At 47.5% G+C, this 245,045-nt stretch overlaps 6 protein-coding genes and 3 long non-coding RNA genes across 13 annotated transcripts; 6 read left to right on the plus strand and 3 right to left on the minus strand.

The window, feature by feature from the left end:
• The first annotated feature begins 521 nt into the window (after nucleotides 1-521).
• GMCL1 (germ cell-less 1, spermatogenesis associated) lies at nucleotides 522-61,526 on the plus strand. 4 transcript variants are annotated; one of them, XM_072768697.1, is made up of 14 exons: nucleotides 734-1,029; nucleotides 7,315-7,438; nucleotides 9,223-9,319; nucleotides 10,519-10,616; nucleotides 13,530-13,642; nucleotides 14,289-14,354; nucleotides 15,981-16,065; nucleotides 18,900-18,990; nucleotides 23,103-23,240; nucleotides 32,447-32,516; nucleotides 35,478-35,553; nucleotides 39,878-40,023; nucleotides 42,002-42,089; nucleotides 61,308-61,526. In XM_072768697.1, the coding sequence occupies exons 1-14, from the start codon at nucleotides 749-751 to the stop codon at nucleotides 61,377-61,379; spliced, it is 1,545 nt and encodes a 514-aa protein (XP_072624798.1). In that variant the 5' UTR covers nucleotides 734-748; the 3' UTR covers nucleotides 61,380-61,526. The 4 variants fall into 4 exon arrangements, 2 of the variants coding, with proteins under 2 accessions (XP_072624798.1, XP_072624796.1); XM_072768695.1 differs by lacking the exon at nucleotides 61,308-61,526 and adding an exon at nucleotides 55,806-56,959; XR_012003717.1 differs by lacking the exons at nucleotides 13,530-13,642; nucleotides 61,308-61,526 and adding an exon at nucleotides 55,806-55,893 and having other exon boundaries at nucleotides 642-1,029.
• LOC140600443 (uncharacterized) lies at nucleotides 48,866-62,932 on the minus strand. The gene is made up of 3 exons (XR_012003720.1): nucleotides 61,627-62,932; nucleotides 53,937-54,047; nucleotides 48,866-53,304 (listed from the first exon to the last, which is right to left on the minus strand). It is a non-coding gene; the product is annotated as an uncharacterized lncRNA (long non-coding RNA).
• On the plus strand, nucleotides 62,669-72,602 carry SNRNP27 (small nuclear ribonucleoprotein U4/U6.U5 subunit 27). Of its 2 annotated transcripts, XR_012003719.1 has the most exons (7): nucleotides 62,669-62,828; nucleotides 64,286-64,406; nucleotides 65,350-65,462; nucleotides 66,538-66,617; nucleotides 70,865-70,929; nucleotides 72,189-72,349; nucleotides 72,436-72,602. XR_012003719.1 is itself a non-coding variant. In XM_072768698.1 (6 exons), the coding sequence occupies exons 1-6, from the start codon at nucleotides 62,795-62,797 to the stop codon at nucleotides 72,241-72,243; spliced, it is 468 nt and encodes a 155-aa protein (XP_072624799.1). In that variant the 5' UTR covers nucleotides 62,669-62,794; the 3' UTR covers nucleotides 72,244-72,602. The 2 variants fall into 2 exon arrangements, 1 of the variants encoding a protein (XP_072624799.1); XM_072768698.1 differs by having other exon boundaries at nucleotides 72,189-72,602.
• An 8,814-nt stretch (nucleotides 72,603-81,416) lies between these two features.
• Nucleotides 81,417-104,067, plus strand: MXD1 (MAX dimerization protein 1). The gene is made up of 6 exons (XM_072768699.1): nucleotides 81,417-81,610; nucleotides 82,287-82,386; nucleotides 87,292-87,321; nucleotides 99,869-99,983; nucleotides 101,569-101,728; nucleotides 102,159-104,067. The coding sequence occupies exons 1-6, from the start codon at nucleotides 81,538-81,540 to the stop codon at nucleotides 102,365-102,367; spliced, it is 687 nt and encodes a 228-aa protein (XP_072624800.1). The 5' UTR covers nucleotides 81,417-81,537; the 3' UTR covers nucleotides 102,368-104,067.
• Nucleotides 104,068-117,234: 13,167 nt separating this feature from the next.
• Nucleotides 117,235-118,619, minus strand: ASPRV1 (aspartic peptidase retroviral like 1). Its single transcript, XM_072842712.1, has one exon. It carries the CDS (start codon nucleotides 118,602-118,604, stop codon nucleotides 117,813-117,815), a length of 792 nt encoding a protein of 263 aa, XP_072698813.1. The 5' UTR covers nucleotides 118,605-118,619; the 3' UTR covers nucleotides 117,235-117,812.
• A 6,609-nt stretch (nucleotides 118,620-125,228) lies between these two features.
• Nucleotides 125,229-216,387, minus strand: LOC140642220 (uncharacterized). Its single transcript, XM_072842678.1, has 6 exons — nucleotides 216,278-216,387; nucleotides 215,733-216,050; nucleotides 214,419-215,292; nucleotides 196,139-196,319; nucleotides 125,954-126,090; nucleotides 125,229-125,514 (listed from the first exon to the last, which is right to left on the minus strand). The coding sequence occupies exons 1-6, from the start codon at nucleotides 216,385-216,387 to the stop codon at nucleotides 125,251-125,253; spliced, it is 1,884 nt and encodes a 627-aa protein (XP_072698779.1). The 3' UTR covers nucleotides 125,229-125,250.
• On the plus strand, nucleotides 142,539-146,567 carry LOC140600446 (uncharacterized). The gene is made up of 3 exons (XR_012003721.1): nucleotides 142,539-142,933; nucleotides 143,705-144,333; nucleotides 144,813-146,567. It is a non-coding gene; the product is annotated as an uncharacterized lncRNA (long non-coding RNA).
• Nucleotides 216,248-217,919, plus strand: PCBP1 (poly(rC) binding protein 1). Its single transcript, XM_072768700.1, has one exon. The coding sequence runs from the start codon at nucleotides 216,386-216,388 to the stop codon at nucleotides 217,454-217,456; it is 1,071 nt and encodes a 356-aa protein (XP_072624801.1). The 5' UTR covers nucleotides 216,248-216,385; the 3' UTR covers nucleotides 217,457-217,919.
• Nucleotides 217,920-218,537: 618 nt separating this feature from the next.
• LOC140642345 (uncharacterized) lies at nucleotides 218,538-223,149 on the plus strand. Its single transcript, XR_012038819.1, has 3 exons — nucleotides 218,538-218,783; nucleotides 222,099-222,217; nucleotides 222,775-223,149. It is a non-coding gene; the product is annotated as an uncharacterized lncRNA (long non-coding RNA).
• Nucleotides 223,150-245,045: the final 21,896 nt, after the last annotated feature.

Consider the following 245,045-nt stretch of genomic DNA (forward strand, 5'->3'; position numbering starts at 1 on the left):
ATGGTGTCACTAAGCCATGGCCCGTACTTGGGAAAGGAGCACTGGGGAGTCAGGGGGCGCAGGCTGGCCGTCCCCGAGCCCCTCGCTCCACGCTCCACGCGAGGACCGCAGCCACGGAGGGCCGGGAACGCCCGCCCTAAGCGCCTAGGGCAGAAGCAGGCCGAGGCCCACCCCTCTGCGCAGTCGTCCTCCCCAGGAAGGCTTGGCAAACCCCCGCCCGCGGGATCCCGGCAAGGGGCCGGCTCCTGCAGGGGAGGGGACCCCCGCGCTGCAAGTCCCGGCCGCGCTGGAACCGGGCTGCGGGCAGGGATGCGCACGCCGAGGTCGGCCCGCGGGTCACGGGAGCCGGCGACCCGGGCCGCCCCCGCCGAGGCCCCGCCCCTCCCCGCCGAGGCCCCGCCCCGCCCGCGGCCGCTCCGGCGCAGGCTCCGCCCACCGCCCCCTGGCCCCGCCCCTTCCGGAGGCTCGCCGCGCGCACGCGCCTTCCGGTCCGCGCTTTGTTGCGACAGCGAGGGGCGAGGTGCTGCGGGCCCGGCGCGCCGCGCGGCTGGACGCGGCTGGACGCGGCTGGACGCGGCTGGACGCGGCGGGCGGGGCGGAGGATGGAGGCGGCGGCGCCCGCGGCGACGGTTGGGGCCGCGCGTGAGGAGGCGGCGGCGTAGGCACCCGGCGGGCGGCCGGGCCATGGCGGGAGGCGGTCTCCGCCGCGCTCGCTGAGGAGCGCCGAGGCCCCGGGGAGCCGCGGTCCATGGGCTCCCTGAGCAGCCGGGTGCTGCGCCGCCGCGGGCGAGCCCGAGCCCCGCCGGAGCCGGCTTCCGGGGCCGGGGGCGCGGCTCGCAGGCCGGACGCGGGCGGGGGCGGGGGCGGCGGCGGCGGCGGCGGGGCCGGCCACGGCTTCTGCTACTGTCCCGGCGGCCGCAAGCGCAAGCGGAGCGGCGGGGCCTTGTGCTACTGCCACCCGGACTCCGACACGGACGACGACGAGGACGAAGGCGACGAGCAGCAGCGGCTCCTCAACACGCCGCGCAGGTGCGTGGGGGCGGCGGGCGGGGGCCGTGACCCCTGACCGGGGGCCGTGACCCGTGACCTGGGCCGCGACCCGGGGGCCGTGACCCGGGGGCGCCGGGCCGAGCTTGCGCCTCCTGTCCGGGCGGGCGGCGGGAGAGCGCGTCCTTCTGCGTCCGGTCACCTTAAGGGGCCCCCGTGCCGCCGCCCGCGGGTGTGGAGGGCAGTGGCGGGAGCCGCGGGGCGCCCTCCCGGCCGCGACGGGGACGTTCACCGACGGGGACCCGGAACGCCAGCCCGCGCTGCAGCCTGCTCTGCCCACCCCCCACGCCTTTTTTTTTTTTTTTTCTTTCTTCTCAGAGTTGAAGAACAGGATGTTAATTGGTGAATTAGAAAATTAGAATGTAAAAAAAAAAAAATTAGAATGTAGTTTATGCGTACAGTGTTTTCACGCAAAGCAACCCGGTTGGTGTTTTGGTTTGTTTTGTTTTGTTTGTAAGATCGTCAGCGGGGGTCACAAATGTACTTTTTTTTTTTTTTTTTTTTTAATGAAACTTTAAAAAACTCGAAGATCTCCGCTGTACTTAACACGAGTATGACGTATGTGTCGTTAGATGAGAGGTTCACGGATACTCTGTTTCCTTTTTTTTTTAATTTTTAATTTTTTATTTATTTATGATAGTCACACAGAGAGAGAGAGAGAGGCAGAGACACAGGCAGAGGGAGAAGCAGGCTCCATGCAGGGAGCCCGATGTGGGACTCGATCCCGGGACCCCGGGGTCACGCCCTGGGCAAAGGCAGGCACCAAACCACTGCGCCACCCAGGGATCCCTACCCTCTGTTTCAGTAGTTGGATGTCTAGAGGCCTTTCGTGCAGGTTTCTGCAGGGAGGGCCGTGTTTATTTACAAAAATGGACACCCCCGCCCCCCACCTCGCACCGCCCCCCGCCCAGACGTCGAGTTTCCTTCTCTGGAGGGTTAGTCTGGTGAGCTGAGCTCAGATTCTGAGGTCTAGTCTGCATTCTGTGCTCACTAGCCTTATTTCCTCATAAGGAAGATGGAGATGCTAGTACTTGCATTTTACGGTTTGACAGATATTAGATTGTGTATAATGAACAGTGCCTAATGAGTGTGGTTCTTTTTTTTTTTTTTAAGATTTTATTTATTTATTCATGAGAGATACAGAGAAAGAGAGAGAGGCAGAGACACAGGCAGAGGGAGAAGCAGGCTCCATGCGGGACTCCAGCCAGGGATCCCCGGGGTCACGCCCTGGGCTGAAGGTGGTGCTAAACTGCTGAGCCATAGCCCGACCTGCCGGATGTTGAAGCACTCAGTAAATATTATGTCTCCTTGAAAACTTGGCCCCCTTTATCATTACACACTCTCTTTATCCCTGGTAATATTTCCATGATTACTTTCGATAAGTGTTAAAACATATATCTTTTCCATTGCTTCCTTTTTTACCTGTATCTTTATAATAGGCAGCTTGTAGAGAGCATATAGTTGGGTGTAGCCTTTTTTTTTTAATCCATTAGGATAATCTATGCCTTTTAACTATTATTTAGACCACTTATGTTTAATGTCATTGAAATCTATGTGTCAGGGTCTGATTAAAAGAAATTATGCAGTAATTTGAACAGGGAAAATTTAACACAACCATTGTTAACAAGTAATGGGGAATTAAGGACTGAAGGTAAACTACTAAGGAAAGAGATCTCTACAAATATACAGGAATAGAGGGTATAAGGGTGTAATCACGACTTGGACTGAGACCGAATACCCAAGGAAGGAACAAATGTAGAATATAGCCATCTTTCCCAAACTGAAATTCAGATATTGGAGGTGGTGTGGCTGTAGCCCGCACTAGACAGTAGAGAAGTTTGCTGAGATGTGGTAGGGTAAGACGGGCAGGCAGGCAGCTGCCCACTGGGATGCCAACACACTCGCTTGGAGCCTGTCGAGCCCACAAAGCCAAAAATATTTATTGTCCAGACCTTCACAGAAAAACTTTGCTAACCCCTGAACTACATGAGTGGACTAGAAAGTGTATAAAGCCGTATTACAAAATACATCGAGAATTTAGTATGTTTTATATCAGTAGAAGAGGCCTGGCTGTTCAGCCCAGCATGGATGAAAGGTGTAAGAAAATATTAAGAAATTTAATAGAAATTTGTGTGTTGGCACCAGTCATGGTCCCTGAGGTTGTCAGATGTGCTCTCCCACCTTAGCCATCTACTCCATGAAGAGCTTTGGCTTCCAGGCCCACCCACCTTCCACTCATTTAACGCCTTGACAGCTGCATCTTTTTACTTCTATGTCAACGTAACTATTAAAACTCAACTGTTTGCAACCAGATCTTGGGTTTTGCTGTGTCTAGATTGTCATTAAATTTTGAGACCTAGTAGACAGTGTTTGTTATAACTATGTACATACCGTTCACTGCCAACAAGTAGTGTGCTAGGATTATATATTATACTTCCTGTGTGCGATGTCACAACTCGTTTTTCTGTTGACGTTTTCTAACCTCACATTTAAGTGCAATCTTTTTTCTATATTCCATCAAGTGCTCAGAAGTCAAACCCTGTTTTCATTTGTATCTTATTGCATAGTTCCCTTTTTTTGTATTGCTTTTTTATTTTCCTAGAGTTTGACTCTCCCCTCCTCAACATTGGCAAAAGAATAATATTTCTTCATTATATATTCAGGCTTTTCTATCTTCCAAATGTATTTTCATGGTGTCCTCCTCTAAACCCAAGTCCTGCCTCCACCCTTCATCCTCCTATTCCTTTTTTTTTTTTTTTAAGATTTTATTTACTTATTCATGAGACACACACACACAGAGAGAGAGAGAAGCAGAGAGAGAAGCAGGCTCCATGCAGGAAGCCTGCTGCGGTACTCGATCCCAAGATGAAGGCAGATGCTCCAGCGCTGAGCCACCCAGGCGTCCCTCATCCTCCTATTCCATTCTGTATCCATCATTCTCCAGGTCTGCGCTTATCCAGGGACTTCATTTTACCACATCTCTAGGATTGTATCTAATTTTTCTGTAGCCTGTGTCTTTTTCTTTCTCACCCATTTTAGGGATCTGCATCCTCATGTATTTTCCTCAGAAAGGATGCAAAAGGAGGTAATTTGTGCTTGTCTAAATGTAAATTTAGCCTTTGACTTTGTTCATCCTTTGGCAGGGTATGGAAACCTAATCTAAAATAATTTCATATCCTTGATGATACTACTTCCTTGTCTTCTAGCCTACAGTGTTGATGAGAAATAGGATGCTGGTCTAATTAATTCTCTTTTCTTGGGACGTCCTCTCTCTGCATGTCTCTCATGAATAGATAAATAAAATCTATTAAAAAATAATAATAATTCTCTTTTCTGTTTAGGTGACCTTTTTTCCCTCTGGAAATTTTGGAATTTTTTTCTTTGGTATTTTGGAATTTAACTAGAATGTGCTTAAGTGTAGGTTTTTTTTTTTTTTTTTTAAGATTTTATTTATATATTCATGAGAGAGACAGAGGGAGAGAGAGAGACAGAGACACAGGCAGAGGGAGAAGCAGGCTCCATGCATGGAGCCCAACTCAGGACTCGATCCCGGGTCTCCAGGATCACGTCCTGGGCTGAAGATGGCGCTAAACCACTGAGCCTCTGGGCTGCCCATAAGTGCGGGTTTTTTAATTGCCTCAGTGCTTGGTTGACCTTACAATCTGTAGACTAGTTTGGAGACATTTTCTTTCAGGATTTCCTTTTTCCTATTATCTTTTTCTCTTTCTTGGACTCCTCTTAATCAGATTTTGGATTTCTTGGATTGTACCTGTTCCTTTTTTCTTTTTTTCCTTTCTAGGTGCTTTTTGCTTTAAGTTCTGGGAAGTTTCCTTAACTTTATCAGTCTGACTCTCGTTTGGCTTTGTAATTTCAGTAACCTGCTTTTTAGTCTCTAAGAGCTCTTTTTTCTCCTTGTTTCATCATAGTATCCTGTTGTTTTATAAATGTAATATTCTCTCAGATTTCTAGATACACCAATTTTAGAGTGTTTTAAGTTCCCTTTTTCCTAAATTAATATATTTCTTCTGGGGCCAGTTCCTCTCTTTTCAATAGTCTTTAATCTCCCAATTCTCTCCATATTGGGTCATCCTTGGTTGTCTGCTTATATTTAAGAATGAATAACTGGTATGTGTATGTTTGTGTGTGTGTGCGTGTGTGTATGTTTTAATAGAGTAAATAGATCTATTGCTACCAAGCCTTTGCTTTAGGAAGACTGACTACTGAATTGGATATGAGTGGAACATGCTTTGTTTTAGAGTAGAGGTTCCCAAACTTTTTTTGTTCACAGAACCCTTAGTGTCTCAGTAATATTTTTCATGGTACCTCCAGTCCTAAAGAAGTACCTCACAGTTAGGCTCAAACTACTGCTTAATAGTAGTAGATAGTATAGTACCTGAAAGATACTGCTGTGTTGTTTCCTTCCAATATAAAATACTCCACACGCATCCTTGAGTTTGCTGTGGTGCTCCAGGTGCTTAGACACATGGTTTGGGGACCATGATTCAGGGTGAATGGGTTAAGAGCTCACAAACTACAGATTCCTCAAATGCCAGAATGAGGATTGCTTTGTCCGGGGTGCCAACACCTACACTAAAGTCTTAGCTTTTCCTGATAGATTTGTCCTCTCCTTCCTAGAAGAGCCTTGGAACCTTTGTCTGAGTTATCTATATTCTGGCTATCTGTGTTCTGTATTCATACATGGTGGAAGAGGCCATTAGGGGAACGTATTTCCCATTTTTGGCCTCACTTTTGCCTTTTCTTCCCCTGAGACCTCCTCCCCTCAACCCACACAGGCTTCTGAAGGGCAGATGGGTTTCAGCCTCCATCCTAGACCTTCACGATGTATTCCAGGTTGGGGCTTTTGCTGCTCTTTTGTGTTCCATTTCATTTTCTAACTTCCAGATCTACTGAATTCTCTCACCAGGTGATAAACCCATCCTTACTCTCTGCTGTTGTAGGCTTATTCCTTTCTGTGCTTTTAATCTTTTAATGTAATTTGGGGATGGTGCCATCAGGAACTAGAAACTATATTGTCCCATTTATTTCTCACAGTAACCCAATAAAGTGGTTATTATTAATATCCTCTTTACATCTAGGGTAACTGAGCTGTGGTGGAGCTGGGATTCAAACCCAAGTCTCTCCACCACCAAAGCATGTGCTCTTTTTACTATCTGTTGGGAAGACATGTCAAACACACTGGTTCAAGACATCATCTGAAATGATAGCTTCATTTTTTTTTTTTTGAAAGATGAAACATTTTAACTACCAAGAAAACTTGTCAGGATTGGCCAGGAATATGAAAAAGTATGCATTGGCCTTTGCCTACGGCTTTTCTTACTCATTGGACCATCTTGAACAATGATTATCAAACTTAAAAATATATACAATTCATCTTTTAAATGAGATCTTACGCAGAATCCCCAAGATATTGGGGATCCCTGGGTGGCTCAGCGGTTTAGCGCCTGCCTTTGGCACAGGGCGTGATCCTGGAGTCCCGGGATCGAGTTCCGCTTCGGGCTCCCTGCCTGGAGCCTGCTTCTCCCTCTGCCTGTGTCTCTCATGAATAAATAAATAAAATCTTAAAAAAAAAAAAAAAAGGAAATCCCCAAGATGTGATGCTGCTCTAGTTGAAGTTAGGTGAGGGTGTCCAGGGTTTACTTCTTAGCTCTTTCTTCTGGTGGCCCCGAAGACACTCTTCATTGAGCTTAGTTTTGAAAACCTTTGATGTAAGGCTGCAAACCATTTGTCTAACGGGGAAAAAAAGTTGTTTGACTAGTTTAAGAATAGTTTGGTACCAAAATAAGATTAAATGTAAATTACTCTAAAAATTACTTGGGTAGGTAAAATTTTTACTCTTGTTCTCCATTTTGTAGTTGCAAAAAAGTATCATTGCAGTTGTATTGAGATCCTTCATAGTACTATTCTCTAAACAAGGAAGTCAGAAAAATCACTGTGCTGACTTACAGGTAATTCACTTAGTTCAACAATCACAAATTACAAAAAGGTGCACAGTGAAAGGTCACCTGTATATGATGTCCCATCTAGCCACTATTAACCCTTTTGGGAATAGAATACCCTAGAGATAACTACTATTAATTAGTTTCTTATGTTCTAATGCAAATTTGCATATAATATTCCTCTATCCTTTTACACAGTGGACAGGTTGGCTCTGTTTAATAGAAATTGAACAACAAGAATATTTTGTTTTATGCAATATGAATAAAACATTCAGTAATACACATATTATATTTGCATTTCTTTTAACAGGAAAAAATTAAAGAGTACATCCAAATATATTTACCAAACATTATTTTTGAATGGTGAAAATAGTGACATTAAGATTTGTGCTCTAGGAGAAGAGTGGAACTTACACAAAATATATTTATGTCAAGTAAGTATTTTTCTATTTCAGTAATCTAGGTAGTTATTTAAAAATAGCTCAAACTCTTTCAAGTCATGTTCTTTCTAATTGCATTTCACTACTTTGCATGGACAGTTGTTTAAGTCCTAACATCTCATTCCAAAGTCTTGTTTTATTAGAAATACAGCATATACTTCGTTTGGTCTAGAAAACAGATTTTGAATATTTATTGTCATACCAGCCCAGCAAATTTTTGTCATTACTTCAGTGAGGTTCTTGTATTGATGCCTTTTGTTGACAAAAGAGAAAAAAGGGGAAATTGCTGAATTTGTTTATTTGTATATAATTATTTAAATTGGATGAATTTAGCCGAAATGTTATTTGTAGTTATGGTTGAATATGAATGGGAAGTTTTGACACTTATTCTTTTCTTCTGGAAAATGCAGCTAAATTAAAGACCAGACCCAACAAATACAAACTAATTCATTCAGCTGATATACATATTTGGTTTGTGTGCTGAAAATATTACTATCTGCTACCTCATTTAATTTAAAGATTCAAAACTTTCAAAATGAAAGAGTCACTTTAATGGCTCAAATATTTTACTCATTTTTTCATCAAATCTATCTGTTCTTTCTTCAAATCATTGTTCTAGGCACTGGGAATAGAACAGTGGACAGTTCAGTTTTTATCCTCTGGAGTTTATATTTTCTCCCTTCTTCACTGTTTGACAGTAATTACTGGTAAGACAGTATAGTACAAGATTTTCAGTACGAATATTTTAAAGCGATAACATTTAAAAAAAAAGATAACATTTTAATCATGGTTTTTATTTGATTTTTTTGAATAAATTTACTTTGGCTTGAAGTATATAGCCTGGGGAATATATCAGAACAGTGGCCTCAACTTGAGGCTAGGGTCCATGTCCTCTTTTTTTTTAATCTATGAAAGCAGTTTTGTGAATTTAAGGATGAGAGTACGTCTCTGAAGGCTTTGCCTCTCAAGAGAAACTGTATTGATAATAGTGCAAGTCAAATGCTAAAATATAGTAAGACCTCTAAGGAGTGAAACAATATTTTGTTTACTGCTGTATTCACAGTGCCTTATACATTCAAGTATTCTGTAAAATTAGTCAATATCTGATCTATTCCAAAGTAATTCTAATTATGAGAGGTGCCATCTAGATTGTAACTAAAGACTTCATCTGTTCTGGTACCTTTCCAAGAATTTAAGTCCATTCTGGAATTTTCTGATTAGGGTAAAACTAAACTTTGGATTTATCTTAATTTCTGGGGAACATCCCTTTAATGCTGACTCGGGACTGGTTTGGACCCTTTACAGCCACTAACACAGTAAGGATTCAACAGTATGAAGGTTCACTCCTTCTGAGTATGTAATTATGTATTCACCTTGTGTGTTGTCAGATGTTTATGAGAGTCTTAAATATGTGTTACAAAGCTTGAATTTAGGATGTCATTGATAAGGAAAGCATATACAAGATGCAGAAATTGATTTAACTAAGTAAAAAGCTAATGTAAGTTTCAAATAGTAATATAGGGATTCAGTTCAGATAGTAATATGAGAATTTGGTTTAGTTTTCATTAAATTAATGCTCAACAAAGTATTCTGACATACCTTAAGTGTCCTTAATTTCATTTTTCCTGTAGACATATTTAGCAATTCTTTTTCTCTTGAAATAATATGTATTCTTTTTGATTGAACAGTTGTTTGGAATTAGGAATGGGAAAGTAATTTGGAAGAAACAAAGTACTGGATAATCGTGGTTTTTTTTTTTTTGTTTTTCTTTTTTTAAGTCTGGCTACTTTTCTAGTATGTTCAGTGGTTCTTGGAAAGAATCCAGCATGAATATTATTGAACTGGAGATTCCTGACCAGAATATTGATATAGAAGGTAACCACCACCATAATTACTATTATGCAAAAATTATAACATAATCTTTTTTTTTTCTTTTGGTAGAAAATAAATATTTTTTTCTAACCTTGTAGGCTAGGAAAAAAGCCCCATTTAATATGCCAGGGTGACAGTTTTGTGTTGATTTGCTCCATAGTTTTTATCAATTCTATTCTATCTGTCCTTAACCTACTTAGTCATGTAGGTCTTATCAGTTTGCTTACTTAAGCTTGTAAATATATCTGCCTGGGATGTGGAAGATGTAGGGTGAAGTATTCCCCATGTATGAAGACTTTCATGTAATTGGTGTTTTAGAGCTCCGAGTTCTTAGATGAGGAAGCTGAGGCTTAAAGGATTTAGGGACTTATTTTAGGTTTTAGCAGTTTAGTGAACCTCAGTCGGCCTATAGTTTTTCTAATTACTGTTCCAGTGCTCATTCTCTGCTCCCCTCTTTATCCAAATGTTAAGTACCCAGTACTTAAAACGGAGGCAAAGAAAAAAGTTAAGGATATGTATAAACACATGCAAAAGTGGCAATAGAGAGAAGGAAGGATAGGCCTAAATAGCTGTGGTGGCTGGGGGAGAGTGTGGCATGGAGAGGACCTGGAGCTATTCCCCACTCCCCAGTAATGAAGCACTGAAAGCACCAGGGTTAAGAGTATCATGGGGTCTGTGTACTTAATGATTGGTCTACTCAGGGTATCTTTATAAAACTTTTCCAAGGGTGTCTTTTTTTTTTTTAAGATTTTATTTATTCATGAGAGACCTAGAGAGAGAGGCAGAGACACAAGCAGAGGGAGAAGCAGGCTTCCTGTGGGGAGCCTGATGTGGGACTTAATCCCAGGACCCTGGGATCATGACCTGAGCCAAAGGCAGATGCTTATCCACTGAGCCACCCAGGTGTCCCTCCAAGGGTGTCTTAATTCTGATTAATATCTTAATCTCTGTCAAGATTAGATACAGAAGAATCCAGCTGTTAGGTAGAATAAATGGAAATTTGTAACACTGTTATTAAATTAGCACCATTAATCGATAACCATTACTAACATTTTAATTATTGATACTTCTCTTATCCTTTTATGTACATCCTAAATTTATATGTATGTCTTAGAGTATGAAGATGATCGTTGTTGTTAGTTTAGTAATACTTTTATAGATACTGTTCTTATTTCATTCCCTATGTCTACTTTTGTTTTCAGCACTACAGGTTGCATTTGGGTCACTATATCGCGATGATGTCTTAATAAAGCCCAGTCGAGTTATTGCCATTTTGGCAGCAGCTTGTATGTTGCAGTTGGTGAGTATGCACATTATTCAAAGAAAGGATCACAGTTGGACCTTTGTTTCAAAGTATTTATTCTAAAAACAAAAATAAAGCTTAGCTTTTTAGTTTTTAGAATAAAATAAAATGTGTAAATATATCATTTGTGATAAGTCATTTAAAATGCTTAACCAAAAAAAAAATACTAATAAAATAAAATGCTTAACGAAAACCGATTTATTATAGCTAAGGGGGTCATCGTGTCTGTGTAAGATGAATGCAAGCAATTTCAGTGTAGGATATCTTAGAATTACTATAATGTGGTTAGAATTTACTTGTCTAAGTCCATTTACAGATTTCTGTTCATTAATGATTTAACTGTTATCAAGCAGATCACTTAAGATTACTGATTCATATGGGTCATGGGTTTGAAAAGCATTGAGTGCTTTGTCAGCTTTTTCTTAATTTTGAAATTGTTGTGGTAAACCACACAAATATATAAAATCCATTGGTAGAATGACAGATTTGTTCTTTCAGAAGAAGTATATTGAGCAATGTGTCAAACTAGACATAGGAATCCAAAGGTAAATTAAGACCTAGTCCCAACCTTTAGGGAACTCACAATATAATGTGTGAGTGGGGGGAAAAAAAAAAATATATATATATATATAAAAATGTGTGTGTGGGACCCAGTAATAAAGAAATGTCTGGTGTTATAGGTATGGTAATAAACATCCTGTAGGATTTAGCAGATGAACAGAGGGAGTGGTCAGTTCAATTTGGTGGTGCAGAAGAGGAAGTTGAATCATGAAGACTGAAAATGTATTTATCTTGCAAAGAAAGAAGAGCGGAAGGAAGCTTTTTATACAGATGTAAGATGTGAAACAGTGGAGGATCAGAGAATCTGAGTGGGATATGGCTCTAGCACAGAGATAAGCACATATAAGCTCTTTAGCTTACACAATGTTTAAGAAGGGTTGTAGAGAAGGCAGCAAGGCCAGATTGTGAAAATCCCTCTATACCTTTTAAGAAGTTTTGACTTTGTATGTAGGTACTTTTGGAAGATTTTTTAAAAAATATTAATATATTGGGCATTTTATTTTATTTTTATTTTTATAGTAATGATTTATAGAAACAACACCAAAAGCATGAGCCATGAAAGAAATAACTGATAAACTGGTCTTCATTAAAATTAAAAACTTCTGTGGGATGCCTCGGTGGCTCAGTTGATTAAGCGTTGGCCTTTGGCTCAGGTCATGATCCCGGGGTCCTGGAATTGAGCCCTGTTTCTCTCCCTGCTGAGCAGGGGAGCCTGTTTCTCCCTCTGCCCCTTCCCCTGCTTGTGCTCTCTCACTCTCTCTCTGTCAAATAAAATCTTTAAAGAGGGACACCTGGGTGGTTCAGTGGTTGAGCATCTGTCTTTGGCTCAGGGCGTGATCCCAGAGTCCTAGGATCGAGTCCCACATCAGGCTTCCTGTATGGAGCCTCTTCTCTCTGCCTGTGTCTCTGCCTTTCTCTTTATGTCTCTCGTGAATAAATAAAATCTTTAAAAATAGATAAATAACAACAACAAAAAATAGATAAAAGTAAAATTTTTAAAGAAAAAAATTTAATTATTTGAGAGAGAGTGTGCATGTGAGTGGGAGATAGGGCTGAGGGAGAGAATCCTCAAGCAGACTTGCTGATGAGCTCAGAGCCTCATGTCCAGCTTGATTGTATGACTCGTGAGGCCATGACCCGAAACGAAACAAAAGTTGGGTGCCCAACTGACTGAGCCACCCATGTGCCCCCTTTTGGAAGATAATGATCAGAGGAAAGACAGTTATGTTTTAGAAAGAATACTTCAGAAATCATGTGAAGGATGTATTGAAGAAAAGATGAGTAATCTTACTGCAGTAGTCCAAGTGAGGGTCTAAGGTTGGGCAGTAGTGATAAGCATGGAGAGTAAAAACTGGATCACAGAAAGATTAATCCGGGATAATCCACGGACTTGGTGACAGACAAGATATTAAGAGGAAAGCGGAAGGAGCTAGAGGGGGGCAGGTAGTCTCAAATGACTTCCAGGTAAGTTTAAAATCCTAACAGAGTTAGTACTTTATTTTGATCTTTAGAAAAAGTTAATTGTTTCCTTTTCTGTGACATTTGTATGCTGATCTGTGTGAAGTATTAGTAAATAGCTTGCTCAATATACTTAGTTGAAATCATTTGATTTTTTACATGCTGTGATCCTTTTAATACTTAATTTTCAACAAGTACACTTTATTTTCTAACTTTAGTCCTTTTGGTTTTGTCCTAAATCCATTTTCTGCATTATCTTTATGACTTCACTAACTAATTTAATAATATACTTGCATGGTGAATGTATTTCAGAAATTTAGGTAAAAAGTAACATTTTTTCATATATTGAATAAAATTAGTTCATTTGAAATCTTACATCTAAACATTTCAGATTAATATTTCAATGTAAATAATAATATATTTGTTTTAGGTACATCTCTTAGAAATTGATAAGTGTTTTGTAGTTATAAACACTTCTGATGATTCATACTGTTCACTTGCCTAGCTCCATCACATGGTTGACTGAGTATGTTAAGAGATCTTAATTGAAAGAGAATAGGCGAACCAGGCCGAATGGTGCTTAAATTTGCCGGTCCTGGAGAGGGGAAGAATACAAAAGAAAGAATAGCAGTGTTCATCTGTTACTTTACTACCTTACTGCTTTTTACCCCCTCCATTCTGCTTTTCAATTCCAAGTATTTAGTTGAATACTTGCTGGATTTTTTTCAGTATTTTTACTGGACTTCAGATTTAGGCTTGCTACACTTGATGAGTTTTCTTTCATTTCTCCTTTTTTTTTTTTTTTTAACTTTTTAATATGTAAAAGCACATATTCAGAGCTAATTTTTCCCATGTGAAATGGGCCTTTCCAGTGCTTATTTATATTTGCAGGATGGTTTAATACAGCAGTGTGGTGAGACAATGAAGGAAACAATTAATGTGAAAACTGTATGTGGCTATTACACATCAGCAGGGACCTATGGATTAGATTCTGTAAAGAAAAAGTGAGTTACCTTTTTTATTTTTCCTCCCATCCCACTTGTGGGAATTTGGCTGCTTTGGTTTCTTAAGAGAATGTATAGCTATAAAAAAGAAAGAAATAAAAAAAAGATACAGGACTAGAATTTTGTTAAAGTCCTGTTTTACATTTGGATAAATTAGTAAATTTCTTGAAAGTGTTGTCTATGTAAGTGACCATGGGTGGGTTATACATGTTTATATGTGGCTTATGAAAACTCTGGTCACTCTTTACAGTGTCTTTTTTTATTAATATTTTTTAAGTAGTAGGCATAATAGACATTGTATCAATACACCTACTGGCAATGTTTTTAACTCCTGAGAATTTCAGTACCCATTTTCAAATTACAAAGAAGGTTATAGAAGTATGCAAGTACTTTCATAAATGATGTAACTCAAACCTGAAATAAGATTTTCTTAATTAGATATGCACTTATTAATATAAAGAGAATATTTCCTTAATAACTGCTGACAAAAACAATACTAAATTTTTGGTTGTTTAATTTAAAAATTTGAGCATGTTCTAGCAAGACTAATTGTTTTTTATTTTAACTGTAAGTTCTACTAAGTAAGTTATAAATACATTATATATTTACATATCATGTAATAAATAATTCCATGTTTTAATTTCAGGTGCCTTGAATGGCTTCTGAACAATTTGATGACTCACCAGAATGTTGAACTTTTTAAGGAACTCAGGTATTTTAATTTTAAATAACTTTGTAATTAATCATTCTAAATAATGTTTATTTGTTAAGGTATGCATTTCCTTTATGCAAAAATATATTACTTATGAAAAAGTGAACAATTTAATGAAAGGTATCTTGACATCTATGAACTGAAGAAATGCTTCACAAATTTCTTTGTCATAAATAATATGAAAAAATAATATGTATGTCTACTATTTTAACCAATTTTAATATAAAAACTTACTGCTAATATAAAACTATAGAAAAGTATCAAGTGTTACCTCACTTTTGCTAGGTTCTTAGAGAATCTAAAAGTTTTAAAAACCATCTTTACCATTGCAAAATTAAGTTTTAAAGATTTTTATTTTAAGTAATCACACCGAACATGGAGTTTGAACTCACAACCTTAAGATCAAGAGTCACATGCTTCACCAACTGAGCCAGCCAGGCACCCCTGCAAAATTAGGTTTAAGAAAATTGTTTTAAACTTTATACTAGGTCTAATGAAGTTAAATTCATGGTCAGGTTGGCCTTTTGAATATATTCCTTCCTGCCTGCCTTCCTTCAACAAATACTTCCTGAATGTCCACTATATATGAAGGTACTCTGTTAGGGGCTGTGAAGGATTCAGAGATTATTAATTCATGGTTTCTGCCCTCAAAACATCCCCTGTGATGTCAATTTTACTGAATTTTTTTTTTTTTTTTTTTTTTTTGCAGGGGTGGGTGGGCAAGTAGGAAAAAGACAAACATTCTTATGTTTAAATACAATATGGAATAGAGAGAATTCAAGTTTCTTTGAACTTTAAAGATGAAATACAAGAAGTAGTAAATGTGTTATTTTTATTGCTAGACCATCTCTTGTATTCCTGGGTCCGTTCCTTTCCTCTGCCCTTAAGAGGTACTTTGGTAGAAAAGTTTGAGAAGTATTACTAGTGATATCAGGGTATAAACAAAGCTCTGCATTATGTTTGGTTTGAATATCATTAGAAACACTTTTTTTTTTTTCTTGTTTATAATTTCTCATTGAGCTCTTTCAAAAAGAAATTATAGTGGTCATCTTAAAAACCTAGATGTCCTTCTGGCTTTTTATGGCTTAAAGGAAGGGGGGAAAAACAGCTGGTGATATCCTTTCCACTAATACATATTTCTTGATCTTACTCATTAATAGTAATAATATGTTTTATGACCAAGCAGTTTTCTCAGGCTTTGATGTTAAAGGTTACTTTGAAGATAATAGACATTTCAGTGAAATTTTGACATGTCTTAAAAAAAAACAACAACAAAAAACAACAATGAATGGGCAAGAAAGACCTATAAGAACCCTGCCACTTTATCAGAGCATACTAAAAGTTATCTCATGGAGAACCTTGTTTTAACTGGGTTAATTAGCAGATCAAAGCTCTTTGTTTTCCTGTTCAAAGAAAGACCTTTCATAGTATACTGTCTGAATTAAAAGTATCCTTGTGTTCACGTAGGTTGTTTCTGTCTAAGATTCTTCCGTCTTGGGCAAAAAGACTGATATAATTTTTAATTCCACATTTTCTTTTCATAAGAAAGAATTAAAATTTTTTAATTCCACCAGAGTATTTTAGTCTGCACAAGAATAAACTCTACCTCTGCTTTATCTTTTCTAGTATAAATGTCATGAAACAGCTCATTGGCTCATCTAACTTATTTGTGATGCAAGTGGAGATGGATGTATACACAGCTCTTAAAAAGGTATTGACATAATATGTAAGGGCATCACCTCAGCATTACTTACAATAGTGAAAAATTAGAAACAGCTAGTATCCGGGGAAAAAGGAATGGTGTAAATGTAAGAGGAAATATGCCATAATGTTAAAAAAATTATTTGTTTAGGGATTTGCTGTCATGAGTGATTTTAATTTCATTCTTTATACTTGTCAACCTTAAAAGTATAATAGCCAGTTATTTTACCAGCAAAATGGATTTATTTGGGAATAGTAGAGGAATTGCAATTTGTGACATGTATGCTATGACAAACCATAGGCAACTCCAGACCTCAAAGGAAAGGAACATTATAGAGAAAAGATAGGGGGATCCCTGGGAGGCGCAGCGGTTTGGCGCCTGCCTTTGGCCCGGGGCGCGATTCTGGAGACCCGGGATCGAATCCCACATCGGGCTCCCGGTGCATGGAGCTTGCTTCTCCCTCTGCCTGTGTCTCTGCCTCTCTCTCTCTGTGACTATCATAAATAAATAAAAATTTAAAAAAAAATAAAAAAAAAAAAAGAATTTGGGAGGGGCTGCTTTGAATGAAAGTCTGTTGGAGGAAAGTGAGTTCCTTGTTGTCTGAGTTGTGGTGTCTTCTTATTGGCTGAGCTTGTTGCTGGACAAGGAGAAATTCTTCCTTTTTCCTGCTTGAGTAGTAAAGTAGGTTTCTTCCTATTGGAAATGTGAGGCACCTGTCTTACTGTTGGGTCTGCATTGATGACAAGTGCTGGGCCATGAGAGCTCCCATCCTGTTTCTTTTGTTTGGTTTCACATACACTTTTCTATCCTAGGAATATGTTTCTGTTTTTTTCCCAGATTTTTTTCAACCATGAGGATGTATTATTTACATAATCAGAAATGTTAATTTATATGGTTTTTAGAAATGTTTTGAAAGTTGAAGTAATGACTTCATGATGAAAATTTCACTTTTTCTAGAAAATGGTGAAATTTTTTAAAGACCTTATTTGTACTTCAGGCACATGTTTTATTTCATCCATTTGAAACGTTTTAACATTTTTATTTTTATAACTCTGAAGAGACAAATCAGCTATCATTCTTGTTCTGTAGATGGTAGGACTTAGAACTCTTATAGTTACTGACAGATTTGAGGTAGAACCCAGGTTTGTGAGTCCTAGTCCATTGCTTTTCCCACTGAATAATTTTGCCGCTAACCTTTTGGCCCTAGCAATACAATCTCCGTTTAACACAGCTTTGAAATTAGGGAATGAGACATCTTCTAAGTTATATTATTGCAATTGCTTGTTTTTGTGGTAGGGATGAGATTCTATTACTGTTTGTTTGGTTTTTTTCAAGGAAGTTTAGTAACTTAGTTATGCAGTCATTGAAGGGTGGACAGCCCATTTCTATCTCTGAGCCACTGGTAGCATTCTTTGTTTCCTATTGTTGTAATTGCTTTTATGCCAGTAATGATAAGTGCTTACTATGTGCCAGGCACTATTCAAAGTAAGTTACACCTAATAATTCTTTCAATGTATGGGGAGCCTGGGTGGCTCAGCAATTGAGTGTCTGCCTTTGGCTCAAGCCGTGATCCTGGGGTCCCGGGATCGAGTCCCACATGGGGCTCCCTGCATGGAGCCTGCTTCTCCCTCTGCCTATGTCTCTGCCTCTCTCTTTTTCTGTCTCTCATGAATAAATAAAATCTTAAAAAAAAAATAATTCTCAGTGTCCCATGAAGTATCATGCTCATTTTATAAATGAAAAAATTAAGGCCCAGAGATATTAGGTAATTTGTCCAGCTATTAATTGGCAGGACCAGGATAAAACAGTAAGAAACTCCTTTTTCCCTTGTTTAATAGACGATTATTAAATAATCTACTAAATTATTATTAGATAATTAAGATTGTTTTTATAACTTTACACAATATTTTGCAAAATTGAGTTGAGTAGAATAAATTAGTGTAAAATGACTAATGTAACATATATAAAACCTTTCCCTCTTTTTTTTTTTAAGATTTTATTTATTCTTGAGAGAGGCAGAGACACAGACAGTAGGAGGAGCAGACTCCATGCTGGGAGCCTGACGTGGGACTCGATCCTGGGACTCCAGGATCAGGCCCTGGGCCGAAGGCAGGCACTAAACCGCTGAGCCACCTGGGCTGCCCAACCTTTACCATTTTAATTTGTGTAACTATACTGTGTTTGAGGCCATATTTTTTAGGAATTTGATCATTCTTTATCACACACTGTTTTAGTTTTTATCTTTGTTTTTTGTTTTTTGTTTTTTTAATTTTTTTTTATTATTTATGATAGTCACAGAGAGAGAGAGAGGCAGAGACATAGGCAGAGGGAGAAGCAGGCTCCAAGCACCGGGAGCCCGACGTGGGATTCGATCCCGGGTCTCCAGGATCACGCCCTGGGCCAAAGGCAGGCGCCAAACCGCTGCGCCACCCAGGGATCCCAGTTTTTATCTTTGGACCACAATTAAAGCCATGATGATTTTTTTTTTCTCCTAGAGAGGGAGAATGGGAGAGAGGGGCAGAGGGGCAAAGGAAGAGGGAGAGGGAGAGAGATTCTTAAGCAGGCTCCACATCCAACGAGGAGCCCAGTGCAAGGCTTGATCTCACAACCCTGACATCATGACTTGAGCTGAAGTCAAGAATCAGATGCTTAACCAATTGAACCACCCAGGTAGTCCAAAGCCATGATGAATTTAAAGCTTGTAAGCATATCACATAATAGTTCTACTTCTTTCAACTGCATGTATTGGAAATTAAATTTTTTAGATACTATGTTTTAAGGTGGAAGCAGTTTGAATGTAAAATTGTAACATGAAATCTTGTAATTTTTTTCTTAAATTTAAGTGGATGTTCCTTCAACTTGTGCCTTCATGGAATGGATCTTTAAAACAGCTTTTGACTGAAACAGATGTCTGGTTTTCTAAGAGGAGAAAAGGTATGCCTGAAACTTTTGAGAATTTGTTTTTTGGGCCTTTTTAATTGAAATTTATTAAAATCAGGTTCTAACTTATTTGTAGACCTAGAGAATTTTAGATCTGGTGAGGACAGTAAGCAGTTATCTACATCAGCCCCTAATATAAATTGAGAAAAGTAAAAATAAGAAAAATGCCTTGCCAAGTATTAACAATTATTTTCCCTCGAACTAACACCATAGTTTGATTCCCCCAAACTATTATTTTTCCCATTTTATCACCAACAGGTCTTGGTGATTACATTCATCTTTTATTTGACTACATTGAATTTTCCCTAACACATTAGCCCTATCAAGCAACAGTTCTTAACTCGGGCTTGGGGGGCCCATCTACAGGCCTCAGTGTATCACTAACCCCAAAAGAACATGCACAACTTTACAGGTATGTGTGTGTTGCATGCATTTTGCAGAGTGAGAACTTCCATAAGTTCTCATAAGTTTTGTTGGATTCTTAGAGAAAATCGTTCTAAAATTCATTAAGATCAGCTGCCATTAAATTCTTTCTTATTGGGACAGAGGGAACATGCAGTGTATTTATTTTTTACTTTGCTAGAACAGATAATAGAGAAAAATTTTTTAGGTACAAAGAAGTGGATAAATCATAATCCTTATTAGTTCATGGTCATTTTTGGTCCATGGATGGCCACGTTTTTTATTTTTAATAATATACTGAACCCCCACAAACTAATCTTCAAGTACTAGAACATTAGTAACTTCAGTTACTTGTGCTTCTCTCCTGTTGTTTCCTCTGACTTTCCCAACCACTATCTTGAATTTTGTGTTTATTATTCCCTTAAGAAAATGTTATTGTATTATGCATGTATGTCTTAATATATGTAACATAGTGGTGTACTAGTAAGGTGGTCTCTGAAAAAATAATCCCTGATTTGCAGTTTTTTAAATTTCCATGATACAAATTCTCCCAATGTGGCTGATTCCAAGCTACCAACATGATATCACTGACATTGAATGCAGAGTTAAGAAATACACACCATCAGCTCTTATAAGCCAGTGCAGGCCATCTCTAGCACCACTGGACAACATAGCATCTGATTTTAGTTGTTATTGGACAGTTTCATATTGTGGTCTTAATTTGTCATTTCCTTGAGGAGATTGAACAGTTCTTTACATGTTTATTAGCCATATGTTTCCTCTTCTGTGAAATATCCATTCTTTTTCCTATTTTAATATCATATTTGTGTTTTCTTAATAACACAATAGGCATTCTTTATTCCTGATAACCAATCCTTTGTCATTTATCTTCTAGTTTGTAGATTGCCTTCTTGCTTTCTTACGGATATCTTTTGATGAGTAGAAGTTCTTAATTTAAAATCTAGTGCTCTTTATGTCTTATTTAAATAAATTTTGTGAAGTTATTTTATACAGAGAGATTTCCTAACTCAGAGCCAGATAAGTTATTTTCCTGTCAAGCTCATGAACCAAAAATACAAAGGACCATACCAAAAAAACCTAACTTGATTGCCTTGAAGAACAAAATTCTAAACTTATATTTTAAATTATACTTTAGAGCTACATTATGGCAATTAAAGAGGCATTAGAGAAGTTATAGAGGAGAAAATTTAAACAAAAAACCAAATGGAGAGAGAGAACAACTGAAAGAGGTTAAGGAGGTGTTGGAGAAGCTAAAAAGACAAAGGCACTCTGGAAACTGGGGAGCTGTTAGGTGAATCCCAACAGAAACTTATGCTCATTTGAACTCCAGCAGTCCCATTAAGATTTTTCCTCTACGCTCTTCATTCTGGCCTCAGTCGTGTAGAAGTACATAGTTTTAGATAACTTTTCAGGGAGACACTTATTGCATAAAACAAAATGTATGATGCCTTGTGTTTCAGTGAGGACTTTTAAGGTCATGTCATACAGTTTTATTTTTATTTTAAAGAAAAAAAATTCATGAGAGCCAGAGAGAGAGAGAGAGAGAGAGCCAGGGAGAGAGAGCCAGAGACTCAGGCAGAGGGAGAAGCAGGTTCCCTGCAGGGGGCCTGTTGTGGCACTCAATCCCAGGACCTTGGAATCACGCCCTGAGCCAAAGGCAGATGCTCAACCACTCAGCCACCCAGGCGTCCCATGTCATATGGTTTTAAAATGATCAAAGAGAGGGGAGCCTGGGTGGCTCCATTGGTTGAGGGTCTGACTCTTGATTTTGGCTCAGGTCATGTCTCAGGGTCATGGGATCAATCCCCCCCATCAGGCTCTGAGCTTAGCAGGTGGTCTGCTTGAGATTCTCTCTCTCCCACTGCCCTTCCCCCCCAACTCTCTTTCTCAGTCTCTCTCAAATAAATAAATCTTTTTAAAAAATTATCAAAGTGGTGAGGACTCAGGAAATAGGACAGAAAAACCACTTGTAGTCCCCTGTCCCATTATATTTTGAGACATTTCTCTTAGGTTTTATTAATTATTTGACTTTTCATATACATTGCTCAGGACTACAAGAAACAGTGGAAATTTAGACTTTGTTCTACACAGTTATTCATAGGGACTGCCATTGAACTTGGCTAGTGCAATTAATATGGCTATACTTGGCCAGCTACAATCTTTAAAATATATTTTTAATTCATGAATTCTTACAAAAGTAAATTGGCTAATCTTTTCTATACTCTTGAAAAAAGGGCTTCATGAGATAATTTCCAGATTTCTAGATGATCTAGTATTAGATTTTTTTTTTTTTAAGATTTATTTAAGAGAGAGTGCGCATGTGCATGAACTGGGAAGGAGGGCTAAAGAGAGAGGGAGACAGAATCTCAAGCAGATTGTCTGCTGAGCATAGAGCCTGACTTGGGCCTAATCTCACGACCCTGAGATCATGATCCAAGCCTAAATCATGAGTCAGACACTCAACAGAATGAGCCACCCAGGTGCCCACTCCAGGTATTAGATTTTTATTACTTGTTCATGTGATGGGGCATCTGTAAGACCATAATGGTATTCATAGTACAGCCCATGAATTGGCACATTTGATTCAACATATGAACACTAGAACTAATGTTATCCTTAAAAAAAGGACGTTAACTCCACATAAGTAAGCAAAGTTAACTTAATTTTTAAAATGAATTTACTGCTTTTTTGTTTACTTTGACTCTGAGCAGACACCAAAGGAATACAAAAAATGTATGGGGTAAAAATTAGAAAATTATGAAAATACTTTTCATTAAATAGACTGTCTTTTTGCTGATTTCAGGAAAAAATTATTTTAGTGGACATCATCTACTTTCTTGTTCACAGTACTGTGTTCCATGTGAAACATAGTTTTAGCCATAATAGATAACAGTAGCAACTCAACTTTTTTCTCCATCCTTAATAGCAGCACAGAGTATGCTCACATGGGTATCCCTTTTTAATAGAAAATAGGCTAGGGCTTTTGCACAAGTTTCTATATGATAGTAGGAACTAGACCTTTCCTTCACACTCATGAAAGCACATTTGAATACAACTGAGAGCAACTATTTTTAGAAATAACCTGAAATTCTCCCTAAAAGAAAAAATTCACATACTTCATAAACTTGAATTGTTTTAATAATAAATACTATCCTTGTGGCTATAGTGTCTTTGTATCTTATTTGGTACTATGATAGAGAATTAACATATTAACTAGTAGTGTTCATCACATGTAGCTAAAGCATAAATTAGATGAATCCCAAAAGACAAACCCATGCATGTCCTGTGTTTGGCATTCGAGCTCTGGGTTCCACTAGAGTGTTCAGTCTCTGAGAGAAGGTTTCTGGTGAGAGACCGTAACCCTAACTACCATTCTCAAGCCTTCTTTTTCCAAACCTTGCTGCACTGGAAGCTCCAAACTCCAGAAACAAGGTACACAAGTGAATTCTCAGCCCAAAGGCCACTTGGGACCAAAATTAGTTTCCTGGGGCTTCTTCCTAAATCTTTCCCAGGTTTTTATCCATACACCACAGGTGTGTATAATCTTTGTAAAGTAGCTTATTTGTATTCTGATAGACATACATGTGTCTGTGTGTCTGTGTCTCCCTGCCCATAAAAACATTTAGGAATAAAATTAGATACATTTGAAAAGAATGCCTATTGATTTAAACTGTTTTTTATAGATTTTGAAGGTATGACCTTCCTTGAAACCGAACAAGGAAAACCATTTGTGTCAGTATTCAGACATTTAAGGTTACAGTATATTATCAGTGATTTGGCCTCTGCAAGAATTATCGAACAAGATTCTTTGGTACCTTCAGGTAAGAGAACATGACAAAATTATGATTTTAAGTAATATCTTTCTGATTATGTTGTAAAAAAGAATAATAAAGAGAATAGAAATTAACCTTAATCCCATTAAGAGACACACTTTTGTACCAAAGTGAAATCATATTATATAGGTAATTTTCTGTGTCCACATTTTATAGTGAGTATTTTCCCATATCACTTAGCACAATCCAGACTATTTAAAGGACTCTCGTTTTCTGTTACAGTTTTGTTTTGTGTTGTTTTTTTAAGTATGAGGAAAAAGAAACAAATCCTATTATCTAGGGTTAATATCTTGGTGAATTTCTTCTAGTCCTCTTTATTAATATATACACATTAAAACAAAAACAAAAATATATAATATATACTAAAATTTTTATTAATATGGATGTTCTTTAATTTAACTAATGCACTATTTTAGACCAGACTTTTAAAAATGAGTTTTGAAGTATACTGTAAATGAAGTTTGTTTGCTTGTTTTTAAGATGTATTTATTTGTTTATTCATGAGAGACATAGACTGAGAGAGAGAGAGGCAGAGGGAGAAGCAGGCTCCTCGCAGGGAGCCCGATGGTGGGACTCGATCCCGGATCCTGGGATCATGACTCGAGCCGAAGGCAGGTGCCCGAAGGCAGGTGCGCAACCGCTGAGCCACCCAGGCATCCCTAAAGTATCATTTAAAGATCATTACTGCTTTTATTATTAATACTCCTTAAATTTGCTTTTTTTCTTATTCTAGTCTTAAACCTTATGTCAAAGCAAATGTAATATCTTTGCTAATTATAATAATTTAAGTTTGTTAAACAATTACAGATTTGATTTTCTAAGTCTCTAGTGCTTATGTGAGATTTAGCTTAGTACTATATATGCATATAAAAAATAGGAAATAGAATTTGAAGATTTATTTCTAAATTTGTGAACATTAATAATTAGTTATAGATTTGTCTAAAAAGTTATATTGTTTTTGATAGCTCAATTTTTAATATAGATGTATGTTTATGGATTTAAATTGTTCTCAAAATCTATAGTTAGGTATTAAATGGAAAGTAAACCTACAGTTAACACTTCTGGTCTATTTGAAAGTAACACATTTTTATAAAATCACTCTAGCAGGTTTATAGACACTTTTTCTGTTAATTTTGTATAAATTGTTTTTATAGTAGTAATTTTAGAAAGCCAAGATAAAAGGCTGCATATTACATTTGCATGGTTGTGGTATTTTTTTTTCCAGTGACAGTTTCTATGAAGATTATGTTCCCTGTAATATAGCAGATCTCTAATAGTTCTCATGTGTGTTCTATGCCAGGCCCTAGAGAGGTGTAATACTAGATGCTAGGGCCAATTACACTCTTAACTGTACTTCCTTTCAAGGCTTGTCAGAGATGAGTTTTGAAAGAAGTGGAAAAAAGTCTGTTCTGAAGTAATTCAGTGTAGGTGTATCTATGATGCACGTGCGTAAGCTTTATATTCTTTGAATATAAGGTGGGTGAAAGTATTTTAGTCTGACATGTTTTATTCAGTATAAAGTTGAAAATAATTTAGATTCCACATTTCTGACCAGATTTCAGCCATTTTTTCCAGACCTAAAATCACAGTAGAGGGCTTTTTCTTTACTTTAGAATGTTCCATTTTATTTATTTTTTATTTTTATTTTTTTAAAGATTTTATTATTTATGAATGAGAGATACAGAGAGAGAGGCAGAGAGAGAGAGAAGCAGGCTCCCTGCATGAAGCCTGCTTCTCCCTCTGCCTGTGTCTCTGCCTCTCTCTCTCTCTCTCTCTCCTCTCTGTGTATTCTCATGAATAAATAAATAAAATCTTAAAAAAAAAAAAAACTGTCTTACTGTATACTTTTACTGTCCTGCCTTAGCCCTCCTTGGTACATCTGATCTATCTTGTTACCATTCCTCCCAGACCTTTACATTATGTACTCTGGGACCCAGGTCAACAAACTCTCATGTCTTCCATCACTTCTCTCCATTTATTTAACTCTCCTAGAAGGCACTATATTCTCTCTCTAGAGGACTTTCTGTCAGTTAAAACACCCTGAAAATATAGGAATAGGAGGCCAGACGTTCATGGTCCTAGTCCCTCAGTGCCCTTTCCGAAACTATTACTGCATAGCATCTAACTCACCCTCTATACTTTCTTGACCCTATCATTCTTCCGCATTCACTGAAGACACTGGATTTACCTTTCCACGTCTGCCCAGTCACATAATGTACTTAAATGATCATTCTATTCCGTTCCCTGGCCTCCGACTAATTGGACCTCCACCACAGTAACATGTTTTGTGATCATTGGACACTCACCATCCACAGAAATACCGTGAACCTTGAAACCCAGAATTGCTCAGCATCGGAAATCAAGTAGTTTTCAGGCCACGTATAACCAACCGTATAGCGTGTTCATAGCTTCATTTCCTTTTATACTGTTACTTGATTTCCAGTCCATTTTAAGCCCTCCATTTTCTACCAGGCTTTCAAACCTCCTTCCTTTTTAGGGCCTGGATTTCATGATTGATCATCTGAACTACTCTCTCTCAACAGTTGCCTTCACCTTTGTGTCCTTCCACTTGGCAAAATCCTAAAACTAAATTAAATTTTGTTTCTATAGCATTTGAGCTCTGGGTTCCACTGAGTATTCAGTCCCTGGGAGAAGGGTCTGTAGCAGTTCTCAGAGGAGTATTGCTACAGAGGTTTTTTACCAATTTTGTACTGGTGCACTACAAATTCACATTTCAACACTAAGCTTGCACTTTGGGACTTCTTACACTGCATTTATTTGGTCACTTTGGCCACTCTCTTTTTCATTTACTTCATTAATTGTATTAGACCTCTGCCATTCTGTTCAATCTTCCTATCAGTCACCTCCCAGTCAGTATGGGAATTCTGTTGTTTTTTTTTTTTAATATAAATTTGGGGTAATCAGGTAATAACTTGTTCAATTCCTATTCTTCCTCACCTGTCTTCCTGTCTTACAGTTGAGGTGCTCCCTCCCTGTCAAGCCAACCTCCTGCTCTGTTCATGTCATGATCTTATCACTTCATGTTTGTTCTGAAATTAAACCTTATCATTTAAATTGTATCTTCAGCCTTTGCCCTCCCTACTCTACCTTAGCCTTTAAAATATGGTCAAATCTCTTATTACAAAACAAGACCAGAAAGCTTCCCTTGACGCTGCTCCCTCCCCTACAAAGCAACCTTCTAAGCCCCCTTCTTCAGATGCTGTCTCCTTCCTTTTAGTAATTTCTCAGCACTCTGCAGTCTGTCCCTTGCCCTCACTGTTTCACTCAGACCTTCTAGCAAAAGTTAGGGTTGTTCTGTTTGCAAAGTCTACTGGCCTCATTTAGCCTACTTAGCATTTTATGTTATGGTTTGTTTGTTTTTTTCTTGAAATTCCCTACTGTACTCCCATGGTTTAGAAATGCTGTTCTTTCCTGAGTCTTTTCCTATTTCTCTAACCATTCCTTCTCTTTTTCTTTTGTAAGTGTCTCTTAGTCTGCCTACTTCTTAACTTCCTGAGAATACTTTTGACCCATTGATTTTTTCATTCTCCCAGAGTAATATTCTTTGTTCATATGATTTATTAAAAGATTCCAGTTCTGACCTCTCCCCTGAATTTCATACTTCGATATTCAACTGCTGTCTTGCCATCTATAAATTGCTTCCGGCCATCTGTTCAAAACAGTACTTAAATTTCTTCTTCAGCCCCAATCCCTGCCTGCTTTTTTTCTTCCTGTGTTCCTATTAATCATTAACACCATTAATAAATAGCCCAGCCTTACGAAAAAGACAAATTCCTGGAAGTCAGCCTACACTCCTCCTAAAACTCTTTCCTCCACATCCATTCACCAAGCCCTGTAGATATTTTCATAGATAGTTCTCAAAATCACCACCTTCCTTTACCCAAGGCATTCCCTTGATTAAGACGTTGTCATCGTTTGCTAGATGACCTAAGTGCAGAATGTATCTGTGTTCTTGTTGAACTGTGAGGCCCATAGGTTTTACAACCTTTTCCTTCTAGTACATAGGGCACTGATTGACAAGTAGTAGGCACTCTGTGAAAACTAAAATTGTTTTCTAAAACATACTGATTTACATATGGCCTAATCGTGCATTTACGCTCTCAAATTTCATTTCTAGCTGCTAACCTAAAAACTGTAAAGGGAGAGGATGGGGAAAAGTAAGCAAATATGTGTAGATTCTTCAAAGTATTCTGTGTATGCCAGATACTGCATTTAATGTCTATTTTGTAACATAACTTTGAAATTCATCAAGGTAGTTGTCCCCATTTACAGACGAAGTAAAGTATAATTGTCCTGCCATACAGCTAGTGAGAAGCACAGCTCAAATGCAGCCCCACGTCTTTCTTGTTCTGTAATCATATTGTTTTCACTCTTACTGGTTACTTAAAAGTCAGACTTTTCCATAGTGTTACTGATACTTCATACCTAGATGCTCTATTCAAAATACTCTTATTTGTCCATATGGGAATTTTTTTATTATGTAAACTTTTGGTCTTCACGATCTACATCTGACTTAAGTGTTTTGTATAGCAGTTCAACTTGTAGGCTGTTTTTTGCTATAAACTTTACTGATTATAAGTAAATTTTTTTGTGTGTATATACCTGAAAAATACACCTTTTCTTTCACTTAAGTAATAAAATACTGAGTAAATTAGGAACATATCTTTTTTATTTTGTTTGTCTAAAAAGGGGAGAGGGGCAAAAAGAGGGAGAGAGAATCCTAAGTAGGTTCCACACCCAGTGTGAACCCACCTGGAGACCAAGCTGAAGTCAACAGACACTTAAACTAAACCACCCAGGCATCCTTTATCTTTTTGTTTTTTTAAAATTTGTAAGGCTAAGACATCAGATTTTAAAATATTATGCTTTTGGAGACCCTTTGTACCATATCCTTTGTGTAAGACAAGAGAAGTAATCTAAATTTATCTGACTTATCTCATCTATTCTGTTGGAAAAATACTCTGTTTACATTCAGAATTACTATATGCTAGATCTGTAGCTGAGTCCAAGGCACAGTCAGATGGCACCTTGTTAACGCCCATTTTGAGCTTTTGTATGGGGCTTTGGTCTAACAACATTTAAAATAAGTATTTAAGATTATTTTCCTGGATGGAAGTTTCTTAAAGGAATCTTTGCATTGAATACTAACTCTGCTGGGATCCCTGGGTGGCGCAGCGGTTTGGCGCCTGCCTTTGGCCCAGGGCGCGATCCTGGAGACCCGGGATCGAATCCCACATCAGGCTCCCGGTGCATGGAGCCTGCTTCTCCCTCTGCCTATGTCTCTGCCTATCTCTCTCTCTCTCTCTCTCTGGGACTATCATAAATAAATAAAAATTAAAAAAAAAAAAAGAGACCCGGGATCGAATCCCATATCGGGCTCCCAGTGCATGGAGCCTGCTTCTCCCTCTGCCTGTGTCTCTGCCTCTCTCTCTCTCTGTGACTATCATAAATTTAAAAAAAAAAAAAAAAAAAGTGAATACTAACTCTGCTAAAAAGGATTCTGGCAAACTCTGTAGTATATCTACCTTTTGGAGACAGGACTGCATATAATTGTATTAAAAACGATATAAAGATGAACCTGTCTTAATTATTTTCATCCCATGTTCTCAAACTCATTTTAGCAGAGTTTCTTTTTTTTTTTTTTTTTTTTTTTTCAACATTGCATTTGAACTTACTGTTCTATGGACTTATTTTTGGGCTACAGGGTAAACTACCAGTGACTAGAAAGATTTCTAGTTTGACTTTTTACTTGTTTAAAGTAAGACAAGAAAGGAGAGACAGAACTATGTACCCATGTTTTTAATTTGTTGAAGTGGTTTTTGGTTTTTTGGGGTGTTTGGTTTCGAATTTTTTTTTTCTTTGGTGCTTTTGGTTTTAAAGGAGATTATTGAAAGGTGAAAATTTTATGTTTTTAGAGAGAAAGAGAGTAGGGGCAAGGAGGCTCCAAGGGAGAGAGAGAGAATCTTATGCAGGCTCAATTTTCACGGCCCTGAGATCATGATGACCTGAGCTGAGATTAAGTCGGAGGCTTGGGGCACCTGGGTGGCTCAGCCAGTTGAGCATGACTCTTCATTTCTGCTCAGGTCATGATTTTGGGGTCCTAGGATTAGGCCCATCTTGGCTCCATGCCTAGCATTAAGATCCTCTTTCTCTCTCCCTCAAATAAAATAAATCTTTAAAAAAAAAAAAAAAAAAAAGAGTTGGACACTTAACTGACTCAGCCACCCAGGCTCCACAGGGTTGTGAGAAATTTAAATTTTATTTATTTATTTTTTAAAGATTTTATTTATTCATGAGAGAGAGAGAGGCAGAGACACAGGCAGAGGGAGAAGCAGGCTCCATGCAGGGAGCCCGACGTGGGACCTGATTCTGGGACTCCAGGATCAGGTCCTAGGCTGAAGGCAGCACGAAACAACTGAGCCACCTGGCTGCCCAAAACTTTAAATTTTAAAATTGAATTTTAAAACCTTTTCACATGCTGTATCTTACATGATATTTGAGAATATCAATATTTATGTGTAACCTTTTCATTCCAGTTTTATAAATGAATCATGAAAACCATATTCTACATCCCTAGATCAATGCATTTTATCTTAGAGGCATAACTATCAGTGAATTAAGAAATCTATTTTAACGAGAAAAGATCAGCTCCTTTTTTCTTAAAAAATACATTAGGGATCCCTGGGTGGCGCAGCGGTTTAGTGCCTGCCTTTGGCCCAGGGCGCGATCCTGGAGACCCGGGATCGAATCCCACGTCGGGCTCCCAGTGTATGGAGCCTGCTTCTCCCTCTGCCTATGTCTCTGTCTCTCTCTCTCTCTCTCTGTGTGACTATCATAAATAAATAAAAAAAATCAAGTCTTACAATTTATTCCAAGTTGTAGAACTTTATAAAAAAAAATACATTAGAACAGAATTTAAAAATCAGAATGCATTGCAAATAAAATACACAATATGTATGCATTTATACTGACTCACATAAACTTTACTAGTCTTTACCTACTGAAAACAAATTATATGTGGCCTAGATATTTAGTAGTTATTCTGCATAATAACAAGAATATTTTGACAGAACGAAACATTCAAAGTGTATTTTTTTATTTTTTTAATAAATTAATTTTTTATTGGTGTTCAATTTACCAACATACAGAATAACACCCAGTGCTCATCCCGTCAAGTGTCCCCCTCAGTGCCCGTCACCCATTCACCCCCACCCCCCGCCCTCCTCCCCTTCCACCACCCCTAGTTCATTTCCCAGAGTTACGAGTCTTTATGTTCTCCCTTTCTGATATTTCCCACACATTTCTTCTCCCTTCCCTTATATTCCCTTTCACTATTATTTATATTCCCCAAATGAATGAGAATATACACTGTTTGTTAAAGTGTATTTATAGAGTTTTAAGGGAAGATACCAATAAACAGTGCAAGTCATCTGGATACCTTTATTTTAAAAGACTTATGAAGTGAAATGTGGATTTTAATCACAGTAGGGTTTACATTCTTCTAATAGAGATTGAAAAATCATTTAACTTAAAAAAAACAGAAAATCTGTTCTTTGGTTGGGAATATAATAAAAACAAAAATAAGTATGGTACTAAGCCAGTTCTATCTATATTTTTAATAAATTTTAACTAAAATTTCAGTTTACATAGACCTGTGGGTAAAAATTATATGCTTATTAAAGATATAACTGGGGATCCCTGGGTGGCGCAGCGGTTTGGCGCCTGCCTTTGGCCCAGGGCGCGATCCTGGAGACCCGGGATCGAATCCCACGTCGGGCTCCCGGTGCATGGAGCCTGCTTCTCCCTCTGCCTGTGTCTCTGCCTCTCTCTCTCTCTCTCTGTGACTATCATAAATAAATAAAAATTGAAAAAAAATATTAAAAATAAACGCTTTAAAAAAAAAAAAAGATATAACTGTAACTTTTATTCCATTTAGAATAAATTAAAATCTCTTTTTAATAAATTACCTAAATCTAATATGGCAAAATTATTATTTTTTAAAAGATTTATTTATTTTAGAGAGTGAGAAATAACAAGTGGGAGGGGGTGAAGGGGAAAGAATATCAAGCAGACTCCACACACAGTACTGTCACAGGGCTCAATATCTCACTGCTCTGAGATTACAACCTGAGTTGAAACCAAGAGTCCGGATGCCTAACCCAACTATGGCACTTAGGTACCCTGCAAAATTATTTTTGAGTATGCATGATTCATCTGATAATTTATCTCCCATTAATTGTTATTTTTATATAATTTAATAAATTAATATATATTCAGTTTTCTATAAAAATTATATGAAAACAAAATAGTACTTTGCGTATGTTTCTCACAAAAATTAATATGAGCTATGACAAGGAAACTATTAAATGCAAAAATCTACTTTAAAGATTTAAATCCTAATGTGAATGCATATAATCTAAGTACAGTCCATCTTAAAGCAAAGCAAAATAGCGTTTACCACACTAAAAATCATTAAGCCATATTGTTTTGTTTTTTAATATTTTATTTATTTATTCATGAGAGATATGGGGGAGGGGGCAGAGACACAGGCAGAGGGAGAAGCAGGCTCCATGCAGGGATCCTGATGTGGGACTCCATCCCAGGACCTCAGGATCATGCCCTGGGCCGAAGGTGGCACTAAACTGCTGAGTCACCCAGGCTGCCCTAGCCATATTGTTAAAGAGCATTTGTAAAATCTAAACTGCCAGATCTAGTTGTTGCTATTTTAAGCTTAGAAATGTAACAATTTTGGGATGCCTGGGTGGCTCAGGGGTTGAGTGTCTGCTTTTGGCTGAGGGTCAAGTCCCACATCAGGCTCCCTGCATGGAGCCTACTTCTCCCTCTGCCTGCCTCTGCCCCCCCTCTGTGTTTTTCCTGAATAAATAAAATCTTTAAAAAAAAAAGTAACAATTTTATCCAGTTCTTAATTTTTTTTAAGATTTTATTTATTTATTCATGAGAGACACAGAGGCAGAGACATAGGGAGAGGGAGAAGCAGGCTCCATGCAGGGAGCCCGACATGGGACTCGATCCCGGGTCTCCAGGATCACGCCCCGGGCTGAAGGTGGCACTAAACCACTGAGCCACCGGGCTGCCCCTAGTTCTTAAAATTTTTTAATGTTTTATGTTCTTCATATTATTATTATTTTACATTTATCTATTTTTATATTTAGAATGGCTGTCTTCAGTGTATAAACAGCAATGGCTTGCTATGCTCCGGGCAGAACAAGACAGTGAGGTGGGGTAAGTATGTTAGGTCATTTCATTGTTCATAATAAACAAACAAACCCTGCTATGAATTTTAAAATGCATTTATTATATTGAAAAATCAAGAGGTGTTAAAGTAGGGAAAAGATCATTAATCAGCTTTTATTCTTATATTTATGTAACATCAATATTAATAATCTTTCTGGTCAATTAGTGAAATGTTTGAATAGTCATTTACTTATTTATAAAAACTGAATAATTCATAAACTGTGTTTCACCTGGTGTTATATTAGGATTTTCTTTCAACATACTGAAATATTACTTGGAGTAATGGTTTCACAAAGAATGATTTTCATACTTCTTTATAGGTAAAGCTAATCTTATTTGTGGTAGTATTGTGATATTGTACTTTTTATTAATTATCTAAGAAGTATTTTAAAGATCTCTGAGTCTAAAATGAATTAACATAATCCAGTTATAGATGACCCCCCCCCCCGCACACACACAATATTTTTGTGCTTTTTTCATTTGAAGGAAAAGCAGATATCTATTCTTTCAGTGTGCTTTGCAGTTCACAGAAGTACTTCCACATTTATTATTTGATCTTTATACTAGCTTCTTGGCTATAGGCCATGTGAGGAGACAATCCATCTGTGAGTATATATGGAAGAGGCCTTAAGTTTGACTTTTTTTTTGCCCCTGATTTAACACATTTTCATGTACCAAAAAACTTGCTAAAATATATGACCTAGTTATGTTTTATCCACACAGTGACTGTCTGAGAGTGTTATACAAACTCATGGTAATGATTATGAGGTTATTTTCCAGGATTCTTGGTTTCTACTTTATAATTTATATTCCATCTTTTTCCAGATATATTCACAGCATACTTATCCTACACAAACACACTAAGATTGTTGAAATAGAAATAATAACAAATCAGGCAACCCGGGTGGCTCAGCGGTTTAGTGCCGCCTTCAGCCCAGGGTGTGATCCTGGAGACCCGGGATCGAGTCTCACATCGGGCTCCCTGCATGGAGCCTGCTTCTCCCTCTGCCTGTGTCTCTGCCTCTCTCTCTCTCCTCCCTGTCTGTGTTTCTCATGAATAAATAAATAAAATCTTAAAAAAAAAAAAAAAAGAAATAACAAAAACCAAAAAAAAGAAAGTTAATTATTTGATGGAATTCAGATTCAAAGCATTTTGTAATATATGAAATATTTTCAAAGTCATCCTCATTCTTTTGTATATTCAGTTTTTAGATGTTGGGTGTTCTTATTTTTCAAGATTTTCCTCATCTGTATCTTTACTGAGTTGAACATAGAGTCTGACCCAAAAGACTGAGCTGGAATAAGTGGGTTTCCTCCCCTCAGAAGTTTATGTATGATTATAGCACCCCAATGAAGTGCTCTGTTTTATAGACACTGAGCATCTGCTTACTGCTGCAGGGTTACTAAAGTGAAGAAGACCGTGTATTTCCTGAGTGCTAGGTTATAATCTAATAAAATCTACCTCCACAGTTTTCTTTCATGTTCTTCCTTCCACATTGCCAACAGATAATCTTTCTGAAGCAGAAATATAATTGTGTCACTTCCCTGCTTAAATATGTCCAAGGATTTAATGATAGGGACTATTGTTATTTATATGTGATATATATTATATTAACATTTAAAAAAATTCCTTGTCTTTAAGAAATTTATATTGAACTATTTACAGATTAAAGGATATGCCTGGAGGATTAGCCTCAAAATGATCAGCCAGAAGGGATATGGGGAGAAGTAGGCTTGGAGTAAACTAAAACAAAATTATTGAGCTAGATGGTGAAAAAATTTAGCTCATTATACTATTTTATCTACTTTTACGTTTGAAATTTTTCATAATAAAAAATGTCAAAGTAACAGAACTAATGCCTGGGAACTCTCTACGATCTACAGGAAAAGTTAAAACTCTTATTAGCATAGTCTGGGGGGCTTGTCCAAGTCTATCCCAAATGTCTTTCACTTCGCCTCCTCTCGTGCTCATCTTAAACTCTTGATGTATGAAATTCTTCATATATTTGGGATTCTTTTATGCTCTAGATTCTTTTTACCTACTAGACCTTCTACCTGAAGTGCCCTTGTCCTGCATTGAATCCACCCCTAACCTCTACTTCAACAAACTCCCACTTGGCACAAATAATACCTCCTCTGTGATGATCCCTCTCTAATCCCAGGCAGTAAATCTGTGCCCTCTTCCTGCCCTAACTTCACAACTCTCTCCACATAATTGTAATTGTTACTTATATCTCTACTAGAATGAACTCTTGGATGTCAAGGACATGTTTACATTTACTTATTTTTTGTATATTTGTTTCACTATTTTAATTTGATGATGATTGAAGTCCCTAGTATCTATATCTAGGCACTTAATAAATGTTGTATATGATGAATATATTGTATTATTTCTATCATTTGGGGTTCCAAACTAATCATGGCTTTTTGTTATCATAACTTGAAATAAAGTATTTTTCTTAGTTGATTAAGGCTTTCTTGGGAACCAAGAAAGATCAATTGATACAATTCTATAGCTGCTTCTATTAAATACTGACTTTGCATGATTATACTACATAAAAGATAGCTTGGATATGAAGTACTGTCCAGTGGTAGATGATACCAAGTCACATCTTAAATAGATTTTAACGTATTTTACTTAGACTTTTCAGTGTTTTATTTTTTTGATGAGAACAATTTCTTGTAGATATTTTTTTCCCTCTGGTTTGGCTAAGCCCTAATAAAAGTAGTCCAAAAGTCAGAGCTAAGAAAAACATTAAAGTTACTAATTTTTTTAATTTAGCAAAGGCAATGGGCAAGATTTAATCAGTGCTTTTTGTATTTTTTTGTAACCACAAAAAGATATTTTTAAATCCATTAGCCAATTTTTCTCTTCTTTTAAACTTAATTCTTTTTAAACTATTAGTTGCCTATTTTCTATGAGATTTCATATCTTATGTATATTTCTAGGCCTCAAGAAATCAATAAAGAAGAACTAGAGGGAAATAGTATGCGGTGTGGTAGAAAGCTTGCCAAAGATGGTGAAGTAAGTATGGGTTATGACTCTTAATATTCTCATGCAAATTACTGTACTACTAGTGCAAAATACACTTTTGTGTAACAATCACAATACCTGCCATACCTCAGAAGAGCTTTCTTGGTAGTTTCTGTAGCATGGTCTCCTGGGCAAGGAGTGGTGATTAGACCTTTTGTGTCTAACTAAGAGATATAAGAGGCCTCTGCAATCCAGAAATTAAGATAAATAAGAAATTATATGGGAGCTCTTACATAGTCTTAAAAGTCATTTTTAAAATTTTATGATTACCTTAAATCAAAGACATTCAAACCCTTTGATTGCTACCTGCATTTAGACTTCTTTTATTCATTACCACTATATATAAATGTATATAAGTGAAACAAAAGTATTATGAAACAATACTATTACTGTATCCAAAAATCCTATTTTCTTTTTAATTTTTTAAAAAAGCTTATTGTGACTCATTAAATTGATTTTAATGGGACATGAACTACAATTTTTAAAATCCCACTCTAATTGTAATTTCCATCTTTTTTTAAAATTTATTTATTTATTCATGACAGACGCAGAGAGAGAGAGAGAGAGAGGCAGAGGCAGAGACAGGCAGAGGAGGAGCAGGCTCTATGCAGGGAGCCCGATGCAGGACCCAATCCCAGGACTCCAGGATCATGCCTTGGGCTGAAGGCAGGCACCAAACCGCTGAGCCACCCAGGGATCCCTGTAATTTTCATCTTAAAAAATAATTCAGCCTGGGTTGTCTGGGTGGCTCAGTTGGTTAAGCATCCGACTGTTGATTTCAGCTCAGGTCATGATCCCAGGGTTGTGGGATCAGGCTTCGCAATGGACTCACGCACTGGGCATGGAGACTGCTATAGGTTCTTTCTCTCCCTCTGCCCATCCCTCTTCTAAAAGATAATAATAAATCAGTCTAATTTAGATAAGCAGTTATTTTTCTCCCAAAGTTTCCCTCATTTTAACTTTTCTTGTTTTTAGACATTAATTAAGTTTACATTCAATAATTGTGATAAATATTAGTAGCATATGAAAGGGGAATAGGTAGGTGTCTTCTTTACTCCTTAGTCTTCCTTGTTGCTACTTCCACAACTCCCTCCCTCACTGAACCACAGCTCCTTTGAAGCACATGCTTCTACTACACCACTCAATACTCTACACCACTGAATAGCATCATTCACTGGGCTCTCCATATTTATCACTGTTCTTGTTGTCAGTCTTGGTGATTTCAGTGTCTCTATTCCCTGACCTTTGTCCCCACAGTGATCTTAGCTCTACCCTACCTCCAGCACCCATTTTCTGGAAGAAGCATATCTTCACTTTTTGCTTTACTAAACAATACACCCCCTTCAAAATTGCCATTTCAAGCATACCATTTTCAGATTCCACTTCTATTATCTTTCTAGCACTCTCTTTCTAGAACCTGGACTCCCAACAATTTTTTAACTCCACTGGGATGTATAATACATTATTCTTACTACCTTTTTTCCCATTACCCTCTCATCACATCCCTACTTCTTTCTTTACTTACATTTTATGTTCCATTTTAAAATTGGTTCCCGGTTAATACTCCTAACTTCCCTTTTCACTCTGTCAGGCTCAGCTGGCTAAACCCCAATTCTTATTAAATCCTGATTTGCCATGTACTCCATTCCTGCTTTCAAATAGATGGATATGACTAAAGAAAAACTGTACCCCACCAGGTTTCACTTGAATGTTTGTAACTAAACTTCAGGTGCTGCATGGTGACCCTCCTATATTTACCTATTGAATTTATCCTGTCATTCTTTGAGTACCTGTCAGACCTTCTTTAAAAGGGGCAGTGCTATCTGTCTCATTCTTACCTATAACCTTATTTCCTCCATCAGAAAATAAAAGCAATAGGAAGAGAATCTACACATCCTCTTGCCGAACAGTTCTGGTGATCTGTCTGCAGCTATAGCTATGCGCTCTGCTTTTCCTCGTATTAGAATGGATGAACCATCTGCTTCTATCCATCTAGTCCATCCCCTCCCCTCATGGCAAACTCCACCATCCCTTCTTACCTATTCAGAGGCGTTGCTCCTTCAGTTATCACCTGCCTCTCCTGCATCAGGATCATTTTCTCTTCTACTGGGTCATTCTCATTGAGCATTCAATATACCATACCACCGCCCATCTGGAACCACACCCTGACCCCACATTCTTCTCTAGCTACCACTCCATGTCTCTGTATCTCTCGAAAGCAAAAAACTCATTGAAAAAAGTTGCTCATATTTGTCTATATTTCCGTTTTTCTGATGCTCTCTTGAATTCACTCCAATTCATTTATCACAGTAAATTCCAGTGAAACTGCCATGTTGTTGTCACCAATGATTTCCACATTGCCAAGTGAGGTAGGTAGTTTTTAGTCTTCCAGAAGCTCTTGGCAGCATGACACATCTGCAGTCACTCTTTCTTGGAGATTTTCTCCATTTCACTTTTGGGACAGCATATTCTGCTGGTTTTCTTCCCAATTTATTTGGCTATTCCTTCCAAGTCTTCGCCTAGATCCTTCTCTTTCTCAACAAATGTTGGTATGACTAGAGGCTCTGTACTTGGGACTTCTTCCCTGTCTAAGCTCACTCCAAAGGAATCTCACCTAGTTCAAATGACTTCACACTGATGACTTCTAACTCCAGATTCATATATATAGCTACTCACTTGATACCTTTCTTAGAATCCTAGTAGCATCTTGAATAAAATAGTCCCAAGCTGAACTCTTTGATTTTCATCCCCAGACTTTCTCCTTTCCAAGGAATTCTCTAACCCATAAAGGGCCTCTCTCTCATTCATCTGTTGAATAGGCTGCGAACTTGAGATACTTCTATCTTAAATACCATACCTGGTGTTCATCAGAAATTCCTCCAGGCTCTACTTATGAAATAGATTCTTAGCATGTATGCCACTACACCCAAGTCCAGGCCACCGTTATCTCTTGCCTAGACTATCGTGGCAGCATCATAACTGCTCTCCCTACTTTTGCTCTTGATCTTCTACATTTTGTTTCCCATATAACAGCCAAAATCATTTTTTTTTAGATGCAAGTTAAATCATCTCAAATGTTTCTCCCTTCCCTAGAACTTTCCATCAGCCTCTTACTGCACTTAGAAGAAATGCGTGCTCTTCCTTACTAAGGACTCCTAAGCCCTACATTTCCTGACCCCTGACCAATCCTCTGAATGTATTCCTATTTTTCTGTCCACCTATGTGATTGCCCTAGCCACATAGCCTTCTTGACGTTCCTCAAAGAGGCTAAGCATGTTTTTATCTCCAGAGCTTTGTACCTCCTGTCCTCTCTGCCTACTTCACTCTGCAGATAGTTACTGGTCTGCCCTTTATTAGACTCAGGGCCCTGCTCACCTAGTGTCTCCTTAGAGAGACTTTACCTGACCACCTGTCTGAACCAGCAGATTCCCCAGCTGCAAGCTTCTCTGTCCTGCCATTCTATTCTGTTTTGTTGTCTTCCATTCCATTGCATCTATTCCTTCCACACAGACATACGCATATTAAAATAGCACATTGTACCCGCGCAGAAACTTACTTCAATGCCTAGAGCAGTACTTGGCACATAATATGTGCTCAATAAATACCTGTGAGCTATTGAATTAATGTTGTAACTCTTAGTGTCAACCAAACACTTGAAGCCCTAACTTTCCTTCACTATACCTTACCAGCTTGCTTAATAGTCCATTAATAGTGATAGATTAAACAAACTTGTGAACCGCATGATGGTATTTAAAATAACCCAGTTGTGGGGTGTCTGGATGACCTTGAAGAGCTTGCAGCTCTTGATCTTAAGGTCATGATATTGAGCCCCAAGTTGGGGATAGAGATAACTAAATAAACTTTAAAAAATAAATTAATTAAAGTGACTATGTATCTGTTAGTTATTTAAGGAATTTAGAGTATTTTTAAAGCAAGGTAGATTTTAATGGGTTCTTAATACCTCCATATAGCCTCCTAGCCCTCTAAGCTATACCTCCTTAGAGTTGCAGTCAAAAGCCATATTACTTACGATAGAATAACAGTGTGGAGACATAACAAAACAGATCATGAAGAAGTGATATTATGAAAGTACCTTAAAGAATGGTGACCATGAGGGCTGCTTTTCTGGTTTTGAAATACACTATACCGACACGGTAAACCTTTATATATATTCTGTGTGATAAGCCTTAAAGGAAAAGTACCCATGAGGGATAAATATTTGAAAGGAGTTAAAGAAAGGACATTTTGAAATTTTTATTTTTGATTTGCTAGTGTGATAAACTGAAGTAAATCTTTCTCTTTTGTATTTCCTTAGTACTGCTGGCGGTGGACAGGTTTTAACTTCGGCTTTGACCTGCTTGTAACTTACACCAATCGATACATCATTTTCAAACGCAACACACTGAATCAGCCATGTAGTGGATCTGTCAGTTTACAACCTCGAAGGAGCATAGCATTTAGGTAGGATGAATTTCCCTGCCCCATTCCTCCTCCAGAAAAAATAAAAGAAATGAAATAAAACCCAATAATTTACACCAACCATAGTAGAGTTTTGATAAGATACAATATATATGAAAATATATATGAATGTGCAAGGAAATAATAATAATAAGCTTTTATTGCTGTGACATGTTAGTAATAATCAAAATAAAAAAGTCTGGATCTAGTATGTCAGAAAGAATAGGCTAGAATATGAATGATACAGGATTGGTAATAGACTTGAAGCTGTTGCTTTGCTGCTGTTCTTGCAGATTATAGGTCCAGAATGTAAAAACAGCAAGGTATTTTTCCAGGAAAACATGTCTGGTATTGTCCTTCACTTTCTGTGGGATTTCAAAAGTCCCAAATTTGCCAGATAGTTGAGCTGGCTCTATCTGGAGAAGATGCTGATGAATTGGAAAATAGCTTAATGAATGGGTTTTTTTAAAGTCATATATTTACCTTCTACCATATGTGAAATTAACTCAAAATGGATCAAAGACCTACACATAAGAGCTGAAACTATAAAACAATTCTTGGAAGAAAACATAGAGGGAAATCTTCTTGACATTGGATTTGGCAGTGCTTTCTTCAATATGACACCAAAGCAGAGATAACAAAAGAAAAAAATAAATTGGACTTCATCAAAATTAAAGTCTTGTGTACCAAAGGACACTAGCACAAGAGTAAAAATGCAACAACCCAGAGAATAGGAGAAACTTGCTAACAATGTATCTGATAAGGAGCTAATATCTAGAATTTTAGAGAACTCCTAAAACTCCATAACAAAAAGACAAACAACTTTATTCACACATGAGCAGTGGACTTAAACATTTCTGCAAAGAAGATATGCAGATGGCTAATGAGCATCTTTTCAAACATGAAACATCACTCATCAGAGAAATGCAAATCAAAATCATAATGAGATAGCACCTCAAACCCATTAGAATGCCTATTATCAAAAACAACAAAAAGTGTTGATGAGGATGTGGAGAAATTGGATCTTTGTGCATTGCTGGTGGGAATATAAAATGGTGTGTCCTAGGTGGAAAACGAAATGGCATTTCCTCAAAAAATTAAACATAGAATTAGCATATGATCCAGCAATTTCTCATCTGGGTATTTACCCAAAAGAACTGAAAGCAGGGTCTGGAACAGATATCAGTATATTCATTTTCACAGCAGCGTTATTCCCAGTGGCCAGAAGGTGGAAGCAGCCCACGTGTCCCTCAGCAGAGCTCTATGTAGATATTGTCCGTACCTACAAAGGAATTTTATTCAGCCTTGAAAGGAAAGGAAATTGTCACATATGCAACAACATGAACCTTGATGACCTTATGTTAAGTGAAATAAGCCAGTCACAAACAAATAGGGTACGATTGCACTCATACAGAGTACGTAGAGTGACAGGTTCACCGAGAAAGGAGAACGGCATCAGTGGCGAGGTGGGGTGGGGATCTGTGTGCGCTGGGTGCAGAGTCCAGGCGGGAGGAAGTTCTGGACGTGGAGGGCAGTGCTGACCGCAGGACCATGAGGCTGTGTTTAAGGCTGAGAACTGTAAACCTAGAAATGGTATTTTAATTTTATGTATGTTCTACCACAACAAAAAGACATTTATGTATTATTTTAGATCCCAGGTACGTATAACAGCACAAGCGTATAAATCTGTAACAGGGTCGGTTTAGAATTTGAAAAGACTTTTTAAGACCTTTTATCAAATAAAAGAATATGGAAGAAAAAGTGAAAATGTTAAATATTAAAGTGAGGGAGAGCATGTTTAAGTTAATCTGTGGTTAAAAAACCATTTAGGGGCACCTGCTGGTTCAGTCGGAGGAGTACGCAACTCTTGATTGTAGGGTAGTGGGTTCCAGCCCCACGTTGGGTGTGCAGGTTACTTGGAAATAAGATCTTAAAAAAAAGATCATATGTTTGTTATTTCTGTTTTTCTTTTTAATCCTAGATTACGTTTGGCCTCTTTTGATAGTAGTGGAAAACTAATATGTAGTAGAACAACTGGCTATCAAATACTTACACTTGAAAAGGACCAGGTATGTTTGATTACCTTTCTGGTATTTGTCTTTTGAATCCTCTCTTGAAAATTCTTAAGTAGAATTAACATTTGATTTAAAGACTGGTTTAAAAGTTTTTTTGAAGGCAGGAATGGAAATATTCTGTTCACTTATGCATAGTTTGCCCTCATTTTATTAAAAGTGTAACTAAGACAAAAAGAGGAAAAAGAAAACTCAATTTGATTTGAGGGGCAGGGAAATGCTGATAATAGGGAAATAATTGTTTATCCTGAATAACTTCTTCAGAAAGTTATGAATCTTAATTGCTTTATCCATTGTGTTCATAAGTGCATTTATTTATAGATTATTAGCAAACACCTTGAAGATAATCCAGTATGTCTCCATAGCTTCTGAATATTAAGAGAACATTATGCTTTAGCATAACAGGTTTGTAAAGTAGCAAGCATCTGTAATATTCCCAAAACTCTCTCTAAAGCCATCTGTTTCTTCATGTATCACATGCATGTAGAAGTTTCAAGATGTCATGATGAGAAAGTAAACCATTTCAAAAAAGTAATATGAGATCTGTTAAAATATTAAGTTTGGGGACGCCTGGGTGGCCCAGTCAGTTAAGCGCTGTCAGCTCAGGTCATGATCCCAGGTCCTGGGATCGAGTCCCATATTGTATCACATTGGGCAACCTGCTCAGTGAAGAGTCTGCTTCTCCCTCTCCCTTTGCTCCTCCCGCCTCTTGCTCACCTGTATGTGCACACGTGCAAGCACACACACTCTCTCAAATAAATCTTTATTTTTTATTTATTTATTTATTTTTTAATTTTATTTACTTATGATAGTCATCAAAGAGAGAGAGAGAGGCAGAGACACAGGCAGAGGAAGAAGCAGGCTCCATGCACCGGGAGCCTGACGTGGGATTCGATCCCGGGTCTCCAGGATCGCACCCTGGGCCAAAGGCAGGCGCCAAACCGCTGTGCCACCCAGGGATTCCCTCAAATAAATCTTTAAAATATATATATATTAAGGAAGTGTACTTCTGTTAAGACTAACCACGATTCCAAGGGACATACTGTTTTAATAAAGGGTTAAGAGCCTAGAGTTTACATAAATTATTAGCAGTTAGCAGTTTTTTCCAGACTGAAGGGCCTCTTACAGAACATCAGATTTTAGCATTGCGAGGAACCTTGGGGTGATAATTCTCACCTCACGTAGCTCTAACCTCACATACCCTGTATGAGAACACCTTTAACAACATTCTTATAGAGGATCCTCCACTTGTAATTCTAGCAACAATGAGCTGACTCTCTCACATGGTAGATAGTATTTGAGAAGATAGATAATAGAAGTTCAAATCTGCCTTCAGTAGAACTCTGTTGGTCCTTCTGGAGCTGCATGAACAATGGCTATCTTTACTTTCTACCTGGAATGTCATAAACAACCACAGATTTAAAGCACCAGGCCAAGATAACTGTATTTCAAGTGCTCCTTGAGTTTGTTCAGCAAACATTGGAGTTCCTGCGGAGTGCTAGGTTCTGTGCTAGGAGTAGAGTAAATAAAGAGAAACTTGTGTTCCTCTTTATATATATATATAAATATACAATATAATGTGTATTTGTGTATTGTATAAATGTAATGTTGAAGGAGAAGTTTCTAACTTTGACTGTGGGGTTGAGGGCAGGTGTGGTTGTTGGGGGAGGAAGAGAAGGGACAACAGAGACAACAGCTCCTGGAAAATTTCCTTTCCTGGAAAAATTGAAAAGGGAATGGATACCTGAATGAAGCCTCAATTGATGAATAAGATGGAGGCAAGAGAGCACAAGGGTCATTGGAGGAATTGAGAGAGGTTTGGAAGAGTTCAGTAGGACGAGAGCCAAGGCATGATGGGCTGAGGCTGGAGCGTGGACTTTTTCCTGAAATCTGTAGAAAGCTTTGGAAGGGTTATGGTTGGGAGTTGCATATGTGTGTTTTATATAGGTTATAGATGTTAAAGAAAAAAATGGAAAATATAAAAAAGCAGAAAGAAAAATCATACTTATCTCACTTAAAGATAACACCAAAATTAGATCTTGCTGTTATTTTATGACCTATTTTTCCACATTGTTATATATAGCTCTTATCAATAAAATGTATATCCACAATGTCATTTTTATTATTACATAATATTAGTTATTTTGGATATACTATGATTTAAATAATTCCTCCTTTGGGGGTAAAGTTTTTTGTTTTTTCACTATTATAAAAACACGTACATATATCTTCACACATTTTTATGGTTTTTTTAAAGATTAATTCCACGAGGGAAAATTCTTGTCAAATGGTGTACACATTTTCTATTGTTTAGATTGCGCTTTAAAATGATTGTCCAGGGCAGCCCCGGTGGCGCAGCAGTTTGGCACCGCCTGCAGCCTGGGGGGTGATCCTGGAGACCTGGGATCGAGTCCCACGTCCGGCTCCCTGCGGGGCTTATATGCATGGGGCAAACCAATAATGCACGACGTACATAGAGGAGGGAAAAAAAGAAATTTTGGACATACTGGCATAGCACAGTAGAGTTGTTGCAATATATGAATAGAGGAGGGTTTGTTATCAGGGAATAGTTTAAGAAGAATTTCAGCTTTGGGTGCTGATGGTGGAGCTGGTGCTTCTTCCTTGAGTCTTAGGGAGGGTGATTAGTCTCCATTTTTGGTTTACAAGACCAAGGTAATAAATATACTACAAAGACTCTTCATTTTAGGAGATTGTTTTCGATGATACTGATAGTTGGTAGTAGGACTAAGAGGATGGTAAAGTATAGAATGGAGACGATTTGGCCAATAATAATAAAGGGGTGCTCTACTGGTTGTCCCCCGATTCATGTTAATGTGAGTAGATCGGCTGTTAGTAATCAGAATAAACATTGACTGAGGGGTCGGAATATTATTCCACATTGTTTGGATGTGTAAAATAAGGAGATAATTGCTAGAATTAGGATGGAGAATACTAAGGCGAGAACCCCTCCTAGCTTATTGGGGATGGATCGTGGGATGGTGTAGACGAATAGGAAGTATCATTCAGCTTAATGTGTGGGGGAGTGTTGAGGGGATTTGCAGGAGTATAATTGTCTGGGTCTCCTAGTAGGTCTGGTGAAAATAAAACTAGTGATATCAGTACTAAAAATAGAAGTAGGGCTCCTAAAATGTCTTTGATTGTATAGTAGGGATGGAATGGGATTTTGTCTGAGTCAGATGTGATTCCTGAGGGGTTGTTGGATCCAGTTTCGTGTAGAAATAGGTGGACTATTGCTAGGGCTGCGATGATGAATGGGAGGATAAAATGGAATGCAAAAAATCGTGTTAAGGTTGCCTTATCGACTGAGAAGCCACCTCAGATCTATTCTACTAGGTTAGTTCCAATATAAGGGATAGCTGAGAGAAGATTTGTGATGACTGTGGCTCCTCAAAATGATATTTGTCCTCATGGTAGGACATAACCTATGAATGCTGTGGCTATGGTTGCGAATAAGAGAATAATTCCGATGTTTCATGTTTCTATGAATATATAGGATCCATAGTATAAGCCTCGTCCTACATGTATGAATAGGCAGATAATATAGAGGCTCCATTTGCATGTATATAACGGATGATTCAGCTGTAATATCTCGACAGATATGAGTGACTGATGAAAAGGCTGTCGATGTGTCTGATGTGTAGTGTATAGCTAGAAATAAACCTGTTGTCATCTGTAGAATCAAGCACACTCCTAGCAGAGATCCAAAGTTTCATCAAGCAGAGATGTTTGATGGTGCGGGGAGATCAATAAATGAGCTGTTAACAATTTTAGCTAGTGAGTGAGTTTTTCGAATGTTGGTCATTAATGTTCTTTTTTTTTTTTTTTAATTTTTATTTTATTTATGATAGTCACACAAAGAGAGAGAGAGAGAGAGGCAGAGACACAGGCAGAGGGAGAAGCAGGCTCCATGCACCGGGAGCCCGATGTGGGATTCGATCCTGGGTCTCCAGGATCACGCCCTGGGCCAAAGGCAGGCGCCAAACCGCTGCGCCACTCAGGGATCCCTATTAATGTTCTTATAGTTGAAATACAACGATGATTTTTCATGTCATTAGTTATGGTTAAATTCCATGTAGGAATAATGATAACATACATTGTATTTTAAGCATTGTCTTTGTAATGAGTTTTGTAGGTTTTGCTACAAAGCTGTCTCCTATTTATGGTGGGCTTGTATTGATTATTAGTGGTGGGATTGGTTGTGCAATTGTGTTGAATTTGGGGGGGTCTTTTTTAGGGTTGATGGTCTTTTTGATTTATTTGGGAGGTATGCTTGTAGTTTTTGGTTATACGACTGCTATGGCCACTGAACAGTATCCTGAAGTTTGAGTCTCTAATAAGGCTGTATTAGCAGCTTTTATTACTGGCTTATTATCTGAATTGTTAACTGCCTGTTATATTTTAAAGGATGATGAGGTTGAGGTAGTATTAAAATTTAATGGAATGGGAGACTGGGTTATTTATGATACTGGGGATTCAGGGTTCTTTAGTGAGGAAGCTATGGGAATTGCGGCATTATATAGTTATGGTACTTGATTAGTGATTGTCACTGGTTGGTCATTGTTGACTGGTGTGTTGGTAATTATGGAGGTTACCCGTGGTAATTAAGGATTAGTAGGCTAAGGGTTATGGTAATTATAAAGGAGAGAAAGTATAGTTTAGGCCTTTTTGGTTAGAAACTAAGGTGGAGGATTTTATTTGAAAATGTGAGATTGATTTGGGTAAAATATTTTCTAGTCAAATAGAGTGAGTCTAGGAGTATTGATGCTGATTTTTTACTTATAGACAGGCTTATCTTAGGTGTGAGGCGGTGTATAATGGTTGGATAATAGCCAAGATTTGAAAATTTGAAGGTGTAGGACGGGTAATTAAATTTAAGCCCTTGTATTGTGAGGTTTAGTTCTAGTGCCAGGATGAAACCTAAAATAGTCACTGCAAGGGCAAATATTTTTAGATAATGAGGCATAGTTATCTGTGGGATGGTGGTAGGTGTAATACTGTGGGAGATGATATATCCTGCGAATACACTTCCAAGGAGGAGACGTTTAATAGAGTTAATTAGGAGTGGATTATTCTCGTTGATGAGAATTAAAGGGTTAAAACGGGGTTGGCCTAGTAATGCAAAGAATAAAATTCGAGTACTGTAGGCAGCAGTTAGGGATGTGGCAACGAGAGTAATTAAGAGGGCTCAGGCGTTGGTATTCGACGTGTTGGCAGTCTCGATGATTAGGTCTTTAGAGTAAAATCCTGTGAGGAAGGGCATGCCTGTTAGTGCGAGGCTACCAATAATAAGGGAGGTTGTGGTAAAAGGGAGAACTTTAAACAGTCCACCTATTTTTCGAATGTCTTGTTCGTCATTTAGACTGTGAGTAATTGACCCTGAACATATGAATAGTATGGCTTTGAAGAATGCATGGGTGCAGATATGTAGAAATGCTAAATGGGGCTGGTTGATGCCAATTGTTACAATTATGAGTCCTAGTTGACTTGAAGTGGAGAAGGCTACGATTTTTTTAATGTCATTTTGTGTGAGGACACAGATTGCGGTGAATAGTGTTGTAATAGCTCCTAAGCATAAGTGAGTGTTTGAATAGTTTGGCTTTGTTCTATCAGGGGATGAAAGCGGATGAGTACAAACACTCCTGCTACAACTATTGTGCTGGAGTGGAGTAGGGCCGATACAGGGGTGGGTGGGGGTGGGGTGGGGAGGGGTTGGACCTTCTGTGGCTGAGGGGAGTCATGGGTGTAAGCCAAACTGGGCAGATTTACCGGTGGCTGCTAGTAGTAGGCCAAGTAATGGTAGGTTGAGGTTGTTGTTAGTTGTTATGAAGATCTGTTGGAGGTCTCATGTATTTAAGTTTAATAGGAATCATGCTATTGCTATGATAAATCCTACATCTCCAATGCAGTTGTAGAGGATTGCCTGTAGGGCAGCTGTGTTTGCATCTGTTCGGCCATACCCTCACCCAATAAGTAGGAAAGATATGATACCCACCCCTTCTCAGCCGATGAATAGCTGGAATATGTTATTTGCGGTGACTAGAATTATTATAGTGACAAGGAATATGAGGAGATATTTAAAAAATCGGTTAATGTAAAGGTCTGAGTGCATGTATCATATAGAGAATTCTATGATGGATCATGTGACAAAGAGAGCTACAGGTACGAAAATTATTGAGAAATAATCTAGTTTAAAGCTCAAGGATAGTTTTATGGTTTAGATTGTTATTCAATGTCAGTTTGAGATAATTATTTCTTGTCCTGAGTGAATAAATATTATTGTAAGGATCATGCTGATTATAAATGTGTAAGAGGTAGTTGTTTTTACATAGTATGGGTATAGTTTATTCTTGTAAAGTTTACTAGAAGTTAGAATAACTGGCAGAGTAAGTATGATCAAGGCTGTAATTATGCAGGAAGCGAATATATTTATTACTTTTATTTGGAGTTGCACCAATTTTTTTGTTCCTAAGACCAACGGATTACTTCTATCCTATAAAAGTTGAAAAAGCCATGCTTTTATGCATGGGGGGCATGAGTTAGCAGTTCTTGCAATACTTTTTCGGTAGGCAAAAAGGTTTGAGCTTTTATTGTTAGATTCACAATCTAACATTTTTATTAAACTATGCCTACAGTAGATGGGTCCTAGGATGACTTTAGGGTTAAGAGATAAGAGAAGCAATGGTAATAGGTGCAGGGTTATTAAGGTGTTTTCTCATGTGAAAGATGGTTTGATGTTTTTAATGTGGGTGTGCTTACCAGCGTTGTGTGGTAATTAGTATGTAGAGGGAGTATAGGGCAGTGACGATAATATTTGTTCCTATTAGGATGATAGTGATGTTAGATCATGAAAATGAGGCTATTACTACGAATAGTTCTCCGATTAAATTAATTGTAGGAGGGAGGGCTAGGTTTGTAAGGCTTGCTAGTAGTCATTATGCTGCTATTAGGGGAAGGAGAGTTTGAAGTCCTCGTGCGAGAATTATGGTACGGCTATGAATTCGTTCTTAGTTTGAGTTGGCTAAGCAGAATAGTATGGACGATGTTAGGCCGTGGGCAATTATTAGGGCTGTTGCTCCTATATAACTTCATGGTGTTTGGATGAGGACTGCTACGATGACAAGTGCTATATGGCTGACTGAGGAGTATGCAATTAGGGATTTTAGGTCTGTTTGGCGAAGACAAATAGAGCTCGTTATAATTATGCCTCATAAGGATAGTAGTATAAAGGGATATGCTATAAAGCTGGTTAGGGGATTTAATAGGGTCGTGACTCATATTATGCCATATCCACCTAATTTTAGAAGTACAGCTGCAAGTACCATGGAGCCGGCGATGGGGGCTTCTACGTGTGCTTTTGGCAGTCATAAGTGGAGTCCATATAAGGGTATTTTTATTATAAAAGCTATCATGCATGCTAATCACAGAAAAATATTAGATCAGGAGTTTGGTAGGGGTTGAATTCAGTATTGGATTATAAGGAAATTGAGGGAGCCTATGGTGTTTTGAATATAAAGAAGTGCTACTAGGAGGGGCAAAGATCCTATTAAAGTGTAAAATAGAAAGTATAGTCCTGCGTTTAATCGTTCGGTTTGATTTCCTCATCGGGTGATAATAATAAGGGTTGGAATTAGCGTATCTTCGAATAGGATATAGAAGAGGATTAGTTCTGTGGTGGTGAAGGTTATGATTAGAAATAGTTGAAGTAGAATCAGTATTGAGGTACATAGCTTTTTCGGTTAGCGGCTCTTTTGATAAGTGGAATTGACTTGCTATTAGTATAAGAGGTAGGAGTCATGTTGTGAGTGCTAGTAAGGGTGCTGATAGGGAGTCGGAGAAAAATAGTAATGAGGAATTTAGGGTATTGTCATTGGGTTGATTTAGATAGGACAGACTAATTAAACTGATTAATAGGCTGTTGTTGTGTTGATCCAGATTATATTAGGTTTTGATATTCAGGCCAGCGGGATAAGTATAGTAGTGGGAATAATAATTTTTAGCATTGTAGAAGGTTCAGATTTTGTACATAATCAGTCCCATAGGTGTTATATATTATAACTAGTAAAGACAATCCTAACGCTGCTTCGTGTGCAGCGAATACTAGTAATACAATTGGTATCACGCAGACTAATGTGAGATGATTGTTTAAGATAGTTACAGATATTATTACGAATAGTGACAGTATCGTGCCCTCTAAGCATAATAGGGATGATATTAGGTGGGATCGGTAGATAAGTATGCCCATTAGAGAGAGGATAAATGCCAGGAAGATGTTAAAGTATACTGTGGACATATGATAATTATGAGTTAAATCATAATTTAATGAGTCGAAATCATTTGTTTTAGTTTAAACTAATTATATTCAGTTCATTCCAGTCCTTTTTCAGTTCATTCATAAGCTAGGCTTGCGGATGGCTAATAAAGAGATTAGTAGGAGTGCTATAATGAGTATTGTTGTTAGTTTGTTAGTTTGTGATGCTCAGGGAGGTGGAAGGAGTAGTGCAATTTCTAGATCGAAAAGTAAGAATGTGATGGCGACTAGGAAAAACTTTATGGAAAAGGGTAAGTGTGCTTACCATGCAGGGAGCCTGCTTCTTCCTCTGCCTGTGTCTCTGCCTCTCTCTGTGTGTCTATGAATAAATAAATAAAATCTAAAAAAAATAAAATGACTGTCCAATAAATAAATAGACTGTCCAATTTATGTTTCTTCTAGCATTATACAAGAGTCTACCCAAAATAGTGGTCTTTTCACTCTAATCTTTCCCCCAATACAAAATGTAGAAACAGATTATATAAAAATTAAAACAGGGGAATCCCTGGGTGGCTCAGCGGTTTAGCACCTGCCTTCAGCCCAGGGCGTGATCCTGAAGACCCGGGATCGAGTCCCACATCAGGCTCCCTGCATGGAGTTTGCTTCTCCCTCTGTCTGTATCTCTGCCTCTCTCTCTCTCTGTGTCTCTCATGAATAAATAAATAAAATATTTTTAAAAAAATAAAAATTAAAACAATTTTCATTTTTTTAGTTACTGGTGTAGTTAGGTATTTTGTATGCACATTAGATATACTAGATTTTGTTAGTTGATAGTTTATATTGTTAATGTTGAAGTCCTTATTAGGGTGTGGTCTGTTTTCTTGTTAATTTTTAACAGCTTTTGTATGTTAAGAATAACAATATTTGTGGTATGCTGTAGCTTTCTCCATTCTTGTTACTTGTCTCTGAACCTTCATGAAACAATTTGTCAGTCTATTCCTCTAATGATTTCTTTTCATGTGATGTTTAGGACTTCTAATTGGGATTATGTCTGTATTTTTTTTCTACTTCTATTTCCTTTTTTATATTGGAGTATATTCTGATGACATAGATGGAATGTATCAGATGTATCAGTGTATTTGTAATGCCACTTTACCACATACTAAATCCTTTTATACTTGCTTTCATTTCTGAACTTTGTTAGGCTTTATTGACTTCTTTTTGCAGAAACAATACACTTTTAACTAGACTAACTTTAAAATGAATTTTAATACCTAGTAATGCAAACCCACCTTTATTCTTTTCAGAAACCTCTGGGGTCTTTGTCCATGATTATTATTATTAATAGCATATAGAATCAAGTTTCCTCTCAAAAAATCTTAGGAGGATTTGATTTATATTTGTTAAATATATGATTTGTGGAAAACTGATGTCTTCCTTTCTGGCATATGGTATTTTCTGCTTTACATAGGTCTCCTTTTATGTCTCTCTCTAAAATTTATAGTTTTCCCTTAAATTTTTATTTTCCCCATAGTTTCCCCCCATATATTTCCTAGAAGCAAAAGTCTAAGTATATTTTATTGCTAATATGAAATGAATTTTCTTCCTAATAGTTTCTAATGACAGTTTTGATGAAAGCTAGTGATTTTTGTTTTTATAGCTATCTTATAAAACTATGCTGACTAGATTTGCATTAGATGGAGCATCTCAGGCAGCCCGGGTGGCTCAGCGGTTTAGTGCCACCTTTGGCTCAGGGCGTGATCCTGGGGTTCCAGGATCGAGTCCTACATCAGGCTCCCTGCAAGGAGTCTGCTTCTCCCCCCTCTGCCTGTGTCTCTGCCTCTTTCTCTCTCTCTGTGTCTTTCATGAATTTTTTATTTTTTATTTTTTTTTCACGAAAGACACAGAGACACAGAGAGGCAGAGACACAGGCAGAGGGGGGAGAAGCAGGCTCCTTGCAGGGAGCCTGATGTAGGACTCGATTCCGGGACTCCAGGATCACGCCCTGGGCTGAAGGCAGGTGCTAAACCACTGAGCCACCCAGGGATCCCCAAATATAAAATCTTTTAAAAAAAGATGAAGAGTCTTAGCATTGTATAAGAAGGATTAGAGACATGGTAATAATTAGAGGATGATTTAGAAGTTATTGGTATAATCCAGATAAATAATGAAAACCTTAACTTAAGGAAGGTAGCAGTGGAGATGAAGAAGTGTTGATGGGTTCTAGAAATAAGTGCAGTTGATAGAATTTGATGCCTAATTATGTGAAGGAAGAGAGTAAAGATAGTTCCTAATATTCTGACTTGGGCAACTTGATTTATGGTAATTTTTCCTTTGATTTGGATTACAGGAAGGAGAATGAACGTGACAAAGTGAGGATGAAAAGATAATGAATTCAGCTTAGGCCATATTTAATTTCAGGGCACTGAGGGGAAAGTGTGATGGGCAGTGGGTAAATGGATCTGGGGTTTAAAAGAATGCCTAGACTAGGAAGAACTGGATGAGGTGGCCTCCAGGAACTGTGTGGAGAATCTGACAGGACAGAAACCTAGGGGACACTGGTATTTGAGAGGTGAGCAAAAAAAGTAACCTGGTGAGACATTCAAGAGCCAGGTTGGGCAGTCCAAGCCAAATTGCAAGAGTGAAAGTTAGATGGCCCCAAAAGAAGAGGTAGTAGCAAGTAGCTGATGGTTTGAATTGGGGCTGCTTTATATCTAGGTGACAATTTCCAATAGAGAGATTTATAAATCCTTGGAATTTAGACCTAGATGGAACATGTGGGGAAGTGATAGAGCTATAGTACAGAATAAGTGATGAGCCTCAGAGAAGCAGGGATTTGTAAATGAAGATGGAGAAGTAACAGTCTGGAAGTAGAAATGGAGACCTAGAAAGATGCTGCCGCTCTGTCTGATGCTGTGATGTGTGGGCTTCTCAGCTTCCACTCTGTAGGGGAAGAAAGGAAATGAACGTTATGTTGCTTCAGTGCAAACAGTTGTAAATTGAGCCCTCGGGTGGAGTTAGAGGTTTAGTAAAGCTAAGATTAGATCTCTCTAGTTTGGGGATGGGGATTGAGAATTAATAGAACCTAATATTCAGAAATCAGTGTGTCCGTTCAGCTCTCAGATGATGTCTACATGGCTCCCCTCTTTTCCCAAAGTTGGCACTTAGACCTACCCCCACCCCCAGCCCTACCTATATTGAAATATTAGAATCTTCCTTGGACTCTGTTTTGTTGTGGCACTGAATCTTGGTTTTTAATCATCAAATGTACATATCGTCAAAGTATATGTGCTCAACAAATTCAGTTAGTGTGTCTTCACCTGGGTTGTAGCTACAAACTTTGTCTAGACCAGAGTGATTCAAGCTTCTAAAGACCAACTATGTTTGACATCATTTCTCTCTGCTAACCCTGTTAGTACCATCAGCCTAGGTGATCGCCTCACTTGATCCATCATCTCACCCATCTTGTTCACTAACACTTTTTTAAAAACACCACTTCCCCCATTTGGAGGTATCTAGAGATATTGTGTGTGTGTGTGTGTGTGTGTGTGTGTGTGTGTGTTCGTGTTCCTTACCCTCTTTATCCAATTTATCTTGCTTTTCCTCCACCACAGAAGCTATGTCCAGTTAAGCCTACACCAATCATTCACATGTTCCAGTGTGTTCATCCTTCTTTGCAGGAGCATCTGCCTTAGTAAAAAATAAAAAACTTTAGGTTTAAACAGTACTTAATAATACATTCTTCAGGGCAGCCCCGGTGGCGCAGCTGTTTAGCGCCTCCTGCAGCCCAGGGCGTGATCCTGGAGACCCTGGATCAAGTTCCACGTCAGGCTCTCTGCATGGAGTCTGCTTCTCCCTCTGCCTGTGTCTCTGCCTCTCTCTCTCTCTCTCTCTGCATCTCTATAAATAAATAAATAAAAAATCTTTTAAAAAAATAATACATTCTTCAAAATGTATAAAATAAAGCAAAACTAATGTATATTACTGCAAAGAATGTAAGTATTCAAAAAGTAGAAGTTCCAGTGTTGCTCTTTTTACTCTGATGACTTTTTTCACCAAATGCTGTTCGTACAGGGTTCCAAATGGAGATTTGTAGAATGAAAGATGATCACATTTGTGCCTTTCAGGTACAGGATCGACTCCTGTCTCTATGAGATTTCAGGGCATTCTCACGTGTACTGATTTAATTGAGCCTGAAATTGATTTTACAAGATAATGTATTTTATTTTATTTTATTTTTTTACAAGATAATGTATTTTAAATTCCAAGAGACAAATAATATGTTTGCATTAGAGACAGTGGAAAATATAGGACAAGAGTGGGAATGTGGGCTTAAAAAAAATGGCTCAGTGGTTGAGCATCTGTCTTCGGCTCAGGGCATGATCCGGGGTCCTGGGTTGGAATCCTGTATCAGGCTCCCCACAGGGAGCCTGCTTCTCCCTCTGCCTGTGTCTCTGCCCCTCTCTCTGTGTGTCTCATGAATAAATAAATATCTTTTTAAAAAATTAGTGGGAATATGGGAACCATGCTTATTGGTGCTATTAATGACTTCCCACCTTCCCTATTATTTGCAATACCTAAAGGCCATCAGGAGGGGCACCTGAGTGGCTCAATCAGTTAAGCATCTGCCTTGGGCTCAGGTCATGATCCCGGGGTCCTGGGATTGAGTCCCAGGATCGGGCCCTACATCGGGCTCCGGCTGTGCATCGGGCTCCCTGCTCAGTGGGGAGTCTGCTTCTCCCTCTTCTTCCCCGGCTTGTGTCTTGCTCTCTCCCTCTTTTTCAAATGAATAAATAATCTTTTTAAAAACAATAAATAAGGCCATCATGAAATGAATCCAAATTGCTATGTATTTCTGGACTACATCTGTTCATACGTTATGTAGATACTGGATAGAAATTTTTCATAATGAAAATAACTACCATGACTGAGTAATTCCTACATGGCTGGCTTTGCTGAGTCCTCTATGTCTCATTTAATCCTCACTATAATCATATGAGGTAGGTATTTTTATTCATTTTACAGTAAGGAAGCTGCAGCTGACAAGTCATTGACTTGCCCAACCTCACAGCCAGTAGGAGTAGGTAGGAGTTTCAAGATCTGAACAGTGATTTTGAGACTTTGGATGCAAGCTCTTGTTTTGTTGTTGTTGTTGTTGTTGTTTTAAGAGTTTATTTATTTGAAAGAGAGAGGATGAGGAGGGTTGGGCAGAGGGAGAGGGAGCAGGCTCCCTGCTTAGCAGGGAGCCCAATGCAGGGCTTGATCTCAGGACCTAGGGGTTACGACCTGAGCCAAAGGCAGACACCTAACCGAGGGAGCTACCCAGGCGCCCCTGGATACAAAGCTCTTAACCACCATATGATCTCCTTCTGTTAACTGGATTCAACAGTTTGGTTTTCTGTTTTATTTTTTCTTGTTATTAAAGCTACAAATTTGTTTTATAGGAACAAGTAGTGATGAACTTGGACAGCAGACTTCTCATCTTCCCTTTATACATCTGCTGTAACTTCCTGTATATATCACCAGAAAAAAGAACTGAAAATAATCATCCAGAAAATCCAGAAAACTGAGGATCTCATCAGTTGGAAACAGTAGCACTTTGAAAACTTTTTCGGCCAGCTTTAATTTAATGGCCCTACTGATATTCACGTCTAAGGTGACTAACAAAGACAAAGGCCTTATGAACTGTACAGATAATACAGAGGACTATTCTTATGCTCATTACATTTCTATGCATATATGAAAAAAAAACATTTTAAAGCCAAGAAAATGTCTGTCAAACCATTTGTTACAAAGATGTTGACTCATGCTTTTAATTTTTAAGCATCAGTAGAAAATTGCTGTAGGTAAAATTCATATTTCTCTGAAGCCTAATATAGATTTAATTTTTGGTTTAAACTTTGATCCTACCTAATGTTAGTGACTGTCAGTTATCTACCTGTAAACTTATTTTTATTTGGCTAAAAGAATGCTAAAGAAACTATTTGAATGGCTAATTATAAATGCTGTTTCAGTTGTTACAGTTAAAGCTGTCCTTTAATTTTTTTCAACTGCTCATTAATTCCTCCTCGTATTCTGCTATTCCTCTAAGCTGTGCTCATTTTTAATCATTAAATACTTTTTTGTGGTTTTGGAGACTAAGCTGGGGAACTTTTTATTTAATGTAAGCATTTTCATGCTATTTTACTTTGCTTTTAATTTAGTTTTCTTAGGATTTTTAACAAAATCAGCTTTAGACTTTCAAATGAACTTGAATGGGGGAGAAAATCAATTTGAACCTGAGGATATTCTTTTGCCTTACATGGTCTTTTCTTTGACATTCTGTACTTTATTCTTGGTCATGGATTATTTATGTACCAAATATTATACTTTAAACATTTTCATATTCTCTGATCTGCAGAATTATTTATGTTCAAATTTTGGTTGGGAATCCTATTTCCTACTTAAGCTCAGGACCTTATAAACCTCTGAATTGAGTGCCTTTGAGTTATACATGCTAATAGAAATTTCATAGCAAATGTAAATAAGGTCGGAGGATCTCATATAGAAGATTATAATAAAGTATTAATGTAAAAATAGAACTTATTTTTATCAAAAATGGATGTACACTTGTCATAATTTATGTTTGCTTTTTGTGTTTATTGCTCTTTTGCAAATAACCATGCTCATCTTCTTTCCAGTCAGAGTTAAGCTTTTTGTGGTTAATGTATATTTTTAGTATGTTTTTAAAAACGGGAATCATTTTTATGTATCTGTACAAATAATAAATACCCATTTGGAAAAAGAATAAATAAGCTCTTCTATAAAATGGACAAAAAAAACTTAGTTGAAAGCAGAATTTTTTTCTTTCTAGATTTTTTCCAATTAGATTTAACTTTTGGAATTTGGTAGTTTTTTTCTCCAGTAATATGTCCATAGGTTCATAAATTGCTTTTCTCCTTTCAAAATTCATCCTTTTTGACGTAAAGGAACCTTTGATGCCTCTCCTTCCCCCACCCGTCGAACTGTAGTTTAAATGTTTAAATACAACAATTTAGCCATATCAAGAGGCTACATTTCTTATTTTTATATTTAACTATAATTCTCTTTTTGAGATGCTTTTTTTCCTATCGTATTCTAGCATCAAAGTTTGCTTGCTAAAAAATATAAATAACCTTAATTTGAATTATGTGATTAAAGTTTTAGAAATATTGGGAGTAAAGAGAAAGTTTGAGTATATTAGTAAAATTAACTATTTCATCATGTAAATTAACCAAATTGGAATTATATATGGTTCCTGTCCTTTGGTTCTTTCCTAGCCAAATTGCTTACATCATTCACAAACCATAACTACTCTTCAATCATGAGTAGGTTGTGTTCTCATCTGAGAAATTGATAATTTTTAGCTACTGTTAGTATGAGATCTGGTTTTGTTTTTGATTCCTTAGCAGCAACTTTTCCTTCTGTTTCAATAGGACTATTTTCCATAAAGCGTGAGCTGAGGTGTCATGGAAACTGTTATGTATGAAAGCTTTTGTGTTTGTCTGCCTTTGCCCTATAGCCTTTGCCAAGTCTTTTTTAATTTTAACTACTAAGGCTAAAAACAATATTAACCCATTAATAATTATTAGTAGTAACTTGGTTAGTAGTATCAATTAACTTCGTTATCAGTAAAGAAGAGATCCTTAAGAGAAAATATTCTAAGATCTCATGCTAAGTTACTAAAAAGGAATATGGATGTACCTTTTTCTTTAATGGATTTGCCTTGGAACTTAGCAAGGTATAGGCAAAATTAAATGAACAGTGGTAGTCACTAGCTTTTTATTGTGTTCATTGGCTAACATTTTATCACATTTTAAGTCTTTTTTTTTTTTTTAAGATTTTATTTATTCATGAGAGACAGAGAGGCAGAGACACAGGCAGAGGGAGAAGCAGGCTCCATGCAGGGAGCCCGATGTGGGACTCGATCCCGGATCTCCAGGATCATGCCCTGAGCTGAAGATGGCGCTAAACCGCTGAGCCACCCGGGCTGCCCCATTTTAAGTCTTTCAATGGGATTACCATGATATATGAATGATCTTCAATATCAAGTGCAAAAGTGAGATCACCAAGGGTCACTGTGGCTATATTTTAAATTTTTATTTAAATTCAAGTTAGTGTAGTGCTGGTTTCAGGAGTAGAATTTAATGATTCATCACTTAAATATAACCCCCAGTGCTCATCCCCAGTGCTCAATACCCAGCATGGAACCCAACTTAGGGTTTGAATTCACAACCTGTTTCCATTGTTGCAGAAAGTTTTCTGTTCAACAGTTGGTCCAGAATATCGAACTATTAACATTGAAACAATATCAAAAGTTGTATTCCCTTAAAGATGATCCCATGTAAATAACAGATAATAGAGCCAGGGGTGCAAATGGTAGATCAAATACTTGAAATGATACGTTGATTCATGATTTCAAGCAACGTGGAGCTAAGAGAAGACCCTACAGTTCCTCCTTAGAGAGTCTGACATCTTTCCCAAGGTCCAGGTATAGGAGTATAAAAGCAAAAAGCCTCAGACGTCATCAGTCACTGTTAACCAGTGGTCAGTCAGACTGCATCTAATTTAGAGGGGAGATTACTGACTCAACAGCATGCATCCACACGTAATGATAAAGTAGGACACTTTTGTAAAAGCTGGTGGCCTTTTTAAAATAGGGCTAGCAAAGTAGAACAATTTAGCCAAGGCTAGAGAATAGCACATTTGCAGACCATCACAGGCTGTGAATGTTGGTTAAGTAAGGTACATACATACTTTGAATACAGTTTGCCTTTATTGAAAAACTGGTTGGGGAGGGAACTTAAAATTAAGCAAGTGTGATCACAAGTGTTGACCTTACCCCACTTAAATTCCATTAAAATGGAATGAGGGTACCTCAAGCTACTTATCAGAAATATAAAGGATTTTCTTCCAGATACAGTGCTGAAAGGTACACAGTGCTGGATAACCTGCATCCTGAGGGAGCCCTCGCAGAACCCAGTTTCTGGCCCACATTTCAATGAGGAAGGAGCTTTTTGGAGACACACCATTTCTTTTCCCATCTCCTTTGGAGAACTTACTCCTTTGGTTTTTTCCCTTTCTCTTTTGTATTTTGCTTTTTCCCCCCTCTATACTGACTCATTCACACCAATATTTAAATGTGCTTAAGTTTCTCACATCTTTGAAAAACCTTCAAATGTTGACCTCCACCTGTTGCCATATTTTGCCCTGAGTCGGCTAAACTTCTCATAAGTGTTCTCCAAATTCTGTCTCCACTTCAAAACCCATTCATAGGGACACCTCGGTGGCTCCGTGGTTGAGAGTTATCCCAAGGCAAAGGCCACAGGTAGTCTGAGGGCTTCGAAGGATGGGAGGGAACCAGATTGGAGTTTTTCTTTTTTTTAAAAATTTTTTTAAATTTTTATTTATTTATGATAGTCACAGAGAGAGAGAGACAGAGACATAGGCAGAGGGAGAAGCAGGCTCCATGCACCGGGAGCCCGACGTGGGATTCGATCCCGGGTCTCCAGGATCGCGCCCTGGGCCAAAGGCGGGCACCAAACCGCTGTGCCACCCAGGGATCCCCAGATTGGAGTTTATTCAGAAAATACTGGATATGGATACTTGACTAGAGGGGAAATAATAACAGGAGGCTGGTAAAATAATCTAGATTAGACACTAGAGTGGCACGTACTAGAATGGCGTCAGTACGTGAGGGGAATAGTGGCTGCGTTTGAGAAATAGCTGCTGAAACTGGAAAAACTTGGTGATTTTGAACATAGATGATGAGGGAATTAGAAGATTAGCCCACATCAGGCTCCCTGCTCTCCTCCTGCCACTCCCATTTGCTCATGTTCCCTAATAAACAAAAATATCATCGGATTACAGATGCTCAATTGAAGCCATAAGTATATGTGAGATCACCTGGTGCAGGCTCAGGACAGAAGACAGCCTGGAGAGAGCCAGAGGGGACGAAGAGTCTCCAGAAAGAGACTAAGAAGTGGGCACAGAAGCGGAATGAACTGGGTGACTGTGATGTCCAAGAAGTTCATGAGAAGGCTGCTTTTTAAGGACAGTGGTTAATTTTAAGTGTCGGTTAAAAAGAATGAAAAAAACACATCTAACCTATAGAATTTAGCATCAAAGTCTGTTGACTCACAGGTTTTAGTGGTTTCGTTGTGAGTGGAGTTTTTTTTTTAAGACTTTATTTATTCACGAGAGACACAGAGAGAGAGGCAGAGACACAGGCAGAGGGAGAAGCAGGCTCCCCGTGGGGAGCCCGATGTGGGACTCCATCCCGGGACCCCGGGGTCACGATCTGACCCCAAGGCAGACGCCCCTCTGATGACTTATTTTTCTGTAGTTCCAGCCTGGATCTCTAATGGGCTTCAGATACACATCTAGGTGGCATCTCCCCCTAAGTGTCTGAAATGGCCCCTCACATTCGCAGGTCCAGGTGTGAACAGCAGCTTTCTCCTGAATTCACCGTGTATGCTCTGCCTTAGCAGATGATGCTACCAGTCTCTCCAGTTTCACAAGCCGGAAACCTGGACGTCATTCTTGATTCTTCTGATTCCCTCATCGTCTATGTTCAAAATCAAGTTTTTTCCAGTTTCAGCAACTATTTCTCAAATGCAGCCACTATTCCCCTCACGTACTGACGCCATTCTAGTACGTGCCACTCGAGTGTCTAATCTAGATTATTCTACCAGCCTCCTGTCCTATTCCTCTAGTCAAGTATCCACATCCAGTATTTTCTGAATAGACTCTAATCTGATTCCCTCCCATCCTTCGAAGCCCTCAGACTACCTGTGGCCTTTGCCTCGGGGTTCTGGCCTTTGTATTTCCTCTCCCTTTCCTCTTGCCCTCACACATTCAATCTCCTCTACCTGGACAATCTCTTCCAGCTCCCCACAACTGTCACCCCGTTTTTCTTTTTTCTTAAGATTGCCATCTATTCAGGAGAGACACGGAGAAGAGAGGCAGAGGGAGAAGCAGGCTCCCTGCGGGGACCCTGATGCGGACTCCATCCCGGGACTCCAGGATCGTGCACTGAGCCAAAGGCAGACGCTCAACCACTGAGCCACCCAGGCGTTGTCACCCCATTTCTGGCTAATTTGTACTCATTCTTAAGGTCTTGTTTGGACATTACTTCCTGTTGGCAATTTCTCCACAATCCCCGCGGCCCCCAAAACCAGTTAGGGACCTGTCCTGTGGCTTCACCACACCGCATCCTTCGCGTCAATGCGCTTCCACACTATTTACCTGGGGACCGCAAGCCACTCGAGAGGAGACTTGTGTCTTTTTCAGGGAGTAATCCTTTGGTACGTAGGTGTGCGATACAGGTCTAGGAGAAAACTCTTGATAATGCTCTTTTATTTATTTTTTTGATGTCATCTGGAGCGCTGCGGAGACCGCCCTTCCCGGGCCGACTGTTCCCAGAGGTAGCAGATGTCCCTCCTTCTGGGCAATAACGACGCGGACCTTCCAAGCACCTTGTCACGCGAGCCACGGCCTCCTGCTCTGCCCTGATGACTGCGGGGCCAGGAACCAAACAGCTCGGGGTCGCCCCTGCGTCCCCAATTTCTCTGACCGATCTTCAGTCTGTGCGCTCGGGGCGCGGGGCGGGCGGGCGGTCAGACAGCACCTGGAGATCCGGGCCCCGAGCCCGCCGCACACGCGCTGTGTCCCCCTCTAGGAACAGAGCGGGGACCCCGGGGCTCGGCGGCGCGGCTGCCCGCGGCCCAGGGCGTGACCCCGGGTCACCGGATCGAGTCCCGCGTCGGGCTCCCCGCACGGAGCCTGCTTCGCCCTCCGCCTGGCTCTCTGCCTCGCTCTGGGTCTCTCAAGAATGAATGAATGAATGAATGAATGAATGAATGAATGAATAAAATGAACGAATGAATGAATGCATGAATGAAAGAAATCTTTAAAAATAACTAAAAATAAATAGGAGCAAGCACACCGTGTGAGCGCGCGCCCGACCGCGCAGGAAAGGCCCCGGGGCCGGGCCGGGCCGGGCCTCCACGTGTCTGCAGACCTCACGCACCTGGACGAGGAGCGGGACGGAGAATGGGGAACCGAGAGGCGCGTCGGCGCGGGAGGCCCGGCTGGAGCAGGCTCCTGGAGCCTCGGGCGCCCACCCCGGAGCCGCGGCCGGGATCGCCGGCTCCCCTCCTCCACGCCGGCGGCCGAGCAGCGACGCCGCCCAACTCTCCCCCCCGCGGGCGCGGAGCCGGAAGGGACCACGACCCAGCGGCCGGGCGGGGCCGAGCCCGGGGCCCCCAACGCCGCGCCGCCGGCGCCCTCCGCCGGCCGGAACCCCCCGGGCCCCTCCGCGTTGCCCGGCGGCGGCGGAAGCGCAGCGCCCCGCGCTCCCGGAAGTGGTTGCGCAGGCGCTTCCGGGGCAGCCTGAGGTGCGGGGAGGTTCCGAATGGGTCGCAGCCGCAGCCGCTCCCCGCGGAGGGGTGAGTCCCGGGGGGAAGCGCCGGGCTGGGGCTCGGGCGGAGGCGTGTCCCCCCCTTCTCTGCCCCGAGGGCGCGCGCGGCGGAGGGAAGGGCCCTCCTGGCCCGGGAGAGGAGGAGCTTCCGGACGCCGTCGGCCTCGTACCGTAACCTGCGACGCCTGTGGGCCGCCGTCGGGGCTGGGGTCGGGCCGGGGTCGGGGTCGGGGCTGGGGTCGGGGCTGGGGTCGGAGTCGGGGTCGGAGTCGGGGTCGGGCCTGGGGTCGGGTCGGGGTCGGGCTGCGGTCGGGCCGGGGTCGGGGTCCGGCTTGGGGTCGGGCCGGGGTCGGGGTCGGGGCTGGGGTCGGAGTCGGGGTCGGAGTCGGGGTCGGAGTCGGGGTCGGGGTCGGGGTCGGGCCTGGGGTCGGGTCGGGTCGGGGTCGGGCTGCGGTCGGGCCGGGGTCGGGGTCGGGCTTGGGGTCGGGCCGGGGTCGGGGTCGGGCTTGGGCCGGGGTCGGGCTTGGGGTCGGGCCGGGGTCGGGGTGGGGCTGCGGTCGGGGTCGGGGCTGCTGTCGGGTCGGAGTCGGGCCGCGGTCGGGCCGGGGTCGGGCTGTGGTCGGGCCGGGGCTGAGGTCGGGGTCGGACCTCCGGTCGGGTCAGGGTCGGGCCGCGGTCGGGCTGCGGTCGGGCTGGGGCCGGGGTCGGGGTCGGGGTCCGGTCGGGGTCGGGCCGGGGTCAGGGCTGAGGTCGGGCCGGGGTCGGGCCTGGGTCAGGGCTGCGGTCGGGCCGGGATCAGGGCTGCGGTCGGGTCAGGGTCGGGCCGCGGTCGGGCCGGGGTCAGGGCTGCGGTCGGGCCGGGGTCGGGCCTGAGGTCGGGCCGGGGGTCGGGGCTGCGGTTGTGTCGGGCGGGGTCGGGCCACGGCCCGGTCGCCGAGTCCCTGGGTCTCTGCAAGTCAGCGGGCTCCTGCGCGGGCGCGGGGGTCGTCAGACCCCGGGGGTAGCCTCCGGCCCGCAGAGCCCGAGGGGACGGTGTCCGCCCCCGCGACGGCCCTGTCGGCGGGAAGTGGACGCCTGGGTCGCCGCCCCCGGAGCCCACGTCGCGGCATGTCGCGCGCGCGGGCATCCGGGAGGCAGCGGCCCTAAGCCCAGGACGTGGACGCCGCCCGCCAGCGCAGAGCCTCCCTCCAGCCACTCAAGGCCGAAGAGGCGGCGATCCCCCGCCGGCGGGCAGCGCTGGGCACGTGCTGCGTCCGGATTCGCCGCGCTGTGTGGGTGCGGCGGCTGCGGGCGCCCCGTGACGGGGCGGGCGACGCCGGCGGGACATACCGGGCCGCATCACGCAGAGTGGGAAAGGCGACTCGCCTCCTGTTTCCACGGCACTCCTGGGACTGGCGGGCGGGGGTTCGCGGGGCGCGCGGCGCGGGGGTTGGCGCGCGCGCTCGCCTCTGCAACAGGCCCTGTGTGTGTGTGTGTGTGTGTCAGAGCGCAGGCGGTCCCGGTCCGCGTCCCGAGAGCGAGAGCGCAGGCGCCGAGAGCGGTCCCGGTCCCGGGACAGAGACCGGCGGAGGAGCCGCTCGCGGTCGCCGCACAGAAGACGCTCCAGGTGCGTGCCGCAAACTGCAGGTGCCCCGCAGGTCCCCGAGAAACTAGGCGCCGCCCTTAACTTCGTGTTTTGTTTTCTTAAGATTTTATTTATTTACTCCTGAGAGACCCAGAGAGAGGGGCAGAGACAGACACACGGGCAGAGGGAGGAGCAGGCTCCACGCAGGGAGCCCGATGCGGGACTCGATCCCGGGACCTCGGGGTCACGCCCTGGGCCCCCGGCTGCCCTGAAATGACGGTGTCAGCCCACCTTATTTTAAAGCCCACATTTCCCATTGGTAAAATGCGGTTAATCACACTGTCGATACCACTGACATGCCCAAGGAGGAAATGAGATATAATACATAAAAAGTACTGCCGTGGTGCTTGTCCATCGTAGGAAGTAAGTGGTTTTTTTTGTTTTTGTTTTTTGTTGTTGTTGTTTAAAGAATTCATTTTTGTAAGGAACATCTTTACAGCCAACGTGAGGCTCCGGCTCACAATCCTGAGATCAACAGTCAGGTGCTCCACTGACTGAGCCAGCCAGGTTGCCCCTGTGTTTTTATTAACTTCTTAGTGATGAGGCTTTATTCAAATGTATAAACAAGAATGTGAGATCTTGAAAGAACCTTAGGAATTGATTGTTGATTCTTAATAAGTAATAATTGGTGTTTAAGTCAACTTTTTTGTGTGTTTGTAATTGCTAGAAACATCTTTTCCTGCCTTCCAAAAAAAAACTTTAGCTCTAGCTGTATTGGACCGATGGTTAAAGCAGTAAATTGTAGTTTTGGTTTTTTGTTAAAAGAGTCTAAGTAGAACCTCCTTCCTTCTTCTGCTATGGAGAGTGGACTTCTGGTTCTCTGAAGCCTGGCTTTTGTTTAGCCTTTATCTCTTAGGAGCTCGTGTATGTCTTTGCCAGTCAGCATAAGTCATCAGTTATGTCTCTGTTTCTGATCTCTTATTAGATCCCCAAGACGACATAGATCCACATCTCCTTCCCCTTCTCGACTCAAAGAAAGAAGAGATGAGGAAAAGAAAGAAACAAAGGAAACAAAAAGCAAAGAACGTCAGATTACTGGTAATGTTATTAGATAAATAACTGAAGGAAAAATACAACCTTGTTTATATAGCTTGTAGTCATGATAAAATTATAAAACTATAATTCTGAGGTACTTAAATATTAAATTTTTTATAGTGTTCATTGCATATGGTTTTGATATTTTGTTATCATTGTACCTTAGTAAGTTGGTTATCTGTGGAGCTCCTGACATGGACAGTTAAAAACCTGAGAATATTCAATTTTTGAAGTACCTTCAAAACTAGTGTCATATAATGTGTTAAAAGTTGTCCTGCCCAAAAGCTTTCCTCCACGCATGTCCTTTTAAGCAGTCTCTTCTGATGGCAAATGGATAGCATATTCCTTCCATGCGTTGTAAGTTACATTGTGCCCAAACTGTAAAGGAATTTTTTTCCAGTAGAAAATTCCACTGGAATTTTTTCCAGTTTCCAAGTCTTGAGCTAATTGTTTTGTGTGTTCTCTGCTGCTGAGGTGGAATAACTATTGACCTATTGCCAGCTCTCTTTTGATATAGGTCATATTCCATGTCGTTGTCCCTTGCCTCTGGGTACAGATGTAGAGCCTTCCCGTGAAACCTTTCCTAAGCTGGAATGGCATAAAGCAAAGAGTATCCCATGCTTTCTGGAAGCTTGTGGTAAGCCACTTTGCTTTTATGAAAGACCTACGTTAGTACAGTAATTGCCTTTTTCTTAAAAGTAAAAATCCTCTTCAGATTTCTTTTGGTTAGCAAAAATAACTACTAATACAGGTCTTTTTCTTTCAAAGATTTTATTTGTTTTAGAGAGACCAAGCATGAGTAGGGAGGGGCAGAGGAAGAGGAAGAAAGAATCTGAAGCAGTCTCCGCACTGAGGGCAGAGCCCAACATGGGGCTCGGCCCCACAACTGCAAGATGATGACTAGAGCCAAAAACCAAGAATTGGATGATGCCTAACCGACTAAGCCACCCAGCCGCCCCTAATGTTGGTCTTTTCTAAAAGCAAAGTGGTGTATCACAACCTTTGGGAAGGCAGGATGCCTATATATAAAATGATGAGAGTTTAAAAAATGTTTTTATTTTTGTGTTATTTTTTGCAGAGGAGGACTTAGAGGGCAAAACAGAGGAAGAAATAGAAATGATGAAGTTAATGGGATTTGCCTCTTTTGACTCCACAAAAGTAAGTAAAATGTACAGCCAAGTAAACATTCTGATTTGAATTAATCCATTATTACTGTCACATTTTTCCATATTGTTTTACTCTTGCTTGTAATTTCTTCCATTCATGCAAGTTTTTTCCCTTAGAAAACATTAAGTATCTGTTTGAAGGGCATTGAGAGCACAGAGAAGGAAGTACTGAGCTGCCATTCAAATTCAGGGAATGTTTGTCTGATGTTTGATCTTCTAGGTGATGAAGAGGAGGAAGATCATTTGAAATAGAGGGAAGGGCTCATGAAAATGCCATATAGGCATAAAGGAGCATAGTGTATTGCAGGAGTTTGAAATTCAGTGACTGGCAAGAGGATGCTAATGGGATAGTAGCTATGAATGAGGCTAGAAAGCAAATTGTGGAAGCTTTTGATACTCTTAGCGATGCTAAGGAATCTAAAATTGATTCTTTAGATGTTGAGAGGAAGCAATGTTTTTGTTTTGTTTTGTTTGTAGGATCATATGTGTGTTTAGAAAGATGAGCTAGGGCAACATGGAGGACAGTTGGGCGACAGATTAGATTGGAGGCAAGGAGAACTGCTAGGTCATGCAAGTAAAAGTTGAAGGCCTGAATTGAGGCCAGAATATTGAGTCCACTCAGGAGCCAGAGTTGGTGGTGGTGGTAGGAGTGGGAGTGAATAGCCAGTGATGATGACTCAGGAGTGACAGGCTAAAAGACTGGGGGATAGAGGTAACCAAGAAGGGGTTCTGGAAAGGGGAAGTGCTGTTAAAAATGAAATTCTGCTACAGAGAAAGATGACATTGGGGAGCTGTATGCATATCTCATAGCTCAGAAGAGGGGAATATTGGAGAGTGAATGCTGTCCAGCCTTGATCATAATACCGGAGAGAATAAGGAAATGGAGAAGGAAAAGGGGGAGGGTTGGTGGAGAGGGAGGTGAAGAGAGGGACTATGGGGGGAGTAGAAAGAGATAAGGAGATGGGGTAGAGAAATGGGGGAAGGTGGAGAGGATGTGGAGAGGAGAGAGGGCATAGAGGAAGCTAGTGAGAATAGATGGAGGAAACGTGTGTGTGGAAAGAATGTATTTTTTCTTTGAGAATATGGTTTAAAAACATTTTTCTCTAGAATTTTAAGTGTATTTAATTTTGTAAATGGAAATTGAGATTTTTTTATTTTATTTTTTATATTTATTTATTTATTTATTTATTTATTTTAATTTTTATTTATTTATGATAGTCACACACACACAGAGAGAGAGAGAGAGAGAGAGAGAGAGGCAGAGACACAGGCAGAGGGAGAAGCAGGCTCCATGCACCGGGAGCCTGACGTGGGATTCGATCCCGGGTCTCCGGGATCGCGCCCTGGGCCAAAGACAGGTGCCAAACCGCTGCGCCACCCAGGGATCCCTAGATTTTTTTTTTAAATTGTCAAAAATAATCCACTTCCCCTAATCTTGTATTCCATCAACTTGTAAATGAAATGGGATAATCTCAGGTGCTGTAGAAGTTTCTTTCTAATGGTTGTGATTGTGTAGGGCTCACAAGTTTTTAAAATGGCAGAGTATAACTGAGGAGGGATACTGAGGCATGATTGTTTTGAGGTAAGAAAATTATGAGTTCTTGTTCTCACAAATAGTTATAAACCCCCTTTTGGAATTTAGTGCAGTTTATGTAGTAGTTTTTTCCTTGAATACACCAAATCCTTATTTGTTTTTCCAAAGAATATTTTATAAGTGAAATGGTTTATTAATATATACACTGGGTGAACAAAAATATCTCCAAAGTAAAGCAGAAGAATTAGGGAAGGAACCTATCAGAATTATTTTCTTGGGGTTGGGCTGGGGCAGTAGGTTTACTGTCACCCCATGTTAAGTTTGAAATTCTGAGCATCAGATGTGAAAATGGAGCCATACTTCACTTTCATGTTGTCAATGCTGAAGTGTTTGTTTTTAAGGAAAAAATAGGTGAGAATTCAGAGATCCCTTGAAAATTAAGGAGTACCATGAGGACACATGGTGTCAGTTGATTTCTTTTTTTTAAGATTTTTTATTTATTTATTCATGAGAGACACACAGAGAGAGGGGCAGGCTCCATGCAGGGAGCCCGATGTGGGACTCGATCCCGGGATTCCAGGATCACACCCTGGGCTGAAGGCAGGCGCTCAACCGCTGAGCCACCCAGGTGTCCCTGTCAGTTGATTTCTTAAAAATACCTACAAGAATGTTCATTTAGTTTGTATGCAGGTGGCTTCATGGCTATCAGTTACAAGTTGTCTCAGCTCATTTGTGCTTTTCAGTAATGTGTACCTTGTGATAGTTCATCATTGATCTATGGTGGTACTTTTTCATGTACCAATGTAGTCACTTATTTTACCTTCCATTTTCACATTCTAGAAAGTTTCAGAGTTTGGTTATGTATATTAATGGGTAATTTTCTATTTCAGTATGTAAATCAAAACAGGGTAACAATATACAACTATGTAAATAGTTTTCAAAAACCAGTAATCCTCTAGGAATTGAACTTAATAAAATGGTTAGTATCATTTACTTTTTTTCTAAGCTCATCTTCAAGTCAAGCCTACTTCCTGTTCTTGGGAGGGCAGAATTATAGACCTCAAATCATTTACCTAGTATTCTCTCCCCCACCCCAATAATATAGTGACAATAGGAATAGAAAAGTAAAGCCAAATACATTTTTTTTAAGGTTTATGTATTCATTTTTAGAAAGAGCGCAAGCAGAGAGAAGGGCAGAGGGAGAGAGAGAATCTCCAGCAGACCCTCCGCTGAGCACAGATCCCTTACACAGGGCTCAATCCCACAACCCTGAGACCATGACCTGAGCTGAAATCAAGAGTCAGACACTTAACCAACTGAGCCACCCAGGTGCCCCCAAATACATTTATCTCCACCTCAAATATGTACCTTACCTGTGCATGCCTCTAGGGCAGTGGATAACAGTGTTTTTTGTTTTTGTTTTTTTTTTTTTAACCCTAACACAGATACCTAGTAAGTGTGCTACAGTTAGGATATGCTCCTCTGGGTAATAATGAAGCAGGGAGAGAGAGAGCTGGAGGTTGTGTGTGTATGTGTGTCTGTGTGTGTTGGGGGGGAGAGAGAGAGATGGCACAAATCAGTGGTGTCGTGTATTTAACAGTCATTTTCTGAGCACCTGCAAGTTCAGTGGCCTAGGATGTGAGAACACAAAGGTGACTCATATCCATTTCCCTCCATCAAGAAGCTTTCAGTGCAAGGGGAAGTAGCATCATGATAATGCAAGTTAGAAAATGGAAGATATTACGAGGAAAGCACAGTTAACATTCTATGGAAAGGTAGAGGGTGCTTTCTGGCAGCTGGATCACTTGAATTGAGTCTTGAGTGATGGATAAGAACCAGATGGTTAAAAAAAAAAAAAAAAAAGAACCAGATGGTTAGGGTTCTTGGATGGGAGTTGAGAAGGCATTTTAGACATGAGGACAGCAAGTGATGAGTTAACTTGGACAAATCAAAAGACCCAGAAAGGAATCAGTGAAAAAGAGGGTAGATGCCACATAAGAAAGGCTAAGATAAAAGTGACACTTAACTTTAGCATCTGGTATTCTGTATCTTGGTTTTTTAAAGATTTATTATAGAAGGTAGGGGAGGGTTAGAGGGAGAAGCCCAAGCAGATCCCCCGTTGAGCATGGAGCTGCATGTGGGGCTCCGTCTCACAATCCTAAGGTCATGACCTGAGTTGAAACCAAGAGTCAGACACTCAACTAACTGAGCCATCCAGGTGCCCCTGTATTCTGATTCTTGATTTGAAAATTTTTAATTTTTCAAAACCTGTGCAAGAAATGAGATCTCCATGAATGGTGACTGTTTCAGCTGTGACTTGAGAATACTGTGAGCTAAGGGTCATAAGTTAAATTTTTCTAGAGGAAATAACTAACTCGTATTTGGTTTCAGAGAATTCTTAGACCAAAAAAGGTTAGGGTCTGCTACCCTGTTTCTCTGCATGCCTCGCACATAAATATATACACCATGATTGTTGGCTTGAATATTTGAATATGTTAAATTATGTATGACTGTAAAAATATGAACAGAGCTGTATTACTTGGGAGTTCATTGACTATCATCAGGATCTGAAAATCCTCTCATTGGGCTTCCTCATGCTTAAATAGATTTTGCCATTTAAGTATATCTATAGGATCCAGCTCTTTGATCAGGCATTTTTAATATATCCTTCCCATTTTTTATATTTGTTTATTCCTTTTCTCCAGGGGAAAAAGGTGGATGGCTCTGTAAATGCCTATGCCATAAATGTGTCTCAGAAGAGGAAGTACAGGTATGTGTAGTCCCCATTATTATGTTTGAACTAACGATAAAAATTACGTGCTTAGAAAAGTAAGTATGAGATAGTTGTGTTTGTAGGAAATGTAGCAGTTTCCATTTGGTCCCTTGTTTTAATCTTCTTTGCTCATATTCTGGTGTGTTAAAATAATTTCCAATCTACATGTGAACCAATACCTATTACAGAGAAGGGTAATTGCCTTAAATGTTCTAAAGCTCCATATATAGTTCTTTCTTTAAAACAGCATAAACTCTATAAATAAATAAGTAAATAAATAAATAAATGAATAAACAGCATAATCTCAAGTCTTCAGGCTTTAATTTCCTTATAATTATAGGTTTAAATTAGATCCATCTTGAATCATTTACCTAGAGTGATTGTGTAAGGATTTTAACTGTAAATACATTTTTGTGTTAAGTTATAGGCATATTTTATTAATACCACAGAAAAAAAAACAATCCATACCTGAAATCACACTGAATTCCTAATGAAATTGAAAAATAAATTCCACCTAATTTAGAATATGAGTAATGTGATTTGAGAATGCTGTGGCTCAAAAAAAAAAAAAGAGAATGCTGTGGCTCAAGGTGATGACCAGAATCATCGTTGACGGTCCTTTGTAAAATTATCTTCAAATAAGTCTTATGAGGAGAACTAGTACAATATGCAATCAGATTTACCTGATGGGTACCTATTTTAGAGCTCTTCTCTATTTCCTTACTGTTACCTATAAATCTGGATTTTTGACTTTTTTTTTTTAAGTCTGTAAAATCTTTCCAAATAATTTTGAAAGTATATTTCCATACTTCTGTTTAGATTTTAAAGAAATCTGAAAGGCTTTAGATTATTTTGAAAGTGAAGTAGGGCAGCCCGGGTGGCTCAGCGGTTTAGCACTGCCTTCAGCCCAGGGCCTGATCCTGGAGACCCGGGATCGAGTCCCACGTCGGGCTCCCTGCATGGAGCCTGCTTCTCCCTCTGCCTGTGTCTCTGCCTCTCTCTCTCTCTCTCTCTCTCTCTCTCTCTCTCTCTCTCTCCTCTCTGTGTATTCTCATGAATAAATGAATAAAATCTTAAAAAAAAAAAAAAAGTGAAATAATATCCTTAATGTGCATTAAATGACTATGAATACTTTATACCCTAGTAAAAAAGTATTTACCTTTGCCAATTTAAAGATGATTTATATATTTTTTTATTTATAAGAGGAGTCCAGAATTTTTTTTTAATAAACAATGAGTTTTCTCTTCTCATCATAGGCAGTACATGAATCGAAAAGGCGGATTCAACAGACCTTTGGATTTCATTGCATGAGAATTGAAATGATTTTTCTTTCCCCTACCTTGTTCAGAAGAGTGGATTTTGTATTTCATATTTAATATGCATAAAAAACAGGATCACAGTCCTCCCTCCTTGTAAAGTAAGAAAATTTTATTTATGATGTGTGCAGTTCACTTACCTTGACTCAAAAAAAAGAAGATTAAATATTGCATTTTTTTCTTTTAGGAAATATCATTTGGGGCAATCGTCAGCCCCATTTTTTGTTCTTACTGTTGTGGAAGCTGTATATGTTTTCTTCTTGGATGCTTGTTAGGACTTTTTAAAACATAAAAGTAATTTGGTTGTAAGTTTCTCAAATAAAGCAATATTTCTACCCTTTTGTATTTGATAAATATTTGTGTTACTATTATAAAATTGTCCCCGTACATGTTAGGTTTTTTTTCCTACATAGATTTAGATTCCATTAGTAATTTATAAATAACTGGATTTTTTATCTTCTGTGGTTCCCTCCCCCCAATTAGTATTTCCCCTGTATATTGTTTTTCTCCATTTTAAAAGCAATATATACTTATTATATAAAAACTTGGAAGAGGGACGTCTGGGGGCTCAGTGGTTGAGCATCTGCCTTCAGCTCAGGGCGTGACCCCGGGGTCCTAGGATCGAGTCCCACGTCAGGCTCCCTGCATGGAGCCTGCTTCTCCCTCTGCCTGTGTCTCTGCCTCTCTATCTCATGAATAAATAAATAAAATCTTTTTTAAAAAAAAGAAAAACTTGGGAGAAACCAAAAAGTAAAAAGAAAAGCCAAAATCACCTATAATTTATCCCCCAGAAACAATATTTTGTTACATGTCTTTCCAGCCTCCTGTGGTGTATATTTATTGCCCCCACCTATTATATCAGAATTTATAGGCTGTTCCCTTTTGCTAATCTTTTTTCTCCCATGTTCTGTGAACAGGTTTTAATACTATTACATGTTCTTTAGAAGCTTAACTTTAAGTTTAGCTACTTGGGTGTACCATAATTTATTAACTAATCTTTTATGAGCAAACATTGGCTTCCCTCCCATGGCTTGCTGTTTTAATTAAAACTGTGAGTAGTATCCCTGCTACATATATCTTTTGGTACTTGTTGAATTATTTCCTCAGGTTCTATTCTTAGATGTGGCATTGCTGGATGAGATAAAGGAGTGTGTATACATATTTTAAGGCTTTTGATATGTGTATGGCTAGAAAGGTAACAGCTCACCAGTAAAGTATGAGCATTCCAATTTCATACATGTACACCAATATCAGCCTTAATAATATTTTTTAGGGCACCTGGGGGGCTCAGTGGTTGAGCGTCTGCCGTTAGCTCAGGCTGTGATCCTGGGGTCCTGGAATCAAGTCCTGCATCAGGCTCCCTTGAGAGAGCCTGCTTCTTCCTCTGCCTCTGTCTCATGAATAAGTAAAATCTTTAAAAATAATATTAATTTTGAAATTTCCAATCTGGTAGGTAAAATAATATTTGGTTTTAATTTGTTCAGTTCTTTTTTTTTTAAGATTTTTTTAAAGATTGGGATCCCTGGGTGGCGCAGCGGTTTGGCGCCTGCCTTTGGCCCAGGGCGCGATCCCGGAGACCCGGGATCGAATCCCACGTCAGGCTCCCGGTGCATGGAGCCTGCTTCTCCCTCTGCCTGTGTCTCTGCCTCTCTCTCTGTCTCTGTGTGTGACTATCATAAATAAATAAAAATTAAAAAAAAAAAAAAAGATTTTTTTAAAGATTTATTCATTCATTCATTCATTCATTCATTCGTGATAGACAGAGAGAGAGGCAGAGACACAGGAGGAGGGAGAAGCAGGTTCCATGCCGGGAGCCCTATGTGGGACTTGACCCCAGGTCTCCAGGATCATGCCCTGGGCTGAAGGCGGCACCAAACCACTGAGCCACCTGGGCTGCCCCTGTTGTTTTTCTTAAGTCTTTCGCTATTTTTTAAAATTCTGGGGCTCCTTGCTGGCTCATTTGGTGGAGCATGTGACTCTTGATCTCTGGGTTATGAGTTGCAGCCTCATGGTGGCTGTAGAGGTTACTTTAAAAAAAGAATTCTAGAATTACTATCCTTAGATACAAATGTTTTTACGAGCATTTTTAGCCGGATTTTAAATCCTTATTGCATCTGAAACTTCATTACCTATTGTAGTTTTTTCAAAACTTTCCTGTCAAGTTCATTTCCTATAAAGAAAATAATAGTAATGTGAATGCATTGCATAATCGTGTACAGAACACCTTGGTTTAGTTAGTCCTTATGAGACAGAGCAAGTGCTATTATCTCCATTTCCCAGATGAGACAGCTGAGCCTTCGGACCATAAAAGCAGAAAATACTGGTACTTATGCTACCTTAGTTGCTCAACTTGTATTGCACAAGTGTCACTACCTCCAGGTGGTTGTTTCACTTGGAGTTTTTGCCAACCGAGCTAAATAATTCCTCCTATACCCCTACTTACCAAAATACTGCGTATCTCTGAATTATCCACAATAAGGATTATTTCTGACCACATTTGTGCATACTTAAGGAAGGCAGACCAAACTGTGGTTTTAATAAGGAAGTTAAAACTTCTGAGATAAAATAATATACCCAAAGCCAAATTACAGACTTTTAGATTGTCGTCTTTGTGAGGTAATGGAGATTTGACTCCAGATCCTCATAGCAGCATAGTTTGTAAAGAAGTGAGAATACCTCATAGGCCGATAGGTGCACTCTGCATGAGCTAACACCAAGAAGTGGAAGAGGAAGACATCCGAAAAGCCAGAGGTAAGACACCTATGATCCTAAGGGAAGTCTTGTTTTTGTTTAAGATTTTTTACTTATTTTAAGAGGAAGAAAGAGCATGAGCAGGAGGGAGGAGCAGAGGGACAGGGACAAGCAGACTGCACTGAGCGTGGAGCCTGACACGGCTCATCCTGACGACCCTGAGATCATAACCTGAGCCGAAGTCCAGGGTCGGGTGCTGACCCAACTGAGCCCCTCAGGCACTCCAGGAAGTTCTAGTTCAAAATAACTTATCCACCAGATCATTTGATTCTGTGCAAATACCAAACACGGATGGAGCATCTTTCTCTTCCTCTAACAAGCTGCTGCTTGTCAGACATAAATTGTGCCGTGTCTTCTGTTTTTAAGTATTTAGATGTTCGGGTACTCTGGGGCTCAATTCTTGGACTCTCCGTTGTCTCCCTTTTTGAGTCCTCAGTGTGGCTTCAAACGTCTTCTGTGGCTCTCCAATTTGTACTTCCAGCCTGGCCCTTTGACTGAATTGCAGGCTTGTGCAGTCGTGCAGTGATGTGCCCAGAGGAGTAGACCCCTCAGAGCTCGGTTTAGCGGAGTTGTCCTCTGCTGCCCAGCCTTCCCGGCGGCTTCCCCGTCTCAGTAAGTGGCCCATCCTCACCCCTGGCTCAGACTGAATCCTTAGGGTCATCCTTGACTCCTCTTCCTCATTCCCCACGTTCATGAGCAAACCTTTTGGCTCTAATCCCGGAGTATATGAATAAAGTCCAGCGTTGGGGTACCTGGGTGGTGCGGTCGATGGAGCTCTGATTCTTGATTTCGGCGCAGATCATGATCTCAGTGTCGTGAGATGGGAGTCCAGCATCGGGCTCCACACCCAGCGCAGAGTCTGCTTGGGATTCTCTCCTCCCCTCTGCCCCCCCCGCCCACACACACACTGAGCATGTGCTTTCGCACTCTCCCATTTAAAATAAATAAATATGGGATCCCTGGGTGGCGCAGCGGTTTGGCGCCTGCCTTTGGCCCAGGGCGTGATCCTGGAGACCCAGGATCGAATCCCACGTCAGGCTCCCGGTGCATGGAGCCTGCTTCTCCCTCTGCCTGTGTCTCTGCCTCTCTCTCTCTGTGACTATAATTAATAAATAAATAAATAAATAAATAAATAAATAAATAAATAAATAAATAAATAAAAATAAAAAAATTTTTAAAAAATAGAATGAAGTCCAGCCCTTAACTTAGTGCCCAATAAATAAATAAATAAATAAATAAATAAATAAATAAAAATAAATAAATAAATAAAAAATTTTTTAAAAAATAGAATGAAGTCCAGCCCTTAACTTAGTGCCCAAGCCTGTATAGTCTGAACCATGGCTTCTGCCCTTGGCCTTGCTGTTCCTTGAGAACACGTGTGAATCTACCTCAAAAGTCTCCCACTTGCTCTTGCTCCCCCACCTCCACCCCGATTTGCATGGGTAGCTTTACATCTCTGCCCAAAATAAGGTCAATCTTGACCAGCCTATCCTAAAGGGCAACCCCACTTCCCTCTCTATCCCTTTACCCTTACTTATTTTAACATTTAAAAAATTGAGATAAAGTTCACACAGCACAAAATTCACCCTTTCACAGAGGTACCATTTCAGTGAGTTTTAGTATATTTAGTTATGTATCAACACTAATTCCAAAAAACTGTCATCACTCCAAAAGACCCCATCAAGAGTACTCCGTAACCTTCCCTGCCACCCTCATTCCCCACCCCTGAAATCACTAATGTCCATTTTGTTTCTAAAGATGTGGCTAAAAAAAAAAATAAAAAAATAAAAAAAAAAAATAAAAAAAAAAAAATAAAGATGTGGCTAATTCTGGACGTTTTATATAAAAGGAATCATACCGTATATGGCCTTTTATATCTGGTTTCTTTCACTTAACATTCATGTTTTCGAAGTTTGTTCAAATTATAGCATGTGTCAGTACTTCATTCCTTTTTTATGGTCAATTAATATTCTGTGAATATCACATTTTTATAATTCAGTTGATAGGCATTTGCATTTCACTTTTTGGGTTTTATAAATAATGACGCTATGAACATAAGTAGTCAAGTTTTTGTATGAACATATTTTTTGTTCTCTTGGGTATATAAATAGGAATGGAATTGCTGGGTCCTATCCTGTTTGACTTTTTGAAGCCCTGTCAACTGTTTTCAAGAGTAGCTGTACTGTTGCATGTTCCCACTGGCATATGGGAGGCTTCCAGGTTCTTCATGTGCTCTGCAGTCTCCTTGTCCTAAGGGCAGTTCCCCTGCCTGCCACGCTGTACTCAGGTATTCCCGTCTGGATCTGACACTAGGCATCCAGCCCTGAGATTCGGGCTTCCGTCCCCCGCTGCTGGAGCCCCAGCCCCACACAGTGACTGGCACAGAGTAAAGCACCCATTAAACACCTGCTCAACCCATGAAAATTGTTCAGTGACCTTTGTTTTCTTGATCTTTTTCTTTTTTGATTTTTACAAAAGATTTTCTTTATTTGAGAGAGAGATGGCATGAGCGGGGAGCTCAACGCGGGGCTTGGCCCTAGGACTCAGGATCATAACCTGAACTGAAGGCAGATGCTTAACCAACTAAGGGACCCAGGTGCCCCAACCACTTCCTTTGATCTTTTATGTTAACTTTTAGTTACCCACGTAATAAATGGACACATAATAAATGGACACATTTCTCCCATAAAAATTTTAAAACATGACAAAGCTAGACCCCTTTTGTACAGTCCGACCGTCCTGGTCCTATTGCCCCTTCTTCACTGTGAAGCCTTTGCAATGTATCCTTCCAGACCTCTGTCTATGGACCTGTGTAACGTTGCAAATGAGGAAAGTACATCATTTGGGCTTTTTTTTTTTTTTACATAAATTATACGCTATAGGAACATTTTACAGCTTATTTAACACTGCCTTGGAGATCTTTCCATGCCAATATATATACCTCTACTTTTTTTTAACTGCTACCATAAGTATTTTGTGGAATGTACTACCACTGTTTAGCTGTTGCTCTGTTTTTAAAATCACAAATATTCATGGAGTAGCTAATTTTTGGAAAGCAGCATTTTTAAAGGTTTTTAGAGCTTAAGATCATGATACTAGATCATCCAATAATATGATATTGGAGCATCCAAAGTAGCCACAAAGAAGGGGATTAATATGGAAGTAGCAAATTTCAGTCCTTTTTACACTTTAAAGAATGAAATCCACACCTCAGACATGTAAGAGCAAAATACATTTTAATGTCATAGCAGTTAGATGTCAAGCTCGGTTACAAATAATTTTTTAATTCCCACAATTTTGGAACTTTTTAGACAGTTAAGGATACAACAGTAGTCTTTCTGCCGCTCTGAGGGATTCACTGAAGAGGCATCTCCACGTCACAGTTCGCATAGCATTTAATGACCCTGCGACTTGGCATTGGCATCTACCTACTATCCTATGCCTCTGGGACATAAGCCCCTCACAGGAAAAAGGCTGGGTCTTAGCCTTCTGAAAGACGCAGTAAAAATTATCTAGCAAGTATAGTATCTACTGTGTTTATGCATCCCCATTTTCAGCATTTTCTTTCTCCTTCCCAATTCTATTAGTTTATCTTGATGTCTGTTTGAAAATGTGAATGATTGTTGGACAACCCATGTTTATGCATAACTTTTTATTTAAAATTCTGGTCACAAAACAATTTCAAACATTCTGGAATTCCCAATTTTTATTTTTGGGTTTGTGCCTAGTGGTCAATGCTTTTATAATGCCTTTGAGGCACAAGGTGCTACGGGTCACCACTTATACCTTGTTTTAGGATTTCCACTTTTCTTCAAAACCTATACTTTTAGGTTATCTTCACTAGGCATTGTGTACATTTGTGTAAAATAATCTCTAGAAAAACAAAACAAAATTTTTGTTCTATACTACTTGATGTCCAGTAGATGGCACCAAATACCCTTTGAAGTTCATGATACTAATTCCTACTTGGTGTTCCTGGCTATTTGATAATTTCTTCCACCACTGCCAGGGAATAGAAAGAGTCCGTTCTTTCATCTAATTCTGTGATTATTATACAACCTAGTATTTTTGTCCATGGTTTAAGATAAACCTGTTGGTGGGTATCTGGCTGGCTCAATCAGAAAAGCATGAAACTCTTGATCTTGGGGTTGTAAGTTCAAGTCCCATGTTAGGTGTAAAAATTAAGAATAAAATGTTTTTAAGAAATGTTTTTAAAGATAAACCTGTTGGTGTTTAAATTATTAATTTGCTATTTCTGCCTCAGATTTCAACCTTTTATCCTTCTTCTGTGTGGTTTTCAATCACATTGATTCAAGGAGAAGGATCATGGTATTGAAATAAGACTGGGCTGAAAGAAAATTAAGGATAAGAGAAAGAATAAAGAAATATGCTGAATGTTTATGATAAAACACAGAGAAAATATAAAAGTATATAAAATCCAAATTTAAGATAAGGAAGTCAGTGTTTTTACTATTGTTAGTTTTAGTACTTTAGTAGAATTCATTTCATTGACTTTCAAATTTGTTTTATAAATAACTTGCAATTAAGAAATACTCGTTAAAAATGTTATATCCCCATTCTCATTTCTCTTTGTGCTTTCTTTAAAACCTTTATCTTGAGTGTATTAGCTTTCATAAAGAATAAGCTTTTATTCAGTTTACCATCAAAACCAGGAAATGTTCCCTATACGCCAGGCATGGTCTATAACATTTATTCTAGTTGTTAGTTCTGTTGACTTTATTTAATTTTAATGGATTTGTCAACCATTAAAAAGGACATGTTCAAAAAAATTCCCATCATGATTACATTTACATGTTTTTCTTCTTCTTCCCCCCACTGTTTGGGGGTCAGAGTTTGTGAGTCAGTCTGGAAATCTATTTCTTTTTTCTTTTTCTTTTTTTTTTTTTTTTTTTTTTTTTTGGAAATCTATTTTTTTACTCCTGTTGAAAGCAAGTGTTTAGGGATCCCTGGGTGGCGCAGAGGTTTGGTGCCTGCCTTTGGCCCAGGGTGTGATCCTGGAGACCCAGGATCGAATCCCACATCGGGCTCCCGGTGCATGGAGCCTGCTTCTCCCTCTGCCTGTGTCTCTGCCTCTCTCTCTCTCTCTGTATCTGTCATAAATAAATAAAATATTAAAAAAAAAAAAAAAAAAAAAAGAAAGCAAGTGTTTATATGGTTCCAGGCGAAACACATCTGGGTTCAGTCTCCATCTCTGGCTAAATGGATGACAAGGAAAGTCATTTAGCGTCTCTGGGTCCGTTTCCTTGTATGCAAAATGTAGATAATTAACCTACCTAATGGGGTTGCACGGAGGACTAGTGATAATGCACGTGAAACAGTAAAGCTCTTATTTTCATGTATTGGCAACAGTAAACTTTTTTTTTTAAGCTGTATGGAATCTGTCCAAGCTGACCAAGACATTTATTCTTCCTTTTTAAAATGCAGATGTCAGTATATTAACAGGGTAACTTGGGCCTCCAGCCGGCTCTCCTCTCAAAAATCTTGATAGGGCTTAAATCCTTAATTTTTTTAGTTCCATATATTTCTATTGGCACCGCCCCCCCCCCACAAACCCCATCCATAGTCTTGAGCAGAGAAAGCTTTTTTTTTTTTTTTTTTTTTTTTTTCTTAAACGTTTTCATCGACAATTAAAAGGGAAGGAAAGACCCTGAACGAGACTGAGGTCAAAGAACGTCGTGATAGGACGCGGGTCATCCCGCAGGTGCAGGGCGCCCGGGGCGGGGGCGGGGGCGGGGGCGCGAGCCACGTGGCGCCCGCGGGGGCCCGGCCCCTCCAGGCCGCCGGCGCCCTCGCTGCGGGGGATGCGCGGCGGCGCCCAGGTCCGCGGCGGCCGGTGAGTCAGCGCCGCGCCCGGGGCAGCCCCGCAGCCGGCGCGGCCCGGGGAGCTCGGGAGCTCGGGAGCTCGGCCGCTCACCGCCTCCCGGGTCCGCCGGGCCGGCGAGGTGACGTCACCGGGGCTGGGCGGTCTCGGCGGCTCCGCCAATGGGAGGCCGGCAAGGCGGCTCGCTGCCCCCGCTCCGGCCAATGGCGGCAAGGCAGAGCGGGGCCGTCGGCGTCGGGCCAATGGGCAGCGGGCAAGGAGCACGAGGCGGAGTCGCGAACCCGGCCGCCAATTGGGAGGAGGGGGCGGAGCCCGGGCCTTGTCAAGCGTGACCAACCAGAGAGAGGAGCGGACCCCAGGGGGCGGGGCCGCGGCGCGTCTCCCCAATCGGGCAAGGCCGGGGGCGGGGCGTTCTTCCGGGCGCCCAATGGGGAGCGCGGCCGGAGCGGGCCTGTCAAGAGCAGGGCCTGGGGGCGGGGGGATGGTGAGTCGGAGATAAACACTCGGCGGCGGTGGCGGCGGCGGCTCTTCCCCGGCTGCTGTCACGGTGTCGGCGGCGCCCAGCGCCCCGGGCCCCTCCCTCCCGGCGAGCGCGGTCGCCCGACAGGCTCTCCCCGCCCTGCTCCGCGGGGCCCGGCGGCGGCGGCGAGCCCGAGCGGTGGGGGTTGGTCCCGCGGCCGCGGCCCCCGGTGCAGAATGGCGGCGGCGGTTCGGATGAACATCCAGATGCTGCTGGAGGCGGCCGACTACCTGGAGCGGCGGGAGAGAGGTGCACGGGGCCGGGGGTCCGCGCCGGGCCGGGGCCGGGGGCTCTGCGGGGCACGGCCGCTGGGGGGGCGGAGGGCGCGACCGCGAGCGCCTCCAACCCTCCGGCTGCCCCACGCGCGGTGCGAGGGGAGGCCGCTCCGCCCGGGGGGGCGGGGGGTGCGCGGGGTGCCCGGGGTGCTCGGGGTGCACGGGGTGCTCGGGGTGCCCGGGGTGCTCAGGGTGCACGGGGTGCGCTAGGTGCACGGGGTGCACGGGGTGCTCGGGGTGCCGGGGGTGCCCGGGGTGCCCGGGGTGCACGGGGTGCGCGGGGTGCCCGGGGTGCTCGGGGTGCCCGGGATGCCGCCCCGCGCAGGGCGCACCAACCTGCGGGACGTCCCCAGCGGGCAGCCCGGGCTCCGCGAGCTGAGCCTCAACAATGAGCAGCTCGCTCGCTCCTTGCACCTGCTCCGGACTGAGGGTGCTCACACAATTTAAGGGAGGAGTTTAAAAAAAAAAAAGAAATCCTTGTTCTAAGAATTCCACCTTGCATCGCTTATTTCTTGACACAGAAATTTCTTTTCATCACATGCTCGTGATGAAAAATAAGGTCTACAAGGAGCTCCTGTGCAGGGGGCTGGGCGGGGGGGAGTGTTGAAGGTTCCAGGCTCATTCATTAACTGGGTCCTCCGGTTTTCTAGAAGCTGAACATGGTTATGCCTCCATGTTACCCTACAGTAACAAGGACAGAGATGCCTTAAAACGGAGGAACAAATCCAAGAAGAATAACAGCAGTAGCAGGTAATTTGGTAAATCTTTCTCTTTCTCTCTCGGATCACGATACAAACTGCAGAATGGAAGTGGCCTGTGGTGATTATGACCCAGGAAAATGCGTTAAGTGGCGATCAGGATTCAGGAAGGCGCACATGGTCCTAAGCCACTGGAGGAAGCAGCCCTTCTGTTTGGGTTGAGGGGACAGAAAGGAGAAATGGAAAAGCTTTGCGCTTCTTTATGAACTTTTTAAACTTAATTTTTGCTTTTCTTCCCTTTTGGAACAACGACAACAACAACAAAAATCTGTGGAAACTTCCAGTGAGATTGGTAACCGTGACAATATTTTGCCTACAGAAGTTGCAGATTCAGGGCAAGCTTTTTTTTTTTTTTTTTTTTTTTTAAATAATCAAAGAGGCTGGACGTTATCCATTTCTTTTACTTTTCATAGTGAAGATTGTACAGACACGTTAAAGTATCTGATTTAGCCTTAGGGGTAGGACTTCATATTCGACATGTAAATTAAACGCAATGGTTTATCTCCTCTGTTACATCTACTTATAATGGCAAAGAGGAATGATTGAGGTTGAAACCTCCCTTTTGGTGATGGAGGATTAATATTAAAATATTAATATGCCACGATTCTTTTACGTTTGGCTTATAGTTCTTAAAATCTGTGAATCTCACTGGAAAGCAGGTGGTTAAGGGTCCGTGAAATCACATTAAAGCCCTGAGTACCTATGAGTACTCTATAAATGAGTACTCAATAAACCTACCCCCTTTTTTCCCCCCTCTTTGCCCTTAAAATATAAGTTAGCTAGGAAACCTGTTAGGTCTCTTTACTTATACCTTTCATTCCAGTAAATTAAAGCCCCTCACATTTTCATCACTGGCTTACAATCCTTATTCCTCTCCCGCCGTCATGTATAACTCCCTGCAAGTAACTGTATTTGGTCACCCCCTGTGACGTCACACACACCACTAAAAGCCAGGAGGTCCCACTTAAACCTAAACCCACTTGTTCTTGCTGCTGCTGCTGTTGTCCTTGATTCATCCCATTGTCCTTAGTGTTGCTAGAACCACAGGATGTGAGCAGCACCCATGTGCTGGGCTCTTGCCGAGGAAGGAAGGCACGTGAGGGATGAACCTGGTAATTAACCACCCCACAGTTTTCTCTTTCCCTCCCATCTTCCGCGTTACCTGAAAGTGGTAGCGAATAGATCCGTGTGTGGGTATTAGGGCCTGACTTGTATCCTGCAGTGCTATAAAACAATTTAGCTGTGTTGCATCTTGTTAGTCTTTTTTTTTTTTTTTTTTTTTTAATTTTTGGAAGAATTTTGAAGCTTGTTGGCGTATTTTTTCCTGAGAAGGTAGCCCAACTGTTGCTTTTATTCCTGTCCGTTCATGGTTTAGGAGGAATTGTCCACCTTACTCGTCAAGGCTTAATCCTCAGCACTTTATTTTTTCCTAAGTTTCGCAGGAAAGTTGGGGGAGGTTCAGTGGTGGGGAGAGGAAGAGCAAAGGGTGTTGAGAGAGAGAAGTAGGCTGGTCCCCGAAGGTGATTAGGAAAGAAAAATAATGATAGCTGAGAATCGCAAGCCACGAAGCAGATTCTCTTTAATATCCAACGTTATTACGGAGAAAATAGCTGTGACTTCTGAGTTTGGGAAGAGCTCTCTTCTGTTAATGGGCTTGGTGTGCTTTCCACGGTTACAGACCAGAGGCTGTCACAGTTTCCCATATTCCTGACTAATACTGAATTAGCGTAGTACCTGCGTGGTGCCGGATCTCCGAGAGGCCGTGATTAAGCCTGGAGATGGCACCAAGCAAACGTGAAGCAAGAGCAGGTTGTTTTGTTTTACTGTGGTCACTTCCTTCATGCCCCGTTGGGAATGACCCTTACCTGAGCCGTGAGCTGTCTCCCCAGAGAACGCAGTTTGCCCCCCACCCTTGATTTGAATTAGACTCCTCTCCAAGACCACATATGGGCAGGGTTCTGAACTGAGGTAAGGGCGATGGAGAGATTACTGCCGCTTTACATAACCGCCGGATAACAGTTTATTCTTAATTCAGGTTGAAACGCTGTGCTCTTTGCTTGTAGAGTCGGAGGCTACTTTTCCTTGGACAATTAAAAAAATAAAATTTAGCCACATATCCCAGCCTCTTGGGAACTAAAAATGCAGATCTTAATCCAATTCCTCTAGTTGCTTGTTTGAAAAAACAAAAACAAAAATGAAATCGTGAATATTGATTGTTTCAGAATCATCCAGAGAGCTACTGGAATACAGGGAAGTGGAATCTTTTTTTTTTCCCCCTAATGACTTTTTAAATCAGTTACTAATAATTTAGAATTGAAATCCAGAGTTTTTAAAGGTATATTTTGCTAAATTGTAAAGCAGGTTTTGGCCCTCGTGAAAGAGGAAGTTCAGGACCCGCCAGCTAGCTCTTGAATGTAACAGTGGTTATTCAGCTGAGCTGACAAGGAGAGTCTTTTTAAACCCAACAACTTTCCCCATTCTCCTACACTCTGTAGTTTGGCTTAGTCATCTTTTTGTGAGAATGAATATACAGATATTCCTTTTTTTTTTTTTTTTTTTTTTTAAAGTAGGCTCCGTGCCCAGCAGGGAACTCGGTGCAGGGCTTGAACTTATGACCCTGAGATCAAGCCCTAAACTGAGATCAAGAGTCCGACGCTTACCCGACCGAGCCACCCAGGTGCCCCTTGTTAGGATATATTTTTTAAATGGTGATATTTGACCTTTACCAGCCATTCCAGAGTCATCAAATCTTCCAGTAACCACATGGAAAAAATACTTTTGACACAAGGTACCTGTGTATTCTTATGCTTTAATTAAAAATAGAAGTCTTTACCCATTAACAGAGTTGGCAGTCTCTGAACAGGATCGTTCTTGAAAGGCTTACTTTCATTAACGACAAACTCTGTTCAGTCCCCCAGGTGCACCTCAGTAATGCTTTAGCCGGTAGATGTACGTCCCCTTGTACAGATCACAATGTGTCGGATACTCTTAAGGAAGCAAATACCATCTGGAGTTTCCAAGACTGTTCAAAGTTTGGAAAGAGTTGTCCTTCCTATGGATTTGTTTAAAAGTTTAACTTTTCTTATATATATATATATATACCTTCAAGGAATCTAGAAATTTTGGGTAAGAGTGCCCTGTGTGCTATTTGCTGCAATCAGAGATTCTATTCTCTTCAAATATCCACCCGTCTCTCCTCCACCCCGTTCCTGGGAGGGTCCTGGCCTGCAGTTAAGCAGGGAAATCCTGACCAGCTGCTATCATATACTTTTATCCATTTAAAAAACCTGTCAGACTTTGAACTTGTTGTTCCCTGGTAAAACTAAAATGCCACGTGCTTTAAAGCCAAAGGTTTACAGTGCTGGCCTGTTGTCCACTGCGCTATCCTGCTGGCCGCGGCAGGAAGCGAACCTTCAGAAAAATGTAACTGAACAAGGCTGAGGGAAAAACCAAGTGAATCAATGTAGAGCTTGTAAGGTAACCAATTTTGAGGTCCTCTATCTAGAAAACCAATATTCTAAAACTTCAAATACTGCCATTATTTTCTTGATTTTTTTTTTAATGTTTATTTCTTTCCTGGCTAACAAAAATTGACGTCCCACAAATTGATGTTGTGGAAGAGAAGTTTTATTGCTGGACTGGAAATTTCCCACTTATAAAGCCACACGCCTACCCCCCCCACCCCCCGCCCTTCTCTGGTGTGAGTGAGCTCGCGGGTGGTTGCCCCTGATAGGAACGAGTGGCTGAGCCTTCACAGAGGTCCCGTTTCTCCATGAGAATTTCTCTATAGGTCCAGAAAGGTTCTGACTGTGGCCACATAGAATTCATGATCTGAGCCAGGGTGTCCTCTCCCAAACTGGTTAGACTCCAGAGAATGTCCATTAAGAAAGGTCAAGACTTGAGGGAGATTCCTCAAATTTATCATTAGGGAGGAGTTGTGTGAGGAGGACACTGAATTGGCCACATTGACGGGCTTCCTGTGACTTCTGTGAAAACCTGTCCACAAATTCTTAGGCCAGACCTTATAATTCAAGGTCGGCTATAAACCCCTTAATAACAGGACTTCCCGCCTCCCGCAGCTTTCGTCCAGGGCTCTCTAATCACGTTTACAGCTGCTTCCTCACTGATCTACGTGTGTTCAGTAGATAATGGACGATCATTTTTACTCCCATTTTACAGAAGGGTTAACCGAGGACGCGAAGGTAAAGAGCTGTGTTTCTTCTCCAGTGCCAGTCAGTGCGAGGCTAGACTTCACACTGCACCCACCTGTGGCCTTGACCGGTGTGATCCTCTTTACGTGCAGCGGAGTTTTAGAGGCCCCTTCTTGAAATCATTTGGTAGCTGTTCACCAGCAGCGTTTTTCAGGAGCTTGTACGTGATCAAATAATGGCATCACAGAGTAGAAAGATTGAGGGAAGAGGGATTATTTTTACCCACTTAAAATTGTATCCTGTTGTTAAATAACTTAGCATAAAATTTTGGCGTATACACTACACGTAGAAAAAACTGGAGGCCTGGCACCTCCGCTGCTCTGCCCCCAGCCCGGAGGAGGCTCTGGTGTTCTCTAACCCGAATTCACATCACATTGCGCAGCTGTTTTTCTCTTTGTATAAATAGACCCCTTTTATTTCCTTTCTTAAAATGGATTACATTTCCACCAGGGATCGCGTGCCTCTTAAGTTTGTCACTTCTCCTTGAACTCTATCTTAGATATTTACGTTTATCTAACTCCTCAGAGGGGCTCATTTCTTTAGCAGAGCCCGCCGAGTTTTCCTCCTTTTTTCTGTTTTCTCTTTACCAACTTTGGAGAGAAAGAGGTCAAAATAATTGTATTGGTGCTGAAATAGTCCTTTAAGACCAGAAGAATCTTACTCTTTTCTTATTTTCCTTCTTTCAGATCAACTCACAATGAAATGGAGAAGAATAGGTGAGTTGGGGATTTTGAGGGTGGGATGAGGGTCGTTTTGATGTATCCTCTGATCTCAGAGACTTGGATTTTTTTTTTTTCTTGGCTCTTCCCACAAGTAGCCCCTGATGTAAGGGTTTCCTCAAGTCATGTAGGCAGCGCGCCCCTAAACCACTTAAGTAGATGCAGGGCTTGCAGGCTCCAGAGGCCACCCCCTCTCCTCGCTCCTGGGACCTGCTCCTCCTCAGAAGTGCCTTTCTGGGTGACCGTTTCACAGGCCAAAGCATTTTAGGTCATGAGCAGTGTTTCCACAAATAGTGTCTTTAAAAAAAAAAAAAAAATTACATGCTACTGAATATAATTGGTAGTTCCGTCTTAAATCATGTACACACCCAGATATATATAAATACACATATGTGTGTGTATATTTACAGTTTACTTGTGAATAAAGATTCTCAAAATTCAGGCAAATATATGCATAGCACAAATTGGAGATGGTGATTCACCAGAGGAAGCCTGCCACCCTCCTTGGGATCCATCTGGCTGAGCCCGAGTTGATCTCTCTCACCTGGATTGCCTCTTGCTGTTTGTTTAAATCTTCATTTTCCAAATGTGGCTTGTCCCCTTCAATGATGTAGCCTTGTGGTTCTCGGCTCCGGTTGTACGTTAGAGTCACTTGCTGAGTTTTTATTTTAATGTTTCTAAGAAATATTTTTGTATGAAATACATTACACACATTTTTATACTTGGGGGAGAAGGAACAAATTTTATAAAAGAACTTCTAGAAATCTTCAAATATGAGAATGAACAATGTAGTCGAGTCCCGCGTGTCCGTTACCCAGCTTCAGCAATTATCGACATTTCGTCAATCTTGTATAATCATAACTACCACTCCCAATGGACCGTTTGAAGGCAAATCTTTTATCTCTAATAAAGACTTTTTTTAAAAAAAACATAACCACTTTTACCATGCTGGGGGGAAAAATTAATAGTGATTCTTTGTGGAGCTTTAAAATGAAAGAAAGAAAGAAAAACTAAATAAAATAAAATGAAAGAAAGAAAGGAAAAGAAAAGGAAGGAAAAGGAAAGAAAAAAAGAAACCAAGGCCCAGACCTCACACCTAGCCATTCTGATTTAATTGGTCTGGGTTGAGACTCTGCTCTAGTATTTTTTTCAAAAGCTCCCCGGGTGATTCTCGTGTGCTGCCAGTGCTGAGAACCACTGAACAGGCCTCCGTCTGGTCTCCGAGCGCCCATCAGTTTGAAGCGCAGGCCACCCATTCGGATGGAGGAGCTCTCGCGTGCTCTGCATGAACCAGATGACGCGTAAGGGTGGCTCTGTAAACACACGTGGTTATTTCACGCAAACCTTCCTCGAAGAGGGAGCCCGACTCCGAAAGTCAGGGTCTGAACGACCTGCTCCGTCAGTGGAAGGCCAGACTTCCTAGGAAGGAGAATCTTGGAACAGGGTGAACGTCTAGCGTTTCGCACTAAGGAATTTTGTGTGTACGCGTGTGCTGCTCCCCATCCCTCTTCTTCCCTTTTCATTTTTCTGATGGTGACTGTTTTAAGTCCGAGCTTCCCTTATGCTTTGGGGATGGACACGTCATGGACTGGGAGCTCAAAAGGATCTTTCAAGGTGGAGAGGTAGTCCGATGTGGCTTCTCTTTCTCAACTCAACTTTCTGCCTTTGGGGTGAACTGGGTAAATGGGACTCTTTCTGCTGAAAAGTCTCTAGTTCTTCCCCACCCCACCCCCACCTTTACTTAGGCATTTGTTTGTTTACTTTAAAAAAAAAAGATTTTATTCATTTATTCATGAGAGACAGAGACACAGGCAGAGGGAGAAGCAGGCTCCATGCAAGGAGCCGACGTGGGACTCGATCCCGGGTCTCCAGGATCACGCCCTGGGCCGGAGGCGGCGCTAAACCGCTGAGCCACCCGGGCTGCCCAATTTGTTTACTTTTTATATTTCCATTAGGCACTTATTTTTGTCGCTATTAAAAGTTTACCCCTTCAGGTAAGGGCTCTTAGGCTTACTACAACTTTGTGCCTTGCACCTCTGCAAGAATGGCACACAATGTCAATTTTGCCTTTGTATTTTCGCAGTTCAGGGTTGTTTATGTTTTGCCTACCTTGCCTCAAGAACTTGTGCTCAACACCAGGTATTAAATGAGTTCACACTGGAGGCTTAAGCCAGCATGCTCCCCATCCTAGAGAAATGTAGTTTGTCTAATGAGAAAGACGCAGAGTTTCAGTGAACACACGATGTGCTCAGATGGGGGGAGGCACAAGAGGCTCTGGAGGCAAAGAATCTAGAAAACTGGATTTGAGGTCCTCACCGGGCAAGCCACTTTTAATTCCGACTGCTTCCGCGTCGCCGGTCAATGTGTGCTTGCCGAAGAGTTAACTTATCTAGTTTCCTTATTGTCCTTTCTTTTTTGGAATTTGGTCTTTTAAAGCCTTGATAATTCTTTCTCTAGTCCAGAGCATGTGAACAGAAAAGAAGGAAGTAAAGACTCAAATTTCTTAATTTAACCAAACATTGGTTGCTGCAGCCCAGAGGAGGAACTTAAAGTTGTCGGGCTCTTCTCCCCTTCTGAGTGTAGGTGCTTAAGAAGCTTCGAGTTTTAAAGTCCACGGAACAGCTGCCCTGGTTTCAATCGATTCCTATCAAAGAATCCCGCTTGGCTAAGTGCATATACACTTTAGCCATTTTTTTACCTTAAAACATCACATAAAAAGATTAACATGGCTCTCAAAAAAAAAAAAAAAAAACCAACTCAGGAAAAGAACTTCTAACAATGGGAATTTATTTTCCTCCTTGATATTGCAGAGTTGATTATAATTGGGTTGGATTTTTAAACAGAAACCTTTTCTGTGGCATTTTAGAGCTTTTGAGTAATTGGTGTTCATCAGGGCTCACTACGAGGATGTGGTGCTCAACACCACCTTGATAACCTTGGTGTTGGTCGGAAGAAACTAGCCTTCTAGGTGGTGGAGGTGGGGTGTTTCCCATTCGCTAGATGAGCATCCGCGGAGCATGAAGGTGCTGTTACTAGGTGCTGGGACTACAGAGCCCCGAGGAGCCCAGACCCCTGGGGCAGAGGGTTCAGCTTAATGTCGCTGGAGATCGGAGTGTCTGTCACTAGGCCTGTGCTTCTCTGAACTGTCATTTTGTGGGTCTAGCCACCTAAGGAAACCCTTCGAGTGTGTGGTGGTGTTTTGCTTTTTTTCTTTTTAAAACTAATCTTACAGAAAAATCTGAGAACCACAGAAAGTCTTTCTTAAAAAAAAAAAAAAAAAAATTAAGTCGTCTGTGATTCTAGCTGCCAGGGGAAAGCAGTGGAACTTTTGATCCCAACGGTTGTTTTTGGAAAAAACATAGTTTGGTGTAGAAAATTGAGAAGTTTCAAAAAAATACAAAAAAAAAAAAAATATATATATATATATAAATCACCTGTAATAGATCTTGCAGCAGTAACAGCTGCCACCATTCCTGCCAAGTTCTGTATCCATCTAGACTTCTGTGCATGCTTTTCTGAAATCAACCTGGGATCATAGTAAATAATTTGTGGTCTTTTCATCTACATTATGAATATTTTCTAGTGTCCTTAAGTCTCCTTTTGTAACATTACTTTTAGTGAATGCCCAGCATTACCTCATATGGAGGGGCCATAAGTCCTATAACCAATCCCCTGTTTTAGGTTCTTCGCAGTATTTTGCTAATATAAACAATACTTCCTTAAACTACCTTGTAGATAAATCTCTGTCCAACGCCATAATTATATCCTTAGGGCAAATTTATAGTTGTGGAAATAATGATGTACGCATTGTTATGGTTTTCGATGTTGACTGCTGGACTCCCCACTGGGCAGGTTATAGGCTGTATTTTCCTTATACCTTCACAACGTGATATTCTAATTTAAGACCTTTATGAGTTTGATATGTAAAAAAAAAAAAAAACAGACAACCAACTTGTTTTAATTTGCATTTGTTACATTACCAGCACGAATAATTTTCATATCTTCGTGTGTTGGTATTGCCTATTTTCTACTCAGGCGTTTCTTTTTCCTTATTTTGAAAAGATTATATCATGTGAAGGAGATTGCCCCTTTGAGTATCACGTTATTGTCCAGTTTATCATTTCCTCTACAGAATCCGTTTTCTCTCACTGTTTGAACTTGCTGCCTCTGTCGTATATTAAATTCTCAGTTCATGGCGAAGTCTGTTTCTAGACTGCTTCTTCGGTTCCAGTGATCATCTGCTCTGCTGTCCTCTGCCAGTGAGCATTGCTTCAGTCATTGAGGTTTTATCATGCACTTCAAGATCTGGCAAAGCAAATCCCTCCTCCTCCCTCCTCCTTTTTTAATTTTACCATGTTGTTAGCTATTTTCACTAGTTTGTTTTTCCCTATAAACTGTATAGTCAGTCCATCTCTCCGACCCTCAAATCCTTTTGGGATTTTCAAAGTCAAAATTTAATAATTTCAATATAAATTAACCTTTAAAAGTTCACATTCATGTATTAGCTCTTTCCATCCAGGATTTGGTATGTGTCTTCATTTATTCAGATCTTTTTTCTGTCTCTAAGGTTTTATAGTGTTTCCCCATAGATATTGCATATTTCTTATAAAAGGTATTCCTGCATTCTATATATTTTTAAAGTCTCTATTATATTCCCATTGTAATCACTAATTAATTCTTGTTGGAATATAGGAAATTTTTTTAATCTTGCTGCTGATGTTATATGGCTTTGTTGGTGAAAATTCTACTGTTTTCCTTCTCTTAGCTGGTAATTCTTCTGGTCTGAATGCCTTTCAGTAGCACTTCAGCAAATGGAGACTGAGTGAATGCATATAAGCTGCAGCCAGTGGGGCCGGGAGTCAGGTGCTAGAATGGACTTTTTTTTTTTTTTCTTTATCTTTTTTTTTTTTTTTTTTCAAAAGAAGGCTCTGGCATCTTCTTTAATAATAGACACTCGTTTTTCTGGAATGGTACAAATGCAGGCCTTGCTGGAATTAGGCAGCTGGTCTAGAGAGATTACCTCTGCTAGAGTCTTCTGACCCCATGACAAAAGGTTTGTGTGTGTGTGTGTGTGTGTGTGCGCGCGCACTCTGTGGGGAGGACTCAGCAGCCTGATCTAAAGCTATTATTTTCATTTGGTCTCACAGTATTTCAGTGGCATCTGGTCCGGTCTGAGAAACTCCTGCAATCAGGTCTCTTCTGGCACGACACTCTAATTGATTGCAGGCCCCTGTAGTTATTTTGGCTTCTCAAATGGCCAAGCTCCTTATATCGGAAGAGGGTAGGGGCGTAACTTTTGCGTTGGTCCCAAGTTGCGGTAGGCATTGCACCACTCTGTTTCTGAACTTTCTTGACCACATTCAGATTTCACCCTAAGGTGTTGTAACAAATCCACATTCCTTGTTGCCACATGGGGCCGAGGGCGTGGCCTGGTTATTACAAAGAAGGGATGTAGTTATCAGTGTGCAAATCCGGCCTACGTTGACGTGTGGAGGAACACCCAGATTTGTGCCACCGGAATCTATCTTGGACTGTATCTCTTGGATAGATGGCATCTGCCCTCGGAAGAACTTGGAGAAGAGACATAGGCTGGTTATTCAACTAATTTCCAGTCCCTACTGGAGCACTGAGGGCACCGCCTGACTTTGTCATAGACCTTAATAGTCACAGGCTGAGAAAGCTAGCAAGGACTAACCATGACACGCATCGTGAACATTCTTAAAATTGGGCTCCAGGATGGAAATGTTAATATACTTATGTATTTCATAGTTTTAGTACAGAAGTTATAACTTCAAAATGTAGTAGTTACCATGAATTGCTCTTTATGAATTGTTCACTGATGTGTTCCCCTACAGCTAGCCTATATAACTACCACTGTATTTTTTTTTATAAAGATTACTATCACGATTATCAAAAATCTCCAAAGCCTTCTAAGATTCCAGTTAAGTTGGTAATCATGATTCATCTGGCAATTGTTTATAAAGGGATCATTTTAGGGAAAAGAGCAGAGTACTTTTTTCCCCTCAAAGCATGACTTGCAGTCTTCACCTGGACTTCTTGCTTAACCCAGTAAGGCTCTGTTCTCAACCCCAAATCTGGAAAAAGTTAGTCTCTCTTGTGACCTGTGACCACTTTTAGGGAGTGATTTTTGATCCCTTAAGATGATTTTCTTACTCTAGACTAAACTTATTTTTCTCACTATGTGGCTCGTGCGTAGCCATATCGGAAATTTTTATCAGACCTCCAGTTAGCCTATAGAATTCAGAGCTATTTAATTGGCTACATCTGTGCTCAAAGTGAGGAAATAAGATGACGAAACTTTAAAGTACGCTCTTGTTTATTGTTTGCTGCTTCTTCGGTGAAGAACCTGAAGCCCAATTTTAATGAAAAGTGGTGCTCGGTGAGGGGCCTGCCGTGTATCACGTTCGTTAGGTAGGACTTTCCTCAAAGAGAAGCGCATGCATCGCCTGAGATCCCAGATTCTACCCTCAAGTCAGCATCTGCAGATGCTTTCTTGTTTCTAGGCCCCAGTGGGGTAACACAAAATAAAAATCTTGGTCTTTCCCATTAGTTGGTGATGAAAGAACGCCTGGGTATATAGGAAGTCTGCAGTGTGTGAACAAGTGAAGTGTGATCCATTGGGAAAGGGGAAAAAACAGGTTCCGACGGTCTATGGAAGCTTGACATCCTCTTCAGTCAAGCAAGATACGGGTGAGGGGAAAGGAGAAATAGGTTTTTTGGGGGGGAGGCGCGTTGTTGTAAACTTTCGGTGAGAGCGGCCATTGGTCATAGTCTAAAGGTAGCTCAAATCAGGAATTCTGTGTATGTTCCATCTCCAACTAAGTTTCAAGAAGCTCCAAGGCGGGGACTGGATCTAGCCGACATCGCATCCTGGCCCCTAGGATCGCGGCCGTGCCCGGCAGTCCTTAGAGAGGCCGGTGCAGTGAACGAATGGACGCGCCACGTGTGTGTTTCCACGTTTCCATCCGTGAACCCCCCTTCTCTACCCCCCGGGGCCGCCACCCCGGATGCTCCGCTCCGACCTTCCAGCCCTTCCTTTGCTTCAATCAAAAAGCTAACGATCCTCCTTGGTGGCGGCGCCTCCCTCGCCTCCCTCACGACAGACACGCGTGGGCCCGACCTGATAGCGCCCCGCCCCGGACCCCGGGACCGCCTCCAGGTCAGGAAGAGCTTGGGCTCACCTGCAGATTCAGAGGCGCGGTCCGCAGCCGGCAGCCCCCTGCGGCCTCCGTCCTTCCCAGTCCGTGCCCCAGTTTGCGGACGTGCTGGCGGGAGAGAGGCGCGGAGAGACCCGGGGCTCGGCTCGGCTCGGGGGCCTGGAGGGCGGCGGGCGCAGGTGCCCCTCAGCCGGTGCCCGGCTCTCCCTGTTCGTGGCTGACGGGCTCAAACCAACGACGGAACTGAGTGGGATCGAACCCTTAAATCTTCAATATTCTTGGGATTTATTTTGACGTTCGTCTCCGCGCTCCTCTACTCTCTGAGTAACCCGCTCTTTGCCCAAGGATTTGCAGTGTTCCCTCGGGTAAACTCATACCCATTCTCCAGTCTGTTGCTGGGAATTTAAAAAATCCGTTCACTTGATATTGTTTTTTTAATTATCAAGGCTTTATAATGCAGTTTTGTGTCTGGTATAGCACATTCTTCCTCACTTTTCTTTCTCAAAAATCTGGCGATCCCTCACACATTTACTCGTCAAGATGGAGTTTATTTAAGATTTCACTTGTTCATGAGAGACCCCGAGAGGCAGAGACCCAGGCGGAGGGAGAAGCAGGTCCCTGCGGGGAGCCCGACGCGGGACTCGATCCCGGGACCCCCGGGTCACGCCCTGGGCCCAAGGCAGATGCTCAACCACTGAGCCGCCTGGGGGGGCCCCCAAGATGGAGTTTACACTAATTTCCTAGAGTTAGTAAGAGCCCTTGGGATTTTTTTCTTGGAATTATGTTAAATTTGTAGACCAACTTGGGTAACCTTGGCAGTTGCTTTCAGGTTTCGAATCTACTACTTTTGGATGCGCTACTTTTATCAAACATTTACTCAGATTTTCTTAGGTCTCTCAGCAAAGTTTTAGACTTTCCTTCCTACAAATCCCTCCTAACCTGTTTTTAGTTGATCCTCCACATGCTGCCCTTTCCTCTGTGTCGTAGGAGGGAGCGTTTAGGTTCTTTGGGCACAGACGGCACATCCGGGGACGCGCTTGGGTCCCGCAGGCCAACATCTGCCCCTACTGTCCTCGGGCTGCCGCGGAGCCGCCGTAGCGGGGGACCCGGTGCCCTTCGGTGCTTTCCGCCCAGCCTCAGGCTCCCTTCCCCGAGACTCGACAGGATGTTGGCCAAGAAGGAGGCCTTTCTTTCGCACACATTTTATAAGGATTGATAAGATCCTCGCTAATCTAAAACTTTTTTAAATTCCAGGATAGTCAGCATACAGTGTAAGATTTCGGGTGTACAGCACCGTGTTGGGCACAGGTGCCCTCCTTCGTCCCCATCGCCTAGTCCCCCCTCCCCTCTGGTAACCACAGGTTTGTTCTCTAGAAGTAAGTGACCGAGTCTTGGTTTGCCTTTTTTCCTTTGCTCATTTGTTTCTTAAATTCCGCCCGTGAACGAGCTCCTGCGCTGTCGCTCTCTGACTGCAGTCGGCATCCTGGCCCCTAGCTCCGTCCGCGCCGCTGCCAATGGCAGGACTTCCTTGTCGGCCGCGGCTGGGGAGTACTGCGCTGTGTGCATCTTCTCTATCCGCTCGTCTCTCCACGGACACCCGCGCTGCTCCCGTGCTCTGCCTGTTGCAAATACTGCCAAGAAACACGGGGGGGCATGCACCCCTGGACTTAGTGTTTTTGTATTTTTGATGGAAATACCCAGGAGTGCGGTTGCTGGGCCGTGGGGTAGTCCTATCTTTAACTTTGAGGACCCTCCACAGTTTCCCACAGTGGCTGTACCAGCTTGCGTTCCCCCCACAGTGTAACGGGGTTCCTTTTTCTCCACATCCCTGCCCCTACTGGTGTGTGTTTCCGATTTTCGCCATTCTGACAGGTGTGGGGTGGTATCTCCTTGTCGTTTTGATCTGCATTTCCCTGGTGATGAGTGATGCTGAGCACCTTTTCTAGTGTCCGTCGGCTGTATGTCTTCTTTAGAGGAATCTCTGTTCATGTCTTCTGCCCAGTTTTAATTGGATTATTTGTTTTTTGGGTGTTGAGTTGTATCTGCTCTTTATATATTTTGGATACTAACCCTTCACTGGGTATGGCATTCGCAGATGTCTTCTCGCATTCGGTAGGCTGCCTTTTATATTTGTTGATGGTTTCCTTCACTGTCCTTGCTGATTTTTTTTAAATGAAAAAAAAAAAAGTATCTTTAGCATAAAGTAAGATCTGTATTGTCATAGAAAATCGGTTACATTTTCCATTAAATTTCCTTAATGACAAAAAGATAACTTTTCTTTAAGGAAGAATTGGATTTTTACCAGATAGCTTCCATCTGCCTTGTGAGACGCTTTGAGTTTCCTATTGATTTTTCAAAGGAATATTACAGTGCCGTACATACCTGTTTGATCCCGGTCTGCAGAAGAAGCTAGGATTGAATGAATAACTGTCGCCATATGGAGAGCACTCATGTCAGACCCTGGCCGGGGGCTTCTGTACCTTGTCCCAGATAACATACTGGCCTCTGGGCACGGTGTTCCTGTCCACTGCTGGGGAGGCTGTTGCCACCTGGAGTTAAGTTACTGGCTGAAGGTCACACAGGAAGTGAGTGGCAGAGCCGGGATCCCAAGCCTTTACTCTTACACGCTACAGTAACATTTGGTTGTGTAGTGATTCACAGATTCAAACTACTAAAGGAACTAAAAATAATAATAAAATTTGAGATCCTTTTCAAAACCGTACCGAAGAAAAGTTATAGTTTTTATCTAATCCAGGTACCCACAGGTATAGGGCACACTTGGTTCTGAGCATTGCCGGTGATAGCTCCGATCAAAGATCTGTCTCTTTGTGCTCCTAGAGGCCAAAGGTACATCGTCAGTTCAGAGTAATTAAAGCGCTCTTTCTGAAGAGTCAGCACACAAGGTTTATCAAGGTTCGTGACCTAGGCACGAAGCCGTTGGATCAGCGCAAGCAGAAGAGGCCGCGGGACAGGAGGGAGCCAGGACTCGGCCCAGCCCTCCTCCGCTGGGGGGCGGCGGCGGGACCGGCCGGGAGGAGGTCTAAGGTGGGGATCCGACCGGGGTATCGAGCGGCTTCCTGCTCCGTTCACGTGGCAAAACGCTGCTGGCTTCCGGAGGGGAGTTATACTAGTTCCGCAGGACACTAGACCCGGGAGAGGACTGGAGCCCGGGGCAGGGGAAGAGTCAGGAGTGAGGAGGACGTGCTCTCAGGCTGCGCAGGGACGCGGCCAGACGCCGGGGTGCCTGTGTCCCGGCCCAGGAGCCCCGGGGGAGCGGTACGCGGGGGTTGTTTGCTTATCTCGTTCAGGAATTGAGTGTCCCTATAACAGGACGGACTGGGCCTGCTCCGCAGACCTCACCCTTCCCCTGTGGTTGGCCCAGGTGCCAGCCGGGGATGTCTGCAGCCAGGGGGCAGGTGGGCAGGGCGGCCAGGGGGCTGGAGCCGTGGGGGCTGCAGGAGGCCAAGGCGGGTGGACAAAGTTGGCTTCGGGCCCCGACACAAACCCAGGAAGAGCTCTGGTCTTATTTTCCTAGAACCAGGCCAAAAGGTACTGAGTGAACATGTATTCTCCTTCGCCTGAATTAGTCAAGTGGCGTATTTCTAGTTTCACAACAGAAGCGTTCTTTGGAAAACCTACATTTGGGTAGTGAGAATTCTACTTTCTGGGCTAGATTCCCTATATAACTAGAAATGACGATGCATGGAAAGATGACTTTATTATGTTTTTATCAGCAGACAAACTTCCTAAAAAATTTACATACTCATTTTTGTAGATAACCCCACGTCGTAAAATGACTAATAGGGCAGGCACTGTTCTGAATCATGCGGTGTTTGCAGATAACAAGTAAGCTGGAAAGTGTCTACATCTAATTTTTAGACTTTTTTCCTAACTTGACAATTTGTACACTTTGGGAGAAATAGTTTGGATAACTGTATAAGTGACTATGCTTTCTCAGTGTTTCTAGTATGGTCTGTGCCCGTGGCTCTTCTTGAACACTAGGATTGAAGGTGAACAGGTACATTTTACACACGGGCTCTGCTTTTCTTTCGCCCTCCTGTAGTGGTGGCAGGAGCAGACCTCCCATGGGAGTCTTTGCCTGTGGCCGTTCCGCAGGGACGGGGCTTTGAGGCAAGCGGAAGACCTACCGGAGAGCAGGGCGCTTTTGTGCCCTAGGATCTGCCTGGCTCGAGAGTGGATGCTGTACTCTTCAAGTCTGTCAAGGCCTAGAGGGTCCTGGGAGAGCTGGGGGAGCTCCTCCGAGAGCTGGGCCCGGAAGGAGGCTGGGAAGGACGCGACGCACCGCTGGCTGGATCTGCCTCGAGGGGAACGTTCTGAAGTCTCGCCGCGCAGGGTGTGAGCGGGCTTCCCGGTCGTTACCGCGCCTCCGACCTCCAGCTTTCTGAAGCCGTGTTCTTGTTTTGGTCCCAACTTTTGCTAATACGGTCAACAATTTGAAGTGGGGGCGAGGGGCAGGCAAATTAAGCTTTAGGGTCGTCCCCCGGTTCAGCCGGAGGGTAGCCCCCAGGCTCCGGGGCACCCTGCTCCGGTGGTCGTGTGGGCCGAGCGCGGTGAGGAGGTGGAGTAGAGATGGCCCGTGTCCTCCAGGGGCCACGGCCTCGTTGAATAGGCGACGTAAGCCACTCCGCAGACGTTTATTAAGGGGGAGGGGGCTGGGATAACTCAGCAAGGACTAAGTGGCAGGCCCAACTTTCTTTCGAGACTTTATGTCCATATAAGAAGACAGAACCATTTTGCCTCTGTTTTGCCCAGGGCTGGCAGGGTTTGATATCTTGCTTTCCCTCATTTCACAATGTATCGGAGACTTCCTTCCTAGGAGTAAATAGAGCACATTCGGGTCTTTTCATAGCTGCATAGTATTCCACTGAATGGATACGTAATTTATTTAAGCAGCTCCCCATTGATGGTGACTTGGGTGGTTTCGATCTTTGCTATTAGGAGGCAAGCCGTGACGAATCCCCGCACAGGTCGCTCGCGTGTGGCAGTAGTCTACACGGCCGTGCCGTAGACCTACTGGTCCATAAATGGGAAAGAGGAAGTATGGGTTGAAAGGGTGTTGTCAGGTTACGCCGTAACCCAGAAACCTGGAGCTAACCGGATAAATATGACTAATAGTAGGTCTTAGTCCTGCCCAAACACCTGTATTATAGAGACTTGCGAAAACCCCGGTTTGGGCTTCTCTGCGGCTTCCACCACAGTTGTCCAATTTCCAAAGATGCTCGTTTGACCAGAGGTCATTGGTGGCATTTGCCTGGGTAACTTCCTGCTCTTTTAGAACTTGTTCTTTCAGGTGCCTTCCAGCCTGCCGTGAAATCCTCAGTGCCACTGTGACCTTGTTTTTGTAGGCGGGCCCATCTTCGCTTGTGCCTGGAGAAGCTGAAGGGGCTCGTGCCGCTTGGGCCCGAATCGAACCGACACACTACACTGAGTTTATTGACAAAAGCCAAATTGCACATAAAGGTGAGTGTATCCTTGGGATTCCTTTTTAGCGTTCCCCATCCAGTGAGGGGGTGTCTGTTTGTTCTTTTTTTTTTTTTTTTTTTTAATTTATATATTCATGATGGGGGGGTGGTTGGAGAGAGAGGTGAGACACAGGAGGAGGGAGAAGCAGGCTCCATGCAGGGAGCCCAACACGGGACTCGATCCCGGGACCCCAGGACCCCAGGATCACGCCCTGGGCCAAAGGCAGGTGCTGAACCGCTGAGCCACCCAGGGGTCCCCCGGTGTGTCTGTTTCTGAGGGAAAGCACCTGTGTACCTCCGTGACCGTCCTCTCCTCTGGAGAGCCCTCCAGCCTGCCTCTCGATGCACCTGGGGTGTCCCACGCCCAGCACGTCCGGAACCCCACCGGGCCTTTCTCACCCCTGCGTATCAGAAGTTAAATGACCCTGCAGTTGTCCGTTTGCTGGAGCCAGAACCTGGGCTCATCCCTGCTAGCTCTTCTTGCTCCGCAGCCATGCGTGCCTAGTCCTCTCCAGGCCCCAGATGTTTCCCAGGCTAACTTCCATTGGCCCCACCATCGAGCACTGCAGGGAACTCCTCAGAGGCCTCCCTGTGGTCCTCCGGCCGCCTCTGAGCCTTAAGATAAGCCTCATGATCCCCAAGAATAATCTTTCAAAGCTCAAATCAACATGTCACTGCTTAGAATTCTTCAGTGGGCTGGGATAGTCTGTCACAGGCCTGCCCCAGGCCGCGTGACCTGCCGTCGCCTGCGGTACAGCAGCATCTCGTGCCCTGTCCGCCCCTTGCACTTGTCACGCTCTTACCACAGGGCCTCTGTACGTGCTGTTCCCTCGGTTTGGTATGCTTTCCCCTCCCTCCCTCACCTAGCTGACTTCTTGTCATCCTTCAGATCTCAACACAGGTATCACTAGCTCGGGGAAACCTTCCTGCCCTGCCTACAGCCTTCCTGCCACAGACGGGCCCATTATTGGATCTTTCTCTCTTAGCACTTATCGCAGCTGACCTCAGACAGTGGCTTATGTGACTGGTTGTCCCCACTGTCAGAGGGAGGGGCCCAGGTCTGTTCGGTCCCCCTAGACCCCAGCACCCCCAGAGGGTCGGAAACAGTCGGCATGTAGCCAATGCTCACCGTTTAGCGTGTTTCTAGAACCCTGGAGTCGCTATTGCCCAAGTGTCAGCGGCCTGCACACGTGAGCATTCTGGAGGGAAAAAGCCCATTTTTAGAGCAGCGTAACCACAGTTAAACAGATGGGAAACGTGTTTAAGCCCTTTCTTGGACGATGTAGAATCAGGACTTGAAGGGACACTTCCCGCTGTAAGAAGGTCCCTGCGGTGTGGGCTGAGCGGAGCTCAGGGGCTCACCTGCGGACGCAGGTGCTCAGCAGCCGCACTTCCGCTGGGATCCAGCCCCCGGGGACGGGGCACCACGCACCCCCCGAAGCCCTGCACCCTCAAGCCCCGCGACGTGCCGGTCCCCTGGGACAGGCTCCTGGGGGCAACTGGCATGTGGGGCGCTGGGGGAGGGGCCGAGTCTGGGCCGCGCAGGAGCTGTGCCCGGGCGCCAAGCACCCCCTGACTTGCAGAAACTGGAGGATTGTGACCGAAGAGCCATTCACCAAATAGACCAGCTCCAGCGGGAGCAGCGGCACCTGAAGCGGCAGCTGGAGAAGCTGGGCATCGAGAGGATACGGATGGACAGCATCGGCTCCACCGTGTCGTCGGAGCGCTCGGACTCGGACAGGGGTGAGCGCCCGCCCCGAGTGTGCGTGCGAGTGCGCGTGCCTGTGTGCAGGGGCCTGTGTGCAGGTGCGTGTGCGTGTGTGCAGGGGCCTGTGTATAGGTGCCCGTGTGCGGGTGCCCGCGTGTGTGCCTGTGCTGCCAGATGCACGTCCGTATGTGTGCGTGCCTGTGTGCAGGTGCTGTGTGCGTGCCTTGCTGCTGGATGCACGTATGAATGTGCTCGTGCCCGTGTGCAGGTACCCGTGTGCGGGTGCTGTGTGCACGTGCCCGTGTGCAGGTGCCCGCGTGCGTGCCCGTGTGCCAGATGCACGTCGGTAGGTGCGCGTGCCGGTGTGCGTGTCCCAGGGCGGGGCAGCCCGAGGCCCGGGGGTGACGGGGCGCGCCGTGGGGGCATCGGGCCGGGCCGCCGCCACCCATGTGTGTCGCCCCGCAGAGGAGGTGGACGTGGACGTGGACGTGGATGTGGACGTGGACGGGGACGCGGAGGGCGCGGACTACCTGGCGGGCGAGCTGGACTGGAGCAGCAGCGGCGTGAGCGACTCGGACGAGCGGGGCAGCCTGCGGAGCGCGGGCAGCGACGAGGGCTACGCCAGCTCCAGCAGGAGGCGGCCGGCGGCCCCGCACGCGCGCGGGGGCCTCTGAGGGCGCGGGCGCCGGCTGCCGCGGGTCCCCTCCGCGTGGACCGGCTCCTGGGCGCCCCGAGGTCGCCCCGAGGTCACGGCGACACCCGGCACGGGCGGACGCGGGCCTGGGCCTGGGCACCCGCGCCCCGCTCGACGCCCCCGGCGCCCGCGGCTCCCCCAGACTCGGTTTCCCCCGAAGTGTGTTCTGCTACTTGTCTCTGGAACATTTTTTTTTCCTACCTCAGAGATAAACGAGATCTCCATTTCCCACTTAACACGAAGCGATTATGCCTTTTTTTCACCCCCAGATAAGTGACTTTTGGTCCAAGTCTAATCTATTTTCCTATTTGACTTTCAGCAATAACTGAGCTAGTGTCCTCGTCAGTGAAGGACAAGCCGCGTGTCTACCCTGTTGCAGGTGAACAGGAGGGGACGGCTCAGCGCCACTAGGGCCCCCCCCCGTGTGGATGCACCCAGGAAGTGCCCTGTGGAGGCTTCCGGGTCGATGGTTTAAAAGGCTGATCTTCCCTTTTGGTTATGATTTCTCCCTCAAGTGGTTTCCCACTTTGTAGCATTTTTATTTAAGCTAAAAAAAAAAAAAAACAGAGCACATGTTATATGTACATAAGACACATTAAATCTATAAATACTATTTATTCATTTTATATAAACTAATGTAATGGAAAACAAATTCTTATGACTTTGTGCTTTTATAGATGTTCTAGAAACTTTGTATGTAGGTATCTACAAAATTGGTTCATTCCCCTCAACTATTTTTGCATTCATATTTTTGGGGCCGAGGTTTTTCAGCCTCTGGCGAATCTTTTTCATTGAATCTGAACCATTTGTAAAAAAAAACCTGTGACGCCGAAACAGAGCGTGTGTCACGAAGTGACGAGAACATTCCTAAAATGCACAGACGCACCGCGACCTAAGGGCTCCACGGCCGAAGCGGCGGCCGCCCACCCCGCGCTCGGGCCCGGGGCCCCGGCCTCGCCTGCAGCGCCTCCACCTTCCACACCACTCCGAGTTCAAACCCGCTCCACGCCGAAGCTCGTGCTAGACGTGAAGAGCGGTCTAAACAAGATTACTTTTGTTTCTCCATTTTAATGATTCTCTATTAATTTTTTTTTAATTGGAAGTAGCTGATTCTTAAACGATTCCAAAGTCCTCTATACTTCTGTTTTTGTTTTTGTTTTTTCCTGCATTTCAGCTTTGGGTGGGGGGAGGGGCAGGTGACACAAAGGATTTTTTTTTTTTTAATTGTTGGAATCTTTTCCAATGACCAGCTGAAGATTTGCACTGAAATACAACTTGTATGCCTTTTGCATTTTTAAAGCCTGCTTCCTGATTTAAGCAGAGTGATAGTGTTCAAAGAGCCAGCTCAGCCTGTAACATGTTTGAAAAGATGTACCTGCACTTTGAGGTCCCTTTCGAATGCCATTCGCTGGACCTCTCAAGCGTTTTAATTGCTACATTCAAGCGCCTCCCAAGTCCAAGATGCTGGATGCCCTGATGGCATCGAAAACTCAAGACTTTGGGCAAAGCTTGTGGGCTTGCATTGGGGGAGGGAAGGGAACAGAATTTGTGTATCTGTTTGATTTAGAAATAAGGCATCTGAGAGATGCCATTATTTTCTGTGTTTAAGTTAAACTGCATTTTTGTCTTTTGGTTGAAATATGAAATGTACTGTCCCGATATAAAACGGTAATTATTTGACCTTTGCACTGTTCGTCTGGTCCTTTTCAATTTGATTGCATATATAAATGTGCGACTTGATAGATTTTTTAATGCACGTGTGATAAACCGACACCAGGCCCAGACCTTAGTTTTCAAAGCGCGAGGTGGACCGAATCGACGCGCCAGCTAGGCCTCTCTCGGACCAAAACTGTGACCTTCAGGACCGGCAAACAGCCGGTGGCAGCTGCTCCCCGTCCCCACGCGGCGCCGGCCTGTCCCCTTGTGCACTGACCCACCAACGTGACTGCTCAGAGCTATAAAATCTTTTTGGTTGTTTTGGGTTTTTTAAGCAAAATGAAAAACCTTTCTGTGAGGGTTGTCGTGGGGGGGGAGGGGCGACGGGCAAAGACAGAAACCCCAGCCTTTAAGACTTTGACAATTGTACGTGCCCAGAGGTGTGTGTAGACATAGGCACGTGCAGATTTTTGTGTAAAATTGATTTTACGAAACAAATCTATACTCACTGATTCCACTGCGATGCGGATGGAGAAGTCCGTAGGCCACTTCCACGCAGTGAGAACATCCACCCGTGACCATCGCAGCAGGGCCAGCTCGCCCCGCCTGAGGGCTCAGAAAGGCGGGCGGGGCACGCAGGGGCCACGCGGGGGGTTCCTGCTAAGCGAAGATCCTGAGATCAAGGAGCTGCTAGTGACCGCTGGCTCCTGTCCCCGTCACAGACCCGCCGCTAGCCTGCTGTCCTCTAAATCACTCGCTTGAGCAGGACCTCGAGTCTCCTGTTCAACCCCAGACTCTGCTCAGGGCCACCTCAAAGCTGAGCACTGCAGGAGGCGTGGGGCGGCCGCTGGAGCGGGTTTGTTCTTGAAGGGAAGCATCCTCCTTAGTCTCCCTAAACCTCTACTTTTTTCCCAAAAGCCACAAAGGGTCCTTACCTGGGTTTCCCGTGGGCCTCTCTGGTCCGTCCCTGAAGTGGCCAAGAGCAAATCCTGGGGGCGTGGGGGCGGGGGAGAGGATGGTGAGGATGCTGATGCTCAAAATAACTGTGGCGGGTCCTGGGGCCGCTGGGGGTGTGACGGGCCCCTTCCTCCTCGCCTCTGCCGCATCCTCTAAAGAGAAAGCTTGTCTGGGGGGAGTACAGAGATGCACGTCGTCATCGTCTCGGGGTCTCTGCCCTACTGCCGGGCGGAACACGGCCCCATGGTCTCCTGCTCCTGACCCTGCCTCTCTCCTTCTGGTCCCTAAGCTCCCCTGCCTTCCTCCGTCACCTGCCCTGTGTGTTGAACCCCAGGAAGTCAACGCTGCAGAGCGATTTCCTGCAGGTCACCCTGGCTGCTTTTTCTCCGCGTCTCTCGGGTGCAGGGTGCTCGGCTCGCTGGCTCCCGGGGCGTAAACCCTTTCTGGGAGAAGACGAGCCACAGACCCCTTCACGGGGGGTGGTTTTTCTCAGATCTCTGGGACTGTGGGATGTTTTGTCTTCAGAGATCCCTGGGGATGGGGGGGGTGCGTGTGTGCGCGCGATACGTGATTTATCGTGACTTCTTCATTAATGTCTATCCCATGGATGACTTTCTGGGATTCTCCTGAAGGAGTAACCACCTGGCGCTGCTAGGGTCGGCACTGGGGGCTGAAGCGATGGAGCGTCGTTGTCTTGGCTCAGAATCCTCCAGTGAGGATTGGCGAGGCACCCGATGCTGGGCCTCACCCGGATTCTCACCTGTGCCCCGTACCCCGTGGGCGGTGGGCCCTGGGGCAGGCTTCCTTTTAGCTTTGGCCTGAGAACCAGTCGCCTTCCCCCTTGTGGCTAGAAGTGCTGCGGGGGGGGGGGGGGGGGGCTGGGGCCCTGCGACGGGCGCACAGGCCGGGGAGCGCGGCTTCTCGTTCTGCCTCCTCGTGTAAATACGAGGCGGGCGTGAGTGTGTGTCGGGGTCTGGACGATGCGCTTCGTACGACACATAGCACGGGCGGTTTTAGAACCACTACGTGCTGTAGGGACTCTCGGCTGTGGACGTGAGATCCTCTGTGTTGTCCCCTATTAACAAATAAGTCACTTCGTTATTAAAGAAATTTTGGTCTTCCTGATGTTTTGCACCGTTGTCGTGGTTTTTACTCACAAAGCTGAGCGGTGACCAGCCAGACGTTTTAATTCCGTGAAGAACTCCCCGGCCGGAAGCTGTGGGCTCCCGGCTCGGCTGGAGCTCGCGTGTCCACCAGAAGCGCCGCCCGCACCTGCCCCCGCGCCCCGGCCCCCAGCCCACGCTCCACTGCGAAGGACAGAGGCGCGGTCGGTCGCAGTTTAACGCCACGCAGTCGGTTGTGGGGTCGAGCGGGGCTGGCCCACGAGAGGAGGAGGCCCCCGCGGGCACGAGGGGTCAGGCCTCCACGAGGAGGGAACGGGGCAGCCCCACGGGCGGGGAGCGGCCTGCAGGCCGGGGACACACGGGGAGGACAACAGACTGCAGGACGCGTGCCATCGAGAGGACAGGAGTCACCTCTGAGCCAGGCCCTGCGGAGAGCGGGGTGGGGGGGGCAGCGCGGACACAGCTCAGCGCCCTGACGCCACTGCCTCGGGTCACCATCGGCTCTGGCCTCACTGCCCGCCCAGCAGGCCTCTGGGAGGAGCCTCCTAAACCACCCCCATCCTGAGGGGCTGTCATGGGGCCCTGGAGGGCACCTGCGGGGCCCTGGAGGGCATCTGTGGGGCCCTAAGGGTCATCTGTAAGGCCCTGGAGGTATCTGTAAGGCCCTGGAGGTCATCCATGGGGCCCTGGAGGTCACCTGTGGGACTCCAGGGATCATCTGTAAGGCCCTGGAGCTCATCCATCCATGGGGCCCTGGAGGTCATCCGTGGGACTCCAGGGGTCACCTGTGGGGTCCTGGAGGTCACCCGTGGGGCACAGGAGGTCACCCATGGGGCCCTGGCGGTCATCCGTGATGACGTGCAGCCAGCAGGGCTCATGCAAGGGGACCTTCCTGGTGCTTCTCTGTGGGAAGAGTAGCCGCCCCCCCCCCCCCGCTTTCTCCCCGACGCAGGGTCCTTGTGGCCCCGACATGTGTGATTGCCGACCCCGCCTCTGGAACGGGAGGGCAGGCCCCAGGCACAGGCAGCGGGCAGGGCCCCGAGTCAGGCCTGACGGGAGCCTCGGGCAGCAGGACGCCTGCGACTCCTCCTGACGGTGCTTCAGCCCGGGTGACACGGTCACGGGTGGGCGGCTGCGAGCCCACAGTCCCTGGCACCGGCCTGTGCCCCACGTGCGCCCCGTGGGGCCTCAGGTCAGGCCGTGGGGCAGAAGCCCAGACACGCGAGAGCGCAGAGGCGGCCAGCGCCGTCCTGCTCCCCGCCTGGTGGGACACGGCCTGGGACGACAGCCCAGCCGGGGGCAGCGTGGCCGCGGGGAGGACGCCCCCTCTGCACCGCGTCCTCTGGGCTGTTCACGGGCACGCTCCCCTCACCCTCGGCCCTGCCGGCCCACCTGCGCGTCACCAGGACCCCAACGGGGGACACCCTGTGGCCACCTGGAGGGCAGGTGGCACCCCGGGCAGCGCCCCGCGGGCAGGGACCGTGGGGACCTCGTGATCTGAGGGAAGGGGACGCACTCTGGGCCGCCAGGAGGGCGGGTGGCAGCCCTGGCAGGCCACACAGGGGCCCACGAGGGAACCTGGGGGAGGCGGGCGAGGCCCTTGCAAGGCGGCACTGGGACGGCTCCGAGGGCTCTTCCGGAGCCACAGCCGCAGGGCCGAGGACGCGTGTCCAGCGCTTACCCCGTGGCGAGCACGGCCGCCGTGACAACCGCCTGCCACTCCGCGGCTAAGGACTTCGGCTGCGCAGCTGTGGGACAGCAGGGCCCGCACGGGGTGACACAGCCCAGGCCCCAACGGGGAGGACTCGCTGACGCGCCGCGTCCTCACCACGTTCAGGGCCGTCGGTGGCGGCGAAGCCACGCGTCACTCGGAGCAGGATCCCGTTGCTGTCCCCGAAGGGGTGGGTGTTTCCTCGGGAAAAAGTGAGTCGCTTAATGCGTCACCTTTCCCTTATTGCTTAGGCTGCCAGGAGGCTCCGACCCAGCTCACCCCTCACCTCCAGCAGTCACCCGAGACCCCGTGATCTGTACATGCGTATTTACGACGCCCCCTAGTCTTCCCCCAACCTTGATATTTTTTAAAAATTTCTTGTATGTTAATATACGTAATTTTAGAAGTCATTTCAGATGCAGTTTTGTAGAGAACAGGGCACAGCTGTCCAAGAGCACTGCCTGCGAATGATAAAAAAATTCAGAAATAAATAATAATAATAAAACCGCTCCGGCTCTTTGTTCGGCGTGCACAGGGCGGTGAGGGTGGCTCGGCAAGGGTGAGGTCACGGGGTCGAGAGCTTGGACACGGGAGGTGAGCGTGGGCTTTCGTTGAGGGGAAATAAACTCGCCATCGAAGAGCAGGAGCTGCCTGGGGGCTGAGAGGGGCCCCAGGTCGGGGGATCGGGGCTCCGTCGCGGTGTCCGCAGTGGCCGGGCCATGGCCTGGGTCGGTGCCACCTGCCTGACACAGGAGCGGCCCCGGCCTGTCTCCCCAACTCGAGGTCCACCAGGCGCACGCCAGGAGGATACTGTCCTGCGCTCTGCTCGGTCGTGGGGAAGAATCACCCGCCGGCTTGAGTGGGGACACCGGCCCCGCGGTCCCGGGAGATTCCAGGAGCACATGCAGGCTGCGCACCAGCACCGCGAGGGGCGCCGTCCCCGACCCTGTGCCATTCCACAGGACGGCGACACTCGGGCCGGAGGGCGGGTGACCCGGGGGGGGGGGCGGCACCCGGGGTGCCCAACAGAATCAGGACCCAAAACTTCCCGACGGCGGGCGCCTCTCGGCCACGGGGCGTCTTCGGAGACGAGCGCAGGCCCGGCTGCGGACAGTGGTCCCCGGAAGGGCCGCCGAGGCCGCGGGGGAGGAAGGGGCGCCCAGCCGCAGGTCCCGGGGGCAGGGGCACCCGGAGGGGAGCCCCGGGACGCGGGAGCTGGTCCCCCAGGACTGCGCTGCCCTCCTGTGTATGGGAGGAGGGGACAATCGTCAGCAGGCTCCACGCCCTGCGCAGCCCCACGACCCCTGACATCACGACCCGAGGCCGCCAGGCGCCCCAGCTCTCGGCGGTCAGCAGTGCCCTCAGTGGCTGGTCCCCCCACCGGGCCTGGGCCCCCCCCGCCAGGTCCTACCCATGCACCCCAGGGCGCTTCCGCGGACACCAGGGCCTTTGCACTCGCTCCCCTGCCGCCGACGCCCCGGCCCCTCCGTGGCCCGCGTCCCTCGCTCCGGCGAAGCACACGCGTCACCCGGTCACCTCAGGAAAGGGCCGCACAGCCCCGCATGTCCCACCGCGTCCCGCTCGTGCCCACTGCCTTCCTGCCACGGACCGTCCGCCCTCATCGGGCCCCCGAGTGGGGCACTGTCCCCGGCCAGGCCACTGCGGATGACGGCGTCCCACACCACGTGCCCGGGGCGGCCGCGGTCACACAGCGAGTGGGGTGCGGGCCAGAGCGGGGACCGGCGGCTGGCGGTGGGGACGCGGGGCTCTGGGGCCGCCCGGGGACAGGCAGGCCTCACACCCGAGTGTCTGTCACCCGATGCCGCGGGGGAGGGACGCAGCCCCTGTGCCTCCAGGGCCCCTCACGGCTCTGGCGCGTCTCCACCGCCCTCCGTCATTCTGTTCATTTAAAAAAAAAATGTCTTGCGAGATGCCTGGGCCCCGGATACGGGGAAGCTAAGCGTCCTGCTCAGCGACTTGCTGCCAAGCCAACGCGCACACGGACCCGGCCCGGTGGCAGTGACGAGGCGGCCGACACCGGGCCCCGCAGCATCGCAGCCCGCCCGCCACCGTCCCCCCGCCCCTGCCCCGCGGGGCGCACCTCCACGCGCGGGCCCCCGTTTGCCACCGCAGAGGGTGGCACGTCCACGGGAGCCCCTGCCCACGCTGGTGTCCGGCCTCCGGCGTCGGGCCGTGTGAGCCGCCGCGGGTGGCCGCCCTTCGCTCCTCGTCCCCCGTCTTGTCACAGCGACATGTCGCCAACGATCCGCGCCCAAAATAGGTGATTAGGTCCACGGAGTATGGACGTTCACACGGAGGACGGGCCGCGTGAGCCTGTTTTTTGCTAAAAACGGAGACAGGAACGACAAGCATGAGGGAGGCAAAGAGAGGGTGCAGGAGGATCCCCCGCTCGAACGTCGGAGGCAAGTCCCGCGCCCCATGCGTGCTTGACCTAAGGGGTGGAGGGTTCGTCGGGAAATTTCCTTCCATCTCCTTAGATCGACCCAATTTCCTGGCCTTCCTATAATGAGCCCTCGCTGCTTTTGTAAAGACAACAACCAAAATTACCAAAAGGGATGTAAACGATGGAAAATTAACGGAGCAATCAAGTAACAAAGGGATCTGGAATTCGGGGGCAGTGGGGGGGGTCCTTCCTCTCAAGGTTATTCTCGGCCGTTATGTCTCTGCTGCTTGCCTGGTGATCTTTATAAATTCTTTTTTTTTTTTTTTAATTTTATTTATTCATTCATGAGACACGGAGAGAGAGAGCGAGAGAGGCAGAGACCCAGGCAGAGCCCGAGGCGGGACTCGATCCCGGGCCCCCAGGGTCACGCCCCGCTGCTGAGGCAGTGCTGCGCCCCTGGGGCCGCCCTGTTTGGTGATCTTTATAAATTCTTAATTTTCATAACTTGGTAAAAATGTGTCCAACCACAGTGAACATGTTGCAAAGTCTTAGGAGCACTGCGCGTGCTGTGCCGTTGACGGAGCCCGTTGGTCCGACGGCTCAGCTCCGCCGCCCCGTTGGCGCCCTGGGCCCTGCCCGGCTGTCCAGGACGCAGGAAGACAAGTTCGTTTTTCCCACATCCTGTGTGGCCGACCCGACCCGACCCGACCCGACCCTCGGAAGCGAGGCGCCTGAGGCTCCAGCACTCGCCACTCGCTGGATGGGCCACGTCCAGCCAACCAGTCCCCCGACGTCAGTTTTCCCATCTGTTAAATGGAGATAAAACCTACATTCCAGGGGTTTTGTAGGACTTAGAAATTTGCCAGGTCAGCAAAGTGCGAGCTACCCCAGGCGGCGCCTCAGCCTTGAACCTGCTCTGCCCACGTCGGGGCACCCCGGGCTGGGGGACCCCGGCCGCACCCCTGGCCTCTACACACCCCCTCGGCCACCCTGCGGGGGACATAGCTCTCCCCCCCCCTCCCCTCCCCCAAACCTGTGTCTTCAGACCTGTCAGCTGTGCCCCTGGGGGGGGCTGCTTCCCGCCCGTCCTGCCCCCGTGGCAGCCCTCCCCAGCCATCCCCGCTGTGCCGGCCACATGGAGCTGGATGCGCATCCCGGAGGGACAGGGGACATGATGGGCCTTGGCTCCAGATGCGTCCCCCCGACGCCTGGTTTCAGGGCCGCAGGTAGCCCCGGGGTTGGCGCTGCCCGCAATGCAGTGCTCCCGCCTCCCCTGGGTACCTGCCTAAGCCCAGGGAGGAGCACCGGTCCCAGCACCGCAGCCAGTTGGGGGGGGGGGGGGACAGGTGGCAGCGGGTGGCGAGAACAGGCACCCCCAGGCTGCCCCGGGGCTCACCCTGGACGGGTTCAGGACATCATGGGAGGGCTCCTGGGAAGGGCTCTGGGGAAGGGCTCCCGGGAAGGGCTCCCCGAGAAGGGCTCCCAGGAAGGGGCTCCCAGGAAGGGCCCCCAAGAAGGCCAGCCCATCCCCAGCCTGGAGGCCCTGCTGCCCCCCATCCCTGGCCACCCCACAGGCCATCTCACCCCACAGGCCATCTCACTCCCTCTGGGCGCCCCAGATCCTGCAGGTGCGGCTCTCATAACCGTAAAGGCCCCCGCAGCTCCACGGAGCCCACGCACCTGAGGCTGAGCACCCCAAGTCCACAAAGGCCGGCCGTGCACCCGGGATCCACGTGAACGTCCCCAGAGAAGCCTCGGGCCCCTCACGCCGTCTGCTCCCCAGCGGGCCCCACGTCACCCAGGACGGGCCGCGGACCCTCACCCGTCCCCCCAACACGGGTCAACCATTTCCCGCGGCCCTGACACGCACAAGCCTGCGGCCCAGGAGCACGGCTCCGGGGCTCACACTGCAGGGAGGGGAGGCCCAGCCACGTGCCCCCCGCTTCCCAAAGTCTTGCCTACACGCGAGGCCCGTCGCGGTACCGGCCCTTCTCTGGCCCAGGGTCCGGGTCTCTGGCTGCGTTAGGCCCACCACAGGCTGCAAACGTTCGCCGAAGGCTAAGCTGCGAGGAGGATACACGTATTTTTTCCGATACGCATTAAAATAAACAACTTTAAAATATAACAAGAATTGATAATGTACTTTCTAGCGAGGGCATCTTCTTCTCTACACACAGAGTTTCTATTTGGCAGAGCGCACAGGCCGGGGAGCGGCTGGCCCAGGGCAGGGGGCCCGACGTGGGACTCGATCCCGGGACCCCGGGACCCCGGGACCCCGGGACCATGACCGGAGCCCCCTGGGCGCCGCTGCTGGAGCGCATCCCGAAGCGGAGGAAACCCACCACCTTTGGGGCCTGGGCTCTGGGGCCCCCTCAGGAGTCCCACGAGGCGCCCACACGGCCTCTGTCCCCCGGGTCGCCGCCCCCGCCCGCCCGGTCCTTGCTCGCCCGTCGCTCTCCCGTCTCCAGCCCCTGCTTCTTGGGCGGCAACCACTTGTGTTCGTGTGTTCGGGTAAAACGTGTGCTCGAGGGGCCCTTAGGGACCCACCCCATGACCCCGTGCGGGCGGCCGTGGGGAGGGGACACAGTGTGGGGCCCACGAGGACCTGGGGTTCCTGGCCCGCCTCGCATGTCAACCCCCGGGGACACCTCTGCCCTAAGGGAAGGAAGTCGCCCTAAGGGCCTGGGGGCCTGCTCGGTGGCCTCCTGGCCGCCCTGCGCGCCGAGCCACGTGCCCCCCACCCCGTGGACCTCGGCTGGGACTGGGCCAGGCACGACCGTCTGGTGGCTGGGCTGTCAGCTGCCTCTGCGTCCCACCAGCGGCACAGGAGCAGGAGGGCGGCCAGGTCACCCCGCGGCCTGAGGCTGGCGCCCTCCCGTCCCTGACCCCAGCGGCTCCGAGAACACCGGGGTCCTGGAGACGTGGGCCCTCCGGGGACCACTGCGCTCTGACCCCCCATCTGTTCTCACTCGCCACCCACGCCCCGCGCCCGCCCCGAGCAGGCGACTCACACTGGGTCGCTGGTGGCCGTCGTCACAGGTGCACCGTTGGCAGCGCCGAAACGCCCCAGGGACAGGCCCAGGCGGAGCAGGCACCTGCAGCGGCAGCCGTCGCCGGAGACGAGCCGCAGACACAGGACGGGAGGACGCCGCAGTCAACCCCCCGGGGCGCCCGGGGCTCACGGGGCAGTGCCCGCCTGCCGCCCAGGCCGTGACCCGGGTCCCGGGATCGAGTCCCGCATCGGGCCCCGCAGGAGCCTGCTCCTCCCTCCGCCTGGGTCTCTGCCTCTCTCTGGGTCTCTCAGGAATCAATAAAATCTTCAAAAAAAAAAAAAAAAAGAATAAATCCTTTTGCCGTGGGTTGGAATTGGACGTATCACCATGAACTCACGTTTACTACGCGTAGAGCGAGACAGACGCACACGGGCTACGTGTGGTTTTCCCTTAGGTGCGGCCACGCCGGGAGCTCAGTAACGTAAGGACACCCCACAAGCGACCATGCACCCAACACCCGGATCCGGGCCTCGGAATAGCCGACGCCTCCAGGGGGATCCCGGGCTCCCGGGAGGAAGAGCCGACGCCGAGGGAAGACGCAAGGCGAACCCGGGACGTCTCGCGCCAGAAAACAAGGAAGGGCCCGACCAGGCCGGAGGCCAGTCTGCGGAGGCTCCCAAGGCCCAATCCACAACGTGAGCGTCGGAACGATGATTTAACAGAGGATAAGTCCCTGAATAGGAGAGTCCGAGTCTAACGTGACACAAATAACAAACGGGGGGGGGGGGGGGGCGGGGCGGCCTGGGCTGCTCAGTCAGTGAAGTGTCTGACTCTTGATCTCAGGGCTGTGGGTTCGAGCCCTGCGCTGGGCTCCAGGCCGGGGGTGGCGCCTGGTTAAAAATAAGTAAATTAAATTCATAAATAATAAAAGGGACGGGAAAGCCGAGAGCCAGCTGGGACCCGCGGGGGGTAGAATCAGGCATTCCCGGCTGGCGAGGCCATCAGTGCGCGTGGTGGGGGCGTCCCCGACGGCAGGTAAGCCACCTGCGTGGTCCCGCAGCCCCGGCCCGGAGCGCGCGCTACACGTGGCCTGGCCCAGCGGGGACACCGGACACGGGGACTGATGAAGGTCAACCTCCCCAGTGAGGGGCCCACAGGTGTCCCGCACCCTGATGCGCGCTGAGCACGTCGCCGCTCCTCCGGCCACTCCTGCCAGAGACGCACAGCCTCGATCCGCTCACGGGAAAGCATCAGTCCCCCGACAGCGGCGTCGCACGCTCCCGGATGGCGACCTGGCCTCTTCTTAAATGGAAGAGCCAGAAGACCAGGAGACGGCGGAGCCGCCCAGGCTGGGGAGGCCAAGAGACGTGGGCACTGAAGGCCGCTGCGGGACTGAACCCCGGGCGCAAAACAACGGTTCCCTTCGCTATCGAGGTGGCCCTGGGGGACGGGCCAGGTAGGAGGCCGCGCACCTGCGAGCTCCCCGGTTGGATCATCTGAACGCTGGAGGCTTCCGAGGGGAGCGCACACACGCGGGCACTCCCGGCTCACAGGCACGCAGGAAGCCCCGGGAGAGATGGAGCCAGGGCAGCTGGTCGAGGTGACCGGGCGCCTGGGGGGCCCAGTCGGTTCACCGTCGACTTGACTTCTGCCCAGGCCCCACCTCTGGGCCGCGGGGTGGGTGCGGTGGGCTCTGCGCTCAGCGGGGAGCCCGCTTCCCCCTCCCCCTGCCCGGCCCCCGGGATGGGCACACGTGCTTGCTCTCGCTCTCAAATAAATACAATCTTTATTTTATTTTATTTTATTTTATTTTATTTTATTTTATTTTATTTTATTTTATTTTTTAAATACAGTCTTTAAAAAAAAAAAAAGTCGCCATTTGGGGAAACTAGGTAACATGGATGGAAATTCTTGTAGTGCTCCTGCGACTTTTCTGTAGCCTAAAATTAGTTCACAACAAAGGCTTAAAAATAAAATAAGTGTTTGTGGGACAAAGGCACGAGGAATTATCCGGCAACGTCCGGGGAATGAACAGCATCCAGGGCGTGCTGGTCACAATCAGAGACCTTGGGGCATGAGCTTCCCCGCAACTGGAGGCATCAGAAGGCTCTTGGCCAGAGCTTTTCAAGCATCCCGTGCAGGAGAACCACGGGTCAGTGGTTGGGGTTGTTTTCCCCCAGTGGAGGCTCTGGTGCAGGTCCAGGTGGGGGGGGCGGGGGGGTAGAGAGTCTGCGTTTCTAACAAGCCCCAGGTGACACCAATGCTGCTTTTCTGCTGCTCTGGGGATCCCCCTTTGGGTCCCTGGGAGGTGAAAAATTCAGCTGGGGTGTAGACGGGCTCTCGGGCAGCTGCACAGTAGGACCCGGAGACCCGACTCTAGCTGACCTCCGCAGGTGACCCTCCCGACCCCGATACCCCGCACACTGGTGCCTCCCCTGCCCCTCTGAGTGTGAACAGCACCCGCCAGGGCTGCGCCCTCTGAGCTGCACCCTCTGCGGCCCCACGGCACCCCGGAGCCTGCAGAGCGCTCCTGGCACACGGCTCGAAGCAAGCGCACGGCTCCCACGCCCACTCCCCACCGGGCAGCCGCGTGCCCGCAGCCTCCTCTGCCCGTGCCTCCAGGGCAGCCCCCACGCCCGTTCCCGGGGCGCTGTCCACCTGCCCCCGCCGCCCCGCCGCCCCACTCTGCCTTCCCGCATCTGCACCTGTAACCCCCCCTCCCGCCTCCCACGGCGCCGGCTCCAGCCCACGGAGGGCCGGCCCTGCAGCCTGCGGTGACCGCACACGGGGGACAGCCCGGGCGTGGCCTGGAATTCTGGCCCGGCCGCCTCCCGCCGCCCCCTCCCTCCTACAGCCCAGCAAGGGCCTCGGATCCCAAGGACCTGGAGGAAAATAGGTCACAGGGAGGTGCGGGCGGGGTTGTCCCCTCGGGGGAGGGCTCGGCCTGGGGGAGAAGCCACATTCCTTGGGAGCCGAACACCCAACGGGAGCGGGAGCAGGGACCTGCAAGGCCCAAGGAGCCCACCTCCTGCGTCCTCCGGGCTCCGGCCCCCTGGGCCTCACCTGCCCAGAAGCGGTCCGGCTCCCGAGGCCGATTCCGACTACCTGCCCGCTGGGCCGCGCCAACCGGGGGGCTGGGGGGCCGGGCCTGGGCCCCGTCCCGGGCATCACAGCCGGGCCCGAGCTCGCAGCCGCGCAGGAGGACCAGCCTCACGGCCCCAGAGGCTGCCGAGGACGAACACTCACCCCTGTCTCGGGCTCCCGCTCAGCTGGTTCTCTCTCCCCTGGAGATGCTCAGGTGGAAACTTCCAGGAGAGGCTCAGCCCCCCCTCATGAAAGGAAGACATCCCTTCCTTCCCACCTCCCATCAAAAGCTCCTGAGCTTTGCACCCTCCGGCTCCCTGCAGATCCCTTCCAGCTGCTTCCAGATTCCCAGGCCTGCCGAGTTCCAAGGGGAGAGGCAGGAACCTGGAGGCACATATGAGGTAGACCCTGAGAAGGCGAACACCCCCCTCCCAGATCTGGGAAGGTCCTCCCGGCTCCACCGGCTCTCCCGTCTCAGGCTCCACGCCCTCCGGGGAGAGGCCGTCCTCGCCACAGCAGAGCCCTCACGGCCACTCGCCCTCCAGACCCCCTTGGGCTGCCCACGGCCCCGTGTGCCTCGGTCCCGGGGGCTGCAAGAACCCGGCGCAGGCACCCTCCCCACTTGCTTACAACGGCCGTGACTCACCGATCCCCAGTCAGCGCCGCACAAGTATCATATGGCTCGTTCTGGGGTATGAGAGGCAATTTGGGTGCAGAAATGCCGTAGCTTGAAATGATTACAGGCCTCAGGGAAGAAATCGGTAAAACTCTTTGAGGCTATCTTAGAAGATCCAAGATACTATACAGTCCCTTCCATCTCCAGGGGCCCCCGGAGTTCCTGGATCCTCCTTCCCTCTGACATTCTGTTTTACCCAGCCTCTCACATCCATTCCATTCATCCCCAATCAACACGTTACGTAGTTTTTCCATGAGTCAATCTTTATTGTTTTTTTGAAGTAAGGAATTATTGGCGTAAGGTTCAATGAGCTTCAAAGCGAACAACAGAAGGAAACTACACCATACGGGTAGGTGGGTGGGTGGGAAGACCCGACAGGGAGGGGGCGTGACCCGGGGCAGCTGCGGGCCTCACCTGCGGGAGCTGGGTCTCGCTTGCCAGGACCCTGCAGCCGGGTCGCAGCCCAGCGGGGCACAGCATGGTGTGGAGGAGCCACAGCTCAGGGGTCTGAAGACACACCCCGTCCTCTGGGGGAGGCAGTCCTTTCTGGCCTTCTTGGAACCGAACCTTCCAATCATTGCCACCAACAGCGGCTTGGCCACCACGAGGACTCAACCTCCCTCCGGGACAGCCGGTTCTCCCCCACCGGGGCCTCCTAGGATGGAAGCCCCCCTCACCCCAGGGACAGATTAAGGCCCCTGCAGATGGAGGACGGGGCGAAGGCGCAGGTGGTTCCGGAGGCCCTCCGCCATCCACCGCGCGTGTCTTCCCTCGGGGGCTCGGGGGCTCGGGGGCTCGGGGGCAGCGCAGAGAGGGCCCCTCAGTAGGAGGGAGCTGCCCCGGGCTCCGCCGGCTCCTCCTCTATGAGCTCCAGGTCAAACTCGTCCTCCAGGGACCCTCCGACGGGCAGCAGGCGGAACTTCTTCCCCTTCAGGGTGCAGGTGCGGTGCTCGAAGTCCAGGACGGCGTTGTGGTCCTGCAGCACGTCGGTGCCGATGATGGCCTCCTCGGCGCTGGCGTTGGCCACCAGGAACTCTGCCTTCAGCTTCAGCTTCCCCAGGGACACCACCGTGTCCCAGATGCCCAGGATCTTCATCTCCGCCCCGTTGGCCACTTTGACCACGTTCTCGAAGGGCCGCAGCGTGTCCAGGTCGCCGTCCGTGACCTCCTCCCACAGGCTGGGGTGGACCACGGACACCTGGGCCCCGGAGTCCACCAGGAACCTCACGGGCACCTTCCCGATCTTGCCCTTGAGGTAGTAGCCCTTGCCCATGCTGTTGGCGAAGACGATCTCGCGGGGCGGGAGGCCCCCGGAGGCCTGCAGCAGGGCGGCCTTCACCGCCGCGTAGTCGGCCTGGGCCTCGGGCCCGAGCGCGCGGAGGGTCTGCAGGGCGCGTCCCCGCAGGGACCCCCGCAGGAGCCGCAGCCTGGCCGCGGGGTCCCAGCCGTTCAGGTCACCGATGGCCTCGAAGCGGTGCAGCCAGGCGCGCGCGCCCACGCCCTCCCCGTCGAAGGGCTCCGGGACGAAGGCGCGCTCCCCGCGGCGCCCCCGGGGCCCGGCCTCCGTCCCCGTCCCCGGCCCCGTCCCGGGCCCCGTCCCCGTCCCCGCCATCGCGCTGCCTTCCTGTGCCAGCGCCGCGGCCACGCACGCCGCGTACAGCAGACCGCAGAGCCGTGCGGGCGCAATCACGCTGCGGGGCGCGGGGCAGGTGCGGGGGGCGCGGGGGCAGGTGCAGGTGCAGGTGCGGAGGGCGCAGGTGCAGGTGCAGGTGCAGGTGCGGAGGGCGCAGGTGCAGGTGCGGAGGGTGCAGGTGCGGGGGCGCGGGGGGCCGCGGGGGACAGGTGCAGGTGCAGAGGGCGCAGGGGCAGGTGCAGGTGCAGGTGCAGAGGGCGCAGGTGCAGGCGCGGGGGGCCTGGGCCTCTGCGGAGCGCGGCTGCCGTCGGGGCCTCTGCGGGGAGCCGCTGCGGTGGGGCCGAGGCGGAGGCCGGAGCGACTGCGGCGCGGCTCCCCCGCGGGGCCCTTTTGATGCCCAGCCCGCCCCGCTCGTCCCCGTGGCCCCGGAGGCCCCGCCCCGCGGCGCCCGCCCGCCCCAGCAGGCCCCGCCCCCGCATCCTGCCCTCCCGCTCGGCCCAGCGCAGCCTCCTCCCGGCCCGTGTCCCAGAACAGCGGGTGACACGGGGGTGATGACAGGCCCGGGCTGGGAAGCCGCCCCCGCCCCCCGCGCCCCTGCCCCTGCTCGCCTGCCCCCTCCATCCCCCCACCCGGCCCCTGCCCTTGACCCCGTGCTCCCAACGCCCCTGTGCCCCCTCGGCTCCCGCGCCCCTGATCACTCGGGAGGGCGGCCGGGGCCGGGGCATCTCCCGCCCTTGGGTTCTCAGAAGGGGAAATGCCCTCCATGGTGGCAAAGCCAGTGGCTTGGTTCTGGAAGGCTCTGGGCGGAGGTGGGCTGCCCCCCATGGGTTCCCAGAAGGCAGCTCCCTGAGCGCCGGGCTGGAGCATCCCGTGGGCCTGGGCACAGAGCCTGGGGCTGTTGGGGGCCACCTTCACGACCTCCTTCAAATGCCCCGCTCCACGGAGACGTCCCCCTGCCCCCCGCCGGCGTGCCCACCCCTGGCTGAGCGTGTGTCGCCGTGTGTGCGGTGCCAGGCTCCTCCGCAGTTGTCTCCTGCAGCGACCCCGAGGGTGAGGCTCACACTAGCCACACCGGGTGACTGTGGCCCCCATACCCTCGGGTCGCAGGTGTCCCTGCTGGGCCCGGCCTGGCTGCTGTCCCAGACAGGAGGGAGCAGGCCGGGAGAGGCCAGGCCGGTGGCACACTCGTGCCTCAGGGCGGCTTCTCCTGGACCCGGCCTGTTTCTCCTCGGTTCCCGCACCACTCATTACCCCCCGGGCCACTGACTCCCTGGGGACCCCGGCCAGGCGGGCAGGGGGGAGGCGGCTGGGTCAGTGCCTCTCGCCGCAGCCTCCGGGCCAAGGTGGGGCCTTCGTGCCATTCCAGAAGCCCAGAGGAGGGCAAAAGGGAACCACAGGGAAGGGGGCAAGAGCAGGGGGTCTCCGAGACTGCAAGAAGGCGCACCTGCTGCCAGAGAAGCTCCTGCCCGCACCCGCAGCCCCATGCAGACTTGTGGGGCTGACTCCCAAGCCCCGGGCCAGGCACCGCAGCCTTCTGGGCCCAGGAGCTGACCGCGGGGCTGCCTGGGCACCTGCTGCTCATCACCAGGCACAGCTGGTCCCCGGACATGGGAGTGTGAGGAGGCCACGTGTGATGGAGGAGGGTGACAGGCCGGGCAGCTGGCAGCCAGCACTCCACCCCGGGGCTCGCCCCACGGCCGTGGCCAACTTTGGACGGACCCCACTCCGGCCCGGGAGGTCACAGTCCTGGACAGTGGCCGTGGCACTTGGCTGGGCCTGGCGGCGCCCGCTCACTCCAGCCCATCGGCGCATCCCGGGCCAGTGCGGGCGACAGCACGTGAACACGGGCGACAGCACGTGGGCGTCTGCTCGGGGAGGTGCAGGCGGGTCGGGCCAGGGCGCCCACGGCGGGGAGAACCGCGTCAGACGCTCGGGAATCTGTCCGTCAGTTCTCGAAGCAGCTGCTCGCTTTGAACCTGGGCCCAGCGGAGTATTTAGGGCACAGACGGGGCTGGTTCCTGCCCAGGACCCTCTCCCCCTGGAAAGCCGGCAGGTCCCCACCACCCGGTGGCCCCCGTCTCGGGGCAGGCCAGGCCGCGAGGCCCGTGCCCGACATCTCCACTCCTGCCCACTCTCTCGACCCGAGGCCCCCCTCTCGCCCCCCCCGCCCTTCACAGTTGCCCAAACCAGCTCCATACGTCTGGGTCCGCAGGCTCGAGGCAGGCGGCTGTCGTCGGGAGGCCCGGGGTGTCCTGCGCCCACAGGCCCACCTGGATGCCCGGACACGGGGGCTCACGGCCGCCGGGAGAGCTGGACGGGCCCGAGCCAAGGACCGCGTCTGGCGGGGACCCGGAGAGGTGCCGTCCCCAGTGCCCTTCGCCAGGAACACGCGACCCCCGGGCTGCGGACTTGCCGTCCTAGCGCCACGGCCTCCTGCCAGGACTAGGGAGCCGCGGTTAGTGCTGCGGGAGCACCTGCCGTCCGTGTCCGTCAGTCCGCCCGCATGTCCCGAGGCTGCTCACAAGCAGCCCGCCGTGCTCACCCGGGATGACGGCGAAGCGGGAGGACGCAGGGCCACCCGCCTCCACACCCCCACGCGGACTCGGGGCCGTGGGCTGCGCCGGCCAGTGCCGCCCCCAGCTCCCTGGCCCCTCTGCCCTTTCCTCCCCACGTGGCACACGATGGGCGGGGCCCTCGCAGGCCCCTCGGGGCAGTGCAGCCTCTGCGGGGGGCCTGCACGTCCCCGGGAGATGGCTTTGGGCAAAGAGCACCTTCCGGTGCCTGTGCTGAGGCTCAGGAGGTGCCCGGCCACCCGCTGTAGCTCCCTCCGGGCTGCCCTCGGCCCGCAGCCCACGTTCCCCAGATCGGGGCACCCTGGGAGCTGGGTGGGGGGAGCGCCGGGATCCAAGAGCTGATCAGGGCAGCAGAGGAAGGCTGAGGGGAGCCAGGAGGCCCACGCTTTCCACCAGGGCAGGCCTCACGGGTGGGCAGCGTGTGAGGTCACGGGCTCGACGCTCAGGCGGCCGGGCCGGGCCAAGAAGCTCCCAGAAAGTCCCAGTCGCTGGGCCCCAGCAGTTCCACAGCCTGGTCTGCAGCGGGCCTGCGGCGTACACGGCCGGCCCCGCGCCCACCCGCCTGGCGGGGACGCTCCCCCCACGGCCCCCACAGCACGCCTGCACAGCCTTCCACCAAAGGGCACTCCCTGCACGCGGTCTGCGCATCCCGCACGTGTGAAACCCGTGGCATCCACACAAAGGCAGGCACACTACCGGCCTCGGTTCAAAACAGCTCTGAAGTCGTGTGACTGGCGTAGAGAAGTCAGTTCCCACCTTTCATTTCACAGACGTATTTGCACACACGTTTACACTGAGTATTAAAAGCAGATTTATTGGAGGCACCTGCTGTTTATTAGCCCCCGGGCACACTGTTGGCTCAGAGGACGAGGCAGGTCCCCAGCGCCGAGGCACAAGCTAATGAAAACAGGATACAGACGTTTAACAGCCCACCTTGAGGAGTCTGAGGCTGACACGTCTACGCACACGGACCATGGGCAGCAGTCCCAGCCCCAGCCATGCGGCTCTGAAAGTGGGTCGCCCTGCCCTCCCGTCCCCCCGCTGCGTGCGGCCGACGTGTGCCCTCCGTCCTTCCCCTCGCCGGGCGTCGGCACCACGCGCAAGGCCCCAGCTGCGCGCCCGCTCCTGCGCGAGCCCCACGGCCTGTGCGGACGCCCCGGGCTCGGGGTTGGGGTGCGGGCGCGGTCGGGGCTCTGCTTCCCGGGGGCGGCGGCAGGGCGGAGAGGCGCACTCTGCACACAGACCCAGCCAGGGGTTCAGACGGGAGCCCCGGGGGGCGCTGGGCTCCGCGGGGCCGCGGGGGGGCCTTCCCCAGCAGGAGCGAGGGCACCCCGGCAGCCGCGGCCCAGGACGCCGGCGAGGAGCGGCCTTCCCAGCCTGGGCCCTCCCCGGCCTCCGCTGGCGCCGGGATTGCCCTCCGCCCCCTGGGAGGCCGCCCCGCTCGGGCCCCAGCTGGCGCCTCGGCCGACGGGGAGGACGAAGCCGGTGGCGGTCGTGGCCGGGAGCAGGTGCCTCGGGAACGTCATCTCCGGGCCCAGCGCCCTCGGTGCCACCGCCAGCCCTCCAGGCCCGGGCAGGCCACGCGCACTGACTCCCCGGGAGTCCCACGTGCCCAGTGCTTCCCTCCGGGTCTCTATCTGCGACCAGACGTGAGGCCCCCGGGGGCGCTCCAAAGCCTCCCTCCCGCCCCCACGGCCGCCCTCCAGGTCGGCTTTCCACCCGCTTCGCAGGCCCTGGGCCCCCCCCGGCCGAGCTCTCGCGGCAGTGGCACACGCACGACCCACTTGTGGCCAACACCCCACAAAGCACGGAAGGTTCAGGCAACCGGAACCTACAGACGGCGATCTGCAAGCGCAGGCGGCCTCCTGACGGCAGCGGGGACGCGCTCGGAGCGACACAGGGAGGACTTTGGTCCGACTTAAAATACCTCAAAGGCAGCTTTGAACTGATCCTGAAATACTTTTAATTGCTGCTAATGATAACTGGTATCGTGAGCGACGCAGACATGTGAAGCAGCCCCAGAGCAGGGACCTGCTCCGGGGAACCCGCTGCCAACCGAGATTCGCCCCCAACTTACGGGAGCGGGGGAGTGAGGGCACCTGCCGGGTGGCTCCTCAAGGTCATGTCTTGTCTTCACCACCTGGAGGAAGGGCAGGGAGAAAGGGGGAAAACCGGTAGAGCCCTAACGTGTGGACACATCCCCGGGTCATTGGTAGCAGCAGGAACAAACACTTATTGAGCGCCTACTGTGTGCCAGGCGCCAGGCTGTGAGCTGCAAATTAGCGTAAGGCAACAAAGATGAGGACGGGCAATATCAAGTAAGTGGGTTGATTCAATTCCACGCATACTTCTTGAGGCCAACCGTGCCTCACGTTGAGATGAATCACCGAGTGTCAGGTGCGCTGGGAGACACGCTCACACACAGACGCCCCAAATCCAGAGAGGGGTGTGGACGGTGGGCCAAGGAGCACGGGGCAACTCCTCCCACAGAAGTCAACCAATATTACCAAGAAAAACAAAAATGAAAGGAGTGTTAAGGGGAAAGCTGCATTAGTACCAAGACCTAGGACGAGAGCCCCCACGAGCCACAGACGTGGGCCAACTGCGGTCGCCGCCTGCAGCCGCTGCGGAAGGCTCTGGGGCGAGCGCCCTGGGACTGAGCCCGTTCACACGGACTCGCCGCACGGGAAGGTTTGGGATGATAGGACTACTTTCTGGATAAAAAAGTCCAATTAAAATATATGTACATTGAGACACATGAGGGGCTCAGGGGTTGAGCGCCTGCCTTCGGCTCAGGGCGTGACCCGGGGTCCTGGGATCAAGTCCCGCATCGGGCTCCCTGCATGGAGCCTACTTCTCCCTCTGCCTGTCTCTGCCTCTGCCTGCTCTCACTCTGTCTTTCATAAATGAATAAATAAAGAAAAAATCTTTGAAAAATAATAATAATAATATCTGTTCAATGATTTTTTTTAAATTTGAAAAAGTCCTTACAGGGGGAGGTCACACAGTAACACTGACAGTCACAATCATCCCCGAAGGCTAACGATGGGTATATGACGGTCCATTTGGGTGTCCCACAAGTTTTGGGTGTGTTTGAAGATTTCCCATAGTAAAAAGTAAAATTAAGTAAACTCAAGCGCTGTGCCCAGACCCCTCCGGCCTCTTCGGCCCAGTCCTCGGCCCAAAGCCTGGGCAGTGTAGACGTCGCCCAGCCCGGGCAGCAGAGCCGCTGGCCACCCCGGGAGTTGATGTGGGCCGTGTCCACGTCCCCGCTCGGCGCCTGCTCCCAGGCCCTGCCGCGGAGAATCTCACTACCTCTCGCCAGCAGGCTGACCTGCGCACCGGGCCCCGGGCTCTGGGCTCAGCACACAGCGCTGCTCCCCCTCACACCCCTGAAGCCCCAGCCCTGGCCCCAGCGCACCGGAGGCGCCCACCCGCCCGGCTACCTGTGGCAGGTGTCCCGTCCTATACTTTCTTTTCTGTCATGGGTTCCCCTTGCTCATCCAAGTCAACCGCACCGGTCTCTCACATCTTAAAAAATAAACCCCCCACGTGGTCCAGCACCTTCCTTGGTCGAGGACTCCTCGTTCCTTCTCGTTGTGGAAGGGCTCAGGTGCAGCCTGCGTCCTCTGGCCAGCCCGGCATGCGGGGTGACCAGCTGCTCCGCCTGGAGGAAGGAGCACCCGTTCCGACCCGCACAAAGGTGCAGCCCTGCCTCCTGCCTGCCTCCCCGTGTCACCCACTCGCTCCCGGAGCCCCTGGCTCCCGCCCCCCCACCCCTCACCTCCGCGCCCTTGCCCGGCACATCGGTGGCCTCCAAAGGCCACAACCCAATCTGACTTCCTGAAGCATCTGCATCACTGCTCTTCCTCCCAAGTCTTTTCTGTCCCACTGGCTCCTGGGCCCCAAGTTTCTGGATCATTTTTTTTTTTTTAAGATTCCATTTATCTATTCATGAGAGACACAGAGAGAGAGAGAGGCAGAGACACAGCAGAGGGAGAAGCAGGCTCCCTGCGGGGCCCGATGTGGGACTCCATCCCGGGTCTCTGGGATCACACCCTGGGCCGAAGGCAGACGCTCCACCGCTGAGTCGAGGGATCCCAACCTGTCTTCTTTTTCTGGGCTGAAGGGACCACCACCGGGCAGTTTCCGTTGGCGGCCACTCCCATCACGGGCGGGGGCCACGTCCTGCTGGCTCCTCCTCCGGGGTCTCCTGGCCCTGCACCCCCACTGCCCGCCTTGGGGCCCATCGATGGCGGTGACGGTGCCGCCGGTCTCCTCCCCACGAATCCACTCTCCTCGGGACGGCCAGGGTCCTGAGGTACAAGTCCACTCATGTCATCCTTCTGCTCAAAAGTCCTCCATGGCTCCTCATCCCAAAATAAACTCTCAAGTGGCCACGCCGCAGGTGAAGGCCTCCTCCCTAAGTCATGCTCCGTCTACACCAAGTGGCTCATGGTTCCCCAGACACGATGGGCTTTCCTGTGCCTCCCCATAAGCCTTCCCTGCGTGCCTAGAGAACCCCAAGTCTTCCCTCGAAGGCTCTGCTGCCTCTGGGAAGTCTCCCCTGATTTCCCCGGTGGACTTAGGGCTCCCCCAAGCCCCCGTCACAGGGACCGCCACCCTTCTATCTGCAAACTCCCAGGCCCCCTGAAAGGTGGAGACACAATCTAGGCACGAAAATCATGGCCCGACTTGGCTCCTCTTGTTCCCTCTGTTCGTCCGTAACCCGAATGTCCTCCCACCCCCACGCACCTTCGCCCTTTTCCCAGGAAGCTCTGCCTGGTTTGCCTCCGCCGTCGCTCTCTCTTCCGGATTTGGAAGGTCAGGCCCGGCTGTGCTGTCTTTATCCGCACACCAGCGGCACCCAAGCGTGTTTCCTCGCTGTGAGCCTAGAAAGACGGACGTTTTCATCACACTCTAGTACCCGTGTGCACCACGGGATATGAAGCACAGAAGCAACTGAAACAAAAATGCATTTCCTACGTGGAGTAAAATCTGATTATCTTCTAACTCATTTGCCTTCTTCTTCTTCTTTTTTTTTAATGCTGCTAATGACACACCCCATTAAGTTCCACAAACTGGTCCCCACAAACCATTTGAAACCTCAGCCGGTGGGTCAGTAAGGGGAGTAGCCGGGGAGGAACGCGTTAGAGGGTGGGTGAGAGCGGCCCGCGGGCTCCTCCATGGAGCACGCGGCTTGACCTTGGGGCTTGACCTTGGGGCTGTGCGCTGAGCCTCTCGGAGGATGCAGCGATTACTTAAAAATAAATAAATGAAATAAAACGAGAAGGGTGGGCCACCACAGTGCTTCTCCAGTGTTCTGGGGGGAGGCCCAATTGTGTAAGCTTCGGGTCTGTCATGTACTTTATTTTTTAAAAATACAATAAAATGAATTATTAGAAAATAAATTAACAAAGGTATTTTAAAAAATGCAAGCCCCGATCCATTATTATCAGTTTCCAGCAGCCACTGTAGAGTGGCTGGCAAGGCGTGCTGGAGGCAGACGCAGCCTGGGCCGCCGGCTGGGGGCTTTGCCCAGGGGAGGGGGGCTGCCCGCAGCCTCCGCCTCGATGTGGGCCTGGCACCCGAGCCACATCCCGACGGGGCCCCGCACGGGCCTGCACCCCCGGAGCACCCGCCGTCTCCAGGCCTGGTGGCCCCAACGTGGCTCCCGCCTACCTTGTCACCGTCGTGGTCACAGCTCCATAGCTGGGTTGTCCCCCCGCTTCCCGAGCCAGCCTCACCCGGCCCGGCTCGGTCCCCCACCGCCCTCGGCCACCAGGCCTTGGCCGCCGCAGCTCCTCACCCGCAGGCCTCTCTCCAGTTCCCCGGACACGGCTGCGCCCCCCTGGGCCGAGGACACGCGGAGGCCCCGCCGCCCGCCCTTCCTCGGAATCTCCCTCCACCCGAGCCTCGCCTTCCCGCTCGTGGGGGCTCTTTCCACCCGTGACTCCCTCCCCCTTCTGGGAGTCTCTCCAGAGTCCCATCTGGTCTGCGCTCAGGCCTCCGCCAGGCTCGTGGGTGCGGACGACAGGCCCCCGGGGTCGAGGCCGGGTGCGCACGCGGGTTCATCACACACGCTGCCAACCGAGGGGGAGTTCAGCAATTTACCGGTAGTAGTAAAGGACACGGTCGTCTACACGGTACTTGCAGACGGCAAACCGAGTCTCCCAGAGAGCGTCCGCCGCTCTCAGCAGCCTGCTAAAGCATGACCTGTGATATACGGGACAAGGGGGCGTAGTTGCAGCGTGAACCCCGGCTGGCACTTTTGCCCGTGCCGGCCCATAAGAAAGAGCAAAACCGTTAAGGTCCAGGTTGCAGCTCTACGCTTGTCAGTGGTGTCGGCAGCTTCTTTACTGACTCGGGCGGTACTTCTGGAACATACTGGAAGAACACTGGCCCGATTTCTCTGTGCCATCCACACCCTAATAGCTCTAGGATACAGGATACAGAGACATATATATTCAAAGCGCCTTATTGACGTCTTCTCCACAATTTTCCTGAGTCTCGAGACAGTCAACAAAGCCATGGATCAGGCCCGGGCGTACGGTGTCTGCCGGTCTCCACAACCTCCAGGTGCAAATGCTCCCACCACGGCGGATTTCCAGGCGGCGCCGCTGAACGCGGGATGGGAAAGAGAAGCACAGTAACAAGGGATCACATAGTACTTCCAGACTCGTAACCGATGTAAACGACCTTAAAGCCATAAACAATAAGGTATTCGGAAATTCTTAGAAGTAATGAGTTGAATACCTTTGTTTTTAATATAATTTACTTGACTATAATTTTATATGATTTGACTTTTTAGTAGTGGGCAGCTTTACTGACTCCTGAATGTTTAGCAGCAGCTCGTAGGGGCTGGTGTCATCTGAGCACACCTGGGTCTGACCCCATCCCACCCCGGCTCGGCCTTGAACGGGGGCCTCTGAAAGCTCTTCCCGCCTGATGGCCCCTTCCAGTGTCCACTTCTCAGGGTTTTGTTTTTTTAAGATTTTATTTATTTATGACAGACAGAGACAGAGAGAGGCAGAGGGAGAAGCAGGCTCCATGCAGGGAGCCCTACATGGGACTCGATCCCAGGACTCCAGGATCACGCCCTGGCCAAAGGCAAGCGCTAAACTGCTGAGCCACCCAGGGATACCCCACTTTTCAGGTTTTATAAGCAAAACTATACTCATTTTGTTGCTCTCCAGTCTGCTCCTTTCCAAGCTCCCCCCCACCCCCCCGCTGCAGGCCGCGGCCACCTCAACCCCACGTTTGACCCCTGGCCTGCCCAGGCCCACCCCCCACTGCCTTCCAGGCCTCCCATGGCCTGACTCTGCTCCCTCCTGGCCCCCTTCCTCGTGGCTTCCCTGAAATCAAAATTCCTGCTTTGTAAATTCTTGGTCATTCTTCTGCCCTCGCCTCAGATGTTATCTCCCTAGTGAGCACCCCAAGTCCCAGCAGAATTCATTCACTTGTTCACTCATGTATTCTTTCGTTACTACATTTTATTTGTTGCAAACTATGTGCCAGAGTCTCCGCTAGGTCCTGGGGATGCAGAGGGGAGCTGGGCTTTTGGAGAGCTCTAACGGGGGCACAGAACTAGGGCAATCGGCCCCTGACAGAGCTCCGCGGAGGGTGCTGGGAAGAGCAGAGGGGCGGTGCCCTCACTAAGGCTCCTGGGGGCTGTAGCCTTGGCCTGAGCTTTGTCGGAGGGGTAGAGGTTGGCTAAGGAAGAAAGTGGGGATGCTCCAGGACGATGGTACAAAAAAACCGCAGGCCACTCCGCGTGATGCAGTTTGGGGGGCGGGCGGCAGGGGGAAGACCGTCAAGGTTGGAGACCAGCTCCAGAGGGGGGTTCCATCCGGCGTGGATAATGGGGATTCCATAGTGATGAAGGCAACCGGGAGCGTGGAAGTGCAGGCCCAGGAGCACCTGCGTGGCTCGGGCTTGATCTCAGCTCAGGTTGAAATCTCAGAGTTGTGGGTCGAAGCCCCCCCTGCTTAAATGGACAGGGACAGGGCGTTCCGGGGTAGCTGCGGTGGCAGTTTTCCTTGGGAGCTAGGACGCCTGGACTGAGATGTGAGGAAGGAAAGGGGTGTCCTGGGTGAAGACAAGGGAGGGGAAGCAGGATGGAGAGTGAGGCTCCCAGAGGGACCCCACTTACCCCGGGAGCCCAGCCTGCAAGCGCCCCTTCCCGTCCTTGTCAACCTGCCGTCCCTTGTCCCTCGGGTTGGTAAAGGGGGAGGCCTGTGGCCGCCCAAGGCCGGGGCTGCTCCAATGCCCCCCGCAACATGCAAACTGGGCAAAAATGCAGGAATCCCATTTTACCAAATCATTCTCTTTTAAGTATGGGAGTTCCAGTGTCTCCAGTGTCACCGAGTTCCTCTCCCTGGAGAGCCTCTTGGCCTCCCCCCACACACACACTCTTTAGGGAATTGGTAAGCCGGGAAAGCACCCAGAATTATGGGATGGGAAGGCTGTGTTTGCAGCAGACCTACTTGAATTTGCCAAGCGGCTCCGCCCCCAGCCTGGCCTGGTCAGCAGCAGAAGCCAGGCCGCGTGTCCTCCCCGCCGGGAGGTGCGGCCCCACGGCCACTGGCGAGCAACCCCGAGCTCAAGGTCAGCAGGTCCACTGCCGCGGGCGGGGCTGCGTGCCCAAGGCTCCCGCGGGCCCAGGCCCAGGAGCTTTTCGCGGGTGGGACCGGGCCAGGGCCAGGCGCTAGACGGCCTCGGGCTGCAGACGCGCACCTCGGGGTGCAGGGGGCCGCTCTGTCCTCCCTTGGAAACGCCAGCACCTTGCTGGACGGCCTGCTGCTGCCCGGCGGTGGCCCGGCGGTGGCCTGAGGTGGCCCGGCAGCAGGACGGGGTCTGGCCGCCTCACGGGCCCCCCAGGTAAGTGGCGGTGGCTGTGCCCCATGGGTCCTCGCTCCCCGAGACCCCCTGGGCTCGCTTCTGGCTCCGGGCCTGCTCGCATCTTCCCGGAGGAGGCAGGGGGGACGCAGGCAGAGCCCCCACTGCCCCCAGCGGCGGGCGGCCACGCAGAAGCCCGGTCCCTGCAGGCCCAGGGTGCCCCCCCAGGAAGCCGGCATGACCCCCCCGTGTGCCCCACCTAGCGCTTCCGCACATTTCATTCCCCCGTCCTTAGTCCTGGGGCCCCATGCCAAGCACGCGTGCAGGGCTCTGACCCGGGCCCCCATGTGAGGCCGCCCAAGGCCGGGGCTGCTCCAATGCCCCCCGCAACACGCAAACTGGGCAAAAATGCAGGAATCCCATTTTACCAAATCATTCTCTTTTAAGTATGGGAGTTCCAGTGTCTCAAAAGAAAATGACAACCCGGAGACAAGCATGTGCAAGTAAACCACATAAAGACCCTGGCAGCAAGGCCGTGGGTGGGAAATCACCAGCAAGGGGAACCGCGCCCCCCCCCCCCCGCCCCCGAGAGTTCTCTAGTTGTTCCAGAGCCATCGTTCCTGCAACCACCCGGACTGTGCACTGTGTACGGCCGTCGAAGAGCACAGGGCTGAAGGGCAGGAGCCTCAGGTCCCAAACCCACAAGTGCCCCAAGTAGCCGCGTGACCCTCGGCGAGCTCCCGAGCATCTGTGGGCCGCCCTGTCCTCCCCTGTCAAAGCAAACACGGCCCTGGGCCTTCTGTCTTGGGCTTCTACTGCCTCCACGTTGCCTGGTCCTGCACCACCTAGGAGGGCTTGGGAAGTGCAAGAGAACAAATGAGGCAACGTGATTTTTTTTTAAAAGATTTGAGAGAGAGAGAGAACGAGCAGGGAGCGAGGTGGAGAGAGACAGACCCTGCGCTGAGCGTGGAGCCCGATGCGGGCCTTGATCTCACAAGCCTGAGACCACGAGCTGCGCTGAGATGAAGAGTCAGCGACTTGACCCACTGAGCCGCCAGGCGGCCCGTCCGACGCGATTTTTGAGTCGCTGTGACCGCACACCTGGCTTAAGGCGTCATCCCCAACAGCTCATCACAGACGTCGGGTGGCTACAGTGCATCTTTTTTTTTAATGAACCACTTTCTTTTACTATTTAATTTATTGATTAGAGACTGGGTCGCATCGGCTCGGGACGGCAAGCGCCCCGGGAAGGCGCCGCGGCCACCCCGCAGCCCGTCTGGGGAAAGCCCCCCTGAAGCCCCCCAGTCTCCCTGCGCCCCGAAGAGATGAGCACAGGCGCCCCCAGGGCCCTCTGGGGTGACAGCAGCCTCCCTCAGACGCGGGGTTGCCCCCACGCCCCGGGCCCGGGCGAGCCGACCTGCGGAGGGCTGGCCTCCTCCCCACGCCCGGGCAGCCCGTGGCTAGCTGGGCTCCTGCACAGGCCCCGGAGTGGGCCATGGAGGGGCATCTGCGCTCCCGTCCTCTCGCTGGGCGCCCCCAGGGGCACCCCCAGGCCGGTACCCACACGGGGGCTCCTTACCCCGAGGCAGCTCCAGCCCTGCCCGCGGGGGGCTCAGGCAAGAAGCCTCCCCCGTGGCCCGGCCACTGGGCCCCCAACGCCCCACCGAGGAGCTCCTGCTTCTCTCCTTGGCGCCCAAGGGCTAAAAGTGGGCAGTGGAGACCGAGAAAACCCCGAGACCTCGCGGCCTTCGAGAGGTGCGATCTGTCCAGCGGCCCAGGGCTCCTGCCTCCGGCTCAGGCCACCATCCCAGCGTCCTGGCTCCAGCCCACCTGGGCTCCTTGCTCGCAGGGCCTCTGCTCCTCCTGTCTCTAATCAACAGAGATTAGAGATCCAAATGTCCAAAGACACCCTTGCCCCCTGCCTGGAAGCACCAGCTCGAGGAGGTAAGTGTCCAGGGATGCTTCCGAGGTTCTGGGACCCGCCTCTCTGCAGGGTGGAGAAGGACACGCCTGGGGACACCCCACAGGTTCCTGACAGCATTTGGACAAGAGGACACTTCTCCCAGTTTCTTTGCTGGGGCCACATCATTTTCTCAGATGTTACTTTGTGTTTATTTTTTTTTAAGATTTTATTTATTCATTCATAGGGAGAGGGAAAGAAATAGGCAGAGACACAGGCAGAGGGGGAAGCGGGCTCCATGCAGGGAGCCTGATGCAGGACTCGATCCCAGGACCCCGGGGTCACGCCCTGAGCCCAAGGCAGGTGCTCACCGCTGAGCCGCCCGGGGATGCCTCACTCTGTGTCTAGAAGGCTGCACTTCCCTTTGCCTTCTCATTCCAGGAGCTCGTGGAGCCGCTCTCCTTGAGGCTCGGACTGCAGAGAGGCCACCCTAGGGCCCGTCCTCCTCCGCTCTGTCTTCCTGGGCCTGAGCTCTTGGCAGACTCCGAGGAGCGAGGAGGGTGTTGGAGGCCACCCTGGGAGGGAGACAATGAAAGGGGGGGGAGGGGGACCCTGGAGAGCGGCAGGAGGATCCAGACCCGTGCTCTCCACTTCCGGTGAGTGGGGCCCTGGGCACAGAGCCTCCAGCAGAGCCTGAGCGCGGGGTCCGAGCCTCACAGGGTACCGGGTCCACGAGTGAGAAGGTGGCGGCACCAGGAGCCTCCCAGATCCTGGGGTGACCCTGTGAGGAGGGGCCCACAATGACAGCACTAGAGCTCCCTCCCATCACGTAAGGTGGGAGGTCAGGGTGGGAGCAGAGTTGAGGTCAGGAGCGTGTCTTGCCCTCCGGGATGGTGGACCGAGGTTCACGCTGCCCCCGAGGCTCCCCTCAGTCCCCTGACCACACCACCCGTGTGCACAGCGCTCTACAGAGTGCTTGGCAACAGTCCATTCAGCCCCCGAGTCCTGCCATTAACCACATGAAAGAAAGAAAGCCCAGAAAATGGAGCAGACGCGCTCAGGCTCAGCTGGGGAGTAGGAGGGCAGGATGAAGCCTGCGCTCTCCGACGCCCGGGCCAGGCCCTCTGCGGCACGTCACTGCCACCTGCACCACTGCGCCCGCGGCCGGCCTCTGGGTCACCAGCGGGGCAGGCTCCCCCAGAGCACACACCGCACTATCGCCCAGGTTCCGCAGGCCTGGGAAGGCCTCTGCAGGAAACATCTGGCGGGCCTCCCCTTCCCGGGTGACAGCGCCTGGTGACTCTGCAGGATGCACTGATGGCGGTTTCTGACACCGGCTGTGTGTCCGCTTGAGTGGGCCGTGAAGGCTTAGGTGTTGACAAGAGCCCCGATCATGACCGGGAAGTCAAAACCAAAACGTATAAGTGGTTCCCAGACCGATGGGAAAAATCTACAAACCCGCTAGCGACCCAGAAGCGCTCACGGACTTAAAAAACGGGCACAAGACACGAAGGGACATTTCTCCAAAGAAGACATCGGGCCGGCGACAGGCACGTGCACGGGGCTCGGCAGCGCTGGCGCGGGAAACCATCCAAGCGACCCTGAGCCACCGCGTCACAGCTGCCGAATGGCTGCGAGAGCTCGCGAAGTAGGGGCTGTGGGTGAGGGTGCAGAGGAGGAGGGACCGAGGCGACCGCCTGGGACCCGGGCGACCCCTGTGCAGAAGCGTGAGGCCTCCTCGAAAAGGGAAAGCAGGGCGACGACCCTACGGCCCAGGAATCGCGCTCCGGGTATTTACATCGAAACTACAGAAGCCCTGATCCCAGGGGTACATGGCCCCCCGTTTCTCAGCAGCATTATTTGCGACCGGCAGGCGGGGCGGCCGCGCAGGTGTCCCGAGATGGGACGGACAGAGGGCCCTGCACACACCTGGGCCACGGCCCTGCGAAGAGGCCGTCCTGGGGCCCACGTGGAGGGAGCCACCGGGCGTGATGCGCGGGGAAGTCAGGGACAGGCAAGCAGCCCACGATGTCACTCACACGTGGAATTTAAGAAACAAAATGAATGAACAAAGGAAAAAGGAGACAAACCGAAACCCGGAGAAGGACCTGACCACCAGAGGGGCCTCGGCGCGGGGCGGGCGGGCGGCGGTGGGGTGCCGGGGCCAGGATCCCTTAAGTTTTTTAATTAAAAAGAAAAAAAATCTAGAAAGAACCATGTTTAAAAAGAGGGATGTATTGTTTCCAAAACTATATGTTTATTTCTGTAGCTGGCATCGCTCCATTTAAATGTTCTCACTGGGGGATCCCTGGGTGGCGCAGCGGTTTGGCGCCTGCCTTTGGCCCAGGGCGCGATCCTGGAGACCCGGGATCAAATCCCACGTCGGGCTCCCGGTGCATGGAGCCTGCTTCTCCCTCTGCCTCTCTCTCTCTCTCTCTCTCTCTGTGTGTGACTATCATAAATAAATAAAAATTTTAAAAAAATAATAAAATAAAAAAAAAAATAAATGTTCTCACTGATGAGGTGGTTTTAACACTCCTGCAGGGTGCCTGGGGGGCTCTGGGGTTGGGCACCTGCCTGCGGCCCACGGCATGACCCCGGGTCCCGGGATCGAGTCCCTCATCGGGCTCCCCACAGGGAGCCTGCTCCTCCCTCTGCCTGGGTCTCTGCCTCTCTCTCTGGGTCTCTCAGGAATAAATAAATTTAAGAATTTTTTAAAGTGTCCTGCATGTATTATCTAATAAAATATCCATATACTTAAAGGAAACATAAATGCCCACTAAATTGATGTTGTAGCTGTTGCTGTAATACCTATTAGACTGACAAAGTCTTTCCCTTATACTATTGATGGGAATATAAATTAACACAACTTTCCTACACACACACACACACAAACACACACACCCCAAAAGCCTTAAAAATATTCACATGCTTAACAACATGCTATCTTTGACTGGATCCCAGAATGGATAAAGGACATTAATAAGAAAACTAACAAAAACCAAGTAAGTCTGGAGCTTAGTTAATAGTAACGTAACAACGTTAATGTCTTGGGTTTGATGAATATACTCATTTAGGTGAGATAGTATTAGAGGGAGCTGTGTGAAGGGGATATGGGAACTGTACTATTTTGCGACTTTTTTGTAAATCTAAAATCATTTCAAAACGAAAGGTTTATTTTTTAAATGTTCTTTTACCCAAAGACCTCATTTCTAAGATTTTATCTCAAAACTTATCAGAGATGTACAGGGCTCCTGGCCGGCTCAATCAGTACAGCATGCAACTCTGTTTCTTTTTCTTTTCTTTTCTTTTTTTTTAAGATTTATTTATTTATTTTAGAGAGACAGAGTGCAAGCAGGGGTGGGGCAGAGGGAGAATCTCAGCTCCCAGCTCCCAGCTGAGCTTGGGGCCTGACATGAGGTTGAACCAACCACCCTAAGATTATGACCTGAGCCGAAACCAAGATTCAGACGTTCCGCTGACTGAGCCACGCAGGTGTCCCAGGCACGCAATTCTTCATCTCAGGGTCACGAGTTCAAGCCTCATGATGGGCATAGAGCTTACCTAGAAAAAATATTTAAAAAACACAACCCAAAAAAATTAAAAAAAAAAAAAAAAAACAAAAACACAACCCCGGGATCCCTGGGTGGCTCAGCAATTTAGCACCTGCCTTTGGCCCAGCGTGACCCCGGGGTCCCGGGATCGAATCCCACATCAGGCTCCCTGCGGGGGGCCTGCTCCTCCCTCTGCCTGTGTCTCTGCCTCTCTCTGTGTCTCTCATGAATGGATGAATAAAACCTTTAAAAAACACACACACACAACACCTAGCACATTTTTTTAAAAAACCTAACATATTTTTTAAAAAATGTATCTGAGATACAGATGGACATTTACATACAAAGATACTGCACCACCCGTGATAATCACAAAAATGTGGAAATTATCTACATGTCCTAGAATAGCGGGTTAATCAAATAATGCATCAAGTGATGATAGAACGTGGTCAGAAACAATATTATATTTACTGACATGGAAAATGCTTACAGTAGAAGGTAAAGTGAAAGAATTAAGACACAAAACTATATATTTTTGAATTCAATACATTTTCCAGTCATGTACATAAAGAAGATACGAAATACACTGATAAATAAAATCTTTTAAAAAAGTGGGATGGCTGGGTGGCTCCGTGGTGGAGCGTCTGTCTTCTGCCCAGGGTATGATCCTGGGGTCTCGGGATCGAGTCCCACGTCGGGCTCCCTGCATGGAGCCTGCTTCTCCCTCGGCCTCTCTCTGTGTCTCATGAATAAATACATAAAATCTTTTAAAAAAAATAGATGATATATTAAAGGTAGTTATTGCCGGGTCATATAGCGAATCTTATTTTCTTCTGAGTACATATGCATGTGTCATAAATTTCCTACAAAGAACATGTTTATAATCGGGAAAAAAAGGTATCAAAAAAAACCAAAAAAACAAAAACAAAAACAAAAAAGGTATCAAAATCCCCAATTCACGGCAGCTCCTCAAAAAGTTAAACACAGAATCACTATATGACCCGGGAATCCCGCTCCCGGTAAACACTCGAGGCCGCCGAGGGCTGACGTCCACACTAGCACCTGCACGTGCGTGTCGGTAGCAATATGGTTCGTAACAGCCACCGCGCAGGAACCATCGGAACCACCGCCACCAGGTCATTCTGAAGATCTCCTAACTTGAGGGAAGGAGCGCAGGTGGGGGTCGTGACCTGAGCCTCAGGCAGACGAGTCACCGACTGAGCCCCCGGGTGCCCCAAACTGTACATTTTAAAGGGCGAATTTTGTGGTTTGTGAATTATGATATCTCAAAAAAACAAAAAAAAAAAAAGAGAGAAAGGAAAATTCCCTTGCCACATGCTCCGTTTCACTGCCCCTCACAATCTTCTTTCACAAAAGCGTTTTCCTTCCTTTTGCGTGGCGCTCAGCTGCTGCTGTCCGTGCCCCCCCCCCCGGCCGTGCGGGCCCCGTGGCCGTCCACACAGCGTGGCCCGAGTCCCGAGGCGGCGGCTGTGACTCTCCCCCTGATCGGGTCGTTCCCAGCCGCCCCCGCCCCAGGCCCCAGAGCCAGGCCCCCTTGGCCCCTCGGGGGGGGGGCTCGCCCCAAGCTGCCCCGCACCCTGCCGGCGTCTAGAAGATACACGTTTCCTGAGACTTCGAGTTCAGCAGCTCTGTGGGAACTGATCCGGCGGGCGGGCTGAGACACGGGCGACAGGGCCGCTGTGACCGGGCGCAGGGACGGGCAGGCTCGCGGCCAACGTGGGGGGGCTGGGTGCACCCGTGCCCCTGTGCGGCCCGAGGGGTCGGCCCTGGCTGTCACCCCCCGGCAGGGGGACCGCAGGCCTAGGGCCCCTCCAGACCCCCCGCGAGGATGACACACGGCAGGGGGACGCGGGAAGGCCTGGCACGGCGGCAGGTTGGCCCGTCCCCTGGCCCGGGGGCCGCACGGGGGCACGCTTGGCGCCCTTGGTGCCCGGGGTTCCCGGGCGTCTCTCTGGAGCCCTCATCCTACTGGGCGCCCGAGGCCCCGGGTGGCCTCCCAGGGACACGCTTCCTGCGCGACTGGGCCAAGGGGACAGTGGAGGGAAGAGTCACTGCTGAAGAAGTAAAAGTAGGACGAGGCGAGTGAAGGTGCTCCACGGCCTGAGGCTGTGCGCTGTGCGCTGTGGGCCGCGAACCCGGCCAGAGGCCGCGAGAAGGAGGCGGCTCGGGGAGCCCTGAGGGGGGGGCGGGGGGGGATGCTCCCCTGCTGCTCCAGGCGCCACAGGCCACGGTGAGGAAAGGGAGGCCCGATGCAGGGAACGGAGGGGGCCCTTCCCGCTCTTGCACTTGGGCCGCGGGCACGGCGGCGGGCGGGTAGCGATGGGCAGCAGCACTGCCGTGTAGCCACCTCCGGCCGTGGGCGCAGCAGGCCCCGAGGACGCAGCAGGCCCTAAAGCCGTGGATGCAGCAGGCCCCAAGGACGCAGCAGGCCCTGAGGACGCAGCAGGCCCCAAGGCCGTGGATGCAGCAGGCCCCGAGGACGCAGCAGGCCCCGAGGCCATGGATGCAGCAGGTCCCCGAGGCCATGGGCACAGCAGGCCCCGAGGACTCAACAGGCCCCGAGGCCGTGGACGCAGCAGGTCCCCAAGGCCGTGGGCGCAGCAGGCCCCGAGGACACACCAGGCCCCGAGGATGCAGCAGGCCCCGAGGCCGTGGACGCAGCAGGCCCCATGTACACAGCAGGCCCCGAGGACGCAGCAGGCCCCGAGGCCGTGGACGCAGCAGGTCCCCAAGGCCGCGCCCGCTCGCCCCAGCGGTGCCTCAGCATAACATCCTATTTTACTGCAGTTTCTGCGAAGCCTGGTCCCTGGAGCTTACGTTGTGGAGGCACAGCCTGGGCGAACGGCTGTTCCTAGGGGAGCGCTATTGCTCCCCACCCGAGAGCAGGAGCCCCGCTACGTGTGGGCGGTAAGGGGGGGCCAGGACGGCACGCACAGCTCGCCCTCGTATCTGTGCTCAATTTTAAGACCACGGGAAACTGCTGGGATAAAAGAGCGGCCCCACGATTCATGGGGTGTCCCGAACACACGGCCTGGGGGCGAGGGCGATGGGGGCGGCGCCCACGTGGGTGGCGGGCGTACACAGGGATCCCTGTTCCATCTTCCTAATTTGCTGTAAACCTAAAAGTGTTCTGAAAAAGAAAAAGGTTTTAGGGGAGGAAGAAGGCACTGCTGCCGTAAAACACGTCTCTAACCCACTGCCTTCCTTCCCTAAAGGCTGGGAGCTCTGCTCATGAAGGAGGAGCACCCGCCGGAGGTCCCGAGCCCACGAGCAGGCAGGAGCCGGGGGGCAGACGGGCAGGAAGGGGCGCCCCAGAGCCCCTGTGCCCCCCCCTCCGCTCAGCGAGCAGCTGCTGGGGCGCCTGCCCCATGTCCCCCGTGGGCAGCTGCTGGACCGGGCGGGACATGGAGACGCCCCCACCCGCCCCCGTTGGCCTTGGGATCCTTGGCCCCAGGCCCCGCGTGCGCCCTTTAGCAGACAGTGTCCTGGCCTGTTTACTTAGCCATAAAATGCGGCCGAGCCGACACCACCCGTCTCCCAGGATGTGATGTGTCACCACGCCACCAAGGACGCCCAGCACAGGGCCAGCCGCCCAGGAGCACGCAGGGGACGTCGTGTGCCGCCCGCGGGCCTGGACCTGCTCAGCCGGCCTGGCCGCCCCAGCGCCCCCAGGACACGGCCAGGGACAGCCCGGCCCGACAGGCACCGCAACCCCACAGGCCCAGGGATGCCTGGGGAGCGAGTCACGGTTCCGGGGCTGCTGTGGAGGAGCGAGGCCTCTGCGCCGCCCCCACCAGCCTCCCCTGAGGCCCGGGCCGCGTTGCCCTCGACGCCCCTGCGCGGCGGTGACCTCGGGGACACGGGGGGACTTTGCCGCGGGCCGGGGTTGACGGAGATCCTTTAACACCCGCCCCCCTGCGACCCCCCCACTGAGCCCACTCCCAAGGGGGCCGGCGGCACCTTGCCTTGCCCCCTCCCTGGCGCTGCCACAGCCTCGCCCGCTGGGGCCCGTCGGGCCGCGTCCACCCCGGCTCACAGAGCGCAAGGGGCACACGCAGCCCGCGGGCGGCCTTCCCCCCAAGCCCCGCCACCTGGACTTCGGTCCCGGCACGAGGACCCTGCTGTATCACACGCGAGGTGTCGCATGCGGAGAAGAGCCAGGAGCTTCATCGAACATCTAAGGCCCAACATGCCTTGGGCCCAGGGTGACCCCGGGGTCCCGGGATCGAGTCCCGCGTCGGGCTCCCTGCATGGAGCCTGCTCCTCCCTCTGCCTGTGTCTCTGCCTCTCTCTCTCTATCTCTCTCTGTGTCTCTCATGAATAAATAAATAAAATCTTAAAAAAAAAGAATCAAATTTCTACTAGTTAAAATTGGCTGGTCTTTCTCTACCCCTCACATGATATTCCTACTAGGAAAAAATAGAAAATTTTATTACGCAGTTTCTTAAAACCACCAGTGGACCAAGCCTCACTCTACCGCTAGCCCGGGATGCAACAGCGCGTGGCTCTGCAAACCTCTGAAATCTTTTCAAAGACTTTTGACAGTGTTATTTTAGTTTATTATTGTTATTCTCCCCCAACAGAAGAAACGTTGCATCGTTTTGTAATCAAACCGCATTTGCGAACATCGGCAAGAGGCTGTGTAATGTCTTACGCACGCACACAGCAAAATCATCTATTGTCAACACACAAACGTCCTGGTGGTGTGACACGTCTCCCACCCACTGCCCTCTACCCAGTGTTCCCTTCTCAGATCCATAAATGACCTTCATCTCAGAAACACTCGGCGCTGCCCTTCCCTCACTGATTGGAGCACCCCTGCAGTCGTTCGGGGTGACTCGCAGAGGCAGATCTGGGGACAGGGAGGCCGGGGAGCCTCGAGGGGACAGGCTACCAAAGCAACAGGTACCTGGCCCTGCCCCAGGGAGTGGGCCATCTTCAGGCACCGCAGTGAAGAGGGTGCAGTCTGTCCTCCACCCACCCCTGCTACTCCCTAAAAAACACACTCCTGCCCAAATGCCAGCAGTTTTGTCCTGCCCTCTGGTCATTTAGGTCACCCCGCCCAGGCCTGCCATCCCCAGGGAGTGCCCGTCTCAGAGTCTCCGCTCCACATCTATCTCCGGGGCATCAGGGAGCCATCAGCCAGCTCTCAGGCGGGAAAGTATTCGTGCACAAATTCACTTTGATGAACAATGGAATCCAACAGAAATGGAGGGACTGTAGGCTGTGAGGCAGCCGAGGGCTGCGGTGGGGAGGGCTGCCCTGTGAACCTGAGATGAGAGCGTGCCCCAAACCAGGGAGAGTACGGCTAGCCCTGATCAGGATCAGCTCAACAGCATCAGATGCATCCAGAATCACTGAGGTTCCAATAAAATACCTTTCCTAAAAAGTGAAGCTTCCAAAAAATGAAAATAAAAACAAAGTGAAGCTTCCATTGCCAAAACAGTATTTTAATTACTTTAGGGGGAAATCTTGCTAAAATGTGGCCCACGTAGGGCTCCTGGGGGGCTCAGTCAGTCAAGCATCTGCCTTCAGCTCAAGTCATGATCCCAGAGTCCTGGGATCCAGCCGGTCGGGCTCCCCGCTCATGGGAAGTCTTCTCTCTCTCCCTCTCCCCCTCAGCTTGTGCACGCTCTCCTCCTCTCTCTCAAATAAATAAACAAAATCATTTTTTTTAAAAGTGTGAAAAAAAAGCAAATAAAATAAAATTAAAAATCAAAAAAATGTGGCCCACAGTTCCCTGTTGCCTTAAAAACTACCCTTTCCCCGGACACCCGGGGTGGCTCAGTCGGTTAAGCATCTGACTTCAGTTCAGATCATAATCTCAGGGCCCAGCATCAGGCTCCCAGTGGGGAGTGGGGAGTGTGCTGCACCTGCTCCCTCTGCCTTGTTCATGAGCACACTCTCATAAATAAATTAAATAAATAAATAAATAAATAAATCTTTAAAAAACAAACACTGACGTGGTCCTCATTATGAGCATTCCCTGCGGAACAAGACGATAATGTGATCATGTTTCCTGATTGTCCCCCTGGCCTTCCCCACGGCCTTCACTTTCTTGGCATCTACGTGTCTGAGTCTAAAAACTACCTACCAAAAATAATAAAATAAAATAAAATAAAATAAAATAAAATAAGTAAAATAAATAAAAACTACCTATCAGCCCCACCTTCCAGCCTTCCAGGCTGTTTCCTCTCATCTGAAGTGGCTGAGAAGTCAGACAGCCACTCTTATTAGAGCAGTGCGCTAAGTAAGGGGCAACAGACGGGAGGCCCTCAGAAGGCTAAAGCACCTGGCTTAGATGCAAGGATTTTGATGGAGCTATTTCTACAGATCCTACTTCCAATAACTCCCAGTTTAGGGCTAAAGTCCAAAGAGAGGGATGCCTGGGTGGCTGGGTTGAGCGTCTGCCTTTGGCCCCGGGCGTAATCCTGGAGTCCCAGGATCGAGTCCCACGTCGGGCTCCCTGCATGGAGCCTACTTTTCTCTCTGCCTCTGTCTGTGTCTCTCATGAATAAAAAATAAAAAATTCTTTAAAAATAAAATAAAGTCCAAAGAGAGATGAGGCTTCAAGACTCAGTCCCACCAGAAGGTTCCTTCCAGATATTTATCACCCACCCTTTGGCTGGTAGGAAGTTTCTATTACTGTGATGCTGACGCAGAACTCCGCGCTTTGCTCTTCTCCGTGTGCTAGTCCCGGCCCTGCCGGGGGAGCGGCGCTGCTGAGCCCCTCGAGGCCCGGGGCCTTGCCTCCCGAGGAGCTTCATCAAGAGGGATGAGGGCACAGCCCTGCGATACCTTACAGGCCTCAACCTCCTGCCCCAGCACTGGGGCGGCACCTGTGACCGTGGCCGCTATATGGCGTGACCACCCGGGACGGTGAAGGGAGACCCCACGGGGAGGGCAGGGCACCAGCAGGCGGACCAGCACCAGGGCACACGCCCGCTGGCACCGTCACGTGCCAGCTCTCCGAGGAACCCAGAGGCTGGTGTCAGGACAGGGCCACCTGGCCTGTGTTTGGAGCTCTTCCGAGCAATGATCTCACTCTGCATTTTTCGCCCCGTGGGTTGTGACCCACTACTGGGTTACGAAATCAGTTTAGTGGGTCACGGCCAGCAATTTTCTTTAAAAAGTAAATAGAACAGAAGATATCCAAGTGCATCGCACACAACGAGGGGGTTATCTTTATAAAACTTTTGCTTCGGTTTCACTTATCTGTGTGTCGGTGTGTGGGGCGGTTGGGACAGGAGATAGATTTCTCACAGGGAGCGGTGGTCAAGGAAGTTTGGGACGCAGTAACCGAAGAGCACGCACGCATCCTGCGGCTCATCTCCCCGGGACCCGTCTCTGCTACCGCCCACCTCTGATGAGAGGTCCACAGGACTCTTCAAGGTCCTCAGGTGGCGGCACCTGGAAGGCAAGGTCGGTTGGTCGGTCGGGAAGCCTCCTTGGACAGAGCGGGGCGGGCTGCGGCACGAGCAGGGGCAGGGAGGGCGCAGCAAGGCTGGAAGGAGAGGCGTGGGCAACGTGGGCAACGGGCGGGGGGGACGAGGCGGGGGACCTGTGGGCCGGAGCTGCAGACGCCGCCTTCCTGGGGGCAGGCTAGGGGCTGAGGTTAGAGCTGCCGGGGAGGAAAGCTGGTCTGCCTCCAAGCACCCCCTTGCAAAGTTACCTGTGACCCTGGGTGGGAGTGGGGGGTCAGGCCTGGTGCCCCCCTCTCTCAGGGATAGTGCCTGCTTTTCTTTTGCCAATTTAAATTTAACTTTCAGTTAACTATTAAAATGAAAAATTCAGTTCCTCAGTTATAGTAGCCACATCCTGGCCCCCCGACAGCCACATGTGGCTGGTGGCCCGCCTACGGTGCGGCGCAGAACGTTCCCACCAAAGCAGCAGCGTCTACTGGACAGACACATTCTGGGTTTTTTTTTAAGATTTTATTTATTTATTCACGAGAGACCCAGAGAGAGGCAGAGACACAGGCAGGGGGAAAAGCAGGCTCCCTGCAGGGAGCCCGATGCGGGACTCGATCCTGGGTCTCCAGGATGACCCCCTGGGCCGAAGGCAGGTGCTGAACCGCTGAGCCCCCCGGGCTGCCCTGGACAGACACATTCTAGAACGAGAAAATGCTCCGCTCATTCTAGGCGCCTCCCCCCAGGAATCCAACAGCTTCTGTTACGTCTGTTAAACCTGCAGGTCTAAGTGTCTCTGGAGACGTAGCGGAATGACTTAAATTCTTACCAAAGGGCAACGGGCGATATGAACAGAATGAAGAAAGCCAGAGTCTAAGAAGCCATCGACGGGAGGCCGCGCATAGGACGGAGGGACGTCAGACGATAAGACGCGGCCCTGGCCACGCGAGCTGCCTGGGGGTCCAGAGAATGAGGATAAGCTCCTCTATCGGGGGATGTGGAAAACCTTGAGAACTGGGAGGAAGTGACCCACAGTCATTATTCATCTTCAAGTGAGTCCGTTCCCAGCAGCCGTCAGCAAGGGGGCTCGACCCCAGGAGTAAGCGCTTCTCCCCTTGTAGGAAGGGAGCAGGAAGAGTGGGCGCAGGCCTTTCCGGGGGGACGCCCGTCCTTGGCCCTCCTCCGCTCCCTGCACTTGCTTTACCACTAGGTCCAGGCCTCCAGCTCCTTCACACCAATGACTCCCCGAGAAATAACACCCGCGCGGGCCTAGGGGCTCCAGTGCTAACTGGTCATCGCTACCAGGAGCCTCCCGCAGCAGGCCCAGGAGAACCCGAGCCGTCCGCGGCCCCCTGGCCCCCTCCTGTGTTCTGGTTTCTGGCTCATCCTCCACTTGCTCACTCCATCATCCAGGTCAGCACCCGTGAGTCACCCCAGACTCCTCCCCCTCCTTCCTTGCTCCCCACCCAAGGTCGCCACGTCCGGGCCACCTCTCCACTCTGCCACGACTCTGCGCAGCTCGGACCCTCTCCAGCCCTCACCTTCACAGGGCCCAGCCACCGGTCTTCCTGCTTCCAGTCACGACCACCCCCAGCCCAGTGGTTCTTAACCATAGATGAGCAACAGGTCACTTGGAGAGGCATTTAAAATCGAGACTCTGACTCAGTAGGTCTGGCCAGGTGGAGCACGTGTATTTTGCAAAAGTGCCCCAGGTGGCTGTGATGCGTGTCCTTCATTAAGAACCACTGCCTCCTCCCCCTCCTCCTCCTCCTTCTTATTAATAACAACAAAAACAACAATTAACATTTTTTTGTGCGCTCACATGTCCTGCCTCATGTAATCTTCATGACAACCTTGTGAGGTAGGAGCTATCATCTACTCCCATTTTACAGTTGTTGAAACTGAGGCGCAGAAGTCCCACGGCTAGTGACGGGAGGACCAGAACACGACCCTCCACTCCTTGCCACTCTGCTCTCTACACCACTGCTCCCTCCTGAACACCCTCCAAAGACCGTTCCAGAAAAAGCTGGAAGGGGCACCTGCGTGGTTCAGTCAGTGAAATATCTGACTCTTGATTTCGACCCAAGTCATGATCTCAGGCTCGAGCAATGGAGCCGGGTGCTGGGTTCCACATGCTGAGCCAGGAGTCTGCTTGAGACTCTCTCTCCCTCTGCCCCTGCCCCCTCCTCATTCACAAGCACGCACGCTCTCTCTCTAAAATAAATAAATCTTAAAAAAAAAAAAAGATACGAACTTACACACTCATGATTTCCCTCTCTATCCAATCTCCCACCGCAGCTTCTTAACACCATAAGAAATATCTTGATCAGGAGGGTGGCAATAGAGTAGACACATTATAAAAATTCCCTAAGAAGGATGCTTAGGACTTCTGACTTCACTGTATGTTCACTACTCCTCGGTAAAAAAAAAAAAAAAAAAAAAAAAAATCCTGAAAAAAGTCACTTAGGAAATAAAAAGAAAGAAGAAAAAAGAAAAGAAAGAACCAAGCAAATGTGAAATAGGTAAAAACATGCATGCACAGAAGAAGCTAGAAAGAAGCGATCACAGTGTTGGAGATTATGAAGAATTCTTTCTGGAATAACACATTAAAAAACAGATTAGGAGAAGATCCCCAGAGCTCATCCACAGGGAAATCCTTAGAGGAGACCAGGCTTGGAGAGGGCACGGCCTGGAGGCAGGGTTGCCTGCAAGATGGACAGGAAAACGCCGGCGCGGGCGGGCTGGGCGACAGCGGGGAGCATAGGGCTACGCATTCTAGAGACACAGGAGCTCTGAGGGTCCACAGGACTGTCTTTGGGTCAGAGACTGTGGAATGGCCCACGTGGAGGTCCGCGGTAGTGAGGGGCTTCTTCCTTGAAGAGGCCATGTGATTTCTACACCAAGAAGAAAGTCCAGCCCCATGAAGTCTGGGTCCCGGTATGTTTGGTGCTTATGAATGCAAAGGACTCCACTGGGATCTCCCATGTTTCCAGCTCCACTATGCAGTCCAAGGGAGAGGACGTGGCACCTTGATTTTGAAGTCGACCTTAAAAGACCAAAGAAAACTCGGAGAAAGAGTCCGACGACATATACCTCACACTAGCGCCCATTAAGATACATTTGGAGAAAATGTGATCAAAACAGAAGGAACTGGTGTACAACAGACAATTCCCTGGAAAAGACCAGAGAGGCCTAGAGCACACCCAGAGCAGACCCAGGCATACGGGGAAAAGTCCTGCAAGACGGAGTCAGCATGTCAGACCTTGAGGCTAAGGACGGATATCTTAGTCATTAGTTAGTAGGAAAAAAGAATTTAATCCTTAACTCTTACAATTCACCAAAATATGACAAATTCCACCTAGATTAAGAATTAAATGTAAATTTCTTTAAAAAAAGAAACCATTTGGTGTCCCTGGGTGGCTCAGCAGTTTAGTGCTGCCTTTGGCCCCGGGAGTGATTCTGGAGTCCCAGGATCGAGTCCCACGTCGGGCTCCCCGCATGGAGCCTGCTTCTCCCTCTGCCTGTGTCTCTGCCTCTCTCTCTCTATGTGTGTCTCTCATGAATAAATAAATAAAAACATTAAAAAAATAAACCATTTTTAAATAAATAAATAAATAAATAAATAAATAAATAAATAAATAAATAAACCAACCATTTAAGTATTGAGAATTTGTATAAATATATAATTTAGCAGCAGAGAAAAGCTTTCTAGCTCTTCCCCTAAGCGGCCTAAGGTGAAAACCTCTGAAAATGGTTCACTATTCACTTGACCCAGAAAACCCTACAAAATCAAGAAATAAATAGGTTCAAATCTTCACGTCCACTTTAAGAACACGCGTGAAGCTGCCCGGGCCATCAAGGACACGCATATCTGAAACGCCACCAAGTATCTGGAAGATGTCACTTTGCAGCAGCCGTGTGCGCCATTCCATCGCTACAGTGTTGAGTTGGGAGGTGGGCCCAGGCCAAGCAGCGGGCTGGGCACAGGGTCGGTGGCCCAAGAAGAGTGGTGAATTTTTACTGCACGTGCTTAAAAATGCGGATCGTAATGCAGAACTTAAGGGTTTACGTGTAGATCCTCTGGTCACTGAGCACATCCAGGTGAACAAAGGCCCCAGGATGCGGCGTAGAACTCACAGGGCTCATGGTCAGATTAACCCAATCACGAGCTCTCCCTGCCACGTCGAGACGATCCTTACTGAAAAGGAGCTGATTGCTCCTACACCAGGCTGCACAGAAGAAAAAGATATTCCAGAAGAAACCGAAGAAACGGAAACGTATGGCCCAGGAGTGGATTCTGCGTAGAGTAAGTGGAACATAACAAAACAAAACCCTTGTAAGCCTGACACAAAGGCAGAGACATGCTTAGCCTAGAGATCCAAATACCAAGGAGTCTTCGGCCCCAGGAACCTCCATCAGCAACCCCACGGAGAACTGTGACCGTCCCTGCCCGTCCCCCACCCCAGCTCTCACGTATTCCAGATTCTGGCTCTCTCCACCTGCTCCGTCTCCCGCCCAGGTCAGTACCCCTGAGCCACCCAGCTCCTCCCATGCCTTCCTCCTTCCTCACCTGGAAGCTTACCACTTCTTGGCCACCTCTCCATCCTGCATCAATCTGCCGGCTTGATCCTCTCCGGCCTGGCCCTGACTGGAGGCCTCCTCCCGCCACCGTTACCAGCTCGAGGACCGCCCATGGGCCTCTCGGTTCCTCGTCACCGCCACACTGGCCCAGTGGTTTAGAAAGCCTATAAAGACCACCTTGATTGCATGCACATTTTACCTTTGTGAATGCTTAAATAGCAAACAAACCTAAATGGCAAATGACAATCTAGGATAAAATATTTGTTATAGGGGATCCCTGGGTGGCTCAGCGGTTTGGCACCTGCCTTTGGCCCAGGGCGTGATCCTGGAGTCCCAGGATCGAGTCCTGCGTCGGGCTCCCTGCATGGAGCCTGCTTCTCCCTCCTCCTGTGTCTCGCCTCTCTCTCTCTCTATCATGAATGAATAAATTAAATAAATAAATAAATAATAAATATTTGTTATATAAAAAAGGCAAAGACTTAATAGCTTGAATATGTATCAAGTTCTCTTTTAAAGCAAAAGGACAAAAAAAGAATAAGCCACACTAAATAATGAAATACTGCACAAACGAAATGAAAAAAAGAACATACCAAATAGAAAACTAAATAAAGCACATAATCAATTCTTCTAAAGAGAATTACCAATAACTAATTGGCCTGTAAAAAAAGAATCCAAGTAATAAAAAAACAATTTAAAAAAAAAGCAGAAAAAAAAAACAAAAATTAAAAAAAAGCAGAATGGGCAGCCCGGGGGACTTAGGGGTTTGGCACCACCTTCCACCCAGGGCGTGATTCTGGGTCCCGGGATCGAGTTCCACGTTCGGCTCCCTGCAGGGAGCCTGCTTCTCCCTTTGCCTGGTCTCTGCCTCTCTCTGTGTATGTCTCTCATGAATAAATAAATAAAATCTATAAATAAATAAATAAATAAATAAATAAATAAATAAATAAATAAATAAATAAAATATAATAGCAACAATGAAATACTATTTTTGCTTATCAAATTTTCAATTTTTAAAAAAGCAATATCTAATATTGGGAAAGATATAGTCAAAGAGATGTTCTCATAGGGCTGGCGGTTAAGAGTCTAAGTTGGTATATCCTTTCTGGAAGGCGATTGGGGAATATGAAAATTGTTCAAAGTGTGCATATTTTTTGATCTAACAATTCTACTTCAAAGTCTTGAAGTCTTGTATCCTAAGGATACAAATAAGATGTCCAGAAAGAATCATGTATAAGCCCTAACTGTTAGTAACCGAAGGGGACACTAAGGGATTAGTTAAGTCATGGTAGGTACACAGGGAAATACTACAGACCCAGGGGAAGTTTATTTATTGTCAAGGACCATCGTGTACAACGTATTGCTAAGTATGAAAAGCAAGTCACAGAACAGCACGTATGATCGGAGCCCGTCTACGTCGTGGAGTGCATGCGTGCACATGCATGACATACACACAGAAAAAAGATCTTCAGGCATGTAACCAAAATAGCAATAGTACATACCTCTGACTAGTATTATTAGTGTGGTTTCTTACTTTCTTGTTTGTTCTTTGTGCTCCCCATTTTAAGAGAGACACGGCGGGGGGATCCCTGGGTGGCTCAGCGGTTTAGCACCTGCTTTTGGCCCAGGGCGTGACCCCAGGGTCCCGGAATCGAGTCCCACGTCAGGCTCCCTGCATGGAGCCTGTTTCTCCCTCTGCCTGTGTCTCTACCTCTCTCTCCTCTCTGTGTCTATCATGAATGAATAAATAAATAAAAACTTAAAAAAAAAAAAGAGAGAGAGAGAGACACGGCGGTGTGATACGCCCCCCCCCCCCATCTGCCTGCTGGGGAATCCCTGCCCGGGGTCCTCGTTCGACTCAGCATCTCCTTCCCTTACAGGTAACACGTGTGGGGTTGCTTACGCCGCTGCTTAACTTTTCAAACGTAACCTTGTCTCCTCAATTCTCTAGACCGCGGTAGGCCGGTGTCCTACAGTGCCTAGGACACAGCAGATTCTTCGTAAACGGCCCAAGACAGGACCTATCACCTCTGCTCCCCAGGTGTGGCACCGAGGCTGCGTGTTGTGGGCCACCTGTCCATCCTGTCCCACCGGAGATGCTTTCTGTTGCTGCTCATTACTGCTGAGTGACGGGGCTGTTTGTTTAAAGCCCAGGTTACTGCGCCCACACCCAGAGGCAAAGCCAGTCCCGTGGCATCCTGTAATTAAGGAACCAATAGGTGTTTCCTCTAGTGCGAAGCTGGCTTTGATCCAACAGGTCCCTTCCCACCTCTTCCGCCACCTGCACCCCATTTACAACTTCCCGCCCTGGCTGTGGGAGGCCTCCTTTGGAAAAGCACCCCCGTCATCAAAACTGTGGGCCTGTTCAGGAGTCCTGCGTCCCTGGTTCCCACGTCTGACTCCCCGCTGCTCCTTGGGCTCCCGAGGGACCAGCGCGCTCTCGTTCTCGAATGTAGGCAAACCTGCTGCCCACGCAGTCCAGCCTACGGGCCAAGAGACTGAAAGAGCCCTGGGAGACAGGTCGCCGCAGGCAGGACTCCGGGTGTTATGCAGATTCACTAAGTTAACTGTCGGGTGGCCCATAAGCTCTCTAACCAGTACTCACTTTGGTTAAATCGCCTGGAGAAAAACAATACAAAAGGCGTCAGAAATGGGAGAGTTAGAATCCGGGAGAAAAGCACAAGGGATTGCTTTGTCCCCTCCCTGTATGAATACAAGCAACCCCTGGTGCTCCCGAGGTTGCAGGAGGCGGGACGGGGAGAGGTCCCGCTGTGCCTCCCGCTGTGCCTCCTGCTGTGCCTCCTACAACCTCGGGGCGAGTGAGGGGCCGTGGGGAGCCTGGGCTGGGAGCTTACGGCCCCTTGCCTCGGCCTCCTCATCGGCAAAATGGGGTAACAGGGATCCTGCCTCCGACTTCCAGTGAGGATTTAGTGAGTTAACGGATATAAAGCACTTAGAATAGCTGCAGGCTACAAGCCAGCAAGACACAAGCGTCTGCCACTGTTCACAGAAGGAGTCACACGGTGACACGTGTATGCTGGCGCCGGTGCCCTTCTGTGGCTGAGGGTTTCTCGGCCGCGACACTACCACAGGCGGGACTAGATCACTCTGGTGAGCGCCGCGGGACGTCTAGCAGCATCCCCGGCCTCTCCCTACCTATTTGCCACTAGTATTCCCTTAACCCTCCCACATGCCCATTTTGTGACAACCAAAAAAATCCCAAACATTGCTAATTGTCCCCTGCTAGTGGGGTTGGGGCAAATTGGCCCCTTTCAGAGCCACAGACAGGGTCCTATAAAAGCCAGTGTCATGGGGCACCCAGCTGCCTCAGTCAGTAGAGCACAGACTCTTCTGTTTGGGGGCGGGGGGCGGGGGTCGCAGAGAGAGAATCCTAAGCAGGGTCCACGCCCAACACAGTCCGTTGTGGGGCTCAGACTCGTGACCCTGAGATCATGACGTGAGCCCAAATTAAGAGTTGGACACTCAACCTACTGAACCACCCAGGGACCCCTAGAGCACCTGACTCTTGATCTCGGGGTCATGAATCCAAGCCCCACATTAGGGGTAGAGGTGACTTAAAAAAAACAAAGCAGTGTTAGGGAGAAGCTATGCCACACTCTGAGCAGGCCTGGACGTCCCACAAGAAGGCCCCGTGGGGCCTGATGTGGGAGCTGCAGGTGGGGGGCTGAACAGGCCAGTTCTGCGTCCCCAGGTGGCTGCCGTTTTCTCTCCCTGCAGGTGCAATGGGACACTGGGGCCCGCTCTCGTTGGGAGGGACCTCACCCCTGAGGAACTAAGAGGCCACAGAGGAAAGGCAGGGCAGGAGCTGACTTCTCCGGCAGCTTGGGTCTGTGGCCTTAATTAGAGAGAGCCCTGCAGATCCCAGAGGGGAGGAAGCCAGATAGGACTCAGACCTAAAGTCTTAGCCACCCCGGAGAAAATGCCCTCACCCCGTAAGGCCTGAGGGCACAGGAGCCTCCGCAGCCCCTTTGTTCTCAGAAAACACACTCCTCTTTTCAAAAAATAACCTCCTGACCATTTAAAGCTTAACATGCACTTAACTTGACCCAGGAGTCACTAGGAATGTATCCGACAGCTGTGTTAGCACAGGTGCCTGTGGTTGCAGGCTTGGGACCTCACTGCCTGGTTCAAATCCCAGACCTACCACCTACCGGGTATGTGAGTATAGAAAAGTTACTCACCTCCGTGTGACCTAATTCCATCGTCCGTGAGGCAGGGGCGATAATAAGGCCTATGTCGTTGGACTATTCCAAGGGCTATGTGACTTCCTACACGCGAAGAAGAATGTCTGTGGTCAACAAATGTTAGCCATCGTGATGTTCGTTGTGCCCTTAGCTGGTAATAGAGCTAAAAACTTGGAAATTTATGCCAATCAACTGGTTACTGGTGCCCAGCATGTGGCACATCTATTCTAGAGAGTACTGGGCATCATTAAAAGAAATGAAGTTGACACAGATCTACTTAAATAACAGAACTCACTTAATAAGATCAAATTGCTAAATAAAGAACCGAACACGTTGCAGGTAAGTATATATAATTTGGGATTATTTGTATGTAAAAAGAACTCTACAGAAATAGACACATGTCTTTATCTGCATAGAAAACCAAGCTTTAGTTCCTAGAAGTCCACTGGATGTTCACGGTGAGCTTCCACTGTGCCCACAGGAAGCTTGCTCCAGGTACGTCTGGGATCTCCGAACAGAGCAGGTCTGCGAAGCCGGCGGGGCCCGCGTCTAAGAGCCCCTCTGCCACCCACGGGCAGCCAGGGATCTCGCAGCCGGCTCCCTGTGTCCCCCAGCTTGGTCCCACCCTGCGGCCACCGCTCCCCGGGCTCCTCCTCCTGCTGCCCAGGGGTCTGCTGTAGGCGAGGTGGGACTCCGGAGACCACAGGCCTTTCCCGGTCTCCGACGGGAGCTCTGCCGAGGGCTGGGGGCCTCATCACGCCGCCTGAAATCCTTCCGTCTTCTTCAGTCTGTGCGAGAGACTCCTTTTCTTCAATGAGCGATTCCACAAACCCTCCCGTTCTCCCAAGTGCGTAAGCTTTTGGCACGCAAAGCCCAGAGACACCCGAAACTTGATTCCGTTTTCTAATCTGGGGAGCTAGTCCAGGAGCAAGTGAGCTCCAAGACTGTGAGAGTGGGAAAGGGGAAAATCGAAGGGGAAGAAAGAGATCAGCTTCTCAAATACTGCGCCAGCCGCACACACGCGGAGATGCGGAGTACAAAGTCTGAACGTTCCCACCGAGGACTTAACAGTGACTACAAGTAGGGTGAGCCTTCAAGAGGGAGAGGGGCTAGCAGGAGAGATTTACCTTTTCGTGTATTTTTTTTTAAGATTTATTTATTTATTTGTTCATTCATTTATTCATTTATTTATTTATTATAGACAGAGAGAGAGAGAGGCAGAGACACAGGAGGAGGGAGAAGCCGGCTCCATGCCGGGAGCCCGACGTGAGACTTGATCCCGGGTCTCCAGGGTCGCGCCCTGGGCCAAAGGCAGGCGCTAAACCGCTGAGCCACCTGGGCATCCCCTTTAAAAAATATTTTACGTATGGGCTGCCCAGGTGGCCCAGCCAGTTAGTGCCGCTATCAGCCCAGGGTGTGATCCTGGGGACCCGGGGTCGAGTCCCATGTCAGGCTCCCTGCGTGGAGCCTGCTTCTCCCTCGGCCTGTGTCTCTGCCTCTCTCTGTGTGTCTCTCATGAATAAATAAAATCTTAAAAAAATATATATATATAATGTATATATTTTAAAGATTTATATATTACATATTTATAAATATAAATATATATTATGTATATAATAAATATTAATATATATTTATATATTTATATATAATATATACTAAAGATTTTATTTATTTATAAATAAATATATATATTTTTTTTTACTTATTTGAGAGAATGAGTGAGGGGGAGAGAGAGAGAGAGAGAGAAGGAGCACGAGCAGGTGCAGAGGGAGAAGCAGGCTCCCCACTGAGCAGGGAGCCGGATGCGGGGCTTGATCCGGGACCCCGGGGTCAGGACTGAGCCAAAGGCAGACACTTGACTGGCTGAGCCCCCCAACTGCCCCTCCCTTATGTATTCCTAAGCGGCCTTTCTGTTTTAACGCCGCAGCTCTACTCAGTACCGCTGTGCAATCCGCTGTGTTAAATATGTAAGTACACGCGCATTTCCCCCGCAGGCTGGAGCCGAGCCCACCGGTGGGCACACCCCGGGGATGCAGTGGCGCGAAGGCTCGAGACCTGCCAGGAAGACGCCTTCCCAAGGCAGGAGCAAGCGCGATGAGCCGCCGGCGCCAGAGCTTGGCTCAGCGGAGACAGGGAGGAGTGGGGAGCCGAGGTAGTAGCTGTGACGTGGGGCGAAGCCCCAGGCTCTGCGAGGCAGCGGGGGTGCGAGCAGCCCAGCCCGACGGGCTCCCAGCAGGCGGGCGTGCCGGTGCCCGTGCAGGTGCCGGTGCCGGGTGCGGCGGGGCAAAGGGCGCCCGAGCGGAGGGCGAGGCCAACGTCATCACCAGCACCCAGGAGCCAGGCAGCCTGGGGCCGCCCAGAGGGCCCACAGGGCGTGGGGGCTAAGCGAGGGCCGGAATTCCACAGCGGCAGGGAGGAGCCAGAGCCAGGGCACGGGACGGGCTCTCGGGACGGGTCGCGGGCACAGGGGCCCACGTGTGCGCCCAGGCGGGGAGCACGAGGAGGGCGGCAGCCGCGAAGTCTACGCGGGAGGGGTCAGGGTCGGCTCCTGACTCAACGGACCCTGGTGATTCAGAGGGCGCGAGCGCACGAGGAGCTGCACGTGCAAAGGCCTGCAGCCGTGAGGGACCGGCCAGTTCGGGGAACGACTCAAAGTACCTCAGACTTGGGGGCGCCTGGCGGGCTCAGGGGTGGGGCGTCGCCTTGGGCCCAGGGCGTGACCCCGGGGTCCCGGGATCGAGTCCCACGCCTCTCCCTCAGCCTGTGTCTCTGCCCCTCTCTCTCTCTCTCTCTCTCTCTGGGTCTCCGATGAATAAATAAATAAAATATTTAAAAAAAAAAAGAAAGCAAGCCCCTCGGACTCAGACTCCGTACAGGGGAGCGGTCGGTGCGGCCACACAGGCTGCTCAGCAAGGGACCCAACCCGGCAGTGGCAGACGAGGCCTCCCCACTAGCACGTTCCCACCGCTCCTGCCCCCCCTCCCCGGGGTGCGTAGTCCCACAGTGCGCTTCCTCCAGGAAGTGCCCCCGACCCCCACCCCTACCCCCTCGGGGACTCAGCGCGGGCTCCCAGGGGCTCCCAAGCACCCTCCCTGCTTCCCATCCCGCAGCCTGGATTCCCTGCGCCGGGAACTTTTCCTGCCCCCCCGCCCCAAGCGCTGGAGGCCAGGGCCCACGTCCATTGTGCTCCCGATCCCAGCACCCCACACCGTGCTCCCGATCCCCAGCACCCCACACCGTGCCGCCAGGACAAGTTGTCAGTATGTATTTAACAGGAAACAAAACAACAACAACAACAAGGCCGTGAGAAGCTAATCTTGCGGTTTCCAGCCAGGGCTGCGGATTACAAATGGGGAAGGGGAGCCGGGGGCCAGGGAGAAGGCTCTTGCGATAGTTTGGTTAGGGAGTGACGAGGGCCTGACCGGAGGCAGTGGTGGCCAGACTGGAGAACAGAAAGAGACGGGAAAATATTTGGGAGGCAGCACGGATAGGCTTGAGTGATTTTACCTGAGGGACGCGAGGAGATCAGATAAGGAAGGAGGGCTCCTGGGCTTGTGGCTTAGGCAGTGGGTAGAGGACAGATTAACCAAGACTGGCTATTCTGGAAGAGGAGGCAACGTGTTGGGGAAGATGAGGAAATCAGCTTAGACACGTTGACTTTGACATGCCTGGAGGGCATACAGGTGGACAGGTCCCAAGGGCAGCTGCAATCGTAGCACTGGAGCCCAGGACAGACATCTGGACGGAAGACAGCGATTCGGGAGCTGTCAGCCTACGGGTGATGGTTAAAGATCAAGGAGGGGACAAAATAACACAGGGAGCAAGGGAGGACGGAAGCAACAAGGAGGATCCCACCTGCAGGAGGTAGGTTGAGGGGGAGATGGAGGGGAAAGGAGACATGAGAGGGAGGAGAGAGCAGTACCACGGGGGAGAAATGGCTTCAAGGACGGGTAAACAGGTGTGACTGTGTGTAGAAACTCAGAGCTGGCCCCAGCCGGGCTCCCCTTAGCCGCTGAGCAAACTGAGGCCAAGGGATTACCGAGGTGTTCAAAGTCACAAGCTATTATTGCTCATGATCACACACATCCATCAGTGGCTCTCAAAAAACTGGGGATCCTGAAGACCCTTCCGGTGAGACCCAACAGGTAATCAACATTTTTATTATAATACCAAGACTTTTTTTAAAAAAGATTTTATTTATTTATTCATGAGAGACACAGAGAGAGGCAGAGACACAGGCAGAGGGAGAAGCAGGCTCCATGCAGGGTGCCCGACGCGGGACTCGATCCCAGGACCCGGGGGTCACGACCCAAGCCGAAGGCAGACGCTCAACCACTGAGCCACCTGGGTGCCCAATACCAAGACTGTGCAGTTCTCATTTAATTGACATTTGAACCGATAATACAAAAGCAATAGTGGGCAAAAACTAACACGAATCGATGGGGACTTAACACAAATCGATGAAGTCATATTCTTCACCCCAGGCACTTTGGTTTAACAAGAAGGCTAGGTTCATGTAAGAATGTCCATGATAGAACAATAATTACCGATTTTTTAACATAACCCTTGGGGCACCTGGCTGGTCTAGTCGGTGGAGCCTGTGACTACTGATCTCAAGGCTGCAAGTTTCAGCCCCACACAGGGTGTCGAGTTACTTAAAAATAAAATCTTAAAAAAAAAAAATGACCCTTGAGTACATCTCGTTAATAGTCTGCATAAGGCACTTCTGCTACCTACAAAAGTACTAGATAAGTGTATGTGCTTGTTTGCACTGACAAGTGAACCACCTGTTTTTCATGTAAAATTTTTATTAAAAAACATGATTGACTAAAAAAAAAAAAAGGAAAGAACAACTGACAAAGACATTATTTGGCAGTCATTTTCTCAAAAATGAGTGAAGTGAGCTTGTCACATCAAAGAAAACTGAGAGTGGGCAGCCCGGGTGGCTCAGCGGTCTAGCGCCGCCTTCAGCCCAGGGCGTGATCCTGGGATCCCGGGATCGTGTCCCACGTCGGGCTCCCCACATGGAGCTTGCTTATCCCTCTGCCTCTGCTCTGCCTCTCTCTGTATCTTTCATGATTAAATAAATAAAACCTTAAAAAAAAAAAAAAGAAAACTGATAGTATTTTTGGCCAGTGATAAAATTTGATCTGGCAAATGAAAATTAGAATTTTAGAAAACTTGCCTCCACTCTGTGAGCTTCACAGCTTCCCGGTACTTAAAGACTTTGCTGATGACATCAGTGGTAATGTTAAGGAGTGTAATATCGTGGATTGAAATGTGTCTACACTGGGAAGATCTGAGCAAATCACTCAGCCATTATTTTCCAAAGGACCAGTGAATGCATGATGGCACAAAATCAAGCATGAACTAAAGACCCATTCAAAGTGCAAGACAGATCAGGGCACCTGGGGGGCTCAGCAGTGGAGCGTCTGCCTTTGGCTCAGGTCGTGACTCCGGGGTCCCAGGATCAAGTCCCTCATCGGGCTCCCTGCATGGAGCCTGCTTCTCCCTCTGCTTGTGTCTCCATCTCTCTCTGGGTCTCTCATGAATAAATAAGTATAATCGTAGGGGGAAAAAAGCAGATATGAGAATCCAATTGTCTCCTTTTAAGCCAGTCATTAATGACATTTGTAAAACTGTAAAATGACTGAACTTTATTTTAGATCATATATGTTTTAAAAATTTTTTAAAGATTTTATTTATTTGACAGAGAGCGCACAAGCAGAGAGAGAATGGCAGAGGGAGAGGGAGAGGGAGAAGCAGATTCCCTGATGAGTAAGGAGCACATGCCGGCCTCGATTCCTGGACCCCGGGATCATGACCCGAGCTGAAGGCAGACGCTTAAACAACTGAGCCACCCAGTGGCTCAAAAAACTGGGGGTCCTGAAGACCCTTCCAGTGAGACCCAACAGGTAATGAACATTTTTATTATAATATCAAGATTTTTTTTAAGATTTTATTTATTTATTCCTGAGAGACAGAGAAGCAGAGACACAGGCAGAGGGAGATGCAGGCTCCCTGTGGGGAGCCCGATGCAGAACTCAATCCCGGGACCCTGGGGTCACGACCCAAGCTGAAGGCAGACGCTCAACCACTGAGCCACCCGAGTGCCCAATACCAAGACTGCTAAATATTTTTATAAAAAGTATGTTAACATGTAAAGCATTTATTACTGTTATTTTTACATAATTAATAAGTACTTTTAAAGCCTTTTTCTAATATTTGTTTCCATATTTGTATAATGGTAAATATCTACAACTACAGCCCACATTAATACAGCTGTATGAAATCCTCAATAATTTTTAAAGAGTGTAAAAGGGTCCTGAGACCAAAACATCTGGGAACTAATACAGACCACCCCTTCCTTCCTCCTGGTTCTTGGAGCTTATTCCTAGCATGTCCAACCCTCCCATTCACTTCTCTGCAAAATACGGACTTACAAAACAGAATCAAAAACAGAACCTGAAAAAAAAAAAAAACAGAACCTAGGGCAGCCCCAATGGCTCAGCGGTTTAGCGCCGCCTGCGGCCCAGGGCGTGATCCTGGAGACCCCGGATCAAGTCCTGCGTCGGGTTCGCTGCATGGAGCCTGCTTCTCCCTCTGCCTGTGTCTCTGCCTCTCTCTCTCTCTCTGTGTCTCTATGAATAAATAAATTAAAATCTTAAAAAAAAAAAGAAACAGAACCTAGCCGAAGAGATGAGACAGCAAGCACAGTGAGCTAAACAGAGAGTAAGACTCTTTCCTTCCCTTCAAAATACTGTTCCTTTAAGGGCCACGGCCTGGTGAGGCCTGGTGAGCAATCCCAGATGACCGCCCAGGCCCAGGTGGGCGTAGGCTGGGTTCCTCCACACCCCCTCCCACTACCACCTGTGGGAGAGGAAAGGCGCAGGGCTCAGGGGAAGGTCAGGTGTCATCTTCACGTTCAGTATCTGACTTGTTACAACAGCCAGTGAAGCATGTAGGGCAGGTGGGGCCATTCGGTATTAGTCACTATTTACAGGGGAGGAACCAGAGGTCTTGCCTGACACCAACCAGCACGTCAGGGATGGAGGGGGCAGTGGGCAGGAGCACTGGGTGTGGAGGGGCTCCCAGCGGGTCCCCTCCAGGGGACACTAGCTCTAAGATGCCTCTCTGCCCACTCAAGTCTAGAGGTCCATCATTAAAGATGCTTTATTTTACTTGCAAGTAAGATTTTCTCTTCTGTTTATAAGCCACATATATTTCTAAGATTTTATTTATTTGTTCCTGAGAGACACAGAGAGAGGCAGAGACACAGGCAGAGGGAGGAGCAGGCTCCATGCACCGGGAGCCCGACATGGGACTCGATCCCGGGTCTCCAGGATCATACCCTGAGCCAGAGGCAGACACTCAACTGCTGAGCCACCCAGTGTTCCCATATTTCCTCTTTTTGTCCTCTGTTTATTCTTTTGGGTAACTGGTCTTTTTGTAATAGTTTTAAAAAAAAAAAATAGTAACCCTTTATATTACTTTTCAATTACAAAACTGATTTTAAAATGATTAAGAAGTGGGGCACCTGGGTGGCTCAGTCAGTTAAGCACCTCTTGATTTCAGCTCAGGTCATGATCTCAGGTTCATGAGATCAAGCCCTGTGCTGGGCTCTGCACTTATGGGGTCTGCTTGAGATTCTCTCTCCCCTTCTCCCTTGCCCCTTCACCACATGCTCCCCCTAAGATAAAAGAACCTTTTAAAAAATGATTAAGAAGTAAAAAGTTACTAAAATAAAAACAGACATAAAACAAAAGTTGGTTCTTACATGGGGACACCTGGTGGCTCAGTGGTTGAGCATCTGCCTTCAGCCCAGGGCGTGACCCTGGAGATCCGGATGGAGTCCCACGTCGGGCTCCCTGCGTGGAGCCTGCTTCTCCCTCGGCCTGTGTCTCTGTCTCTCTCTGTGTCTCTCATGAATAAATAAATAAAATCTTAAAAAAAAAAAAAAAAAGCTGGTCCTTACAAAGCAGAACTTTAACAAAGCTAATCATGAAAAAAGCAGGAAACATTAAATATGCAATATTGGGAATGGAAAAGAGAAAAAGTAGAGATATGAAAGCAAGATTATGAAAATTTTATGCTGATAATTTTTAAATTTTGAGAAAATTCTTTTTTTTTTAAATTTTATTTATTTGAAAGAGTGAGAGCACACAGGGGTGGAGGGAGGGGCTGGGGTTTCAATCCTAGGACCCTGGGATCACGACGGGAGCCCAAAGTAGGCGCTTAACCGACTGAGCCACACTGGGGCCCTTTGAGAAAAATTTTAAATTACCAAATTACTTGACTAGAGGAAAAAAGTAATAGTTTTAGTAAAATGTGTATAGCAGTAGAAGTAATATTCTGGGGTCTCCTCTTAAATGCAAACTGCTCAGGGAAGTAAGTGCTAGTAAGGTCCTTCCTCAGTTGCCTTTTTTTTTGTTTTTAAAGATGTTATTTATTTATTCATGAGAGACTCAGGCAGAGGCAGAGACAGGGGCCGAGGGAGACGCAGGCTCTCTGCGGGGAGCCCAACGCGGGACTCGATCCCGGGACCCGGGGTCACACCCTGGGACGAGGGCAGCCGCTCCACCACGGAGCCCCCCGGGCGTCCCCTTGGTTGCCTTTGCGACAGCAGCTGGGTCTTTGGGACGGGGCTGGACGACAAGTGCCGGGAGCGGAGAAGGTGCTAGCACCGCCCCTGCCTGCCTGCCGGCTTGGCCTGAGGTCGGCTCGCCAGGCCGCCCGGGCTGCCACGACGTCCCTGCTTGTCTCCACGACGTGGCGCCTGGAGCAAGGTTCCGCTGCCCTCTCAGTCCCCGGTGGGGTGGGCCGGGGATGCTCCTGCTAACCCAGCTCCGCCCCACGTCAGCCACCGCCTCCCCTGCCGTCCCCTCCTCACGCCTCCTGTCCCCCATCTTCTGCCCGGGCCTGGAGCCCTATGGGGACACAGCACCGCTCCCCGCATCCAGCCTCTTCCCGAGCCCCGCTGGCGCGCAAGCCTGCGGCCCAGGCCTCAGCCTGAGTCCGGAATGGGATAGAGAAGGGGTGCGAGTGAGGGCGCGTGCAGGGCGGAGGGACTGTCTGGCTCTGGGCCCTGGCATCGGAGTTAATGCGAGAGACCTACCGTTTGTATCTTACGCTGCCTGCGGCCCAAACGAATGTCTAACACGCAGAAGCACTGCTGTGTCTCTAATTTGGGAATCAGAGGAGTTAAAGTTAAAGCGGCTTATGTGTGTTACGCCGTCTATACCAGCTTGTGACCACTCGCATTATCTCAAGCAACAGACACTAGAAGCACCACCAGTACAGTGTGTGTGTGTGTGTGCGCGCATGCGTGCGTGCGTGTGTGCACACATGTGTTGGGGGTGGAAACCCATTGAACATTATAATAATGATAGAAAAGGTGATCTCCCTCAGGACGGGGATGACCAATGTGTACGACACTGCTGTGGTCAAGTTGTGAGGTTGTGGGGGCAGGAGGAGGAAGGAAGCCACAAAAGAAAGTGGAGTTTAAATGGAAAAGGTTTAAACTCCACTTGGTGGACCCCGCAATGATTTAGGCTTCGACTGACCCAGCCCTTCACAGCCGCTAGGGCAGGTGCTTCAGGGGACTCCCAACCTTGCCCAAAGCCTCAGGAGTGGGATGGGATGGGATGGGGAGGACAGACACTCACGGCGACCCACAACTTCCACAGACTACCCGGGTCTGGAGCAGCCAGCCCGTCCAGATAACAGAAAACTGATGCTGCAATGACACTGACCACACCCAAGGCCGGGACACTTGACTGGCATGTTCAAGCACGTTCAGGACAGGATGGGTCGGAACGACTTGAAATCTGGGCCACACCAGATGTTTGGTGGTCCTTACCAAAGTCGCCTCTGGAGGAGAATGTAGATAGGAATCCCCAACAGAGAACTGAAAACCTAAAGGGTTAAAAACAGGGGTGCCAGGGGATCCCTGGGTGGCGCAGCGGTTTAGCGCCTGCCTTTGGCCCAGGGTGCGATCCTGGAGACCCGGGATCGAATCCCACGTCGGGCTCCCGGAGCATGGAGCCTGCTTCTCCCTCTGCCTATGTCTCTGCCTCTCTCTCTCTCTCTCTCTCTCTGTATGACTATCATAAATTAAAAAATCAAAAAAAAAAAACAAAAAAACAGGGGTGCCCAAGGCCCGGGCACCTCCTAGTCCAGAGGGTATTACGACTTGAAAGGCCCTAAGGAAGGTCCCCCACACCCTCCACCCATCTAGCGAAATTATGCCTAAAATCCCCAGATCAGAGCTCTCTTCCTTTCACTGTGCTTCCACTAGTCCCGGGGGACGCCAGGCCTCGTGCTGCTCTGAGCTGCTGGCACTTCCACCCCAGCTCAGGCGAAGACCCTGAGAAGTGCGATGGAGGTCACGACCGGGACACAACGCTCTGATACTGCCCTCAACGGTTCCACTGCTGGTCCAGACTTTCAGGTCTCTGTCCCTCACCCCACCAAACCTATCAGGGTTCAGTATCTGGGAACAGTAAGCTGCTTCTTCAAAATACCCACCACTCCCTGCCTACATGGGGAACTCGGCATGGGCTCTAGGGAGGCTCGGGGGCTGGCGGGGATTAACTGGACGCCTCCCTCTGCAGCTGCCTGTGTCCAGGATGGGGTGACGGACTTGGGAGCTAACACGGGAGGAGGCCTGGTGTATTCTGGTGCCATCTGTCAGGCCCCGAGAAGTCCCCCTCCCAAAAATATGCCCCCTACTCCAGATACACCTGGCACCTAAAATTTCACTGGAGGGCCCAAATGAGTAAAATGGAGTAAAAGTTACTCAACAGGTTCCCAGAAAAACACAAAGATCTCTTCACGGGGGGTGAGGGTGGGGGTGAGTGAGAAGCCACGGGAGAACAGGGAATGGCAGCCCTGGAATTCCTAGAGGAGGACGCAGTGAGGGCAACGCGGCGGGAAGAGGGCTGAAGATGAGGAGCCGCAGGGCATCCTCAGGGGCCGCAGGCAGCATCTATAATAAAAGTGCGTTTTCACGGCAAATAGTTTTTAATCACATCAAAATCCATCCGTCCCCCTTAGTGGCTTTGCCCGGCAGAGGCAGGCACGCACCGGGACGAGCAGGCTCCCTCCCTGGAGGAGGCCAAGGAAGCACGGGCAGCCCCTGGGGCCCAGAACGGCAGGGAAAGAGCACAGTCAACTGTGGGCTGGCTTGCGGGTCACACGATAGGATCTCGCTGCTTCGAGTCACGTAATCCCTTTTCCCTCCTCCGCTGGGCTCTCCCTCTCCTCCTTTCCCCTCTCTGCTCTGTTTTGATTTGGTTAAAATAGATGCAAACTCTGGTCTTTTCTATTTTTAATACCTAGCCATTACATAATCCGCAACGTAATTGCTGACTTGAAAAACTATTGGCAAGAGCAGAAAATCCCCAGAGTTTTAAACAGGAAAAGGATTATTACAGCACAAAAGCCTCTGGCAGTTTTACTGACTGGTAAACCGTCTGCAATCGTCACTTGCCAGTGAAGTCACATGGGCCCTGGGAAACACTGTCCCCACCTCAGGGAAAACAGGCTGGGGGCAGGGACGAACCGGAGCCTCAGCGGGGAGCAGGCTGCGGTGTGTCCGGCGGGGCTGGGGGGGGGGGCAGCTGGGGGGTGGGGGGTGGGGGGGATGCCCCGAGCTCCCGCTGGGCCCGACGCTGCAGGTCACCGGCCCTCCCCAGGCCACCTCTGAACCGCTTTTGTTCCTTGCTGGAGAGTGAAGTCCTCCGCATCTGAATCCCTCATCAACTTCCTGGGCCCTGGGACGGCCTCCCACACACTCCGGGGCAAGCCTGGGTGAGGGTGCACTATCTCGCTCGATATATGATTTTATTAGGACACAGGAGCAAGGAAGACTGCTGTTAATCACGGAGACCCGACCCACCACTCTGCTTTCCACACAGGAGGCCAACCACCATGCTACTTAATTCTTCAGTAAAATGAGCCAGTGAAAATATAATGACTAAAGATTTGGTAAAGGGCTGAAGGGGAGCAGATTTTGCCATCCTAAAATATGTCTCTCTGGCATAAGGATTTTTCTGAGCTGAAAGCAATCAAAACGTAGCAAATTTAGGAAAAGCCCTTTACCGCCCCTCTCAACTATCTAAATTTACATTGGAAGGGGGCCTATACCAGGACACTATTACCAGAAATACCTTTTTACCTAAGAAACTTACCTGCACAAAACGGCAACCTTTGTTTTCTAAACAGCTCTTGTGAATGGCCTTCCTTCCCTTTGTAACCCCAGACCCCCCCTCCTTTCCTTAGCTCACGGTGTTATATAAAACTGCGATTCTTTGACTGCCCTTTGAGCTTCGTATTTTTATGGGGTTCCCATATATAGGACATTTATTTTTCTCCTGCTAATTATTAGACCAGCCAAAGAACCTAGGAAAGAAGAAGGGAACATTTTTCCCACCCTCCAGATTTCACAACCAAATCAAAATTATCTCATTAAGGGGAACCTGGGGGACTCAGCGGTTTGGCACCTGCCTTTGGTACACGGTGTGATCCTGGAGTCCCGGGATCGAGTCCCGCATTGGGTTCCCTGCATGGAGCCTGCTTCTCCCTCTGCCTGTGTCTCTGCCTCTCTCTGTGTGTCTCTCATGAATAAATAAAATCTTAAAAAACAAAAAAACAAAAAACAGGAAAGCCTGGAGTCATGTAAATGAAATGTCCAGGGTGAAGCCAGCATACAACATGGTTGGATCCAGGTGCTCCAAAGATGCCACCTCACAGCTCAGCTTTCCCTTGTGGGGCTTCAGCACTCCCCCTGGAGTGGCAGGACGACCACTAGAAGCCTCAGAGTTATGCACATCCTACAGGCTTGGCAGACCCAGATCCCATGGGGGAAAAAATGAGAATTCACTTCTTGCTAGTTCCCAAAAAAGTCCAAAGTCCTAATTGGCCCGAATTTGAGATCATACCCACGTCAACTGCTGTTTTCTGATTGGCAGTCATGTGTCCTCCATCATGTCTGCCATGAACCTGACCCTACCAGAACCCAGTCTAAAAACAGAGAAGGAGGGGACGCCTGGGTGGCTCAGCGGTTTAGCGCCTGCCTTCAGCCCAGGGCGTGATCCCGGGATCCTGGGATCTAGTTCCGTATCGGGCTCCCTGCAGGGAAACTGCTTCTCAGTCTGCCTGTGTCTCCGCCTCTGTGTGTCTCATGAATAAATAAATAAAATATTAAGAAAACAAAACAGAGAAGGACATGGCCCCCCAAAGGAAATCAATATGCTCTCATTTAAGAAGAGAAAGTGCATGCTGGGCAGTCAAAGCCCATCAATCACTACTGTCCTCAAAGTATGGAATTACAGTGGATTTTAAGACTACGTACCACATGCTCTTCCATCAGTTTGGTCTTCCTCCCTAAGAAGTGAGCAAGAGTTCTCGTTTAGTGTGACACTGGCTGGATTTGCCCTGGACCTACTCCAGCTGCTCAGACCTTGGCTTCTTGCTCTAAGACACTTATTGGAGGCTTAATATTTGCTTAACTACTCACTCAGAGCAGTCTCCAAGTCCCAATACTTTGTGGAAGACTTTTCTGCCTCCCTCCGACTCCCAAATGATATGCCCTACTCAGTGCTGGTGTGGCCGGCAAAGCTGCAGTCCTCTTGCTCTTTGACCGGCATCACAGGGTCTGCGTAAATTGTAGGGAGGGAAGGGAGTAACAAGCCCTTTGTTGGGAAGTTCTGCCTCCCTTTTGGAATCTGAACTTCCACTGGGCAGAAAGAGGAATACCAGGGTAGTTCCTGGAACATCTAACAAATAGACTCCATAAGAAGGATCCTGGGGCAGGACCAAGGCTAAACATTCTAGGAGTTACACAGCAAGCACTAGAGCAGTCAGAGGTCAGCTACAACCATTCTGTCTATGCGCATGTTTTAAAATCCACCTAGATGCCCCCCCTCCAATGAACCTCCCATAATTTCTGCAAATTCCCAGCAGCTAATGCTCTTAACAGTCCCTTTAGGCTCTGATTGCAGCTCCTGCTGGATTTTTTATCTCACTCACTGAGGCTGATCTCTTCCTTCTGATCTGAGCTGTCCCAGAGGTGGGACTCAGCTCCCTTTTTTTATGCTTTCCCAAAAAGAAAAAAAATACAGATACATAAACTAACTCAAAACACTGTCTTCATCAGACTTTCCTCAGGTTATCAAGAGACAGAGGGGCTTTATCTTGTTAGCATGCTTCATGGCGCCTTCACCCTCTCCAGACATGGCTCACGGGTCTTCCCTTTGCTCAGAAAACTCAATTCCCCTTATATTACTCAGAGCAACTTAGCTCTCTAACCCCCTTCTTCTGATATCCAGTGACCCACACCTGGAGTCAGCCCCACTGTGAACCACCCACTCCAGGCTCCACGCCTGACCAATACTGAGCAACAAGAGGAAGTTGTGAACTTCACTCTCACCATCAGCATTCTGTAGTGAGAAGAGAATGGAATGTTCTTCCCCCTATGAATACGAATTCGGCCATCCCTCTTTTGAACAGTACTTGCTGGAGTCAATTTTGGTTTTAAATAGGTTTCTATTATACCACTCCATGTAACTCTCCAGCTCATGGAAAAGCCTGTGTTGCAAGTCTGAAACAATCCCCATACACCCATACTGGTGTCCGCTGACACTGGTAATGTAATTTAGAAAAAGCAGTGCTTCTGTCCCAAAAGCCCTGGTCTTTCTTTGAAAGACAAAGAGGGAAAAAAAAAAAAAAGAAAGAAAGACAAAGAGGTTTTTGGGCTTGTGCCACCCTATGATTGGAGTCCTGTTATTTCCAGGCTAGAGTTCTAGATCCTCAAATTCCAGGGAAACAGGCAAAACTAAGGCGTCTGCTTCAAGGTCTTCTTTCACCCAGGTTGGTGAGGGACCGAGACCAAGATTAAAACCAGCTGAGACACTTCTGAGGCCAATCAGGTAATTTTCCTTTTTCTTCCAAGGGAAGGAGCAAGCAAAGCCTTCTGAGCAGAGGAGGTCTCAGCTCCTTCCACTACGGCACAGGCAGGAAGGCAGAGAGTCTCTACAAGGCTGTGAATACCAAAGTGCAGCAAATCCTAGGAAAAAAGAATTCTGAGCTTTGAATTCCTTTGTTCTTCACACCAAGAAGTGCAACTGCAGATACCATGGCCCAGGAGCCTCCTCCAGGAATCCTTTCAGTTTATGGGAAGGGAAGAGTAGTAAGAAGTCTCTAACTTCTTCTCAGAGGCTAAGATTTATACTGGATCAATCTTTTACATAAGGGGAAGACAAAAGTTAACATTTCACTCTTTAATGTAACTAGAAGAATACAAGCTTAAATATTTTTTAATCTAAAGGAATCCTTTAATAAAATTTAAAACAGAATACATTCCAAATCAAATAGGAATGTTGTTTAAAAAATAAATGGGAACATTCTATTCCTGCATTTGCACCTTTCACTGATACAGAAAGTTAACGTCAAAGTTCTCACAGCTAGGGTGCCTGAATGGCTCAGCTGGTTAAGCGTCCGACTCTTCATTTCAGCTCCGATCATGATTTCAGGGTTGTGAGATGGAGCCCCTCATGGAGCCCCACACTGGGCATGGAGCCTGCTTGAGTCTCTCTCTCTCTCTCTGCCCCTCACTCCACTCTCTCTCAAAACAAAAAAACAAAAAAACAACAAAAAAAAGGTTTTCACAGCCATACAGTATTTCATGGTACCTTATTCGTGGATATTTACCAATACAGTAACATTCCTATCCAGAGAAGTCTGCTCATTCCTTAAATGAAATAACAGTTTCATTTGGAACGGATGCAATGGATAAGCTTTTTTTTATATATATAAAATTACAATTTGCCCTGTTGTGTCTCACGTATTGTATTCTCCACTCATTTTCTATTGGGTTTGCCTTTTCCTTATTGATTTATAGAAATCCTTTACAGATTTTAGATATTAATTCATCACCTATTACATACATTGCAAAAATTTTCTTCCATTCTAGTGGCTGTCTTCTAACTTTGTTTATAACGACTTCTGCCAGACAGAAGTTTTTCATTCTAATTGTACCAAAACCAGTTAAAAACGATTCAGAAAGTACTGACGTGAGAAGAGCACACCCCGAGCTCTAAGCCACATAGCCTCCTGTGCTGTGGGCCACACAATCTTACTCAGGTTCCTGTGATGAAATGGCTGGTTAGGCAATTATTTTCTGAGTTATTCACATCTGGCCAGGGTAGTGGTGTCAATGAATCAAGTAAGGAAGGAGTAAAAAGAATTGTAAAGACTTTGTTTCCAGCTATTTGGAGGCTCTTTCTTAAACATTTGCAATCATGTATTAACAAGGTCAAAAGAATCCTGAACCATTAAAAATCTAAAAACATCTTTATAAAGAATAATCTGAGTATTTCCAGATTCTTTCAAACTCTGTGGGCCTTAGGGCATTATTTGCTGTCACTGTAAAAGGCAAAATAAATTCTAGACTCTACAGGAATAGAAAGGCCCAAGAATCTATTGACTCCTACTAGGGTTTTAAGGAAGAAACCTTCAGTTTCCCTTCAGCCTCTCACAGATTAGCACCGACTCAATCTGAGCCTGAACAGTTCAAAAAACCCTCATGGCCAAATGGGATTTCCCTGCAAAGGGTACTTAGTCCCTATTCCTGCAAACTCTGCCTAAAGGCCCAGTACTTTGTGGAGCTTGTCCCATTTGGCCAGAGCACCCCTCCTTTCCCCACTCCAGTATTTAGGTGTGCAGTGCAGAAAGCGGGCCTAAAAGACAGTTCTGGCCTCCTTCCCCCTAGCTGGAACCTGGCACTCCCTGAAGAACTTGGTTCTGGGAAATGAATTTTCTGCCATAAAATTCTTCTTCAGTACCCAGTGGTACCAAGAGGAAAAACAGATGGTCCGTCTCAATGTGGCTTCAAAGCCATTATTCCTATTACCTTACAAAAAAATCCTTCCTTTGCCTAAGTCTATACTAAACAACCGCACTCCTCTTCACTGCTGTCACCTACTGACCTCTTGGTCATCAAGACCTTTTGTCCCTTGATCGCAGTCTGCCTTTAAACAGAAAGTCAGACCTTTTGCCTGGTCACAATCTCCTATATCCTTCAATATTTCTACATCTCCTTGTCTTTACTTTTACACCTATTTTACTTTTACTTTTACTACCTATTATAGATCAGATAATTCTAATCAATCTAATCGACTAATTAAATCAGGCCCCTTAAAGAGCTTCTACTGTCATTTTGCTAACTTAATATAAGGCTTTTTTCACACAGTGGATTTAATAAAGTTGTATTCAGTCCCTCACATCCTATAATTTGAGTTTTCACTTAACTGAGCTTTGCAAAGTTTCAAATACTCAGGGATTACCATGTCGTTTTGGGGTCAGTCCGAAAGGACTAAGGTGAAAGTCAGTTAGGTAGGAATTACCCAATCCAAGGGTTGTGAGCAAGGCATTCAAGGGGAAGGAATGCATTTTTCCACTCCTCCACCTAAAAAATACCCCAAGAAATGCTCCTCTCAGAGGGACTGAGACTTCCTCCTATACAATGTCTGCTCCCCTCTCCCTCAATTCCTTCCAGATAATCTGAATGTTAGCTCAACAAAGACACAGCTTTGCCCTTGATGGACCTCCCAAAGTTTGCTCATATCTGAAACAAGGAAGTTTGCCTAGAATATCTCAAGTTTTGTTTTGTTTTTGTTTTCAGTAGGCTCCACATGTAGACCCTGAGATCAAGACCTAAGCTGAAACCAAGAGTTGGATGCTTAACCAATTGAACCACCCAGGTGCCCCTCAAAAGTTTTTTGATGTAAATAACTGCACATTATTTTTAATGCGAAAATCAAATTTTATTTTGAAAAGCAGGTTCAATGCTTAAAGAAACCCAGTGGTAAATCCTTTTGATATACTGAAGAATCTTCATATCCCACCACTCCCAACATAACTGTTAGATCATCTGCATGAAACCAATAATTCTCCTAAAGCAGGACACAGAGATTGGTATCAGGAGCTTCTTCCAAAACCCTGCCAATCCTGCCCCCCACACGCCATCTGAAAAAGGCAGTCCTTAAATCCCTACTGAGGCAGAATTACGGGCTTAGAGGACTGTGCTAAGGGTACAAAGGTGGCCAGGAACACATGCCAGGAAACACAGGGCAGGGCCAGGTGACAGGCTCCAGTCCCTCTGGAGCCAGAGGCAGAACCTCCCAGTTTGCTTTACCCTCACAGAGGGTGTAATTTCCAGTAGGGCTAAAAATCGCCGGTGGCACAGTGCCAGAGGGCAGGGCCAGGCTGGGTAAGCAAAAGCCAGCGATGAGCCAGAGAGCCTCCTGATTTAGAATCCAAGCAGTAGAGAAGGGTGGTAGAGAGCCTCCTACAGAGGACTTAAAAAGTAGCTGCCCTCTTTGGGTACGATCCAGGTTGCCAATAGGAAATCTCTTGCCTCCATGGGCCTCCTCACTTGTTCCAGAGACTTTCTCAGCATCAAGGACATCAAGTGACTGGGACTCAAGTGACACCAGCTTACTGATTTTGGAAACATCCCTCCTCTGTGGAGTCACCAGCTCATAGAGCAGAAACTTCCCATGGTACTTGTTTCCTCCCTCCCTAATATAAAATCCAGGTGAGGAGTCTAGTCCCCAAACCACCCAAGTCAAACTACAGTACAAAGCTGTGGGAAGATCGTTCTGTACAGTTCAACATGCCGCAGAGATAAGGATTCCTTCAGTCCTTCGCTGACTCACTCATTCATTCCACTGCAGCTTTCTGATGGCCCACTAGGCTCCACGCACTGGGCAGCAACCATGCCTTGCAGAATTCTCAGCAGACACCAGTCTAGCAATTCCCCACAACCTCTCTCTAAAGTGGACCCTGCTGGTTCAGAATTTCTGACAGGAAATAACTGCTTTTTATGTTTATGCTATCAGAATGGCTTAGCCAAAACATTCAATTGCATAAATATGATTGTCAGCTGGAAAACTGAAGTAACTTGAGATTTCTGACTTTCTACCAACTAAAGTAGGTCCCCTTAGGATCTCTACTAGTTAGTGCATACACATGTAAGTGAATTAATATGTGATTCCAGAAGTAAGCAAACTTAATGTCCACAAAAAAAAATTGTTCCGTGTAATTAAATGAGACAAGCCCTTCCCTCATGGGTTGAAGTCAATATGCTTCTACTGTATTGCTTTCAAAAGAATGAAGTCAGAATTCAATAAACTACTGAGCCACCAAACTAACTCTGCTATAACCAAACTAGCCAACCTTATTTCCAAAACACCTCAAGCTATTTCTGAACGGATTAGGATTTTTTTTTTCTCCCTTAAACTAATAAAACATCCCACATTCTCTGGTTTAGAGGAATGTCAGGACCTACAAGGGCCAGAGGACAGGACAGTGACTGTGAGGAGCACTGTATCTTCCCTGGCCCTTTTCTTCCTTCCACTTCTTCACTGTGATATTCCTAGCTCCAGGCTGCCACTTTTGCTCTAGCCTTCCCTCCTCAGAAAATTCACCTCATGGAGAAATGAGAAATGGAATTTGAGGCCTAAATACCTGAGTTTGAGTCCTAATCCTACTCTCTGAGATTCAGTGTCCACATGAAAGAAAAAAAAACGCATAGTATACAGGACTGTTAGCCAGGTCACTGTACAATGGCGTTCATAAACTGCACAGGGATCTTTAAATAATGTTGTGGCTGTTGTTTCATTACAGTGATTACTCTCCACTCTTACTGCTCCTCAAGCTCTACTCTCAGGTTCCAGTTGAGACCACTGCCACACACTCCTCTCCAGGGTCTGTCAAGACTACCACCAGGAATGGGAGGACCGAGATAAGACCATCCCTCTCCTAAACATCTCAAGGGTGTCAACTCTAGAGTCCCACTCTTACTTACTGCCTCTACTTCAGAAGTACCTTTTCCTCTAAATGGGAATCCCCAGTCTATAGAATATTTCCTTTTGGATATAGGTCTGGCCCTTCAAATTTAACTCCAAGACACAAATTTCTCTCCCCTTTCTAGAGAACTAGTTCTCCTTTCCAGTTACCCTCTTTCTGTCATAATGAGTAATTTTCCAACTTCACAGTGTAGACACACACCTTGGCATAATATAACTGTGGTTTTGGCCCACCTACCACCATCAAGTCAGAATCTTTTTTTTTTTTTAAGATTTTATTTTTCAGGGCAGCCCGGGTGGCTCAGTGGTTTAGCGCTGCCTTTGGCCCAGGGCCTGATCCTGGAGACCCGGGATCCAGTCCCACGTCGGGCTCCCTGCATGGAGCCTGCTTCTCACTCTGTATCTCTGCCTCTCTCTCTCTCTCTCTGTGTGTCTCTCATGAATAGATAGAATCTTTAAAAAAAAAAATTTGTTTTTCAAATAATCTCTACCCAACATGGGGTTCAAACTTACAACCTTGAGATCAAGAGTCATGTGCCAACGAGGTGCCCCTATTTTTTTAAATCCTTTTTTTTTCTTTATCAGAAAAGAAAATTTTGGTTAACATTGTATTATATGATATTTTTAAGATTTATTTTATTTGAGTGGGGAAGTACAAAGGGAGAAAATCTTCAAACAGGCTTCTCTCTGAGCTCAGAGCCTGAACAGCACTTGATCCCATGACCCATGAGATCATGGCCTGAGCTAAAACCAAGAGTTGGATGCTGAACCAAATGAGCCACCCAGATGCCCCTGATGTATGAGTTTATAATATATATACATAGTTGAGATGCCTGGGTGGCTCAGTGGTTGAGAGTCTGCCTTCAGCTCAGGGCGTGATCCTGGGGTCAAGGATCGAGTCCCACATCGGGCTCCTCGTGGGGAGCCTGCTTCTCCCTCTGCCTGTGTCTCTGTCCCTCTCTGTGCCTCTCATGAATAAATAAATAAAATATTTTAAAAATAATAATAAATATATACACACACACATACACACACAGCTCTGGTGGTATTTATTTCAACTGAAACAAATTCATATGCTATATATTTTTTTCATTTTATATTACAGCCATCTTTCTGTGTCAGTAATTATTTACTTCATTTATCATTGTACGAACTTAACAGTTTATTTGGCCAATCCCCTATTGATGGTCATTTTGATTGCTTTACCAATTCGATAGTAATAAATATATCTCTGTACACTTTCCTTGGGCATAAATACCTAGAAATCAGATTGGTGGATTAAGAATGTGTGTACTTCAGGGGTGCCTGGGTGGCTCAATTAAGCGTCTGACTTGGCTCAGGTCATGATCTCAGGGTCCTGGGATGGAGCCCTCTATCGGGCTCCCTGCTCAGTGGGGAGTCTGCTTCTCTCCCCCCCCCCCCGCCTCTCCCCCTTCATGCTCTCTCTAATAAGAATTTTTTAAAAAGAAAATAACTTTTTGGGATCCCTGGGTGGCGTAGCGGTTTAGCGCCTGCCTTTGGCCCAGGGCGCGATCCTGGAGACCCGGGATCGAATCTCACGTCGGGCTCCTGGTGCATGGAGCCTGCTTCTCCCTCTGCCTGTGTCTCTGCCTCTCTCTCTCTCTCACTGTGTGCCTATCATAAGTAAATAAAAATTAAAAAAAAAAAAAAAGAAACAAAATGTTTAAAAAAAAAAAGAAAATAACTTTTTTTAGTATACTTATTATTTTAGTTTTTATATTAAAAACCTTTAATCCATCTATAATATATTTTGCTAGAAGGTAACAGGAATTTTTTTTTTTAATTAGTTAAGACATTCATTCTAAACACTATCCTTGGGACGCCTGGGTGGCTCAGTGGTGGAGCGTCTGCCTTCAGCTCAGGGCATGACCCTGGGGTTCCAGGATTGAGCCCCACATCAGGCCCGCCATAGGGAGCTTGCTTCTCCCTCTGCCTGTGTCTCTGCCTCTCTGTGTCTCTCATGAATAAGTAATATCTTTAAAAAAAAAAAAAGAAAGAAAGAAAGAAAAAGAAAGAAAGAAACAAACCCCAACACTATGCTTTCCACTAAAAGTTAGATCTGTTTCTGGACTTTCTAATCAATCTTGAGCTCTGCTCACCAACAAAAATTCTTATTTCCAGATAGAATATTTTTTTTCATTGCCCACAATAGGTTTTATGCAGACTGCTGCCTATATACACATTGTTCTCCTAGCCTGGAACATCCTCTTACCTTCCCTCCACAGATTCTTCAAAGCAAAACCATTTCTGAGGTAAGTAGTAAATGCTAAAAAAAAAAAAAAAAATTAATTTAAATTTAAAAAAAAGTAGTAGTAAATGCTGGGGTGCCTGGGTGGCTCAGTTGGCAGAGCATGCAACTCCTAATCTCAGGGTCATGAGTTCAAGCCCCACATTGGGTGTAGAGTTAACTTTAAAAAAAGAAATAGTAAAAAAAAAAAAAGAAAGAAAGAAAAAAAAGAAATAGTAAATGCTATTTAAAACAAGAAATGTTTTTTAAAAAATATTTATTTATGTTTTAGAGAAAGAGAGTGAGCAGGAGGGGGAGTGGGAGGAGAAAGAATTTCAAGCAGACTTCACATTGAGCATGGAGCCTGACACAGGACTCAGTCTCACAACCCTGAGATCATGACCTGCAATCTTGACCTGAGCTGAAACCAAGAGTCAGATACTTAACTGACTGTGCCACCCAGGTGCCCCACACAAGAAATGCTTTCAAAGGAGAGAAATAACATAAAAGAACACATCAGAGGTTCTAAAAATACTTTGTGTGGCTAAAGTGGATGAATTTTTACTCAGCAGAACCATTTCAGTGGGCTTTGGACATATGGAAGTAAGTTTGGAAGACAGAGTAGAATTCAATTGCTTTGCATAACAGAAGAAGTAGTATCGGGAATATTTAGTGGCAACAGAGTTAGGAAAGTTTGCAGAGGAATGATTATAAGAGACCAAAGCCCTAGGTACATGGGTGATATACATAGTGATGAATCTCTAATGGAGATATAGACAAAAAAATACTTTAAGGGATAGGGATAGCCAGTATTAGAATTCAAGTTGCTGCTTTCCGGCAATGTAAAACACTCTCCATTATCCTAAATCTTTAATAAAGTCTGCTACACACATACAGGCTTTAGCTGGGAGATATTTGAGCTCTACATCTGGGTGAATGTGGATGGAAACAGAGACAGCATGCTTGAGACAGTAAGACCATCTATAATCTGAACTAATTTAGTGGAAGCAAGAGCTCAAAATTAGAATGACCGTAAATACATGAGCTCCTAGGAATTTGAAGAATCTGGGTGAAGGAATCAGACTCTACAATCTGTAGAATGACACTTTGAGCCAAATTTTTAGGGGAAAAGATGGTTCCAGCTAACTAATGGGTTACATTAAGATACTCAATCTTCAGAAGCTTTTAAAAAGGACCAAACTTGGGACACCTGGGTGGCTCAGGGTGTGATCCCGGTCTGGGGATCAAGTTCCACAGCAGGCTCCCTGTGAAGAGCCTGCTTCTGTCTCTGCCTGTGTCTCTCATGAATAAATAAATAAAATCTTAAAAAAAAAAAAAAAAAAAGGAGGACCAAACTGGGGCACCTGGTGGCTCAGTAGTTGAGCCTTTGGCTCATGTCATGATCCTGGGGTCTGGGGATCAAGTCCTGCATCAGGCTCCGTGCAGGATGTATGCTTTTCCCTCTGCCTGTGTCTCTGCCTTTTTCTCTGTGTCTCGAATGAATGAATGAATGAATGAGTAAATAAATAAATAAGTAAATCTTTAAAAAGGACCAAACTACATGAGGTTCAGTGGTGATTTACAGAAGAGACCAGTGGGGGAGGTACTAGTTACTCTGCTTGCACAAGAAATAATCTGAGGATTTTACTCCATTCCTTCCCCACTCCACATGCTCCCATCGGGGTGTTCCAGTCCCTACCTTACTTAGTGTGTCCTTAGTCAACAATCATCTCTTCCATGAAACTTTCTCCCAAGGTTTTAGCTCTCAGGTGATCCCTTTCCAAAACTTCCATTTTACCTAGAATCTGAACCTCGGTGTAACCTTTACTTGTCCTTTTTTTTCCTATTTGTTAACTTCTCTACTAAGTTCAACTAGAGATGCCTTGCAGACAAGGACCCCAGCGAGAGAGAAAGAGAGAGTGAGCACATGCACAAGTGAGACAGGGAGGGAGGGAGGAAGGGACATTCTAAACATCTTACATTACATTCAGAGCCTACTTAATTCCTGGTGGGAAAACAGGGAAGACAATGATGCAGAAGCAAGACTACTAATGACCCTGGAGGATTATAGAAAGTTACAGTTATCACACTTATAGCTACATATACAGCTATCACAGCTACAGCATACATATAGTTTTATATGCCAATACTTATAAATACCTACAGAAGGACCAAATAACTGGCTCTACTGAAGATCTCTAAATGACTATTACAAGCCCTCTTCTGACATTCCTGTGAGCTCACTCTCTGATCTTCAGTTAAAACCATAGCATTTCAGGGGATCCCGGGGGTGGGGTAGGGTGGGGGGGCTCAGTGGTTTAGCGCCTGCCTTCGGCCCAGGGTGTGATCCTGGAGTCCTAGGATCGAGTCCCAGGATTGAGTCCTGCATTGGGCTCCCCACGGAGAGCCTGCTTCTCCCTCTGCCTGTGTCTCTGCCTCTCTCTCTCATGAATAAATAAATAAAATCTTAAAAAAAAAAAAAAAAAACATAGCATTTCAGAGGAAGTGGCAGAAATGGACAGGAACCCTAGACCAAGGCCCCTAGGGTGGGGCCTATGGGTAGAAGATGCTAACTGTTGGATGAACATCATATCTAAGCGTGAGATCAAAGCTAAACCTTTGTATATAGTTTGTTTCATGATTAGGTCATCCAACTCTGTTAAAGACTGGCCAACCAAAGATCTCACTCATGATAGTAAAGACACATACATACACCAGGATCTCAAAAGGACCTAAAATTTCTTAATCAGAAGTCTTAGTTGGAGATTTCTGTCTGCTTCAAGTGGTCTTTTCCAGGCTGTCCCAGTAGAGAATGGCATACAAAGGAAATAACTAGTTTCCTCTTTGGTTGGTTACCAGTTCTGCCAGCTAGAGCTCCAGGCACCTGGTCAACCCCACTGTCAGATTTAAATGCTCTCCACCCACAAGACTGCCCTGCCTACCGTGCATGCATTTATCTCCACTGAAAAGTTGAAAAAAGTAATCATCTAGACTACCCCTGAGCTATAAGAGAGGGATTTCATAGGGAAAGTACAAAGTTTACAATGTCATAATCATTCCATAAAAAATGAGCTCCATCCCAGTTAGCACTGATCTCGTATGTGAAGTCAAAATCCTGAACTAGCAATAAGACTTGAAACTGATGCTGAGATGATTACTCCCAGAGTGAGACGGAAGGGGTGCTCAGGAGTGCTGGAGAAATCCTAGAAGAGGTCAAACCTGGGGAAAGAAGCCTCAGAGAAGCCTTCCTTGGATCCAGAAGCTGATGACATCACCCTACTCAGTACTTCCTTTCTTCCTGTTTTAACTGGAAGAAAGAGGAAGAAGATCCAAATGTAGGAGAAAGAATGTAGAATCCCTACCTCCTCCCCACCTTACACATACACTCCAGATCACAGCTGTCCTTACACAGATGCCATACAGTTAAGTAGTCAAACACATGATGTGATTCCAGCAGAAAGACTGGTAAATACTAGGTGCTCAGTAGGCATGTGCTGAATGAAGAGGACCAAGAGAGATTTCCTACCCCCAAATAATGTTTTTTCACTGACTGTCACATTACCTTCACCTGGAATTCCTCAGTTTGAGATCTACTCCTTTAGGATAAAGCCTCATACTTTCCAAAACTGTGCTGCACCAAACACCATACTCCATGAGATTTTAATATCACTTCAAAAAAAAATAATGGTTCTCAGGACACCTGGGTGATTGTCTGCCTCCAGCTCAGGTCATGATCCCATGGGTCCCTCCCCACAAGCAGGGAACCCACTTCTCCCCTCCCTCTGCGTGCCACTTCCCCTGCTTGTGCTTTCACACATGCTCGTTAAATAAATAAATATTCTCTAGTTAACTAAGTTTGGAAAAGGTTATATTCTCTATCTCTCTTTTGAAGCTTTACAAATGCATATTAAAAGCTGTTTTTGAGGCAGAGGCAGTTGGAGAACTAGCATGAAATTCAGGACAGGGCCCAACTAAGCTAAGAAGCTTGTTCCAGAAGTACAGCTGAGAAGACTAGCATGACATCCAATTCGCCCAAAGAGTAGCAGGGAGAGTTCAGTGTGTTCAACAACTGGGAGATCTGTGCATGGGTAAGACCCTACCTACCAAAGCCTAGATGTAAGAAAAGTCTCTAGTAGGGGGAATGGGTGGGCGGGTGGGAGGAATCTCTGGTATCAGAGAAGGGACCTGGCCTGAGAGAGGCTGGAAAGCAAAAGTCCCAGCCCCTGGTGAGGGGTTGACAGCAGAGTTTTAGTCCTAGACAAGGCTAGGGGGTCCAAGCAGGGCAACTGGACAGAGTCTGATCCTTTTAGGGAAAAGCCAAAATAAAGGTGAGATGGAGGAGAGGCAGAGTAATGGACAGAGCTGTCCCTCACAGTACAGTACACCTATTCAAGAGTCCCTCCCTGCTGGGGGCACTGGCTCCCAAATCCTGGTGATTAGAAGACCTAGCTATTAAAAAAAAAAAAAAAAAAAAAAAAAAAAGGAGAAGAAGCAGAAGACCTAGCTATATCACTGGACCTTCTGTATGGGGCTATGGTGGTTGGGGAAAGATGAAGGGGTGTATTACATCCAGAAATTCACAGAGTTGTACTAATTCCAGTAAAGAGGGCGGTCCAGACTCTGTCAAACTTCAGGAGGTGAGGGGTGGAGACCATTCCTAGGATATAGCCTTCTAGGGAAATGTGCTGGAAGGACCCCAGAAGCATGAATGAAACCAAAAGTCTGAGCCAAAACAAAATAGACTTGGGGTAAGAACGTGCACAGAGTAGAAGTTGAAGCCCAAAGGTGAAGGGCATCCATGAACTGAACTGAACTGAACTGTGAGGAGCTGGGAAAGGCACTCAGATTTTAGTTGCTTCTGTCAAAGACTCCCTGGCGGAGAACAGATGTGGGAGTTCAGGTCACAAAGGCTGTTTGAAAGCACTGCTAGATGAAAGATGATGAACGGTCAACTAGAAAGGCTCTAGTGGAGGAATTCAGGCCAAAAAAGCTGTAGATCTGAATCACAGGTGCCATGCTGCAGCCTCTAGATTAGCTATTTTGGCTCTACAAAGTTAGTGGGCAATGGGAATCGCACCTTTGCGTGGACACCCCAAACGCTTTGTCATTGCTTTTGACATGGCTTATTTTGCTTTCTGGTAAAGCCCTATCTCAGCACAGCACATTGGGAAATCAAGACCAGAAGCTGTCCGTGACCAGCGGCCTCTGAGGAAGTGCCCTGCCCATGTTGTCATCAGCAGCCTCTTTTGCGCCACCATTTTACATCACTTCTGGGAAGCTGCCTCCCACTTCCTAAGATCTCTGCCGGTCTTGTCTGAGGACATCACAGCAAACCGCAGACCCAAAGGTCCTACGCTCTTTCTTACAGTCTGCCTGTCAGCTGTTCTCCAGACAACATCATGTCTGAATACCCAGTATGCTCACGGGAAGTCTCTCCACCCAACACCTCTCTTGGAATCATAAGCCTCCATATCCCCAGTACCTTTAGCTGCTTGTTTTCTCAGTCAAAACTGTAAAGAAAACAAAGTGTTTCTTTAGGGACCCAACTTCTCTTTTCAGGGTCTTTATTTCAAACTCAATAGTTCTCCTTCCTGTCCATGGCTAGGATGGAGTCCTGTCCATGACCAAGCCAGAGTGCCCTTTCCTCTCTGTCTCTGCCTGAGTCTAGTTCTCAGAAATCAATCACCTACACTCATTCATACCTCCACTTACACGACCAAAATGCTTCATAATCAAACCCCTTCCTGAAAAAATAAAATTAAATTTAACTTTTTTTTTTAAGATTTTATTTATACATGACAGAGAGAGACAGCGAGAGAGAGAGACGCAGGCAGAGGGAGAAGCAGGCTTCACGCAGGGAGCCCAACGTGGGACCCGATCCCGGGTCCCCAGGATCACACCCCCAGGCCAAAGGCAGCGTTAAACTGCTGAGCCACCGGGGCTGCCCAAAATTAAATTTAACTTGATTAAAAAAAAAAAAAAAAAAAAGCCCTTCCTGGAGTCTCTTCATTTTTAATAAGGTCTCAAAGGCTTAAATCAAGGGAAATAAATTTCACTTGTAGAATTCCAACCACTAGCAAAGAGCCGACACAAGTCTTTGAGGGGCAGGCACATTCTGGGTGCCCCTGAAAATTACACCACTTGACAGTCCAGCCTTGGCTCTTCTTATTCCATCACCTGACACACTCAAGCTATCTCCTCTGCCAGCCCAGAGGCTAGGCTCCCCTGGCCCTGGGCCAGCACACAGTGCCATCTGGTCTCCCCTAGAAAGGCAAAGGAGAGACACCTCTTGTTTACTCAGTAATAATCCACTGTAATAGTCACATAACAGGTGTCACCAGCTCCAGTACACACAGTAAGAGCACACCACACCCTCACCTCTGCCCCTATCATGCCTTACTCTTTGGGACACATCAACAAATTTTATTTGGAGAATAAAATCTCCAAAGGGTCTCTTGAGTAGTAAAGCAGAGTTACCAATATGTTTTGACACTTGTGGATTACACTGCAATGACAGCCTAGAGGTAAAGAACAAAGGCTTTTTAAAAATTCTCCCCTACAGCCAATTGGTATCCTTCCCACATATGTTGTTGCAGCATCTCTATATATAGAACCTAGCATTCTATAAACAGGATGCTCTGGCTAAACACGTCTCAACAAGTAAAACTGTGAGGTAAAGAAAGATGTCATCTCTCCATCTCCTCTTCTTTCCCTAATCTCGTCAGAGACAGAAGAGCTTGGGCTTTGGAACTGGACAGACCTAAGAAGAAACAAAACCCAGTTCAGCCTTTTATTAGCTGTCTGACCTTGGCAAGTTACATAACTTCTTTAACTTTCAGTTTGCCCATGTGCAAAAATGAAGATGATACTTCACTGTTTTATATTATGATAATTAAACTTAGAAATATAAGAAAAGCATCTAATACATGCCTGGCTCTCCAGGGACAGGAGTTTGTTCTCCTTCATCTAGCTCATCATGCACCTGGTACCCTAAATGTTACTCTCTGCCTGTCCAAGGCCACAGTGTATACCCCACACAAACCTATCCTTCTTTTTCTAAACCCTATCAAAGTTCCCATCCCTTAGAAGAACTGACCTAGGGGTACCTGAATGGCTCTGTCAGTTAAGCATCTGACTTTTGATTTTGGGTCAAGGTTTTTTTTTTTTTTTTTTTAATTCTTTATTTATTTATGATAGTCACACAGAGAGAGAGAGAGAGAGGCAGAGACATAGGCAGAGGGAGAAGCAGGCTCCATACACTGGGAGCCCGACGTGGGATTCGATCCCGGGTCTCCAGGATCGCGCCCTGGGCCAAAGGCAGGCACCAAACCGCTGCGCCACCCAGGGATCCCTTGGGTCAAGTTTTGACCTCAGGATCCTGGGATCAAGCCCCACATCAGGCTCCCTGTTCAAAGGGGAGTCTGCTTATCTCCCTCCCCCTGCTTGTGCGTGCTCTCTCTCAATAAATAAATCTTTAAAAAGAAAGAATGAACTGATCTAATCATACAACTAAAAGGATAGCAATTTTGATAAAATTAATTCAAGTAAAATGTGGATGATGTTACTGGGTTCCTATATCAATTCTGTAGGGGAGGGGGAGGATTTTTACATTTAAAAGAAGAGCTAGACTGGGCAGTCTGGTGGCTCAACAGTTTAGTGCCGCCTTCAGCCCAGGGCATGATCCTGGAGACCCCGGATCGAGTCCCATGTTGGGTTCCCAGCATGGAGCCTGTTTGTCTCTCTCTACCTCTCTTTCTCTGTTTCCCATGAATAAATAAATAAAATCTTTTAAAAATAAATAAAAAGAAGAGCTAGAGGGGTGCCTGGCTAGCTCAGTAGGTGGAGCAGGTGACTCTTGATCTCAGGGTTTTAAGTTTGAGCCTCACTTTGGGTATAGAGATTACTGAAAATAATAAAAAAATCTTTTTTTTAAAGACTTTATGTGTTTATTCATGAGAGACGCAGAGAGAAAGGCAGAGAAAGACACAGGCAAAGAGAGAAGCAGGCTCCCCTCAGGGAGCCCAATGCGGGAGTCGATCTCAGGACCCTGGGATCATGACCTGAGCTGAAGGCAGACGCTCAATCGCTAAGCCGAATAGGCATCCCAAAATCTTTTTTTTTTAAGATTTTATTTATTCATTCATGAGAAACAGAGAAAGAGAGAGGCAGATACACAGGCAGAGGAAGAAGCAGGCTCCATGCAGGGAGCCTGATGTGGGACTCAATCCCGGGTCTCCAGGATCATGCCCTGGGCTGAAGGCGGCACTAAACTGCTGAGCCACCTGGGCTGCCCCCCAAAATCTTTTAAACAATAAAAAAATAAGGGGACCTGGGTTGCTCAATGGGTAAAGCATCCAACTCCTGACTTCAGTGCAGGTCATCTCAGGGTTGTGAGATGGAGCCCCACACTGGGTTCTGTGCTCAGCATAAAATCCGCCTGAGATTCTCTCTCTGCCTTTCCTCTCACTCGCTCTCACTCTTGCTATACAAATAAAATATTTTAAAAGAGCTAGAAATTCAAAGGAAAGGAAGGACATCTAGTGATAAGGTCTCCTAGATCACAGGGGACCAATGACAGCCTCTCTCTCTACAGGCAAGGCCCACATCACCCTTTATGCTGAAGATGAACCATCAGAACTCTAAGATAGCATCTCAGATTGCCAAACATCACACCTCAAGCCAACAGGTCCAGAAAGAACTTGGGAGCCTTGGCTACTGCTTCTGCTCTGGCCAGCACACACCACTTCCTTAGCCAAGAAGTTACAGTGGTGCCTTTTTTTCCTAGGAGGTTTCCAACACTATTTTAAGCTCTTTGAAATGAAGCAGCAACAGATTTGATTACAGTCACAGCCTTGGAATAGCCTGTAGGAGGCTTGAGCTCTACTTCCAGAATCATACCTTGCTTCTCTGAATGGTTTCAATAAAGCTAGATTAGTACAGGTGGCAGAGTAGGACTGCATCTGGACTTCTCAGTAATCCAGGAAGGACGTCAGGGACATTTCTGGGCTTTCCACATGTCAGATCACAGAAGCAGATTATTACAACTAAAAACGGCCCAAGTATAATCACTTGGCACAATGTGCTATGCTGACTATAAATCACAATTTAGCATGGAAGTTCCCTAAGGTACTCCTTAGCAATGTGCATGTTCTACTTGACCTTCTTAGCAAGCCCCCAGGAACCCCAGGGCATTTAGCCTAAGCTGGGGTCTCAGGAGCCAGATACTCCTATGTGGTGAAAGGGACTGGCTGGCAATCTTACCAGATGGAATAAAGAGGAAATGAAGATGAAGTCCAAGGTGAGGAAAAGACTGGTCCAGTCAGGATTATCCAATAGCACATGCTTAGAGAACTAGGAAAGCTGAGACGTAATAGCAAATGTTTTATATTATATTTATCTAATTAGTCGCCAGGATAAAAATCAGAATTTTACTGGATTTTCCTTATACTTTGCTGGATTTCCTTATACTTATTTTGTGTTAAATATTATTTTTGAAATACTACCAAGGGCTGAAAATATGAGGGACATCAGAATGTACTGCTTAGACCTCTAAAGTTCTTACTCTGGTCCTTGGCTTTAGCAAGATGTAAGGAAAACCAGGATTGCAAAGCTTTAAGGTTAGCGATGCCTGGGTGGCTCAGTAGCTGAGCGCCTCCCTTCTGCCCAGGGCATGATCCCAGGGTCCCAAGACGGAGTCCCACATCGGGCTCCCTTCCCTGCAGGGAGCCTGCTTCTCTCTCTGCCTGTGCCTCTGCCTCTCTGTGTCTCTCATGAATAAATACATAAAATCTTAAAAAAAAAAATAAACCCACAAAGCTTTAAGGTTAATATTCAATTCTTCATTCAATAGCATTTCTTGGGGGGCTAGACAAGTATCAGGTCTTTGCTCAATCCTGGGATATAGCAGCAAACAAAACAAATATGAGTTCCTGGAGCTTACTCTAGTGAGAGTTGTTAAGAATAAGAGCAGGATTGGGGCGCCTGGGTGGCTTAGTCAGTTGAGCATTAGACTCTTGGTTTCAGCTCAGGTCATGATCTCAGGGTCACAGGATCAATCCCTGCCTTAGGCTCCACGCTCATCGCAGTCTACTTGTCCCTCGCCCTCTGCTCCTCCTCCTACTTGTGCCCTGTCTTGCTTGTTCTCAAAAATAAATAATAAATAAAATCTTACAAAAAAAAATAAAAGCAAAAGATTCATATTGGAAAACAGGCAAGATTCTGCAGCTAGCGATGGGACACAGAGGAAGGACACCCCTTCTGACATGCCAGCAGAAGAGGCCATGGGCAAACAAGGGGCTGTGTAGGGGGACGGGCTGGGTCAGACAACATCCTCATCCCTCTACTCACTTTGGTAGAGAAGAGGCCAGGTGACAAGGGCCCTCAGAACCAATGCAGTCATGATGCTCCTCCTGCTCTGCTCACAGCCATGAACTGTGGTATGTGCTATGTGAGCTATGGGTGACATCCTAAGGCTGAAAAAAAAAAAAAAATCCAAAAACCCAAGACTTGAGTTGTCTCCTGACAGGAATTCTACGAAATATAGCAGGCCAGAAATGGGAAGCATAAAAACAACTGCCAGAAGAAGCTGAGTGACCCTGCCCACAACTGTCACTCACATTTCTCTGACATTGCATGGAAATGAAAAATAAAAGCCTGACTTCACCTGGAGAAGTGGGGCCACGAAGTATCCTGCTGAAATAATCAGTCTACAGCCAGAGCCTCTGAGAGGAGTTTCTGATTCAGGGTGTGAAGTGGGTAAGAAGGGGGAAACGCTGCAGCCTGCTGTGTTAGAGAAGGAGCCATTCCAGCAACTGAGCACCAGCAGTAGCAGAGGTGTGACGGCATGGAAGGTGCGGAGCCAACAACAGCAGCATCAGGAACTTCAGAGTAAGTACCCAGCCCGCAGAGCAGTGGCCTAGAGACATCTCAAAGGGTCTGACCTCTCTGGGCCTGCTTCCTTACCTGAAAATGGAGATAATAAAAGAGCATGTGTTGGTTTCCTAAGGCTGCTGTAACAAAGATTACAAACTGGGTGGCTTCAAACAAAAGACATTTATTCTCTCACAGTTCTAGAGGCTAGAAGTCCAAAATCAAGGTTTCAGCAAGGCCATGCTCCCTGTGAAGGCTCCAGGGGAGAATCTTTCTTTGCCTCTTCCAGCTCTGGCGGTTGCCAGTAATTCTTGACATTCCTTGGTTTGTGGCAGCACAATTCCGATTTCTGCTCCCATCTTCATATGGATGTCTTCCCTCTGTGTATCTCCCTCTTCATATAAGAACATCAGTCACTGGATTAGGGCCCATCCTAATCTACTATGACTTCATCTTAACTTGATTACATCGACAAGAATCCTATTTCCAAGTAAGATCACATTCATAGGTTCTGGGTGGACATGAATTTTTGGAAGGATACTATTTTTTTTTTTTTTAAGTGGAAGGATACTATTCAACCCAGGACAGAGCACTAATCTCATAAAAACTTCATATATGTAAGGTGCTGGAAACAGTTGCGGGCACATAATACATGCCACGGAAGAGTCAGCTCCCCTTCTTCCATGTCTTTGGCAGATGACAGCTGCCATGGGACATAAGAACGCTCTGTTACGTAGGAATTCCGCTCCCTCTGTCTTGAGTCAAGAGTTCCTAAAAGAGCTGATGAGGGCACAGGTAGACACAATGTGTTTGTTACCATTCAATACCCCAGATCAATACCCTACCAATAACTCAGGCTGGAGTGAGGAAATAGCCACTACAATCACTTCATTTGTTTTTCAAAAACACAGAATTTATCATTACAAACAATGGACCCTTCAAAGCTGTCCTCAAACTAAGATCCGTTTAGAAGGAGCCTCCAGAGAAGAGCCAGGGGAGAAGAGACACTAGCAAATGCAGCAATTTCACTGCTTAGATAAGCTGTGAGTTTTGATTCCAAACTGCTTTACAGAGCATATTCACCCCCCACAGCTTAGCAACTGAATGACTGAGTCCAAACATGAAATTCATTCTCTGAAATGAGGATTTGCTATCTTTAGGATATCTTACTTTCAAATTAGAGGAGGGGAAAAAAGATTGAAGGCTCCTGCTCTTTCCTCTTTAATAAATAGGTCTAGGACAGTACCCAACTGAAAAGAAATAGAGCCAGATCTCAACTGCTATCCTTGTATCAAAATAAATTCCAGGGATCCCTGGGTGGCGCAGCGGTTTAGCGCCTGCCTTTGGCCCAGGGCGCGATCCTGGAGACCCGGGATCGAATCCCACGTCGGGCTCCCGGTGCATGGAGCCTGCTTCTCCCTCTGCCTGTGTCTCTGCCTCTCTCTCTCTCTCTCTGTGACTATCATAAATAAATAAAAATTTTTAAAAAATAAATAAATAAATAAAAATAAATTCCAGATGGATCCAAGACTTAAAGATTTAAACACACACACACCAAGTACTCAAAGAAAATGAATAACTATTTTTTATAATTTTGAGGTAGGGAAGCATGCCCTTTCTTTTCTTTTTCTTTTTTTTTTTTTTAAGATTTTATTTATTTATTCATAGAAACAGAGAGAGAAAGAGAGGGGCAGAGGCAGAAGCAGGCTCCATGCAGGGAGTCCGACGTGGGACCCGATCCAGGGTCCCCAGGATCACACCCCAGGCTGCAGGCGGCGCTAAACCGCTGTGCTACCAGGGCTGCCCAGCATGCCTTTTCTAAACACTGGCCTAGCAGCAGGAAAAACTATAAGAAAAAAGATTATTTTGACTACCTAAAAAAACAAAACTTCCCAAGAGAAAAAAAAATTGCATAAATACAGTCAAAAGACAAAAATGACAAACTAGGAGCAATTCTGCACTATATATAATTGTCAACACTTCAGCTCTTACAAATTATTAAGAAAATATTACTGGGAAAACATGCAAAAGACATGAGTAAGTGACTCAAAAAATATATAAATGTCCAACATACATTTGAGAAGATGTTGAATCTTTAATATAAAAAAGAAATATAGGGATCCCTGGGCGGCTCAGCGGTTTAGCGCCTGCCTTTAGCCCAGGGCGTGATCCTGGAGTCCCGGGATCGAGTCCCACGTCAGCTCCCTGCATGGAGCCAGAATTCTCCCTCTGCCTGTGCCTCTGCCTCTCTCTCTCTCTCTGTGTGTCTCTCATGAATAAATAAATAAAATCATAAAAAAAGAAATATTAATTAAATTATACTTATTGAGTGACATTCCATCACTATTTGAAGCATTTTACTTAGATTAACTGACTTATTCTTCCAGAAACAGGTGCTATCATTATGCTTACCTTATCAAAGATGAAACTGAGAGAGAAATTAAATGACTTACCCAAGGTCACACAGTAAGTGGCTGCATCAGAATTCAGGCCCCCCCCCCAAAAAAAAAAGAATTCAGGCCCCAGCAAACTGGCTCCAGAGTCACATACCATATCACATCACAGCTATCAGAGTCACCTGCTCAACTACCATATTATAGTGACAAGACCACTTTTCACCTGTTAGATGAGGAAGATGAAAAACATACAACCAGTATTTTTATTTTTTAAGATTTTATTTATTTATTCATGAGAGAGAGAGAGAGAGAATGAGAAAGGCAGAGACACAGGCAGAGGGAGAAGCAGGCTCCATGCCGGGAGCCTGACATGGGACCAGATCCCCAGACTCCATCCTGAGCCCCCAGGATCACGCCCTGGGCCAAAGGTGGCGCTAAACCACTGAGCCACCCAGGCTGCCCACAACCTAGTATTATTGGCAATGTAGGCAATCTCATGTGCTACTGGTAGAAGTTAACATCATAAAGGTAGTTGGTTCCATGAATCGTCATTTTGAACATGCATATCCTTTAACTCAGCCATTCTAGTTCTTAGAATTTATCCTAAAGAGATAAGTAGACAAATGCACAAAGATTATATACAGGGTGTTTATCACAGAATGCACACAATAACAAAAATACTACAAATAGGGCCACCTGGCTAGCTCAGTCGATAGAGTGTGCTCTATCTCAGGGTCCTGAGTCTGAGCCCCACATTGTGTGCAGAGATTACTTAAAAAAAAAAAAAAATACTGCAAATAAAAAGCCCAACAAATACACCAAAAGTCCAAGAAATTCATTCATTCAACAAATATTTATTGAATATCAACTGTGTACCAGGAACTGTTCTATGTCACAGCTACAGAGCAGTGAATAAAAAAAGAAGGAAAAAAATTTGTCTTCATGGAGCCTACATTCTAATGTAAGGTGTTGGCAATAAACAAGAAAAGTATATAGTATATCAAGTGGTGTTAAACGCTACAGAGAAAAATAAAGGAGGGAAGGGAGATAGAAATCCACCTACACCTACAAATTCTTTAACTCTCCCCTTCCTTCCTCATCCTTCTTCCTCCTCTTTTCAGAAGCCAGGCCAGTAATAGGGAGAAAAGGATAAAAGCCTAAGATCAAGGCAAGCTGATGGGGCCTAAGAAGGATGGAGGGAAACCCCCATAGAACTGGATGGGATTCCTCTTACTTCACCACATGAGAAACAATAGATCCTGGGATGCACGCTTCCTCCCTGCAGATCTGTGAGATCTGAAACAAAGCCATCTGATTCAGATTCCCTGTTTCATCTCCTAAAAACCCCAAGTGCCCTGCAGGGTAGGTTAAAACTGAGTCGCAAAGGGAAGTGACTAACCACAGCAGGCCAGAGCTCTGCCCCCAGCACACAAGTGCCTGTATTTTCCTAGGAGCAGTAAATGACACAGGGCTGAGCCCATTTTACTCCCTACCTTATCCCTTACTCCATGTCTGCACCCAACAAGCTACCCTGGGTAAGTTAAACTCATGCCCAAACCCATACACTCACCACCTTGTATGACTAGTCTAGAGATTTAGTCGTCCCCACTAAGATTCTTAAGCCTAAGTCCCTACCAAGAAAGTTGCCCAAGATGACTTTTTCAGTCTGGGGTAAGGTTTTGAGTAGCCTGGTGGACAGGATCCAAATATATTTGCTCTCAGATACGTGGAAGCCAATTACACTTCTTGCCTGAGCACAAAGCCACTAACAAGGAATTGGCAACTTCCCAAAGGTGGAGCCCATGCTGCTAACCCCTATTTAGCCTAAGGGTAGGAGGCACGTGAACAGAGGAGGGGACCTAAGGAAAGAGTGAACAGTTTCAAAATATTTCTTACATACTCTCTGCCACTTCTTGGACACCAACAATAACACCCTGTGTTATGAGTTTTTATATACTATCATCAAAAATGACAAATCACTTTAGTCAAACATTCCTACCATATGCTACTAAATTTAGGAAGTCCATGGCATCCAGAGGGTCCAGCTGCCCTGCTGACAGTTGAATACCCAGGCTTGACATTAGAAAGAGGTCAGAAATCTGAGACTGTCCTCAATCTCAGGGCTGCAACACAGACATCTCATTACACACCAGCACACACCAGCACACACCAGCTTCTTCTCTCTCCTGGGCTTCCAGCAGGGAATATCCGTCCAATCCACATACCATATCCACATACACACACCCGAAATCCTCCAACACGCTTAGTCTACAAACGGAAGAAATTCTTCACTAGTAAAGAGTACAAGATGAGTCAGAGAAAATCCAAAAGCAATCATCTCTTTGGCAGAGGAGCCTCTCTCTCTACCTCTCTTTTATCTTCCTTGAACACGTAGTTACTGAGAAACTTCTATTATGCTTGTCACTATAAGATAGAACCATAAGACATGCCTCCCACCTTCAAGAATTTACTCCATTTGGAAAGACAAAATCAGTGCAGCCCCGGGTGGCTCAGCGGTTTAGTGCCACCTTCGGCCCAGGACGTGGTCCTGGAGCCCCGGGATCAAGTCCCACGTTGGGCTCCCCGCAGGGAGCCTGCTTCTTCCTCTGCCTGTGTCTCTGCCTCTCTGTGTGTCTCTCATGAATAAATAAATAAAATCTTTTTTTAAAATGACAAAATCAACACACAGGAAACATATTATAAAAGGGGGCTCCAAGATTTCTAGTGCATGGAACAGGAAGAACAGAGAGACGAATAGTGGGGCATCCTGACATATGCAGGTATCTTCAATTTCAAACACAATCTCCCCCTTTTTTGGTTCCATTCTCAGTAGAAAGAGGTTTCATTTCAAGAAAAATCTCATATACCAAAATCCAAATATATTAAGCTGGGGATCATTTACTAGACAAAAAAGATCTTCCTTCTCTTCCTCTTTCCTGTGAAATTTAGAGAGACTTAACGCCTCCCCAGCCCCCGCCCATTCTCTCTCTCTCTCTCTCTCTCACACACACACACACACACACACACACTCTCTCTCTCTCTCTCTCAAGTTTTCAGGATCACATTTATAGGGTAAACCAAAGTACTTAAAAAATGTAAAACACTCAGCGTGCCTGTGTGGTTCAGTCAGTTAAGCATCCAACTCTTGATCTGGGCTCAGGTTGTGACCTCAGGATCATGACACTGAGCCCCACATTAGATTCTGCACACTAAGTAGAGAGTTTGCTAGAGATTCTCTCTCTCCTGCCCTTCTCCTACTTTCTCTCTCTCTGTCTCCCCTATACACACGTTCGCACTTTCTAAAATAAATAAATCTTTAAAAACAAAACAAACAAGGGAATCTGGGTATATTAAGTAGAATCCTCTTCTGTTTTCACACAGATACTAATACTAGCATGCCACAAACACTACTCTACACCTCGCCTTATTCTTAGTAACAGATCTTTTTTTTTTTTTTTAAGATTTGATTTATTTATTCATGAGAGACACAGGCAGAGGCACAGAGGCAGAGACACAGGCAGAGGGAGAAGCAGGCTCCATGCAGGGATCCCGACGTGGGACTCAATCCCGGGTCCTCAGGATCACCCCGTGGGCAGAAGGCAGGTGCTAAACCGCTGAGCCACCCGGGCTGCCCTTAATAACAGATCTTAGAGACTGTTCTGAGTGTGTCTGTCTCATTCTTTTTAGTAGCTACATAATATGGCAATATTCACTACAATTTACTCAACTAGTATCTTATCTATAATAAGATATATTTTTAAGCGAAATATAAAACTTAGCACACCAATTTTGCATATTTTCCCCCAACAAAAATCTTCAGATTTCACTCTTTATATATCCTCTAAACAACTGATGATCATTGATACCTCCTTTGGTTTGAATTTAATACTGCTAATAGTGTTTCACCTTGATTCATTTCTACTAGGATATATGTTGACTGTGTCATTATCACCAAAGACGAGTAAACACATGAAATACATATTGTCCTCTGAATATTATGGTTCCCCTTTATGCTATCATCCTTATAAATGGCTTAATAATATACTTTCTAACATGTTTAACTCTGAGCAAGTGCAAGACAAACTATACACATACACACACACACACTTTTATTACTTAATTAAAAAACATCTCTTTCACTTCAGTGTCTCTGGATCTGCTATTTGGTTTCTTTTAGATCACAGCAAGGTAGAACAAGTGAGGGCTCTTACACATACATCAGGGCTTGAATCATGATTCTCCCCTTTCTTTTTTTTAATTTTAATTTTTTTTTTATTCTCCCCTTTCCAAATAAATCAAGCTCTCAGAGTTTATGGCTTATCATCTATAAACCAAGGGCATACCATCTATCTCTTATACAGATGAAATCACCACAAAGGGCAAGAAGTCCATTCAAGAAAACCAAAGTGCTGTCTCTACTGAACTAGCACCACCTGAGGAAGTCAAAGACTTGCTTAGAAAAGTGGAAAAGGACAAGAAAAAAATCTGACCAGGGACGTCTGTCTGGGTGGCTCAGTGGTTGAGCATCTGCCTTTGGCTCAGGGTGTGACCCCAGGGTCCTGGGACATACTTCCGCATCAGGCTCCCTGCAGGGAGCCTGCTTCTCCCTCTGCCGGTGTCTCTGCCTCTCTCTCTGGGTCTTTCATGAAAAAATAAATAAAATTTTTTTAAAAGAAAAAAAAAAAATCTGACCAGCTGATGAGAGAAAGGGTGATTCCAGCAAAGGCAACAACACATGCAAGTATGAGAGTTGTGCACAACCACAAAGCACCCACACAGGTACTGACAAGAAGGGGAAAAGCAATTTATAGTCAACAAATACTTCCTGAGTGCTTCTAAGCACTGAAGATACAACCATGAGCAAGAAAGTCCCTACCTTCATGGAACTTATAATCTAATAGGAGAGAAAGACTAATAAAAAGCAGTAAGTGGTCTAATGGAAAAAAATGAGGTACTAGGAAAAAAAACAACATGGAGTTGCTTTGTACAGAGTGGTCAGAAAAGACTTCTAAGAGGAGATAACATTTAACTGACACTTAGAAGTAAGGGACAGTTAATGAGGTGAAGAGCAGGGTAAAGAGTGTTTCAGGCAGAGACTACATCACCACAAAGGCTCTGAAACCAGAGAGCAGAAAAAGAGATCAATGAACTACGAGCAGGTGGGGGTGCTGTAGGAGATAAGGAGAAAAAGACTTGGGATAAGACTTGAGAAACAGGCAGGGACCATATCTTCCTGGATTTGAGAGGCCACAATTTGGGTGAAATTTTGTAAGACTGTCTATTTCCACTAAAACATTTGGACTTGATCAGAGAAGTAACAGGAATGCAACAGAGGACTTGAAAAGGAGAGATAAGATTGGGTTGTCTTGGGTAGCCCTGGTGGCTCAGTGGTTTAGCGCCGCCCTGAGCCCAGGGCGTGATCCTGGAGACCCAGGATCAAGTCCCACATCGGGTTCCCTGTATGGAGCCTGCTTCTGTCTCTGCCTCTCTCTCTCTCTCTCTGTGTATCTGTCATGAATAAATAAATAAAATCTTAAAAAAAAAAGAAAAAGATCAGGTTGTCTTATAGGAGGATAGTGGCACCTGTGAACTGGGTAGCCAATGGAGAGTAAAGACAGCTTGGGAACCAAATAAAGATCATCTACACTAGAACAGGGTCAGTGTACGCAAGAAAAAAGAGGCACCCTAGAGAAAATCTGCAGTGCAACCGGTAGCCTTCAGGGTCCATGTTCTAGTCTGTTTTCTGAGTACAAAGTCAAAGCTTCCTACAAATCCCAGAGGTCCTGACCTGCCATGGGTTAGTCATTAAGGTCCTCTACACCTCATCTGGCTCTGCACCTATTGCAGCAATGAAATGAGGAGGTGCCAATACATAAGGAGAGTTATCCATTGTCCCCTGGGTGACAGGTGACAGACTACATTTCCTAGGACCTTTAAATCCAAGAAAAGGGCTCAAATCTCCTTTCTTACCCTTTAGAGATGTGAAGCCAACAGAGTCCTCTACGTCAGTTTCTCCAAATATAGTCTGTGGATGATGACTGGAGTCAGAGTCATCTGGGAGGCCAATCAAAACACGGATTCCTGATTACCACCTTATACCTACTGAATCAGAAAAGCTAGAAGTAGAGATCAGGAATTTGCATTTTACTTTATTGTTTAAGTAAGGTATACACCCAACACAGGGCTCAAACTCATGACCCCAAGATCATGAGTCACACACTCTTCCAACTGAGCCAGCCAGGCACCTCCAGGAATCTGCATTTTAAGTAAGTATCCACCATGCCCCTCTTTTGCCCGCATGGGTAATTCTGATGTATTAAAGCTTCCAAATCATAGCTCTACAAACAGGACTAATGAAGGAAGGCCCTCACTTGAAGTTGGCTGGCAATGTCAAAATTAAGGCACTATGTAGAACCAAGAATCAAACTGAATGTGCAGTAATCTAGAAGGAGTCAGAATGAATTAAGAAATTTGAAGGAACCAAAGCAAAAAATAGAAGACAGGACATCAGAGCATGAGGCTTAAAGAACAGAGGAGTCAAAGACAGGGAGTAGTCTTCAGGGAACCACTAACAATGGCCATGATCTCTGGCTCCTCTAGGCTGGTTTTCCTAGCAGAGTCTGAGTAGGAGAGTGCAGATGCCTTGCTCCACATAGGCAAGGTGATTGGGCTTAGACTGCCCAGGATGTACATACAATCACTCTATCCAACCTTCAAAAGAGAAATAAGCCTCTTTAGTAAGTACTGGTCCTATCCCCATGATTACCCCCAACCAAGCACCCACCATGATGCCAGCTACTGGTCAGGCTGTAGAAGACCTCCATGCCACACAGAAAAATACATAGAACACCTCTAAGGACTAAAGAATAGCACTACTCACCCAAGATTCTCTACTTGGCACATGAGAGAACCCTAACACTGCCATAAACTCAAGGACCATTCCAGGTCAGAAACCTTGAAGCCCACTGCCTATACTCCCTTAGAACCTACATCTCTGCACACCCAGCCAGTCCTCTGCTGCTCCTACAGTGCCTCACCGATAGAATCCCACCCTATATTCTACACTCCCATGTCCTTCCCCAGAATTCAGACAGAAATTCCACAGACTCAGGCTAGGCAGAGTCCTGAATTCCTGAGGCTCCTGAGGCCACACCACTGTGTGGTGGGAGGAGGTACAGCCTAAAGGAAGTATACTCAGCCTACCTAGGGGAGAATCCTCCACCGCCTAAAGGGAGCACCAGGAGTGCTACAGGCTTCTGCACAGGCAACTTTTTCAAGAATTAACTAGTCAACCTAGTACAATTAAAAGGAGGAAAAGTGGGCTCTTGGGAACAGAAACTGAATGAAGTGTGGGGGAAAAGGCAGAGTAGGATTTCTGAGGATTTGACTTTCAGATAACTGACACATAAAACCCAAAGTAATATGCACCTGGCTCAAACCTTCACACGTCAACCACCTGATCCTTCTCATCCACAAGCTGCTTCCACTAAACAAGAATGCCAAAAGATGATTTAAGTAATCCCCAAGATTATTTACGGCCCTAATCGAGAACTGCTTGCCCTATCCTTTCTTACACTCCACCCATTATCCTGATTCTCTGAGGTTTCTGACTTAATGATTCAGCTTCCTGTTTCATCTTTGCCTCACCTTATCCCTAAGGCCTTTTGCTTCCATCCTTGCTTAGAATCCCACTCCACTCCCCGTGATTCTGCCATCAGCCACTCAGGGTAAACAATCTGCCTACCCAGGCCCCCAACTTTGATCCTCAGCACTCATGCCCCCTTCACAGACAAGTCCTCGGCCAGGCCGACACTGATTTTATGAACATGTCTCAGAGAGAGACAAGTGTGTGAGATGATTCATCTCAAGCATGTTAGACAGTTCATCCAGGCAAACACTGGAATCACCAAAGATGTAAGAAGGAGAATAACAATGAGCCAGGGCCAAATGGCTAGGCCTCTGCTGTGGGCTGGAACCATCCCTTGAGATGGGGTGCTGGGAAGGATTCCCCAGAGTACCAAGTGAGGGCTAAGAAGGTACGCCTTCAAATGTCAGGGTAAGGTCTAGGTCTTAAAGGTTTTACATGTAAAAGCCCAATGGCAAGATCACTTAAGTTTTTTAAGCGGGAAAGTTAGACCATGATCGTTTGTAGTATATACTATAAAGAGCCCTCTGGCTGCAACATGCAGAGTGGAATGCAGGCAGGGAAGGATAAAATCAAGAGTGAATGTAGAGATGAGAATGGATTAAGTACATTAAGTTGAGAAGACCCCAACAACAACAACGACTATGATGATGATAACAACCAACACTCTCACAGTATTTACTGGGTGCCTATCTATCATTCTAAACACTTTACATGTTATTAACTTATTTTACATTTACACGTACTCTATTTTAGAAGTCATAAAACTAAAGTACATGGTAGAGGCAATGAAGGAAAGAAACAAATTGGATCCAAGAAACACTGGAGAGGAAAAGTCCCAGTGAAGACTGGCTGTTAAATGTGGGAGAGGAGGGCAGCCTGGGTGGCTCAGTGGCTTAGCCCCGCCTTCAGCCCAGGGCATGATCCTGGAGACCTGGGATTGAGTCCCATGTTGGGCTCCCTGCACGAAGCCTATTTCTCTCTCTGCCTCTCTCTCTCTCTCTCTCTCTCCCTCGATCTGTGTCTCTCATGAATAAATAAATAAAATCTTCAGATAGATAGATAGATAGATAGATAGAGGGGATCCCTGGGTGGCTCAGCGGTTTGGCGCCTGCCTTTGGCCCAGGGCGTGATCCTGGAGTCCTGGGATCGAGTCCCACGTCAGGCTCCCGGCATGGAGTCTGCTTCTCCCTCCTCCTGTGTCTCTGCCTCTCTCTCTCTCTATGTCTATCATAAATAAATAAATAAATAAATCTTTAAAAAAAAAAAAGATAGATTGATAGATAGATGATAGATAGATAGATAGATAGATAGATAGATAGATAGATAGATAGATATGGGAGAGGAAAGGAAGTCTGAAAATGACTACCAGCCTCTGGGCCTAGTAACTGTGTGCCACTTACCATGTGACAGGACATTGGACGAGGAGCAAATGGGGAAGAGCAGAAGACTGCAAGATGGCGAGTATGTCAAACATCCTTGTGATGTTGTCCACATGAGCAGCTGGATATTGGTCTGGAGAAAGATCTGGGTTTCAACTACATGTAGATGGTTAAGTGGAGCTGTCAGAAAGGTTGAGATCACCTAGGAAGAATATGAAAAAAGAAAAAAAAAGGCCTATAAACAGAATGCTGACATTTAAAACACAACAAGAATCATTTATAACTACAAAAAAATGGAAATACCTTAAAGTCCCTCACTAGGAAAATAGCTAAATAACTAAATACAGTAGCTAAAAATGAATGAGAAGTATGTTTACATACCAACATTAAATATTGTCAAGGTACCTTACTGGGTCAAAGAAATACCAAAATGACCCATAAAATGTGACCCCATTTGTGTAAATAAATAAAACATAAAAATAACACTTTTTCTGGATTCATACATATGTATGTAAACACACACATGTAAAATGTCTGGTAGGTACAAGTTCCAAACACTAACAGGTTACCACATCTGAGGAATACAAAAATAACTGAAATGGGGCGGGGGGGCGGAACAGGAGAATTCAAAATATCTACAGATTTTAATTTTTAGATTATATTACATTCCATATAAAATTAAAGATCAACTTTTCAAAAAGTAATGGGAATCTCAGGGCACCTAGCTGGCTCATTTGGTAGAGTGTGTGAGTTTGAGCCCCACCTTGGGCACAGAGCTTACTTAAATATAATAATAATGGGGATCTTTTTGTATTTTCCCCTCCATTTTGCCGTGAACACAAAACTGTTCTAAAAAAAAAAAAAACTCTTAATTTTTTTTTTTAATGGGCAGAAGAGAGAGCCTACAAAGGATATCCTTTGCTTCAAATGCTAAACTCTCTCTGTCCCTTCCACCCACAATGGCCTTGGTGTTCAGATTTAGTTTCCCATTTCCCCACATCTGAGATATTAACATGAAGCACCCTAATTCTACGGCCTACCCTGAATCAGCAGACCCAGGCCAAGCCTGACCACCAATTCCCTAGCCTGAGAGTCAGAGTCCCAGGAGGACTGAGACACCAAAGTCTTAAAAAAAAAAAAAAGGGAGAGTGAGGGGCACATAGCTGGCTCAGTCAGTAGAGCATGCCACTCTTGATCTCAAGGTTGTAAGTCTGAGCCCCATATTCGGTGTAGAGATTAATTAAAAAATAAAATCTTAAAAAAAAAACGCCATGGGAGAATGAGTACAGATGCCAACTTCAAGGAGAGGGGTCAGGTGACCTTGCTGGCTAGCAAGTGTCTCATTGGAGAAAAGGTATTAGAAGATCTGCAAGCAGCTTCACAGTACTGAGGGATGCACCTGGGGAAGAGTCAGGCAAAATCAGGGGAAGTGGTATGGGGTGAATTAAAGAAAGAGCCAGTACCACTTATAAAGATTCCAAGCAAAGTGCCGTAGTATAGGGGAAACCAGTTTCACAACAAAGGGAAGAGAGGAAGCCAAATTCTGTGAAGGAGTTGAGGGCAGGACATGGGGGTATGTGTGTCTAGGGGTAGCTTCACATCAAAGCAGCAATTCCAGGAGGCACAATATAAACCTTTAGAACCTGGAGCAGAGCAGCCCGGGTGGCTCAGTGGTTTAGCGCCACCTTCAGCCCAGGGCGTGATCCTGGAGACCCGGGATTGAGTCCCACATGGGGCTCCCTGCAGGGAGCCTGCTTCTCCCTTTGCCTGTGTCTCTGCCCCTCCCTCCCTCTCTCTCTCTCTCTCTCTCTGTGTCTCTCATGAATAAATAAAATCTTTAAAAAAAAAAAATAGTAGAAGCTAGAGCAGCAGAAAGAGGCCAAAAACTTGACTCCTTCCTGAAAAGGCGGCTTCTAAAATGAGGAAAAAAGACACTGAAACACTGCCTTTCCTCCTTCAGTAAACCAAAGGCAGCAAGATCATGGCAGATCTCTGATGACTGTACTCTTAACTTTCAACTAAGAATGAAAAACAACATATTTGGTCTACACGTTTTCCTGGTTACCCAAAGAGCAAGCACTACCTGGGCCTTACCCAACAGCTGATTCACCATCAATTAGTCTGTATCACAGCCTGCTGAGCCTTACACTTCACACAGTCACATACCAGACTCTAGAAAAAAAACAGTCTGATGTGAGCTGTCAAAGTCCTCTCGGTACCTGACCTCACCCTCTGGGGTAGGTTTCATTTCAAAACTGAAAGGGACAGAGAGCTGGGGAAATCCAAAGATCAACAGAGCAGGAACAGGTGGTTCCCAGCAGAAAAGGGTCCCAGGCTGGAACTCAAAACAGAAACCAGACCATTGATAAGACAGTTTATGATGTCTGTCTCCAAGCCAGATACTTACATGCTTTTTAATATTTACAACAGGGCATGACCGGGCTTATCCAACCACTGACAATTAGATATCAAATTCTCCAAGGATTCAATCAACCTCCTGGCTTTATTAAGTTTTAGAGCTCTGGGATAACTCCAATAACTGGGATACCTTGTGAATTTTATAGTCGTTCAAATGGGCCACATTTTTTATCTATTTAACCTAGTGGGAGGGAAGGGCAGAAGGGGAAGGAGAGAAACGGAGAGAGAGAATCCCAAGTAGATTCTGCGATTCAGGGCTCGAGATCACGACCAGAACAAAACCCAAGAGTCAGACACCCCACCAAATGAGCCACCCAGGCACCCCAAATGAGCCACATTTTAATCATAATGAACTTTATCATCTCCTCCTCCTCCTCCTTTATCTCCTCAGAAAAATTCTCAATAAAAAATTTCCATATTTTTCATGGTGGCCCTCTCAACAGAACAATACTCAACACAATGAAAGTCTAGTTCAATGAATACAATGAAAGAAATCAAGTGGGAACCCTGGGTGGCGCAGTGGTTTGGTGCCTGCCTTTGGCCCAGGGAGCGATCCTGGAGACCCGGGATCGGGTCCCACGTCGGGCTCCCGGTGCATGGAGCCTGCTTCTCCCTCTCCCTATGTCTCTGCCTCTCTCTCTCTCTCTGTATGACTATCATAAATAAATTTAAAAAAAAATTAAAAAAAAAAAAAGAAAAATCAAGTTATTTGCTTGAGATTCACTTTTAACTTAGCTGAGGGATCTCAAGGAAGTCATTTAACCTTTCTGGACTCAGTTTCTTCGCCTGTGAAGTAAGAAGGTTGGAAACAGATGGAAGGAAAGCAATAAAACTTCCTTGAACTAAAAAGGAAAACTTTTTAAGTCTAAATTCAACAAGCAGCAAGCGGAGTTATTTTAAAAAGACATATCTCAAGCATATCAAGGTGAAATGCTAAGCAGAAAGAAAAAATTTACAAACTTCTAAAGAGAGGGATCCCTGGGTGGCGCAGCGGTTTGGCGCCTGCCTTTGGCCCAGGGCGCGATCCTGGAGACCCGGGATCGAATCCCACATCGGGCTCCCGGTGCATGGAGCCTGCTTCTTCCTCTGCCTGTGTCTCTGCCTCTCTCTCTCTCTGTGACTATCATAAATAAATAAAAATTAAAAAAAAAAAAAAAACTTCTAAAGAGAAAGAACAAGTAGTTGCTTAAAAAGGAGACAGATTCCTATTGGCATTGGACTTCCCATCTGTATCAATAAAACCTGAAGACAGTAGAAAGCTGCATATAGCCTTTGTAGGGACTAGAACTACCATTTGATAACCCTAAACCCTGCCAAGACATCATTCCTGCATTATGGTAAAACTCAGGCCTGCCCAGCTGGCTCAGTTGGTAAAACATGCAACTCTTGATGAAGGGTTATAAGCTTGAGCCCCACATTGGCTGTAGAGATTACTTAAGAATAAACTCCCGGGGCATCTGGGTGGCTCAGGCAGTTAAGCATCTGACTTGATTTTAGTTGGGATCATGATCTCAGGGTCGTGACACTAAGCCCTACTTTGGGCTCCATGCTCTGCTTGTCTCTCTCTCTCCAAAATGGATAAATAAAATCTTGAACAAAAAAAATAAAAAATAAATTCTTACAAAATACATATATATGAACATACATATACATTCTCTCTCTCACACACACACACACAACTGGACCATCCATGCCCCTTATCTAAGGAAATCACTCAGAGAAAGAAGCAACCTATTCAAATTAATATTTAAAACTGGAGCAGGGCAACCCAGGTGGCTCAGCAGTTTAGCGCCACCTTCAGCCCAGGGTGTGATCCTGGAGACCCGGGATCAAGTCCCATGCCAGGCTCCCTGTATGGAGCCTGCTTCTCCCTCTGCCTGTGTCTCTGCCTCTGCCTCTGTCTCTCATGAATAAATAAATAAAATCTTTAAAAATTTTTTTAAATAAAACTGGAGTAAAGCTGGGAAAGACAAGTGTGCACAAAACATATTTTCCCTCCCCCAAAAAAGATCTTTTAATGAAGCTGTATCAGATGACTTCTGACTGCCTTTCCAAGCATAAACAGAAACTGTCCTATACACACACTCCGTCCCTCCAAGTCTGGGTTCGTGAGTTGCTCATCACCTAGTGGCCTGATGAAGTAAATGCAGTTTTGTCAAATGCCCGGATAAACTTCCAGCCATTTTGTGAGCTCTGACAGCGTGTACCGGCAACAGGCTAACGTCCTAGAGATTACAAGACTGCAGACCCTCCAGGCTCATACACAACTGCAGAGACTTAGCTCACTATCCACTCATTCCCCAAAGATGTGAGAGGGGCTCATAGTTGTGACTAACCGTAAGTGAAGCATAGATTTGTTGCAAGGCTGCACTTGCAAAGCAGTAAAAAGCAGATTGTTTTTTGTGCCGACCAATTCAAACTGAAAGCAAGTTTAGATGCTATGAGAAACCTGAAAATATGTCTTATAAATAGGAAGACTGTCTTCAAACATTCATAAGATTGGCATGTGGAAAATGGATTATATTTATCCTGTATGGTTCCAGAGGACAGGCCTAAAGGTGATGAGAAGTCATCTCACTTAGATTTCAATTCAAAACAAGAAATAGGGGATCCCTGGGTGGCTCAGCAGTTTAGCGCCTGCCTTTGGCCCAGGGCGCAATCCTGGAGTCCCGGGATCGAGTCCCACATCGGGCTCTTGGGATGGAGCCTGCTTCTCCCTCCTCCTGTGTCTCTGCTCCTCTCTCTCTCTCTCTCTCTCTCTAAATAAGTAAGTAAATAAATAAATCTTTAAAAAAAAAAAAAAAGAAAGAAAGAATATCTTACCAAAGGGAGCTATTCAACATATAATGGGATTCCTCAAGAAGTGATGAGCTCCCCAGCAATGTAGGCATTCAAAAAGAACTTGGTGATCACCCGTTAGGGGGATGATGGAAAGCTCTCCTATAACTGGATAGCAGACAAAAGACAAGGAGATTGATTTTTTTTTTTTTTAAGATTTTATTTATTCATGAAACACAGAGAGAGGCAGAGACACAGGCAGAGAAAGTCTCCCCACAGGAAGCCCAATGCAGGACTCCATCCCAGGACCCCAGGGTCATGCCCTGAGCCGAAGGCAGAGGCTCCACCACTGAGCCCCCCAGGCATCCTAGGAGATTGACTATTACCTCAAAGACCCTTTCTAATTCCAAGAGTCTATCATTCTAAATAAAACAAAAACAAAACAAACATCACTAATAGAGAGTCCTCCTTCTGCTTTTTTAAGTTCCAACCAGGCAGTACAACACAGTAGGTTGGATACCACTTTCCACTTGAGTAACTATAGACAAATTATTTAACTCTATTTGCCTCACTTTCATTATCTGTAAATTTAAAATAGTAGTTATAAGATTACTATGAAGATTAAATAACAAACTTCTTAACAAAGTACTAACATACAGAAAGTATAGAAAACTGGGAGCTTGTAAAGGGTAGCTTGGGGAGGGGGGAAGGGGGAAAGTGAAACCTAAATGTGCTGCTTGTTTTAGTTATCTGTACCCAACTCTCAACCAAAGCATTCCTGACTGTTGCTGGCCAGAGGCTAGGTTCCCTAGGCAACCAGTCTCAAAAAAGAGCCCAGACCTACCTTCTTCAGGAAGGCGGTATTCTCTGTCCTGAAATCTGGCATCCTCCCAGGCACAAAGAAGGCTCCCTAAAACCTCACAAATACAGTGGCTCCAAAATCAAGGAGCTGAGCAGGTATTAATCTCCTCACTTCAAATGGTCAATGAGTTAGGTGGGATCTCAAAGACCCTCTGGAGTGACCCTTCTGTTTAACGAAGGAGGACAATAAGGCTAAGAAAAGTGAAGTCCTGGATGTGACAGGTTGGTCATAAGGTTAAGACACAGGCCTCCTGGGATCCCTGGTGGTGCAGCGGTTTGGCGCTTGCCTTTGGCCCAGGGCGCGATCCTGGAGACCCGGGATCGAATCCCACGTCGGGCTCCCAGTGCATGGAGCCTGCTTCTCGCTCTGCCTGTGTCTCTGCCTCTCTCTCTCTCTCTCTGTGACTATCATAAAAAAAAAAAAAAAAAAAAAAAAAAAAGACACAGGCCTCCTTTTTTCTAGCCCAGTAGTCAAAATCTTCCCTTTTTCAGATGGGAAAAATAGGACTGGCCCTACTAAGCCATCTGCCCCATACTATGTACTTTACATAGGTAAGAAAAGAATAAAACAGTAGAGTGTAGAGGTTAAAAATTGGACTCGAGAGCCAGATTGCATATTCAAATCCCATCACTATGTGAGTTTAAGCATGTTTCCCAAACTCTTTGTTTCTATAAAATGGGGATGGGAGTGACTACCTTACAAGGTTACATCAAGGAATAGATGAGATAACCCATGTCAATGCACTGCACATAAAGTGCTCAATGTATACACTGCTCTGCTTCTTATCATTATCAGTTGTATTAGGAAAGACAATCATAGTAGCAAAAGAGATAGGACAAGCTCCTATTTAGGTCCAAAAACAGTACAGTACGATTCAGGTGTTTATTCAGCTCCATTTCCTGGCCCCAGCCAGGGAACACTCAACCCCTCAGAAGATGACCATAACTGACTCATCATTCTTTCATTTCTTTGTATCTAGGGAAGAATTACCTCAAAGAATAACCAGTATGTGCTATGGTGATATGATGCATCAGATCACAAATACAAGCTCGTGTAGGTCTGAACTCATGTGACCTTCAGATCTATGCTCACCACAAGTTGGACAAAATGCAGTTCATGTCCAGTCTCTTCCCTTCAATCCATGATGGTGGTACAGTATAACGGCAGGAAACACGGGTGCTAGCTGGAGTGCCTGGGTGGCTCAGCCGTCAGACCATGCAACTCTTGATCTCAGGATAGTAAGTTCAAGCCCCATGTTGGGTGTGGAGCCTATTTGAAAAAAGAAAAAAGAAAAGAAAAGAAAAGAAAAGAAGAAAAAAGAAAAGAAAAGAGAAAAGAAAAAAGAAAGGAAAGGAAAGGAAAGGAAAGGAAAGGAAAGGAAAGGAAAGGAAAGGAAAGGAAAGGAAAGGAAAGGAAGAGAAGAAAGAAAGGGAAGGAAGGAAGGAAGGAAGGAAGGAAGGAAGGAAGGAAGGAAGGAAGGAAGGAAGGAGAAAAAGAAAAAGAAAAAGAAAAAGAAAAAGAAAAAGAAAAAGAAAAAGAAAAAGAAAAAGAAAGAAAAAGAAAAAAGAAACAAGAGCCCTGGAGTTTGCCTGCCCAGGAGCCAATTACTGTCCTGTCATTCATTTGCTACTTCACTTAGGCATATTTTACCTCTTTCTAAGCCTCTGTTTCTCCATCTATTTTAATTATTATAACGGTGACATTTGGTGAGCACACTCTATGTGCCAAGCACTATGCTAAGCACTTTACATGGCTTGCATCATTGAATTGTCACAACCTCGTGAGGCAGGTACTATTACCACCCTCATTTTACAAAGGAGGAAAAAGTTTTTTCTAATTCAAGGCCATACATCTAGTTAGTGACAAAGCTGAGACGTCAGGACAGGATGTCTGACCTCAGAGTCGATGCTCCTTCACTGTTCTCCTCCTCATAGCCCCAGCCTATGGTTGCTATGCTGTTAAAATAAGACAATCTACATAAAGTGCCTGGTTCTTCAATTAGCCATTACTATTATTGCTGTTATTCTCATCATCCATCCCTTTGAGCCTATTCAAATACTACTTTCTGAGTTCCAACTTCACCTAAAAGGAAATGGTTATCTGCCTGTACCTAGACACCATCTCACTGGGCAGCCAAGGGTGGGGTTCTAGTATCTCCCTGCTCTCATAATACAGGCGTTATGTATCTGGGTAGAAAGACAAGGAAATCTTATCTATAAACCTCCTACTCTAAAGCAGCTCTTTCTGCCCGTGGGTCCTGCCGCATGCTTTAATAAAATCACCTTTGAAAAATAAATAAATAAATAAATAAATAAATAAATAAAATAAAATAAAAAATGAAATCACCTTTGTGTACCAAAAACAAAACAAAACCTCCTACTCTATAAAAAATAATATATTAACGTTTTTGTTTTAAGATTTTATTTATTTATTCATGACAGACACAGAGAGAGAGAAGCAGAGACATAGGCAGAGAAAGAAGCAGGCTCCATGCAGGGAGCCCAACATGGGACTCAACCTCGGAACCCTAGGATCAGGCCCTGGCCTGAAGGCAGGTGCCAAATCACTGAGCCACCCAGGGATTCCCCCCTTTTTGTTTTTAAAAATAAAATTTTCAGGGGCACCTGGGGGGCTCAGTGGTTGAGCATCTGCCTTTGGCTCAGGTCATGATCCAGGAGTCCTGGGATCAAGTCTCACATCAGGTTCCCCACAGGAAGCCTGCTTCTCCCTCTGCCTGTGTCTCTCCCTCTCTGTGTATCTCATGAATAAATAAAATCTTTTAAAAATAAACAAAATTAAAAAAAATAAAATAAAGCTTCACTACTTTCACTAGAACAGAAACCTACACTTGATAAAAATTTTTTTCAAGGGGCGCCTGGGTAGCTCAGTTGGTTGAACGTCCAACTTTTGATTTTAGCTCAGGTCCTGATCTCTCAGGGTCATGGAATCGAGACCCCTACTGGGCCCCACGCTCGGCAGGGGGTTTGCTTGAGATTCTCTCTGTCCTCCCCACACACACACTCTCCTGCTCTTTCTCTCTCAAACACATAAATCTTTAAAAAACTTTTTTTTTCGAAATAGAAATATATACTATTTGCTACAAAAAAGAAACTGTCCTTGGGGTGCCTGGGTGGCTCAGCTGGTTAAGTGGTCAACCCCTGATTTGGGTTCAGGTCACGATCTCAGGGTTGCGGGATCAAGTCGCATGTCAGGCTCCGTGCTGGGCATGGTCTGCTTGAGATTCTCTTTCTCCATCTGCCCAACATCCCCAAAAGAAATTATCCTCTATCTTTCCCCTTTTCACCCCCCCATTCCCAAAATCAGGCTTTATTTACTCATTCAATCCTCACAAGGAGATAGAGGTCATTCATCATTATCGCCATTTGACAAGTGTAGAACCTGAGGTTCTGAGAGGTTTATTTATTTTTATTTTTATTTTTTTAGATTTTTATTTATTTATTCATAGAGATGCAGAGAGAGAAAGAGGCAGAGACACAGGCAGAGGGAGAAGCAGGCACCATGCAGAGAGCTCGACGTGGGACTCGTGGGACTCGTGGGACTCGATCCAGGGTCTCCAGGATCACGCCCTGGGCTGCAGGCGGCGCCAAACCGCTGCGCCACTGGGGCTGCCCTTCTGAGAGGTTTATAACCAGTTATACATGGATGACCAGGGTTTCTAGAAAAGAACTTTCAGATATGGAGAAAAGTAGAGATAGTAAACTCCTTCACTTATCCAGAGAAGAAGTGGCTATGATAGAGGGTTCCTAGAAGATATCTAAGTGAACCAAGACTGACACCAGGATTTTAAAGAAACTCCTACTCTAATAAGACACGATCAAACACAAACTGTAACCCAAAAAGCAGTAATGCAGTAAGCTATCAGCAATCCTGCCCTCCAAGAAACAATACAAATTATCAATAAGCCTGACAAAGTAGGACTTCATCTCTGAAGAGATCCATACTCTTGTAAACCAGTCTTTACCTCCCCAATTCCTTTTTTTTTTTTTTAAGATTTTATTTATTTATTCATGAGAGACACACAGAGAGAGGCAGAGACACAAGCAGAGGGAGAAGCAGGTTTCCTGTGGGGAGCCCGATGTGGGACTAGATCCTGGGACCCCAGGATCACGCCCTGGGCCAAAGGCAGACACTCAACCACTGAGCCACCTGGGCATCCCAACCTCTCCAATTCCAACATGATGTATCACCTTACCTGTTAACACAGCACTATTCAGGTCAAAATAAACATTTTTTAGACTGAGCTACTTGAAGGCAGAAACAACGTTACTCATATAGATCTTTCCCTCATTATTTGGTACACCCTCTATACACTCAATACATTTTTATTTAAAATTTGAAAAACATATTCATTCAATTCCCATGTGCTAGGCACTATTCTAGGAAATAGTGATATAGCAACAAACAAAACAAAGCCCTAGCCATCGTGAAATTTACATTCCAGTGACCAATAATAAGCAAACTATAAATAAGAGAAAGTCTAGAACAATGCCTGGCACATAGCAGCCATCCCACAATAAATATAAAAATAATGAATGAATACATTAAACAGTGTTTAGTTCTGTGGAGAAAAAAAAAAAGTAGAGAAAGGGAAGAGTGAAAGCAGAGAGCAGGAGATGGCTTTTACTTTAAAGAAGATGGTCAAGAAATGCTTCACAAACTAGATGACACAGCAGAAACCCGGAGGAGGTAAGGCAGGAGGCCACACTGGTGGCTGGAAGAAGCCTTCCAGGGAAAGAATACAACTATGGAAGTCCAAGGTTTGGCAGGTTGGAGCAACTGCAAGGAGACTAACGCGTCCAGAGCATCAGGGAAAAGTACTAGGTGAGGTCAGAACAGCAGCGAGAGGTGCTGCTGAAGATCCTGTGTAGCCTCCTAGACCACTGAAGGACTTTAACATTTTAAGATTTTATTTATTTATTCATGAGAGATACAGAGAGAGGCAGAGACACAGGCAGAGGGAGAAGCAGGCTCCATGCAGAGAGTCCAATGTGGGACTCGATCCCCGGCCTCTGGGGTCACGCTGAGCCACCCAGGCGTCCCAGGACTTTAATTCTTAACATGGGTGGGACCCAGTTTTCAACAGAGGAGTGGTATGGTTTGATACACACGTAATTGGATCACCCTGGTCACTGTTCAGACTAGACCGAGGAAGACCATTTAGAAGTCTACACCAAAAGAAGCAGGGGAGGGGATGAGAAGTGTCCAGATGCTCAATCACCTGAGCCAATCAGGAGCTCCCAGAGGTACCCATTTGAGAGAAGTTTCAGAATTAATTTGATGAATATGGTTTGGCTTAGGAAGCTATTAAGTAACCAAGTGGAGAGGATATTCTGTAGGCAGCTGGATAGGAGTCTTGAATTCAGGGGGAAGATATCCACGCTAATAATATACACTTGAGAGTTGTCAGGATACAAATGGTGTTTAAAGTCTTGAAAGAGATCATCCAGGGAATGAGCATAAACAGAGAAGGGATGATCAGAATACTCCACCATTAGAGACTAAGGAGATAAGGAGAACTCAGCCTGAAAGGGGAGGATGGGGTTGACAAGGAGGGGCCAGTGAGGCAGGGGGAGAAGCAGGGGAGTGGCATCTTGGAACCCAGATGAAACTAAAGTGCAAGGAGGGAGTGTCAGGTGCCACGGAAAGGTCAACATGACTGAGGAATGACCACTGAACCTGTGTGCTATTTTCTAAGCACGTTCTTCCCTACTCCACGCAAAGTACTTCTTTTCTTTTTAATCCAGGTAAAATCCCAGTATTGTCCAATGAATACACATAGGTTTTTATTTAATGCAACTCTAACCGCGTCTCAAAAAACAAAAACCAAAAATCAATGTGCTTAATCCGGACACAACAGATTTTACACAGCAAATAATGCTGAACAAATGCTTTGTCTGGTTGAATTCATTGTGTCTCTGAAAACAAAGTTCCCAACCAAGTCTTGCTAGCGCTCAGTGGGTGGGATCAGAGAAATGCTCCATCTAAATGTATTTCTTTTGTTCTGCTATAAAGTAGCAATTATTCTTGAACTCCTTTCCCTCTTTACTCAAACATCCTACCGAGGATGACCCTAAATTTCCACACGCACCCCTCTTTGAAATCAAAGCAGAACACAATCACATCCAAAACTTGGATACTAAAGGGATATACCAGGAGGGGGGGCCTGGGCACCTCCAACACTTCAGCATCTGACTTCCACTGGGTCATGATCTCAGGGTCCTGGGATCAAGCCATTTTGGGCTTCCTGCTCAGCAGGGAGTCGGCTTCTCTGTCTCTCTCCCCCCACACACACCCCATCCCTCCCCACTGCCCATTCTCTCTAGGGATATGCTATTTCCTACCCTTTCTTTCCTTTGCTGATTCAAAACCTGCTTTATTTACATTTTCTCCTTAGAATCTCTATCTGGGGCAGCCCCGGTGGCTCAGCGGTTTAGCGCCACCTTCAGCCCGGGCATGATCCTGGAGAACCGGGATCGATTCCCAGTCGGGCTCCCTGCATGGCGCCTGCTTCTCCCTCCACCTGTGTCTCTGCCCACCCCCCTCTCTCATGAATAAATAAATAAAATCTTAAAAAAAAAAAAAAAAGAATCTCTATCTGGAAGTACAATTTCTGATGTCTTTATCTTTAAATGAGAATTACTGCTACAAAATAAGACTTGAACTTTCTGTGCTCTAGTAAGCATAATCAAGTCTCAATAACGTACACTTCTGAAACAGTAGAACAAGAATCACCAAAAACTGGATCAGGCCTTTCTGAAATACCTTCAACGTCTGAATGGACTGTGAGCCTTTGCTTCCAAGTTACCCTTTTCTGCCCTCCACCTTGCAATGTGCCAACTTGGGACAGCCTGAATGCCAACTTCCCTAGGTAGCCTTTCTGGATTCCCCCCAAAGCTGAATCAGGATCCTCTTCGGAGCCCACAGCATCTTCTGCTTACTCATATTCTAATACTTCAATGTACTGTACTGCAAATCTGTTTACTTATCACTGTCCTTCTCCAGATCATAAACATTTGCAAGCGAGGACAGATCTCAAGTCATTTTTGCATCCTTCGTGTTTGGGACATATCAAGCAATCAGTAAGTATTTGCTGACTGCGGTGTGCAACTGGCTAGGATGGTAGAGCATGGGACTCTTGATCTCAGGCTCCTGGATTCAAGCCCCATGCTGGGAATACAGTCGATGTAAAAAAATAAAAAAAATAAGAAAAAAGTATTTGCTAACATAAAATTTGACCCGGAATACTTTATGTGATTTTTGTAGCACATTTTCCTTGATAAACCAATTAAATTCAAGGAGACCAATATTAAAATTACTGGCATCTGGGGCACCCAGGTGACTCAGTCATTTGAGCATCTGCCTTCGGCTTGGGTCATGATCCTAGGATCCTGGAATCGAGCCCTATGTGGGGCTTTCTGCACAGAGGGGAGACCGCTACTGCTTCTGCTTCTCCCTCTGCCTGCTGCTCCCCTTGCTTGTGCGTGCTCTGTCAAATAAAAAATTACTGGCATCTAATTACATTGCCAGCCATAGCAGAAACAAAGAAATTTCCCCTATCTGATATTGGAAAGAGAGAATAAAAAAGAGACGTGGTGCTCAGGAGTCCTCCTACCAGCTGTTCTTTCTTGGTGCAAGACAGCAGCCTCTGCTTCCCACACTACATGAGGGCCAAATGGACCTCTGAATGGTTATCTTCACATCCCTTCCATGGATCCTGTGTTCTCCTCTTCCCTGGTCCTTTGTTTTTCCTTTCCTTTTTTTTTTTTTTTTTTTAATTTTTATTTATGATAGTCACACAGAGAGAGGCAGAGACATAGGCAGAGGGAGAAGCAGGCTCCATGCACCGGGAGCCCGACGTGGGATTCGATCCAGGATCTCCAGGATCACGCCCTGGGCCAAAGGCAGGCGCTAAACCGCTGCGCCACCCAGGGATCCCTGTTTTTCCTTTTTTTACCTTTTTTCCTTCCATTTTCTATACTTTGCATTAGCACTCTTGCTATTTTCCCTTTAACTTTTCTCTGCACTCCCTTCCTTCGTGCTTTATTTCAGTCAGAGTAACCCTGGGGAATCCATTGGGATTACTTTCTCCAACTAGGAGAACTTAGGACAGGAATGTTGCTGTAGGGCAGCCCGGGTGGCTCAGCAGTTTAGCACCGCCTTCAGCCCAGGGCCTGATCCTGGAGACCCAGGATCGAGTCCCACGTCGGGCTCCATGTGGAGCCTGCTTCTGCCTCTCTCTCTCTATCTTTCATGAATAAATAAAATTTAAAAATATTAAAAAAAAAAAGAATGTTGCTGTATCTCCCAGAAACTTCTGTAAGGCACACCAATGTATTTTATATTTCTGAGGAACCCAGTAATAACCCCCTAACAGCAGCACAAGGTCTTCAGCATATAAGATTATTATTACTACTCTCGTTACTAACCACAAAATGGGTAGGAAATATTACTTAGGTTAGGAGCACCTGGGCGGCTCAGTAGGTTAAGTGTATGATTCTTAGTTTTGGCTCAGGTTGTGATCTCAGGATCCTAAGATTGAACCCTAAGCTGCACTCTGTGCTCAGCACAGGGTCTGCTTAAGATTCTCTCTCCCTCTCTCTCTGCCCCTCCCCCTGCCTCTCTCTTGTGCATGGGCTCTCTAAAATAAATAAATCTTAAAAAAAAAAAAAAAAAAAAACGGGCAGCCCCGGTGGCGCAGCGGTTTAGCGCTGCCTGCAGCTCAGGGCGTGATCCTGGAGACCCTGGATCGAGTCCCGCGTCGGGCTCCCTGCATGGAGCCTGCTCCTCCCTCTGCCTGTGTCTCTGCCTCTCTCTCTCACTGTGTCTCTATGAATAAATAAATAAAATATTTAAAAAAAAAAAAAAACCACCCACAAGTAATAGGGCACCTGAGTGGCTCAGTCCATTAAGAATCTGCCTTTGGGGCAGCTCCGGTGGCGCAGCGGTTTAGCGCCGCCTGCAGCCCAGGGTGTGATCCTGGAGACCCTGGATCAAGTCTCACGTCAGGCTCCCTACATGGAGCCTGCTTCTCCCTCTGCCTGTGTCCCTGCCTCTCTGTGTGTCTCTATGAATAAATAAAATCTTAGAAAAAAAAAAAAAAAAGAGAGTCTGCCTTTGGCTCAGGTCATGAGCTCAGGGTCCTAGGACTGATCCCTGATTGGGGTCCTCGCTCAGTGAGAAGTCTGCTTCTGCTTCTCTGTCTCCCTCTGCTCCTCCCCACCACTCATGCTCTCTCTCAAAAAGATAAATAAAATCTTATAGAGAAAAAACACAAGTAGTAATTTAAAAATAAGCTGGTAAACATCACTTAAAATATGCACATATTATACATATATACACACACACACACACACATATGTACCTTAGGCTGTCCTCTGCAGTAACCCAGAAAGTGACAGTCAAGGCCCTCTCAACTTACTATAATTTCAAACAAAAGAAAAATGAAACGCTAAGCCTAAACGGGTTTTGAAAAAAATGCTGCTTGTTGGTAGGGCAAATTTCAAAAGCTCTAGTATACTTGCTGGACCAGGTAGATTAGGGGGAGAAAATGTGGTCCCTGCCTCCAGAGTTTCCAGAGAAATAATTCCTACCACTTCCAAATCCATAAATGTAAACATTAGAGAAAAAGAGAAAAGAGATTTTCTTAAACCAAAAAAAAATCAGAAACCTAACCTAAGTGGCCTGGATGCTCCAAGACAGAAAAATTAAGCCTGGATTAAAAGCTTTTTGAGTTAAAAATAGAAGTATTCTATATGTCAGAGCGCCAGAGGCCAGGAAGAACAAGACACAACCAGAAGTCAGAAGATCCAGCTCAGGTACCGACAAGCTGTGTAACTTGGGCAAATCCCTTCACTCTTCGATCCACAGATGGCTCTTCCATAAAGTGGGCATAATAATACTTTCCTGGCAAAGCTGTTTATGATGATTAAGTAAATAATGTGAAGTCACTTCAAGATATTTCACATAACGTGCCAATGTAAAGTCAAAGGAAACAAAAACCCTTCCTCTGAAAGGAATATAAATCCTGTGGTTCAATTTCCAAAGTCTAGGCCTGACTCACCTTCACAACCTCATTAAAATCCTTAACTAACATGCAGTCATTCAAATGGGAAAAGCAGAGTCATGCATGAGACTCCAGAGGAGGGGCAGCGACTACTTAGTCAATTGTTCTGTATCTCAGTGGCTTCATCTGTAAAATGGGTGGTGTTGAATTCAAACATCCACAAGATAGCGCAGGTCTGAGGAAGGGAGTGGAGAATTTACTGTAAGTGAGTAAAACGTTTACATAATCCTCCCCCCCCACTCCCAAGACAAAGAACCAAAATCATCAAATATTACTTACTCCCCAGACAGAATTAGAAGACAGACTCAATCCCTTGTTTTACAGATGGGAACCCCACAGCCTTGAACTGGGTTATAACCCTCTCAAAGCTAGACACTGGCAGAGCTGGAGCCACACACCCCCAAGGCCAATGGCCTCTTTACCAGACTTCCGGGTCACCCACAGCACCCGTAGCCTATATAACACACATTACAATTGAATCAACAGCTAAATGTGGCCTATCGGGGACAGAGAGGGCTGCAGGACTCAGGACTCAGGGGGGTATGGGACTGAGGCTGAGAGCTGGGAAGCAAAAGTCTGTATTGAGATTGAAGATAAGATCCTAGAATTACTCAGATAAGAAAAAATTAATGGAAATTTTCAAACAAAAAAGGTTTAAAATAGGCAGTCTTGGGAAGAAAGACCCAATGTATCCAATTTTCTTTAGGGAAAATAAATGTGTGGCAGATTTAGAGGACCAGAGTATTTTGAAGCCGGCTATAATTCTTAATTACATACAATTTTTCTTGTTGTCTCCTGAGTTTTTTACTAATAATTCCAATTCCCTCAACAATTCTGTCTCCCCTACAAGATGACCCTCCGTAGACTACATCTTGCACAGTAGTAAATATACAGACTCTGAATTCAGGCTGCCTAGATTCAAATCCTCCTTTTACTACTTCGTAACTGTGCCTTAGACAAAATCCTTCACCTCTGTGTATCTCTGAAAATGGAGATGAACATCACTCCCATCTCCCATCTCAGGACTAAATGTGCACATTACTCATTTGGGTCACAACCTAATAATGGGTTTTTCATCATTTTAGTTTTGATGCGCCTTTTTATTTCGCATTGAAGCACAGAAATTGCCAGAGTACACTGCGCTAAGTATTGTTTTGCAAACATTTTGTTCCTGTGTTATGTACTTGTGCATGTGATTTATTTTGTAAAATGCAGCTTATGGTGGTTTGCTTTTAAAACTGTTGGGGAGGGGGATCCCTGGGTGGCTCAGCGGTTTGGCACCTGCCGTTGGCCCAGGGCGGGATCCTGGGGTCCCGGGATCCAGTCCTGCGTCGGGCTCCCTGCATGGAGCCTGCTTCTACTCTGCCTGTGTCTCTGCCTCTCTCTCTATATGCCTATCATGAATAAATGAAAAAAAAAATTTTTAATTCTTTTTTTTTTAATTTTTTTAATTCTTAAAAAAAAATAAAAATAAAACTGTTGGGGAAAAGAAAAAAAAAAAATGTTGGGGCATGCGGCTGGCTCAGTTGACCGAGTGTGCAACTCTTGATTTGGGGGTTCTGAATTGAAGCCCCACGCAGGGCGTAGAGATGACTTAAAATATTTAAAATAAGAAAGTATCAGGGGCGCCCGGGTGGCTCAACAGTGGAGCGTCGGCCTTTGGCCGAGGGCGTGACCCCGGGGTCTCAGGATCGAGTCCCACGTCGGGCTCCGTGCGTGGAGCCTGCTTCTCCCTCTGCCCGTGTCTCTGCCTCTCTCTGTGTGTCTCTCATGAATAAACAAGTAAAATCTTAAAAAAAAAAAAAATAAGGAAATACCACGGCCCCTGAGCTAACGTGAAGTGAAGCTCCCAGCGGCGCCGGGCTGAGGAAGGCCGCGGCGCGGTGGCGGGGGGCTGCCGTGTACGCACCTACAGGGCCGTCTGTAGAACGACGCCGCGGGCAGCAGCCGGAGGGCGGGCACCGGGCACAGGCTCCTGGGGCGCCTGCACGTCGTTGGGCTAAACCGAGGGCCTCACAGGCCTCACAGGCCTCACGCGCTCCGTCAGGGGAAGGCAGCGGAGGCCTGGCGCCCGGGGGGGGTCCCAGCGTCTCACGGGGCGGGGGCGGGGGCGGGGGCGGCGGGGCGCACCGGGAGCTCCCCCGCGGAGCTCACCTCACCTCGGCGTCGCCGCCCGGCCCAGCGACCGAGGCTGCGCACGTGCTCCCGGCGGCGGCGGCGGCGGCGGCCTGCGCTCCGAGCCTCGGTCTCTCGGGCCTGGGGGCTCCGTCTGTGGGGAGAGCGGCAGAGACAACAGCTACGTCAGAGGCGCGTGAAAACGGAGCCCGCGTGCGTGCGGCTGGCGCCTCGCGCCCTCCCCACGGCCCGCCCCGCCCCGCCCCGCCTGCGGGGAAACTGAGGCCCGCCAGCCATCGGGCCCGGGGCCCCGTGGAAACGCGCTTTTCTCCTATTTTATTCGCTGCGGCCCGTCTGTGCGGCCCGTTCCGCGGCCTCGGAGCCTGGGCGCCCTTGTCCCCGCGCCGCCCCCCCCCGCGTGGGGGCGGAACACGCACGAGGCCTGGGCGCCAGGCCCGCACACGCCTCCACCTAAGCGAGTGGGGGACACGCGCTACGACCCGGCCGCCGGGGCCGCAGCAGGGCGGGCGGCGCGCCCGGGAGCGCTCCCCGCCCCCCCTCGCGGCGGCGACGAATCCAGGCCACGTGCCGCCATTTTGTGTTCTGGAAACATGGCGGCCACGCCGCGGTGGGGGGGGCGGGGAGGGCGCCACGTTGGCCGCCGGCCCCGAGGCCCCCGCCGCGCCGCGCCGCGCTCGTCTGCCTGGGCGCCGCCCGGTGCGGCTCGGCCGAGGCGGCGGCGGGGGGACGGCGGCGAACGCACACGCGCCGCCGCGCCGCCTTCCCTCCGCGAGAGGGGCGCGCGCGCGCGGGCGGGCGGGCGGGGAAGGCCTTCCAAGATGGCGGGGCCGCCCCGAGGGGAGCGTCGCGGGCAGGGCCCCCCGCACCGCCCGGCGCGGCCCCACGTGCGGCCATTGTCTTCAGGGTCTGACGAGGCCGCCACGACCGAAGGGACCCCGGGAGGCGGGGTTTCCGCAGGCTCGGCCGCAAGGAACTTGCAAAATGCAAACAAAGCATTATGTAAATGGACGCCATGCCGGCGGTGGCTGTTTTTTTGTTGTTGTTTTTTCTCCTCTTCTTCCCTCCCGCCGCCCCCCTCCCGGCCGCGGCTCCACAGTCCCCAGAACCCTCGGGCGGGGGTCGGCGGGGCCCTCCGCGGCCGCTGGGCGCAGGGGGGGGGGGGGGGCGCCCGCGCTGCGGAGACCGAGGCCCCACGTGCCCGCCCGCGCGCGCCCGCGCCCGCGCCGCAGGCCTCGCCCGGCCGCCCCTCCCCCCCGGAAGAGCGCGGCCGCCCCGCCCGCCGCCCCACACCCCGGCGCAGGCGCGCTGGCCGCCTCACGCGCACGTTTTAAACCCGCGGCGTCCCGGCGGCGCCTGCAGTGGCCGCCGGGGCTGCCCGTGTCGCTCCGCTCCGGACGCCCTTCCCGAGGCGGGAAAGTGACGTGTCGCCCCCGTTGAGCACACTGACCCCGTCCCGGCGCGCGCCGGCGCCGCCCGCGCCCGCCACCCACATGTCGGTGTCGCGGCCTCGCCGGGCTCGCGGCGCCCGCCCGCGGGCCCTCCCGGCAGCGCGCGGCGGCTGCGGCCCGGGGGGCGGGCCCGAGCGCGGGCGCGCGGAGGGCGGCGCAACCTCGTGACCTAGAAAAGACGGGTCCTCGCTTTTTTTTCGAGGGGTCCTGCGCGGCAAGCACTTCCGGGGTCAGAGGGTACGCGGGGTTGAAAGCGGGCTTCCCGCCCCGCCCAGACCGCCGAGGCTGCCGCCGGAGTCGCCACCGCCGCGCCCTCGCCCACCCGCCCGCCCGCCGCTCCCGGCCCCGCTCGCCCCCGCCGCCGCCGCCGCCCGCCCCCGGACGACGCCGCGGCCTCCCGCCCGCGCCCGCTCGCCCCCGCGGCCCCCGCTCGCCTCGCGCCGGCCGTTCCGGGCCTACGGCCCCCTCCCCCCGCCGCCGCCGCCGCCGAGCCTTGACCACGTAACGAGCCCAACTCCCCCGAACGCCGCCCGCCGCTCGCCATGGATGCCGGAGTGACTGAGAGCGGACTCAACGTGACTCTCACCATTCGGCTGCTCATGCACGGGAAGGAAGTGGGGAGCATCATCGGGAAGAAAGGGGAGTCGGTGAAGAGGATCCGCGAGGAGAGCGGCGCGCGGATCAACATCTCGGAGGGCAACTGCCCCGAGCGGATCATCACCCTGACGGGCCCGACCAATGCCATCTTCAAGGCCTTCGCCATGATCATCGACAAGCTGGAGGAAGACATCAACAGCTCCATGACCAACAGCACGGCGGCCAGCAGGCCCCCGGTCACCCTGCGGCTCGTGGTGCCGGCCACGCAGTGCGGCTCGCTCATCGGCAAGGGCGGCTGCAAGATCAAGGAGATCCGCGAGAGCACGGGCGCCCAGGTGCAGGTGGCGGGGGATATGCTGCCCAACTCGACCGAGCGGGCCATCACCATCGCGGGCGTGCCGCAGTCGGTCACCGAGTGTGTCAAGCAGATCTGCCTGGTCATGCTCGAGACGCTCTCCCAGTCCCCGCAGGGGAGAGTCATGACCATCCCGTACCAGCCCATGCCGGCCAGCTCGCCGGTCATCTGCGCGGGCGGCCAAGACCGCTGCGGCGACGCGGCCGGCTACCCGCACGCCACCCACGACCTGGAGGGGCCGCCCCTGGACGCCTACTCGATCCAAGGACAACACACCATCTCTCCGCTCGACCTGGCCAAGCTGAACCAGGTGGCAAGACAACAGTCTCACTTTGCCATGATGCACGGCGGGACGGGATTCGCCGGAATTGACTCCAGCTCTCCCGAGGTGAAAGGCTATTGGGCAAGTTTGGATGCGTCCACCCAAACCACCCATGAACTCACCATTCCAAATAACTTAATTGGCTGCATAATCGGGCGCCAGGGCGCCAACATTAATGAGATCCGCCAGATGTCCGGGGCCCAGATCAAAATTGCCAACCCGGTGGAAGGCTCCTCTGGTAGGCAGGTTACTATCACTGGTTCTGCTGCCAGTATTAGTCTGGCCCAGTATCTAATCAATGCCAGGCTCTCCTCCGAGAAGGGCATGGGGTGCAGCTAGAACGGTGTAGGTCCGCTTACAAACCACCACCACCACCACCACCACCACCCCACCCGCCCCCCCCAACCCCCCACCCCCACCCCCTTTCTGCTGTTTTCCCATGATCCAACTGTGTAATTTCTGGTCAGTGATTCCAGGTTTTAAATAATTTGTAAGTGTTTCAGTTTCTACACGACTTTATCATCTGCTAAGAATTTAAAAAAGGAAAAAAAAGAAATCACATTTCTCTGTTCAGCTGTTAACGCTGGGATCCATATTTAGTTTTATAAGCTTTTCCCTGTTTTTAGTTTTGTTTTGGGTTTTTGGCTCATGGATTTTATTTCTGTTTGTCGATAAGAAATGTTAAGAGTGGAATGTTAATAAATTTCAGTTTAGTTCTGTAATGTCAAGGATTTAAAAATTAAAAAATGGATTGGTTAAAAAATGCTTCATATTTGAAAAAGCTGGGAACTGCTATCTTGAACTCTTTGTTGGTGGTTTTTTTTTTCCTTCCCCCCCCCCCACCCCACCCCCGCCCCCACCCCAATCCCTTTAGCGTTAAGGCCTTTGTAGGGAGAAGGGTGGGCCCGTCCCTGGTGTTCTCTCCAGCCCTTTTCACCTACTGGTAGGATTCCATTCCCTTTCTGTCCCAACAAAGGAACACGGCAGGCTGGGCCTGCTCTGGGATATTTGCAGACAGTGGGGCTCCCCGGGAGGGTGACATCCCTCCAGCCAAGTTCCAGAGAGAGGCCTCTGCCCATTTCTCTGGTAGAAAACAAGGGTTTCCTCAGATGGGAAAAAAAGTATGCCCATTCGGTAGGAACTCCGATGAATGGCAGCGCGTCCTCCCGGCCGGCCGGCCCCACCCCCCCCAACCCAATCTCGACGGGGAAAACTCTTAGCCAGGAACAACAAAAAAAAATGTTCGGAGGTGGGAGGAGTCGGGGGGGGGGGCGCCCAGAGAGGAGGTGGGGGAGGGAAGGGGGCCGGGCAGGGGTGCAGGGAGGGGCTGACGTGGGGGGAAGGGGAGGGTCGGGTGGGTCGGAGGATTTGGAAGAGGGCAGGGGTGGTGATCCCGGGCGGAGGGCTCTGGGGCGCCCGGGCCCAAGGGGGATGGTACCGGCGGGGTGCACGTGGCACGCATGCACCTGTGGCAAGCCGCCTGTCAGGATGTTATTACACCTGCCAAGTGGTGGATCCAGAAACAAAAGAGGCCCAGCTTCTAATTCCTCAGCTGTGTGCAGCGTTGGAAAAATCGTTATACCGGGAAATAATCCTGCCTAAGTGGGGCAGCCCTCGCAGGCCGGGATGGAGACAGATGCACCGGAGATAGCCTAGGAATGTGGCGGTAAGAATGCAGGTTCCCGGGTCCCGCCCCTCCACGGTAATGACAAGGCTGCACTTTTGAACAAAACCGCAAAAGGTGGTTAGGTTTGGGCGCCACTGCTTATCTCGGGCGGGGAGATCAGGAAGGTCTTGCTGCGAAGGCCCAGGAAGCTCCTGTGCACACCGGCCAGTGGGACTAGACTGGACTTGAGAAGAAAAAGTCTCTGCCATTAGGCAAAGACTCTAGAAACAGTAACACAAGACAATGGACAATTAGGTGCCAAAGTGCTTAGTTCAAACCCCGGGCGCTGTGGGAGATCACCAACAGCCGAGAAAAATTCCTGTGGGAGGGGAATGTTCCACACAATAAATATCTGTTGAGGCTTATCCTCCACAGGGAACCTGCCTCTTTCTGAGGTGCAGACGGGGTTCTCGGTCCCTGGAGGTGGGACTGGGGTCCGCTGTGCGCTTCACGCCCCCCTGGACCCAGGCAGCCAGGGCTGAAGGAAACCCACGGTCTGGACCTAAACCGGAGGTCACACTGGACGACTTCTGCCTCTCGTGTGGCCTTGGGCAAATTATGTGACCTCTTCTATAAAATGGAGGTGTCACAAGTCTGCATCTCTCGGCTTGTGAAGAAAACCAGCGTGTCCGTAAAGCAGAACGGGGCTTAGGGCACAGTAGACTTCACCTCAGGCTGCAGGAAGCCTAAGGTTAATTTCTGTCCACAGAGTCTTTGCACGGAAAAGACAGATTTTATTTTTCCAAAGATTTTATTTACTTACTTGACAGTACAAGCAGGGGAGTGGCCGAGGGAGAAGCAGGCTCCCCACTGAGCAGGGAGCCCCACGATGGCGGGGCTGGATCCCGGGACCCTGGGACCGTGACCTGAGCCCAAGGCAGACGCTCAGCCAACTGAGCCACCCAGGTGCCCCCCCCGCCCCCCCCCGCTCCCGCCCCCTCACCCAAAAGTCAGATATGGAAGAGAGAACAAAGCAATGTGTATTAATAACAAACAGAGGACAGTTGGACTGAAGGACAGCTAAGGGAGGGCCTAGGGAAGCCCAGAAATGGTTCCATTGTCTTCTAGAGATAATGAGCACAAGTCAAGTTTTCGTGGAATAGGGCAGGAGTGAAACATTAAGTTAAACCCTCAACCCCAGGCCAAACGGTTTTTGAGGAGTCCCTAAAATTTGCTGGGTGAAGTGGTCCAAATGCCCTATAAAAAATAGACCTTGGCTCAGGGCTTTACCGCCGCCTTCGGGCCAGGGTGTGATCCTGGAGACCCCGGGGGTTGAGTCCGGCATCTGGCTCCCTGCATGGAGCCTGCTTCTCCCTCTGCCTGTGTCTCTGCCTCTCTCTCTCTCTCTCTCTCTCTCTCTCTCTCTCTTTCTCTTTCTCTCTCGAATAAACAAAATCTTAAAAAAAAAAAAAAGACCTCAAATTGTCCTCAACCCCTTCCCCTCCCACCCTTTCAAGAGCAAAGGTGGCAATAATTTGTAAAATAATGGGTTAGGCAAGGCCTAGGATGAAGGGCACCTTGGCTGGACTCAAATCAGGAAGAGCAGTTAGAAAACTGCCTCAAGAGATTCTAATCACGCCCTGGGGGGGCACCTGGGGGCTCAGTCGGTTAAGCACCTGACTCTTGATTTCAGCTCCAGTCTTGATCTCAGGGTCATGGGATCAACCCCCACATCAGGCTCTGTACTGAGCATGGTGTCTGCTTGAGAATCTCTGTCTCTCTCTCAAATAAATAAATAAAATCTTAAAAAAAAAAAACAAAAAAACAGCTGAGTAGTATCGCTAGGAATACAAGTAGAAAGGAGCCAATGCGAGGGAGAATGAAACTGAGTGTGGAGGCCTGGGAAGGAGAGGCGAGGGGAGCCCTGAGTTCAGACTCGGGGATACGAGTATTTGCAGGGAGGAGTATTCAACAAGCAGGAAGAGACAGACAAACGGAAGGAAAGTCAGAGCTACGGAGAGACCGGGAAATGAGAGGAAAGGGCTAGAGACTGAGCTCTGGGGTAATGACCTCTTCTACTTGTTCACCACGGTCCCCACAACGTATTCACAGGGGCTCCCTAAGCACCTATAGAATCTTTATCAATCAAAAGTATCTCCAGAATGAGTATAGAAGTAGCCAATGAGGAAGGATTAGTCAAAGCTGGAGAAAACCCAGGACAGTGCCCTTGAGAGCAGTCGAGGAGGGAAGTCTCAAAGCTGACGACAGTAACGCTACTGAGAGGTTTAACAGAATTGATTGAACATTTACTTGCTGCAAAATACTTTGAACTAAAATGTGATGTTTTGGTACAACTGAAAGATGTGCAGCAGCTGTTATAGTGAAAGCACAGTACATGATACGAAGAGCGAAGAGGGGGACACCTGGGTGGCTCAGTGGTTTGGCGCCTGCCTTTGGCCCAGGGCATGATCCTGGAGACCCGGGATCGAGTCCCACGTCGGGCTCCCTGCAGGGAGCCTGCTTCTCCCTCTGCCTGAGTCTCTGCCGCTCTCTCCCTCTCTGTGTCTCTCATGAATAAATAAATAAAACCTTAAAAAAAAAAAAAAAGAAGAAGAAGAAGAACGAAGAGGAAGGGGAGAAGCTATAAAATCAACCGAGGCAAAACAGCCTTGAGGGCCGTAATAAAGGGTCGGAGCTTGACCCTGCAAACCAGCGGGCTTCAAGAATCTCAAGTGTACCCCCTCCGTAGAGTCCTTAGCATATACACTATTACATGTTTGTCATGACGTGTCATGACATAAATTACATACATGTATTTTAGTCATGCTTAGTTATACATTATATACAAGCATGTATCTAAATATTATGTATGTTAGAAAACAAAAGAATTAGGGGCAGCCCGGGGAGCTCAGCAGTTTAGCGCCGACTTCAGCCCAGGGCGTGATCCTGGAGACCCGGGATCGAGTCCCACGTTGGGCTCCCTGCATGGAGCCTGCTTCTCCCTCTGCCTGCGTCTCTGCCTGTGTGTGTGTGTGTGTCTCATGAATAAATAAAAATAAATCTTTAAGAAAAAAGAAAACAAAAGAATTAGAGGCACCTGGGTGGCTCCGTTGGTTAAGTGGCTGCCTTCCGCTCAGGTCATGACCCCAGGGTCCTGGGATCCAGCCCCGCGTTGGGCTTCCAGCTCACTGCTTCTCCCTCTCCCCCAACCCCCACTCATGATCTCTCTTGTTCTCTCTCTCAAATAAATAAAATCTAAAAAGGAAAGAAAACAAAAAATTTTAATATTAACAGTTAAGATAAATTGAAATCTACTTTCTAATAGTTTTCTGTTGCTTTTTTTTTTTTTAATTCCTTCCACCCAATCATTTTTAGAGACCACTTGAAGGGGATCCTGAGGAAGATGCTTCCAAAGTCATGGGTATCCTTGGGGAGCAGAATTTCAGAAGAATGAGAGGAGGAAGCCAGATTACCCCAGGAGAGGATGGCCTGGGGTGAGGAAGTGGAGACCAGAGTGAAGATGGCTCAAATGCTTGAGGGTGCAAAGGAGAGAGGAAAATTGGGGAGGACCGGAGGAAAGATTTTGGTGGGGGAGTTTGTTGTCTTTGGAAGAACTTCACTAAAGACAGGTAATAAGGAAGCAATAGGAAGTTGAAAAGCTGGTAAGAGAGGACTTGGAGAGGCGCCTGGTTGGCTCAGTCAGAGGAGTGTGACGCGCAATCTGGGCGGAGAGATGACTTAAATGTTTGTTTTGCTGTTTTGGGGGGGGTTGTTGTTAAGTAGGCTCCACACCCGGCACAGGGCCCAGGGTCGGGCTTGAACTCATGACCCGGAGGTCGAGACCTGAGCTGAGATCAAGAGTCCGAGCTTGACCCACGAAGCTACCCAGGTGCCCTGAGATCACTTAAATTAAAAAAAAAACAAAAAACAACAAAAAAAAAAAACCCACAAAACTTTAAAAAAGAAAAAAGGATTGTCTGGGAGCAGTGAGCATCAGGTGACAGACACTGTGACTCTTAGAAGTGGATTCATTTTGTCCCCCTCCTACCAGGACTCACTCTACAGGCCCCTGCCCGCCCTGCTGAAGCCGGGAATCAGGAGCCGCCCCCAGTTGCTGTGCCTCCGCCCGGCCCGGTCCTGCCACCAGCTGTCAGGCCACCACCGCTGCCCCCGGGCCGGCAGGTCGCCCAGCACCCACTGTCCCCGTGTTCAGAGGGCTGAGGGGCTCCTGGGGCCCAGTAGTGAAGGTGGGCCTCGGCCCAGGTCGTGACCCCGGGCCCTGCTTGGGGGGGGGGGCTGCTGCTGCGTCTCCCCTGCCCCCTCGTGACCTCGCTCGCTCGCTCTCGGGTAACTAGATGGGAAGGTCAGAAAGGAACCTGAGGAGGCCGGCCTCGCCCCGCCGGCGCCCCAGCAGCCGCCCCAGCAGCCGCCCGCCCGGCCTGGCCCCCCGCGTGGAGCCCATGGGTCTCCGGGAGGGCGCCCAGCTCGGCGCAGCCCAGCGCCCCCAGGCCTGGGAGGCCCGGCCCGCTGCCTCCCACCCGGCGCCCCCCACCCCCGTCCCCCCCCCGCCGTCCCCGCCGCCTCGCCCCTCCTGCTCCTCAGGCCCGGCTCGCCTCCTGGGACCTGCTGGGCCCCGGGACACCCGTGGGCTCCCACCTGCGGCTGTAACGTCGGGGCGCTCCTGCGTGACCTCGGCCGCCTCGGGCCTCCGTCCCCATCTGGGAACCATGGGTGGGACCCTGTCCCTCCGGCCACCTCCGTGGGCCCCGGCCCGTCCTGCCGCCTGCCCCGCGGCTGCCTCCCCACGCACAGACCTCTGAGAACGCGCTCGGAGGGAAAAGCAGGTCACGACCACCACCACCACCACCAACACCACCACCAACACCACCACCACCACCACCAACACCACCACCAACACCAACACCACCACCACCACCACCAACAACAACACCACTACTACTACCGACACCAACAATATCACCACCACCAACAACAACAACAACCACGACCACGACGACGACGACGACCTGGCCACAGGAAGCCCGGCTTGGCATTCCAGGAAACCACTCGGGGAGCCTGATGGGGGGAAGCAGAGGGAGGGGGCCACCCCCCCAGAAGGTGCTGTCGCCCTTAGGTGCTGTGGGGAGGCACAGAGAGGAGGTGGCCACGCCAGCCCCCAGGTACCCCAAGCCACCCACCCCTCAGGTCCCAGGAGAACACCCAGCAGCAGGGCTATGGCTGTCCCGGAGTGCCCGGGCCCCTGTCCACCCACGCGAGGTCAGGGGGCTTCCCAGACATCTGCCCCCCCGGAGCAGAGACATGGGGGTGGCAGTTGAGGCACCAGGGCTTGGTGACAGCAAACACCCCACTATGAGGCACCCCGGGTGCTGGAGAGACCCAGTTAGCGACTCCCTGAGCGGGTCAGCCCCAGTGAGGAGACGCTTGGGAAAGCTTCCTCCACGTGGGTGAGATCCTGTGCCTTCACTCCGTTCAGCTCTACTTCTAGAAGCGTCTTCTAGGGACGCTTGGCCGGGTCTGTGACCTCAGGCTCGGCCATGTGAGCTCTGCATGGGGCGGGGGGGCGCGGATAGAGACTCCTAAAAATAAACAAAAACAAATTTTTTTAAGATTTTATTTATTTATTCATGAGAGACCCAGAGAGAGGCAGGGAAAGGCAGAGACACAGGCGGAGGGAGAAGCAGGCTCCATGGCAGCCCGGGGGGCTCAGCGTTTTAGCGCCGCCTTTGGCCTGGGGCCTGATCCTGGAGTCCTGGAATCGTGTCCCAGGTCGGGCTCCCTGCAGGGAGCCTGCTTCTCCCTCTGCCTGGGTCTCTGCCTCTCTGTATGTGTGTGTCTCTCATGAATAAATAAATAAAATCTTAAAAGAAAAGAAGCAGGCTCCATGCAGGGAGCTCCATCCCGGGACCCCAGGATCACGGCCTGAGCTAAAGGCGGGAGCCAAACTGCGGAGCCACCCAGGGATCCCCGTCCCAAGCTGCTTTCTTAGTCATATTCTGGACCGTCCCACCAGGCCAGAAAAACCGCCCCCAGGAGACTCTAAATGGATAGTCTGCACATTATTTTGTCTTTGATCATTTTTTCCCAGTTTTCCAATGACGGTGATAAAATATTTTATAGACCATATATGAATATGTGCTGCAGAGGACGATCAATGAGCGTCTGCCTTCGGCTCAGGTCGTGACCCCGGGGTCCCGGGGGGGTCCCCGCAGGGAGCCTGCTTCTCCCTCTGCCTCTCTGTGCCTCTCATGAGTAAACAAATAAAACTTTAAAAAAAATGAAAGTAACACATATATACTACTCTTTTTTAAATGGGATCATACTCATTTCTCTAAAACAAAAGTAATAATAAAATGGGATCATACTCTACACACTAATTTGTATCCTGTTTTTCTTTTTGTTAAATTGAGATATCACTTAAATACCATAAAATCCACCACTTTGAAGTGTGAATTTAGTGGCTTTGGTACATTCACAAGGTTGTGCAATCATCACTGCTATCTTTTGCCAGACATTGTTATCACCTCAAAAAGAAACCCATACCCGTGCCCAGTCACTCCTCATTCCTCACCCACTCCACCCAACCCAGTCCTGGCAACCAATAATCTACTTTCTGACTCTGTGGATTTGCTTGTCCGGACATCTCATATGAGTAGAATTGTACGGTATGTGGCCTTCTGGGTCTAGCTTCTTTCACTCAGCATGATGTTTTCAAGGTTCATCCGTGCTATAACGTGTATCGGACCTCATTTCTTTTTTTGGCTGAATATGTCGCATTGTAGAACTAGACCACATTTTGCTTATCCGTTCATCAGTTGATACACATTTAGATTGTTTCCACGTTTTGACTATTATGAATAATGCTGTTACGAACACTTGTGTACAATTTTTTAGAAGATTTTATTAATTATTAGAGACACAGAGACAGAGACAGAGAGACAGAGGGAGAAGCAGGCTCCATGCAGGGAGCCCGACTCGGGACTCGATCCCAGGACTCCAGGATCACGCCCTGGGCTGAAGGCGGCGCTAAACACCTGAGCCACCCGGGCTGCCCTACAATTTTTTATGCGGACATTAGTTTTCGTTTCTCTTGGGTGTATACCTAGGACTGAAGTTGCTAGGTCATATGGTAACCCTAGGTTTAACTTTTGAGGACGGGCCAAAGATTTTCTGCAACGGCAACACCATTTTATATTCCCACCAGCAGAGTATGAGGTTTCCAATTTTTCTACCTTCTTGCTGATGCTTTTTTTTTTTTTTTTTACACTCATCCTACTGGGCGTGAAGTGGTACCTCATTTTGGGTTTGATTTGCATTTCCCTATTATTTTAATTTCATTCATTGAGCGTCTTTTCTTGTGCTTATTGGTCATTTGAATATCTTCTTTGGAGAAATGTCTGTTCAAATACTCTGTTCATTTTTTTTAATTTTTATTTTTTTTAAAGATTTTATTTATTTATTCATGACAGACACAGAGAGACAGGCAGAGACACAGGCAGAGGGAGAAGCAGGCTCCATGCCAGGAGCCCAACGTGGGACTCGATCCCTGGTCCCCAGGATAAAGCCCTGGGCCAAAGGCAGGCGCCAAACCGCTGAGCTACCCAGGGATCTCCCTCTGTTCATTTTTAAAAATTGGATTATTTGTTTTTTTTATTATTGATTTGAAAGGGCTCTTTATATATTCTGTACACTAGATTCTTATCTGATAGATGATTGTAAATATTTTCTCCCATTCCCTGGATTGTTTATCTCTCTCTCTCTCTCTCTCTCTCTCTTTTTTTGTCTCAACTTACTTGGTGGTTTCCTTTGAATTTCCTTGGTGGTCCTTTCCTTACTTGGTGGTTTTTAATTTTGGTGAAGTCTAGTTCATTTATTTTATTCTTTTATTGTTGTGCTTCTGGTGTCATATCTAAGAAACAACTGCTTAATCTAAGGTCATGAAGATTTATGCTAATGTTTTCTTCTCATAGTTCCAGCTCTTATGCTGTAAAATTCAAAACATAAGTATAAATCTTAATGACTTTGAACTTATGCCTTTGACCCATTTTGAGTTAATTTTTGTATAAGTTCTGAGTGGAGGTCCAAAGTAATTCCATTGCATATGGGTACCCAGTTGTCCCAGCACTGTTTGTTGAAAAACCTATTCTTCCGTTATATCCTATTTTTTCCATTATTTCTTATTTTATAAATTAATAAATCCTGGGCAGTCCCGGTGGCTCAGCGGTTTAGTGCCGCCTTCGGCCCAGGGCCTGATCCTGGAGACCCGGGATCGAGTCATGCGTCGGGCTCCCTGCATGGAGCCTGCTTCTCCCTCTGCCTGTGTCTCTGCCCCCCTCCTATGTCTCTCATGAATAAATAAATAAAATATTTTTAAAAATAAATTAATAAATCCTGAACATTTTCACTGCAATAAACACTATTTCAAAATAGTATTTTTTGTTAGCCAGTATATCCTATTACATTGATGGAATGTATTTAACAAGTCTCCTACTTAAACGTAAAGTTGTTTTTATATTTTACTATCTTAAATAATACAGCAGTGAATATATTTACCCAAATATCTTGAGATACATCCCTGATTATTTTCTTAGGACAAATTATTTAGAAGGGGAAAGGCCGAATTCTACGGGGCGCCCGGCTGGTTCAATCAGAAATGCATGTGATCCTGATCTCGAGGTTGTGAGTTTGAGCGCCACATTGGGTGTAGAGATTAAATACATTTTAAAAGGGGGGAGGGTAGCTCTGCTTTCAAGGCTTTAGATGCATGTAATTGCTTTGCTCTAGAGTAATTCTTAAACTTTTTGGTCTTGGGACCACTTTACACTCTTAAAAATTATTGAGAGTCCTCAAAGGCTTTGTTTGTGTGGATTATTTCTATCCCTATTACCTGTCTTAGAAATTAAAGCATAGAAAAAAATTTTAAACATGTATATATTCACTCATTTTAAAATAACTAAAACGAACCCATTAAATGCTAACATAAGTGATATACTTTTAATTAAAAATAACTATTTTCCAAAAGAAATAAAAATATATTAGTGAGAAAAGTAGCCGTTTTACATTTTTGTGACTCTTTAATGCCTGGCATAATAAACAGATTATGCTGGAGTCTCCTATCTGATTCGGCATCAATCTACTTGGCTATCACCCTTCATCTGGATGCTGGAGATCCCACTCTACACTAATGAGAGGATGGGAATGAAACAGGCAAATAACATTTTAGTATTGTCATGAAAATCATTTTGACCTCTCAGACCTGCGGGTCTCAAAGAACCCCAGGGGTCAAAAAAAAAAAAAAAAAAAGAACCCCAGGGGTCCCTGACCACTCTGAGAAATGTTGCTCTATAGGAAGGATCAACCAAGGTATGCTCTCATCACTGTGCCTTTTCCCTGCAACTTCATCACTGGGCAGCATTGTTTTGTTCTGTTTTAACATTTTGTAATTGGTTAAGCAAAAAGCAGACTCTCTTCGGGGATTTTATTTTGTATGCTTTAATTGTTAATAACGTTGAAACTTTTTTTCATGATTTTTGTAATTTATATTTTTATAAATTTTATATTATGTATTTTATATATCATTATATAACATACAATATATATTTCTAATATATTATATATAATATATTTTTCTAATATATATTTTTTCTAATATATAATATATATTTTTCTAATATATAATATATATTTTCTAATATATATTTATATATAAATATATAATACATTTTTCTAATATATATTTATATATATATTAAAATTTTATATTATAAATTGCCTCTGTATCCTTTGCACATTTTCTCCCTAGGATGGGCATCCTTTACCTTAATAATTGTAAGAACATTCTTTATATTGAAGATATTACCTTTTGTCATGAACATTGAAAGTATTTTTGATACACAAGAGTTTTTAAAGTTATTATTTTTTATATTAAAATACCTGTTTTGTTTTGTTTTGTTTTGTTTTGAGTAAGCCCTATACCCCATGGGGGGCATGAACCCAGGACCCTGAGGCCCTCTCTACCCTCTGAGCCCCAGGTGCCCCCGCCCCCACTAGTATTTTTACTGGTCTCATCCTTTCCTTTTGTCCAACACAAAGCCAAAGAAATTGTCCTCTAATTTCCCACCAGCAGTGTGTGAATGTGTTTATTTGGCCCAGGAAGACACCAGGAGGTACCTGATTAGTATTTTTAGAGTATTAATAAAATCTTCCTATTTTTATTGTATTGATTATTGGGGTGTTACACAAGGAGAGTGGAAGTACACGGGGGTCAGAAGGAAGAGGATCTTTGATGTCACAATCCCAGGACACCTCCCAACCAAAGGTCCTTTGGGAGAAAACAGCTAGGCCAGAGCAAGGTGACGATGGTGGGTTTCACTGTCTGTGTGACACGAGGTGGGTGTCACCAGCTTCCACGGCGGAGGCGCAGGGAGGAGACGCCTGCGGTGGGTGGGCCTCCTGGCCTCATGCCCACAGTGTGGCGCCCAGCAGGGGGCTGTCTCATCTGTCCCGAGGTGGGGCGATTTACGCCCAAAACTGTAGCAAGGGACTTGGGCGTCCCAGAAGTTAAAGCTTTGTTAGGGGCCAATCGCCTGAGCGCTCATGACCCATTTCTTAGGAAGAGACCTTTTAAAATAAGAAAAGGAAACTAGAACTAAACAGTCCGACAGGATATCCTAGCTAACCACAAATTTACAGAATTATAGTTCAGCGACAGAGATCTTCTTTTGCAACTTTCCTCAGATCTCTCCAGTAAATGTGACCTTCAATGGCTTAACTGCTCTCTGAAAAAACGAATCAGAAACCATTACAAAGTGGATTTTGTGTCCAAGGTGATGAGGCCCCATTTGCTGGGATTTTCTCAATATTGTTTCCCACATTCTTCACCACCCTAGAGATTTTTCTTTGCCCGTCTGGCAGATAAAAAAAAAAAAAAAAAAAAAGGAAGAAAGAAAGAAAAAGAAAGAAAAGGCATAGCACCATGCTAGGTTTCATTCCTTAGATGCCTGGTGAATAATAATAAAAATTTTATGTTTCTCAGCTGTTTGCATTTCTCCTTTGGTGAGTGACCTATTAACATCTTTTTCCCCCTTTTCTGTTGATGTGTCCATATTTTTCTTATGGATTGAAGACCTCATGATACAGCAAGATATTAACCCTCCATCAGATACTGCATTTTTTCTTAATTTGTCAGTTTGCTTTTTCTCTTCTTAAGTAGGTTCCACACCCAACGTGGAGCCCAACGTGGGTCTTGAACTCAAGACCCTGAGATCAAGACCCAAGCCGGGATGGAGAGTCAGATCCTCAGCTCACTGAGCCACCCAGGTGCCTCACCAGTTTCCTTTTAACTTCTGCTCAGCAGGCGTTTCTAATGACTAAGCAGCTAAATCTATCAATCTTTAACTTTATGGTTTCTGTCTTTAGTGTCACGCTTGGGAAGTCCTTCCTTCACCACGATAATTACTTTTAAAAACTGTCCTCTCCTTTCTTCTAGTATTTTATGTTTTCATGTTTTACATTTAAATCTAATCCATCTGAAATTTATTTTGCTATCTATGAAGGAACCGCTAATGATTTTTCCCTGCAATTGCTAGCTAGTTGTCCCAATGATATTTTTTGAATAATCCAAGAATGACAAATATGTGGTCTGAGTGTAGCCTCCCCCCTCCTGGGCCCCTGGAAGACATTTCTAATCAAACACAGAACTCCTCCAAGGCCTAGACAGGCCTCACAGCCCTCCTAGAACCTCAGGCAGCTGCCTCCAACCTGTGAGATGTGGCATCAAGATGAAACTTCCTGCCATTCCTTAGACTAACCCATCCTTTTCTCCACGGATCTTAGAGGCCTTTATTGGATAATACAGGCTTCTTTATTCTATACTTTGCTTTCTGTTTATCCATGGGCCTGTCTTTTCCTGTGCTAGCTCCACCCCATTGGTTATTGCATCTATGTACTAAACGGTAGTAACCGGCAGCACAAGCCTCAGTCCCTTTGCAACATTTTCTTGATTATTTTCTCTGATCCTAACTTCTGACTAAATATTGCATCAAAGAAATCCAAAATAAATTAAAAATCATATTAGATTTTCCAATCTAGATACATAGTATTTCTTTCCCCCCTTAAAAAGAAAAAAATATTTTATGTATTTATTCGTGAGAGAGACAGAGAGGGGCAGAGACAGAGGCAGAGGGAGAAGCAGGCTCCCTGCGGGGAGCCCGATGCAGGACTCGATCCCGGGACCCCGGGGTCACACCCTGAGCCTAGGGCAGACACTCAGCCGCTGAGCCACCCAGGTGCCCCATTTCTTTCCATTTTTAAAGATTCCCTTTATGTCTCAGAACAGTTTTATTCTGCGAGGTCAGACACATTGCAGGTGAAGTTTATTCCTAGAGATTTTATATTTGTGGTGGCTATTCTAAGTGGGATCTTTTTTAAATATAGCATCTAAAAAAAAAAAAGTATAGCATCTAAGTGTGTATATATGTGTAAAATGTCTACCTTCTTTTTTTTTTTTTTTTTTGTCTACCTTCTTATTACTAGAATGTAAGCTTCGTGGGAGCAAAGACCACACATCTTTTGCTCATAACTGTAGCCCTAGAGCTTAAGAAACAGCAGCTCCACATTATGGGCTCTCAATAAAAGTTTGCAAATGAGGGAAGGGACAATGGCATGAAGCAATGCCACTTCTTACTCTGTCATTAATCTGTAACGGGCAACCCTGCTAAATTCCTTTAACTGTTTGTTGTGTTGTTGTTGTTGTTGTTGTTGTTAACTGTTTTAAAAGTGATTCTCCGGGCTTTTCCACAGCTGCAAATATCGATAATTGCCTTCTTTCCGAAACGTATTGCTTTCATTTATTTTTCTCATAAGACTCATTGAATCTACTTTTTCTTTTTTTTAAGATTTTATTTATTCATGAGAGACAGAGAGGCAGAGACACAGGCAGAGGGAGAAGCAGGCTCCATGCGGGGAGCCCGACCTGGGACTGGATCCTGGGACCTGGGGTCACGACCTGAGTCAAAGACAGATGCTCAACCACTGAGCCCCGCAGGCGGCCGGAATCTATTTTTTTAATAGATTTTTCTCTGCAGATTCCTATTCTTTCGGAACGACTCTAACCACTAGCGACGCAGCGGCATCTTTGGGTTTCCTCACTTTCATGGTCTCCCCTACGAGGTGTGACGCTGCAGGGAGGGCCGGTCTGGGGGCAAGTCGAGGACTCCACTTTGGGCTTGTCCGGAGGGTGTCAGCGGGGCCCACCGGGCTGCTGGGCGGGAGACGCGGCTCTGAGAGTCAGGGTCAGGCGGGGGTGCGGCCGGGCCCCGGGCCCCGGGGGAGGACGGGGGTGCACAGCCGCGGGTCCCGCTGCGCCTGAAGTCCTCGTGCGGGTCGCAGGGGAGGCCTGCAGGGTCGCGGCTGGAGCCGGCGCCTGGGGTGCTCGGGAGCCCCGGAGGCTTCCGGGGCGCTGTCCCCGCGCGGGAGGGGGTCACACGGCCGCCCCGCCTCGCGCCCCGGGCCCCTCCCCGCCCCGCAGCCCCCAGGGCCCGGCCCACTCCCCGCCCCCCGCAGGCAGACAACGCGCTGCTCCGCGGGTCACCCAAGCTGCGGTGGGGTGCGGGGGTGTGCGGGGGTGTGCGGGTCTGCAGGTGTGCGCGGGTGCGCGGGGGGAGGTACGGGGGTGCAGGTGTGCGGAGGTGCACGGGGCTGCGGGGTGTGCGGGGGTGCGCAGGTGTGCACGGGGGTGCGGGTGCGCAGAGGTGCGGGGTGCGCAGGTGTGTGCGGGGATGTGCACGAGGGTGCGCAGGTGTGCACGGGGGTGCAGGTGCGCAGAGGTGCGGGGTGCGCGGGGGTGTGCGGGGGGTGTGCAGGTGTGCACGGGTGTGCGGGTGCGCAGAGGTGCAGGGTGCGCAGGTGTGCACGGAGGTGCGGGTGCGCAGAGGTGCGGGGTGCGCAGGTGTGTGCGGGGATGTGCACGGGAGTGCGCAGGTGTGCACGGAGGTGCGGGTGCGGGGGGTGTACAGGGGTGCGGGGGCGACAGTCGCGGGCGGCCGGAACCGCGACTCCGGGGTCTTCCCGCCCTGCCCCAGGGCACGATGCCCTTTTTCCTTCTTCCGGGCAAGAATTCAGACAGGACCGTGTGACTTTCCTTCGGCAGCCACGGGACTGCGGCGCAGGGGGCGGTCGGGCCGCGGGGTCGCGCGTGGCGGCCGCACTGGGTGCGGGGCGCGCGGGGCTGGGCGCGGGGGGCGGGGGGGCCCGTGCGAACCGCGAGGCTGGGGCGCAGGACGGAGGCGGCCGTGAGACTCACTTCATCGCGTTCAGTTTACTTTTCAAAATGTGGCTTCGGGGCCGCGGGGTCTGGGTGGGCGCGGCCCGCGGCCCAGGGCGTGACCTCAGGTCTCGGGATCGAGTCCCGCGTGGGGCTCCCTGCTCCCTGCTCCCTGCGTGGGGCCTGCTCCTCCCCCCTGGTCTCTGCCTCTCTCTCTCTCTCTCTGTCTTTCATGGATGAATAAGTAAAATCTTAAAAAAATAAAAAATAAAAGAATAATGGAATACAGCTGCTAAAGAGTTGGAAATTCCAACCGTGGCTTCCCCAGGCTTGTCCCGCGGCGCTGCCCCTCGCCCACGCAGCTTACGACCTTGTCTGGCCGCTGGCTCAGGGGACAGGAAGGTCCGAGGCCACAGGTGCTGATAATAGTAACGGTCCGGTTTTTTACAGTTGACTCCTTGCCAGGCACTTTGCACTGATGCCCTAACTTGCCCTACCTAAGAAAGTCAGCGTCCAGAACCCCCTTGGGGTTTTTTTGTGGGGTTTTGGTTTGTTTGTTTGTTTTGTTTTTAAGATTTTACTAATTAGAGAGAGAGAGATGGTGTGGAAGCGGGAGGCGCGGAGGGAGAGAGAATCTCAGCAGACTCCATGCTGACTGCAGGGCCAGCGGGGCTCAGTGGCAGGGCCCCCATCACCACCCCGCCTGAATCAAGAGTTGGCCCCATTATTAGCCAACTGGACAAACTGCCTCCCTGGTGGCAAGGACGTTAGTGTCCAGTTGAGGTGCATTACAGACACTCCCAATCCCAGGCCGGAGCTTTCATACCACAGAGGACCCCCAGGTAAAGACTCTCAGGAACACATATTTTTAAGATGTTTTTTTTTTTTTTTTTATTCATTTATGATAGTCACACAGAGAGAGAGAGAGAGAGAGAGAGGCAGAGACACAGGCAGAGGGAGAAGCAGGCTCCATGCACCAGGAGCCCGACGTGGGATTCGATCCCAGGTCTCCAGGATCGCGCCCTGGGCCAAAGGCAGGCGCTAAACTGCTGCGTCACCCAGGGATCCCAAGATGGTTTTTAATGCTATTGAAACACACAGCAAACTAGCTGTATTCTCTTTCCCAATTCTCTCTCTCTCTCTCTCTCTTTTTTTTTTTTTGAATTTTAAGTCATCTCAACACCCAACACGGAGCTCAAACTCCCAACCCTGAGATCAAGAATCACAGGCTCGATCAACTGAACCAGATGGACACCCTGCTCCCAATTTCCTTCCCTTTCCCCTTTCCCCTTTCCCTTTCCCTTTCCCTTTCCCTTTCCCTTTCCCTTTCCTTCCCTTTCCTTTCCTTTCTTCTTTTTTTTTAAGAGAGGGAGGGGAGAGGGAGAAGAGGGAGAGGGAGAATCTTGAGCAGACTCCACACCCAATGCAGAGCTCTGGGCCATGAGCTCTGGGTGAGATCATGACCTGGGCTGAAATCAGGAGCCTCACACATAAGTGACTGAGCCACCCAGGCGCCCCAGCCCCTTTCCCAATGTCTTTTACAAAGATTGCCAAACTTTTGGGGGACATGCAGGTTGGAGTAAGGATGTAATCTTGGCATAATGAGTCTTCACCTTGGCTACCCAGTGCAATCACCTGGGGACGATGCCATGGGACGCCCGGGTGGCCCAGAGGTTGAGTGTCTGCCTTTGCCTCAGGGTGTGATCCCGGGTTCTGGGATCATGTCCCACATCGCGCTCCCTGCATGGAGCCTGCATCTCCCTCTGCCTGGGTCTCTGCTTCTCTCATGGATAAATAAATAAAATCTTAGAAAAGAAAAGAAAAGAAAAGAAAAGAAAAGAAAAGAAAAGAAAAGAAAAGAAAAGAAAAGAAAGAAAAGAAAAGAAATCCCAATGCCTGACCCCTATCCCCAGACATTCTGATGTAATTAGTCTGGTTTGGGGACTGGCCTTTGGTAGTTTTAAAAGCTGCCCAGGTGATTCTAATGTGCAACCAGGGAAGAGAATCACTGGAATAAAAATGAACTGGCCTAACGGAGCCTGGATCTCCCAGCCCCGAGGCTCCCTTACTTGCCCTTCTGACCACAACCAGCTGAAGCTGTGCCAGTGTTCCCAACTCACGACGGGGGGCGGGGGAGGGGGGGGCTGGAGCAAAGAGAGCTCAGTACAAGGAAGGAAGGAGGACAGGGCCATACAGTTTCTTCTCTTTTCTTTTTTTTTTAAGATTTATTTATTTGAGAAAGTCCGCCCACACGGGAAGACCAGAAGGAGAGGGAGAGGGAGAGAAGCAGACTCCTCGCTGAGTATGGAGCCCCTTTTTGGGCTCAATCCCACAACCCTGAGATCACAACCTGACCCAAAGTTGAGTCTGGATGTTCAACCCCCTCACCGACTAAGCCACCAGAATAAGCCACCCGGGTGCCATGAGGCCATGGAGTGTCTCAAAGGCTGAACATTTTGACTCCGGTTGTTCTGAATTGTTGCATCTTACCACTACTTTAGGGCACATTGTGTTCAGTTTTATTAATCTCTCAAGTTTTATTTATTTATAAACCTACACCCACATATACACATGCTAGTGGATGAAAGCAGCTGCACATAAAGCCAAAAGCACTTGCAACCAGTAGTAAATAAGCCCTAGAGGCTTAATCCACGGTCTGGTGCACAGAGACAACAATACTGTGATGTACTCATCAACCTTACTAAGAGACTAGAGCTGCAGGATTCCAGCCACTAGAAAGGAGGGATGTTATGCATCATGATCATCATGGTGCTAAGTACTGCGACAGTGGCCGTTGTAGGACAATATATTAATATATCAAGTTAACATGTTGTACGCATTAGATTTACATAATGCTTTATATATCGAATATTTTTCAATTTATTTATGTATTTATTATTTTTTAAGATTTATTTATTTATTCATGAGAGACACAGAGAGAGGCAGAGACGTAGGCCGGGGAAGAAGCAATCCCAATGCGGGACTCCATCCCAGGACCCCGAGGTAATGCCCTGAGCCCAAGGCAGACGCTCCACTGCTGAGCCCCTCAGGGGCCCAAAATATTTTTCAATTTAAAAGAGAAAGCCAAGGGCAGTCCCGGTGGCGGTGGCGCAGCGGTTTAACGCCGCCTGCAGCCCGGGGCATGATCCTGGAGACCCTGGATCCAGTCCAGTGTCAGGCTCCCTGCATGGAGCCTGCTTCTCCCTCTGCCTGTGTCTCTGCCTCTCTCTCTCTGCATTTCTATGAATCAATAAATAAAATCTTTAAAAAATAAAAATAAAAATAAATAAATAAATAAATAAATAAATAAATAAATAAATAAATAAGAAAGCCAAGAGCACTTGTCTCTAGGTCCGGCCTATGCCTTCTGAGATCTCAGTTTCCCCATCCATGAAATGGGTGGGTCGGCCCTGGCAGACCAAAGGCCCCTTCCAGCAGACACCCCAGGATTGGAGGCGGAGGTCAGCCTCTGCCCTGGATGTTGGGTCTGGTACGACGGTCAGAGAACAGGGCTGCCCGTTGGCCAGATCCGGTCTGCCCGCCAGAGGGACCCCCCAGGCGGAGATTCTGGGGGGCTGCGTCTGGCCCATCTGGAGGCGCCGCAGTCAGGGAGGCCAATCGTCCCGCCAGGTTGCCTCCCATCTAGTCTCAGAGCAGAGCAGGGGCTCCCCCACCCCTCCCCCCCCGTGAGGCTGCGCCTGGCAACAGGAGGGCAGGAGGCGCCCGGGCCTGGGGAGCCACTGCCCTTGGCCCAGGCCGTGACCCCGGGGCGGAGGTCGGGCCCACGTGGGGCCTGCTCCCCCTCTGCCTGGGTCTCGGCCTCTCTCTCTGGGTCTCAGGAATAAATAAATAAAATCTTAAAAAAAGAGCGAGGGGAAGAGCGAGAGGCAGTGGAGGGCGACGGAGTCGTCTTGGAAAGGACGTACCAGCACATTCGGCCGCGCCAAGTTCTGGAGAATCCTCGGGTGGCAGCCCCTAGCGCACCGCTCACCTGGGACCGGGTCCCCAACAGGACGGCGGCGTCTCCCAACCTGGGCACCCGGCACACCGCCCAGGCTCCGCCTCTGACCCGGTGACCCCTGGGCCAGGATCGGAGCCAGCAGCGCTCGTCCTGCGGCTCCGGGTACACAGGGCAAAGAAGGAACCCCGACTCTTCCCCATGTGGTTGCAAGGCCTCCGGTATCCGGGCCAGGCCAGGTCCCTAAGTCTCCTCCTCGGGTCTGTCTCTCTCCTGCCTCCGGCCACTGAGCTCGCTGCCCTCTGGGGCCGCACCGGGAGGGACGCGCTGGCCACTCTGGCGGGGTCTGTCCTCCGGCTCCCACCCCCGGCCTGGGACACGGGCTCAGGAACGGTCGGGTGCCTCAAGGACGGCGAAACGGGCAACCACACACAGTAAGGCCCTGGGATCGGATGATCCCTAAGCTCTCTTCCAGCACTAGTGTCCAGCCGTCACCTTGCACACCGCTCGGCACCGGTGAGGGCCGGGCCCAGCTCGGACTAAGTCCCAGGCATACTAACAGTTTCCACTCCAGAAACATTTAGATAAACAGTCTGACAAAGGGTTTTAAAGGTTTTGTTCATTTTTAGCGACGTGTAAACATTTCCAGCAAAGTTTTAGTAAGGCGCACGGATGAAATTGCAACGCGAGTATTTTAGGTCACATTAAAAGACCAAGTTATAGCTGCACCGCAGTGCAAGCGGAGTTAATGCCACTAAACTGCACGCATAAATACAGTTAAGATGCTACATGTTACGTGCATTTTACCACAATTTTTAAAATTTATTTTATTTTATTTTTTTAAAGATTTTATTTATTCATGAGAGACACACATAGAGAGAGGCAGAGACACAGGCAGAGGGAGAAGCAGGCTCCATGCCGGGAGCCCGATGCGGGACTCGATCCCAGGACCCCGGGGTCATGCCCCGGACAGAAGGCAGGGGCTCAACCGCTGAGCCAGCCAGGGATCCTGAAAACCCTTTATTCTTTTCTTTTTTTTCTTTTTTTTTTCTTTTCTTTTTTTTCTTTTCTTTTCTTTTCTTTTCTGATAGTCACAGAGAGAGAGAGAGAGAGAGGCAGAGACACAGGCAAAGGGAGAAGCAGGTTCCATGCGGGGAGCCCGATGCGGGACTCGATCCCAGGACCCCGGGGTCATGCCCCGGACAGAAGGCAGGGGCTCAACCGCTAAGCCAGCCAGGGATCCTGAAAACCCTTTATTCTTTTTTCTTTTCTTTTCTTTTCTTTTCTTTTCTTTTCTTTTCTTTTCTGATAGTCACAGAGAGAGAGAGAGAGAGAGAGGCAGAGACACAGGCAGAGGGAGCAGCAGGCTCCATGCACTGGGAGCCCAACGTGGGACTCGATCCCGGGTCTCCAGGATCGCGCCCTGGGCCAAAGGCAGGCGCCAAACCGCTGCGCCACCCAGGGATCCCAAAACCCTTTTTTCTTAAGGAAGAGGGAGAAAGAGAGGATTCCTGGTTTAATAAAATGTTAACATATGGTGATACCTAAGGTACCCTAATATCACCGATTTCCATTAGTTACAGTTGTCATTTCCAGGACTAGGAAATAAACAAAAGTGCTCCCTGAGTAACCACAATAAATGTCCCTTGACTAATTAAAGAATGTATTTTATGAGGTGGATGATCTACATTTCATAGTCAAGAAAATTAAGGCTCAGGAAAGGTAATGGCTAAATTTATGCCACCAGCTAGCTCAAGCCTCGGGATTCAAGACTACCCTGGGCGCCCCGGTGGCTCCGTGGTTGAGCGTCTGCCTCGGGTCCCCGCAGGGAGCCTGCCTCTCCCTCTGCCTGGGTGTCTGCCTCTCTGTGTGTCTCATGAATAAATAAACAAAAAATTTCAAAAACCCCAAACTGCCCTGGGTGTGGAAAGAGCTAAAACAGAAAGGCAGCCGAGGTCCACCTCCCCCCGCGCCGCGCCCTCCGCTCCTCGGGTGCTGTGTTTACGATGGTTTCCTGCTTTAGCTGGGTTTGGTTTTGGTTTTGCTTTTTTTTTGGTCGTTGTTCTTGTTTTGACCTCCTGAAGCAATTGCGGCTCCTGATCCAAATGAGACTTTACTGGAAGGACCCGGCGGCTCCGAGAGGCGAACCAAAGGCGGAGCTCAGGGCCGGGCAGCTGGGCACCTTCTGTGCAGAGCGCGGTGGCTCATGTGATGCGGCCACGCCTGCCAGGGCAGGCTCCCCGCTCAGGTTTCACGTTCCCCGGGGACGGGGTCGGAGTCTAGCTTGCCCGCCTGGCGAGGTGTCTCACTTTGCTCTGACCAGGGAAATGCAGTCCTGGATCCCAACAAGCCACTGGGCTCATCTTAAGTGTTGGCTCTTCTCAGAGAAGGGGGGACCCCTGGGGGCCAAGCTGCCCCTCAGGTGTGTCCCCAGCGGGAAATTTTCCAGGGGAGGGGAGAAGGAAACAGGAAAGCCTGGTCACCCCGAGGAGCCCCTGTAGAAATGTTCTGAGCAGGATGCTTGGGGGACTCAGTGGCTGAGCATCTGCCTTTGGCTCAGGGTGTGACCCCAGGGTCCCGGGATCGAGTCCTGAATCGATGAGGAGCCTGCTTCTCCCTCTGCCTGTGTCTCTGCCTCTCTCTCTCTCTCTGTGTCTCTCATGAATAAATAAATAAAACCTTAAAAAAAGTCTTGAGCTATAAATTCAGCCTAAAACCTTCCATGTTGTTCCATTCGAGGTTTCACTGTTACCCAGGTTTGCAAACTTAGGCAGCATATCTGCAGTTACGACCTCAGTAGCCCCATAAAACTTTAAAACTCATCTTCACTGGCACCAACATAGCTACTCTGGAGCTTGTCTTCCAAAGTCACCTTTGGGTGTTTAGTGGGTCAGAAGGCGGCTCGGAGCAGGGAAAAAGAAGGCATACGATCTAGAAAGCTCAGAGTTGCCTGGTAGGCAGGCTGTGTTCAGTCTTCAAGAAGCCCATGAGGCCACACTAAAAAAAAAAAAAAAAAGAAAAAAAAAAGAAAAGAAAAAGAAAAAAGAATTAAAGTGTATGCCATTCATTTGGCTCCATTAACTGTGCACTTAGGCTCATTGCACAGAAACTCGCCCGTGCACAGCCAGGCCCAACAAGCAATAACGAGAAGTGTCGGGCCTCAATTCTAAAACTCATTTAAGGCTATTAGAACCATTAGCTCTAACTCAAGTTCAGCTATAGGCACAAATCACTGACCGAATTACCTGGCCAGGAGTCCAGTCAGCATTTCAAAGTCAGGCAGGCCCGTGGGGTCAACAGCTGCAGCCACCCCCATAGCATAACACCTCATCGCTATTTCAATCGCATTTCTCTGCATCCCCGAGGAAGCTGCTATTATTGTAACCACTTATGGATAAGAAAACTGAGGCACGGAAAAGTTCTGACTTGACCTAGAACAGAATATTGGGAAATCCCAGACAGAGTGGGGACTTGATTTCCAGTCTTCTGACCCAAATCCCAAGCTGATGCATCTTATGAAGACTTTCTAACGGATTCATTGCGTCTTTTTCCCCTTTATGTTATCAGCCTTGTCAGAGCAGATTACTGAATGACCTTCTACCTTTACCTGCAGGGGCTGGCTCCTCCACACAGTCTAAATGCTCTTGCAAAAAATGCTCTGGATTAGCTTCTCTGCCCAAGAAAATTGTGTCACTCTTTTCTTGGGCTCTAATTGCAAGAACAGCTGAGCTGGAGCAGATCCAGTTGACCATTTGTTGCCAAATCCCGGATTACACGGTAGACCAGAAGCGTTTTCTAGGACTACATCGAGTGGAGTGTAGTTAGGCTAAGGATTCAGGGACCAAGGTACTAGAAAGAATCTCATTCTAAACCTCAGGATTGAAACCCCAAACCAGAGTTTTTGCTTTTGCCTGTGAGATGTCAATCAGAGCTTAGTTCAACCTCAGTGCTGATCCGTGGGTCCTCGATGTTACTCTCTGCTTGACATGGGCCTCTCCGTCACCCCCCCAGAGGAGGAGATGAACGCAAGGGGCATCGGAGTGGCCACAATTTGAGGAGAGAGAAAATCAGCCTCTTCACAGTTTGGATCTGTGTTTTGCTAACTCTGAGTCAAGAGTCCCATTAATGGGGATCCCTGGGTGGCTCAGCGGTTTAGCGCCTGCCTTTGGCCCAGGGCACAATCCTGGAGTCCCGGGATCGAGTCCCGCGTTGGGCTCTCGGCATGGAGCCTGCTTCTCCCTCTTCCTGTGTCTCTGCCTCTCTCTTTCTCTCTTCTCTCTATGTCTATCATAAATAAATAAATAAATCTTAAAAAAAAAAAGATTCCCATTAATGTGTTGTTAAATCAATTTACTGGGTCAAGATCAACACTTTATTTTATTTTTTTACTTTTTAAGATTTCATTCATTTATTTGAAAGAGAGTGAGTGAGCAAAAGAACACAAGCAAGGGGAGGGGCAGAGGGAGAAGGAGAAGCTGAGCAGGGAGCCCCGTGTGGGGCTAGACCCCAGGACCCTGGGATTGTGACCTGAGCCAAAGGGAGCTGCTTAACCCACTGAGCCACCCAAGTGCTCCAATACTTTCTTTCTTTCTTTTTATTAAATAAAATAGAGGGATGCCCAGGTGGCTCAGTGGTTCAGCATCTGCCTTTGTACTGGGATTGAGTCCCACATTGGGCCCCCTGCATGGAGCCTGCTTCTCTCTCTGCCTGTGTCTCTACCTCTCTCTCTGTGTGTCTCTCATGAATAAATAAATAAATAAAATATTTTTAAAAATAAAATAGAATTAATCAAACAGGAAATATCAGACTATTTCACATAGTTAAGGTAACATTTCATAAAACATTTAAAAATAATTCTTTAAAATAAATATTTTTTGTGTGTAATGTGTTTGCAACATAAACTGTATTTTTTACTACAAATCACAGGAAAAAAGTTTGGAAGCCACTGATAGGTGGATTGAGAGCTGGAATGTCTAGGTTTATAATCCTCTCCAGTTAAAACAAGGTCTCAGCTGTCAGGGAATATCATGAGGGCTATTTAAAACTTGCCACCTAGAAGCATGAAACCAAAACCAAAAGCTACAGAGGAAAAGATTGAGAAACCTATAAATATTTCTAATTTTTTAAAAAATATTTTAGTTATTCATTTATTTATTTTAGAAAAAGAGTGAGCAAGGAAGCATGCACATAAGCAGAGGAAAGGGCTGAGGGGGGGCGCATGCTGAGCCCCATGTGGGGATCGATCCCAGGACCCCGAGATCACAACCTGAGCTGAAACTGAGTCAAATGCTTAAACAACTGAGCTACCCAGTCTTCCCTATTTCTAAATTTTCTATGCTAGAACCTGCAAAACAGAATTGAAAGGTAAGAAACAAACTGGAAAAAAAATACTCCCACAGACATTTCTTTTTTTTTATTTATTTTTTATTTATGATAGTCACAGAGAGAGAGAGAGAGAGAGAGAGAGGCAGAGACTAGGCAGAGGGAGAAGCAGGCTCCATGCACCAGGAGCCTGACGTGGGATTCGATCCCGGGTCTCCAGGATCGCGCCCTGGGCCAAAGGCAGGCGCCAAACCGCTGCGCCACCCAGGGATCCCCCCACAGACATTTCAAATAGTGAATTTGGTTTTTCATTATTTTATTATTTTTTTAATCATTATTTTTTTAAGTTATTTCTACACCCAACATGGGGCTCACACTCCCAAGCCCAAGATCAAGAGCTGCATGTGCCACCAGCTGAACCAGCCAGGTGTCCCATAAATATTCTTTTTTTGCAAGGGAGGGGCAGAGGGAGACAGAAAGAGAGAATCTCAAGCAGACTCCCCACTGAGCACAGAGCACGATCTCTTGACCCCGAGATCATGACCTGAGCCAAGATCAAGAGTCGGATGCCCAACCGACTGAGCTACCCAGGTGCCCCCCATAAATACTCTTAATATAAAAATAAGGATTATAAATCAGGAGAAAAAACCTAACATCCCGATAGAAAAGGACAGAGGAAAACATTTTTTAAAGGGAAATTAATTATGAATTAACAAAAGAGGGAAACAAAAAAAAATGTCCAACTTCACCGATGTCAATTAAGACAAGATGTAACTTTTTCACCTCCCAGTGTTTTTTAAATCCCCAGTTTTGCTAAGGATGTAAAAAAAGACAAAGGGCATCACACACTAGCTGAGGGGACTATAATTAGATAAACAGGAGGAAAAGTTGGCAACACTCATCGGGAGCCTAGAAAATCACACACCCTTTGGCTCAGTAGTTCCTCTTCAAATAACTTATCTGAAGGAAGCTGCCGTGGGCGCGCCCGGGCGCCTGCAACAGTAAACACTTGGGAACCATCGCAACTGCCCGACACCAGGGACCTTGCGACCTCCTTTGTGCAAGAAGCATGAGGGATAAACGAGCAGGGCAGCCCGGGAAGCCGGCAAAGTCCGGCCTGGCCTGAGCGGGGCTCCTGGGGAGCTCGTGGGGAGTGGCCGGAGATGGAGGGGTTTGGGGGACGCGGGCTGGGGGGGAAGGGCAGGCAATGGGACTGGTGAATATGCACAGACAGGTTGAGACAGACCTGGAAAAGCTGTTTTCAAGAGAGATTTTGTGAGGTTTTAAATCTGGCAGGAGGGGCCCAGGATGACAGATACGGGTGGTGGGGAGAAGGGTCCTGGGGAGAAGTAAAGCAGGTAAGAGGGTACAGCGAATGTGGGACATAGGGGAACTGTGCAGGTTTATTTAGGGCTGTCAGGAAAGACCCCTCTGACGAGTGGTCATTTCTCAAAGACCGGAAGGAAAAGTGAGGACTGCCAAGGGCGGAGGGTGGAGGGACATCAAGAGCAAAGGCCCTGAGGCAGCTACATGCTTGGTGTGTTTGAGGAGCAGCAGAGTGGCAGTACGGTTGCAGTCTGGTGAGCCTGGGAGAGCAGGGGCAGGGTCAAGGACATCAGGTCACGCAGGGCATTGGGACCACTCTAAGGATTTGCCTTTTACGCTGATCAGGATGGGGAGCCACGGGGGGATTTGGGGTAGAGAAGAGATGTGACCTAATTTATGCTTTTAAAGGATCACTCTGGGAAGTGCAGTGTAGAGAAGGGACTTGAGAGTCGGTGTAGGGCCTGAAGACAGAAGCTGGGGGCGAGGCGGGAGGCTGCAGCCATAATCCAGGCACAGGCTCCCCAGGGGGCTCAGGTGCTTGAGCATTCGACTCTTGTGGTTTGGGCTCAGGTCATGATCTCATGGGTCCGGGGATCGAGCCGTGCATCAGGCTCTGCACTCAGCATGGAGTCGGCTGGAAATTCTCTCTCCCTCTCCCTCTGCTCCGCCCCTGCTGCTTGCTCTCAAATAAACCAAATCCCACACGCACACAAAGGGACACCTGGGGGGCTCAGCGGTTGAGCACCTGCCTTTGGCCCAGGGCACCATCCTGGAGTCCCGGGATCGAGTCCCACGTCGGGCTCCCTGCATGGAGCCTGCTTCTCCCTCTGCCTGTGTCTCTGCCTCTCTGTATGTGTGTGTCTCTCATGAATAAATAAATAAAATCTTAAAAAAAAATCCAGGTAGAAGGCAGTGGCTGGGACCGGAATGACAGCCGAGGAGGTGGCAAGAGAGGGTCAGACGCCGGATGTATTCTACGTAAACAGGTGGGCCTGCTGATGGGCCGGGTGCTGGTGGTGTGCGGGCACCGGACCCCCCTCATTCCAAGCGCCTCCCACCCGCGGACGGTCCACGGGACTTGCTGCAGCTCTGCAGGCACGAGGCGCCCGGCTGCGCAGGGGGCGGACCGCGGGGCTCCTGACCTCGGGGCCGCGGGTCTGAACCTGGGATGTGAACCGGCAGGTACTGGGCGGAGAGCAGCGCGCAAGCCCGGACTCTCAGCACGGCCCCGGCCAGCCCTCGCGCTGCCCTCCGCAGCCCCGCAGCTTCCCAGCTCCGCGATGGCTCCTCGTGCCCCCTCCGTGGCCCAGGCCCCTCATCTGGGCGCTTAGTTCCTGTGTCTGTGCCCGGAGCCTCTTGCCGGCGGGCGGGCGGGCCTTCCTCTAAGCCGCCTGGGACTCGTCCACGCAGGCCCTGGAGGCTCTCGTTCTCTAAA

The sequence above is a fragment of the Canis lupus genome, chromosome 11 (genome assembly GCF_048164855.1).
Source record: "Canis lupus baileyi chromosome 11, mCanLup2.hap1, whole genome shotgun sequence".
NCBI classification, from domain to species: domain Eukaryota; kingdom Metazoa; phylum Chordata; class Mammalia; order Carnivora; family Canidae; genus Canis; species Canis lupus.

What these genes read in the sequence shown, in the direction of transcription:
- GMCL1 (XM_072768695.1), top strand. Translation starts at nt 749, where the DNA reads ATGGGCTCCCTGAGCAGCCGGGTGCTGCGCCGCCGCGGGCGAGCCCGA. An exon ending in GAACTTTTTAAGGAACTCAG is followed by an intron (nt 14,355 to 15,980) that starts GTATTTTAATTT and finishes TATCTTTTCTAG; the next exon opens with TATAAATGTCATGAAACAGC. An exon ending in CGAAGGAGCATAGCATTTAG is followed by an intron (nt 40,024 to 42,001) that starts GTAGGATGAATT and finishes TTTTAATCCTAG; the next exon opens with ATTACGTTTGGCCTCTTTTG.
- SNRNP27 (XM_072768698.1), top strand. Translation starts at nt 62,795, where the DNA reads ATGGGTCGCAGCCGCAGCCGCTCCCCGCGGAGGG. An exon ending in CCGCACAGAAGACGCTCCAG is followed by an intron (nt 64,407 to 65,349) that starts GTGCGTGCCGCA and finishes ATCTCTTATTAG; the next exon opens with ATCCCCAAGACGACATAGAT. An exon ending in CAAAGAACGTCAGATTACTG is followed by an intron (nt 65,463 to 66,537) that starts GTAATGTTATTA and finishes TATTTTTTGCAG; the next exon opens with AGGAGGACTTAGAGGGCAAA.
- MXD1 (XM_072768699.1), top strand. Translation starts at nt 81,538, where the DNA reads ATGGCGGCGGCGGTTCGGATGAACATCCAGATGCTGCTGGAGGCGGCC. An exon ending in CCTGGAGCGGCGGGAGAGAG is followed by an intron (nt 81,611 to 82,286) that starts GTGCACGGGGCC and finishes CCGGTTTTCTAG; the next exon opens with AAGCTGAACATGGTTATGCC. An exon ending in GCGCTCGGACTCGGACAGGG is followed by an intron (nt 101,729 to 102,158) that starts GTGAGCGCCCGC and finishes GTCGCCCCGCAG; the next exon opens with AGGAGGTGGACGTGGACGTG.
- ASPRV1 (XM_072842712.1), bottom strand. Translation starts at nt 118,604, where the DNA reads ATGGCGGGGACGGGGACGGGGCCCGGGACGGGGCCGGGGACGGGGACG.
- PCBP1 (XM_072768700.1), top strand. Translation starts at nt 216,386, where the DNA reads ATGGATGCCGGAGTGACTGAGAGCGGACTCAACGTGACTCTCACCATT.
- LOC140642220 (XM_072842678.1), bottom strand. Translation starts at nt 216,387, where the DNA reads ATGGCGAGCGGCGGGCGGCGTTCGGGGGAGTTGGGCTCGTTACGTGGT. An exon ending in GGCCGGGCGGCGACGCCGAG is followed by an intron (nt 196,320 to 214,418) that starts GTGAGGTGAGCT and finishes TATTCTTCCTAG; the next exon opens with GTGATCTCAACCTTTCTGAC. An exon ending in TTCCTGGGAAAAGGGCGAAG is followed by an intron (nt 125,515 to 125,953) that starts GTGCGTGGGGGT and finishes CTTGTACCTCAG; the next exon opens with GACCCTGGCCGTCCCGAGGA.